General features: G+C 43.7%; 2 protein-coding genes and 2 long non-coding RNA genes across 8 annotated transcripts; 2 read left to right on the top strand and 2 right to left on the bottom strand.

The window, feature by feature from the left end:
• The first annotated feature begins 47,943 nt into the window (after positions 1-47,943).
• LOC309861592 (high mobility group protein B1-like) lies at positions 47,944-48,756 on the top strand. The gene is given in 2 exon segments (XM_082724624.1): positions 47,944-48,315; positions 48,317-48,756. Coding segments are annotated over 2 exon segments (606 nt in total). The 5' UTR covers positions 47,944-48,060; the 3' UTR covers positions 48,668-48,756.
• Positions 48,757-54,748: 5,992 nt separating this feature from the next.
• On the bottom strand, positions 54,749-75,396 carry LOC309861732. Its single transcript, XR_014310161.1, has 3 exons — positions 75,248-75,396; positions 73,982-74,110; positions 54,749-55,471 (listed from the first exon to the last, which is right to left on the bottom strand). It is a non-coding gene; the product is annotated as an uncharacterized lncRNA (long non-coding RNA).
• A 69,460-nt stretch (positions 75,397-144,856) lies between these two features.
• Positions 144,857-258,080, top strand: ZNF608 (zinc finger protein 608; the record flags this gene model as incomplete). Of its 5 annotated transcripts, none has more annotated exons than XM_082724896.1 (10): positions 144,857-145,131; positions 148,609-149,711; positions 198,471-198,726; positions 246,641-246,728; positions 247,254-249,714; positions 251,396-251,813; positions 252,442-252,614; positions 253,962-254,115; positions 256,428-256,509; positions 257,087-258,080. In XM_082724896.1, exons 2-10 carry the CDS (start codon positions 148,806-148,808, stop codon positions 257,091-257,093), a joined length of 4,545 nt encoding a protein of 1,514 aa, XP_082581022.1. In that variant the 5' UTR covers positions 144,857-145,131; positions 148,609-148,805. The 5 variants fall into 5 exon arrangements, with proteins under 5 accessions (XP_082581022.1, XP_082581024.1, XP_082581025.1 ...); XM_082724895.1 differs by lacking the exon at positions 144,857-145,131 and adding an exon at positions 146,978-147,588; XM_082724898.1 differs by lacking the exon at positions 148,609-149,711 and having other exon boundaries at positions 144,877-145,131.
• LOC309861731 lies at positions 226,222-234,621 on the bottom strand. The gene is made up of 4 exons (XR_014310160.1): positions 234,270-234,621; positions 227,895-228,247; positions 227,312-227,348; positions 226,222-226,810 (listed from the first exon to the last, which is right to left on the bottom strand). It is a non-coding gene; the product is annotated as an uncharacterized lncRNA (long non-coding RNA).
• Positions 258,081-288,358: the final 30,278 nt, after the last annotated feature.

Below are 288,358 nucleotides of genomic sequence, written 5' to 3'. Positions count from 1 at the left end.
CAGTGCATTGTTGACCCACATGCATTTTTGAGACCTCATTTCCCTGAATGCCTTCCTTGTTCCTGCAGAAGAGAACTCTGTTGGAGAAAATAGGAAGAGGCTGAGGATAAAGAGCACTGCAGGCATTGGATTCCACCCGCTATTAATAATTTAGAAGTGTTTTTAATGCCCTGATATGGAAGGAAGGGTTTTTTTTTTTGACACCCAAGGCATCTAAATATTAATTTCAGAGGAATTGGTTGTTACAAGCAGTTAACATCCATTTTGTTCGTTGACCTCCCAAGGAAGGTTAATGCACTAAAATCTGGTCATTAAGTATAGTAACAAATGTTTTTTCAGGGAGGTTATTACTATCATAAACTCTAATCCATGGTTCACAGGCAGCAGGCTCTAGAGCAGTGCTCTGACTAATGAAGAATTAACTATTTCTGAGCAGTTAATAAAGATTTTCCCCCCCACCAATCAGCGTACTCTCCATGATCCTTATAATTACTAAAAGCATTAAGCTCTGGGTATGAGTGGCCCACATGTCAGACCGGAATTCTACTCTGAGTAAATGACAAATGGCAAAGCTAATCCCATTTCACTTAATTTTTTTTTTCTAACATGTTCACTGAAATAAGAAATAATGGAATTCCTAAGTCTTAGAAAAAGATGGTCCACCACGAAGCATTGGCTAAATGAGTATTGATGAGGTCTTTAGTCATATTTTATTGTGATGGAAGACTTTATACTCTGGTTTCATTCTCGCTCGAATCGAGAAGTTAATTGGCTACAAACAGGGCTTCTTTGCTTGCTTGCTTGTTTTATTTTGTTTGTCCTTTATTAAAAGGGGCACTCACCCACAAGAACTCAGGAGGCAGAGACTTGTGTGAGAAACACTAACATCCGCCTCATAACAATAAGAGGGAAAAAGGTATAACCTAACCTTTCCGAAAAGCCTCCGGGCAGTGTTTTGCTTTTCAATGGAAAGGTCGTCCAGAATTAATTAAAGTCACTTTCCCGCTGAGGACCCAGCATTTGGCTTTACTTTGAAGGCTCAAAGAAAGTTGCTCAAACCGATTTCCCAGAGACCCCAAAGCAGCACCGCTGAAGCAATGGGTCAGCCTCTAAAAGAAGTAATCTTCTGGAATCAAGTCTGAACAGCGGATACAGTGAGGCCTGAGGTGCCTGGGAAGACACAGGCCGGAATTATCAGCATAAAATTGAAAGAAAAAAACAAAAAACAAACAAACAAACAAAACGCTTACTTTACACACCCGGACCGCCCCCCCCCCACACACAATCTCTAGTCACTCAAGTGGGCTCCGCCTTCACATTTGCATATACCCTACACACCCTCATTTTTATTTTTAACTTATGCTAAATCCTGTCTTTGGGACAGATGTCCCCATATTGAGCAAGTGAGGAGGGAGAGAAGCCATACTTAGCCAAAATAAAAGGGACATTGTCTTGGAGAACAGAAAATGTATTTTGGAAAAGGTTTGCATTATACATGAAAGCTTTGGAAGGGGGTCACATCCACCAATGGAAGCTCACCATGTCCAAGTATTTTTTCGTGGAAGATTCAGGGCCTGGGATGCCTCTAAACAGCCACCGGGGCTGCACGGTGGGATTTGCATGAGCTTTTGTCACTTGTTTGGCACTTCACTTCCTTGAAGATTAACTGCATTGATTTCCCACTTACTGGTGAAGGCGAGGTGGCTTGGCCTTTTTGAGACTCAGTTTCCTTATCTGTAAAAGGTTACTGTAATGTCTGCTTTGGGGAGCCCTGGGGGAAATGAGTGATCATACAGACCTGGTCTACAGAAGGGCCTCAGACAGGCGAGTAGGACTCTGTTTCACACAGCGGCCGTTGCTTTATGTATTTTACATTTTCTGAAAGTGACTAGACTCCTAAAACCCTTTGGGTTTAAAATTGGCATCAAGCAAGTAATACCTCATGAGGCGGACTTCTGAGAACAGGGACCGGTTCTGAGCCCAGCTGGTCCATCATGACCCCATCGCCAGACCCAACCCCTTCCCTGGTTCCCCGCGCCAGACACAGACTTCCCAACCTCTGTGTTCTAATTTCCATTGTCCTTTTCTAGCAGCAGTCTTCACACCCAGTCTCTGCGTTGAGTTATTTATAGACAGTCTTGGATCTGTATTCCCAGCACTGGGTGCACTGCCTCAAACGCGGAGACTAAAAGGGGTTCGTGAATTTCGGGGACTCTCTCCTGATGGGGGTCACCTGTTCTTTCCTTATTCTTTTGTAGCAGATCCTCCCTCCTACTTTCTTTTTTTTCTTTTTCTTTTTTTTTTTTTTTTAACTTCTAAACAGAGTCTCTGAAAGTTTACCCTACCCCCTCTCCACAGTTTCTCCATGGTTGGTCCTTTGACAACTAAAGAGCAACCAGAAGGCAGGTGTTTGGATAGCTACATCATTTCTAAGCTGGCTGTTTGCAGATCACGGGTTTCCTGTGCTTTGACAGGGATTCTGAAGTGAATATGGTAAACAGGAAGTTGCAGATTGGAGACTCTGTGAAGATGAATCAAAGTGTCTTTTGAAGTTTCCCCACAGCCTTACTGACATATATCCCTCATTGTCCATAGAAATCCCAGAAAAGTTAACATTTCCAGGATTACTAGTGCTTTTGCCATGTTGACCTTTGACACGCTCTTTAACCTCTTTGGACTTTAGTCTTCTCATTAATAGTAATAACTTAACCTGTCCTAATGGCCTCTTGGGCTTGCTAGGCGAATCACGGAATCAGGTTCACAAAGAACTTAGTCAAGAGAAAAGCGTAATATTGAAAATATGACTACTAGAATGAAATGAAAAGACGGCTAGATGAGCTACTGTAACTTTTTCTTAATGATGGTTGTGATCCGTATCAATATATAACAATGAGGAAAATTAGATTCACTTGAAAACAAAATATGATTAAAAGCCGGTAGGCGCCAAGGAAAGAACGTTGGATTTGTTGTTATAATAGGTTAAGAATATTGCTGTAGTCACTGTGATAATGTTCCCTATGACCACCCCATATGTTTGAAATGCTGTCTAACCAAATGGTCTTCCCGGTTTGATGAGTGGTGGAAATCAAGGCTGTCAATTTCGTACGGATTTCTTCTCTCATTACGTGCACTTGGTCATTATTTATCAGGGAGCACATAGTCTCAGTGCCTCTTGGCAATTCCCAAACATATGTAATTTCCATTCTCCCCGCCAGTTTCTTCCCCCGTGAAGGGAGCAAACGAATTTAAGTATCGGGTTGACACAGCACCAAGTCCCAGCACTTTCCTGCTTCAGAGGAAGAGGAATGTAAATGCCAGAAAACACCCAGTTGCGAGAATAATTGAGAATGGGTTCAATGTCTTCATCCTCCAAGCATACGTGTGTGCCTGTGCATGTTTGTAGTCCCTCTTTCATAAGATGTGTACATGTCTGTTTTGATTCTGAAGCTTCCCTCTGCTGCGTGTAGGTTTCACAGAGGGGTTCCAGCTTGTAAAGGTTAACCGTGCAGAAATCAAGGCTTTGTGCATTTTTCTAAAGGTCATCCTCATCAGCGGTTCCGGAAAGACTGCTGGGCAGGGCCATGGTACCACCCCATGACTGAACCGTGGCTCTGGGTTTCACTTCCTGAAGAACGCGGCCATCGTCCCTGGTTGTGTCACCAAGAGATAAAGAGGCTGCTCGGTCACTTGAAATTCAATTTGTACATTACTCCCATCCAGCCCACCTCTTTCGTTCGTGGTGTTTGACAGCTGCTTGCTGGCACTCTTCATTTCAAATGCCTGAGCTGCAGGAAGCTGTTTAATAAATGGCATAGGTTTTGATTAATGTAACAAGCCGAAAATAGACCATGATGTAATGCACATCTCAGCGGGAATCACAGATCAAATGGGACAGTTTCAAGGGACCATGCTGTAGCAGAGCGTTTTCTCCAAAGAAATATATTTATGTTTTTATAGCACCTTGAAAGGTCAAACTGTAGAATGTGTACGTTTTGGACCTGGAAGCATGCCCTGAGAGTCTATGAACAGCGATTATAGTTGACCACACAAGAAGCTCCAGAAACAACTAGATTTTTTTACATTCACTCAGGTCTATGAAGGGTAGCCTACTTTTTACCAGAAGCCCTGGTATTATTTAAAACAAACAAACAACCAAAAAACCAGCAGATGCCAAAGGATATGATAATAGTAAAATTCTGATAGTGTGTATACACTCAGTAATTAAAGTCATGCTGCTAGTTTCATCTAATGATCTAAAAGCCTCAGGTAGCCCTACGCATAAAGGCTCTGATTTCAACTTTCATTTCTCAGTGAATGAAATAACTGGGATTCGTGTTCCTCAGTTCCAGACAGAAAGAACAGTGAAAAGAAAAACAATGGCCCTGTGTACCAAGATTCCCTTCCATTTGCTGGGGAATGGTATATTATGTAAAAGGAATGTGGCATCATTTTTTTTAATTAAGTGTGCAATAATGAGAGATTAAAAACAGAGTCTGGGATGTACAAAAAGGAAGAAGTAACAGAAATACATTCATAGGTAATTACTGTTTACTGAATCTATACATATGAGTTGCTTGAAATCACTTTTGGTATTTGGTCCTAAGTATAATGTGCGTATACGTTGGGGTGTGTGTGTGTGTGTGTGTGTGTTGCAGTCAGGGTGAGGGTGAGGACAATCATCATCCCCTTACTACAAACACAATACACTGTAAGGAAAACAACTTACACTTTTATTTTTCCCTATAGGTAAATCTCACTTTCTCACTATGAGAATTTGTGTAATTTATGAATGTTTTCACACTGTGGTTACTGTAAGTTACACTTACAGTTAAGTTACATTGCCTGTGAGGGAGAGCCAAAATGAATACTGTTGGGTCTTTCCAGTCACTTTTTCCTAGTGAACTTGTGTGTCCAATCAAAGTACTTTTCTCATGGGGCATTCAACTAGTACAGCCAAGGTCATAGAGTCAATAAAAATAAGTTACTTTCGAAAAGAGTAGAACTCTCAGAGGCACTGACTCTAGTCCCAACCACACCAGCCATTTAACAAGGGATTATCGGGGCACCTAGGTGGCCCAGTGGGTTGAGGCTTCTGCCTTCAGCTCAGGTCATGATCTTAGGGTCCCGGGATCGAGCCCCAAGTCGGGCTCTTGCTCAGCAGGGAGCCTGCTTCCTCCTCTCTCTCTCTGTCTGCCTCTCTGCCTATTTGTGATCTCTGTCAAATAAATAAATAAAATCTTAAAAAAAAAAAAAAAACAACAAGGGATTATCAACAGTTAAATAAAACCCATTGTCATTCCACAACCACAAAGATTTCTTAAATTGTGCTGTACTGTGTAGAATGATGGCCCCTCAAAAACTGAGGTTCCCTGGGACCTGGGATGTGGCCTTATTTGGAAAAAAAAAAAAAAAAAAAAAAAGACGTTGTTAATGTACTTCAGGATCTCAAGATGAGGTCATCCCGCATTAGGGTGGGCCCTGAAACCAATGCCAGGTGTGGAGAGGGAAAGGAGGGGTGGAAGACATGCACACCAAGGAGAAGTTGACGTGGGGAGAGAGGCAGAGATGTGTCTACAGGCCAGTAAGTGTCAAAAACTGGCGGGAGCTACCACAAGCCGGGAGAGAGGCATGGAACAGATTCTCCCTCAAACCCTCAGAAGGAAACAGCTCTGTCAACACCTTGAGTTTGGACTTCTGGCCTCCAGAAGCTGTGAGAAAATAAAACTGTCACCCCGCTTGTGGTAATGTGTTATGGCGGCCCCAGGAAACTGATACACTTAACGGAGAGCGTTATGTTTGCGTGCACAGTGGCGAGAACAAGCTAGTCAAAAAGTGGGTTGGTAATGTGTTGCCTGAGGTGCGCTTACAAGTATGAACCTCTTTAAATATGCATCACTGCTTATTTTAACACTGCTCCGTTGAAATAGGTATACAGGAGGTGTCTTACCGTCGAAACGCAGATACGTGAAGGACAAGGATGGTTAACATTAATTGAATGTTTAACAATAATGAAAAGGGAAAGGAAGAAGGGGAAAATGTACCTGAAAAGTCTGTCTGGCAACACACCAGAGAAGTTGAGAAGCAACTGTAGCCCCAAAGATGTGAAACAGGTTGCAGCGATCTCAATAGCGCCTGGGGTGACTCAGCCGGCCAACTCTTGATTCCGGATCCGGTGGTGAACTCGTCAGATGGAGCTTGGGCTCTGTGCTGGGCGTGGAGCCTGCTTAAGATTCTCTCCCTCTCCCTCTGCTCCCCGCCCCCCCCCCGCCCCAAATCAATGGCCAATAAAAGGGATGCGGAATTTTTAGCTAAATTTAGTAAAATTCGTTGGAAAGGAAACGGTTCCAATCAACAAATGATTGTAAAACTAAGTACACATGCTCAGAAGGGAAGTCCAGTCTAGTCTGGAACCACTGTGCTCCTGTGATGGGCACACGCTCACACGCGATTATAAGTTAAGAAAAAAATGCGAACATTACAAGAAAGTCCCGTTAGTTTTTATGTGATATTTTCCTCGTACATTGGGTTAGGGTTCTCCGGAGAAAAAAGACCAATGGCACACACATACACACACACACACACGTGCATATACGTAGATACGGATATATGCATAGGGAGAGAAAGAGATCCAGTTTTTGGTTTTTTTTGAACCAAAGGCAATCTTTATTTACTCTTCTTTTTAAAGCAGTCTAGTTTAAAAACGAGAGATCAAGAGAGAAGAACAGGAAAACTTCCATAGACAGGCATGAGTGCGCGCGCATGCGCGCGCACACACACACACACACACACACACACACAGATGGGGCGGGGGTGTGTCAGATCTTCTCCATCTTGGAGATGAGGTCATCACAGATCCGGGTCAGTTCCTCATTTTCCTTAGTCTTTTGCTCCACTGTTTTCTCCAGTGAGTGGATGCGCATCTGCTCCTTCCTCAGGCTGGCCTGGAAGGCCAAGGACTCTGCTTGGGCCTTGCTGCGCACCTGGGCAATCTCCTCGCTAGCCAGTTGGAGCTTCTCCTCCGCATGGGCCTTCAGGGCCTGGTACTGCTGGCCCTCCTTCTCTATCCTTGCAATGTAACCCTCCACACACTTCTTCAGCGACTCTTCATTCTTGCGGTAACCCTCGATCACCTCCTTATGTTTCTCAAACCGTTTGAAGAGGTCAGAGAAAGACTTTTCCATGGAGCTCAGGTCTGCAGTCAGCTGCTCTTTTTCCTTTAGGAAAAGGTGCTCCTGGAGAGAAGTCCCAGGACCTGTAATCTGCAGGCTGCAAAGCCAGGAAATCCCATGCTGTCATTCAGTCCATGTCCAAAGACCCAAGAACTGGAACCGCGGGTGTCTCTGCCCAAGCAGAGTGTGAATTTGCCATTGCTCTGATTTCTGCTCTCTTCGGGCCCTCCGTGGATCAGATGGTGCCCATCCACCCTGGTGAGGGCTGATCCTCCCTACTCCCTCTACCAGTGCAAATGCAGATCGTCCCTTCCAGAAAACCCCTCACAGACACCCCCAGAAAGAGCGGGCTGCTAGCTGCTGGGGCATGCCTTCGCCCAGTCGAGCTGACACAGAAAATAAATGATTCCTCCCATGACAGTTTTATGTCACCAGGGAACAAGCGCTACATGCAGCGAACCCTGAGGGAGAGACACCCCCTTATAGGGCGGTCTCCGTTCAGTTTGAACTTCAGGCTGTGTTTGACCTTGTTTTTCCTCACTGTTGGAGTATTTCGTTCTTCTCTCTGGAACTTAGCAACTTGGGCTCTTCCTTCAAGTCCCTTCCCTTAGTACCTTTCACTTCTTTTTTTTTAAAAGGGTAAAATCCTGTGTTTATGAAGGCACTTACTTATTAGGAGTTTAGAATGTTTTATTAAGTTTTTAAGGAACACACGTATTACATAACAGCAGAAAAACTCGTATAAGACACCTTACTTTCCGACATTCTGCGAAACAAAGCAAGCAAATGGTCTTTGCTTTGCTACCCCACCCACATTCATAACCTCTGTGTTTTCCAAATAACCAACAGCGAAGACCCTCCTTTTTGCCAAGCTTATTATTCAGAAACCAGTAAATCAAACTTAACTTTCTGGGCTTCAGAATCACATTGGTGCTAAGCCTCTGAGTCCAGCTCACTCAAGGAAAAGTGCCCTTCATATGCCTATAAAGGTGTGACTTCTAAACATCTTTTCAAGGGCAGTGGAGCTGAAGAGTTGGTAAGAATTAAATCTATAATGTGGGGCACCTGGGTGGCTCAGTGGGTTAAGGCTCTGCCTTCGGCTCAGGTCATGCTCTCAGGGTCCCGACATTGAGCCCCACACTGGGCTCTCTGCTCGGCAGGGAGCCTGCTTCCTCCTCTCTCTCTGCCTGCTTCTCTGCCTACTTGTGATCTCCGTCTCTCTAGTAAATAAATAAAATCTTTTTAAAAAGAAAGAAAGAAAGAATTAAAAAAAAATTAAATCCATAATGTGAAATGAACTAAATGTAACTAAACACTTAGCTTCCTCTATACTATGTGGTTGAGATGTTTAACTTCACTATTTCAAATGGTGAAATCTTTGGTCCGCTATTATTTAGGAGAAAATGGTTCATCTTTGTTCATCGCCTCCTGATCCCATGTGGGTCCCATACTGGCCCGTGCCCCACACTGATCCAGGCTAGACATGTCTACTTTGTTGTGCCAGGACTGCAGGCAATTTTTATGTTTGTTCTTCAATTTTTTAAAGTTGATTTTTAAGAGTCAGTCTTCTTTGGGTATTAACAGACTCAAATGATCTCAGTTTGTAGTTGAAAAGCATCACAAAGATGGGGTCTCAAATTTGGACAGGCTTTTTTTTTTTTTTTTTTAATTTTGGACAGGCTTTAATTTCCAACAGTGCGACAAAAATAGCGATAATAAAAGAAACTACCATAGATGAAGAGGCTCATGGCAGACAAAGTTACATAAATGTAATGTTTCCCACTCCAAATCATCTCATAATTCTGCTAGCGTTTTGAACAAGAATTTTAATGCAAAAAAAAAAAAAAGGTACATGAATGCTTACTGATGCACACACAAAATATATTTGACTTGGTCATAACTAAGTGGTTGCTGCTAGTAAAATAAAATATGACCATTTAAATGGGCTGCCTGACCACTTAGGCCTGACAAAACCATCGTAAGCTAAAACTAATCATTGTCGCAAAATTTATGCATGGTGGACTCAGTCAAAGAAATGTGTATTCAGGCTTGATGGCTTTGTGCTTTCTGGAACTTCGCTTTTCCTTTCTCTGGATCCTGCCGAGCTGTTACCCTTTGAAGTCTTGTGGTCACCCTAAGATCGGATCAGATGCTTTGGGGTGGGTTGGGCTGGAAAGGACAGGAGAGTTCATGATGTGCCCCCATTGTTAGGCCGTTTACATTCGATTACACTGACTGTGGAAAGAGTTCTGGCTCTCTATTTATTGATTTAAAAGTTAACATTTTCAGATACAATCTTGTTGTTGTAGTCATTTGGGTGCTAGTGTTCTGGAAAGGGACAAAGATTTTCTAGCAATGAAAACAAGCACAGGATCACTGAATTGTAAACATGTAAGTATTCCCAAAAATGTATTTAATATAGCCCTATGTCCTTTTGGAGACCTCCCATGTATATTGTTGAGCACACGGCTGTGTATTTTAATTCAGCCTGTCAGCCTAGACTTAACCTCAGCATAGAGCGTCACCCAGTTTTCTGTATCTTACTCATTTACACAGCGTCTTTTGAACACTGTTATACACGATGTTCGGTATGCTAGGAACTCAAGGTAGAGCAGCGAGCAAAATAGTTTACATTACCATGAACAAGACAGAAAACTAACACTCGGGATATCGAAAGAAACAGAAAGCAAGGCGATAGGATAGAGCAAGAATGAGCATCTCCTGGGACACCTGCGTGGCTCAGTCGTTAAGCATCTGCCTTAGGCTCAGGTCATGATTCCAGGGTCCTGAGATCGAGTCCCACGTTGGGCTCCCTGCTCACCGAGGAGCCTGCTTCTCCCTCTGTCTGCTGGTCCCCTACTTGTGCTCTCTCTCTCACACAAATAAACAAATAAAATCTTAAAAAACAACAACAACAACAATGAGCCTCGACTTCATAGAGAGCAGCCAAAGAAGGTTTCTTTAGTTATGAACCATCAGGGCAAAGACTGGAAGAAGCCATCAGCACACAGATCCAGGCATCAAGCATACAAGGGCAAGGGTCCTGAGGAATACACAAGCTTATCTTGGTAGCTATTAGTTTCTTGCCCTCCCTACCATATTACACGCAGTGGTATTGTGTCATCTGAGAATTAGCCATTACGCTTTTATAGTTAAATAAAAGACTACTTAAAATAATGTCATCATTACTAATAGCCGACATCTGTTGCTTTGCATACTCTGGAAAGTATTCTAAATGTTTTGCCTACGTCACCTTATTTCTCACGGGACACTGAAAGGGTAGATAAAGACACTGAGATTCACAGTGGTAAATGGCCCCGTCTTTCCTGGAGGGTATATCAACCCGGCTGATCTGGAATTCAGACCTAGGCCTTCTGAAGTTAATGACCCCCACAGTGAACCACCTGTTAAGGACCAAATTGTGTTCCTCCCCAGATTCATAAGTGTAAACCCTACCACCCTGTACTTCAAGTGGCAACTGGATTTGGAGATAGCACCGTTAAGGAGGAGATTTGGTTAAATTGAGGGCATCAAATGGGCCCTACGCCAATTTGATGGGTGTCCTCAAAAGAAGAGGAAATTTGGACACGGAAACAGACATCGAGTGAAGACCGCGTGAAGACACAGGGTGACGGCAGCCGTGTGTAAGTCAAGGAGAAAAGCCTTGGAAGACGGGGCGCCTGGGTGGCTCAGTGGGTTAAAGCCTCTGCCTTCGGCTCAGGTCATGATCCCAGAGTCCTGTGACATCTTGATTTGGACTTTCAGCCTCGAGAACTCTGAGAAAAGACACCTGTGGTACTTTCTTATGGCACCACTAGAAAACGAATACACCATCCTACAGAAATGTAGGATGTTTCTGTTCATCCTCCAGATGAACAGAAAATAAAAGAACATTTCTTTTTTTTCTTTCTTTCTTTTTTTTTTTAGTTTAAAAAAAATTTTTTTATAAACATATAACATAGTATTAGCCCCAGGGATACAGGTCTGTGAATCCCCAGGTTTACACACTTCACAACATTCAACATAGCACATACCCTCCCCAATGTCCATAACCCAACCACCCTCTCCCGACCCCCCTACCCCCAGCAACCCTCAGTTTTGTGAGATTAAGAGTCTCTTATGGTTTGTCTCCCTCCCAATCCCATCTTGTTTCATTTATTCTTTTCCTACCAAGAATATTTCTTTAAGAAATGTTCTTTAACATTTAAACATTTCTTTAAGCAGTTTCAGGAAAAGGAAAGAAAAAAAAAACCTGTTTGAAGCCTAGATCATTTAGCTGTGTATTTATCTCTGCCATTTATGAGAAGTTAAAAACGAAGCATGGATAATGCTTCAATGCTTCATTGTGGGCAGAACGTGGTGTGAGCGACACAAGAAGACTGATCTAGATTCTTGTAATTCTGCTGATCTGTCCTGCGTGTGCAATGTGCACATCCTCTGCTCCTCTGAGTTGTCTCCTTGTGAAGACAGAATAGGGGACAAAAACCAGCTCACAGTGTAAGAATCCTCTCCCTACACAAAGACCATCAAGGAGTTCAGATTTTCAATATAAAGAATTAGGAAGATTCTAAATGTATGCTTGTACCAGTTACTGATTATCGCTTTTCAGAGCCAAATTAAACCAAAGCATCGTCAGGAAAGGACAGTGGTGAGGCATTGTGGGAGGAGACAGGTGTGCTTCCTTGTTCAGGTGTCCCTCCTTCTCCAGCTCCTGAGCATGGACACCTTCTCCAGATGTTTTCCCACAGCTGGCAACTACAACATGGGTTCACTTTTCCAGGTCCAGTCCCTGTAGCGCCCACTCCCCCTCCATTTCTGGCTCCCGCAGCATGGTAGGCTTTTCTAGCGCCATAGTCGTGATGTGGCGGTGGCTTCTCCAGGACACAGTCCTTGAAACCTCCCCTGACACCTGACTCAGGGGCTTCTGCCCTAGAGTACCTTCGATGAGACACCTCCCCATGAACATCCCAGGGGGTAGATTTCCACAGAGGTCCACTGGCAACTTTGCATCCATTTGGTAAGCCGCACCCAGGCCCTCCTGTAACCATATGTAGATCTCAGCCCTGGGGGCCTCTTCCTTGGTTTCCCCGTGTCTCAACCATAGGGGAAGTGACATAGCATAGTATTAGAGAATTACATGCCAGTATGTCTGCTATTCCTACTGGCTGTAGAGTTCTCTTTATTTCCTACTAGCTGATACGGCATTACTCCAATCCCCTCTTCAATGGCAAGTTCTTTATACTATACTCTTCCTATTCAAATTACTGTGTGGTTTCGCTCTCCTGGTTAGACCCTGACTTGATACAGTACTGAAGGTTTTGATTGCTGTTCCAAGTTAGATTCTCATCCAACTAGGAAAAATCCTAACATCACTTTTTACTTTTTATTTTTTTAAAGATTTTATTTACTTGACAGAAAAAGAGAGAGAGAGAGAGCACATAAGCAGGGAGATGCCAACTCCCCACTGAGTAGGGAGCCTGATGTGGGACTCGATCCCAGCACCCTGGGACCATGATCTGAGCCAAAGGCAGATGCTTAACCAACGGAGCCACCCAGGTACCCCCATCACTTTTTACTTTAAATAAAAAGTCGCCCTCTTTCCTCTACTTGTAATCCAGGAGAACATTAGCATAAGACCATGATCTCTTTGACTGGCTCATTTTCTGGGCATTGCGGCCCATGACTGAGAGTCCATGGTGGGCCACCATTCACAGTGTTTATGAAGTTGATGTTCCGTAAACACTGAGAGGAGTCCCCTGTCCTGATAGTTCATCCCATTTCTCTCCCTCTCCACTTCAAACTGACCCCTACCAGCACCATGCGCCTAGCCAGGTGAGCTTTTTATTTTGTCATTACAATTTTTAAAAGACCATTGCCTCCAGAACTACATTAATTTCTGTGATTATTTTGACTGCACAAGAACAGAGATCCTAATTTGTTTATCCTAAGCCCTCGCTTCCCATTCCTGCTCTTTGTTCATCACGTGTCCCTGCTATATATTCCAGGACTATAAAATTACATACACGCAGGTATGCCTCAGAGATATTGCACTTTTGGTTGGTTCCAGACCAGACCAGCACAATAAGGTGAATATTGCAATAAAGCAAGTCACATGAATATTTTGGTTTTCCAATGCATGTAAAAGATACATCTATGCTACACCATCATTTATTAAGTGTTGTGGTAGGATTATGTCTCAATAAACAGTGCACACACCTTTTTTTATTTTTTAAAAATATTTTATTTATTTATTTGACAGACAGAGATCGTAAGTAGACAGAGAGGCAGGTGGGGGGCGGGGGAAACAGGCTCCCCACTGAGCAGAGAGCCCAATGCAGGGATCTATCCCAGGACCCTGAGATCATGGCCTGAGCCGAAGACAGAGGCCCAACCCCCTGAGCCACCCAGGCGCCCCAACAACGCACATACCTTCATTAAAAGTACCCGATTGCCGAAAAATGCTAGTGGCCTTCTGAGCTTTCGGTGAGCTGTAATCCCTGATCACAGATCACTGTGACAAATCTACCGATAATGAGAAAGGTTGCCCTGTTGCGAGAATTACCAAAATGTGCATAAACACGAAATAAGCGAATGCTGGTAGGAAAATGGCACGGAAAATGCCACGCGCCTTGGGTTGTAAAATCCACAGTTCCATAAAGCACAGTCAAACAAAGTACAACAGAATGAGGTTTGCCTATATATCTCATATATACGGCTCTCCTTCCTTGATGGCTTTATCCTGGTCATCCTTTTCTAGGAGCATCTTTTACCTCTGCCTGCAGTTTTAAATGCTTTGCGAGGCTGCTGTTGCTTACTTTATTTCTCACTGCAGAAGCTGACAGTTGCAAGCAAGTTGTTTAAAAGCCAAATCCGTCATCTGAGTCTGAAGCAGTCTGCTAGTAGTTGACTGTGAGAGCATCACGTTGATCTGAAAATACTGTGTCTCATTGCCAAAGGCCACCAGTCTCTGGTACATGTACATGATGGTCTTAACTTGGAAAATCTTCCATCAGAAAAGGTGCATTCTAGTGACATCATTCCATACTTCACTTGGCCAAGCTCCTGCCTACGTATTATCCAAGTATTGGGTGTGTCTTATATTGAATGTATCGGTGCCTTCGTCTTTCAGTATAAATTTATTTCACTGAGTCCGGGAAAAACCATATAAATTTTCATTAAAGAAAACACTATATTATGACAGCACTAAATGAATCATCTGCAATCACTTTTTAAAAGGCTTGATTTATTTCCTGCACTTGGGAGACACTATGTTGTAAAAATATTTTCGCTAACAAGTATGAAATATTGCCATGTATCTATTTATACATCCTGCGTGTGGCTGGATAATATGTTTCATCTTTGTGTGTATCTGCACACACATGCCTATCTACAGGGGGCCCTCAGGGGAATTTCTTGGTCACATTTACTTCTTTAATAAAAAGAAGGGAAACAAATTGGCCAGGCAGCCTAGAGGAACATCACATTCATCATAGCTGCAGATAATATTTTCCCGAAATGATTCATACTCTCACCTTCCTGCAGGAGTTTTCTCCACCCAATGACATGGTGACATAGTGAAGTGTCACGGAAATGAAGGCTATTTCATTTAGCCTTGAGCAAACATGGAAGCTGAACTGTGGATATGCAGTTCTTTTTCCTTCTGGAAGACCTGGGTTTTGTGTCTGTGTAACTAGAGCTAAGCTGAATCTGGAGAGCGGCTGCATGGTATGAGCTGGGTTTGAAAACATGTGCCTTGGAATGACTTGAATAGCAAAATCCAGACAGACTGTTTCTGCACTAACCGCATTTGCCCTCTGCAAGGAGATCAGTGCTTCCCCTCATTGATTTTCCTCCCTGGCAAAGGCAGGATTATGCACATGGTGAGGCTCTATTCCCAGATTCATCCGATCTCATTTCCTAAGCAGCACCGAAAAGGCACACTGCTCAACCGTAAGCTGGAGGTTATCACAGTAGAGCCGTATCAAATTTGTACCTCCACTAATATTAAACAGAAGCACAAGAAGGTATTCTCCGCGTGATGCAAGGGCTGCGTGGGGCAGCACAGATTCTGCTGGCGTGCAGCTTCTAAAGAAATGGTAGAGATGCCAAGGATAAATCTGAGATGCGTTGCGTATGTTTGCGTAATTCCCCAGATATTTTAAAATGCACCGGGGTGTCCTTTCTGGATGACTTGAACTGCAAAGTAAGCATAGAAGGAAATTATTCTCTTCTTAAATTCACTGACTGCAGTCCTTCTGATTAAAAATTGCCTTAACATATATAATTGGAGAAGGTGGGTAGTTGGAAGGCTGTGAACATCGCGGATCTAAAAAAAAAATCCCAATTTCACTGTACACAATCGGCAACTCTAATGGTTCATTAGTTTATTCTGCAGTTAACACAGTCCTGATCTTCTTCAAGTAGTGGAAACTCTCATAATCCCTGTGCGTACTAACAGCTCACTGTAACAAGCAAATACCCAAAAAAGGTAACTTCAGCTGTTCAAAAATGGCAGCGTTCTGTTAGTGAGTGGGGAGGGGGAGAGCTGAATCCTGAATTCAATTTTCTTTTCCTCACTCCGCCTTCAGGATGAGGAAGGTGTCACGTTACAGCCAGAACTTCAAATTTGCTTTTGGAAAGAAAAAAAAAAATCATTTAAAATAAGCCATTTCCTACCAAGACTAGATAAATGATTGCACAGCTGCTTGCTTCTCGCACAGAATGTGCTCGGAATCTGGGGTTGCCTGGGTGCTGACTTCGTTATCAAAGACGGCTGTCACATTTCACTCCTTGGGGACCCAGGAACAGGGCCCTCTCTGCACACACCCATCCGGAATCACTGCTTCCTCTGTGGAGGAAGATATCAAGGGGCAAGGAAGGAGGACCCCTTTGGGGTAGACCGGTCTCCAGGGTGAACAGTATTCACTTCCCAGATGTAACATGGAAACAGACCTAACAGGGCAGCTCTCCCCACCTAGCTAAGAAATGCAAGCCTGTTTCGGAGTTACCTAATCAGTGGACATCTTCCTAGTAAAAGATTAACCAAACTGATCCATTTCTCAGGGACTAAAAGTAAAAAGTAAATCGTCTGTTTCAGACACCAGTACTTAACCCAAAGGTCATCATCGTCCTCCCTTGAATCATTCACAAGGATTTCTGAAAAATTAAATAGAAATTGTTTCCCAATATGAACTTAAATGAGATCAGGCCAGCCTTATCCCCTGGAAACTGACAAGCGCATCTCATTGGGCTTATCTATTTCTAAACTGCCATGAACAAAACATGCATTTAACTTGCAGGCACTGGCAATAAAATGCATTTTTCCATTTTTCATTGTTATTTTTACGTATTGGTGGTATTTTCAGTTGATTATGATGTGACATTAATGACATTAATATTTAAATCATACTCTTCTAGGATTCCTTATTTTGTTTTTATTAAAGCATCTTACTCTATGTCCCAAATAGTAATTTTAATGGTGTTTGAAACAGGTATTGGAATTGATTTTTTTGAATGCAAAGCAATGCATTTCTTACGTTGCTATCCAGAGAACTTTCCTCTTTGAAGTATTCCCTCTAATGAAGTCTCAGAAAGTCGTGTTTTTATAACTTGGTGCCATTGACTCAGTGATAGTAGTCTAAATAAACATTGTGAAGTAATTTGATAATGAATAAGTAGGAGGAAACACCATTGTTTAACCTCCAAACTATGCTAATAAGTAGGGTGATGGACTTGCCTTGCTGAATAATGGAACTGTTATTCTATCCCAGTGGGACTGTCTCCAGGGCCTCCTGGGAAGATTTGCCAGGCTGGGCTGTGTACTGTTCCCCAGTGCACTTTGCATGGCTTCCAGAATCTTGTTACAGCACATTTATCAAAGGAAATCACAATTTGGATGAAGACCACATTCTCTACTCTTTCAAATGAGAAACATCCTTGCATATTACTTCCATTTTACTTGTCTTACCTAGGTGAGACAGAATACTAATCTGGGAAAATAATTGTTACTACAAAGATCTACAACACTGAGAGAATTTCATCCCTTAGGCCATTTTTAATACTGTCAGAAAAAAAAAAAAAGAAAAAGAAAGAGTGTATTATCTTTATAAAGCCTGAGCATGCTAGTCTATTATTATACACAGCATAAAGTTAAGGGTGTTTGAACAGTGAAAAGAGAAAGCATTTGTAGTTATTCAACCCTGAATACTTAGGACATTTCATTTCTTTTTACAGCAACCATATTCAGTCAATAAAAGATCAAATGCTTTTGGTTACTGGACTGAAAAAAATCAAATCCTCCGAACTTTTAGCACTTGATGTTCCTTGAGTATTTGCTCTCAGCTATAGCTCATTAAATGAGCTGATCCACCACTGAGTCTATAACTTGAAACAAAAGCAAAGAGCTCTCTCTCTCTCTCTCTCTCTTTTTTACCCCCAAAGTAACTAGCACCAAAGTGAAACACACTTAAGTCTGGTTGTTTACAGGTCTTTTCTTGCACATAGTGGGCATTCTCCAGAATAAACGCACGTCCTAAAGCTGGCAGTCTTTCAATGATAATCTAATTAGGACTTCTCTGGGTAAGACTGGTGGGATCGTGATTACTCGAGATGGAGGGGAGACTGTGGAAGAGGTAAAGGAAATTGGATAAACTGGGCGGTTTGCAATGGCCCGACTTGCATTTACTTAACGGTTTTTCTTGAAGTTTATTTTTCTTATTTCTCTTTGTGCAAAAATGTAATATTAAGCACTATTCTGGGAATTTTATAAATACAGTATGCAAACAACTCTATGAAATGAGTATTATCACTGATCTTCAGACTAGGGGTGTTGAACTGGGTCCCAAAATATACAGAACTAACAAGCCCTAGAGGTAGGACGTAAGCCCAGGGAATGTCAGCCTACAGTTGATCCTCTTAACTGGTCCACTACACTACCTTCTGCCTCATTCTGAAGGGTTGCTAGAGGAGGATCCCAAGGAATTTGAAGTGGATTGACCAGTATACAGCAGTCAAGGCATTCACACAGCCCATTTCTGCCATCTTCTTGTAGATACAACCTGTCTGTATGAAGTCTGTCTAATAGTCTCTGCATTCTAGCGCAGGTAATTGCTGAGCCATTCATGTTTAAACCAAATGTCAATCTCAGAAATGATACTGTTATTGTCACTGATTTTCCTATACCAAGTCGTTACTTTTCCTTGACTTTGTATCCTAAATCAAGGAAAAGGTTTCCAGTGGGTGGGTCTTAACCAAGCCAAGATGGTATTTCAGTAACAACTCTGCAACAGTCTCTAAACACAGGTTGGCTGTAGGGTTCAGTGTTAATATGTTCCAGAGCTGCTCTTTTAGGAATCTAAATGCATGTGGGTTATCTGCTAGATATTGTGGAGCTGAAACCTTTATAAAATTCTCAAATCTGATGGGGTACCTGGATGGTACAATTGGTTGAGCGTCTGGCTCTTGGTTTTGGCTCAGTTATGATCTCAGGGTTGTGATATTGAGACCCAAGTTGGGCTCCACGCTCAGTGTATAGTCTGCTTGGGACACTCTTCCTCTTCTTCTACCCCTTCTTCCAACACCCCCCACCCACTGTCCTCACTCGCATCTATCTCTCTCTAATATAAATAAATAAATCTTTTTTAAAAAAATTCTTAAATTTGAGTAATTGTACATTGAAAGCCCTTATTCCATCGCTATGAACTAAAGTTCATTCAACTGTTATTTATTGAGCACCTATAAGAAACAGTGGTTATAAAAGTTAATTATCCTGTCAAAATCCCAGCAGACTTTTCACAGAAATTGACCAATTGATCATAACATTCATATGGAAACTCAAGGGACTTTGAAGAATCAAAACAATCTTTTTTTTTTTAAAGATTTTATTTATTTATTTGACAGAGAGAAATCACAAGTAGTCAGAGAGGCAGGCAGAGAGAGAGAGAGGGAAGCAGGCTCCCCGCTGAGCAGAGAGCCCGATGCGGGACTCGATCCCAGGACCCTGAGATCATGACCTGAGCCGAAGGCAGCGGCTTAACCCACTGAGCCACCCAGGCGCCCCGAATCAAAACAATCTTGAAAAAAAGAAAGTTAGAGGACTCACATTTCTTGATGCCAAAACCTAACTACAAATCTGCATTTATCAAGATGGTGTGCTACTGGAACAAGAATAGACATATAGAACAATGGAACAGAACTGAAATACAGAAATAAACCCTCAAAATTATACTCAATTGATTTTCAACAAGGTGCCAAGATAATTCAATGGAGAAATAGTAGTCTTTTCAAAAAATGGTGCCAGAACAACTAGATATCCTCATACAAAAGAATAAATTTGAACCCATACCTCATATTTCACACCACATATAAAAATTAGCTCAAAATAGAAAAAAGATCTGGTGTAGAGGCTAAACTGTGAAACTCAACAGAAAACATGGATGCAAATCTTCATGATCTTGAATTAGCCCATGAATTCTTAGCTCTGACATCAAAAGCACAAACAACAGAAGAAATACATAGATAATCCAGATATCACCCAAATTAATAAGTTTGTGCTTCAAATGACAACATCAAAAAAGTCCAAAGGCAAAGCACAGGGTGGGAGAACATATTTGCAAATTGTATGTCTGATCGGGGACTTATATCTAGAATACATAAAGAACTCTTACAACTCATTGATAAAAAGGCAACTCAGTTAAAAGGAGCAAAGAATCTGGGTAGACATTTCTCCAAAGAAGATATACAGGTGGTCAATAAGCACATGAAAAGATGCTTGATGTGATGAAGCATCAGGAAAATGCAAATCAGAATCCCACAATTTATCATTTTCACACTGATTAGAGCGGCGAGAATTTTTTTAAGTATGTTGGCAAGGGTAAGAAGAAATCAGAACTCTCGGGCTCTGCCTTTGGGAATATAAAAATGGTGCAGCTGCTTTGGAGAACAGTCTAACAGTTTCTCAAATAGTTAAATACAATGTTGGCATACGATCCAGCATCTCCACTTCTAGGTTCCGGAAGGTACCTACAGGAATTGAAAACTATGTCAGCACAAGAGGTTTCGCACAAATGTTCATAGCAGCACTATGCATAATGGCCAAAGAATAGAAACAACCCAAATATCCATGAACTGATGAATAGACAAATTGTGATCTATCCATACAATGATATATTATTTGGCAAAAAAAAGGGGGGAGGGGAATGAGCAGAGTACTTATACGTTCTATGACCTAGATGAACCTAGACAACATTATAAAAGAAGCTAGTCACAAAGGACCACATTTTCTCTTTCTTTCTTTCTTTCTTTCTTTCTTTCTTTCTTTCTTTCTTTCTTTTTAATGAGAGAGGGTGTGCGCAGAGGAATGGCAGCGGGAGAGGAGAGAGAATCTTAAGCAGGCTCCATGCCCAGTGTGGAGCTCGACACAGCTCAGTCTCATGACCCTGAGATCATGACTTGGGCCAAAATTAAGAGTCAGATGCTTAACCAACTGAGCCACTCAGGGGCCCCAACAAAAGACCACATATTATGTGATTCCATTTATATGAAATGTCCAGAATAAGCAAAGCTGTAGAGACAGAATGTAGATTAGTGGTTGTGTAGGGTCAGAGAGAAAGGGAGAATGGGGAGTGATGGCTAACAGAGGTGGGATATCTTTGGGGACATTGACAGTGTTCTAAAACTGATTATGGTGATGGTTGAATATGCTAAAAGCCATCAAATTTTGCACTTTAATACATGAATTATATCTCAAAAAGCTGATTTTTAAAATAGTGAGCTACACTGATAAAAACCCATGCCTTTATGGTGCTTATCGTCTAGTAGGAGTAATAAAATGTTAGGTGATCATAAGAGTTATAAAGAAAAATGTGGGGTTAGAGAGTAATGGGGGAGATCATGGTGTACTAGCTTATTGTAGAGAGAGGCCACTGATGGCCTTTCTAATGAGCTGACCTGAAGAGCTCTATATGGTCCATAGAACATTGCAAGGAGTTTGTATTTTATTTTAGATGAGATGGGAATCCATTAGAGGGGTCAGGACAAGGAGCTGATGTGATAGGATTTCTGTTTAAAAGGATCATGCCATCTGCTATGTTAAAAATAGGTTATCAGTGGGCAAGAGAAGAAATAATGAGGCCAATTCAGAAGCTATTTCAGTAATCTTGGCAAAAATCGTGGTGACTTGGACAAAGTGATGCAGAGATGCAGAGATGGTGGAAAGAATTGAGATATACATTGGTAGAGAGAGAGATATTCTGGAGATCAAATTGACATGATTTGGGACATGAGAGGAAATAGGAAACAAAGATGACTCCCGAGATTTTTTACCTGAACTATCAGAAATATGGAGTCATTTACTGAGATGCTTGGTTGCAGAGGGGTAGAATGGTGGAGGGAAAGATCAAACTGAAATGATAAATTACAGTCAAAACATGAGTTACAGGGGCACCTGGGTGGCTCAGATGGTTGAGCATCTATCTGCCTTTGGCTCAGGTCATGATCTTCAGGTCCTAGGATCGAGCCCCATATCAGGCTCCCAGCCTGACAGGGAGTCTGCTTCTCCCTCTTCCTCTGCCCCTCCCCCTGCTTGTGCTTTCTCTGTCTGTCTCTCTCAAATAAATAGATAAACACGAATTACATCATGATTAAAGTGACTAATGAGATGAAACCGACATCAGTACACCACACTTAAAATTCTGTCCAAAAGGGACTCCATTACTACCAGACTCAAAAATAACAAATCATGTTAGAGTACTTAAATTCTTTAAATATCAGTAATTCATGTTTTATAAATTCCAAACATAATGCATTTTTAAAAAAATTAAAGCAGTATGAGAAGTATAAAACAAAATAACAGAGCTTCACTCTCCCTCCCCTTAACAGGAGTCACCACCTTTAATAAGTTAGTGTTCTGCTCTTATTGACCTTTTATGAGAATATATGCAAGTATTACATGAGATATTAGAGGATGTTTAATAATGCAAATTTAAAAATTCTCTAAAAATATTCTGGTATTTTACAAATGTACTAAAAAGTGAGTATTTACAAAAATCTATTTGTCATACAACTTGATAGACAATAATTATGTAACAGAATCACACCATGTAAAAAAAATAAAACACATAAGACTATGTTTCAATGCTTAAGGTTACATTAAAAATTTAATACACAGTTCAGAGGGTAAGTTAGCTTACTTTTTCAAGAACAGTTAATCTTTCAACTTCATTTTTAAATTCAGTTCTTTATGCCATTTTCTGGTGTGCTATTTCTCTCTCTCCCTGTCTCTCTCTTTTATTTTATTTTTTTTTATTTTAACAGACTTTATTTTTTGGAGTACTTTTAGGTTTGTAGCAAAAGTGAGTGGAATGTACAGTGTTCCCATATACTGCCTGTCTCCCCCAACACACAACCTCCTCCACTATTGATATCTTTAACCACAGTGGTACATTTGTTACAGTCGATTAACCTACATTGACACATCATTAGCACTGGAAGTTCATAGTTTCCATTACATTTCCTCTTTGGTTTTGTACATTCTATGGGTTTTGACAAATGTATTGACATATATCCACCATTCTATCATAATAGTTTCACTGCCTGAAAAGTCCTCTGTGCTCTGCCTATTCATCTCTCCCTCTCCCCACATCTCTGACAACCACTGATCTTTTCCTGTCCAGAGTTTCACTTTTCTAGAATGTCATATAGTGAGAACCATTCAGTATGTAGCCTTTTCAGATAGGTTTCTTTCACTTAATAACATGCATGTAGGTTTCTTCCCTGTCTCTTCTTGGCTTGATAGCTTATATCCTTTTGAGCACTGGGTAACCTTCCAGTAATGTCTGGATATACCACAGTTTGTTAATCCATTCATCTGCTGAGGGATGTCTTGGTTATTTCCAAGATTTGACCATTTTGGCTATAGCTGCTATGAATATCTATGTGCCGGTTTATGTGTAGACACAAATTTTCACTTCATTTGGGTAAATACCAAGGAGTGCTCAGGGGGGAAGAATACCAAGGAGTACTCTAGGAAGGAACCCCTCTTAGGGTTCCTGGCTGGGCCTGAAAATTCAGCATACTAAGACAGGTACCTGGGTTGCTCAGTCAGTTAAGCATCAGCCTTTGGTTCAAATCATGGTGCCAGGGTTCTGGGATGGAGCCCAATGTTGGGCTCTCTGCTCAGCGGGGAGCCTGCTTCTCCCTCTCCATCTGTCTACCCTTCTGCCTTCCTGTGCTCTCTCTCTGTCAAATAAATAAAAAATTAAGACAGATTAACAGGAGAAAAGCATACAAATTTCTTTAACAATGAAGTTTTATGTGGCATGAGAGCCTTTGTAAGGAAATGAACCCCCCCCAAAAATGGTTAAATCTGAATTTTTATGCTAGTTTTTGATGAAGAATGGAAAGTTGTGAGAAGATAGAATAGGGCAAAGAGTATGAGGTGAACTAGGGCCTGTGGTGAACCAAGGCCTGTTCATTTAGATCCCTGTGTCCCTCCATCTTCAACGATAAGGATATTCCTTTCCTCCCAGTATGTGGAACATCCCTTACAAGAGGGTTTTTTTTTTTTTTCACCTGTTTCAGGGGAACATCATAAGGTCCTTCCTGCACATGCCATTTTTCAAATGTGCCAAAGTGCCATATTTTGAGGTAGTGTCTTCTGAATCCCATCAGCATACTGTATTGTGTGGTAATGGTCTGTTTAATTTTGTAAGGAAATGCCAGACTCTCTGTTGTTGCCTGAATGTTTGCACCCTCCCCAAATTCTTATATGGAAATATTACCCCTACCCCCTTTCCCAGTGTGATAGTATTGGGAGAGCGTTGGGAGATCATCAGGATAAAATGAAGGCAGGGGGGTGGAATGCCCAAGGATGAGACTAGTGGCCTTATAAGAAACTCGTAAGAGAGAGAGTACTTCCCCTCTCTTCTCTCACCATGTGATGTTTCAATGAGAAGTTGGCAGTCGGAAGCCCAGAAGCAGGGTCTCACCAGAACCTGTTCATACTGCTACCCTGACCTTGGACTTCACGTCGCGGGAACTGCATGATGTAAATAAATATCTGTTGTTTATAAGACGAAGTTCAAGCTTCTAAAGTGGCTGTACCATTTCACTTTCTCACGAGTATCGAATGAGCATTCCTGCTGCTCCGCATTCCCATCAGCATTTCATGGTGTCAGCATTTTGGATGTTAGCCATTCTGAAAAGTATGCAGTGGTTCCCATTATTGTTTTAATTTGCAATTTCCTAATGACATCGGATGTTGACCATCCCCCCATATGCTTATTTGTCATCTGCAGGTCCTCTCTGGTGAATCCATTTTTCATTGGGTTGTTCATTTTCTTGTTTTTGAGTTTCAAGAGTTCTCTATATGTTTTGGATAACAGTGCTTATCGAAGATGTCTTTTGCAAAGGTTTTCTCCCGGTCTCTAGCTTATCTTCTCATTCTCCGAAGCCTGTTTATTTTTTTTTTAAGCTTAAGACTGTTAGTTCAGTGACGTGACATACCAACTGGAAAATTTTTATTTGTTTGTTTTTTTGTTTTTAAGGATTTTATTTATTTATTTGAAAGAAAGATAATGATCATGAGCTGGGGGAAGAAGGGGCAGGGGTGGGAAGGGGAAGGAGGCTCCCCACTGAGCCAGGAGCCCGATGCGGGGCTTGACCCCAGGACCCCGATGCGGGGCTTGACCCCAGGACCCCGAGATAATGACTAGAGCCAAAGGCTGATGCTTAACTGACTCAGCCACCCAGGTGCTCCCAATTGGAAAAGCTGTTGTATTAATTGGAGGATTTTTCCAGCCATTCTTCACCCATTCCCTCAAACTTAATTCCTCGAGCTGCCTGGAGTCATTTTTCACACACTTCTCTAAAAAGCCTGGGTCCCAAGATTTCCCACAGAGGAGCAGTCCTGTTACATGTTGCCCTTTGAACCTTGGCTGTCATATAGAAACACAGCGGAAACCTCTTCACTCTCATCCACCTATATTCCTTTTACATTTCCTTTTCCTGAACCAGTTTCCCATTTGCTTTCATAGTTTTCACAGTCCCCTCAGAGCCATAAAATAAAAACGTAGCTTAATTTCATAGGCAGGGGAGACAACGATTTGGGTGTGATTGTTTTCACCTAGAATATAGTACTAGGGCCAACAGCAAAGCAAATTCATCTCCTTATTTGTATCGTCACTTTCAGGCATTAGCACCCTACTTAATCACAGACAATTTAAGGAAGTTGGTGTAATGATGGTTGGCGCATGAGGACATTTATTTAGATTTCCAAACAGTTTGAAAAAAACCAAAGCAGGAATCTCAAGCTCAGTATCAAACCTCTGTGTTTTCAAGATGTCTGCGGAAATGATAAGACATGCGGAATCCTGAGAAGTCCTGTTCATGTAGGGTAATCTACGGAAATCAAAGAAGAGTGGAAACCATTCTTGTCCAGGAAACAGGGTTAAGCCTCATCTACCAAAGACCTGCCTCTCCAGAACAGACGAGAAAGCCAACCTGGGCGATATGGCAGAACTCACATGTGTCACGTGACCAGCACAAGCAGAAAGACGCCATTCAGGTGACCGTGACTGAAGCCAGCCTGCCAGACGAGCTTGTTTTTCAGGTTTCAACTTGCTCGTGTGAGAGATACTTAGACTTTCCCTACTCTGGATAAATCAGCTCACACAGCGAGGAAAACATATTCAGATGAACACACACAAGATACCAAAAGCTAAATGATGTGAGAGGAATAAAAGTGATTTCTGAGCTTTCAGACGGAGGGAGTTCTGTCCATCCTACAGACACCACCAGACAGACTTCCAGGAGATGATCATGAGCTGGGTCTTAACAAAGGAAAGGACATTGACCAGGAGAGTTGGCTGGAGAAGGGTGTTTTGGAGGAAGCGGCTTCTTATGGAAAATGTGTGGACATAAAAGTCTCTGTCCTCTGGTCCTATTTGGGGGAAGAAGACCAGTTCACGTTGGCTGGCACTTAAAATATGCATGAGGACATAAGGGAGAAGACAAAAGGGATACGGGAGAGAACATCAGGACTGTTGTATTCATCATCTTCTGTTGCATGATGAATTACTCCCAAATTTAGCAGTTTCGGGCAAATCTAATTATTATTTCATAGTTTCTGTGGATCAGAAATTCTGGTGTCGTCTGGCTGGGTGACTCAGGCCCGATCAGACTCTCCCAGGAGACTACAGTTAAGGTATCTGTGAATCTGGGTCACAGTTACCTGAGGCTTGTCTAGGGCTGGAAGTTCCATTGCCAAAGTCACATGGGTGTCAGCCAGAGGTCTCAGTTCATTTCCACGTGGGCCTCTCCATGGAAGCTGCTTCCCTCCAGGGGGGTATGGGAGAGAGAAAGACCAGAATAAAAGCTACAGTTGCATATCCTGGTCTTGGAAATGACTGCCCTCCCTTCTCCTGCTTACTGCTGGTCACACAGCCCAGCCCTCCTATTGTGGAAGTACTGTTACTCCTATTGGAGTAACTGTGGACCTCAGGAGGTGTGGATCATTCAGGGCCATTTTCTTTTCTTTTCTTTCTTTTTTTTTTTTATTTTTTTTTTTTAAGATTTTATTTATTCGCTTGACAGACAGAGATCACAAGCAGGCAGAGAGGCAGGCAGGGAGAGGGGGGAAGCAGGCTCCCTGCTGAGCAGAGAACCCGATGTGGGATTCCATCCCAGGACCCTGGGATCATGACCTGAGCTGAAGGCAGCGGCTTTAACCCACTGAGCCACCCAGGTGCCCCCATTCAGGGCCATTTTCAAGTCCTACTGGTGCAACGATGGTGACAGTCGTGCAGATGGGGCCCTGCACGTCTCACGGGCACTACATTCGTACTGTAGATGTTATAGAAGGACTTTTGATCCGCAGAGCCTATGGACGGATAAACAGAACTTTATGCCTCCCAGAATGTACTTAGTGACATCCACACTCAGGCATCAGATAAATGGTAGAATGAGTGGATGGCAGGGTGATGAGCTGGAGGACTCCTTGAGGTCTAGATGAGATCTAATAAAGTCCAGCGGGGACAGCAGCAGTGGGATGGGAAAGAAGGGCCAGATGCCCACATTAATAGCGTGAAGGCTGACTCAACAGAACTTATTATCTATCTCCGGAATAGTTCGGGCGGAGGTCTGATGACGTCTCATGCACATGGATGCGCTCTATGGGCATGAATATGTGAAGGACGTTAAATATTTAATATTCAGGTGGCTGGCAAAGTAGAGAAATGACATCTTTATAAAGATCTATTCAAATGGAACTGAGTTTCAAGGACTAGTAGCTCTGAAGCACTTCCTTTTTTTAAACTTGATCCTAGCAGGTCATCTAATTCATGAAAGCAAAATAAGGGAAAGAATAGAATACACGGTGCTCTTTCCAGTCCCTTTGCTCATCACCAGGGCATTTCACTCCTCACCTGCTCCGAAAGCCATACTGCCAACAAACCCCTGGGCCGGGGCCCGGAACTGGCCTCCACGCTGGCTCTTGGATGTAAGTCAGAGCAATTACAGGTTGTGGACTGTGGAGACACTGCAGGTTGCTCGAAAACGTTAAGTAGGTCAGACCATCCTGTGAAACATAGGCTGCCAACTTCTTCATTAAGGAAGGAGACCAGTTATTCAATTATTCATGTATTTGACATCTGTTTCTGGAGTTCAGGGCAGCGTGATAGAGATGCGGAGTCTTAACCAAAATGAGTCGAGACCCTGCCCTCTGGTGACCCACAGTCTAGAAGGGACGTAGCCCTAAAAGGCTAGGTTGGGAGGGCACTGCGGCGTGCCATGCAGCGCGAATCTCGCGATAACATAGTTTAAGCAGCCCACCCCATGTATTTTGGATCTCTCACTAATAGCAAAGTTGAGGAGTGGTTACCAAAAAAAAAAAAAAAAAAAGGCAGGAAGACAGGACTGTCAGCAGGAAGCTGGTATTTCCAGGCCAGCATCCAACTGCCAAGCTGGTCCATGACACTATATATAGTTTAGGTGTTCCAAAACCATGCTCTAAGAACCGAAATATCACGCCCCACTTTTTATCGCGTCGAGAAGAATTAGTTAAAATCATAGCAGCTCCCTGGGTGAAAAGAGCATAAAGACTCTCTTAACTGGGATGGCTGAAAGTCATCCACGTGTCCACAGGTAGGCAAACATACCAACGTGCTGAGAAGCCAGCAGAAAGATGCAAGCAACGTCACAAGTAACTTGAAAGGTCAGGGGCAGGTCGGCGCTCCCTTGCAGGCTGGCCGAGTGGAGTCGTGGTGATCTGGCTGATGAGGAGGGGCAGCTCCTCTGGGATCAAGCTTAGCTACAACTGAGCAGGAGAAGAGTGGGGGCATGGAGAGTGGAGGAGATGATAAGTGGGAAAATAATCACCTCCACAGGCTCCCCAGAAAGGGGGAAGGAGATCCTTCCATCCTGCAGGAGCGTGCTGCTGGCAAATCCTGGAGATGGCTTAACAGAAGAGGGACAAGCTGGGGATTCCAGTAAGGTTGCCAGTAGCGGGACCTCGCTAGTGCTAGGAGGTATAGAAGAGTCAGCAGAGTGAACCATGAGAGACTATGGACTCTGAAAAACAATCTGAGGGTTTTGAAGGGACTAGGGGTAGGAGGTTGGGGGAACCAGGTGGTGGGTATTGGAGAGGGCACAGATTGCATGGAGCACTGGGTGTGGTGCAAAAACAATGAATACTGTTACGCTGAAAATAAATTTTAAAAATTAAAAATAAAATAAAAGTAATGCAAATATTAAATAAAAAAAAAAAGAAGAAGAAGAGTCAGCAGCTTGGTTTCATGAAGTTGAGAAGAGACACGAAGGCATGGGTCACACTACTGGTTCCGACTCGCCTAGAGAGTGGGAAGAAACAGCCACTAGAACAAGGAGATGATTTCTTCCATTCTGAAGAAGCACCCTTCGTGGACAGTCCTGAAGCATCTTGTCTGTCTCACAGCACTGGGTTGTACATGCCTCCTCATTTGTATGTGATTATACTGCATAAGTTATACCCTTCTTGGTGTATCCATTATTTCTCTCTTTGCTTTACCCAGCACAGTGCTTGGCCCACGGATATCATTAGATTTTTGCTAAATGAAGCCGCAATTGGACAACCTGTTGATGGGTTTTGTTGGAGTGTAGGTCGTAAGGGTGCGAGTGGCAGGACCGTAGATCAGGAAGACAAGAGCCAACGCGTCGGGAATATTTATCATTTCCTAACATCCGAACCACCCATCGTCTCCTTGGAGGAATTCCCGGTTTCCTCACCGGGATTCACCATTTTTGAGTCACGGAAGGAGGCAGATCCCACCTGCCATTAAAGATGACCCGTCTGCCAACTGCTCTTTCCCAAGCTCCCCTGTGGGTCGGGCATGGATATGTGACCTAAGGTCCACCGATCAGAGGTATTCACCCCGTGGGTTTTTGAATAGGGAGCTTGTAAAAAAGCAGGGACAGGAAAAAAAAAAAAAACCCACAATATCACTGGTGACACTTACAGAATTTTGTATCTGGGGCAACAGTAGAGTGATGGCTGCCACGGAAGACAGAATACGCAGGGCAACAACCTCAGTGGTGGGAACCACCTCTTCTTGGGTTTGGTGGCAGCAGCCATGGTGTCCTTGGTATGATTTTGACAATTAGCTCTGGGAGCCTCAGTTTCTGAGCCTGGTTCTCCAGCCCTCCCAGCAATTTTGTGAGCTGCCCAATATCCTTTTTTAGAAATTCCTTTTTTTGTTGTTGTTGTTGTTGTTGCTGAAATCCACCGGAGTCAGTCTCTGTAACTTGCCACGAGGAACCCTCACGGATACGGGGTTAAATCCTGGGGGACCAGGTTAGAACTTTCCGATATTATCTGCAGGCAGCAGGGAACCACTTACAGCGTTTAAGGGGATTGTGACAATCACAGAAGGGCCCTAAGAAGATCAGACTGGCAGCAGCATGTAGCGCGAACCGGAGGAAGATGAGTCTGGAAGAAGAGAGAGCAGGGAGGAAGCTTTTGCACCGCTGCAGGTGAGAAGTGATGCGGTAATGAGGGACTGAACTAGAGATTTGGAACTACTCAGATGGTCTGCAGGCAGAGAGGTCCATTTCTGATTCCCTTTCTGGTTTTCCAGAAGGGACAGAAGGCTAAGTGAAGGGAGAATGGGGCTTCCATGCGAAGTACGTTGTTTCAATCCCCTTTTTCCTGATTCTCTGATTCTGGTCTTTGTCTTCAAGCTACATGCAACTCTGCACTTGGTAGACGGCGATCATGATGCACAGTGATTCTTGTCCACAGACACATAAATCCTGCCTAGTGGAGGTTCCGCCGGCTTTCTTCCTCCTTGCCAGGAGGAGGCCAGTTTGGCCGCCCTTTGCATGTTTCTCATCTATAAATGGAACCGTCAAAAAAAAAAAAAAAAAAAAAAAAACCTTGAACTTGAACTTGTTGAACAGCTCACCGGTTTCATCATTAGTGAAACAAATCAAATCTCTAACTTGTGTTCGTCTTTAGACCTGAGACTCAGATTTAAATCTTTTCGTAAAAAAAAAAAAAATGTTAACAGCCTTCATTTCTTTGTAAAAGGATTCGCGAGGGGCACCTGGGTGGCTCAGTGGTTTGGGCTGCTGCCTTCGGCTCGGGTCGTGATCTCAGGGTCCTGGGATCGAGCCCTGCGTCAGGCTCTCTGCTCGGCAGGGAGCCTGCTTCCTCCTCTCTCTGTGCCTGACTCTGCCTACTTGTGATCTCTGTCAAATAAATAAATAAAATCTTTAAAAAAAAAAAAAAAAAAGGCTTCGCGAAATGAACCCCATGTGTAGATAAACAACGGTTATTCCTGTCATCCTGCGTTTGTGTTTGGCACTGGAGGTAAATGTCTAATGAATCATAGAAGTCACCTGAAAGAGGGCCACTTGCCAAGCACAAAGGGCAGTGTTTAGAAAGTTAAGTCCAAATAAAATAACAAAGGCCTTGTGCGATCTCTGCCTTCCATTAGGACCTTAAGAGTTCCCACTGTGAGCTCACTTTTCTTTTCCCGTTATTTTTGGCCTATTCCTGAAAATAGCACTTTCGCTTATTGCAGAAAAAACATCATGTTAGGTGACAGAAAGGACAGCCATTACTTCTGTTTTATCAGCGGTTATAGAAAAAAAATAGATATTTGGTTTTCCCTGTTGTTTTAAACTTTGTTTATTTGCGAGAGAAAAGAGAGAGAGTGTGCACAAGTGGGGGAGGGGAGGAGCAGAGGAGGGAAGCAGATTCCCCACTGAGCAGGGAGCCCAATGCGGGACTCGATCCCAGGACCCTGAGATCATGACCTGAGCTGAAGGCAGAGGCTTAACCCATTGAACCACCCAGGCGCCCCTGTGGTTGTTTTTATTAAGTAAGCTTGATGCCCAGCATGGGTCTTGAACTCATGACCCTGAGATCAAGAATCCCATGCAATGGCGACGGAGCCAGCCAGGCACACCCCAGGGAATTTGTTTTTTAAGAATGGAAACAGGCAAATAATTATTTCACACAAAGTTAGCTCATTCATACGTAAAGTGTTTGTCGCCCAGTGTCCCAAGTGCACAGATGATCCAGGAGAAGGGTGGAAGGGGTTAAAGTCGCTCATAGCTAATAGGATCCTGAGTAGATTGCAATCAGTATGAAGGGACGTAGGGGATTGTGTTTATAGTGCCAACCTTATGGCTGCACGCCAAATTCCTTTCAGTGGACTCCAAGGAAATGACCCAGTTCCATGGTTACATTAGAATTTTGCTATATGCAATATTGCTTAAAATAAGTGGGCCATCAGCTGAAAGTGAGAAGTCTTTGAATCACTTTCACGGAAATGGAATTTGATTTGTCCTACAATCATAAAATGTAGGCTAGCAGTGCAAGATACCCTTCTCCGGGTTCATGAATACTGATCTTTTTTTTTTTTTTTTACAGAGATAGATCTCAGAAGCTAACATTCAGAAATGTGCTCACACAATATGTCACAATATGTTGTTTAACAAAAATATAGAAAAAAGTCGTATCTGCCACAAACGGGGAGTGTCATTAACGCATCAGCGGCAAGTTGCTCCCAGGCTTCTGACTTGGCAGAGGGCTGGCGAGAACCACTTACTTAAGCAATTCCTCACTCTTAGATTTTGCTTGTTTCTCTTGGCTTCAGCACAAAGCTGCTTTCAAAAGCAGGTGACAAAATGAATTCTATAAAAGCTCAAGTATGTGACCTTACCTCGGGTCATTTGTAACTTCGCAGATTGTGGGGGGAAAAAAAAAAGTAAGAGCATTAATAGGCTGGTGTCGTTTTTTTTCAACCCACCTTGAATAGGGGGTGTTTCTCCGAAAGAACCTCGCCATCCATAAAGCAAGGCTTAAGGCAGACTGCCCGTGTGCAAATTATGACTCCACCTTCCCCGCACTGTTTGACCCTGAGCAAATTGCTTCAACCTCCTGTGTCTCGGTTACTCATCAGTAAATCTTAGAGTCCTTATGAGGCGTGAATATGTAAAGTGCTTAGAATGAAGTCTGGGTCTGAAGAAATGCTTCCAGAGTGTTTGCTGATATTCTTGAGACCCATTTAGTGGTTGAAAAAAAAAAAGCATTCCTAAAAGCTGGGACTCGAGCTCCTTTCTGACATGCAGGGGGAAAGGAGCATTCTCAGCTCTGCCAATTGTGAGGGAAGAACAAGATGGCGGCCTAGTCACGTCTCTGTTCTAGTGTTTCCTCTCTCCCTTCCACATTGGCCACGTTTCTGGGAATAGTGCCCAATAATGAGAATGATTTGTTGGCAGGAGCCTCCCATGAGATGTGAAAGGGATGGCCCGTGGGCCGGAGCCCATCCTTGACAGGAAATTTCCTAACTCTTCCTCAGCTCAATGGGAATGGTCGAAATTTCTTCTGATCCCTTTTTTGGCAAATTCCAGTGTACCTCACCCCAAAATTGTAAGCACAGTACCGCAAATACCACCGTCTTTTATCTCTCTGGCTGAATAGTTGAGAAGTCTGGAGAAGTCCTTCTGTCCTCAAGTTTGTCTTCAATTGTCAGTCCTGTTAGAGGCAGACAGACTTTCTGCTCCTGGAACAGGCTGTCCACTGTTAGCATTCCGCTGTTAGCATTCTGCTAACTGGGTTAGCATTCCAGCGGTAACCCCACTAGTATGCTGTGTGGAGAAATGGGCATTGCCTCTCAGGATTCCAATACCCCAAACAGGAGGAGCTGGGGAGGCGTGGGAAGCATTCACCCAGAGCTTGAATGAGTCACATAACTTCACATAACTTGCAACACAACCTTTGTTTAACATTCAAGCAAGATTCCAGGGATAAGAGGCAGAGAGGGAGAGAGGGAGAGAGAGAGAAAGTTAAGTAAGCTATGGTGAGGACAGCCTAAAGGTCAAAATTGTAATATTAAATAAATCTTACAAGATTTTATAAACCCTAATTTATTGTCTATGTGCAACTGACATTTTAGCTCTTGGTTTAATACCAGACACTTCAAAGTATTCTTGTAGAAGAATGGTTGATAACCCTCTTACACAGTATAATTGGAATTCTGCATGTTAGAACATTTGGTTTCTGAAAGATTTTTGTAAATGTTAATAGCTGTCTTTTAAAATGGTGCAAGTGTGAAATGCTATGAAAAGCAAAGGTTTAAATGTCACTCTCTCTATAATTTTCATATTGTAAAAACTAAATAAGTTTTTAAAAATGGAAAACCTAAAAGCCTACTGCAAGTTTGAAGATACCAACCCATTCATTCTTCTTTTTTGAAATAGATATGACATTTAACTAAATGAGCCAAATTTAGAACTAAAAGTAATCTGTTTTTTTCTAAAATTTACTATTGAACGTTTAGCCTAAACTGAAAGGCAATTAGATTTAGAGAGTTCCCCACTTTTCTCCCATGTTGCCTGAGATTATGATTAAAGATCTGTCTCTAAAGCCTGCACCCAATGAGGCCCCCACGTATACGCGGTCACTACCACCCGTGTTTTTATTCGTGACCTGGCTGTCTGACTGAGGGGGTATGTGGGTTCTCAGGGCAGTGGTGAAGCCGGCTTCCTCGTGTTGACTGAATGATTTGGTCATTATGAAATGTGAAAATACTACCCCTTCCTTACCCACTCCCAACCCCCATTTTTTCTTTCTTTTCTTCTTCTTTGTGGTTTGCATTCTCATAGTCACTGCACAAGGGGAAAAGTGTTCATTTTCCTTCCTTAACTCTGTGTGGAACTCTGAATTATGCACAGTACTTAGCAGCCTGAGGATACAGGGCAAGACTGAGCATCTTGGAAATTTTTTAAAAAAAGAAAAGAAATTTAAAAAAAAATAAATTACCTGGAATAAGATCTGCTCAAATCTTCTGTTTACCTAAATGCACTAGTGGAGTTCTAAAAAGTGGGATTGGTTATGTGTGTGCCACTAGAAATTAGCTACTCTTCATTAAGAACCAGAGGTTGCAAAGGAATCAATTAATAAAAATGTGAATGAGATGACATTCAGGAGGGGTGCCTGGGTGGCTCAGTGGGTTAAAGCCTCTGCCTTCGGCTCAGGTCATGGTTCCAGAGTCCTGGGATTGAGCCCCGCATCGGGCTCTCTGTTCAGCAAAGGAGCCTGCTTCCTCCTCTCTCTCTGCCTGCCTCTCTGCCTACTTGTGATCTCTGTCTGTGAAATAAATAAATAAAATCTTAAAAAAAAAAAAAAAAGAAGATGACATTCAGGAGTTACCCTATAATATAAATGCGCTCGTGACCGTGCTTCACTCTGTCTTGCGGATTGGAAGAGAAAGGATCCCAGTTACAGCTCGAACACCAGAAGTCCGTACAGATCATACCCTAATTTCCCTTATTTCCTATAAGCACACACACTACATCTCAGCGTGTCTGGCCTTGTGCAGCAAACCAGGGAAGGTTGAGTCCTGCTGTTTTAATATAGACTAAGGCTAATTAAAAATAAAAAAATAAAAAAAATCTTGCCATTTGCAAGGATGTGGATGAAACTAGAGGGTATTATGGTAAGCAAAGTCAGTCAGTCAGAGAAAGACAATGACGATATTCCACTCATGTGTGGAATTTAAGAAACAAAACAGAGGACCAGAGGAGAAGGGAAGAAAAACTAAAATAAGATGAAATCAGAAAGGAGACAAACCGTAAAAGTCTCTTAACTCTAGGAAACAAAGTGAGGGTTGCTGGAAGGGACGTGCGTGGAGGGGTGGGGTAACCGGGTGATGGATGTTAAGACGGGCACGTGATGTAACCAGCACTGGGTGTTATATACAGCGGATGAACCACTGAACTCTACCCCTGAAACTAATAATATACTCTATGTTAAATAATTGAATTTAAATGTTAAAAAATATATAGATATATTACATACACACACTTGGGCTATTTTCATAGAATCATATAGGTCTCACTAATTGTCCCTCAGCCTTTAACTCTGAATAGAAACCAGTTTTAGGCTAAGCCAATATTAAAGGCAGAGTCGAGAGGCACAGTACTTACTACTGGGATAAATTAGGGGTGGATATAGTCTGATCCCCCTTCGCCATAGCTTTGACCTAATAAAACACCTTAATAATATCACTCTGACCATAAACTGGATGCTTTGCCTCCTACTTCTCCACAGTGAAGGAAAAAGAAGCCTCCTTCCATATGAAAATGGGATTTTTTTTTTTTTTTGAAGGGGGAGTCCTCCTATTCTGGGAGAGGCCTTAATATATGATTAGCCCTGCTATTTAATTATGACGCAAGACCAGTGATCCTCAACCTTCCGCCAACATCAGAATCACGTGCAGGGCTTGTGAAGACGAATCCCTGGGGCCCACCCCCGGTTTCTGATTTAGTAGATCTAGGATAGGGCTGAGATTTTGCATAGCTAAGAAGTTCTCAGATAGTGCTGATGCTGGCTGTTCCAGTCCCACACTTTGAGAACCACTGAAACAGTGTGCTTTTCCAGCGCCCACGCTGAAACATAGCTGGGTTATAGCCAAACACCCTAAATAGCAAACTTGGGAAGTCACCTAAGGACGTATTTTACATCCTGCCTTTCCTGGTTTACTAGAAAGATAAATGACACAGAACCAGACATTTGCCAGTTTATCATTTCCAACGGCACAGGTCATGGAGTGGTAAAACCACTTAAAATTTTCTCCGGCTAAATTACCATGCACATGTTCAGTTTGGCGCCTCGATTGTTCATCCAGTCCATTTTCCTCCCCGTGGAAGACAAAAATAATAACCAGTATGTTGCATTTGTTGATTTCTCCCTGCATCATTTACTGGCTTTGTCTTTTGTGGATCCCAATGCTTTACGTCATGCCACCCTCGCTGGCATCAACGAGAAAGCTTTATCATTCCCATCTGACAGAGCCGAGGACATGGCTGAGGCACATAAAAAAGGACATTTGGAAATACTGCTTTAGATACTCTGCAAGTTAACCTTGGAATAAACTAGACTACAGAGAGCATTGTTACTAGCTCTGTGATTTCTTTTTACCCATAGTGCTTTGTCCCTAGGCAACCAGCCACATGGCAGTGGGCGGGGGGCGGGGTGGGGGGGGGGGAGTCTCCTAAGAAACAATCCTGTAACTCATTTGCTACCTTCCCATAAAGATACTGTCAGGAACATTCTTTTTTTTTTTTTTTTTTAAGATTTTATTTATTTATTTGACAGAGATCACAAGTAGGCAGAGAGGCAGGCAGAGAGAGAGAGAGGAGGAAGCAGGCTCCTGCTGAGCAGAGAGCCCGATGCGGGACTCGATCCCAGGACCCCGAGATCATGACCTGAGCCGAAGGCAGCGGCTTAACCCACTGAGCCACCCAGGCGCCCATGGAACATTCTTTACTTCATTATAAAGGGTGTTTGGGGACCCCTGCGTGGCTCCGTGGGTTGGCCGTCCAACTCTCGGTTTCAACTCAGGCCATCATCTCAGGGTTGTGGGGTGAAGGCCAGGGACTGGACCGGAGCTCAGCACAGACTCGGCTGGAGAGTCTCCCTCTCCTTAACCGACTGCTCCCCCTCTGCCTTCCCTCCCTGCACCATTCTCTTTCTCTCTCTCTTTCTCAAATAAATAAATAATTTTTTTTTTTAATGTGCTTTTTATGAGGACCTGCTGGAGAAATTCTCTTAGGTCTCAGTGCCCAAAGGAGTTGTTTCTCGTCAACATTGAGATTGATCTACAGACAACATAAATCACCCACCCAGGCGTGTCCTCCTTTAGCAAAAATGTAGAAACTGCCTTTACTTTATTTTTGTCATCTCCCAGCATCTCCATGAGACTATTTACTTTTCAAAATGTTCTCAGCAATGACTAAGACAATTTGAGGAAACCGATAATAAACTTTGTGTCAGCTTCACTGTTTCCTGCTGGAAGATGCCACTGTTCCACCACAATAGAAGGAAGTCGGAGTAGCTTTGATGGAGAGACACAAATGACTTGGGATCTGTATCGGTTGAAAGGCCTAAGTAGGATCTGTGCATGTCTAATTTATGTGGGAAGACCCAGTAAAGGAACATTTAATATGCACTTCTCATGTATTTGCCTCCCCATCCTGCTCTCATTCCTGTCCCGCTTTAATATTTCCTTTGCATACCTGTCCCATTGCCTCACAAAAGTGGTGCGGGGAGGAGGGTGGTTTCTTGATTATTTTGTCATGGGAAAATAGGTGTTTGAGTTTCAGAGAAGGTGGTAGACGGGGAAGAGCCCTGATGGATTCTGTGCAGGGCTGGACAGCACAGAGTGAAACAAAATAAAATCCAATTATGTGTAGTCAGGGTATTTTCTAAACTATTTAAGAGATCTCATCTAGCCTCCTCTTCGGATACCTGAGAAGCACCTCAGCAGCTTGTTTTCCTTAGAGCAAAGCCAACAAAGAAAAAGAGAGTGTCCCCACAATTTCCTAATTAATTATAAAGGAGAAAAGAGCGGTTTAACAATGGAGAACTCTGGCAAACACAGCCTTACCCATTCTAGCATGTCACCAACGGCAGGACGAAGGCATCATGTGAAAAGTACACAACACCCCTTACCACCCACCATGTGTTCCTGGAAAAAAAAAAATTATTCATGAATCTAGGATGAATCCAAAGGGTTGAATGAATATCCAAATTCTAATCATAATGAAACATCAGATACACCCAAACTGAGAGATATTCAACAAAATAAATGAGCTGTGCTCTTCAAAACAATATCACAAAGGACAAAGAAAGGTTAAGGACACATTCCAGATTACAGGAGAGTAAGAGTCATAACAGCTAGGTGACACGCAAGATCTCAATACTGGATTCTGAAGGGTGGGGGGAAGGGGTGGGGAATTACCATAAAGGCATCACTGGGGCCATTAGGAAAACTTGAATAAAGATGTGTAGATTAGATAATGGTATTGTATCAATGTTCAACTTCCTCATTTTGATCATTGTGCCATTGTTATCTGAGTAAATATCCCTCTTCTTAGGAAATACACAATGAAATATTTAGGGGTAAGGAGACACTCTGTCTACATCTTACTCTCAAGTGGTTCAGGAAAATCAATCATATAATAATTATACGCATATATATGTATCATGGGTGACTTTAACCCATGTGCTCATTATGCAACAGAGTAAATATATAAAGAGCAGATATAGTAGATACATAACTGCCTGTGTGTGTGTGTATGTATGTGTGTGTGTGTGTGTGTGTGTATAAAGAGAAAGGAAACTATCTGTATAATATATGGGGGGAGAGAATATTAAAGCAAACCAGGCAAAAGTATTAAATACTAGTGTATCTGCTTAAAGGGTAGACTTGGTACGGGTATTTGTTCTTTGTACCTCATTGCAATTTTTCTGTATGTTTGAGTTTTGAGGGTTTGTTTTGTTGTTGTTGTTGTTGTTTAAAGAAAGGTCCTAGCTGCAGAGTGTTCTTTCCTTCAGCAAAGTGAATAGAGTGTTATTTGTGACGTGGCAAAGCACACAGCTGCAAAGTAAGGTCATTCACATTAACTAGCATCGTCATCTTTAAAGCATGATGCCCGGTGAAAACCATTTCCTTCCATGCATAGACTTGGCTCAGTCCTTTCTTTTTTTTTTTTTTTTTTTTTTTTTTTTTTTAAAGATTTTATTTATTTATTTGACAGAGAGAGATCACAAGTAGGCAGAGAGAGAGGAAGGGAAGCAGGCTCACCGCCGAGCAGAGAGCCCGATGCGGGACTCGATCCCAGGACCCCGAGATCATGACCTGAGCCGAAGGCAGTGGCCCAACCCACTGAGCCACCCAGGCGCCCCAGGCTCAGTCCTTTCTTTAAAAAAAATTCCTGAAGCCCTCGAGTTCATTATTCACACCACAGAGTTCTCAGGTGGTAGCGATGTTCTGCACACCATCTTTAAAACACGCCTGGACCTCAAAGAGCCCTTCCCCCATCCTCTAAAAATACATCATCAGGCCGCACCAGAGCAGAGGAGTTACCAGCCGGAGTCATAGATTCTGTTTTCTTCGACAAGGGTAGCGCCGTTCTAATCCGAGAGGCCCGTGTGAATGCGCAGCAAACATCGGCTCCGACTTCTACTGTGGAGCTTGAACGAAAAGAACATTTGTTCCTTTTCATTCCTGAGTGTTTTCATGGTGACCCTTCTCGGCCTGGGGGTTTGGGGGTGGGGAGCGTGCATGCCTGTGTGTGTGTGTGTGTGTGTGTGTGTGTGTGTGTGTGTGTGTGTGTTGCTCTCTTTTCCCTCAAAGAGATCATCCAGTGACCTTGAAATCCGCAGGAAGGGAAGCTCTCTCTTCTCATTTGCAAAATGAATAACAATTTGATCATCCTTAAACTTCTAAAAGGTTAATTACGCTCTCTCCATGAGTACTGAATAAAAACCTGTTTTATCTCTGCCCAAATGAAACCCACAGGGCTCGCCCTCCCTCTAACTCCGCCAGGAGACCAGGTCCTTCCGGCTGCCAATTAAGCACGATCAAGGCCTCCATCGGTGGGAGCCGGCAGTAGATTTTCTCATCCAAAAACTATGACAGCCCTCCTTTGCGAGAGGTGTACAGTGACTCTAAAACTGTCACGGCTGGAAAGGGTTATCTGGCTCTGGACAGGGTGGAGGGGACAGGAGAGCACGAGGAGTGAACGCCAGAGAAAGAAGGAGAGAGGAAGGGAACATGGTGCAAAGTTCCAAAAAGCTCACTGCAGGGTAGAGGCTTCCGTAAGAGCACAAACAACACAGCTCCAGAAGATAATAAAAATTGCCATCCTGAAAAAGGAACAGCCAGTTTAAAGTTACTGAGGCTCTACCGCTCCCGGAAGCACGAGCTCCTGGCTGGTGGGCTGGGGCTCAGAGGAGTTCCATGGGCCGCCGCTCAGGTGTGAAATCTCAGATGGGTCAGCCCTGATGGGGGTCATTTGCTAACCCTTGTGCAGAAAACGTTCTCTAGCTTCCCAACCTGCGAGCGTGCCAGCGACTACTATTTCTTGTCCATAAAGAGCCTCTTTACTTATGAGCCAGAAACCATATCTAAGAGAGTTACATTTCATTTTTATTACAAGAAAACCACATCTTTCAAAGGAAAGGAATGGCACGGAGTCAGGGATGAGGGAGCAGAAAGGAAACACACACCTTCTGCCTGATTCGCGGGACTCCTTGTTTTCGTAACTTAAAATGTTTATCTTGAACAACTTCATCTGAGCCTCCCCAACATGGTGGTATGTAAAAACGAAAACAGAGGAAGAAATGGAACAAGTAATTTTTTCCCCCCTAAAAGAACGATGTTACTATGTACAGCAGTTTTGATGTTTTAACAGTAATGTAATGACCAAGATTCCATGCGGGGCCTGATCTTTGGACCAGACTGAAGGGGGTTATTGTGTATGTATAAAAGAAGGGCTCTGTGTAGCTCCCCCCACCACGTTCGCTAGGCAACAGAGCCAGTACTGGTGGGGATGGGGCACCTTGTCCCTGACTTCTACCCCGGCATCTCTCTCTGTAAGAGGATCTAGTGAGAATGATAACTTTCCAATGATTTCGCGAAAAACGAAATTGTTTTCATCAAAAAGCACTCTTGCAAAGTATATAGTTTTTGTTGTTCTTCCTCTTCTTTTTTTTTTTTTTTTTTGTGTGGTAAAATAGGCGTAACGTAAAATTACTATTTTCACACACACAATTCAGTGGTTTTAGCGTATTCATGATCTCTTGCGACCATCACCACTGTCCACCTCCAGCACTTGGCCACCATCCTAAACAGAAACCATCTCTCCATGAAATGATCCCCCATGCCCTGCTCCCACCACCCTGGTGCTAAGATCTGAATGTTGTGTTCCTTCAAAATTTGTATGTTGAAATCTTAATCCCCAGTATGATGGTATTAGGAGGTGGAACCTTTGGGAGATACTGAGATCATGAGGATGGATACCTCATGAACAGGATTGGTGCCCTTATGAAAGTATCCCCAGAGAGCATCCTAACCCTTTCACCGTGTGAGGATACAGGGAGAAATCTCTGCCCTAGAAGAGAAGCGTGCCCTCCCTTGACCATGCTCACACCTTGGTCTTGGATTTCTAGCCTCGAGAACGGTAAGAAATAAATTTCCATTGTTTATAAGCCCTCCATCTGTGGTGGACCCCCAAGCCCTGGTGGTCTCTATTCTGCATTCTGTCTGTGAATTTGTCTTTCCAAGTCTTTGTATAAGTGGGATCATTGTCCTTTCTTATCTGCCTTCCTTTCACTTAGCACAGCATTATCACAGTTTGTCCATATTAAAGCATAAATCAGAATTTCATTTCTTCTTTCATCTGTAGATACCCCATCTTGTTTAGCCATTCATCTGTTGGTGGACATTTGGGTTGTTTCCTCCTTTTGGCTCTTGTGAATAATGTTGCTGTGAACATTGGTGCAGGAGTATCTGTTCGAGCCTCTACTTTCAGTTCTTTGGGGTATACATATACCTAGACATGGAATTACAAAGTATGTCATTTTTCTATGCAAGAATTGAGTTATCCCAGCTATTATACATGAGATAAGACACAGAATAGAAAAAAAAAAATTCAGTAGACATTGGATATCAGTGACTTGGATTCCATCCCCAAATCTTGTTAGTTGTTGTCTTTCAAGTATTGGAACGTCTATAGGAAGATTTTGAAACTTCAGAAAATGAGGGAAGAAATGGAATACCTCTTCTTTAGGGTTTTCTTCTGGTAAAAATACAGAGGTTAGGTCCAAGCTAATACACTAACATGGTTAATAACTGTGTTCCTCTGAGTGGTGGATGGAGCAAAACCTTTACATTTCTTAAGAATGATTATCACTTGGGCGGGACACTGACAGGCTTCCATTTCAGCCTCCCATGGACCTCTTCTCTCCCTGTAGTGCTGGGAATGATTTCCACTGTTCTTGCACAGTGTCCTTTGGCAGAGTGCCCCCCCTCCCCTCTCTCTTCCCTCCAACCTACTGTGCCCTTTATGAATTAGATAAGTCCACTGTTCTATTCCCAACTAATGCTGATTTTTTTTTTTTTTTTTTTTTTGAGATAAGTCCATGATATCCAAGGAGTATCTATATAGACTGGCTAGATAATGTGATCCCATGTTCCAGGTTTTGGCTTGCAAACCTGAGGTGAACTGATGGGGTTTCTTCTCATCAGACGTAAGAATCTGGAAACAAGACTGAATCATATACCCCCAGAAGCAGAGGGCAGACTGGACAAAGGATGCCATGGGGTAGATTCACATCGGGAAGAACCACTGTATGTCAAAGTCACGTACAGGCTAGAGTGAGGAGAAGGCCAAGAAAGGCAGATATCAGAGGGAAAAAAATGGATCGTAAACACAGAAGTAGCAACATTTTGAGACATCATGATGGCAGCACTACTTGCGGGAGCTGGCTTTGTGCCCAAGACTCTGCTCTTTTGAGGTCTTCCTGTGTGTCCCTTTCTCAGTGGAACTTGTGAATCGCAGTCTCTGTTCCTTGCAGTCTAACAGGCATGACTGAACTTTCTTCTGTTGCATCCTTCTAAGCCCCCACCTGCCTTTCCCCCCACTTTTCCTTCCCCCTGGTCTCTGCTTAGACACACTGCCAGGGCCCATCCCTATAGCAGACCTGGGAAAATTGAGGAGAAAGAATACACTGGGGTTTTATTAAGTAGCAGCTTTATTGAGATAGAATTCACCAACCATAAAGATCGGTATTTTCAAGGATAAATTTCAGTGTTTTTTTTTAATTATTTTCAGGGTTCTATAATCATCACCACTGTCTACTTTCAGAACTTTTTCATCACCCCAAAAAGAAATCCCATACCCATAAACAATCAATCCCTACTACCGCTCGGTCCCAGCTCTAAATGACCAACCTATATTCCGTCTCGATGGATTTGGCTATTCTGGACATTTCATATGAATACATTATATACCAGATACAACAAACACAACGTATGGTTAACTTCTCTCGTGGAGTGTAACGGTTTTCAAGACTCATCCGTGTTGTGTATGTGAGTACTTCCCCGATCTTACCATTGAGTAATATTCCATTGTATGGATATACCACAATTTGTTTACCCATTCATTGGCTGATAATTATTTGGGTTATTCCAGGTTTGTGCTATTATGAATCATGCGGCTGTGAACGTATGCGTAGACATGTTTTCAGTTCTCTTGGGACTCTAGCTGGAAATGGAAAGGCTAGGGCATCTGGGAGACTGCTGTGCCTTTTGACATACTATCTCTCCCTTTTCCTTTCTACGTATTTTAAGGCCTTCTGCGGGCTTTGTTGCTATCATTCTGTTCTTTAAATTTTCTTCGTATTGCTGCTTTCAGTACACTTTCCTTTTTTTTTTTTCTTCCCACTTTTACCTTTACCCATTATTTGAGTTCATTTTTTTAAACATCGTCCTTAAATCGCTTTGCTGGATTCCCTTTATCCTTCCTTCCTTCTCTGTTCTGGCCCCGATGGTGCTCGAGGAAGCCCGGTACATCTAGAGGAAAGTAAGGCTCGTGCGGAGTATAATCCCACGAAGTAGTTCCACAGAGAAAGGACCTGAGAAACAGAAGGACATATTCAAGGGTGCATACACAGAAGATTCCAGTAGCTGATATTTAAAGAACCGCTGTGCTCATATTTTCTATTTCTGTATTTGCGAAGTCTGACCAAAAAACCTGATGTTGACCTGCAGCCTCTTCCATCCATGCATCCAAACAAACTGCAAATATAATGTGACTCCCATGTAATTGGTTCAGCCGCTGCTCTAGGCTATTTCACCATCAGCGGCACTAACCCTTTGCCTCGGGCGCCATATGGACAGTGACAAGCGAGTTACCCTGATGACAAGAAGAACTCTAAGTGGATTGAGGGAGGCTTTTGACTGGTCCCAGCCCCACTGCTTCCCAGGAGGACGCACCTCTGTCTTATTCCCACTGTAAACTCGGGTCTCAAGCTCAGAAGCACCAATTTTGCTCAGGGAGGTGATTCGGCGTACTCCACGTTTTTGACAGCTGACCAATTAAAAACCAGATGACACCGTTAACAAGCTCCGAATAAGCCAGGCTATCAAGCCATAGAAGGCGCCAAAGCACCTACTACCCCGTCGATCTCTGCGTGAGTCTGAGAGAAATTCAGTGATCATCACAATGATGAAGATAATGCCGCTGACCTCGGAGGTGCTGGGCAGGACTCAAATCATTAACTAGAAGGCAGCATATTCTGTTTCTGGCAAATATTACCAGGGAGCCTTCCATTCATTCCATTTCAGTAATTTTTGTCGTCAACATTCTGAAATTTCATCCAACTCCAGTTAATGACTTGAATCCTGACCAGCGCCCCTGAAGTCTTTGTCACCTTCACCAACGTGATTACCTCCTACTGAGCGTAGCCACACAGTGGAGGAAGCAGTGTGTCTGATTTCACATGGACCGTTATGGACACGGCTTCATCCATATTTGGTCAAGCTACATAGTGTATACCATTCCTCAGAAGTTTGTTAACAAGCACTTGGTTAAGCCTTTCCGTCTATAAATGCGGACGCTGGGACATGTCTCCAAAGGGAAAACCATGCAAACTCATACTCCTGAAATTCAGTAAGGCGCCATTTTGGAAAAGCCATTGGAAATTTTTCAGGACCAAGAATGACAGAGAGAGGCCTGAGCCCCAAACTGGCTTATAATTCTGATAAATATTCAGGGTGTCAGGAAGGAGGACCTTTGGGAATATAGTGGGATGTGAACAGCGACGGTTTTTATTTTTATTCTTCTCTTCTTTGTTAGCCAACATACCAAACCCCTCTCCAAATAAAGAAGGGGTGCCGACACCACTCAGGAATTTTCAATTAGCAAGTGCTCCCTTTCCTCCGGTTAATCGGACTTCAGCGAGAGAGGTTTAAAATAATTATGGGGGATGCAGTACTTTGGATCTGAGTTGCTGTAAAAAGTGCACATTGGAGAAGTTTCGGATAGCTCAGCATGATGCAAATTGCTACCATACGCATCACTTACTGGAACCACACCGATCTCAGCAGAGGTGGCGGGAGTGACATCACCAGCACTGTGACTTGAACCGCCCTCAGGAAAACATAACTGATGGAGGTTAGCAACACACAGAGACCCAGCAATACACACCATGTGAGACCAATCAACAAGCGGTTGCAGGGGTTCTCGGTTTCATTTCTCAAATTTTATAGCTTGCCCACATAAAAAATTTATAAGAGAAACTTGGGACATTTTTGAGGCAATGATGGGAAGTGGCACTGTGAGCAACATTTTATTTTGTTCTCCTCAGGTTAAAAACACACACACACACACACACACACAAATGAAAGCTTTCATAGTCTCTGTATTAACAGCCAATGATTCTGGTCACCAATTCTGATGCGTGGGTTTTCCCCCACACCAGACAGTTCTCAGACACCAGCTGGGTGTCCTGTCATTCACTCCCATCTCGACGCTGTCTACATGGAGATCGCAGCTGACCCCAGAAGTGAAGGGCTCAGTGCTCTGAGATGCCAATGACAAGTGCGGGTGTAGATCAGAAGTTCCAACGATCCCCTCCTTGGGTTCAATTAATTTGGTAGGCCAGTTCACAGAACTCAGAGAAATCTGTTGGACACTGGGCTATGGGCTTATTATTAAAGGATATAAGGATTAAAGGATATCAGGAATAGCCAGAAGCAAGAGAAGCAGGGCTAAGTATGAACAAAGGGCAAGGAGCTTCCATGTTCTCCGAGTACACCATTCTCCCTGAACCTCCATGTGTCCACCAACCCAGAAGCTCCCCAAACCCTGTCATTTTGGAGTTTCTCTGGAGGCTTCACTCCATAGTAACGATGGATTAAATCATGGTGATTGAAGTCAATTTCCAGCCCCTCCATCCTGCCTGGAGGTCTGTGGTTTATTTATTATAATTTTCCCCACCAGTGTGCGAATTCATGAAAATGGGGTGCTCACTCGCTAGCCCCATGAGGAAAAGTCCAGGAGAGGGAACAGCATGTAGGAAATCCTGACACAGCAGAGAGCTTGGTGGGCTGAGCTGTTGACAAATAGTGTGCCTTTAGGTTGTATTCTGGAACCACCGATGTCTCCAACTCAGGAACGTGAAACAAGTGGTTGGACAGAAGAATGAAAAAATCATCAGAGCAAGAGTTCCCAGCGTGCAAAACAGCTGGGCCTACAGAGGAAGATGGAGAGGAAGCGGGTAAGAAGGGAGAGGTTGACCTCCACTGCTGTGCACGGCACAGGTTGACCTCCACTGCTGTGCACGGCACGCAAACAGTCATGCTTCTCTGAAGCATATTCTCAGTACATCTCATAATTATTGTCCTGCATATTTTTATAAGATCCAATGGAAAATATCTCCCATATCAGTTGCAGGGGCTCCTGGGTGGCTCAGCCAGCTAAGCTTCTGCCTTTGGCTCCAGTGATAATCTCAGGGTCCTGGGATTTAATCCCTCATCAGGCCCCCTGTTCACCAGAGAGTCTGCTTCTCCCTCCCTCTTTCTCTCTCTCTGACCTTCCTCCCTGCTTGTGCTCACTGTCTCTATCTCAAATTAAAAACAACAACAACAACAACAACAACTCAGAGAAAGGCGGTTAGGAGAGAAGTAAAGCTGTTTTAACACAAATCAGCAAAGTCTACCCTCCCATTGCCTTCAGTATTGTCTACTCTCAAGCAGGTGTGAAGCTTAAAATGCCATTGTTTATCACAGACACACATCTTTTGGTCATGAGAATATTTAAAGTCCCTAGCCCAGATGACCCAGTTGTAATTTGGGCTTGTATCCAAATTCATTCATGTTTCTTTAGAGGACCTAGGGTGGCACAGATGATGTGGTCCTGGCAGTGGGTTCCTCGGTGTCCCCTTGTGAGGTCCACCACAAAATAACGACCCCACCAGGACATGTACTTACTGAAAGTTTCTATTTCTCACATTCCCTTTACACCCGTCTCACCTTTCTTTCTAGCTAGTGGTTCTCCATCCTCCTGAAAATTAACACCGCCAGAGAGCTTTTGGACAGCCTGATGTGCAGACCCAGCCCTAAACATACAGAATCAGAATCTATGGGGAAGGAGCCCAGGCAGGTCCGAGTGTTTTTCAAAATTTCTAAGGCAACTCCACTGAAGGGACAGGGTGGGGAAATGGTGCTCTAGGGGCACCGGGGTGGCTCAGCTGGCTCAGCCTCCAACTCCCGGTTTCAGCTCAGGTCATGATCTCAGGATCATGACATTAAGCCGTGCTCAGTGTGGAGTCTGCTTTGAGATTTTCCCCCTCTGCCCCTCCCCGCTCCAGCTTGCATGGGCTTGTGTACTCTATAAATAAATAAATACTGCTGTAGAAGACTATAAACCCACCTAAATCAGAAAGTTCCAGGTCGACAGCCACTGCAGTACATTGAGCTCCATAGCGACAGCGCCGGGGCAAGTGAGAGCCAGACGGGCACTGGGCGACTCTGTGCCTTGCTGAGGAAAATGATTAACCATGGGCAAAGGAGATCCTAAGACGCCGAGAGGCAAAATGTCATCATATGCATTCTTTGTGCAAACTTGCCGAGAGGAGCACAAGAAGCAGCACCCAGATGCTTCAGTCAGCTTCTCAGAGTTTTCTAAGAAGGGCTCAGAAAGGTGGAAGACCATGTCTGCTAAAGAGAAAGGAAAATTTGAAGACATGGCAAAGGCTGACAAGGCCCGTTATGAAAGAGAAATGAAAACTTATATTATCCCTAAAGGGGAAACCAAAAAAGAAGTTCAAGGATCCCAATGCACCCAAAAGGCCTCCTTCGGCCTTTTTCTTGTTTTGTTCTGAGTATCGCCCAAAAATCAAAGGAGAACATCCAGGCCTATCCATCGGTGATGTTGCAAAGAAACTGGGAGAAATGTGGAATAACACTGCTGCAGATGACAAGCAGCCTTATCAAAAGAAGGCTGCTAAGCTGAAGGAAAAATATGAAAAGGATATTGCTGCATACCGAGCTGAAGGAAAGCCTGATGCGGCCAAAAAGGGAGTCGTCAGGGCTGAAAAGAGCAAGAAAAAGAAGGAAGAGGAGGAGGATGAGGAAGATGAAGATGAAGAAGATGATGATGAATAAGTTGGTTCTAGCGCCATTTTTTTCCCTTGTCTATAAAGCATTTAACCCCCCTGTACACAACTCACCCCTTTTAAAGAAAAAAATTGAAATGTAAGGCTGTGTAAGAGTTGTTTTTAAACTGTACAGTGCCTTTTTTTGTATAGTTAACACACTACCGAATGTGTCTTTAGATAGCCCTGTCCTGGTGGTATTTTCAATAGCCACTAACCTTGCCTGGTACAGTATGGGGGTTGTAAATTGGCATGGAAACTTAAAGCAGGTTCTTGTTGGTGCACAGCACAAATGAGTTATATAGGGGGATGGTAGTTTTTCATCTTCAGTTGTCTCTGATGCAGCTTCTACAAAATAATTGTTCTGTTAACTGAATACCACTCTGTAATTGCAAAGAAAAAGTTGCAGCTGTTTTGTTGACATTCTGAATGCTTCTAAGTAAATACAATTTTTTTAATTAGTATTGTTAAAAAAAAGAAAGTTCCGGGTCATTTGTTTGTACATATCAACCTGTTCATAACTCATACCATAGTGCTCTGCCCTGTTTGTGTCTTTGTTGAACAACATACAGATGAATGAATGAATAGGAAATAGATGAGTAAATAAAACTATAGGGAAAAAAATATTGTCGTTGTTTATGATAAAAATTAACAAAGCCATGTCAGAAATGAATTAGAATGCTTTTCCTTTACACATTATTCTTCCGAAGTACTATCATTGAACCAGTATTATGGAGTATATTGGTTAAAATGGAATCACACACACACACACACACAGAGCACAATTATGTCAAACTTTTTTAAAAAGATTTTATTTATTTATTTGAGAGAGAGACTGTGATCGCGAATGTGGGGAGGAGCAGAGGCGGAGGGACAAGCAGGCTCCCTGCTGAGCAGGGACCCCAAGGAGGGGCTCAGTCTCAAGACCCCACAAGACCTCAGATCATACCCTGAGCCAAAGTCAGATGCTTCACCAACTGAGCCACCCAGGTACCTCCGGGTCAAACATTTTAATACTCATTTGCCTTTTTTTTTCTTCTTTCTTTTTTTTAAGAGAGAAAGCATGTGGGGAAGGGCAACGGAGAAGGAGAGAGGGAGAATTGCAAGGGGGCTCCGTGCTCAGAGCAGAGCCCTGAGATCACGACCTGAGCCAAAATTCAGAGTCGAACACTTACCTGACTGAGCCACCCATTATTTGCCCTTTCTTTTTCTTTTTCTTTTTCTTTTTTTTTCAGTATATAGAACTGAGACCAGGGACCTCAACACTGGGTTTCTTACTAAATCACACCCAGAACGCTTTGCATTTTTGTGTGTAGGAGAAACTTGGACACATTTATGAAGCAATCTAAATGCAAATCGCTTCTAGGTTTCTAGGATCTTCTCCCCACAGTATTCACAGTTGTCGCCACCATACCTGCTCAACCACCTTATCTTTACTGAATATTTTCAACAGTTTCAACTTAGTTTCCATTGAAATAACAAGTTTCTTTCCAGCTTCATATTTCATTGGCTCATGTAAATTTTAATTAGATTTTATAATTACAGGAGCAATTACAACCTGCTAAAACAGGTTTGGAAACAAATGTAACCAGCTTCATGAAGCACACATCTCACCTGGTGGAAGACAGGTACAGACCATATTGTAACTAGCATTCAGCCCTAAATTACCTCTGTTCTCAGTGAGTGCCTCTCCTTGACATTCAGCCCCCAAGAGCCAAGTTCCAGCTAACACTCGTCAAGAGAATGCCAATCTAATTAACATCTCCCTTCCATTTCACTCAACTCACCATATACATTTGGGGTCTACTACATGCAGACATTTACAGTAGACTCAGCAGGAGGGATTAAAACCAAATGAGACCTTAAAAGGTCTCTCATACTCTTGTACAAATAATTACCATCACCACTGTTATTAGCTGACATTCATTGACCACCTACTTTGTGGTAGGCATTCTGTAAAATTCTTCGTCTACATTATCTCAGCTAATTCCCGCAACACCTCCTGGAGGTAGATACAAATATCATAAGCCCTGTTTTATAGATAATTTGAGCTGAGAGAATCACTTAGTGAGTGGCAAAGCCATGACTGGGCTGTGAGTGAGCGCTGGAGCTGCTTTACTTTCTTAATCTGCATGATTAACAATCCAAAGCCTTAGATGGATCTTTCTGCAGTAGGGCTTTGATAACCCTTCCTCCCTGCTGTTTGACCCTTAGCGTAAAGAGGTTTTCTTAAATCATGCCTTCTGCTGCAAGTTACCATGAACATGAATAAGACCTCAAAACTTGTCAAGTTTGTCAAAAATTCACCAAGTGGGGGTGTCTGGGTGGCTCAGTGGACTAAGCCTCTGCTTTCAGCTTAGGTCATGATCTCAGGGTCCTGGGATAGAGCCCCACATTGGGCTATCTGCTCAACAGGGAGCCTGCATCCCCCTCTCTCTCTGCCTGCCTCTCTACCTACTTGTGATCTCTCTCTCTCTGTCAAATAAATAAATTAAATCTTTAAAAAAAAAAATTCACCAAGTGTCCAGCAATTTGCTAGAAATCCAAACACTGAATCAGACCCAGGCTGCAGAAGTTCAGCGGTCATGACTAGCCAATTACAAGACCAGTGCTCTAACCCCTGAGCTATGGAGCCGTGACTAACCAATTAGACCATGGTGTGACTCATGGGCATTCTACCCAGAAGCCACAGTCCCTAAATACACCTCTTTCCCATCTAATAGTGGAAGCTAAATTTTATTTGTTTATAGATAATTCATAGATTTTTATTTATTTATTTGAGAGAGAGAGCAGCAGCAGCAGCAACAGAGGGGCAGAGGCAGAGGAAGAGAGAGAGTCCCATGCAGACTCTGCACCAAGTGGGGAGCCCGACACAGGGCTCGACTCCATGATCCCCAGCTCATGACCTGAGCTGAAATCAATAGTCAGAGGCTCAACCAACTGAGCCACCCAGGTACCCTGCATTATATTTATTTTAATAGGACTTCTTTTCTCAATTATTTTAGAGACCTGGTTAGAATAATGGGGACAAAAATGAACAAAGCAAAATATTAAGTGGTAGTTGTGACCTACTTCCAAGACATCATTAATTTAATACTCAGTTTCCTTTAACAATGATGAAAAACGTCATCTGCTGCATTTACAGTTTTATAATAGATAAATAATACACCTTCATTCATTATAAATAACTCCAACAATACAGAAAAGTGTAAAAGAGAAAATAAAAGCACTAAAATCCCCCAACCCATTGACAACCACCATGGACATTAATTCATATATAAAATTCTGCAGGCAGAAAATTTTGATGGAGTATTGACTTTTTTCTTTCTAAATAATTATCTACTTGGATTTTCCACCTTTACAAAGGAGTGTGATGAATCTATATCTTCCATCAGATGACATTTCCTGATGGTCTTTTACGACCTCCTTTCCTTTTGGGGATAAATCCAATTGGAAGTTAATATTATGATCCAAGTAAATGATGTCCTGTTGCAGACCTCTTAGCATTAAGACACAGCCTGTCTTAGGTGTTTCTCTTACATGTATATATGTGTGCTTCCTAGAAAAAATGGTCTCTTTTTGTACCCCCTCCATAGAACTGATAAGTGTTTAATTAAATTGAATTCCATTGATTTATTGCAGTGAACCGAATTGAGATGAATTAAAGAGAGCCATATGGGAATTGTCGAGCAGTTGTTAAAACATATCTCTACTCTTGTGACAATGTGGTGCCTTCATTCTCGTGGACTTAACAATAAAATAAAAAGACTCCTAATCCTTTAAGATAGCAGCCTCTCCTAATGTCCCCCTGAACCAAAATGTCTGGAACAAGTTAAGTCACACTATTAGGATTCTCTCAATAGTTGAATGAATCAGAAAAGAATTTTTTCTTTATTTTTCTTGATGGGTATATGTATCCCCAGTATTCTCAGAATGAGCACTCCTTCCTACCTTAACCTATTCTTGAAATCCTCTCCCGTCTAGGAATAGAACTATATCTGATAAATATTTCAAATTCCAAAATCTGCTCTTAGGAGAACTCGGGAAATCTGGAATGAAATAGTCCGATGGCTGAGCCAATTATAGCTTCTCCCTGATGGGCCCCTGTGGGGTCACAGATGGAGAAGCTCTTGAATTCTGACACTTTGGGGGAGCAGCACCAGGATAATATCGCTTTCCCTGAAATGAAAGCGTCTCCTCTGCCCAATAATTGCCACAGATAATCCCTAAGGTGGCATTCGTTATCCAATCAGAAGATTCTAGAAACTTTTAACTACTTTTCATTGGTGTGTCCTTTCTTCTGCTTCTTCAGATAGAAGCCACAGCTTTTTAATACATGTCATGATCGAGCTCCCAACATGTGTCCTACAAAGGGGTCTACGCTTGAAGAAAACCCTTATAGTCTTCAGGAACAATCAAGTATCCACAATGACAGGACGGAGAGGTGTATCTTATCTGCAAAGCAATTTCACTAAATGGAAAGAGGCCTGGGGGCGGGGGTGGGGGTAGGGAATAAAGACAGCCCTGTCATCTATCGAAGCAGGATAAACAAAAGCAGTAGAGAAAACTTCAACCCCTATGGCCGGTCACTGGCCACCATCTGGCTTCTATAAATCCCCTGGAAGCAGACAAAGCATTTCAAAACAGGGGTTACAGTCCCTTTGTTGAAATCAGTGCATTTCCAGAGCCTGTACCCGCCATGATAGTGGTTTGCAAATAGCAGGAACACCCGCCAGAGCTTCCCAATAGTTTACCCCTTTACCTAGTGACACAGTCCTGACTCCATCCGAGTGCATCTAAGAGCTCAGAGACTGGACTCTGGTTTTCAGCCTCCCTTGGACTTCGATGTGACCCCATGAGGACCTTCTGGCCAATGATACAAACCCGAAATAGTATATGGTATTCACAGAAAGTTTCCTTGCAAGGCAGGGAGTACACGTCTCTCCTGTCTTTCCTTATCCTGTGGTACAGAGGATGAAAAGGTAGACCCCTCCTAGGAAAAGTGGGGCAGGAAGCTAGAAGGAACCCTATCAGCCTTTGACTCACCACCTCCAGATTTGCTTTTCTTTCCTTTTTTTTTTTTTTAAAGATCTTATTTATTTATTTGGCAGACAGAGATCACAAGTAGGCAGAGAGGCAGGCAGAGAGAGGAGGAAGCAGGCTCCCCGCCGAGCAGAGAGCCCGACGCGGGGCTCGATCCCAGGACTCTGGGACCACGACCGGAGCCGAAGGCAGAGGCCTCAACCCACTGAGCCACCCAGGCGCCCCCAGATTTGCTTTTCTTAAAAGAGAATTGAACTTTTATGTTATTGAAGTCCCTGCTTTTTGAGGGCGCACCATTATTTGTAGTGGAAGCTAGTCCCACCCAGTTCCTATGGGAAGGAAACACAGATTTATATGGTGCCTAAGATGCACTGACATGGCAGAGGGATGGGTCAAGGCTGTTCACACAGACTAATGGAAATGGCTTTGACATAAGCGGCCTCGTCAGCAAAAGGGTAAGGAGGTGGTAGAGGGACAAGCGGTGCCATGCCCAAAGGCCAGGAAGACAGTCATTGTACTTGCTCCCTACTGGGCCCGAAAGCCGCCCATGAAATTTCTCAATTCAGTGAAAATTCAGGCCACCCCTGCCAACTTTTTGGACTGGACGTCAGCCAAGAAAGACATATTGTATGAAGGCTCTTCCACTGTATTTCTCAACTTTTTATTTCATGCCACTTCTGGTAAACATAAAAAGCTCTCAGCCCTCGCCCTTGGGATAATGATATGTCCCTGAAGGGTTAGTAACCTGCCCCCAGCCGTGCCCACTGGAAATAACTAGAACAGAGCTGCTGTCAGCTGCCTAGGTATGACTGCCGAAGGTACTCATTAGAGAGTTTCGTTCTTTGTGTATAAAGCATCCCTCGACTTTTTTTTTTCCCCCTCTTTCAAGAAACAGAACAGATAATATTCACAATGTGAAACACCCGTGGGCATGCCCAGAGTGAGAAGAAATTCCCAGCTTGATCCATTGGAACACCATCATTTTCTGTCCCGCTCAAGGAAGCGGATGGGAATCGGGATGTGAATGACATCATTACAAACCACAGAATGATGCGACAAGCTTGAATGTGCTTTAATATATAAAGATATTAAATCATATCAAACCTCACAAATAACCAGTCTTCGTTAAAGATCGTTTGCAACGACTTTCATGGAAACAGTTTCAACATGCTGCGACGTCGCCAAGAAAGTCATGCAGCTATAAAACTCCCCCCTTGCTGTAATCCTCCGGGAGCCTGCAGACTCTCCTCAATGATTTCCAAGCCTGAGAGAGGCTTCCAATATAGAAAACCATTCACCAGGTAAATAGCTGAGCGAGCTTCCCCATGCAAATGAGTTCTGAATAAAAATCTCTTTAATGATAATAATGAGGACGCTGATCAGAGCCAATTATTGCAAGCTTCATAATTTGTATATTAACTAAACATCCTCATAATTAAGCAAGTTAGCCTAGGGAAATGCCATTCATTAAAGACTCCAGTGTATTTTGCTTTTGAATTTTCTGCTCTGAAATATTCCCGTGAATAGGAACTAAACTTGTCTGTAAGTAACAGGAAGCTGGAAAGAGAGAGCTTAAATAAATTTGGGGTATGATTCTCATTGTTTTTCTGGTTCTCACGTAGCTAGGAGTCCGGAAGGGAGCTGTTCAGAGCTGGTGCTCCGGGGGGGCTAATCGGGATTCGGGCTTTTTCGTATTTCTGCTCAGCGTGAGACCAGGGTAAGCTCATCTCATGGGCATGCCGGGATGGCTACTCCACTCCAACTCCATGTCCTGTTTCAAGCAGGAAGCAAAAGGCAAAGGGCAGCCAGCGGTTAGGTCACTTGCCTTTCTACAGAGTTTGCCTAGACGCTCTAGGCAGCAATTTCCGCTTACACATTAGTGACCTAAATTATGCCGTGGCCACCTCTAGCTATGGAGTGTGTGTGTGCGTGGTGTGTGTGTGTGTGCGTGTGTGTGTGTGTGTGTTTGGGGGAGGAGGGGTGCGGGTAGAGACCAAGGGTGAGGAAGTAGGGGAGGAAGAAGAGAGGGGATGAGAAAGTTTTCAGGAGGGCAGATTTTGTCCCCAAACAGAATCAGAGTTCTATCAGGAAGGAAGGTGGGGACACTGAAATCGGATGAGTAACTAGCATTGGGAGTTACCTTCTAGCAATCTGAGGGTTGTAGGATGATCATAATGGAGAAATCCTAAAAGCCTTCTAAAGAAAAATCTAGGTCCAAGTCACCAATAGTAGTCATCCAGCCCTATTTGGAAGTATCCCATACCATTGGGATACTGGCTTGTCTCACTTTGGAACTGGGGCAAAGATCTGGGATCTAGGTGTGCTTGGAAGAACCCACAGACCCAGAGAAGATGAACCTCGAAAACAGCCAAGTGGCCTTTAGCCATGTACCAATTCTGAGGAAAGTTGTTTTTCTTTCAGTAAATGGTGAGAAAAGACCAAAATGGAATTCTTGGTATATCAAACCTCTCTTCGTTTTTTGTTTGTCCCTAAAGGACCTTTATATGCTTCTGTTTTCAATGAGCCCAGGTGGCTTCATTGGTTAAGCATCTGCCTTCAGCTCAGGTCATGGTCCCAGAGTCCTGGGATCGAGCCTGGTGTCCGTCTCAGCAGGTAGCCTGCTTCTCCCTCTGCCTCTGTCCTTGCTCATGCTCTCTCTCTCCAATAGATAAAATCTAAAATAAAAGTTTAAAAAAACACTTCTGAGTATTCTTCCTTTTTATTTTAAGGGTGAAAGATTCTGAAAAGTCACTGTAATTGTGTTTTTCTTATTTTTTTTTTTCCTGACCTCCAATGTTCTGATCAGTTGGGCCCTTCTTTCCGAGTCAAACTGTGCAGGTGTTTATTATCATTAATGGAAACCCGGCTCAACATCTGACAATCAGGCTCTGTCCTTTCTGCTTTATACATCAATAATCCAGGAACAGTTCCGGAATTAGCGCTTCGCTGTCAGTTTTGTTAATGATGGTAGAGACAAAGAGGAACACAACCTACTCTTCTGGGACTATGATATATTGACTCTGCAGAGCTGACAATAGGAAAATGTTGGTTTAATGCCAAATTCACCTTTCAGATATGTCATAAGTTTTAAACACCTGAAAAGGGAACCCGTAGAGCTTAACCCTGTATTAGCATATGGTGAAAAGATGAATTTATAAGGTGGCTTAGGAAAGTGGGTTTTTTAAAAATTATTATGAATCATCAGACAATCTCCACTCAACAGAATAACAGCGGTGCTTTGTTCTCCTGTCATATGCCCCCATTCAGAATAAAAATGATAATTCGCTAATATTTACGAAAACCCCCTGAAGTAAGTCTAGATTGAGATTATACAGTTTCTTAAATAAATTGACATAACGGTTGAAATGTTCAGTGTAAGTTATATACTGCCTTTATTTTTTTGTAGAAAAGCGAGTCACATCCTTAAGTCTGTGGGTTTCATGCTGTACTTTGCCAGATGAAAGCAGCGTATAATAATGCATTGTTTTCTTGTCAGGCGAGCATAGATCTGAAAATTAGAACTATGCCTCTAGCTTTCTCTGTAGAATTTCTAATTGTGGATTTTCCAGTGGAACACCTCAGGATATACTAGGTTATTCCTGGAATCTGTGTTCCAAAGGGGTGCTGAACATGTTTTCCAGAATGCACCAGGGCCTTTAGAACCCTCACATGCTGTTCTGGGAAGAAGACCCCAGTGCCTTGTGTTCTTGAACTTCCGTGCAGTTTGTCCACTGGAATAAAGACACTCCTAATCATTTCCCCTTTATCAAATAGATTTGATAAATCCACCATGTAAACTACTTAACTGGACCGAGCCCATATCTCCATTTTATTTGTAGAGGAGTTTGATAGGGTAAATGCATCCCTTTCGTGAAGACATCTTAGAAGGAGCATAGCTTTTTAAAGAATAAAATAATGGCACAGTCATAAGGGCCTTGTCTATCTTTTCCCAAAGAGAACTACCTTTTCCCATGCATTTTTTTGCTCTTATTCAAATTTCTTTTGAGTTGTGGCGAAACACGCGTGTAAAATTTACCATCTTTACCACATCTAAGTGTATAGTTCAGTGGCATTAGTACAAACACCTTGATTTGCGACCAGGACTGCTATTCATCTCCAGAACTTTTCTTTCTTCCCCAGCTCCGGCTCTGTACCCATTGATCATTAACTCCCCATTCTCCCTTCCCCAGCCCCTAGAAGCACCATGCTCCTTTTTTTTTTTTTTTTTTAAGATTTTATTTATTTATTTGTCAGAGATAGAGAAAGAGAGAATGCACAAGCAGGCAGAGGAAGAAGCAGGCTCCCCACTGAGCAAGGAGCCTGATGCCGGGACTCGATCCTAGGACCCTGGGATCATGACCTGAGCCAAAGGCAGATGCTTAACCCACTGAGCCCCCAGGCGTCCCACCATGCTACTTTCTGTCTCTATGAATCTGAGTACTCTAAGAACCTCATGTAAATGGAATCATATAGCATTTTTCCTTTTCTGACTGGCTTATTTCACCTATCAGAATGTCCTCAAAGTACATCCCTGTCATAGCATGCATTAGGATTTTCTTCCTTCTTAAGGCTGAATAGTATTCTATTATATGCACATATCATGTTTTTGGTTTTTTGGTTGTTTGGTTTTTATCCTTTACCCATCTCTGGACCATTGGGTTGCATTCAGCTTGGCGGTATTGTGAACAATGCTGCTATGAACATGGGTCTACAAATATCTCTTCAAGCCCTTGACTTTAGTTCTTTAGTTTCCCATGCATTTTTAAACAGTAAGATAGAATACCAGTGTTTATTTCACATGTGAGGGAAAAAAAGCCCACCAGAAGTATTTGCAAAAAATTTTCGATTTAGTGGGTAGCAGAGCAAGAAGAGAAAACAATAGAAAGAATGGCTCATCTTGGTGACCTCCCAGCTCCATGAGCTTTTGAGAGTCATCTGAGGTCTAGTTTCCTCATCTGTAAAATAAAAACCTCTAATTATGTGATTCCACATCTATAATTCCATGATTTAATAGCTCTAACCAACTCAGGACTTCAGCTCGTCAGCATTTACCTGATCATTCACGATGCTCCAAAGCCTGATCCAAAGTTTGAGGAATTTTTTCTTTTAAGTCTCCTTTCTAAGCTCTGAAATTTCTTCTCCCGCTTGGAGGGAAGGGGAAACTAACAAGACATTCATTTGAAAAGCAACTGATGTTTTTTCAAAAGAAACAGTTCAACAGAAAAATGAGCGCCCAAGGCATAATCTTCGCAGGGCATATTCTTTCTGGAAAGAGAAATGTATTTTCTTGTAATATCGCTGTTAAGTGCTGTGAGGATTGGCAGTGTACTGTGGTGTTATTTTTCAACATGGTCCACGGATGTGCTCTTCCTAAACACAGCTTAACCAAGAGGATCTCAACAAGTGTGTTCTCCAAGTGAGGTTTCCTCCCACCCCATGTCACTCAGAGTGGTGTGTGTGAGAGCGAAGGTTTTCTTCTGAACGGTGCGGTCAACATCTTCCCCTCTTCCCCACGGTTAGTGGTCCATGTCTAGGAGTAGAATTACCCAGTTCCGAAGACTCTTTGGTCCATAGGAGTTACATAACTGCAAATATTCTCCTCTGTTTTCTGGTAAGTAAACGCAGAGTTTGTGTTAAAGCTGCGGTCTTGTAATGCTAGTGAGCCCGTTCTCCTGTCCTGCCAGGGACCATTGATCCTCTGAGTCCTGGGGTCTGGGGGAGCACGCCAATGTTGCAATAGACTGGGAACAGTAGAATAAATTCATGCACCTGCTTCTTGGGGTGGGGAGGGGCCAGATTGCTCTGCTGTAAGCTTTTCCATTCTGTGATCGGTTAATACCCTCCCAGGAAGCCTAGAGGAAGGAAGCTTTTGACTAGAGCCGAAAATTAATCTAGATGTCGGGTCCTTTGTTTCCAATCTACGTGCATAAGACCACCTCCATTTTTTCCAGTCCTGTGAAATTCAAGCATGTGGAGAGCTTGCCTGGGTGCCCAGCCTTCAAGCTGCTGCCCAGTGATGTCATCTTAACTTTCTGTGTGTCAGTCCCTTCCTCTGTAAAATGGGTATTACAAGAGTACCAGCCCTTGCAAGGTTTGTGAGGGTTAATGACTTAATGCCGTCGAAGGGCTAAGATCCACACCTAGCACGCGGTGAGCTCTGGACACACACCGGGGAGGTGTGGTCTTTCCTAGGTTGCATCTGGGCCCTGACCGCCTCCCTTGCTCATCCCACTGCCTTAATTTGACATGGAGCCTACGTATGTGTTCTGATTCTGGGCTTCTGTGGCTCTAGGCCCTGACATCATACTTCTGCCAGGGTCTGACCAATTTCCAGGTCTTACTCATCACACTCTCCCAGGCCTTTCCCCGGCTCTCCTGACCAGCTGCCCTGTGCTGTTCCAGCATGAACAATATTGGAGGGTCAGCCTTGCTGGAAAGCTCTCTGTTTCCAGCCTGATCTGCGGGGAGACTGGCCATGGCACACGAGGCTCAGATGTCGTCTACCGAATCACCTTCTAATCTGATGAAAAATGAGAATACCAGAACGCTGTACCAACCCGCACACCCTTCTGCCCCCGGGTCCTGCTCCATAATGAGCGTGGGGTGGAAGCCATGTCTCTTCTCCTGAATCATACCGGATGTCAGTACCCGAGCCAGAAATCGGGGCCAGCTCTTGGCTTTCCCATGGTTATGTTCTACCCATTCAACTCTAAAGCAAAAAAAAAAAAAAAAAAAAAGATACCGCAGACACTTTATCAACCTGTCTCTTCTGTCAAATTGCGTTATTCTCAAATTGTGTAAGCCTTATGTAAACAATATCGCTTCACACATGGGGTTCCATAAGTACATTTTCTGCGTGTTTCTCACACAGCAGGTTTTCTATGGATGAGTATATAAGAAGTGCCAAGATTTCAAACTTAAGAAAACACGTAAAGGGCAGCTGTCCACCAGCATTACAGTTTGGGGGTTTTTTTTGTTTTTTGTTTTTTTTGCCCTGAGGCACAGGAGCAAAAGATCTTTACAGCGCTGCTGTCAAGAGTGAGGCTCATTACCAAACCCTTAGAGCCCCACGGGTTCCCTGCTCTGCTGATTCACCGAGACCTGGCCACTGACAGATTGGATGGACTTTTTTTTTTTTTTTAAGATTTTATTTATTTATTTGACAGACAGAGATCACAAGTAGACAGAGAGGCAGGCAGAGAGAGAGAGAGAGGGAAGCAGGCTCCCCGCTGAGCAGAGAGCCCGATGCGGGATCCGATCCCAGGACCCTGAGATCATGACCTGAGCCGAAGGCAGCGGCTTCACCCACGGAGCCACCCAGGCGCCCCTGGATGGACTTTTAAGGCACATTATTTTATATGTTCCCGCTGCTTTTCTCTTCTTTCTTTTTGTCCTTCCCTTTTTATACCTCTTCCACTGCCTTACATTTACTGCTCAGAACAACCATTCTGTCTTTCCTTTTTCTCCCGTCCCTCCACCTTCTTCCTCTCTCCTAAATAACCTGTGGTACTACACGTTCACACATATTTATTTGAAGTTATTATGTCTGGGAGGGAGTGTCTCTTTTAAAGCTCCCTTGAAACACCCAGGTTCATTCCATAAAAATGGCTCCCCATCTATCTAATGTGTATTTATAAGGCTGCTGAATTTTTATTGTACTTCGGGCCAAAGATGAAGGTTCCTCCTACTAGTTACTAGCTACAAGTCATTAAATTAGCATTCACTATATAATAAAATGAAAGCATTTAACTGATTGTTAGAAAAACTTAAAGCACGCTCACTAAGGTATACTGTGGCAATCTAAGACATTGTACTATGTAATACATTGTAATACATGTGATACATGGTGATACACTGTAATACATTATACAATGAAGATCCCAGAGACTTGATGAACAGCTTTGGAATTCAGCCCCAGGTATCATAATTGATATGCGTTTTGCTGATTGAGACATTATGTTGGAAAATAGACATTCCCTCCCTCAATCCCTTCTTTATCCAATCTTTCTAACCCGTAGTTGCCAGCTTAATCTTTCAGAAACACTGCTTTACAAGCATTCCATTCCTTTCAGAAATCTGTAAGTTAGAGCACTGGTTCTCCAGTAGGCATCAGAAACACTGAGAAGGCTTGTTTCAACAGGTTGTTGGGCCTCAGCCCAGAGTTTCAGATCCAGCAGGACTGGGATGAGGCTTGACAATATATATAGATAGATATAGAGATATAGAGCTATAAAATCAGTTCTGCGGTAAGGCTGAAGTTGTTGGTGTAGAGATGAAGCTTTGAGGTCCATTAACATTAAAACTCAAATTTTTAGTATGACTTTCAAGGCCTTTTCTTATAGTGATGTGGTCTTCATCTGTCTCTTCAAAAGGATATCCATGAGTCTCCTTCCCAGGAACCTGCTATTTTGCTAAAACTCTTCTGTTCGTTGCACCCAAAATTGATGTTCCCATCTGATTTAGAATAGTTTCTGCTGCTTACAACATATCCTTACTCTTGCTATTTAAAAAAAAAAAAAAAAAAAAAAAAAAAAAAGTTCCACTGCTTCTGCAAAGTCTCCAAGTCCCACAGGATTTAAGGATTTCTCCAACTCTGATATAGTAGCCTTGGTTTTTCTCTGCTACATATTTGCCCGCAGAATAGACTGCCTTGTTTTCCTACTTATCTATCCACAAATGCAACAAAATAGTTTGCTGTGTAATACAAACAATACGTTTGAAGATCTTGGACTACTTTTTTAAATGACAAAACTAACATTAACTTCTTTTAAATTTTTTTTTAATAACCCTGATAACAGCCAGTCACCATGCAGTCTACAGATTGTACCGACAGTCCTCCTGGTATAAGCAGATTGGCCATGTGGCATTCCCACAAAGAGCTCTGCCATGTGCTAAGCAAAAATCTTTTCCCAATGTGTCAATATGGATATATTCCTTTTCTTCCCAGGGCTTTTCCTACGTAACATGACTAAGTAATAAAATTGATTTCCATAAGCCATAGATGAATCAGTCACACCGTGCTTCTGATTGGGGGGGGGGGGGGTTTCACAGCTTCATGTACCATTTTGGATAGGCGCGTAAATCCAGAGATGGACTGTGATTTACAGTGATGGTAACAGAGCTTAATCTTTAGGCTTAGAACTTGCATCACAGAATGGATCCCTTCTTAGCTTGGTGAGAAGCCTTGATATTGAGCTCATGTGATGATCTATTTCTGTAAATTTTGCTTAAGTAAAATATCTTTCAGACTGTTTTCCTAAAGAGGGCCCTCCAAACTATATAATCATCAAATCCTACCTACCCTGGATCTGGCCCTGGAGGTGGTCCAAGTTTATAGGTTGAAGATGATTAAAGCAAGCAAATCAGAAGCAAAATTAAGGCCCTCAAAGCGAAATAATCTCTCCTTCCCCCAGTTCTTTGCTTTGCTTTGAATCCGTAAATACAACTGTAGAACCGTTCAATCAAATGAAGACACATGCTTTGCTCTTTGAAAATTGGCAGCCAATCTCATTCATTTGTGAAAATGGACAATATTAATTTGTATTCTCATTGATTTTATGTGACCAGACGATAAATAGCAGTCCTTGAAATACAGGCAATTGCAGTTCTAACAGTGGTTATATTTGTAAATCAGTGTGGATCCCGCAGAAGTTAAAATCACATTTTCATGACCAATTTTGAAGAACAGAAAAGCATAAGCCAGTCAACAAAGCATTGCCTGTTTGCATAATAAGGACATGTGAAGGAGAGATGTTACACTAGCAAAGATAATGCGTGACAACTCTTTGCTGCCACAAAGAATAGAGGTAGAAGGTTTTCAAAGATCTGAAAGACACAAACAAGAAGAGATAAAATTGGATTTTTTCAGTTTACAGTCAGAGAAGATGATTTACAGATTCTGGGATATGTCTAGTACTTACACAAATTTGTTTCAAAAACAAAAAAAGTAGTGTTTTCTTTCAAAGCAATTCACTTTGAGCACTTCGTCATCACAAACAGCTCTGGCACTTGACCGAGTCTTTGCAGACTTGCTTTAAAACAAATGGCCATTAAAATCTTACAATGTCACAGTAGAAAAGTCCCATGACGATTCATTCCTAATGTAAAATTTGCTTAAATTACTGTATTCAGTGGGAGATTACTAAACTTCATTTCATAAACAAAATCATTTTCATAAGCAGTAAATCATAATTTAGATTTTTCTTTACTTTCATCAGATACATTTTTGGTTTCCTACATAGAAGATTGTCATTGTTGCAACAGTAATTTCTAAGAACAAAGATTTTCGTTTGTAATGCTCATTTCTTGAAGAAACAGTGGAAATGAAGGGAAGTTTACATTATTTGGTACATTAAAAACTAGATTTACCTTTTAAAAAAAAAAGGTTTTATCTATTTACTTGAGGGAGAGTGAGAGAGAGGAGGAGAAAGAGAGAGAGAACAGGAGCAGGGGGAGGGGCAGGGGGAGAAGCAGACTCCCTGCTGAGCTGGGAGCCTGATATGGGGCTCCATCCTGGGACTCTGAGATCATGACCGGAGCCAAAGGCAGACACTTAACCAACTGAGCCACCCAGGCACCCCTAGATTTACCTTTTCAAAGCCAAGAAACACAAAATGTGAAAGCTAGGGGTCATAAAACGTGTTTGCTAAAGCCCAGTGTAATTGAAGTTAGTGGGCACTATAGGATACTCAGTATGTCCACATTCAATGGCACAGAGATAGTGCTCCATAAATGCTGTTTCATTAATTGACCAATAAGTGTGTCTGTTACCAAGGGTGAAATTAACAAGATTTTGAGGTGTTGGTCATATACAACAGAAAAGGCTCTACCACACTGATAACTGAAAGATGGTTATTCACAATGCATTTTTTTAAAGATTTTATTTATTTATTTGAGAGAGAGAGAATGAGAGAGAGAGAGCACATTAAGTGGAGAAGGTCAGTGGGACAAACAGACTCCCTGTCAAGCAGGGAGCCCAATGCGGGACTCGATCCCAGGACTCCAGGATCATGACCTGAGCCGAAGGCAGTTGCTTAACCAACTGAGCCATCCAGGCGCCCCTTCACAATGCATTTAAATGAAAACTCTCTCTTATCAGTGGAGACAACTGGAGTCTACGTAACAAACTTTACTGAACGAACTCTAGCTCCTATTCATTTGCTAGTCACTGTCCAACATTTACTGCCTCTCAGTCCAGAATCTCCCCCTTCTTTGTGTAGTCATTTCTCCACACTGTGTTCTTTTTTTTGTTAAAATAATATATAAGCCACCAGGTCCAACCAATTCTTTGGGTTTTTACTTCTTTTCTGTGAAGCCACCATTCATTAAAAATGTTTATAAAGTTCATATGACTTTTCTCCTATTAATCTTTATTTTAAAGATTTATTTCTTTATTTTAGAGAGAGACAGCACACACACCCATGGAGGTAAGGGGGAGGACATGTTTTAAACTTCTGTCAATTAGGAGAACAAAAAATGTTTACTTCTGATGTACTGCAGCAAAATTTACTATTTCCTGTAAATCCCCACCCCCCACATTGGAGTACAGTGTGGACTTCTGCTGAATATATAGATTTAGCTTTCAAGTACAGTGTGACCAGAATCCAGAAACCAGCAAAAAGAGTAGTAGTTGAGCAGAGCTCATTTAGTACAGAGGCTGCTTTCTTTCTGCTATTTTAGACTTCCTGCTAGCTAAGAGCATCCCTTGGTCTAGAGGTATTGATTATAATCAGAAATAAATCAGAGACTTATGTGCCTACTTATGTTAAGAGAAATCAGACTTCACGCTCTTGACAGCTGTGCCTGGGCTGAGGTCTATACCCAGCCAACACAAATCATTTATAAGCAGAAGTGAGAAGGCACTTTCCCCGCATGGTCAGAGTTATTGACAGCATTAAGCCCAAACAGAGGCTCAGTCTCAAATTAGAAACATAAGCATGATCGGGCCACACCCATACCTACTGCATCAGAAACTCAGGGAAATGGGGCTCACTACAGGCATATCTTAAAGATACTGTGAGTTCAGTTCCAGACCACCACAATAAAGCAAGTCAAGTGAATCTTTTGGTTTCCCAAGGCATATGAAAGCCGTGTCCACTGGGGTCCCTGGGTGGCTCAGTGGGTTAAAGCCTCTTGCCTTTGGCTCAGGTCATGATCCCAGAGTCCTGGGATCGAGTCCCTCATTGGGCTTTCCGCTCAGCGGGAAGCCTGCTTCCCTTCCTCTCTCTCTGCCTACTTGTGATCTCTGTCTGTCAAAAAATAAATAAAATCTTAAAAAAAAAAAAGCTGTGCTCACAGTATACTGTAGTATATTAAGTGTATAATAAATAGCATGATGTCTAAAAAACAGTGCCATACCTTTAAAAAAAAAAAATCTTTGATGCTAAAAACTGCCGAGACCATCATCTAAGCTTTCTGTAGTCTGTAGGTCATCATCTATTTGCTGATGGAGGGTCTTGCCTCAATGTTGATGGCCGCTAACTGATTGGGGTGGTAGTTGCTGAAGGCTGGGTGGCTTAAAATAGCAAAAATGTACTGTTATCATAAGACAACATTGAGGTTTGCAAAATCAGTAGGCTCTTCCTTTCATAAATGATTTCTCTGAAGCATGCAATGTTGTTTGGAAACATTTTACCCACACTAGAACTTCTTTCAAAATAGGACTCAGTCCTCTCAAATTCTACCAGTGCTTTATCAACTAAATTTATGTTATATTCCAAGTCCTTTATTGTCATTTCAACAGTCTTCAAAGCATCTTCACGAGGAGTTGAATCTATCCATCAAAAGAAACCACTTTCCCTGCTCATCCATAAGAAGCCATGTGTTATCAACTCAAGTTTTATCATAAGATTATACAATTCAGTTTCGGTTTAGGCTCTGCTTTAATTCTAGTTCTCTTTTCTTTCTCTTGTTCTTCTTCATTCTCTTGTTCTTTCCACATCTGCGGTGACTTCCTCCACTGAACTCTAGAACCCCTCAAAGTCATGCATGAGGGTTGCAATCAGCTTCTTTCAAATTTCTGCACAATTCGATATTTTGGTTTCTTCCCGTGAATCCATAACATGAATCTCATTGTACATCTCCATCAGAGCTCTTGGGTAACCAGGTGCACTGTCAATGAGCAGTAACATTTTTTTTTTTAATTTCAATATAATTTATGTACAGTGATGTAATAGTTTCGGGCATACAACACAGTGATTCCGAAATTCTATACATTCCTCAGTATTCAGCATGATAAATGTACCCTTAATCCCCTTCACCTGTTTCGCCCATGCCCCACCCATCTCCCTTCTGGTAACCATCAGTTTGCTCTTTATATTTAAGAGTCAGGTTTTTTGTTTGTGTCTTTTTTCATTTGTTCATTTATTTTGTTTCTAAACTTCCACATATGAGTAAAACCGTATGGTGTTCATCTTTCTATTACCTACTTACTTTACTTAGCATTACACTCTCTAGATCCATCCATGTTCTTACAAGTGGCAAGATTTGGTTCTTTTTTAGGGCTGAGTAACATTCCATTGTATGTATGTATCACCTCTTCTTCTTCTTCTTTTTCTTCTTCTTCTTCTTTTTAATTTATTGGACAGACAGAGATCACAAGCAGGCAGAGAGAAAGAGGGGGAAGCAGGCTCCCCGCCAAGCAGAAAGCCCGAAGCAGGGCTCGATCCCAGGACCCTGGGATCATGACCTGAGCCGAAGGCAGAGAGGCTTTAACCCACTGAGCCACCCAGGTGCCCCTGCATCACCTCTTCTTTATCCATTTGTCTATTAATGGACACTTGGGTTGCTTCCATAATTTCGCTATTGTAAATAATGCTGCAGTTGAGTAAATACCCAATAGTGTGATTACTGGATTATGGAGTGATTTTATTTATTTATTTATTGAGAGGGAGAGAATCTTAAGCAAGCTTCACGTCCATACTATTTTGATTAATAGACCTTTATAATATATTTTGAAATCTGGGACTATGATACTTCTAGTTGTATTCTTCTTTTTCAACATTGCTTTGGCTACGCGAGGTCTTTTTTGGTTCCATAAAAATTTTAGAATGATTTGTTCCAGTTCTGTGGAAAATGCTGTTGGTATGTTAATACAGCTTGCATTATATATGTAGATTGCTTTGGGTAGTATGGGAATTTTATCAATATTTATTCTTTCAATCCAAGAGTATAGAATACTGTTCCATTTTTGTCACCTTCAATTTTTTTCATCATTGTTCTATAGTTTTTGGAATATGGGTCTTTCACCTCCTTGGTTACGATTATTCCTAGGTATTTTGTTATTTTTGGTGTAATTGTGAATAGACTGTTTTCTTTTCTTTTTTTTTTTTAAGATTTTATTTATTTATTTGACAGAGATCACAAGCAGGCAGAGAGGCAGGCAGAGAGAGATGAGGAAGCAGGCCCCCCGCCGAGTGGAGAGCCTGATGCGGGGCTCGATCCCAGGATTCTGAGATCATGACCTGAGCTGAAGGCAGCGGCTTAACCCACTGAGCCACCCAGGCGCCCCTAGACTGTTTTCTTAATTTCTCTTTTCACTACTTCATTATTAAGGTTTACAAATGCAACAGATCTCTGAATACTGATTTGGTATACTGGGACCATACTGAATTCATTTATCACTTCCAGTAGTTTTTTGGTGGAGTCTTTATGGTTTTCTATATATAGTATCAGGTCATCTACAAATAGTGAAAATTTTACTTCTTCCTTACTAACTTGGATACTTTTTATTCCTTTTTCTTGTCTGATTGCTGTGGCTATACTTCTAGTACTGTGTGAAATAAAATTGGTAAGAGTGGACATCTTTGTCTCATTCCTGATCTTAAGGAAAAGCTCTCAGTTTTTCACTGTTGAGCATGAAGTTAGCAGTGGGCTTTTCATATGTGGCCTTTTATATGTTGAGGTGATTCCCTCTAAACCTTTTATCATGAATTGGTGTTATACTTTGTCAAATGCTTTTTCTGCATCTACTGAAATGATAATATATATATTTTTTCTTTTCTCTAATTGATGTGATCAGTAACATTTTAAAAGAAATCTTTTTTCTGGGCATCAGTTCTCAACAGTCGGCTTCAAATATTCAGTAAACCATGCTGTAAAAAGATGTGCTAGCTAAATAAATCTTTAAAAAGAAGATGGTGGGGACCTGAGTGGCTCAGTTGGTTGAGCATCCAACTCTTGATTTCCACTCAGGTCATGATCTAATAGGTTGTGAGATCGAGCCCCAGGTCAAGCTTTGTGCTCAGTAGGCAATCTGCTTGAGGTTCCCTCTCTTCCTCTCCCTCTGCCCAACCTCTGTTTCAAATAAATAAATAAATCTTTAAAAAAAAAAAAAAAGGTGCTGTTTTCTAGGATTTGTTGTTTCATTTACAGAGCACAGGCAAAGTAGATTTTGCATAATTTTTAAGGGCCCTAGGATTTTCAGAATGGTAATTAAGCATTAATGAATTTAAAGTCACCAGCTGCATTAGCCCCTATAGAGAGAGTCTTTGATAATGGGCGTTGACTCTCTGAAGCTTTGAAGCCAGATATGGATTTCTCCTGTCTAGCTCTGAAAGTCCTAGATGACATCCTCTTCCAATAGAAGGCTGTTTTGTCTACACTGACAATGTTTTTTAGTGTAGCCACCACTGTGAATTATTTTAGCTGGATCTTCTGAATAACTTGATGTAACTTCTATATCAACATTTGCTTCACCTTGTACTTTTACATTATAGAGATCACTGCTTTCCTTAAACCTCATGAACCAACCTTGGCTAGCTTCAGACTTTTCTCCTCTGACTTCTCACCTCTCTTGGCCTTCACAGATTTGAACAGATATGGGGCCTTAGTCAGGATTAGGCTTTGGCTAAAGGGAATGTTGTGTCTGGTCTGATCTACCCAGACCACTAAACATTTTTTTAATATCAGCAATAAGGCACTTTTGCTTTCTTATCATTCATGTGTTCACTAGAGTGGCACTTTTAATGTCCTTCAAGAACATTTCCTTTGCATTCAACAGGCTGACTGTTTGGGATAAGAAGTCTAGCTTCCAGCCTATCTTGGCTTCTGACATGTCTTCATCAATAAGTGAAATCATTTCTAATTTTCTTTAAAGTGAGAGACCTATGACTCTTGCTTTCACTTGAACATTTCAAGGACTCTAGAGTTAGTAATTGGCCTAATTTCAATACTGTTTTGTCCCAGGGAATGGGGAAGCCCAAGGAGAAGGAGAGAGATGGGGGAATGGCCAGTCTATGGAGCAGTCAGAACACACTCAACATTTATACATCAAGTTCATGGTCTTATATAGGTGTGGTTCATGGTCCCCAGGACACAACTATAACATCAAAGTTCACTGATCACAGATGACCATAACAATGCAATAATAATGAGAAAGTTCGATATAGTTTGAGAATTACCAAAGCAATTCCTCTGGCACAGAGCCATGAGATGAACAAATGCTTTTGGAAAAATGACCTGGAAAGACTTGGTCAACGCAGGGTCGCCAGAAGAACTTCAGTTTTGAAAAAAATGCAGTATCTGCAAAGTGCAATAAAGCAGAGCAAAATAAAACAAGATGTGCTGATAATCACAATCTTAACAGCCTTTCATGTGATTCTAATGCAAGCTAATCACTGAGATAAAGGAATACTCTTCCCATGTGTGCTCAGCCCTTCTCATGAGCCTGACACGTTTCTAAGTCTATTAATTCATTTCATCTTTGCAAGATGGTAGATATGGGGCTGTTGGGGGGGGGTGTTAAATACACATATTTTTGAAGCACAGTTGACACATAATATTATATTAGTTTCAAGTGTAGAACATAATGATTTGATATTTATATGTATTACGAAATGATCGCCACAGTGAAACGTAGTTTTTGTGTCACCATATAAGGTTATTACGGTAATATTGACTTTATTCCCTGTACTGTGCTTACATACCCATGACTCATGTATTTTATAGCTAGAAGTTTGTACCTCTAAATCCCCTTTCCCTACTTCACCTCCCCGCACCCAGGTCCCTCCCCTCTGGCAACTACCAATTTGTTTTCTGTATTTATGAGCCTGTTTCCAGTTTCCGTGTTTGTTATTTTTTTTCAGATTCCACATGTAAGTCAAATGATATAGTTCTTGTCTTTGTCTGACTCATTTCACATAGCGTAATACCCTCTGAATCTTTCCATGTTGTTGCAAATGGCAAAGCTTCATTCTTTTATATGGCTAAGTAATATTCCACTCTATGTACACACGTGGGTGTGTGTGGGTGGGTATGTGTGTGTGTGAATACACTTGTGTATCTTAGCTATCATAAATAGTACTGTACTGAACATAGGGGTGCATATATATTTTCAAATTAGTGCTTTTGTTTTCTTTAGATAAATATCCAGAAGTGGAATTGCTGGATTGTATGATATTTCAAATTTTATGTTTTGAGGAACCTCCATACTGTTTTCCGTAGTGGCTGCACCCATTTATATTCCCACCAACAGTGCATGAGGGCTCCCTTTTCTTCATATTTTTGCCAATGCTTGTTGTTTCTGTTTGATACTAGACACTCTGACAGGTATGAATGGTCGCTCTTTATCATTTCCATTTCCCTGATGATGAGTGATGTTAAGCATCTTTTTGTGTGCCTGTTGGCCATCTGTATGTCTTCTTTGGAAAAATGTCTATTCAGGTCCTCTGTCCATTTTTTCATCAGATTGTTTGCTTTTTTGGTCTTGAGTTGTATGAGTTCTTTATGTATTTTGGATACTAGACCCTTATCAGATACATCATTTGCAATACCTTCTGCCATTCAATAGATTGCCTTTGTGTTTTATTGGTGGTCTCCTTTACTGTGGAAGCTTTTTAGTTTGACGTCATCACAACTGTTTATCTTTCCATTGCTGCCCTTGCCCAAGGAGACAGATCTACAAAACTCTTGCTAAGATTGATGTGCAAGGGTTTACTGCCTATGTTTTCTTTTAGGAGTTTAATGGTTTCTCATCCTATATTTAGGTCTTTAATTCATTTTTTTAATAATTTTTTTTAAAGATTTTATTTGACAGGCAGAGATCACAAGTAGGCAGAGAGGCAGAGAGAGAGAGGGGGGAAGCAGGCTCCCTGCCGATCAGAGAGCCCAATGCGGGGCTCGATCCCAGGACCCCGGGATCACAACCCAAGCCAAAGGCAAAGGCCTCAACCCACTGAGCCACCCAGGTGCCCCTCTTTAATTCATTTTGAGTTTATTTTTGTATATAGTATAAGAAAGTAATCTAGTTTTATTCTTTTGCATGTGGCTGTCCAGTTTTCCCAACACCCTTTATTGAAGAGACTTTTTCCTGTTACATACTTTTGCCTCTTTTGTCATAGATTTATTGACCATATAATTGTAGGTTTATTTGTGGGCTTTCCATTCTGTTCCATTTAACTATGTGTTTGTTTTTGTGCCAGTACCATACTGTTTTAATCACTGTAGCTTTGTAGTATGGTGTGAAATCTGGGAGCTTGATACCTGCAGCTTTATTATTATTTCTTCAGATTGCAATAGCTATTCAGGGTCTTTTGTGGTTCCATACAAATTTTGCGATTATTTGTTCCATTTTTGTGAAAAATGTTGGTGGTCTTTCGGTAGGAATGGCATTGAATCTGTGGATTGTCTTGAGTAGTATGGACATTTTAACAGTATTAGTTCTTCCAACCCATGATCACAGTATATCTTTCCATTTATTTGTACCATCTTCAATTTCTTTCATCGATGTCTTAGTTTTCAGAGTACAGTCTTTTACCTCCTTTATTCCTAAGTATTTTATTTCTTTTGATGCACTTGTACATGGGACTGTTATATACCTATTTGGTGGGTTTCATTTATATCCCATTTTATGAGTGTCAAAAGTGAGGCTCAGAGTACTGTTTTATACCATTTAACAAAGCTGAAACCACTCAAGTGCCTGGCATTGTGCTGTATTGAGCACTTGGACAAAATAAGGAAAAAACATTCATGACTCTTTTAATGGAATCTACTGTCTCCAGCAGCCACTAAGAACATAATCAAACAAAGGAGACGCATGGGGCAAATTCTGTTACCAGCCAGTGGTTGAACACCTCAGCTCTTCTTTTTTTTTTTTTAAAGATTTTATTTATTTATCAGATAGAGATCACAAGTAGGCAGAGAGGCAGACAGAGAGAGAGAAGGGGAAGCAGGCTCCCTGCTGAGCAGAGAGCCCTATGGGGGGCTCGATCCCAGGACCCTGAGATCATGACCTGAGCCGAAGGCAGTGGCTTAACCCACTGAGCCACCCAGGTGCCCCAAACTCAGCTCTTCTTTACGTGCACCTCTCCATAAGGCTGCTTGAGCATCTGTCTACACAACATGGGGAGCAATCCAAGGAAAGAAGGAGGAAGCCAAAATGCTCTTCACAGGGTTGCTAGATTTAGCAAATAAAAATACAGGACACTTAGTTAAATTAACTTTCCAATAAGCAATAAATAACTTTTTGGTGTGAATATGGCACATGCAATATTTGGTATGGATTTATACTAATAACTTTTTGGTTGATTATGTGAAATTTGAACTTAACTGGGTGTACTTTATCTTTAATGAGCTAGGTTCAGAAATCATACACTATTACTTGTACTTCTTCTCACCACACAGAGTAGCTTTGATTCTGTGTAGGGGGGGAACTGAAAAAGGACATGAAACCACAAGGTCAGGATCAATGGGGGCCCTCCTTGAGCCGGTCTAAGACACCGGAACTGTAACCTGGTCAGCAAATGCCTTCAAGGATCCACTCCTGTCTTCTCACATTCCCCTACCCTCCCCCCAAAAGTGATCTTTTAGCATCTGCTTTCAAATTACGTAGTCCTAAAGCACAAAATAAGAATAGTAAGAGTAATTTCCCCTGAAGGAAGAGGAAGATGAACAGTATAAAGCTTTTTCTGAAGGCACTTCCTCAACAGTGAGGTCGATGTTTGCCTATGTGCCTGACCTTCATGTCTATTCAAAATTCTATCTGTCCGTATGCAAAAAGGTTCCAAACAACAGTGATGTTTTTCTTAGATTCCATTTATGGTTTTAAATGACCCCTGTGAGTATTTCATCAGCTCTGCAGGCTTTGGGAAGCAACTGAGATGAAGTGGAAATATTGTTTGAGCCTTTTTGAGCATCTCCTAATGTTTAAGAACTTTTCATAGCTTTCAAGTTGCACTGAAAATTGTATCTTGGTTTCCTTGTTTCCCAGTGAGTTTGATCCCACTAAGATACAAGTCGAACACATTATTTTACTGAAGGTTTTCAGAGATCAGAATTTACATACCTGCTTCATTCTGCCTAGCTGGAGGCATGGAAGAAGGGCAGGTCTGAGCCAGTCAGAGCAGAAGTAGAAAGTCATAACCTGGGTTTCCAACTCAGGCTAGCAAGGGTCTGAAAATCGCGGTGTCAAGTACTGAAAAACAACAGAAGGCAAGATATAATGGGCTAAGGGCAATTTCTATTCTAAAGGATCAAAATCAAATGCTGCGTCTTCTATCATATCTTCTAAAACCTTCTATTAGAATTTACATTTGTGTCTCAACTCCTACAAGGTTCTTTACCTAGTTGATTGTGCGTTTTATTATGAATAATAAACACTCTCATTTACTGAGCACACTGCCTAAGCAAGACATTGTCCTACGTGCCCGTATGCTCTCATATGTAGGGTGCCCCTATAACACAGATCTTCACATCAACCCTGAAAAAACAGTTTTCTTTCCCTCCTTTCATATATGGGGAAACGGAAGTTCCCAGACACAAAGTAACCAGTCCAAGTGTTGAAAATCATTAAGTGTCACAGTTGTAGCATGACTAATTGTTTTTGCTTTGTCTGGGGGCAGAAGGGTTTCCTATAGTACAGGATTTCTATTGCCAAAACCAGTACAATCCTAGGAGCACCGGGAAGGTGGGTGCACCCCTGCGTAGCCCGGTTCAGACTCTGGATCCTTTTTGAATCCAAAGCACGTGTACTTTTCCTTACTCACGATTTCTTCGTTGAGTTGTGTAGTGTCTGTTTACTCTAATTACAACAATGCTTAGCACAGTGCTTTGTACATAATAGCACTAGGTAAATATTGAATGAATGAAGGGATGGGTAGATAATTTCCGTAAGTAAAGTTGTATAATGATAATATCCACGGTGCGTGGAGGGACAGTTACAGTCACGGGGCTTCCATCTTCTTTGTTTTGTTGTGTTGTCCAATTAACTTCAACTAGGAAGCTGTTAAATGTGCTGGTGAATGCTTAACAACTTCTGAGGGCAAGAGAGGATGGGTGTTTGGGGGAGGGAGTGGGCAGGCAGCCCTGAGTTCTTTGCTGATTTACAGCAATTGGCAATTTCAGGTTACCAACCCAATGTCACTGAACTTGGAGTTGGGAAGAGATGGTAGCCATTATATTTCCATTATACAGATATGATCGATGTACACAACCTCAGAAGGATAAGTAGTAGAAAATGATTAGCAATCATATTGTGGTGTGTTACCTTTGATTTTGAATATATTTGTTTAAGGTCCGTTTTAAGAATGACTGTGTTTAATAGGCAGCTCACCAAAATCCCTGAAAACGAAACAATCAATTCTTAGAAACCATTGGTTCCATCAGATGGAAAGCTCTTGGCCTCTGTGGTGGGTCTGCAGATTTCTCCCAGCGGAGGAATTACTGCTGAATGAGTTGGTTCAGGCCAACCCCATCATCCTGCTGGTATTTAAAAAAAGAAGAAAAAAGAAAGAAAACTCAGACCAGGTATCTCTGTGATATATAAAAAGAGCAGGGCATACGTTCCAGGAACAAAGTGCCAAAGTCATCAAGGTAAGCCTTTGGAGGATTTTGGAAATTTGGTGGGTAGTTAACATTTATGAAATTCTTTCTAAGGTTGGCTAAATTTCATAAAAGAAAGCGGTATTCCCACATAATTGTACATCTTCATTTTAACTGACTGGTGAAAACAGAATTCAGCCAGTTTCCTGGAGAAATATGATACAGCTTAACCTAGATGTATTTTTTTTTACCATGCAAGGATTTTCTTGTAATATTGTTACATCTACATACTGGAAATATAAATAGCTAAAGACATCCACAATGTTTGTGATATTGTATTGCTTCAGTGCAGCTCTTTCCTCAAATGAATTTCATATAATAAAATTCATAACTAGGAAGAAGTCACTGTAAATACTTCTCTCCTCAAGGAGATTTATACATATACCATGTTTAGGGATTGTAAGGTTTTCTTGTTTCGAGACCTGAGTTTAATGTGAACAATAATGAACTCTCAAATTTTCTCTCTGCGAGTAAAGCAAAATGAATCCCCAAAGTAATTATCCATCACTATCATAGCAGAGGGACTAAATGATAGAACAAATATGCTTTTCCAGGTCAATCAGCTTTGCTCCTCGTTTTTTCCAAGCTACGTTCAAGGTATAAATGCTTTGAGGTTTGGTGAAAGGTATGTCCACATTCTTTACCACCAAAGAGATGAGCTTCTAGAGCATCTCTGTGATAGCTGTCTGGATGAATAAGGATCTAAAATGCCCAGAAGATTCCATCTAGATCACACCCTGGAACAAACCAGTACATGGCCAGTGCCACCTATATCTGTAAAGATCTTTAGGACCCTGAAAAGGAGCTACAATTTGGGGTGGCTTTGGTATAAGAAAGACAGAGAGCTAACAGGGTCACCTGGGGGTGTGCTCTAGGGGACCGCAGGGAATCTTCATGGTACCCATCAACAGGTACAAATATTCCCTAGCCATGTGCCTGATACTCCACTAGGCACTGGGTTTCTATCCTGAAACCCAGTAGAATCAGCTCTGTGCTGTTCCCACTGGCCCATGGACACGTGTGTCTCAGTGACACACAGAGACCGGAGGGAGGTGATCTCATTGTGGTTGTTCTTTCCACAAACTCTTCTAAGTTAATCCAAGGCACCGCTCCCTGGGGAGACAATCAGACCCTGACTGGGCATAACATTCTTGGGCATAGCTTTTAGCAATGTCTTCAAATAAGGTTATATACTCATAGGAATCTACTGAGAAAATGGTAACCCTTTTTTAAGTTGGGTTTATTGAGATAAGATGTTTATATTTTAAAAATCATTCTTTTAAAAAAATAAAAATAAAAACCATTCTTTTATATACACTGATGTACATTTGATGAATTTTGACAAATGCATTCAGGGGTCTGTGACTCCTTTCATCACACGACTTTAAGCAGTGACTATGAATGCAAATATCTCCAATCCTGCAGTTATCTTACAAGTAGCAAAAATATGATTTGCATTTAATATTTTGCAGGTAGAAGCATTAACTTTGTTCAACGTCAGTCTCTAAATATGCTCTATTTTTTTAAACCCATGGGGCCATGCTTCATTATTATAATTATAACCAGGCTATCAATAAAGCGGGGTGTTCTTGGCGTCTGTCCTATGCTGAGAGGATTTGACCTAATCATGGGGGACGGTTCTGTGGACCTGAAATACGGAAAACTGCCCCCAAAATGGAAAAACAAAGCCCAGGCATGCAAGATGTTTTTGCAGAAAGCTGAGTTGGTTTTCTCTCGTGTGTTTCTCCGTTATCCCAGTTCCCTGGTCAGCGCCTTCCATGTAACAGTGGCAAGAAGTTAAGTTTCCTACAATTATATTAGAAAGCTGCAGGATCTGGGATTCTTCTATATGAGACACAGGGAATGGTCTATTAGGTTCTCCTCCCCTTCGCTTGGCCCATTCCCTCTTCCCCTCCCTAGAAAGAAGTATGTTAGTACATATTGTTGAGATTTTCCAGGTCTGTCCCATGTGTACCTACCTCACAGACCTACTCTACCTCAAAAAACCTGGCCCCAGCATCAAGTGGAAAAAAAAAAAAAATTAGTCACTTGGGCAGATAACCAGGAAAAATTATGCAAAAACTTTTGACAAAGAGTTGCCGGCCCAGATAGTAATGGAAAGATACAACTTTGGGGGCGAATCTTTTCCCAGTTCACTTCCCAGTGACTCACTGTGTGAACTGGTGGTGCCTGCTTCTTCATCTTTCCACACTCAGAGGTGCTCATCTGTACAGGGTGTAACACACGAGTGTCTTCCGTGGTGGTCAGGAAAATTCAATGAGGGTAACTTGTTTACTAAGCAGAACTCCTAGCACACAGGACACACTCTGTCCTTCCACTTCCTTCCTCCTTAAAAATGAGTATCAAGGGGCACCTGGGTGGCTCAGTGGGTTAATCCTCTGCCTTCGGCTCAGGTCATGATCTCAGGGTCCTGGGATCGAGTCCCATATCAGGCTCTCTACTCAGCAGGGAGCCTGCTTCCTGCTCTCTCTCTCTCTCTCTGCCTGCCTCTCTGCCTACTTGGGATCTCTGTCTGTCAGATAAATAAATACAATCTTTTTTTAAAAAAAAAAGGTTATTTAAAAAATGAGTATCAAACCCCCCTTGAAATAGTCAAGACTATTTATAGACCCAAAACCCCACATGTAAATCAAATCCGCTTAGTTAAGAAGAAAGTGAAGAATGCTGACCCTTAGCAGAGGTACGAGACTATTTTGAAAGCGCAGGTCCCCTCTGGGTGGATTTTGTGTCTCATAGCTTCTTATTTCAAGTAAACAAGAGCCTTTTGTGGTAATCTCTCCCACGTGAGCAATGGGAACAGATTGTCTTCCATCTAAAGCAAACGAGAAATTGCTTAAGTAAAGGTGGTGACTGTATGAATCATAAACCACTTGCTCAGATAACAGCCATTAAGTAAGTCTGTGTACAAATTTGACCATTTTTATTCCCACTGCCTTTTGACAGCCCTCTAGAAGGGAAGAGGAGAACAAGATCTGACTCCAGCTTTCAAAAATTCATCGCTGAATATTTGTTAACCTTGCTCCCTGTGATAGCTGAAGAACTAAGATAATGCCCTTCAAATGGAGATAAATTGCAATCTTTCAAAAGATTATCACGGTCTTAATCGAGTTTGCTCCAGCCGATGAACAGCCTGTGACCTTGTTAGTTACACAACAAACATAGCTGCTACTTAATGTTTCTGTAGGTAGTAGGGTAGGACCTTTCATCTCAATGTTTTCTGTAGAGAGAAGGTTGGATTTACTTCCGTTACTGATTTTGGAGATAAAACAGAAGATACAGCTTATCTGAAAAGAGTGTATCAAAAAAAAAAAAAAAAAAGAAAGAAAGAAAGAAAGAAAGAAAGAAAGAAAGAAAGAAAGAAAAAAGAAAAGAGTGTATCAAGCAAGTTTGGGTATGGTTCAGATTTTTTTTTTTTAACATTTCATGTTAATATAATTTCAGAGTCACACAAAAGTTGAGAGGATAAAACAAAGGCTATCCAGACACCTCTCCCTCAGATTCCCCGTATTTTAGAGATGTGAGTTGGGTGATTTAAAGAAAAAGGAAGGTTATCTACAGTCAGAGACAGGCATTGTCTCATACAATGCTGTGTGGTGTGCTACAGCACAGACGATAAAAGACATAGGGATTTCACAGTTAAAATATTCGGGGGAATGTTAGAGAATCCCCATTCATAATTTCTTTGAAAGAAATCATTTGCCAATTTGTATACATAAATGGAACTAACTGTAGGTATAGGGACAGATTCCAACATATGGCCCAGTTTATGAAAACTACAGTTAGTACATCTTGGGAAATGAAAGTGCTTCCAGCCTGAATATAATGTCACAAGAGCGTGGAAGTCAGTACAGCAGCAGTGATGCCAAAGGACCAACTTCCAGCAGAAGGGAGGGAGAGTCTGAATGGTCTGAATTATTAAGTGGTGACATTTCAGCCTAGATGCTCGTTGTCTGTGCCAAGGGAAAGCATCTGTGGGTACGGATTGCAGGCGGGTTCGGGGCATTCATACCGATTCTGGTAGGCTTGGACAATGCCTCCCAGGGAACAGGGTAATCTGGGAAGCTAAGCACTGACTCTCACACTCAGACTCTCAACCTCTCTGCAAGTACAGGACTCGGTACCGAGGACTTTATGACTTACCCCATGGGGCAGAGAAGAGGAGGGGAGCTTCCTCTGCACTTCTACCTTGTTGGGGCGATTGGGAAGGAGGACAGCCTCAATCACCCCGGAGGACAGAACTCAGCATCGGGGACCAGCCACTCCGGCCGGGGCCACCGTCCATGACAGGATCCATCCGTTCTGTTCCCTGCTTCCCTTTGCCTCTCTGTGCTAGGGTTCTTTTGTAAGTGTTCCTGACACCTTGTTTATCTTTCTTTTAAACATCCAAGATTATGTCTGAAAATGAGAAGAAAAAAAAAAAAAACCCTCCATTTTTCAGTTGTTAAATCGGTTGCAAGGGAAACAATTCAGCACCGTTCTCAAAACACAAAGAATGTCTCAAGACTCAAGTCTCCGGCCAACGGCTGGGCTGTAATACAAAATGCAGAAGGGACAAAATAAATTCTCATTCGCTTTGCTGCTTAGAGACCTGCCCGCGATAGTCACTCTCTCCATAGCTGCAGTGACACACAGTCTTGAGAAAGAACTCATTTTCCCTTTTCGCCAGGCAAGCAAACTTGTGCCCAACGCCCTTACACTCCTCTCTCGAAAGAAGCGTATTAACGAAAGACGGACGGTTCTGAGGTCTCTAACGGGCTTTTGGAGAAAGCGTCCTTATGGCTTACGTGTACAATCTGGGACTTCCTTGGGACTTCTTAGGTAGGTTATCAGATGACCTAAGGAATCTAGCTAAGGAAGATGGTGAACTTAATTTGATGGGTTGCAAACCTTCAACAAGGAGTTCTCTTCTTTTTCTGATTGGGGCGACACCACAGCACATTCCTTTTCTTAGATTTCACTAACTTGCTTAGCAATGGGGGGACCCCAACGTAGGGCTTGCCCAGTGTGTCGTGTCAGTGCTGTGACTTCTCAGGCAGAAGGAAGTTTATAAGGAAGTCAAAGACAAACATGTTTCCTAAGAAGTCTAAAGACTGCTTTTGAATTTTAGACTTAATTCGCCATTGTTAATCTGATTTTCAATGTTATCAGATTTCTGGTCCTTCCTTTTCATTAGCTAGATTGGTGGGATGCCCTCCCTTTCGCCTACTCTAGATCTTTCCTTGATCCCTTCACCTCCTAAGATTTGAATGGTTCAAATCTTCCCGAGATTTGGGGAATACTTGGAAAGAAGACAGAAAAGTTCCAACAGAATGGCCGGAATTTTCCACGAAGGTCTGTGTCAATCGGGGTGTAATACTGATCAGGGCATGACCAAAACTTTGACCAGTCTTACAGACGTATCTCAACGAAGGAAGCACAGCCTAAAAAGTACTTTTCTAATTGTTATTGATATTTTGCTCCCTCTAAATGCCCAAGAATGTCGTTTTCATTAACCCACTTAAAATCTCCTGCTCTTATATGTATTTCGTAAGCCTGTAAACCCCTGGGAGCCTCTCTCTTACATTGTCCCATCATTAAGCTGTCATCACAGTATCTCGTCATTGTCATCTTTGCCATTCATTCCATCTTCCTACCCTCTGGCGTCCCACGTGACATGCTCTTAATGCATTAACCCTTCCTGCCAGAGCTTTTTTAAGACATGGCTCTGCTCGAGCTGTTCCACCAAAAATGCTCACATGACTCTTAGCATTTCTACATGACTGCATCTATTAGGTGTGTGACCTCAGGCAGAGCCACCTTGTCATTCAGTCTTGTCCTAGCTTTCCTTTCTACCTGCTCTTACAAACCCAAGGGCCCCGTGCAAAGCCCGCCACTGAGCTTTGGGAACCCCCGAGGCTGGTCTCTGAAGTTCTTATAAACAAGACTTACTATCAAAAAAACGTAGTTTGGGGCGCCTGGGTGGCTCAGTGGGTTAAGCTGCTGCCTTCGGCTCAGGTCATGATCTCAGGGTCCTGGGATCGAATCCCGCATGGGGCTCTCTGCTCAGCAGGGAGCCTGCTTCCCCCTCTCTCTCTCTGCCTGCCTCTCTGCCTACTTGTGATCTCTGTCTGTTAAATAAATAAATACAATCTTTTAAAAAAAAATGTAGTTTGTAGTTAGATCTTTAGCCCCCGGAGTCATGTGACCCCCAGAGTCATGTGATCTTAAGCACACCATTTCTGGATCTGCTCTGGTGGCTTGAGCCGCATCCCTCAGAAACCCACGCCCATCCAGAACCTCAGGATACAGTCTTACTTGGAAATACGTTTTTTGCAGCTAGAATTAGGGTGAGGATCCTGATGAGATTGCACTGGATGGGGGGGAGGTGATTCCTAACTGCAGTGAGTGTCCTTCCAGGGACACAGACACACAAGGAAGCAGATGGAGGGGGAGGCTGGAGGGATGCTGTCACCAGCCAAGGAACACCAGGAGCCACGAGAAGTGGGAAGAGGCAGGGAAGGATCCTCCCTAAGAGCCTCTGACGGGACCATGACACCTGCCGACACTTTGAGTTTGGACTAGGGGCCTCCAGAAGAACTATGAGAGGACAGCACCCACCTCCTGAGAATGAAGTCGAGGTGACATGAGATAACACATGTGGAGGGTCTAGTGCCGACCAGGTTTGAGTCTCTGTGTAGCAACTGTACGTGATGGCAGGGAACGTGACTCAAAGTGTCTGAGTCTCGTCATAGTTTCATGGCTATAGTTTCGTAGTTGATATTGACATTGCTCAATAGAGCCACGTCCCTGTGGACAGAATTGGTAACAATCATAGCAACAGTTGTCTCCGTTCAGCCTGTCCCAATCTTCCTCCCTCTGTTCTCCGTCCATATCCTTACACTGCTCTCACGTCATGATAGGGATCCCCCTGGAAGAGGAGCAGCCCCCTTCTGCTCAAGGAGATTCCTCAACCTCGAAGCCTGAGCTGTTCAGAGAACTCTTGGAATGTGACAGCTCCGGGCACGGCGGCAGTTTTCGCCAAGAGCTGGGACGGGCGACCTTAGAGATGGCAGAAAATGTGCAGCCTAGACACTGGTTGGTAGCTATTTGTGAATAATTCAATAAACCGCAGTCATCTACAAGACCAGGTTGGTGACTATAGCCAGGCTATAATTTCCCATGCGGTGACCACAGACAAGACCAGACCGCAGAAGTGTTGTAGAGGAATCAAGTCAGGGAATCTGTGACAGGAGCACGGCCTCATTAGCAGCCATTTATTCAGTGACCTTGAGTTTACCGCAGTCACCTGGGAAAGGAGCAGCCCGACATCCTGCTGGCTTCTGAGGGGGTCTGACAAAGGGCACCCACTACCCAGAGACTGGTGACCCAACATCAGGACCCCAGAAGGCTGCCGCATGACGCCGGCTACTCGCTCAGCACAGAAACCGTCTGAGGGGATTGTAGAAGTCCCAGAACCTTTCCAGGGGGGTAGATAAAAGGATAAAAATATTTAAGGTACAGGAAATATATGGCTTTGGAGTCCTGCAGCCCTTGGTGTGGCTTTGACAGTCACTTTAAGTGGTCATGAGAATTACTTCTGTAAGCCTCACTTGACCCACGTGTAAACTTGAGATAAAAATACCCTACCTCGCAGGCCTGTCATAAGAGATGACTGAAGTTATATATGAAAGCACCCTGGGACATAAGATGAGTTAAAAAAAAAAAAAAGATTTCCTTCCTTCTTTTCCCCTTCTTCCCTGAGTTCCTATAAAATCACTTCCCCAAGATAAAGAACAAAGAACTTTCACTTCCATACAAAACAATCTTTTTCTTGGATGCCTGGGTGGCTCAGTCGGTTAAGCATCTGCCTTCGGCTCAGGTCATGATCTCAGGGTCCTGGGATTCAGTTCCTCATCAGGCTCTCTGCTCAGCGGGGAGCCTGCTTCTCCTTCTGCCCCAACCCCCTGCTAATGATAGCTGTCTCTCCCTCAAAAAAATAAATAAAATCTTAAAAAACAAACAAACAGGGGTGCCTGGGTAGCTCAGGCATCTGCCTTTGCCTCAGGTCATGATCCCAGCATCTTGGGACTGAGCCCTGCATCGGGTCCCCTGCTCTGTGGGAAGCCTGCTTCTCCCTCTCCTACTCTCCCAGCTTGTGTCTAGCGTTCTCTCTCTCTCTCTGACAAACAAATAAATAATCTTTAAACAAACAAACATTCTTTTTCTTATTCACTTAACATTAAGATTCAGATGGTCCTTTTCTTAGTAAAAGGTAGAGGGGACATTGGTAATATCTCTTACAGGCACCCCTAGATTTCCGAAGTTGGGGGGGGGCATCTGAATGTAAGCTCCCTCTGCCCTTGTTGCTGGGTAAAGCATCCCCTTACTGGGAACAAGAATGAGCCATACGTGTGTATGTGTGTCTATATATACATATATATGTGTGTATACATATATATCCTTCCATGTTCCCCAACACTAATTTGTGATGGGCAGGAGTCAGCAGAGAAGAAATGATACAAATAGCCAATCAGTAGTCACTCCGTTGTCTGGGAGCCATAGAGCTGAAGGAGACAGAAAAAAAAAAGATCAAGCCCTTGCCCCTCCCTCCAAGGGAGCACGCCTGGAGAGGAGGGAGCAACTCGGAGCCTCCCGGGAGAGATCCAGCCTTCGAGAAGCTGGACGGCTTGGGAAGACATCAGATCCGGGTGACAAGAGAACTCAGCTTAATATTGTGGAAACAGTGGATTTACTGGTTCCCGTCTCAGGAAGTCCAGATGCAGTGAGGGCACAGTATTGGCACAGTTATTTTAGTCTTCGGAGCAAGACGTGGGCGTGTGCTCAGCGCCCAGGCTCCCTGCGCGTGAACCACGGGGCGGCCACAGCCCAGCCGTAGCTGTGCGCATGGTCGCATTGAGTGGGAGAGGGAACCAGGCTTTTCCCAGTTGCCACACCTCCCAGAAAATCTGTCTTCCCTTTATATTAACTGGATTGGGGTCACATACTCATATCTGAAGAGGGAAGGACTTGTCCCTCTTCTGATGGGGCTCTCCCCTGTGCTCAGGTGTGGAGGACGGGGGTGTGGTCAACATCCCTTGAAGAATTTGGACTGTGTCAGGCAGCTCAGATACTTTACTAAACCGGGAATTTACTGGGAAGAAGAAAATATAGAGGGGTCCAGGGTAGGCCACCAGCCTTTTATACTACAAAAGAGTTGAGAAGTAAAATTTACAAATCTCTGAGGGTCAGTTCTTCCTGCTGGAGCTGGGGCTGGGGAGGAAGGTGACAATGTCACATGGAATTACTGGCGAAGTCAGATCTCGACATTTTTCTTAAGTACCAGGTAGTACATTTGCGTTATGATTGTGTTGTTTCATTTTAACTATATTACACTGTCTCTTAAACACGTAGTACAAACCGCACCCCCCTCCTCACAAGTGCATACAGTAAGGTATTTCTAATTCTTCTATGTCCTCTGTGCTCCGTCCCTAAGTCCCTGCATCATATAGTCTTGGGGTCCTGGGAGTTTGGTCCCCTCGTCCAGATCAGGGGTTCTTAGCCTCACTGAGCAGTAGGATCCCTTGGGATCACCTGCCAAAGATACAGATTCAGTGGCTATGAGATGATGGCTGGACGTCTACATATTTTCTGATCCTAGATGAAAGGGAATTGGAGCCTGGGAAACTGAAGGCCAGGGTGGGACAGACCATTATTTCACTGTAAATTTTTTTGCATGGTGTCAGCTTTTTTTTTGTGGGGGGGGGGGTGTCATGTGCACATTATTCTCTTCTTCTTCCTAGACATCTCTTACCGTGTTTTTTTTTTAATGTCTCCACGGTTTTGTTTTGTGGGTTAAAAAAAAAAAAAAAAAAAAGATTTTATTTATGTATTTGACAAAGAGAGCCCAAGCAGGGGGAGAGGCAGGCAGAAGGAGAAGGAGGCTCCCCACTGGACAAAGAGCCCGATGTGAGCCCAATGCGGGACTTGACTGAGGACCCCAGGATCGTGACCTGAGCCAAAGGCAGATGTTTAACTGGCTTATCCAGCCAGGTACCCTGTCTCCAGTGTTTATAACGTGTATCCAGAGCTGAAAACTATTCATCTATATCCAGGCTTTGCCTTGGATACTCTAGAGGCCAAAAACATTTAGAACTCTCTCTTTTTTTTTTTTTTTTTTTTTTTTTGCTTCCCCAGAGACACAGGGGAGGGTATATACGACTTTGTTCGGTCAGTGCTCAGGCCTGACTCCAATTCTTGGACTCATTTCCTTTCTGGTTTCTGCATAGACCACAAAATGTCAAATACAGCCCATTGCTTGAAATGAAAAAAATGTAGATGACCAGAGGGCTTTGTTGGCAGGCAGAGAACAGGGAAGTTCCATGGAAACCTGTCCAGCTACTTTTGAAAGAGTAAGCAGAGGAATCGCTTGTAGGCAGAATCAGCTCCGTGCTGTTCCCACTGGCCCACGGACACGTGTGTCTCAGTGCCACACAGAGACCAGAGGGAGGTGATCTCATTGTGGGTGTTCTTTCCCGAGTCCCTTCTAACTTGATCTGAGGCACTGCTCTTCTTTGAACAACCCAAAAAAGCAGGAATCACTAACTGGATATTTTAAAGTCCTTCTCACTAGCAATTGAAAGAGATCAGAAGTTCGGTGGAGAAAGATGTATTTAGAAGTCATTAAAACAGTAGACACTGGTTTTGGAAAGGGACATACTTTGTTCCTCTTCTGTGGGTAGTTATGGTCCAATGGAAAACACCCACAGAGGAAATTCAGTATCTCCAAATGGTCATTTTCACAAGAATGGGCCAGACCACTTGTGGAAAGAGCAAGCATACTCTCTCACCGGTGCTGTATGCCGATATTTTTTAACCTGCATGTAAATTGCCTGGCAGATCTCTAGGCATACCATCTACGGTGACGTGTATGCAGTAGAGTGAGTGAGTGGGTCTGGGGAAACATTGATTGAAACCATTGGTGCTGAATTTCCCACAGCTCCCTTAAAGCTAGTCTGCACCTAGGGCCTGGATGTTCACCCTCAAAGGACAAAAGATCCAGATTAGTTCCAGGAACTGATAAGAGAAGGTAGAAGAAAGGAGACCACCATTTTCCTAAGGCTACTTTCCCCATGAATTACTGACAACAAGGAAGCCAAATTTTCTGTTTCATATTTTTTTTTTCTGTTCCTATCCATCCACCTAGGCCTTGAATGTCTAAATACGCCAGATACAATTCTTTTTTTTTTTTTAAGATTTTATTTATTTATTTATTTGTCAGAGAGAGAGAGCACAAGCAGGTGGAGTAGCAGGCAGAGGGAGAAGCAGACTCCCCGCTGAGCAAGAAGCCTGATGCAGGACTCAACCCCAGGATGCTAGGATCATTACCTGAGCAGAAGGCAGCTGCTTAATCAACTAAGCCATCCAGGTGTCCCCACGTACGATCATTCTTAAGAACAGATCAGGTTTTGCAAAATACTTATTTTTTATTAAATGAAAGTTGTTGTTGAGGATTCTACACAACTTTAAAAATGAAAGAATTTTTTTTTTCCTTTCATTCAAAGGAGGGAGCAGAGAATTAACATGTTGAATTTCTACAGCGATTCAGATATATGTTGAATTTTTATGTTACTCTATTTAATCCTTGTAACTATCCTGCAAATTCGTTATGCTGTATTATTTAATAGTAATTCCAGGGGTGCCTGGGTGGCTCAGTGGGTTAAAGCCTCTGCCTTTGGCTCAGGTCATGATCTCAGGGTCCTGAGATCGAGTCCCGCATCGGGCTCTCTGCTCAGCAGGGAGCCTGCTTCCTCCTCTCTCTCTCTTTCTGCCTGCCTCTCCGCCTACTTGTGATCTCTCTCTGTCAAATAAACAAATAAAAAATCTAAAAAAAAAAAAAAAAAGAAACCACAACTGAATCAATCAATCGATCAATCAGTCTCTTCAATGCACATACCAATCAAAATTGTAAAAGTAACTTAAAGGCTAATTCTGAGGTAGCTGCCAAGGACTCGAGTCAATATTTTGATTCAATTGATTTGCCAAACACAGGCAGATCATTAACTAGGAATATAGGCTGCTCTTTCGTTTGTCTTTTAAGGAACATTAAGAAAGTTCCTGAACCTCTGTTGTTGTCTTTTGTTTTTTTCCCTAATAAAGTAACTTAACCCCACATCCTTTTCAAAATGATTTAACACGGCTTACAAAAATACATACATTTGCACAGGGCAAATACACATTTCAGTAGCCGCGTGGTTCTATCTGCCTTTGTCCGTTTCCTCTTAATATCGCTTCCTCCCATTCCCCACCAATAACTGTTTCCCTTTTCCTGGTTTTCAATCTGTGTTCAGTCGGTGGAGCTCTCCCGGCTGTCTTGGGCTTCCTCTGGAAGTGACGTGGTGCCTTGCACAGACCCCAGGCTGCCTGACTTATCTGTACTCGAGGACGGTGTCTCCTCTGCCGCCAGAACAATGAAGTCTCCAGACTACTGAGGCAGGAACTTTTGTCCCAAACAGATCTGTTTATCAGAGAGCAATTGGTCTCATGCACAGGAGCCTCAACAAACAGGATATACCATCTCAAATTTATGGCCTCTTGGCACACACAAGAAAGCCTCCCAAGGAAGCGTGTGATTCTCAAGAAGGCCGGGGCACGTCATCACATAGACACTGAAAGGAGCAGACAAGGCACTGGCACTTCCTGGTTGAAGTACAACAATTAGTGCCTTTTTAAAAAACGTGTGCCGCTTTTGGATTAATTTCAGCATGGGAAATCATTAGCATTCTTAATTTAAAGAGGAAACCTTTGGACAAGAGTGCGCAGCTATAAATCAATAATAAAGATTTTCTCTGAATTATGATGTTTTTACCCGACTCTGAAATTGGATTTTTTTTTTCCTCTTCTCATTTTTGAGCCTTTGAATTTGACTTAACATACTGACTCTGTCAGGTTCCTGTGGTGAATTGATAATGAAATTAGGAGAGACAGGGTCCATTGACTTGGAAGACCAGGGCCATTAGTTAAGTCTTCTCTCTGTCCCCGCAACTGGCTTGACACCTGCTTAGTCACCTTGACTTTGGCACTTGGCTCTGACACTGACACTCAAGAGAGCAGAGCTCAGAATGGAGATGAGGAGGTAGCATGGTAAATAGATGTTATAAAGAAAAAAAAAAAAAAGACAGAGTTGAAAATCAATACCTCCATTAACATCTAGAAGCAGACTTTTCAAAGAACATTTATATGTTTAGCTGACAGTAATGTACCAAGAAGACTAGTTCCTTTTAGGGTCACAAATTATGTGACCTATCACTTTGGTGTTGCTTCATTTTCTCTTCATCTGACCAAGAAATGTCACCGATAGAATTTTAAACTAAAACAAAACAGAACCAAACAAATGGAAAACGCTGCCTGGCGAAAATATTGAAATAACGGCTCTACGTGTCAGAAATAAGATACGATAAAATTCTAGTGGCGTACGTAAAAATTATTAATAATGTGCAATGGAATAGGTAGTCTCTTGAAGTTGGTTGTACTAGGCCTTGACTTGCATGTATGCATCCTTGTAAGGTCATTATTCTTGTAGTGTGTATAACTGAGATGATACATTGTAATGAAATACCAGTTCCTGGTTTGGTGTTGTTTCATTAACTTCTCATCGTCAACGTTAAGTTTAATTCTTGGCTTCTGTGTTCCCTGGCTCTGTGGCTTAGAGAAGTCAAGCAACTTAGCTAACGCACCGTTGCCACATGTATTAACATGGCCTGGAGAGGAATAAGCAATTGGCACATAGCACTGCCTCCCACAGTGCCTGGTACACAAGAACATCTCAGTGAATTTTACTAACCGCCCCCCCCAACCCCTCTGTGCTTCTTCATTTTCCATTTCTCCCATGGTAGTTCCCTTACCACCTCTACATTACCCCTCCACTCCATACCTGCATAGGAACCCTTCCAGGCAAAGAGCAATGGCAGTCAATGCCTTTGGCAAGCTGTTGACCTGGTAACCCTCCCCCCAGTAAAGAAGGCCGGGTACCTCTCCCAAGGCTGCCACCACTCCTGCTCCATCAGCATTCATAGCCAGTGCCAGTGCACAAGAGCCAAAGCTTGGTAGGACCACCCATCATATTAGGCAACTTGGGAGTCCAGAGCCCCTCCCTTCTCTAAGAACAGAGGTCCTCAACCCAGCGGATAAAAGGACGTAGATTGTCAGCTTGATGTGGAAGGCACAGGTTTAGAACAAAAAAGTGCCGGTGTACCTGGGTGGCTCAGTCAGTTAAGCATCCAACACTTGACTTGGGCTCAGTTCTTGATCTCATGGTCGTGAGTTCAAGCCCCACTTTGAGCTCTATGCTGGGTATGGAACTTACTTTAAAAAATAAAAAAGAGGAGTGCCTGGGTGGTACAGTGGGTTAAAGCCTCTGCCTTTGGCTCAGGTCATGATCCCAGGGTCCTGGGATTGAGCCTCATATCAGGCTCTCCGCTCAGCAGGGAGCCTGCTTCCTCCTCTCTCTCTGCCTGCCTCTCTGCCTACTTGTGATCTCTGTATGTCAAATAAATAAATAAAATCTTAAAATAAAATAAAATAAAATAAAAAAGAACAACATGCTGAAAACCTCAGGAGGTAATGAAATCATTTTGGAATTCAAATGAGCAAAAAACAGGAATACCAATCAGTATCTGACATGCATCGAAGACTATGGAAAAGCAGATTTCAAAAAGTGTAAAAAAATATATATAGGTTTGGTCTCATGGCCAGAGGGCTTTCAAGAGGTATAGATAGGTCCAGACAGAATAGAAAATGAAATTCTATCTGTATAATAAAAATTAGCCAAATATGGGAGAGAAACTAAAGAAATCAATATGGTTGCTGAGAGAACTCTCCTTTGAGCTCCGATTTTAGAAAGCCTGCTTGAAAGATCAAAGAACTTGTAGCCAAGAACAAAAGTGATGTAACCGCACACACCTGGAAGAATGGTATCATAAAGAATAAAGTAAAAAAAAAAAAAAACCTCAATTTGGCTGGGAAATAAAAGAATGATTAAAAAAAAAATGACTCTGACCAATAGGTAAGGAGCAAGAAGAACAAGGAAGTGTTAGTCACATTGTTGCTTTTGCGACATTTGTCAACAAGACAAAGAACAAATGGAATTATTCAGCTCTTTCTTTGCTCTATCTTCTCCACCAGAAGGATGACTGCAGACTACAAATGTAAAGATGCCTGGCAGATGTGCCTGAGGAATGAGAACAGGCAGGGATAAACACGGGCGGCGAGCCCCGAATGAGTGTCCAGAGGGGAATGCAGCAGTGTGCCCAGGACCATGGAGGTGAGCCAGCCAGATGTTGGGTTACTCCTCCAAGGGCCCAGGCCCTAGGTGATGAAGAGGAGGTACAAGGGGCAGAGAACAGAGGTGGGAAGATAGAATTGATGGAACAGGACGTTGCAAAGGCTCTAGAAAAGATGTGGAGGTGCTGTTGAGGTGAGCATTGAAAAGGAAAGTATTTTACGGATTTTTTATGGAAGCAGAAAACAGACACGGGCGTGGAGAATGTAGGCAGAGCGCAACCACAAGAGCCTGGCCGTGGAGACCGAAGGCTGGGGTATGTGGCCAGAGTCGCAGGTGATGTTCAGGAAAATAGCTAGATATGAAGAAGCCAATGAGGAAGGGAAAGTCTAGGTCCAAAGGGTTTATTACCTGAGAGGCCACGCAACGGTTCCACATGCCGTAAGGAGCCGTAGATGAACCAGGGGAAGGAACACTGACAGGGCCGTACCTGTTCCTGAGGAGACCACGTATCTGGAATATGCAGCGCGAACCTAAAAGAATCCAGAGTTTTGTCAATTTCTTCACGCTTTGTGTGGGATTGTCTAATGAAAGGTAAAACGGTTGAAATAGAATCCCACCACGTCTCCCTTCCCTATTAAAGACTGGGTATCCGGGTTCCTTAATTGTTGAACAGCAGGGAGTTCATGCTAATAAACAAAGCCTTGCAGTCCCACCAGAGCTTACCATAAGGCTTCCTAAGGTAGACCAGGGATCAAGAAAACATCCCGCAGGACATGACATATGGGCTAAGAACTTGCAGATAAGTCAAACTTAGCTGTGAGTGTTAAGTCTTTATTGGGATCTGGGTGCCTCACTTTCAGGAGAATCATTGCTCGATGGAAACTGTGTCACATGAGGAGCCAGAGACAGCTAGCCATGGTCACGGTCATGGACACAGCGGGAGAGCTGCTTTATCCATTCTGTGGACCCTTCCACTATGGAGAAAGAATTTGATCTAATTCTGAGACAGTCTAGAGTCCAGGGGCAGGGGCTCCAGACCCAAACATCTGGATTCGAATCCAGGCTCTGCCATGAATTGCATTCCCTCGTATGTTTAACAACAACAGGAGCATCACAACACATATGGCAAAACACTGTTGGGAGCGTGAAGGGAATCAGTGCTTGTCAAGGATCTACAACAGTACCTGGAACATAGCAGTCATTCCCTGCCTATTCTTTCCTAGTGAATCAAAGCTGTAACAAGACAGATACATTTGTATCATTACATAGAGAATGTTTCAGCCATCCAAGCTGTTGAACGGAGTAAGTAATTGGAGTTCTCTGAAAAAAATAGCCTGACGTGTTTAACCAGAGATTAGATGATCATCTGGAAGACACGAGGAGCCGATACCTGCTTTCGTTGGGGTTATGAATAGATGACACGCAGGCCTTCTGACTTTCTGATGCCACCGTTTAATCTATAAGAATGGGTATTTCAAGAATTCTTCATTTTAACTAAAGGAGTGTTCCTGGTAGCAAATTATTTATTTAATGTGCTGTGGAGCTTTCCTCATCAGGAAAAAAATATGGGTTTTTGTTTTGTTTTGTTTTGTTTTTTTAAGATATTATTTATTTATTTGACAGAGAGATAGAGAGCACAAGTAAGCAGAGCAGCAGGCAGAGGGAGAGAGAGAAGCAGGCTCTCTGCTGAACAGGAAGCTCGATGTGGGGCTCGATTCCAGAACCCTGGAACCATGGCCTGAGCCGAAGGCAGCTGCTTAACCAACTGAGCCACGCAGGCGCCCCCAAAAATATGTTTTTTTTTAGATTGAGAAGACCTGAGGTCTTGAACTCGGACGTAGCTGTGTATTTCAGCTTGGGTCGCATCAAATCCCAGGAGAAACTATGTATTCACTCAACAGGGTGAAAACAAAGACCACGCACTTTTAAAAAGAGGCTTCATTCCAAAATGTGAAATGAAGGCTTGTTAGCTTACTATCAAACCACCACAAGCATTTTTTAAACACATCTCAGTCATTAGGAAACTGGAGGGCGTTCCTTTATAATCAAGTCTGCAATGAGCCATTAAGGACCCGTTAGGAAACACAGATTTTTTTTTTTTTTCTTCCAAGGGTTTTCCTCAAAATTCTTAATCTCAGTGCCAGCATGCATAACCTGTGGATCATCTGGGTTCCCGAGATACAGAGAAGAATCAAAGGAGATCTAGAAGGAAACAGCCCTGAATTTCCCTGAGAATCCAGCCAGGTTGATCTGCTCAGTGGTTAGAGTAACAGCCGCTACACTAAGCACCGGGATGGTCAGTACAATTAATGCAATTAAAGTAATGAGTCCTGGCAGCTGGAAGGTCAAACAGAGGTAGCTTTGTCACAACAATCTGGCACTGGAAAATTACTGACATTTCCAACTAAATTATATTCTCTCAATTGTTGCCTTAATGCTAAATAAATAAAGTTATGCTAATGTAGGGACTGATTACAGATTGAAATTAGCACAATTGCTTGTTATACAGTCTGCTAGGGTTAACATTTTTTAAAAACATAATTAATGGCCTTTGCTTACTGTCTCTGGTTATAGATCCTGCCGCTCATTTGCATTCTTTGGCAATATGCTGACAGTGCTAAATGTCTCCCAAGAAAGATCTCATCGGCGGGCAGAAAATGCTTTTTTCACGTCATCAAGCTAAAACTTGTTATGGTTTCGGGCCAGCGTTAATAACAAAGATGACCAGAAAGGGAACGGATAAGAATGAGGCTAGAATCCGTTTTTCTTTTCAGTCTTGTGATCCAAGCCTTTTCTGGAGTCAATGTGAAATGTAATTGCTCTTTTGACCTCTATCTTCTCTCTCCCCAGGTCTGAGGAAGAGCTACACTGGTTGATTATTGCAGGAATGAAAGGCACTCTGACCTTGTCGACCAAACGCCTTGCAGCTTTCAATGCTGCCCATTATCCTGAAGGCAGGCAACTCCTGGAGAGAGGCGGAATCTGCAGGAGAGCTGCTCCCCGGGCAACCTGCCAGAAAAGGCTTCATCAGCCGCAGTTCAGACGTGGCCAAACAGCTCAGGCAGCAAAGGAAACAGCTGGGGGGTGGGGGGGTGGAAACAGAGTATATAAAAATATTGTTAGCCCGCAGTCTAAAGAGCTCTGGGGCATCTGTGCCTTAGAAAAAGCCTTTGCTCACGTTGCCCCGCGTGGTCTTCGGGGGGGAACTGAGGATCCACGTGGGAAGTTCTGCTGAGGAAGGAAGCCGTCACCGAAGTAAGTGCAGCTCCTCATTTCCTAGAGGTGGCCAGGGTGGATGATAATACGGTCCCTGTGTGAATAGGAAAGTAAAGCGACGTTCTAGAAAAAGTAGGTCGGGGATATTGAGTTGCAACTGTTGCTCGAGATTATAGATTATTCACTACAGAACCTGGTTGGATTATTTTAGAATTTACGGTTCACGGGTGGATTGGAGCGCAACTCCTGATGAAAAACAACCTGGTGTCTTCTTCGGGTTCAACAGTTAAAGGAGACTTTGTTCCAAATCAGGGACCTTCACGTATCTCTTAGTTCTACTACAGTCCCCTCTATTGGATGGCATTTTATTGAGTGTTTATTATATCCCTAAGCACTGTTGGAAAATAAGTGACAGGAGAAGTGTCTGTAGGAGGTAAGGAGACCAGTTGACCAGTAAGACACAGAAGTGGCACCATGTGCTTTGTCACTGGATTTCACTCACGGAGGGTCCCTATGGGTGAGGCACAGTGGTATGGCGCCTTTAGGTGTCGACTTTCACTGAACTCTTACAGTAACTTTCAGGGTTGTGTTTTCGTTCCCACTTGAGGAAGAGTAGTTTTACTGTAGTAAAAAAGGCATGGGAGTCTGGAATTAGCCACACTGGGGTTCAAATTCCATTCTGATACTACTTGGAATCTGTGCAATCTTAAAAAAAAAGTCTCCGCAGTTCTGGGCTTCGGTGGGCTTAGTTCCTGTAACGGAGGGGACTAGATGAACCTAAGACCTTCTCCAGCTGTATTGTTCTGTGGGAAGTATTGTTGAGCAGCCGTACGTCCCAGATTGTCGGGGTCATCCCAACTCTAAGTATTGTGGCCCATCATACCCATGAAAAATATGTGTCCATCAGATGCTGAATTCAGTAATCCTGAACACCCTTCCTATAAATAGAGAGAAGCCTCAGAAGTAAGCAAAGAACGAGGAAAGAGATAACAGGACCGGGGTGCTGGGGAGAATGAGCTGCTTTTGTTTTTGTTTTCATTTTTTTCAAGTAGGTTCCATGGCCAGTATGGAGCCCAGTGCAGGGCTTGAACTCAGGACCCGGAGGCAAGACCTGAGCTGGGACTCCGAGTCTGTCACTTCACCGACTGAGCCAGGCAGGTGCCCGGAGAACGGTTTCAAAACCTTTTCAAAGAAGGGCACAATCATGACCCTCTGCAGATGTAAAAAACAAGTAAAGATGGGATTCTACTCATTAATCAAAGAGGGACCCAACGGATGTTTCTACCTGTTGAAGAGAATCTGAAGAGACACACTTACAGACCAGGAATATTGAAATGAGTATGCAAATAGGGGCAAAACTGGGTCCCCCCACCCCAAGGGGAGTGAAGGGAAATCCACTGAACCTCTACCAGACAGGAAAGCATCTGCCTATCAGTTACCTAAAACATGGGAAGTTGTGAAACAGCTCCAAGATGGTAAGAGGCGGGCATCAGGTAACAGGAACGGTGTGCTGTACGCAGGCAGACAACGTGTAGCTTCCCACGGAAGCCAGTTTTCTTCCTACAGTGGAATTAGTCGCGGGGAGTATGGCATTTCATTGTGACTTCTGATTCCTCCCAGAGTACTTGGTGGGGGGATCTCAGTGGGGACCTCGGTGTGAACAGGAGTCACCTGAGAATCTTTCAAAAACAGAATCCCCACCTCCAGCCTGCCCTGGGGATTCTTATAAAGGCTCTGAACAATTAGAGGGCCTCTCCCGCCGTTTTTCGAGGCTGAAGTTATGATTAGAGGAGTCCTAGAAACTCAGTTGTGCGTAGTATTTATAGGTGCCGTATTTCTTTCTAATCCTTTGAGGAGCCTTTTGTGACTTTTCTTGATGTGGTTTAAGAGTCATGACACGGTTACGAGTTGAGTTCACCATGGGCTAAGGACCCATGCGCACACTGAAGGCACAGGAAAGTTAAAAAAAAAAAGGAAAAAATACGAAAAGAAATAAAAAGAGGGAGAAATAAAAATGGAAATAAGGAATAAGAGGAATCAGCTGGTGCAGAGGCGTGCCAGAGACAGGTCCCGAAAGAGCTGTGGGGCCACACTGTTCATAAAAACCCCATTTCAGATGCATGCCCGTGAAGAGTAGGAGTAGAAGGCCGCTTTATTTCCAGAGCTCTGCTGCTTTGCACACTGCCCACCTCCACTGGCCACGTAGCGTGATCATCTCTTGGACAAACTTACCAGAGAGCATATATTCTAATTCCATTAAAATACATGAAATGTGGGTGCTCGGTGGCTCACTCATTATGCGGCTGCCTTTGGCCCATGTCACGTCCTGGAATCGTGCCCCACCCTGGGCTCCCCACTCAGCGGAGAGTCTGCTTCTCCCTCTGTCCCTCACCCCACTCGTATTCTCTCTCCCCCCCCCACAAATAAATAAATAAAATCTTTAAAAAAATAAAATACGTGAAATGCTCCCCTGCCTTTTTATTCTTTGGGTTTTCCCCCCTCTTTTCTACAGTTCTCTCCCCACACCAAAAATTAAAAATTCAGAAAATCATCAGAAAATCATTAATGTAATTTTTTAAAAAAGATTTTATTTATTTATTTGACAGACAGAGACCACAAGCAGGCAGAGAGGCAGGCAGAGAGAGAGAGAGAGGAGGAAGCAGGCCCCCTGCTGAGCAGAGAGCCCGATGCGGGACTCGATCCCAGGACCCTGAGACCACGACCCGAGCCGAAGGCAGTGGCCCAACCCACTGAGCCATCCAGGCGCCCCATTTTAATGTATTTTTTAAAAAAGATTTAATTTATTCATTTGAGAGAGAGAAAATGAGAGAGAGCATGAGAAGGGGGCGGGTCAGAGGGAGACAGAGACTCCCCACTAGGCAGGGAGCCGAATGCAGGACTCCATCCTGTGATGCCAGGATCATGACCTGAGCCAAAGGCAGTTTCTTAACCAACTAAGCCACCCAGGTGCCCCCTATTTTCATCTATTTTTAAGAACACAGTAACATAAAGGAGATAGTTCTGAAAGGGAAATTGGTGAGGTTGCCAGTTCAGGCTTAGCTTAGCAACAAAAATGACCTGGGAAAAGCCAATAAAAAATGAAACATGGAGAACGTAGTGGTAGCTCTAGGAAGAAGAGGAGAATCACCACAGATCGGTCACTCAGGGGGAGGAAAGATGGCGGAGGGTCAGGGCATTCTAGACCTTTTTCTTAAAGATTTTATCTATTTATTTGACAGACAGAGATCACAAGTAGGCAGAGAGGCAGGCAGAGAGAGAGGAAGAAGCAGGCTCCCCACTGAGCAGAGAGCCCGATGCGGGGCTCGATCCCAGGACCCTGAGATCACGACCCAAGCCGAAAGCAGAGGCTTAATCCACTGAGCCACCCAGGTGCCCCTCTAGACCTTCTGGTTAATAAAGCTTCATATACTTCCAAGAGAACAATCGGGAACCATTCTTGAAGCAAAATTGGAGGAAACTGGTAACCCTCACAACTTAAACGGGTCCAGTCAAAAGGTGAAGCACTGTTATCTCGACTGAATCCTTCAGGAGCTCTAGGGACGGCCCCGTGGTTTCTCTAAATGACACAGTGCAGCAGGCTATCCAGCGCTCTGTGGGCAGTGGAATCACTGTGTTTAGACAAGTGAGAAAGGGTAAAGCCAGCCAACAACTTGAAACAAATGGAAGAACTACCTGGGCCTCTCTGAAGTCATGGTTTCAAATAAATTGTTTGGACCAAAGGAATAGTTTCCTTTTCTTCATCGTTTTAACCTAAGGGATGAAGAAAAATAAATCAATGTCAGATTAAAAAAAAAAAAAAAAGGAAAGGAAAGAAAAAAAGCTTCTGGTAGCTCGACACAACATCTAAAAAATGAAAATGATCGCTTGCTTGTGGGGAGAAGAGCCAATAAAACTTACAGAAGCTTCCTTCTAATAGTACACATTGTTTAAAAAGGAACTTTAGAGCTATTATTCTTCTTTTGATCTTCCCCAAAAGCTATGAGGTGTACAAAAATCTCCCCAAATTGCTCTGCTTTCTAGCTGTCATGTTTTAAATAGTATCTTACACATACCTTTGGAGTTTTGAAAAGCCCATTCAATGTTTCATATAAAGGGAAGTTACCAGAAATGGGCCCAGCGCATGCTACTAAATATAGCAACATAATTACTGTCATGTAAACGAACTCCTCCCTGTAGCCTTAGAACAATGAGATAAAAGGTTTATCTTGACAAAGTTTGAATAAGTAGAGGTGGAATTAATTCAGAATGTCCATAACTTCTCCATCCACAGGCGGTGGGAGGGGGGGTAAAAAGAGCTCCTTTAATTTCAGTTGCAGCATGTTTTTCCTGTTCATTTGCATTGGGGGAGTTTTTCCACAGTGTATTCATTTGCTAGTGAGATAATGTGTCCTGGCATGATCAGATAAGAGAGGGATAGAATTACTAATGATGAAAGGAGGCAGCCCAAGGACAAGAAAGCAAAGCAGCCCTTCCTTTCTCGCCTAATCTGGATGGATCTGAATTTCAGCTGTCTCTCCCTCTCTTCACCATTCCACACACACACACACACACACACACACACACACACACACATCCCGCCCCCATGGTGATGGTGGAGCCATTTTCCAAAGCTGGGTTAGGACGTTGCACATTGAGCTGCATAGATTTTTTTTTTAAAGACTTTATTTATTTATTTGACAGAGAGAGAAAGAGAGACACAGCGAGAGAAGGAATACAAGCAGAGGGAGTGGGAGAGCGAGAAGCAGGCCGCCAGCCGAGCAGGGAGCTCAACTCCGGTCTCGATCCCAGGATCCCGGGATCATGGCCTGAACTGAAGGCAGACGCTTAACAACTGAGCCACCCAGACACCCCAGAGAAAGACTGACTGGCCATCCTATTCTGGCTATTTGTATGTATTTGTCGGTGAATAAATTGAAGGCAATCTAATTCAACCATCAGTCAATAAGCATCAGCTGTTTTCGAGGGGGGGGGTGGAAATAATCAACAATGCAGAGGTCTTGTCCTTTTAAAAAAAAAAAAAAAAGTTCCTCAGAGAGTTAAAAAGCTGTGATTCAGAGAAATGCTCCAGTTAATGATTAGAGTAACAGGGTGAAGGTGCTGGTAAGGGAGCCATCAGAGGAACATAGATAGAAATATCTGCTGAACTGAAGGAGTAGAGGTAACTGATGCCCTAGCCTGTGCTGTCTTTAGGAGTTAAGTAACAAAAATTCCACTGGGTCAATCCTGAAGATCTAATTGGCTTCATTAATCAATTCGTGACTCGAGCGGTATCTCATCTTGTGAACAGAGGGGAGCTGCAAAGAGCTACCTCAAAGAAAAGGTTTCCAAAGGTAGAGAGGGAGAGGGAAAAAAGGAAATGAGTAGCAAAGAATCCATTGTTTTAGGCGAAATTGCCCTCCTAAGAGGAATGGGAGGGGTCTATTAATAAATTTCCCAGCGCCGACCAGGAAACTCCCATGTTGGCTGGCTAAAGGTCACATTCCTGGGGATTGAAACCACAGCTCAGTTAGGTATTAAGTCTTGGTATACGACTTGGGGCCTGGACCCAAGTAATGCTGCTTGGGGCCTATGGTTTTCTTTTGAACATGGTCAAATCCCTACACAGGGATCTCCCTCCGGTCTTCAGTGGACAGCACAGCATTGCTTAGGATACATCAAAGGCAAGAAGCCAACAAACCCTGCGAGTTTGCAGGACTCCTGGTATCCCTCGGCCTTGCAAATTAGTCAATGAACCTGACTTTTATTTCCCTTTACTGCAAGCTTCCAGAAACTTCTGGTAGAGAAAAGTGATGTCCTATTAGAAAAAAAAAAAAAAAAAAAAAAACAGCGTGAGGATCAGCACCTTGCTGATAGGGATAATACAGAAACCAAGTACACACGTTCTGACATAAATGAAAAGGGTGCAGGGACATCTGGGTGGCTCAGTGGGTTGGTCCTGGGATGAAGTTCACCATGGGGTTCCCTGCTCAGCGGGGAGTCTGCTTCTCCCTCTGCCTGCCGTTCCCCCTGTTTGTGCGTGCGCGCTTGCTCTCTGACATATAAATTAAATAAAATCTTTTTTTAAAAAAATGAAAAGAGTGTAGTCATAACAATGAGGAAGGACTCTTTTGCTTTGGTTTACCTGGGGAAAAAAGTTTTTTTTTTAAGATTTTATTTATTTTAGAGAGAGAAAGAGAGCAAGCAAGCAAGGGGAAAGACATAGGGAGAGGTAGAGAGAATCCGGAGCAGACCCCGTGCTGAGCACGGACTCTGACGAGGGACTTGATCTCAAGAACCTGAGATCATAACCTGAGCCAAAATCGAGAGCCGATCGCTTAATTGAGCCACCCAGGTGCCTGTTCTGGGAAATCTCCTTCTAGAGGAGAGCTCTAGAGTAAGCAACATCATGCCAATTTGAAGTCGGTCGGCTCTAGGTCACCCAGAAACACTGTCACTGAGTTGGCTACTAACGCTTCTCTTTGCCAGCCCACTGTGGTCAAGCTTGTTTGGTATCGAAATCTACCAGGCTGAAAAATGACACCCGGGGGCTTGTCACCACCCTCCCTCCTCCCCACAGAGAGCCAAGGAAACAATGACATAATCACCGTCTCATAAAGAAAATAGTGTTTCTTTAATGGGACTTGGGTATCCACTGAACAACTGTTAGAAAGGAAACGTGGTTCCTATAAAGGGAGAGATTTTTTCCAGGGCTGTTTCTCCAAAGGTGAGAGTATAAGCAGTAACTCAGAAACTGGGAATGTGGTAATGAAGGAATCTCTCGCCACCCTCCAGCCCCACATTCTTTTTTTTTTTTTAATTAATTAAGATTTTATTTTTAAGTAATCGCTATGCCCAATGTGGGGCTTGAACTCATGACCCTGACGCCAAGGGTTGTAAGCTCCACCCTCCAACTGAGCCAGCTGGGCACCCCCAGCCCCACATTCAAAATGTATTCATTTCCCCGAAACTATCAAAACAGACCCTAAATGAAGACTAACACACGGACAAAAGCAGCACGGAGCCACCTTTTTCAACAACTACACTGGCCATTTTTCAACCACGAACTCCTTTCCCACTGAGCCTAAACTAGAGCAGCGACAGAGGAGACAGAGAGACCGGGAAGGGAGGAGAACTTGCCAAAGACAGACTGGCTAGGGGCACTAGGGACAGTGATGGGACAGAATGCACCCAAGACAATAACCCCTAGATTTCTGAGTGGAATGAAGGCGCTTTTACTGAGGTAGGGACTCCGGAGGAAGAATGTGTTTGGAGGACATGAGACCATAAGAAGATTCAGAAAAGAGAAACCTCCTAAAAAAAATAGAGAAGTGGGAATAGTGAATAGAACCAGGGTACAAAGGAGAGAAAATAGGGAACCGACTCAGCACATAGGTAGAAGAGTTAACTAGAGAAAGAGGGAGACCCTTACCCTAAACTGGGAAGCTCCTTCCTTTAAACCAGTGACAGGACATTTACTGATGGCTTTGCATAGATGCAGATGTCGGGTGGTGCTTTGGCACTTTCTCTGATTTTAGGGTACTGTGAAAAGAGAGTGGGGTGTCATATGACAGCCCTTATTTTCGGTGTCTACAGGACAAAGACCCTGGCTAAGTTTGTTTTTTTTTTTTTTTTTTTTTAATAGAGATCAGGGGCGCCTGGGTGGCTCAGTCGGCTAAACGTCTGCTTTCGGCTCAGGTCATGATCCCAGCATCCTGGGATCAAGCCCTGCATGCGTCTCCCTGCTCGGAGGAGAGTCTGCTTCTCCCTCTGCCTCTCCCACTCTGTATCTCTCTCTCTCTGTGTCAAATTAAAAAAATAATAAAATCTTTTTAAAAAAATAGAGATCAGACTAAAAAGATGGATACCTTTGGGGGGATGCCTGGGGGAAGATGAACAGAAAATAATTAAGGATTTAAAAAATGCAATGTCGTATAGCTGTAGAAGCTGGATACGCGTGAGGCCACATCTTCGGTTTTTTGGACAAACTAACTGCTCGGGTTGACAGAACCCAGGGTCTAGAGCAATTACAACGGAAGCAAATTGCTTTCTTCCTTCTTAAAATGGTTATATTCTTTAAAAGCTGGGCTGGGAATATAGAAGTAGCGGCGGCCTGTTCCTGAGCTGCTGCTTGAAAGTACGAAGGATTCTTAAATCCACACCCTTCCCAGGTCAATAGGTTAAACACAGCCTGTGTTACACGGGTTCAGCAACCCCACGGTGTTCCCGAGGGTTTAATCCTACAAATTAGCGACCCTGGGCCAAAGCATTCCTGCATAACTCTCTGAGCTGTCTTACCAGGGGTTTGGGGAATCTTAAGAGAGGTTCAGAGCCAATGAGTTACAGCAGTGTGGTCAAACTCCTGAAATTGCTGTGTATTCTAGCATAAATAGTTACTGTAAACTCTTGTGAGACCCTGCTGAACGAGGTGACTTACTCAGTTTAACAGGCGGGAAGCACAAAGCTAGGCCCCAGGGAGTAGTGTGAATGCGACCTTGGTGACTCTAGGGCTTACATAGGGCTTCCCATGCACCAAATACTGTCCTAAGCTCCCTATACCCGCCCATCTCAGGAAGCATTCTCAGGCTGCTGGGTCTAATACCCATTGTCCAGAAGGGATAACAGGTAAAATGGCCACTCTAGGGCCCAGAGATTCAAAGCGATAAATGTCAAACCTTGCGGAAGAAGACCTTTCTGTCTTTTCCTTGCTTCTCCCTCCATCCCTATAAATGTTGGCAGGGCTGAACTCAGAAGTCACCAGGGAAAGGAAGCAGACTTTTACATAAAGTCTCAATGTGGAGGAAATACGCTCTTTTTTTATTACCATATCACAGTAAATCACATCGTATCATATCAGTCTTGATTGTCCTAAAGATTTATATAGGTGTATTACAAATAGCCTGGAAAAAAAAAAGTTGTCATCTGATTGTTGATCGTATTGGTTAATGGGTAACTACTGAAGCCAGCTGGAGGCAGCCATATACACAAAACAATCAATCCCCCCACCCCCCTTTTTTTAAGCCTTAAAATGTCTGACAGAAGTGTGAATGCTTTTCATGGGAGCAGGGGAGTGAATGTGTCAAAAAGACATTCTAATGTGATAGTTGATGTTTTGTGTTAGATCCTTCTAATAATCAAAAAAGAAAAGGAAATTGCATCTCCAGAGGAACATTCAGAAACATTGTGTCTGTCTGTCCTAAGCTAGTGTTGGGAACTAGGCTACCAAGATTTTTCAGTCATTTCCATATTGAAAACGTTTCTTCATCAGGAAGTCTATCTATCATACCATTGGATTGCTGACATTGGATTTCTCTTAAACCACCTCCCACCCCCGAAAACATGTCAGTTACCACTTGGGCAGCCTCAAGAGTTCATATAAATGTGTTATACCATCTTTAGAGAAAGGCTTGTAAATTTTTTAAGTGTTTATGCTTAGTTTATTAACATTATTTAAATAGTGACTTAACCGGTGTTGATTTGCTCCCACTACCTTGGAAATATTTAAACATTATTATAACTTAGCTCCACATTCCAGTTTTATCTCTAAAATTAATGCTTTTAGGCTCCATTTATGCCTGTCAACAAGTAAGGATCACAGATGTAAGCTGGCTCATAATTCAGAGGTACTAGGTTACAATGTGTTACCATGGAAACTGTGTTTTATTGCATTTTCTCTTCTTGATTTAAGGCATTTGACAATCATAGCAAGTGTTTGCCAGTCTTCCCACATCATAAAAAATTCAAAAACACAAACAACCAATAGGGGGATTAAAAAAAAAAGAAACAGGGAAGTTGGGGGGGCGACTGTCTACTGTTCTTGGACCTCACTAGAAACATAAAAAGGAAATGACAGCCTTATATTTAACATGGACCTTTTGTGAATAGTTGATCTCTCAGAAAGTCCAAGAGTGTTGGAAAATTCAATCAGTGGTTAGTCACCGAACGGACCTGCCTGCCTGTGGTTCATTTTGTTTAGTGCATCATATATCTTTTATGATCCCTGGGACTTTAGCCTGAAACAGCATTTTCTTTAACAAGAGCCATGTTTCCTTTAACGTTGTTTATTGCATCTGAAACATTACCCTTTGAAATCACGGTACATTTTCTATTGAGCAAAGGTCTGCAACCGAATCTTGCATGAATGTGTTTATTCAGGATCTAGAGTGGAAAAAAAAAAAAAAATCTCGTCCAGTTCATGTAACATTAATCACTTCGCCGGTGTTCAGCTGAGGTCAATGCCACATTCCTAGCGGTGTTAAGGCAAGTCAAGATTAATCACGTACATTAAACCTTGGAAGGGGAGCACGGGAAAAGGATCTCAAATTAGACATTTCTTAAGAGACAGAGAAGCGACTGTAGCAAAATGGGCTGACTGTGCTGCTGTAAGTAGAGCTTGTCTTTACAGCTTGCCTGTTTTTCAGAGCATTTGGTAACCACAACCCCTATGAACTTGTAGGTTTCCTTTTTCCTATTTTGGGCAGTTTATAGGTCAAAGTTAAGTCTTGCTGGGGATTCAAAATGAAGACTCATTCAGTAAACATTTTTTTAGTCCATGCTAACCACCAGGCACCAGCTAGGAACTGTCCGTGCAAAGATGAATGAGATCCATTCCTCCCTCCTCTGCCTCCTCCAAGAAGCGCGTCATGCACCCAGGAAGACCAGGACCAGATGTGCATGATCTGAACAGAGTTTTGTGGGGGGACCGAGAGGGGATGATTAATGGTGGTGGGAAGTCTGCAAAGACTTGACTTAAATTAGCTGTACAGGGGAAGAAAGGTGAGCCAAAGGCTCCAGGCAGAGGAAAGGCATGAAGACCTACGCAGGGACTGGATGCTCAGAACCGAGAGTTCGAATAACTGAAGGGAACAGCAGACCGTGAGATGGTACAGTAAGTTGCAGCCTGATTACAAAAGTCTCTGACCATGTACTTGAGTCTAAAAGCAAGGAGAAATCTATGAAGAATTTTAAGGAGGAAACTGTGAATAATCAGATTGTATCGGAAACTTATAATGTGGGATGAGGGAAGGTTGGATGATGGGGAAGTTGGTAAGAAACTGGAATCGCCGTCTTCCAAGAGATGGAGAACACAGTCATCCAGAAAAGTGATTGCAGCTTCAGTGTGATCATGGAATACATTATGGAACCAGATGTGAGTTCCGGAGGGAAGCCAAAGAGTAGCTGATGGGGAAAAAGGACGGTAAAGTGATGCTAAAGGGTCTAGCTGGGTAGCCAATGCAGATGACGAATGCCATTCGCCAAGGCACCTGAGATCCTAGGGCCATTATAATGGTGATTTCTGTTGGGATGTTGGACATGATATATGGTACTGATGAGTGATGGTAGAACTGGTTACACTGATTTGGGGTCATTAACTTATATGTGGTTATTTTAGACACAGAGAAAAATGTGAGTGTCCCCAGGAGAGAGTAGAAATTGAGGACAGACTAGGGAAGGAATTATGGGAGACTGTATCATTTGTTTGATACTTTCTGCATATAGAAAAAAAAATTTAGAGCCCCGAAGAATTTTTATGGTTTTCTCTTTCTAAATGAAAAGTGACCTTGGCACGTAGAATAGTAATTTCTAAAAGAGACAGACCCTTTACGAATTAATATTAGATTAAAAACACTTTACCCCTGGTTGCTTATATATATAAAATGCAATCTGTATTGAAGACGTTAGTGGGCTCATATTTAGAGAATAATGTTTCAGGTAAGAAGCTAACATTATCTTGAACCAGGGTAGCCTTAAATGTTCATAATATGCATATTTAAATATTTTCTTATATTGTGTATGGCAGATTCACATTACTTCCTATGTCACCATCATACATTTCCATTAAAGATTTATTTATTTTTAAAAATACGTTTTATATTCTCATAAAAAGGAGGAATTAAATCGTAAAAGTACACACAAAGTTAGTGTTTATAGTCTAACTACTACTCTCACCAAAAAAGCCATCAGGGTTGGTGGCTTTCTTTCCCACATTGAGTATGGAGACAAGGCTCAGGTAAGGGCTTATTTTTTGCTCGGGGAGCTTTGCGTTTCAAGGACTACCATTTTCCGAACAGCCTAGATCCAAAAATAATCACCTTTCATTAAATCAGAAGGTTGAAATTGGATTCATCTAGGCTTGGCCTCACCTTTACTTAATATTGAACATTTAAGATTTGGTTATCGTCCAATAACAAGAAGTTACTGGAATAATCAGTAATATATGGAGTATTGAGCAACACGATTCTTAAGAAGTTTATGCATTCCTGCTAGTTTTCTGTACCTTCGAACAACAATTTATTCATTAAGACCTTACTGAGTAGCCACACCGTGTCGGATTCTGTGAATGGATTTAAGATGGTAGCGTCATCCTTGCATTCAAGGACTTGATACTCTTGGCGAAAAGATGAGATAAATTTGCAGGTTGCTGTTATGACTGGCCATGCATGAGGGGCTCTGTACACTTCCAGAAAGAGTCATTGACATTCAGGTTACAGTGGAGCCCCGGGGCAGCCACAAAGTGGGCTTCAGTCGCTTGGCACCCCCACGTCCCTCAGCACGTGACCCAATCAGAAGACGCGAAGCGATTTTTTGCTGGACTTCTGGGAGAAACAAGTCCCTCTCTTCCTGAGATGTACCAAAAGAGGCCCATCGTCTTCTGGATGAGATGGTGTGAGGCTGTGAGGTTCAGGCACCGCTTTTGGGGTTTGGCCCCTGGGAGCTGCGAGCCTGGAGCTGTTGGGTTCCATCTTGCAGAGCCTAAAGAGGAGGGCGGCAGTGAGGTGGACAGAAGAGGGGGAGGAGCCCCCCAGGTCCTTTGTGACATCCCAGGAGCACCGCGTCCAGCCTCCTGCAAAGAAGCCAGGGCTCACTCCATCGCCTAAGCCCCTAAATTCCTTTCTCTTGCTGAAGCCCTATCGAGGGGGATTTCTTGCCAGAATTGCAAGAACCGTGACCCAGTCACCAAGGCTAGCCCTCCCCTGCATGTAGCTTTTGTGCCTCTCGGGTGCTTATGTTCTCCAGATGTGTACTCCGGCAAGGGTCGGCTGGATCCCGGCGGAGTCAGGGAGAGAACGCAGAAGTTCAGCCTCTTTGAGAGCTTGACCTCTGAGCGCAGAGGTGAAGCCAGCTGCTTTCCGATCCATCAGTTCTCATTCGACCTGCTGTGGGGATGATGACAAAGAGAATGGATATTAAAAAGAAGTAGTTAACATTCAAAGCTAGCCTCCCAAGCTGACTTGACACTATCTTCCTCGATGGGGAGGCTTTTTGTCTTTGATATCCTCAGTGACACATCGCGGAAGACTTAGCATTTATGCGATGCTTAATCCAGATAGGCTTGAAATTTTTTTCTTTATTGGTGTGTGGCAGAATAAACCCGACATAAATGCACCATTTTAACCATCTGAAGCGTACCGTTGAGTGGCCTTAAGTACTTCATAAGGCGCAACCATTGCTGCTATCTGTCTCCAGAAATTTTTCATCATCCTGAACTGAAACTGAGCTGAAATCAACAGTCCCCTCCTCCTTCCTGCGGCCCATCCCCCACCCCTGAAACCTCGATGCTACTTTCTGTCTCTGCGAATTTGCCTATTCTGGGTACCTCACGTGAGTGGAATCCCACAGGATTTGTCCTCCTGTGTCAGATTTCACATAGCGTAACATTTTCAGGGCTCATCCATGCTGCGGCCTAAACATGTGCTTTCCCCTAAGCGTGTTTAATTTCTGCTATTCAAAAAAATAAACCCATAAATATGGAGTGAGTTGTTTTTCTTTACATTGGAACATACTCAGGACCTGACATATCTTTTGGACCCACCAGGGACCAGGCCATGGCCCAAGCCTTGCTCAGACATTACATTACTGACTGCTCTCAATCCTGAGAGTTACGTTCCTTTCAGAGACTCAGAGTTGTAGGATCATGTGGTGGTGTAACCAGGACACAAGCCTGGATCTCTGCGACGCAGGACCCATGCCTTTGCCATTTCTCTGCGTTGTAATGTCCCAGATGTTCCACATCAGCGTGTGGTCTAACTATGAACCTTTCTCTAGTTTTTTAAATAACTTTGGATTTTCCAGGATAATAGATTTATCCTTCTAATTAATTAGGCTGTGTGTCTGTGTGTGTGTGTGTCTGTGTGTGTGTGTGTGCGCGCACTGATACAGAAACTAGTTCACGCTAGCTGAGTGGACGTAGATCTTTGGCACAGGATCACCCTCTAGGAACCTGCTGAGGGAAAGTCTCACCTGGTGACACAGGGCTCCTGAGCCCAAGCCAGAGCTCACCGCACACTTGACACACACACACACACAATCCCATTTGTCCAAGCACCCGCTGTGCTTTGTGCATACTAAGTGCTCCCTACACTCGCACTCAACGCAGAGTGCCCTTGGCTTGTCAGAAAGGATCTAGGCTCCCCTTCACCCCCCCTCCCCGACCTGAATGCTGATAACTCCCATGACCCTTTGTCAACAACCTGTAGGGCCAGTGGAAATTTTAGGCAAAAGATGGAGTTTATGTCTGCCTTTTCTGCCCTCTGAAATCCCTTCAAGTTTGCTTTTTTTATCCCTATTAAAAATAAATGCAACAAACTCTGATTTTCAAAATGTTGGTCATTACAGAGCTTACTGTTCTTCTTGCCCCTCTGTGCTACCATTTTAGTTACCCCCCCTCCCCCACACACAGGCTGGGTGCCTCTAGACAGTCCCATAGGATTTGGGGTAGAGAGTTGCCCTTGTCCCTCAATTCTTGGAGCTCAAATCATATGGGATTGTCTGGAGGCTACAGAAAAGGATAGCAAAAGGCATCTGACAAAGATATTTTGTTTTCTAGAAGCAGAAAAAAAGTGGGTCACAATTTTTTTTCAAAATCTAGGACGAACCTAATTTTTTTGGTTAAGGACATTTTATGACCTTGCTTAATTTAACAAGCAAACTGCAGTGCGTACATCCAGTTCTAAGAGAACAGTTTCCCTAAGTTTGGATCATCGCTAAGTGTGCAATCCTGCATTCTTCACTCAAATAATCACTTAACCTTGTTGCTGGCTCTTGTAGGACACTCCTGGAGAATTAGTGTACATCCTGGCAAGTAAACAGTACAGTTAGCCCACCTGGGTTGGAATCCCAGCTCCAACAACACTTGACTTGCTGTGAGGTTACAAGCAACTCTCTGAACCTCCTTCTAGCAATTATTTGTTTAAAAAAAAAAAAAGATTTTATTTATTTATTTGAGGAGAGAGAGTACAGATGAACAGGGGTGGAGAGGGACAGAGGGAGAGGGAGAAGGCATCTCCCTGCTGAGCCAGGAGCCCGACAAAGCAGGGCTCCATCCCAGGGCCCCAGGATCATGACCTGAGCCCAAGGCAGATGCTTAACCTACTGAGCCACCAAGGCGCCCCTAGAAATTACTTATTTGTTGCTATGTAACAAAACAACCCCACATTTAGTAGGCATGAGACTATTTGTTTTATTATTTTTACTGTCTGGGTCAACAGTTGGGTCTAGGCTCCGCTGGGTCGTTCTTTCAGTCTCCTCTGGGGTAAGCCATGAAGATAAAGTGAACAGTGGCTTAAATGGAACCGCCTGGTCTAAGATGGTCTGTCCGGAGCACCTCCATTCTCCCTATAACCATTCCGGAGGCTGGCTTCAGTTCATCCAGACTAAGCTTGGGTTTAGTCTCAGGGTTGCAGTCACAAGCAAAAAAAAAAAAAAAAAAAGAACAAAACCCACATGGAAACACTTTGAAATTCTTGCTGACTTCTGTAATGGCCCATTGGCCAAAGAGAATTTCATAGCCACACCTAGATTCCATGGGGAGAAAAATAAACTCTACTTTTTGATGATAGGAAAATCAAAGCACAGTGCAAAAACCATGAGAATGGGAAGAAGGAGATGGTTGCAGTCATCTTGCTATGAAATGGGGCCAAATGCATGGAATGTAACAGAATTGTAAAAACTGAACTTATGCCCTCCTTTTGGTTGGCTAGGTCACTAGGGCATAGAAATGGACAGACTGTAGGAAAAGGTAAATTCAGATCTCATCATGCACTGTTCTGAATGCTCAGTTGAGAGAGGTGGGTTGGTAATTTGTCTCAACCAGCAGTGGGGACTTAACTGATACATTGTGTTCAAATTGAATGACGTCCTTTGAATTTGTTTAGGGAATGCTCTGTATTTAAAATGTTCTGCTTGGGGTGCCTGGGTGGCTCAGTGGGTTAAGCCTCTGCCTTTGGCTCAGATCATGATCCCAGGGTCCTGGGATTGAGCCCTGCATCAGGCTCTCTGCTCAGTGGGGAGCCTGCTTCCCTTCCTCTCTCTCTCTGCCTACCCCTCTGCCTACTTGTGATCGCTGTCTGTCAAATAAATAAATAAAATCTTAAAGCTTTAGAATCTCTCTCTCCCTCTGCTTCTGCCCCTCCTGCTTGCTCTCTCTCAAAACAAATAAATAAAATCTTAAAAAAAAAAAAGTTCTACTTTATTTATTTAGTTTCTTGTTTTTGATCTGTTTTCATCTGTCCACTAAAATATAAAGACCATGAGACAGAATAAGGACGTTGTCCACTGTTCTACTCCATCATGTAGACCTTTGCCTGGCTCAAGAAATACTTGCTTTGTGGGGCGCCTGGGTGGCTCAGTGGGTTAAAGCCTCTGCCTTCAGCTTGGGTCATGGTCCCAAGGTCGTGGGATCGAGCCCCGCATCAAAAAAAAAAAAAAAAAAAAAAGAAAGAAATACTTGCTCTGTGAATAAATGGAGTTCAAGTAACTTCAGAATTCCTTCTACAATAGGAGTTCTAGACTTCTTTTTTTTTTTTTTAAGATTTTATTTATTTATTTGACAGAGAGAGATCACAAGTAGGCAGAGAGGCAGGCAGAGAGAGAGGAAGGGAATCAGGTTCCCTGCCAAGCAGAGAGCCCAATGCAGGGCTTGATCCCAGGACCCTAAGATCATGACCTGAGCCAAAGGCAGAGGTCTAACCCACTGAGCCACCCAGGCACCCCAGGGGTTCTAGACTTCTTGATGCATTCATATGTTGATACTTGATATCCCCTTGTCCTCCATGTCCTTTGGTACTGTACCCAATCCCACTGGTTAGATAATGACAATTACCAAAGAGTAGACGTGTCCCTTGATCTGGTTACTTCACTTTTATTAATGCAAGCTAAGTCTGAATTTCTTGGCTCAATTTGGAACGTGTAGGTAATTAAAATTCCTAGGATTTTCTCCTACAAACTAATGTCAATCTAAATCTTAGTCTTACTGGTGCTAGAAGCAGTCTTTACCATACCGTAAGTACATTAGTGTTGTCCTTGTTCACTTTTATCTTCGCTCTCTGGCTCATCGTTCTCCTTTGCCAACATTTTTCTCAATCTGTATTATGTCATCAAATACAGTACTTGCCTCCCCAGTTTTATATCAAATTCAAATTTGATTAGCACCCTTCCAATGTCTTCAGCCAAGCAGATGGTGAAGTGTTGGGCAGGGAAGCCCTAATATGGAGACTTGTCACTACTCCACTATTAGAAATTCTCCTCTGAGCTCCAAAGCCCCATTCAGCTCTCCTGTTCTCCAGTTTCCATGCCTCTCCTCTTTCTGAGCGTGTCCTTGGCCATCTGTCATATGTCTTTCTAAAATTTGGGCATAAAGCATGTATAGCAGTCCACGCTATACCTGCCTATCTGGGCAATCCCATTTTTTTTTAATTTTAAATAAAAAAATAGTAGGTCATGTCTTCTTTTCATCTTGTTGTTGACTGATCTGTAGCCTTACCTCCAACTGGATCCATCTTTTTTACCTTACTTCTTCTTTTTTTTTTTAAGATTTTATTTATTTATTTGACAGAGAGAGATCACAAGTAGGCAGAGAGGCAGGCAGAGAGAGAGGAGGAATCAGCCTCCCTGCTGAGCAGAGAGCCCAATGTGGGACTCGATCCCAGGACCCTGAGATCATGACCTGAGCCGAAAGCAGCAGCTTAACCCACTGAGCCACCCAGGTACCCCTTTTTTACCTTATTTCTTAAGAAGAGGATGTTTCCAGGGGAAACATCCCTAATTCAACTGATGTCCCCCCCTTCTACCAGGACCCCTGCTATCTTTCTGCAGACTTCGAGCATCCTCCCTCTTATATAACACCGATCTTCCTTCTTCTTTAGATTATAGCCATTACCACTGCAGTATTGGGTCTCCAAACCGACAATGTGTCGGAATCACCGGAAGGGCTCAATAAACCACAGATTGCTGTGTCCCAGCCCCGTCTGCTGTGGAAGCCCATCGTTTGGATTTCTAACAAGTTCCCAGCTGACGCTGATGCTGCTGGTCTGGGGACCCTGTTTTGAGAACCACCACGCTAGTATATCCCATCTACTGAAACAACAAGCAAACAAACCAATAGCTCCCCTTTGATTTTACAAACTCCTTCAGATAGGGTGCATCAGTTCCCCCTTGCCTTTCAGAGCCAGACATCCTTAGAACATGATCTAATCTCATGATTCCCATTTTCTCACCTCATGTTCACTCGGACACCATGGAAACCTCTTTTGGCAAGTTCACCAGTGATTTTCTTATTGCCAAATTCAAAGGTCATTTCTTGGACTTCTTCTATCTCTCTAACACATTTCTTTTTTATAAAGGTTTTTATTTATTTATTTATTTATTTGACAGAGAGAGAAAGAGATCACAAGTAGGCAGAGAGGCAGACAGAGAGAGAGGAAGGGAAGCAGGCTCCCCGATGAGCAGAGAGCCCGACACCGAGACCATGACCTGAGCAGAAGGCAGAGGCCCAACCCACTGAGCCACCCAGGTGCCCCTAAGACTGTCTTCTTAAAATGATGTTCTTCCTCTCTTGGTTTCCAACTATGCTTTTATGCTTTGCCTTGAATTCACCGATTGCCTCTTATTCTCTTTTGCTGCCCCCTCCCCCACCCCATTCTTGATGCCAGAGTGCTTTGGGGCTTGGTTCTAGACTTCCTCGTTCTCTTTCTAGGTGAGCGTACCTGGTATCATGGTTTTACAGACCATGATTTCCACATGTATACCTATTAGCCAAGACCTCTCTCCTGAAATTTAGACATAAATGCAAATGGAGTTCCAGTATCCACATTGGGTATCTTTCAGTCATCTCGGAGCTAAATCTTTATTTATCATCTTAAACCTTGTCCTCTCTCAGTTGCCTAGGATAAGTCTGGCCTTCTCAACAATGTGCACACACAGGACACCTGGGTGGCTCAGTCGGTGAAATGTCTGTCTTCGGCTCTGATCATGGTCTCAGGGTCCTGGGATGGAGCCCCGCGTGGGGCTCCCTGATCAGTGGGGAGCCTGCTTCTCCCTCTCCTCCTAGCTTGTACTCTCTCTCACTATCTCTCTCTCTCTCTCTCTCTCAAGTAAATAAATACAATCTAAAAAAAAAAAAAAAAAAAGATGTGCACATACTAATGCCTGGAATCTGTGGATATATTATCTTCTGTGGCAAAAGGAAATTTGCAGATGTGATTCAGATTAAGGACCTGGAGACGGTCAAATGATCTGGGATTATCTGGAGAGCCCCAACGTGATTACAACAGTCCTTAAAAGTGGAAGAAGAAGGCAGAAGAGAGGACCTGTGACCGTGGAAAAGAAAACTAGAGATAACAGCCATGTGACTATCCACATGGGCCCAATTTAATCCTTAAAAGTCGAGAACATTTCCCAGCTAGGGACAGAGGGAGATGAAATGATAAGACGAAAGCTCAAAGAGATGACGTGCAGAAGAAATTGGATGAGGTGAGCCAAGAAATGTGGGTGGTCTTTAGAGGCTGGAAATGGCAAGGAAATAGATTTTCCCCTACAGCCTCTCGAAAGGGGCACCGTGCCGCCCCACACTTGACTTTAGCCCCCCGAGACTCCTGTCAGATGTCTGACCTATAGAACTGTAAGATAATAAATTTGTGTGGTTAGAAGCTGCTACGTTTGTGATCGGTTGTGACCGCAGCCTTAGAAACAGACTACGGTCCTCATCTCCGGAAGGGATACCAGAATCCATCCAGTTGTCCAGGCCAAACAGGTGTCCTCCCTGAGCTTCCCTATTGTCTACCCATCTACCCGCCTGGTCCAGCATCTGTACGGACAGTTCTACCTTCCAGGTAGATCCTGCTTCTGTTCGTTTCTCTCCGTCTCCTCTGCCCACAGCCTGGCCCAGGCTACCATGATCTACAGTGGCCTGCTGGCGCCCCTCCCATTGGTTCATTGGTCATGAATAATGATCTTCTGAAAAAATGCAGGTCCCTTCTCTGCTTACCCCTCTTCAATATCTTTTCAACATGATTGGAGTAAAATCTAAGTTTCTGAACATGACCGACAAGATCCTACATACATTGACTCCTGCTTGCTTCTTTGATTTTTTTTGCTTAATTTAAATTTTTTATTTTTTATTAACATATAATGTATTATTAGCCCCAGGGGTACAAGTCAGTGAATCGCCAGGTTTACACACGTCACAGCACTCACCATAGCACATACCCTCCCCAATGTCCATAACCCCACCCCCCTTCTCACAACCCTCCTCCCCCCAGCAACCCTCAGTTCGTTTTGTGAGGTTAAGAGTCTGTTATGGTTTGTCTCCCTCCTGATCCCATCTTGTTTCATTTATTCTTTTCCTACCCCTCAACCCCCCCACGTTGCCTCTCAACTTCTCAAATCAGAGAGATCCTATGATAATTGTCTTTCTCCGATTGACTTATTGCGCTATTGCTTCTTTGATTTTACCTTGCGCATTTACCCTAACTCGTTTTGGTTACCAGTGGGACACATTTCTGTCCCTGTAAGATGACAAACTCAAGCCTTTGTATGTATTATTCTCTCCTCTCGTGATTTGCTTCCCCTGATATATTTGTGTTTTTCAAGACTGAACTCAAGCGTGATCCCCTTAGAAAGACCTTCACTAAGCCCTCCAGGTAAAGCACCTGTACCACTGACTCGGGCACACCCGGTCAGATAACCCTCGTGGTAACAGTGGTCTGCTCGCTTTGCTTTCTTTGCCCCTCAGCGAACACAAGCTCCCTGAGGGTTGCCTCGCTGATTCGACGGGACATCCCCAGGCCCTACCACATTGCCTGACACATAATCGATGGTAAATAGATGCTCCCTGAGGCCATAAATGAATGAGTCAAGGGAGTGAGTAAATAATGCAATTGTAGTTTTTTTTCATTGAGGTGAAGTGCACAAAACATAAAATTAACAATTTTGAAGCAAATAATGCAGTGGCGTGTAATACATTCACAATGTTGCTTAGCTACCATGTCTAGCTCGTTCCAAAAATTGTCATCACTCCAAATCCAATCCCCTTACCCACTAAATGGTTACATCCCAGTTTCTCCTCCTTCAGCCCCTGACAACCACCTGTTTGCTTTCTGTATCTGTGGACTGACCTGTCTATTTTATGTAAATGGAGTCACAAAGTACATGACTTTAACTGTCTGGCTCCTTCCCCTTAGCACGTCCTTGAGGTTTATTCACATTGTAACGTGGATCAGCACTTTGTTCTTTTATGACTGAGAAATATTTCTGTGTGTGTGTGTGTGTGCGCGCACGTGCGCGCATCCAGTCTGTTTATCCATACATCTGTTGATGGACATTTGGGTTGTTTCCACTTTTTAGCTATTGTCAATAGCGCTGCTGTGAAGATTCATGGACATTTGTTTTTAAAGATTTCATTTACATATTTGAGAGACAGAGTGTGCGGGAATGGGAAGATGGGGAGAGGGAGAGGGAGAGGGACAAGAAGACTCCACACTAAGTGCACAACCCCACATGGGCTCAATGCCACGACCTCCCAAGGTGATGACGTGAGCCACAACCTAGAGTGGGATGCTCAACGAACTGAGCCACCCTGGACATTTGTTTTTAACTGTTCGAAACTCCCATATTGAAATTTAGGATATAGGCAATGGCTTCTAAAGCCTAAGCCTCATTCACTTCTTGCCTGTTCCTGATTTTCTACATATTTCTCATGCTGCAGGATTTCTCAGAGTCATTGAGAATAGCTTTAGGATCATATCTGTTTAATCGTCATAGAATTCTTAATCATATTGTTTATTGTATGGATTAAAACAGCAGGTTCCAAGTTAACAGTTCTAGGGTGGGTGGGAAGACATTAACAAAAAGAGTGGTAGGTGTATTTACAATGATGACTTTTTCTTTTTTTTTAAAAGATTTTATTTATTTATTTGACAGAGAGAGATCACAAGTAGGCAGAGAGTCAGGCAGAGAGAAAGGAGGAAGCAGGCTCCCCGCTGAGCAGAGAACCTGATGTGGGGCTCAATCCCAGGACCCTGGGATCGTGACCTGAGCCGAAGGCAGAAGAAGCTTTAACCCACTGAGCCACCCAGGCGCCCCCCAATTATGACTTTTTAAAAAGATGTGCATTACATGATAATCAATTTATTCATCCAGTAATGGAACTCTGTTTCCCTCAGAAATGTTAGTAGCTGCCAACATTTTCTGAATTAGGTACTTGGAATCCCTTGGTGGTACATTCGGTGCCATCTCCAGTGTTTGAAAGTTTTAATCTGCAATTAGATATATATTAAGCCATTAAAATATCATTGCATTTTAATGATTTGAATCTATGAAAATATGTAAATTAGTAATGGCTTATTAAACTTTACAGTTTCGGGTTATTGCACGAGAAAGATCTGTACATATGAAATGTTGGGGGGGAAGCCTTTTGTGTATTTTATGGCATCATTCTTCAGTGAGGATGACAACAATGAAAATTTTCCTACAATTAATAATTTTCAAAAAGAAATACATCCGTTCTCACAAATGGAAACTCTTTCCATGCAAGCTGAGTACAAACAGTTGTTTGGTTCTAAGCACTTTATCCCAGTCCCTGGCACTCTGTTTTGTGCTTTGGAAAGCTCTCCTCAATTCAAAACATAAATTTGGAAAAGGCTTCCTCCCTGGAATCCTCTGAAAGCCTGTAGTTACGGCGGTGACTTAAATATTATTTCCATAGCTACACTGGCTTCTAGCCACATCTGAAATGCATATCAACAAGCCTGGTGTGAAAATGGGAAGGGAGAAGAGAAAAAAAAAAAAAAGGGAGGCGGGGGGGGGGGGTGCGGGGGTGCGGGGGAGAGACAGAGGACACTAATTTTCCTTCTTCGGAGTAGGAGGTATAATGTCTTTATAAAGTAATAATTAAAAGAAAAACAATTACGGGAACCTTATCTGGACCATACAGCTGTACTTCCTCCGTTTGCATTAGCAGTGTTTCTAAGGTTATGACAAACCATGAAAATTGCATCTTTAGAGGAGTTTTATTCCTTTTCCTATGATTTGATTGAAACAGACAGCTACATTTTGTGTATATATAATTAGGCAGTAAAATAGGCTTTGAAGGCAGGTTTCCATTTAGTATGTGAGTCACATGCGCAGGAGTCTTTCATTCACCAGCCAGAGACTGATCTTTTTAATGCCTCAACTGGCTGACATGTCTTCCGAATGCAACATCTTGCAGGGGGTTGGGGGGGGGGGTGCGGAGCAGGGAAGGGACGGGGGAAAACATCAGCTTTTAGTCCATATTTCTTTCTTTTTTCATCTCCCTTCCAAAGGAAAAAAAAAAAAAAAAAACAATCTGAAAAGCCAATCTCAGGAAGTCTTTGGTGATTTAACCTCACGACAAACTGATTTTTATCGTCCTTTTTCCAGATTGTCGTGGGGACGCCAGGGAATGGCGCACCAGTTCGTGGCCGTATCTAATCCCACTCATAAAAGGCCATTGTGGCCATAAAACTGAGACCAATAGCTTTTCCATTCTCCACCTCTCAGCTCTCCAAAGTAATGGCACTGGGTCTCCTCATCTTGTTTTTCTTTTCAAATGCATAGTTTCTCCCTTTAACAAGGTTTAAAGAAAGGGGGGGTGGGGTGGGGGGTGTGGCGAGAGAAGGAATCCAATCCCATTTTCTCAGTGCGGTCCCCTTCTGCGGCGCTAAGTGATCCCCCCCTCCCCGCCCCCCGAACTTAAATGAGGAAGATCATTTGAGATACAGCCTGTTTTTATGAAAGAGATTTTTCTCTGCGATTTCGAGTACAATGAGAACAACCCCGGGTGTATTTTTTTTTCCCCTCGTAACAGAAAATCAGGCCTATCCACTGTACATCATCAGGCCTTATCTGATTATAAAGCAGCCAGTCCCCTATTAATCTCTGTCCTTTCTTCTCAGCGTTCGCCATTTGCTATCTCCTGTGCCATTCAGGCAAGCCCAGTGACGGAGAGAAATAATGCCAAGCTACTTGGCTGATTTATGCAAGTGATAGCTTGTGTTTATAAAATGCCTTTCATCTGAGGACCTCAAAGGGCTTTAGGGACATTATCACATTGACGGGGCCCAGCTCCGACATCAAGGGCAGAGAATGGCCATAGTCATGTAAATCTCCATTTTTGGAGTGATTAGTACCCCGGTAACCAAGAGAGATGAACTAGGTTCTCCTTTTTGATGTGAAACGCGATGTCCATGCAGGAATTTCCATTTCCAATGCAGGCCGCGTCACCAGATAAACCACTCAGTATTCAATTTACCTCCTGGGATGTCCCCCCGGGAGTCCGCTCCCCCAAGATGAAGGGCTTTCCTGGACAGGCAGGTGTATATATTTCTTCAATTGGCCTAATCTAATAAAGCTGGACATGATTTATATGTGCAAAATGTTGCCATGTTAAATAATTCAGAATGAAACTGCCTTTTCTAGCTGGGCTACAAATAGATGTCAATCTGCATTTGATGGGGCCCGAGTCCCACAGGGGCTCTGGACTGATGGAAGAAAAATCCACTCCTTGGGCTGCGTCTGAAGAAACACACTGGGGACGGCTGTCCTCACGGAGCTTCTGTGGCCTGGGTAGAAGAAACTCAGTGAGGTCCCTCAAAGTGGACTGTGCTTGCTGGCATTGTTTTTAGCAAAGCACCTTCCACTGAAGGCTGGGGTAGACCTAATACGGGGACTTCCCTTGTAAGAAATGCAGGTGCACAAGGTCAAGGTCCCAAGAAAGAATCCGCTTCCCCTTCCCCTCCGTCTTGTTGCTGACTTTCTCGTTCCTCTTCACGTGTCTTGCCCATTCCTACCTCATACCCTTTCCCCATCCCAATCCTCCTGCCCCACACTGTGCGCTTTTATTGATTACTTACTTTATTAAAGATTTCATTGATTTATTTGAGATAGAGAAAGAGGGTGAGCCCAAGCCCGGGGAGGGGTGGGGAGGAGAAGGAGAAGCAGGCTTCCTGATGAGCAGGGAGTCAGACGTGGGACTCCGTCCTAGAGGCCTGGGATCATGACGTTTCCCCCCGGCATGATTTCCCTTCTGGAGCCTCGTTCCTTACAGAAAGGAAACAACAGCATTATGAAAATGACCCGGCCAGTATCGAGAGTTGCTTGATGACTACAGAATGCCGGTTCGTTGTTAGTGGCTTAGCCTAATTTTGTCTGATGGGTATGAGAAGACAAAGGAATGTATGTCCTGTGCCGTCATTTGGAGCTGACCAGTCCTGTGGCTGGCAGGTGTCTCATCTGTCTTTAACAGTGGGTTGGAATTGCAACATTGTGTCGTCCCAAAGAGGCTGCAGCAAATGGCCAATGATGGAGAAAATGCCCGACCAAGCCCTACCCCATGCATCCTGTGGTCACACAGAACAAGACATGATTTTACCTGGGGCTGGTTCTCTTTCAAATGGGCAGTGCTTAGTTAATATTCCCTGTAATACAAGCGTGTTCCTGGTGCCGATTTTAAAGTCAATTCATTGTCTATGTTTAGAAAGGGCATCTTTGTGGATTGCTAAAGAAGGGGTAGGGGACATCCTGTTCTCTCCTATAATTTTCTTTATAATATTACTTATTATCCGAAGGGTGCCTGGCTGGCTCATTCGGTAGAACATGTGACTCTTGACCTGAAGGTTGTAGGTTCTAGCCCCACAGTGAGAATAGAGATTACTTCAAAATAAAATCTTAAAAATATATATATATTCTTACTACCTGAAATGATCATGTGTATTTACATTTTTCCTTTCTTATTATTTCTCGGCTTCACTAGAATACACATTCCATGACAGCAGGTATATGGCTTTATGTAACAGATACACCTGCTGCCTGTAACAGAGCTTGGCACACCGTAGATGCTCAGTAAAGATGTACTGAAAGAATGAAGGAATGAATAAACGTGGGTAATATGATAGATGCCTGGAAACAGCTTCTCCTACAAAGACCTATCAACAATCGATACATTTCTGGTTCTATAATCCTACTAAATATTTAACAGAGTAGAAATGACCCGATGATTTTGATTGCTGTTTGGTGTATACCTCAATCCACTAGGATTAATTGTGAGCCGGTGTCTACCTGCACTTTATATCTACTTTATCGTGTCTACGCTAAAACGAAAAATCATAGACGTAGGCATAACACTGCATCAGTGCAGGATGCTAATGTGAAATTAGAATTTTGAGATAAAGTTTTGATGTGGCTTGTGGGGAGTTTATTGCATTCAGATTCATTGATAATTTGTGGAAGTCATACACTGTAGCCCTACCAGCTGATTTATGGGTCAAGGACTGATATTGCTAAACTCAACTCGTGTTCTCTCACTGTCCTTTTTTGGAGGTCATGGACCACTGTGGTAGTAGGCGGATTTTGGACTTATGCAAGCCATGCTCCAGCTCCACCCCTCTGCCTCCATTTCTTCTTCCCCAAAATGGGATGATGCTTCCTTTCTCAATTTTGTGTATATGTGTGAGATTCTAAAAAAGAGAATTGGGTTTTAAAAAAGAAAGAGAAAGAAAGCAAGCTTAAGGGTGCCTGGGTGACTCTGTCCATTAAACATTTGCCTGCGGCTCAGATCATGATTCTGAGGTCCCAGAATCAAAACCCACAATCAGCTCCCTGCTCGGCGAGGAGCCTGCTTCTCCTCTCCCTCTGCCCCTTCACCCCAACTTCTGCACTCACGCTTTCTCTCTCTGCTCTTCTCTCAAATAAATAAATAAAATCTTTTTTTTTAAAGCAGAAAAGCTAGCTATAAGTAGCAGTAGTAGCTGTAGTAATGGTATAGTGCCAATAGTGTTATCATTATTCTCTTATTGTTAGTATTCCCAAGTGCATTTTGGGTAGCCAGCCTTAACTTGGGAATCTATTCCTTGTGTCTACGTGGTCTCCAGCCCAGGGTCTCTCTTCTGATAGCCTGTTTTCCCTCTGGAATTTGTTTCACTCACTTTCGCTTCTGTACTGGAATGAATCATTCAACAAATCTGCCTTTACTCACGGATGTCCATGAACTTTACATACTCTCTTAGATCAGTCACGCTGGCAATATCCGTTTTACCCATTTCTGAAATCCCAGATTCTTAATCTGCTCCTGCGTCGAGCCAATCTCTCACTTAGGACTTGGAAAATGGTTTCAGAGATAACTCTGAGTAACCAGAGTATTAGAAAAATCTTGCCACTTTCTCCGCTGTGTGGTCTTGAACAAAAACACACGCAAGCTCAGTCTCCACGATTTCAGCTGCGAGATTAAGGGGGTTGGATTAGAATATTCTCTAAGATCTTTTCCAGCTAAAAATATTTGATTCTAATTACATAGCATTTACCTGCATACATGTTCGGGTTAAATTTTCAAATCCTTTCTGCCATAGCAAAACACTCAGCCTCGCTATTATTACTCCAGCGAGTGTTAAACTAACTGATCTAGATGCCTCTTTGTTGTTACATCTTTATCTTAGTATCTCCTCGAGCCACCAGTCTCTAGGATATCTGTTTCTAACATGTTCTTAAGTTGATACGTATAAAACTGCGTGTCAGTTCATACTGCAAATGAGCTTCATACTAGAAATATAGTTTCGTTATGTAATATTAACAGATGTATTTTACCTGTTTGTATGACCCATGGTAGTCAGGATGGAATATTATCCATCCACAGGTTTATTTGATAGTCAACATTTTAAATGAAAGTGCATTGCATTGACAGACGGCTTTATCTTTTAGAAGTACATTCATACACATTAACTCCCCTGACCCTCCCCACAAACTAATGAGGTAAGTAGAGCACACCTTAGTGTCCCAATTTATAACACGAAAAACTAGGGCACAGCAAAAAAAAACTGAAGTGGCTTGCCCTAGGCGCCACAGTTGATTAGTGACATCTAGGACAAGAACTCAGGATTCTAACTCTGAATCCAGGATTCTAACTCTTTCCATGATGCCTGCCCCCATTCTCAGCCAGCTTACTCATTCCACTAATAGCAAATCCCCAAATCCTCTTCTGCTGTAAAAGATCTCTCCTACCCATGAACCACACTGCTTTTTTGGGGGGGGGGGTTGAATTAGTCAAGGAATTATTACCTAAAAATAGAAAAGTATATGCCTACACTTATATACATGTGAAAAGCTGATATATAGTTAGTTCTGCTTTTTGGTTTTAGATGTCGTAGGCTGCTTGAGATAAAAATTCTGGCCATGCTTAGCTTTATTGCCTTCTTGCCTCTTTCAGTATGGATCCTGGTGCAGAAATCATTGAGTAATCAACTAAAAATAACAAGTGAACTCGAGGATTCTAGTGAAGAAGGAATAGCATTGCTGATTTTGGGAAGCAGTGAGAAAGGCTTACCATTTGGATCGTGAGGTTGTTTCTGTTTACAGCCCTGAATGAACTGGCGGTAGGTCAGACGTTGACTCTCACAGACTTGCATTCACCTTTCTGGTTTCATTACTGTAGCGTCAGGGGCATTGGTATGAATCTCTTTCAGCTTCTCAAAACCTCAATGTGTTCATTTTTATTGATTTATTTTTTTTAAAGATTTATTTATTTTTGAGAGAGTGTGCGCTTGAGTTGGGGGAGGGGCAGAGTGGGATAGAGAATCTCAAGCCGACTCCCCACTGAGTGCAGAGCCTGATGCAGGGCTCAATCCCAGGACCCTGTGATTATGACCTGAAGCTGAAACCAAGTTGCTTAACTGACTGAGCCACCCAGGCACCCCAAGCATTAATATGTTCAGATGTTGCCCGTTATCAGCTTCTACTGCTTTCCTCTTCCACCGCCTCCACACCTCCACCCTGTGAGGTACCCCAGTTGTCCTTCCATTTCTTTTGATTTCCAAATTTTGTAAAATCAGGTTTCATTTGTGTACTGCTAAGTCTACTACATGTCTAGTCACAGACTAAGCCCCATGAAAGAAATAGAAAGTACTGTCTGTCCACGTGAAGTCTGGAAAGATGAGGTACCCTCAAGAAGGCACTGGAGAAAAAAATGGATGACAGCCTTTGGAAAAGAAGATCATGTAGAACACAGGGCAAGGAAATAATGAAATCGGAGAAGGAAAAAATTAGTTAAAATAACTCTGTGAGTTGAAACCCTGGGTGGGTGTCAGTTTACTTAAAAAAAATTTTTTTTTTTGGGTAAAGATTTTATGTATTTCTTTGAGAGACAGAGATCACAAGTAGGCAGAGAGGCAGGCAGGGGTGGGGGAGGAAGCAGGCTCCCCACCGAGCAGAGAGCCCGATGCAGGGCTCCATCACAGGACGCTGGGATCATGCCCAAACTGAAGGCAGAGGCTTTAACCCACTGAGCCACCCAGGGGCCCACCCCCCAAAATTTTTTTTTAAGATTTTATTTATTTTTTTAAAAAAGATTTTATTTATTTATTTGAGAGAGAGACAGTGAGAGAGAGCACAAGCAAGGTGAAGGTCAGAGGGAGAAGCAGACTCCCCGTGGAGCTGGGAGCCGGATGCGGGACTCGATCCCGGGACTCCGGAATCATGACCTGAGCCGAAGGCAGTCGTCCAACCAACTGAGCCAACCAGGCGTCCCAAGATTTTATTTTAAGTATTTTAAGATTTTATTTTGAGCCCCAACACGGGGCTCAAACTCAACAACCCTGAGATCAAGAATTGCACATTCTACCGACTGCATCAGTCAGGGGCGCCTTGGTTTACTTTTTTAACCTTGGAAGAATTACAGGATTTGGATTGCAGAAATCAGTGAAAGAAACAGTGAATTAGAGGTACAATCTCATGTTGTTGGTTGTGGAGTCGTTTTAAAAAGGGTGGGGCAGAGGGGCTTAGGCCTCATGTAGACTTGGATTCAAATTTAAACTTGGTATCTCTCTTCCTACCCTAATAGTAGCTACCATTTAAATTCCTAGTTTTGTGCCAAATATCATGTTACATGCATGATTTCATTTAATCCTCCAAATATCTTTTCTACTCAGTGCCTGAGAGCCTTCCTGGCACATAGTAAGAACCTGATAAATGTTTGTTAATTATCGAATGCTACAGCCTGTTCCTTATTTTCTTTACAAGGATACCAAGGCTCAAAGAAGTTATGTTATTTGCACAGAGCAATGCTGCTAACAAAGAATAAAACTGGTATTTGAACAGCGTCTGTCCGGTTTTAAAATGGGAGTAATAATTTTCTGGGTGTTATGGGTTCAGTGAAATCCTCTGGCTAAAGTTTTGAGTAGAATGACACCCAGAGAACACTTAAATAAATATTAGGACAAAACATCTCACAGAAGTAAACTGATCTGGGATGAAGAGGAACAATGAGAACAGTAGCACCACGATTTTGGGATTCCAACAGTTTAAGGCAATGTGTTCAGAGTTGATAGAACTTCAAATGACCCGTGTAAAGCAAATATTTGATGAGATGTTTGCTTTCATGCTAAGCCATGGCCACTGTAACTTAGTATTTTCTATCTAATAATAATTTTAATCCCAAGCAAAAGAGAGACAACTAAATGGCTTTTCCATTTTCCATATTTAATGGTGGCTTAAGAATATTTTCTTTTCTTTCTTTTTTTTTTTTTAAGATTTTATTTAGTTATTTGACAGAGAGGGATCACAAGTAGGCAGAGAGGCAGAGAGAGGGGAAAGCAGGCTCCCTGCTGAGCAGAGAGCCCCATGCAGGTCTCCATTCCAGGACCCTGAGATCATGACCTGAGCCGAAGAAGGCAGAGGCTTAACCCACTGAGCCACCCGGGCGCCCCAAGAATGTTTTCTATAGTGATAGAAAATGGTACATGGCACTCTCGTTTCCTGTAATACCTTGCTCCCTCTTTGAGAGTTTGAAATCAAACCATAATCTCTCTGGAAACGACCTATCTGTTCTTATTCTGTTCAGGCTGCTATCACAAAATAGACTGAGGGGCTTTATAACAAGAGAAATCATTTCCCACAGCTCTGGAGGTAGGCCCAAGATAAAGGTGCTCACGTGATTCAGCATCTGGTGAGAGCCCATGTCTTCATGAAGTCCTTCCTCACTGATAGCTGTCTTCCCACTGCGTCCTCACAGGGTAGGATGGGCAAGCTTGCTCTCTGGGGTTTGTCCTCCAAGGACATTCATCCCATTCATGAGGGCTCCACCCTCCTGACCTAAGAACCTTCCAAAAGTCCTGTCTCCAAATATCATCACATTAGATGCTGGGATTTTGACACAGGAGTTTCTGAAGGGACATAAATCTTCAGTCCATGGCATCCATCAGTTGGAGCATTGACGTAATAAATGACAGTATTTTCATGCTAAAGATATTTCGCAGCCATAAAAAGAATGAGGCTTTTTATACCTACTGACCTGGGAAAATGCTTATCATTTATTTTTAAGTGAGAAAGTCATTGGGGTGCCCTGCTGGCTCAGTAGGAAGAGCATGCAACTTTGGATCTCACGGTCATGAGTTTGAGCCCCATGTTTGGTGTAGAGATAACTTAAGTAAATAAAATTTTTTTTTTTACAAAAGTAGAAAAGTAATGGTAGAGTGTGAGAGTGCAATTCCAGTTTTAACAAGAAAAAACCATCTACATATTCTGTATATATGTATAAGTGCATGGAGAAAAGGTATGCAAAGGTACATATTAAAGGATTGAAAGCATATGCCTTTTTGCTTTATATTCATAGGTATTTTATCCTTTAAAAAGAAACCTTTTAAGAAAAGCATGATGGGGCACCTGGGTGGCTCAGTGGGTTAAGCCTCTGCCTTTGGCTCAGGTCATGATCCCGGGGTCCTGGGATCGAGCCCCACATCGGGCTCTCTGCTCGGCGGGAGGCCTGTTTCCTCCTCTCTCTCTCTGCCTGCCTCTCCGTTGACTTGTGATCTCTGTCTGTCAAATAAATAAATAAATAAATAATCTTAAAAAAAGAAAAGCATGATTATTTTTATTTCTTCCATTTAAAACTTAACAGGGGTGATATCAAGATGGTATTTTCCACCTTACACCCAAAACTCCCCTGAAATGACAGAAAATCACCTCTAAGAGTGCTACAAAATGACAAGTCACCAGGAGAGACCACAGATTTTGAGAAATTCCTGGAAGATAAACACCAGTAGAAAAAAACATGGATAGAAGAAAGCCACTAAAGCTGTCCGCTTGTTGAGGGTGAAGCCTCAATCCCGACAGTGACCTAACATGCACGAGGACCCATGGGGGTCCAGCACAATCCTTAGGGCACCCGAAGACCCACATTTGAGAAAATCGCACAAGTAGGATCCACCTCCTTGCCCCTTTGCCCCATTAACTGGACAGTAGAAAACAATGGCTTCCTGCTTTGAGATTATTACCGCAACTGCTTTTGAAACAGGGCAAGAAAAGGATGGTGAAATTTTCTAGCAAGGAATTCATGCTGGAGAGGAGCCCTATGTGTCTACCGAGGTGGGAAGTACATTCTGCATTCAGTTGCCCTCCTTTCCTTTTATGTAACTTTGCTATTAGGATAAATCCTGTGAGGAGGAGGGGTACCTGGGTGGCTCTGTGGGTTAAAGACTCTGCCTTCGGCTCAGGTCATGATCTTGGGGTCCTGGGATCGAGCCCCGAGTCAGGCTTTCTGCTCTCTCTCTCTCTCTCTCTGCCTGCCTCTCTGCTTATTTGTGATCTCTGTCAAATAAATAAATAAATAAAATTAAAAAAAAAAAAAACAAAAAACCTTTGAGGAAGAGGTCCCTGAAGTGGGCATTCTTATAGGTGCCCACTAGAGGCAGGACCCCTGGTAACGTACAGATGTCAAGAGGAGGTCCCAACCCAGAAGACAAGCCAGGAGTACACTCCAATGGCAAGATATCATCAAACACATGAAGAAAAACACTTTTAAAACAAAGACTCCAAGGGGCGCCTGGGTGGCTCAGTGGGTTAAGCCGCTGCCTTCGGCTCAGGTCATGATCTCATGGTCCTGGGATCGAGTCCCACATCGGGCTCTCTGCTCGGCGGGGAGCCTGCTTCTCTCTCTCTCTCTCTCTCTCTGCCAGCCTCTCTACCTACCTGTGATCTATCTCTGTCCAATAAATAAATAAATTTAAAAAAAAAAAAAAAAAACAAAGGCTCCAAATTCAGGAAGCAGAACTCAGTCCCGAGGGAAAGTTCTTGAAGAATAAAATCATGACATTATATTAGGAAAAAAAAATCTATTGTGGAAGATTCAAGAGAATGTTGCATCCGCGAAAGAATAGGAAGATCCAAAGAAGAAACTTAAGGGTTTTTGGAAATAAGAATGATGTTTATTGAAATTAAAATCCTCAATAGGAGAAATAGCTGAATGAATGTGCTATGATCCAATTAATAAGGAGGAAAACTGAGCTCAGGGTTTCTGTCAGAACACTGGGCAAAACAACAGTGTGATAGGCTCCATCTGTGCCCCCTCCAGAATTCATGCTTAACTCTAACCCCCACTACCTCAGAATGTGACTCTCTTCTGAGGAAGGACCTTTTATGAGGTAATTAAGGTTAAATTAGGTCATGTAAGTGGGCTCTAATGAAAACTGGTGTCTTCGTAACAAGAGGAAATTTGGACACACAAACAGAAAACCAGGGATACATTCCCATGGAGAAAAAGCCATCCGGGGACACAGCAAGAAGGCAGCCATCTGCAGGCCAAGGAGAGAGGCCTTGGTCTTGGGCTTCTAGTCTCCACAACTGTGAGAAAGTAAGTTTCTGTTGTTAAGCCACCCGGTCTGTGGTATTTTCTGATGGTGGCCCTAGCTGACTAATCCAGACAGAAACATGGAAAGTATGAGAGAAAGTAGTTATGAAACACAGAAGATATAACCAGAAGTTTTAACATTTATTCAACAAGCCCACCAGATGGGTAGAGCAGAGATAAGGGATGGCTGGCTCAGTGGAAAGAGCAGGAGGTGCTTGATCTTGGGGTAATGAGTTTGAGCTCCATGTTGGATTGAGAGATTACTTAAAGAAAACTTTTAAAAAAAGGGGGGTGGAGAGGACACCTGGCTGACTCGGTCAGTAGAGCATGTGGCTCTTGAACTCGGGCTTGTGAATTTGAGCCCCATGTTGAGTGCAGAGATTACTTTAAAATAAAATTAAAAAAAAATAAGTACAAAGAAAAAAAAGAAGGAAAGAGGGAAGGAAGGATGGAAGTCAAGAAAAATTCCCAGAAATGAAGACAAATAAAAGTCGCTAGTTTAAAAAAAAAAGGAACCAAGGATATAAGAAGTGTGACATTTTGAGGCATATTTCTTTGCATGAAGGAAGTTCAAAATAAAGATGGAAATACACACATTAAAAAAAAAAAAAAGTCGCTAGTTAAAAGAGTTTCAGGTTTGGGGCGCCTGGGTGGCTCAGTGGGTTAAAGCCTCTGCCTTTGGCTCGGGTCATGATCTCAGGGTCCTGGGATCGAGCCCCGTGTCGGGCTCTCTGCTTGGTGGGGAGCCTGCTTCCTCCTCTCTCTGCCTGCCTCTCTGCCTACTTGTGATCTTTGTCTGTCAAATAAATAAATAAAATCTTAAAAAAAAAAAAAAAAGAGTTTCAGGTTTGTTGAACAAGAGTCATTAAAAAATGACCCACAGCTTCACAGACTGAAATTTAATAAATGAACCAGAAGAAAAAGTGATGTGAGGTTCTCCTTGAATATAGTCATCTATATGCAACCTCCATGTACCAACACTGAGTTCATGAACCCCAAGCAGAGTTTTTGATGCCTTTTCTGTTTCCCATGGATAGATTCAAAGTTTAGAGATGGATCAAAGTTTAGAAGCTGCTTTCTCATGGGATGCCTGGGTGCTCAGTCAGTTGGATACTGGTTATGGTCCCAGGGTCCTGGGATTGAGCCCTATGTTGGGCTCTCCACTCAGTAGGATCCTGTTTCTCCCTCTCCCTGCTGCTCCTCCTGCCTGTGCTCTCACTCTCTCTGTCAAATAAATACATAAAATCTTAAAATAAAATAAAATAAAAACCAACTTAAAAAAAGAAAAAAAAGAAGCTGCTTTCTCCAAATCTCTTATGTCTTTGAAATAAGGAAATTGAGTCAGAGAGATTAACTGGCTGGATATTTTTCTTTTCTTTCTTTCTTTCTCTCTTTCTTTCTTTCTTTCTTTTTGGAGAGGGGGAGAGAGAGGGTGTAGTGGAGGGACAGAGAGAGAGAATCGTAAGCAGGTTCATGCCCAGCCTAGATCCCCAACTCATAACCCCCCAGATCATGATGTGGGCCAAAATCAAGAGTTAGACACTTAACTGATTGAGCCACCCAGGAGCCCCTGGCTGGGTATTTTTGAAAACAGTTTCAGATTCTTTGACCTTCTCCCATAGACCTCCTCAGGGCTCTATGTCTCCTCCTGAGATCTGGGTGCTCTGTGACCCCATGACTGATACAGCATGGCACTAGGGTGATCAAACGTTCTGGGTTTCCATGCACTTGGTTTCAGCACTGCAGGTGTCCCAGGAAAGTCCTCCAAAGCAGACAAATCAAGATGGCCCGTCACCAGACAAGTGACCTGTGTACCTTTCAAGGCTGGCTCATAAAACACCAGGCAGCTCTCACTTCTTACACTAGGACAGTTACTCTTGGATCTTTAAGGTGCCAAGTAAGGGACATAACTATCCTGAAATGACCAGGCGGGAATGGCCATACGTAGGCACCAAGGTTGGCAGTCCCAGTCCCAGGTGAGCTCAGTCCTCCAGGCACTGCCTCAGGGTGCCAGAAATGTGAGTCAAGCTGTCTTGGACCTCTCAAGCAGCCCACACTCCAGCTGAGCACCACCGGTAAACCTCACCGACGCCACATGGAGCACAAGACTTATCGTCGAGACCTGCCCTTATCGCTCATCTCCAAAATGATGAAATACATAAAATCGGTGGTTATTTTAAGCCAGTATGTTTGGATATCACTTGCTACATAGCTTTAGATAATTAGAACAGTGGCTGAAGATACCAGGATTCTCAGGTCCTTTGAGTTCTGATCCAGTGTTTGGTCTGCCCCAATTCAGCATTGTGATTTCTGTTTGTTTTTTACCCCTTTGGAAATTAGTGTAGATTCTCTTCTTGAACCGTATTAGACATACTTATTGGTCCATAGTAAGTGGATGTTAGGCTCTCTGTTATGCTTTTATCAGTTTGCATCTAATGAGAGAGAGAAACCAAATAGTAATTTGAACAGGGAAAGTTTAATATAAGTGATCATTAAGTATAACAGGGGATTGTAGTAAGTATAACTTACTTATTAAGTAATAAGGGACTGGCTACTAAGAAGTTAGGAGAATTCCAAAGAATGTAAGTATAGCAATATGCATATCCTATCAGAAATAATACTATATATATATATATATAGTCTAGCCACTATCCTCAGTGCTGAGATACAGGACCCAAAGAAGAGTTCTCTGGAGCTGAGATCCAGACCTTTTTGGAGACAACATGGTCTCGGGTCATTGGATGGCAAAGAAATCATTGTGAAGACAGGCCAGCAGACCTTTCAGGAAACCCATCCCCTAGGTGGTTGGAGAAAGCTCTACACAGGAAGTTGTTTCTTAAGAGGCATTTAGCTACCAGACTGGCTGTGGGGGTGCCACGGAAGCTGCTGATCACTGTGCACCTGAGAAGGAGAGCCTTACGTTATAGGATTGGGGAAGCCAGTCCTGCCACGGGAGCCTGCCAAGTGGATATGCTAGAACCGGGATGCAAAACCCTTTTCTTCTGCAGTATCTTTCTAATGCCTTCTACTAGCAAGGCTTAACATCGTGCAACTGGCAGGGAAAAATATTTCAAGGGCTCAGATTCACTTTTACAAAGTGGGCAGAAGAGAGGAATTCAAAGCCTTAAAAAAATTAATAAATAAAAAAGAAGATGACTGTCATAATTATTATGAGCTCTACATCAGGATTTTACTTTATTGTGCCTTGAACTTCTCTCAAGTTCTGTAAAGGATTATCCAGATGCTTCCAGAAGTTGAATGTTTTAGATGGTAAGGGTCATAGGTTTTAATATCAAACTCATTTTCCAATCATGACTTTTATGTGAATACCATTTTGTAGAGTACCAAATCATTAAATGTTGTTTCTAAAATTGTTATTAAAAATCCCATTAGTGCGGGCGCCTGGGTGGCTCAGTTGGTTGAGTGTTTGCTTTTGGCTTAAGTCATGATTCCAGAGTCTTGAGATTGAGTTCCACATTGGGCTCCTTGCTTAGCTCCTTGCTTCTCTCTTTCCCTCTGCCCCTACCCACTCTCCTTCTCTCTCTCTCTCAAATAAATAAATGAAAAATCTTTTTTTTTTTAAGATTTTATTTATTTATTTGTCAGAGAGAGAGAGAGAGAGTGAGCACTGGCAGATGGAGTCAGAGGGAGAAGTAGGCTCCCCACCAAGCAAGGAGCCCGATGTGGGACTCGATCCCAGAACACTGGGATCATGACCTGAGCCGAAGGCAGCTGCTTAACCAACTGAGCCATCCAGGTGTCCCAATAAATCAAAAATCTTAAAAAAAAAAAAAAAAAGAGAGAAAGAAGAAGACCATTAGTGTCTATAAATAGGCATAAAGTTTCTTTTTGGGGTGATGGGAATATTCTAAAATTAGATGTGATGGTTGCAAAATTCTGTAAATATACTATAATTAATAGAATTGGTAAACCTTATGGCACATAAATTATACCTAAATGAAGTTTAAAAAAAAAATAATAATCAAGGGGCGCTTGGGTGGCTCAGTGGGTTAAGCCTCTGCCTTCGGCTCAGGTCATGATCCCAGGGTCCTGGGGCCGAGTTGCATCAGGCTCTCTGCTCAGCAGGGAACCTGGTTCCTCCTCTCTCTCTGCCTGCCTCTCTGCCTACTTGTGATCTCTCTCTGTCAAATAAATAAATAAAATCTTTTAAAAAAAATCAGAATTGTCACAAGCCAAAGTTTTCAAATGAAAAAATAGAAGTGAAATATATTTAAAGATATGAAAAATCCTAGGTATCCTGTATTTCCATGGCTAATTCATTTAATGGTTTTAGTCCTATTATCAGATACTATGTGCATATCCATTTTGTACATTTTTTCCTGTATCATATTTTTCCAGATGATAATATTTCATGACTCCCATAAATTTTTTCTGATTCTTCTTGAGAGTGATATACCATTTCCAATTATTATTTTTTTTCCTTTAGAGTATCTTGGAATGTTTGGGGAAAGATTTTTAGAATATTTGTATAATCATCTTTCTAAAAGGACAATTTTTTAGAATATTTGTATAACCGTAATTTTATTGGCCTCAAAATTATATTTTATCATTGTAGGAACTTTGCTCTTTCTGAACTATTATCTTGAATTTATTTATTTAAGGATTTTATTTATTTGACAGAGAGAGACACAGCAAGAGAGGGAACACAAGCAGCGGGAGTGGGAGAGGGAGAAGCAGGCTCCCCACTGAGCAGTTAGCTGGACATGGGGCTCAATCTGAGGACCCTGGGATCATGACCTGAGCCTAAGGCAGATGCTTAACCAACGGAGCCACCGAGTCGCCCCTTGAATTTATATATTTTTAAATATTTATGTATTTATTTGAGAGAGAGAGAGAGGGCACATGCCCATGGGGGTAGGGGGCAGAGGGAGAGAATCTTCAAGCAGACTCCCTGCTGAGCACAGAGCCCAACATGGGGCTTCTCTTAAGACCCTGAGGTCATGACCTGAGCTGAAATTGAGAGTCTAGGGACGCCTGGGTGGCTCAGTTGATTAAGCGGCTGCCTTCAGCTCAGGTCATGATCCCAGCGTCCTGGGATCGAGTCCCACATCAGGCTCCTTGCTCAGCAGGAAGCCTGTTTCTCCCTCTGCCTCTGCCTGCCATTCTGTCTGCCTGTGCTCGCTCTCCCCCGCCCCCGATAAATAAATAAAATCTTAAAAAAAAAAAAAAAAAAGAAATTGAGAGTCTACCACCCAACCAACTGAGCCACCCAGGTGCCTCTGTTATACTGAATTTAAGTACATTTTCTGAGATGCAAGCTAAAGTTGGAGGTAGCTTTGTTTATTTTCTTCTTGAAACAGCCTCACGTTTTGTTTTGTATTGTTTGTGTTTGTGACCTGGTGTTACTTGAAGTTTTGATAAGCTCAGTTCTGGAACTAGACCTCCTGTGCCCTGTTTTCTGATAGTGACCTCTCCTTCCACTAAGGGATACGGGGGTCCACTCATTCACATCCATTTCCTATTTCCATTCATTTCCTATTTCTGGAGCAGAGCTTCATACTTTGCAGAGTTACATTCATTCCTAAGAGTCCATCCAACTTAAAAAAATATATTTTTTTGAATATCAAAAATATATATTTTTATATATATTTGAAAATAAAAAATTTTTTAAATGGGTTCTTTTCAGGAATTAACCCATAAAGTATTTTGTTTTGCTTTTTTTTGTATCAAGTCTAGCACATTGTATGGAATATAGTTGGTGCTTAATAAATGATATTTAAGTAGAAGAATAAAAAAGCAATATAAAATAAACTGGTGAGGTTTTAATGTGAGCAGCTTCACTTTGCAGTGAGGAAAGTATCTCAAATGTGGATCAATGACCGACCTCACTTCCGTCCAGTGATGTACAGAAGCCTTCCCCTTTAGATGGTAGGATATAAAGTTGGGAGTGTAAAGTAAAGCCCTAAAGTTCCTTCTTATTTTTGTCAGCGAAACCGTGTTAAAAATGGAGAGACTAATTTAGGACAATACATGTTCAATTTTTTATACTTTGACAAGACAAATCTGTTATAATATCCCAAGTGAAGTTTCTTTTCCCCTTAACTCATCAGCTTCCCAGAAAGTTACTGGATACACTGAATTATTAAGAGCTTAGGTGTCCAAATTAAAAAAAAAAAAAATTCTAATTATCTCAGTGTCTATTCACATTAGCTCTTTCAGTTCCATAGCCTGCTGGGACTGTTCTGGGCTTGACCCATGTCCTTATGTTCCCGGTGCATGAGGGTAGCCATTTTGTTGAAGCAGCTCCTAAGGTCTCCGTTCTGTCCCCCAGTTTGAGATTTCCTGTGCTTGAAATCCTTGCTCAGATGGTCATGGCTAAATTGTCTCGCCTTAGACAAAACTGAGTTGTCTCCTGCCCTTCCTCTCCTTGCTCAGCTAGGACCATCAATGCACGTCTAAAACTTCAGTGATTCTCTCTACTGACTTTTTTTCTCTCAAGATGGAGGTCAAAGGCGGTTTCATACTGGAAAATTACAAAACAGCAATACCGAAAGTCTCCCCCTGGACTCATTCTTCAAACTCTCCTCTATTCGTTTCCAACAGAAGCTCCTGAAAAGAGTAGGCTTCTTTCTATCTCTCCATTTGTCCCCTCCGTTTCAGTCCTGAGGGTTCATGATTGGTTTTTTTGCTACCGACATACTTACATGGCTGCTTCTGAGATCATGAAGTCCTCCCCCCAGTACAAGGCAGTGGACGCTTTCTGTGTTAAACTTACTGGATTTCCCTGATGCCTTTGGAATTATTGGTCATACTCTTCTCAGAGGTATCCCTTACCTAGTTGGATTTGTGTGTGTGTGTGTGTGTGTGTGTGTGTGTGTGTGTGGTGGGCGGGGTCGTTTTAATCTCTCTGCCTGTTCATACTCATTCATCATCCAAGCAGTTGTATTTTTGTCTCCAAATTTAGATGTTGGTGTTCCCCAGAGATTCCATTTTTGACCTTATGTTCTTTTTGTTGACATAACTTGTGCTTTAGTTGACATGTTTTCATTCATAAAGACCTATCTTTCAACAGTCTTTCCTTCATAAAGTCCCCTCCCTGCTCTGGTTCATTTATTTAATGTGGCTGTAGAGTATTCTTATAGACTTTGTACTCTCTAAGCTGTTTCTAAATTAAGAGCTGGCTTATGCCATGTTTATCATTCTTGTTTGTCCACAGAGTATACCTGTGGGCTGAAATATGATCTGACTAGACCTTGAGCTGCTTGTTCGCCTTTTTCGTCCCCTACATTTCTGGGACATCATTTCCCAGTCTTTCCCAATTGTCTCCAGTCATCTATATGCAAAAATAAAGAAGTTCATTCTAAGTTCATTAGTCTAAAAAACATCTTTGAACATTGCCCTTTCCAAGACCTTAGCCAGGCCAAGGTGATATAATTCATTCACTCCCTCCTGGACCTTTTCAGACGACCAGTCCTTCATATCTGTATGACTGTCAGTGAATTTATAAGAGAGTCATCGTTTTTCCATAGTCTTACTAGAGTTAGGCCATCCATTGCTTTGTGATAAATTCACTCTTCTTCATAGAGGATAAAAGAACGCTTCCAACCCAGTCCGACTGAGAGTACCTTTTATACTTTATAAAAGGCTGCCCTTTCTTAGGCTGGCACAACATAGAGCCGGGGCATATAGTGGGGTGAACAGAGCACGAGTTGGATGTCAGCTTCCGTTGTTCCCTCACCAAAACACCTTTGTGCAGGTTCAGAATAGCCGTGTCTACGGATCTGGTGAAGCTGGACCACCATGGCTCTCCTATTCTTTTTTGCCTCTATACTATGTTCATCGTGTTCTTCCGTTTGGCCTGATCTTCCTCTATCTCCATTCTGATGTGGCATAATGATTTGGCCAATTCCTTCCCAGGCACCTATACTGGTCCCTTAGGTCAAGTTAGCTTTTCTTCTTCCCCTAAGCCTACATTTGTAATTTTCATAGAAAATCCTCTTTGGAGTTGGGCAAGTGTCTTGTCTCAGCCATGAAATTGAAGCATCGTTAAGAGCAGAGATGATGTCTTACTACTTTTTGTACCTTCTGTGAGCCTGCACAACACAATAGAGGTTTTTTTTTTTTTTTTTTTTTTTGAATGAGTATCTCAAACTTCATCACAGGAAATAAGTTTATATTTGTAACATGCATAGCATAGTGCCTTTCACAGAGTGAGAGAAAGGTGCTGTACAGGTGTTTGTTAGACAGAATGGAAGGTTGATAGGATGCATGTTTGGATTTGAGAGGTCGATTGTTATTATAATTAATGATAATTGTGTCTGTAATTTATTAAGAGACCCAGAAATACTGTCTTTATCATTAGGCTTTTGGTAATGTGGAACTATGGATAGAAAGGTTGCTTTCTTTTTATATTCTATTCCTTTTTCTAATTACGTATCATTTCTCTCACAGTGATGGTTAAATCTCATTATATGTAATGATTTATCCATTTTCTTCTGTAACAGTTTTATCAGTGACTCCTTGTGTTATAATCTCATTATTTCACAGAATTATATCCTATTTGCTAAGAATAGGAACTGTTACCATGATTTCATCTTCTTCAATGCTCTTTTTAATCTCAGTGTCATAGTCCTCTTTGTGAAAAGATTAAACAGTTTTTTCTCTTCATTTAGTCTAATTCTGTTCAGCATTGCTTATACTATTTACTCTTTCACTGTATGTTGCTATTTTATCTCAAGAGTTAAATTCTATGACTAAACTGTCAGTTTCATTTTTACAATTCTGTTTCTTTCAGTAAGATGGGAAGCATTGTAGAAATCAAAATTACCAATTTTTCCTTTCTTCCATTGTATAATATGCCTGTAGTGAAATACTGAATCTTCATTCCTTAATTTCTGTTGAATATATTTCTATATGGGATTGATTTTTTTCCTTCTTTTTTTTTTTTAAAGATTTTATTTATTTATAAGAGAGAAATTACAAGTACACTGAGAGGCAGGCAGAGAGAGAGAGAGAGAGAGAGAGAACGAAGCAGGCTCCCTGCCGAGCAGAGAGCCCGATGCGGGACTCGATCCCAGGACCCTGAGATCATGACCTGAGCCGAAGGCAGCGGCTTAACCCACTGAGCCACCCAGGCGCCCGATTTTTTTCCTTCTTGATTGAAATGCAGTTTAAGAAAGTTATAAAGTGTTGAACCGAGTCTCCTAAGTGCATATATAAATAGAACATGACAGATCTTTTCCATAGATGGTCCAGCCAGTGAACTGGACTAAAACAAGCAAACAAATAAACAAAAACCTGAGGAAGCAAATGGCAGGAAGCAAGTATGATCTGCTGTTTGTTTGTATACTCAGCAATGTTATTTGAGACAATTTTACTTTACTGGATTAATGCCAAAAATGTTCCAAAGCCAAGAGATAAACTGTTTCTGAATAACTTCTTTTCCTTTTAATTTTTAGTGTAGAAATGGCCAAATATATGCATATATTACATTAAAAAATAATATGATCTCAGGTTATATACCACTAGTCAGTAATGACCAGTCTTACACCATTTTTATTTTTATTTTTTTTTTAAAGATTTTATTTATTTATCAGAGAGAGAAGGAGAGCGAGCGAGCACAGGCAGACAGAATGGCAGGCAGAGGCAGAGGGAGAAGCAGGCTCCCCGCTGAGCAAGGAGCCCGATGTGGGACTCGATCCCAGGACGCTGGGATCATGACCTGAGCTGAAGGCAGCCGCTTAATCAACTGAGCCACCCAGGCGTCCCTCTTACACCATTTTTAAACCTTATTCTGCCACCCATTATGGTAAAGGTTTTTTTTTTTTTTTTTTTTTATGTTTAAAACTTTTCAGTTGAGGGCGCCTGGGTGGCTCAGTGGGTTAAGCCGCTGCCTTCGGCTCAGGTCATGATCTCAGGGTCCTGGGATCGAGTCCCGCATCAGGCTCTCTGCTCAGCAGGGAGCCTGCTTCCTCCTCTCTCTCTGCCTGCTTCTCTGCCTACTTGTGATCTCTCTGTCAAAGAAATAAATAAAAAATCTTAAAAAAAAAACCAAAACTTTTCAGTTGAGTAATAACAAGAAACTCTTATTTAAAAAAAAAAAAAAGTGCTGAGTCCTGGGTGCCATTCTGCTCCTTGGCATAATATTGATCCCCGATAGAAAAATGACCATGGTGGCTTTTCTTTGAATTTTTCTTTAAATTCACTGTTCTTGTAGGAAGAGAAGTCATGGGCCACCAGCTAATGTTTCCATGCTCAACAAAATGGGTGGAAGCCATGTTTTGGTGGTGGTGAAGAACAGTATCTAGGTGTTTAGATTCAGAGTAGGCTTTCTACATTCAGTCATGGCTCTACCAAGATTTGCCGGTGATACCTGAAAAATCTGCTTATCTTTTTTGCCTGTCATCTTATCTGATGATAATAATACTAACCTATGGCACTGCTACGAACATAGATTAAGTGAATTAATATGTATGAAAAATTAAAATTAAGAGGCATTTCTGGACCATGGTAAGTCACGCATATATTGCCCATTATTATTCAGTTCTTTGAATTACAAACCTCTCTTAAGTTTGAAAGAATTGTGCATCCTTAAGACATTTGTGGGTCTTTGGGGATAACAATGAAAAACTTTAAAGCCCTTTAAAATTATAGATAATGACCTAACTATGAAGAAAAATACATTGTCTCCTTTGCTCCTAAAAATGGTCTGACATGACTACTTCTCAGTATTCATTTAACAGTGTTTTAATGTAAAAACAAAACAAAACAAAAACAGTGTCTTAATGTAATGTTTCAAATTTTACAGATCTCAGAGAAAATTCAGATAATGATAAGAATATACAAATTAAAGAATATGCTCGAACAATGTGTTCTTTTAAGTTTTGTGGGATTCCTCTAAAATCCAAGGAAACGGCATAAGAACCCAAAGAAACAGCAAACATTAACCTATGATTAGAATGAATGTCCTCGTGCCTTAAATTCTATTCCTAGCAGTTCTTCAGTATGATCACTACCTTTTAAAGGTGTTAAATAAAAAAAGGTGTTTCCGTGGATGATGTGAAGAATCTTAAAAAAAGAAGACGGGGGGGGGGGGAGGAAAAGAGCGGGGCCGGGGGTGGGGAAGAAAGAAGGAAAAGCAGGGAAAAGAGTAAGTGATTAAAATATTTTTGGAAGAAGGTGGTCCACAGAGCGGGCTGGCACGCAGCTTACGTTCGAGCTGTAGAAACCTGAACATCCTGGCCCAGGAGTCAGCCAATCAGGAGGCTGAGAAACACATTTCCCTAATGATGATTGGCTGGTGGACTAGAGACGCCGCCGAGCTGTGAGGATGGGTATCTGGCTTTCTGTTGTTTATTGCATAGTCTCCAAACGATTGTAGTGATTCATCCTTTAGGGAAGCTTGTTTTGAAAACAAAAGAGGCACAGTTGTTCACAACAAAAGTGATACTCAGCAGCCAAAGGAGCCGCATATAATGGTACTCTTTGATTTTTCTTTGGAATCAACTTTAGTCTCCTGATTTTTCTAACCAAACATATTAAAGACTTTTTAGGAGATGCGTAAGGATTTGACTTAAATTAAAATCAGACAGGGGTTACTATTTCTGATAAGCCTCTTTATGCATCTGTCAGCTCTGTGAAAGAGGCACAAATGGAATGTAGTTTGTAAAGTCTGGAGAAATCTTTACATTCCAGCGCCAAAACGTTCACAGTTAAGGGGGACTCTGTCACTGTTTCCAAGAAGCTGTATTGGGAAATTTTTATATTAAAAACCCACTGTCATTAAGTCTTAGAGATTTTTTTTTAAATGGCAGGAGGGGGAGCCGAGAAAGTGAAGCAAGGAGAAAAGATGGAGTGGAATGGGCCGGCTGTGCCTCGCTCCCTTTGCACCCTTTCTGGCTTGGTGGTATTGTCTTCTGTTGGAGTTGTTGTTTTCCCTTCAAACTGAGCAGTGACAACATTTCACCTCCAAGGTTTAAAATTTAGTTTAACGATCATTCTTTCCACAGACCATCTTTCTGGAAATGAGAATAATTCTGTAATGCAGATTAAGCAGAAGTATTTTTCAGCCTCTCCTAGTGACCATTCCTTGGCTAGCTAACAGACCAGCCATTCAGAAGCAATTTTCTTCAGGCTGAAATTATGTGCTGACCGTAGCAGAACACTTCCCATAATAACCCTTCCCCCACCCAACGCTAAATACAATCTGTCTCCTACTCACTGTAATAACGTGCAAATGACTGTAATTTTGCAGACAAGAAACAGCCCAAAGTGAAACGTGTCTAAACAGAGGTCGATTTGAAAAATCAGGGCTATTACCTAAATCTGTAAAATACATATTGTAATAAAACCAGCAACAGCAATCTCCAATAAGTAGTTTTAAAAAACTGTAGCTTGTGTTTTGATCTCCTTTATGTGCCCGGTCTCCCCTGGCATAAAAGAAAAATCCCTTTCCAGAAATGGTTTCATTACATGCGATGTAAATTGCCGGTCCTTTGCTAACCGATTCGCAGACCTTGCTTGGGCGCGGGTTCAGTTAGAATAGTGTGCCCCATGCCGCAAGGGCCTGCGCCAAGCGGAGGTAAGATTTCAGACACTTAACACTGACCTACATTGCCGTTCTCTCAATGTGACCAGGGTACAAATGTTTTCCTTAGAAGAATGCACTGTTTTTGCCATATTTGCTGGTTTCTCTAGAACTGCAGGGCATAAAAGGGACAAGATTTGCTGTTTTTTTTCTTTTTCTTTTTCTTTTTCTTAAGTTGGAATATTGGGAGAAGAAGGAACAGGGAAAATATACATACAGATAGAAAGAAGCATCTTCTTTAATTTTCTGTTTCCTTACTATTAAATTTCAGGGTAGTCTGAAATCAGAGCATGGAAATTTCGCTTTATTTCATTTCAGTGTTTCACCAAAATGTGAAGACAGACATTCAGCCCTTTCCCTTCAGCCTGCGGTCCCTTTGTTATATTATACTCTCAGGACTTGAAATTGAAGGTGAGATGATAGTGTATAGAAGTGACCTGAAAAGTTACACAATATGTGCAAATGTCCAGATTCGCGAAATGTGTATCAGAATGTCTCCAAGTCTTCTAGGGCAGGGTGAACACCATCAGTGTCTTTCCTATAAATCCCACCAACCTACCCATCCCACCCTGTCCCTTGTCCCCTAGAAGGGACCGGAATGTTTCTGTGTACAGGTGTTCTCTCTTCAATTGACATTTGTGTCTTGTCACTTCATTTTGGTCTGGCAGTATTTCAGGATATCGCAAAAATGTGAACTATTTAACCAAGAATACCGCTCATTTCTTTTTGGTGACAGTTGTCTAGAGATGGATATTGTTAAAAATACTCCACAGAATCTTGAGTTGGATTCAGTAAGCATTTCTAAAAAGGCAGAAAAAGGGTTTTCTCTAAAAGACCTTTTGCAAGTGTGAAGCTAAGATGTTACCCAGAGGTAAAAAGAGTGAAGACCTTCTAGTGTTTGTGTAGGTGTTTAAATCACCAGCTCCACATTCCCTAGAAACCAGGGCAGGTCACCTGCCCACTACCTAGAGGCAGGTCTGTTCATAAACAGCCTCAAACAGATAAGAATCTTTTTCCACAAGCTTTTGGGCACTCACAGAGTTTCTCATTATGCCTAAATTAAGTTCCCTTTCCCATAAATTAAGCCCATTTCCAGGTAGGTTTTATTTATTTATTTTTAAATAACTTTGCCTTTCACGTTTTCCACCTGGCCCTGAGTACATGTCACGGTTGGCAGGGGTTTAGAAAAGCAGGGCCCAGGTACGTACTCCCTTCCGAGTAAACAACAGCTCCAGAATTTTTTTCCGATCCCCCTGATCATATCCTGCTGTTCAGAGGAAACAGGTACCAAAGACAGATGACTTTGTTTTTTCTCTGTTACTCCTTTGAAGCCCCAGGCCTCCTCAGCCTTGGGCTCTTTTGCCCTTAAAAATGTGGGAAAGTTCTGTGCCAGGACCTCCTGATCACCTGTGATCAGTGCAGAAGGTCCAGGGCAGGGCTGGTGGTGGTGGTGACTGGAGGATAACACGCTTTAACAGCCCCTTTTACACTATGCTCTCACTTGCTTCCATCCGCTCCATTCCTTCTAGACTCTTTTCCAGCTTGCTCCTCTCCTCTACCACATCTCTGAGGAGACAGGCCCTCAAATGTAAAATTATAAAGTGCACATATTATCCGATAGCGAACTGGTATTACCGAGTTTGTGCATGGGATATTAGAAGGGAGACGAGCATGTTCCTGTTACTCCAGAAGAGAAAAAAAAAATACATTTTTCTTCTCCAAAATCAAGAACTTCCCAATTTCGTGAGGGGTGTAGCTCTGATTTTCTCAAGCTGGTAGTTAATTATCTTAGTTTCCCTCATCAATTAGCTGATAGCCCTCTGATGTCTCTTGATGGCCCCCTTTGTCAAACAAAACAAAACAAACACACGCAAAGCGAGCATAACAACTCCGGCTGATTCAAATCTTCGGGAAGAATGCGGAGGGCAGGCGATGGGGGTGGGGTGCCAATGGAGTGTGGCTCTGTTGGAATGGGAGGAAAATGCTTTGGGTTAAATATGTTGACTGAGTTTGGCCTAAGCCTCTATGGCCAGTGGGGCTTCCTTAGCAAAAAAAAGGCTTAAGATTTAGTGTTAGGGGTTAATGTTAGGGTTATATCAGATTGTTTCAGTATTAGGAAGCCTGAGCCTTGGTTTTAGTCATACTCAAATCTATGCCGTGTGATTTGCTTTTTACCAAGGGAGTATGCTGGAGGAGTGCTTTTACCCTTTCCAACTTCACCAACTTCAGATCTCATTTTCTAAGCTTTTTGAAATCCAGTTGTTATCAGAACTGGTGATCGATTTTTCCAGGGTGATGTAATATATGGGGGAACCATGGTGTTCCAGAGGCTGAAATGGAGTAGATACCCTGGGGACCCTGAGGTGCCCAAGAGTGATCTGGAGGTGTGAGGAACCACTCTTCCAAAAGAAGAAAAGTGGGGTTTTTTTTTGTTTGTTTGTTTTTTAAAAATCACCTTATGGTGCTGTGTTATTATCAAGGGGACATTAAAAAAAAAATTCCACAATCTGTACATTCAAAAATACAATACAAATATCAAAGTTAAAATGGAGCGTGTGTGGATATCAGGTGGTTAATTGACTCCTTCATTTGTTGATGTACAGCGTTGATTTACATGCAGATCTATTTAGGGAGAGACAAGGACTATTCTAGATTTCATTCCTCTGGTTTATAGACCTCAGGAAAGGGTGGGAACTGCTGTTTGTTACTGTTGGCAGCATCAAATTTAGTTCATCGTGGCCAGTGAAACAACTAATTGGAGGTTTTTTTTTTTGTTTTTTTTTTTTAAGAACTAAACATACTGAAAGCTCAAACATGAGTCAATAGACATTACTTAAAACATGTGACATAAATATTTTTATTGGCCCACAAAGTCATCCCTGAACATTTACATCATAAGCTGTCTTTTGCTAGCACTAATCCACTTTGTATGTCCATTCGATTCAGTGAAGACACATTCCCGCATTACGCTTGTCATGTGGAAATTACAGTAGTGTTGGCTCTTTAATGCTTGGGATCATAATGCTTCCAATGAAACTCAGATCCCACTTTAACTTTAAAATCTCAACATCATAGCTCCTAAAAGGAATGTCAAGTAACAGTGAAAAATTAAAAATAAAGGTACTTTAAAGCCTTTATATATGTATACACATTAAGTATATTTGCTGTTACAGTACAATACTGAACTTAGGTTATACAACCTCTCCTATTCTGTGACCTCAGAGTCCCATTAACTTGGTTTTTGGCATCCGCCCTATAATGAACTCTAAAATATTTCTGTATTCCTGGTGGATTGAGCAGTGTGGCAGTCAGAGGACTTTGCACCTCCCTTTCCCCCAAGATAGGGTTAAAGATTGGGGGGGGAGGGGAACTCTGACAATCTTTCTGTTTAAAATTGCACACTGGGGGACTGTTTAACGGGTTACTCTTTCTAGTATATTTATCTCCCACAAATCGATTTTGTAAAAAATGAGGCTGGCCCGGGGTGTTCAATATGATTGGCTGGGACCTTCTTTTATTTTTTATATTTTTTTGGGTGCAGCCTCGGACCAGGTGGAAAAGATTTGTTCCAAATTCCAGGGAAGAACCGTTCCCGTAGTGGTGGTTAAATGGTTGCTAGCCTTCACACTTGAGTGCCTGTAGACCAGAAGACTGGAAACAAAAGGGTTACTTGTTTCCCCACCACCGCCTTTACCCCCAGATCGATTTTTCTTATTTAATCAGCGAGTAAAAAGAGAGACGACTGGGGGAGAAAAAAATTGGAAGAAGGGCAAAGTGGTGGGGGGAGGGTTGAAAGCCAGAAGCCGCAGTACAGAAAATCGGTCTTGGGAGTTCGCGCTGCCGAGTCCTTGCAACAAGGAAGGAAAGCCAGCAAAAAAACGCTCTCAGTCATTTCCACACAGCCAGCCTCTCCTTTTCTCCTCGCTCCGCGCTAGTGGCTCATTTGGCTTCCCTCTGCCACCGAGCGATCACATACATTATTTCCCCCAAGATAACACAATCAAACTTGTATTTACCGACATCCTTTCCTCGCAGCCTGTTTGAGATTTGTTTTAATAAATAAGTGTTTTATGTGAATGATGTAGTCATTGAAACGGGCGCACCATTTTTTTTTTTCCCCATCGTTACTGCAGGAGGTTCCTCAACCCCAATCTGGTTGGAAAATAAAACGCTTTGTCTCCACAACCACCCCCCACCGCACCCCCACCCGCTCTCAGTGTGTGTTTTATACGTGTGTATATCTCAACCCCCTACAGTAGCCAAGAGAAAGCAGCTAGCCAATGAGAGAGCCCAGTTTCATAAAAGCTGCTCTCTGATTGGCCTGATGCGAAAGGGCAATGGGAACAAAGAAAAGTCCCTTTCAGGTATAGAGGCTGAGAGCTCCTTTTGCTCCACTCCCCCTGTGTGTGTGTTGTGTTTCAGTCCTGATTTCAGTGTTGCAGAACAAGCTTGTGGTGTGTGTGCACCAGGGGGATTTTTTTCTTTTCTTTTCTTTTTAATTTTAATTTTTGCTTTTATAAAAAATACACAGGACGGTCTGTGACATTTGATGGTCCATCTTCTTTAATAATAAATTTGTTGAAGAGATTATAATTTCCAAAATAAAGCGGCTGCAACCAAACACATTCAATGCAGTTAGAAGGAAAAGGTCAACTCGATCCAATACAGACCGTAAGTACGGTTGCGTGGTGTGTCTCTATATAGCACTTAGCGGGGACTTCATGCAGGGGAATGTGCGAGTTTTATGCATTGAAATGAGGAACTAGTTACAGGGTTTGGCTTTTGCATTGAGAAAACAGCCCAAGAAGGGTGAGTTTTATTCAGTGGAGGGTGAAGCATTTGTAACTTCTTCACACAAATTAAGCTTGACTGGGCACTCGGGGTAACTTAGAGTAAATTACCTTTTGGGCTGTAACCCAAGGAGAATAAAAGTGACACAGTTACATATACTGATCTGTAGTGTCCATTCCCTAGCTCACCTCGCCCCCTCCCTCTCCTAGCCTAGCTGGGCAAGACCCTCTTCCAAACCGAGCCAGGAAAATGGGGGCAAGGGCAGAACAAGCCGATTTCTGTCTCTTGCCACATCCTAGTGCCCAATAATTTAATATTAAACAAGGGAATAGTCACCCATTACATGTAATGGTTATAATTACCATTTTCCACCTCCTGAAAAAAGCAAGCAGCAAAAACACCATTAAGGGGGGGGGGAAGCCCCACCCAACCCAAACAAACCCACAAATAGAGTAACAATGGTGTGTTTATTACAGGACCTGGTTTGGGAGCTAGCAAAATGTTTTTCTTTGTTTAAGACAAGAAGGGGGTCCCTAAAACCCAAATAGCTTGGAGGTGCCCTCCCCCCTCTTCTGGGCGTCCCCATCCCTGGCCCCTCGGGAAAGCCGACAAATTGGAGATAAGTTGAGGAAAGGTTTATAAGGTGTTTCTTTAAAACATCTGCTTTGCTCTTGTGCTCATTACATTTCACTCCTTCGAACTTCCGAGAGCCTAGATCTGCGAGAAATGTTTCACATTCATAACTTGTAGCTGCGCCCACTGCAGGGGGGTGGGGGCGCGGGGAGGCGGCGGCGGCGGCGCGGGGTGGGGGGGAGTGTATGCAGGGGGAGGGGAGAGACCTTCAGCTTTTTTTTAAAGACCAGATCAGTATTTTCTTGATACGCTTGTCACCATTTTTGTTCTCACGACAACCAATTGAGCCCTTGATCCTCACGTGATGTGAAAGGCTTGCACTGTAACAAAATCGCTCCTTTTAGATGGTTGGTTGTTGCTAACTCGCCCATCCCCCTCTCCCAGCCCCGACATTTCCAGCAAAGCGACTCTCCACTTCCAATCCATCAACAATTCATTACTGCTTTTAGCTTCCAAACGCCAGCTAATTAAAAATACTAAGCCAAGCTCCGGGGCCATCTGACTAAACACAGGAGGGGGTGGGCGAGAGAGGAGGAGGAGAGAAAAATAAATAAAAGGGAGACGCACCGTTTGCTGCGACTATCAATGGGAAAAACTGTCCTGAAAAAGGTCGCCTTAAAAAAAAAATCTTTTTTTTTTTTTTTTACTCTAATTATCGAATTACCACATGACTGATTGGCTTGAGAGACAGCGGATTCTCCTCCCTCTCCAAACCCCCCCCAAGGGACTATACTAGGAACTCGGTTCCTTTTTCTTAAAACAACATAAAACAGGAAAACATCACATCCTTTGGGTTTCGAAGACTGAACCAATTTTAAACGCCGTTATTTTCCTCACCCCACCGCCCACCGCCCCCAGCCCCGAGCGAATGCTGTTATAACTGGTTTATCAGCTCCCTGAATCATCTGCTCCCCTCCCCCTCCACACCTTTCTTTTTCTCCTCTTGCTGGGCTTCTCATCCTACCCTTTCTACCTCCCCCTTTCCCCCTCCCCCTTCCCCCCTCTCCTCCCCCTCCTCCCCCCTCCTCTCCCGTCCTCTCCCCTCCTCCCCCTTTCCCTCGTCTTCCCCCCTCCTTTCCTCTTAAGTTAGTTCAAGAAATCAAATCTGTCAGGACGGGCGGAAAAATGCCACTTCCCGACTAACAGGCGGAATCCAGCCCAGATTTTCAGTCGTTTCTTCTTATTCTTTCTTCCCTTTCACTAATTTATCCCGATGTTAGCACATTCTGTCTTGTTACTAGCGGACGCCTGTAGGTTTGCTACATGGGATCATTACTTACTGATCACGGTGACTCTGAAGTCTGGAACTGAAGGCGGAATGAGAAGTTGGGAAAACTTTTTTCTCTAAGCTCTCTCTCTTTCTTTTTCTTTTCTTTTTTTTTTTTTAAACCTATTATTCTCGATGCTTGTTAAGAGGAAAAAAAACCTTTGGTACTTCTGTTGTGAATGTGAAACATTATCTTCCAGCTGTACAGTGACACATTTTTTTAAGGAGAAAAGGACTCCTGATCCGTTTGCCAAAAGGGGGGTGGGGAGGTGGAATAATGTTATCGAGTGATTATTCTGGCTGAGATGTGTTATTTGGTTTCTTCCTTCTTGATCATTTGGTGTTTAAGTAAAATGAGGCACAGGCTTGTTTGCCGAGTGGAGTGGGAAAGGCATTTTGATTTGCTGGCCTAATTAAAAAATGATAAAGGATTAAAGGTAAGCAATGTCTGTGTGTGTGTGTGTGTGTGTGTGTGTGTGTATGTATATTTATTTATTTTCCTTGACAATCAACTGTTAAAAAGGGGCTGATCCCTTTAAAAACCGTTTTAACTGATCTTTGTCAAACACACACTCATTTGCGGTCATTGAGGCCACCTTGGCGCAGACTACTTAAAGTGCATGTCTTAATCAGTTTCCCCGTACAGTCAGTGGCACCATATTTAACAGATTGAGCAAGTCTGTGACCTAGGAATACGGTAGAATTGTTTATATGTGATTTTTTTTTTTCCCTCAGAAGGCAGGTACTCAGCCTTTTATTTAGCACTGTCTTTTCTATAGAGAAATGCTCGTAAAGACATGTGTGTGTGTGTATTTCAAAAATAAAATTGTATAAACTGTTGGGGGAGAGAGGGTATGTGTTTATGGGAGGGGGGTAGTTATTCATTGTTTTTCCTGTTCCTTACTGGGAACAAAAAACAGATTGCCCAGACGATTTGTAAAAAGAAGTAATCAAATTAGAAATACGGATAATTTAGAAACATCATTCTGAAACTAGCCTCAGAGAACTTCCAAGGTCTGGTCTTTGAAACTGCAAGATCTAGGACATGTTTGGGGATGTTTAAAGCTGTGTTCCTCTCTCTTGTCTTGAGTGTTTAGGCTGTGTTTCTAGGGTTGAGATAACACATGTATGGAAAAAAAATCCTAAACTTTTTTTTTTTAAACCTTCCTGGACTTGACACAGATCTTTAAGATATCTTAATGCCTTTAAAAAAGTGCTTATCCTTATGTTGTTGATAAAGGGATTTTTTTTTTTTTTAAGCTACTGTTAAGATCCTTACTGTCGTGGGTAAGTTTTTTGGGTTTGGTTATTTTCCTTTAAACCCGACTGTGGAGACAATATATGAACCACCTTCCTGTCCATCCTTCCCTGTGCCCCTTACTGACTCCCCAGTGTTAATCGTTTTTTATTCTGGTAACACCCAGACAAGAAATATTCGACTTTTCCCCCCTTCACAGGAAAAGGTGGACCTGGACTGAAGGGTGTAAAATCTCTGGACACATTCCTGGGGCAGGAAAAAGAAGAGGAAGATTAGAAGATTTTTTTTTTTTTTTTTTTTTTTTTTTTAAAGAAAGCCCAGCGGAGCTAAACGAATGTCCCCTCATCTCCAAAGGAAAGTTCATCGGATTTTTATTCTAGAGAGCCCATCTTCAGGATGTCAGTGAACATTTCTGCTGCAGGAAAAGGTGTGGATCCAAATACGGTTGATACTTATGACAGTGGTGATGATTGGGAAATCGGGGTTGGAAATCTAATCATTGATTTGGACGCTGATTTGGAGAAGGACAGACAGAAATTTGAGATGAATAATTCCACCAACACCACCAGCAGCAGCAACTCCAAGGATTGTGGAGGTCTGGCCTCCGGTGGGGCCGGTGCTACCGCAGCCTTAGCTGATGGCCTAAAATTTGCTTCTGTTCAGCCCTCCGCTCCCCAGGGGAATTCACACAAAGAGACCAGCAAATCAAAAGTGAAAAGGAGTAAAACTTCTAAGGATGGTAATAAATCTCTGCCTTCTGCTGCCTTGTATGGGATTCCCGAGATCAGCGGCACTGGCAAGAGGCAGGAAGTCCAAGGGCGCCCTGGAGAGGCAACTGGCATGAATTCAGCGCTGGGTCAAAGTGTGAGCGGCGGCGGCGGCGGCAACCCCAACGGCAGTAGTGCGGGCACCGGCCCCTCCGCTGCCCCCGCGGGGGCGGCCTCCTGCGGGAAAAGCAAAGAGGAGAAGCCAGGTAAAAGCCAGAGCAGCCGAGGCGCCAAGCGGGATAAGGATGCGGGGAAATCCAGGAAGGACAAGCACGACCTGCTTCAGGGCCACCAGAATGGCTGTGGCAGCCAGGCCCCTTCCGGGGGGCACCTCTATGGCTTTGGGGCCAAGAGCAATGGAGGTGGCGCCAGCCCCTTCCACTGCGGGGGCGCTGGGAGTGGCAGCGTCGCGGCTGCTGGGGAAGTTAGCAAAAGTGCCCCGGATTCAGGGCTCATGGGAAACTCTGTGTTGGTAAAGAAGGAAGAGGAGGAGGAGGAGAGCCACAGGCGAATCAAGAAACTGAAAACCGAGAAGGTAGGATCAAGTCGCCTTCCTCGAATTCCCACTTTCCTCTTTGTGTGCATTTGTGTGGGTGTGTGTCGGGCGCGGGTGTGTGTGTGTGTGTGTGTGTGTGTGTGCCTCTGTGTGCCTCCCACTTCTTCGTGCTTCCTGGTTCTTTGTGAGGTTTCTGTTGTGTGCCTCCTTTCCGTGGACATTTGGAGTGGGGGGGCTGACTCGGGTGCAGTGTTTTCAGCTCTTGCTGCTTCTGCCGCCGCCGCTGCCGCCGCCGCCGCCACCGCCGCGGGCGGTGCTGAGTGTTTGGTTCCCCAGGTGGGAGGGCCTGGGTGTTCCAAGTGCCTTTTGCCCTGCTCCAGGGCTCCTGGCCAGTCAGCCGGCGGTGGTGTGCTTTTAATAGCAGACCTGCTCTTCTACCCGCTTGACTCAGGTCCTGGTTTCTCGCCTAAGGAGAAGCTGTCTTAGGTTTTCATGTGCCCGCCCTGGTATTTCTGGTAATGAATGTGTCCTTACGTGCAGGGTTCACGTTCCCTCCCTGGAAGAGGCTGTGTCGAGGGTTCTCATTTACACTCTCCCCTCCACCTGTTTCTTTTCCCCAGATTTTCTCCAAAATGGTTCTGTCAAAGGGTATCCTCCTTGGATGGGTTCCCCTTACAGGTCCTGAATTGAAACCCCAGCCTTGGCGTCCTGGGGTCATTGCTCTCTTAACTGTGTGGAAAGACTGGAACGGTTTTGGTGGTTTCTAGGACTCTCTACGCTGGTTCCTTCGCCCAGTTCTTAGCTGGAGATTTCAGAGCGTTATCCCTTGGATTTCTAGCTTGCCTAGGGAGTGGAAAGGTTGGTAAGAAAAGTAAAACAGACTGGGCGGATTGGTGTTCCTGAGAATGGGGCAAGGGCCAGAGGGGATGGGAATTTAGTGTGGCATTTGAGTAATGGGGGATCCTCGATATAAGCCATGTGGACCCTTTCTGCCATCTCTCGTCCTTGTCTTAAGGTCTAGTTAGAGACTGCCTTTTGAAAAACTGCCCCCTCCTTGGGGGGAAGAAGGTGGAGGATGTGCCGCTTGGTGCTGGAGGCCTGTGACTTACTGGTCTGCGGACGGTCATGCGTTGAATAGCGTCCCAGGACGGAAGGGGCTCTGTCCACTGGGCAGTTTGGAAGTGAGCTGGGGGTGTGAGTATGTTTGTATGAAATCAACCTTTAGATTAAATCTGCGGGTCCTGCCTCGCAGAAGCAAAACTCATATCCTGTAGTTTCTGGCATGGTTGGTTGGAAATACGCTTATTAAATAAGCATATTATTAAATAATTCGATTTTTTCCCAATGTCCACAGAACTGTCAGATGTGTTGGGCTGATTATTTCTGTGGCCAGTTATCCACTGCTCTCTCTTCAGACCTCTCCATCTTTGTGGCCGTGGGTTCAAGATTAAAGGGGGAGCACAGGCAGAGGTTCTGATTTTCTGGTTTTAGAAGCTGTGGAAAGTCTATTAAGGTGCGAATGATGCCCAAATCACCGACAGCCTCCGGACACTTCTTTTATTCCTCTACCTTGGCTCCGACAGCTTTTTACACCGATGAACCCAAATGCATTTTTAAAAATCCCAGGTTTCGCTTCTCAACATTACATTGTGGAGTTGCACATGATTTTCTGCTAAAAGGCGTTCAGAAATCTTACTTAGTACAGTAAGACTTTTGTTGCCAATAGTCTTCAAATTGCACTTCTAATCTGCTCTAACTATCTAGATGAATTGCCCTAATCCAGTGCTCACAATGGCTGTGGTTAAGGAGTCAGAGGCATTTGATTGGATTCACGGCTGCCTGGAATGTGGGAGGTACTGCCCTTTTGCATTCCCCTTAGCCTTTTAATCTTCCAGCCAAATGTTCACATTCAACAATTTTGTTTAGCTGGCAATCGGAACATTTCAGTATCTCAAAGGCTGCTGTCATGGCAACTGAGATTAGAGCACGGTGTCGGTTCTCCAGTTTTTGTGTTCTTCACTTTCCAGTCACAGAGGAAACTGGAGAAAGAATGGAGGAATTAAATTATTCATCTACGTGCGACTCATCTTCAGTCAGAGCAGGATAAATGGGATGATACGCATTGCATAAACGAAGAGCAAACAAGTCGCGATGGGGCCGGGCCGGGGTGGAGGAGGGGAGAGGGGGGGCGGGGAGGAGAAAGCGCGGCGCGTTGAGGACACAGCCCACCGCCCTCCGCCAACCGTGGCCGCTGGTGTTGGCACAGGGGCCCTTCGGGGATGGCTCCGAGGGGTTTGAATCCTGCAGCGCTGGCCATTCTCTGTCTAGCAGGGGGAGGGGGGTGTTGGCTCAGGAATGCTGATCCTTAGGCTCCCCACCCTCCCCCCCCCACCTCACTTCACCTCACTTCACCTCTTAACTTCTCTTTAGAAGGCTTGCCTCCTGGCCACGGGGAGATGGCACTCCCTTGCCCCCCCCACATGCCGCCCCGGGTGTGGGGGGTGTCACTGGAATTCCACTAGCTAGTGGCTGGGAAAACAAGAGCTCAGTTTAGGGACTGCTTTCCAATGAGAGGAGGCTACCCCTTCAGGAGGTATGAGGAGGACGCGCTTTACCTATTTCCACACTGAGGCATCTTCAGAGAAAGGTTTTCTGACGTTTTGTTGAATGTTTTAATTTCCGCCTTGCTTGATGTTCTTGGGCCGGTGACGAGTCAGGGTCTCACAAGTGAAGATGATTAATTTTCAGCAATCAGGTGCGGCTCACGAGGGGCCAAACGTGAAAACTCAAGGGGGGGGTTTGATGTGCGGGAGCTTTTCCTCTGTCTCCTCCACCCCCCCTTCCCCCCTTGAAAGGTTTCACAGGAGATTCATAAGACTTGCTGTCACCGGTTAATTTTCACAGCATGCTTAAATGTCTATTTTTGGTATGTTTATTCTGTTTCTACACTACACAAAGTCATGTAAAACATGATAAATTGGACCTTATGAAACCTAATTAAATCAATGAGTGTTCTACTCCTTTATGTGGAAACCACAAGTATGTTGTAAAAGTCGCCACTCCCTTAATACGTGAACGAAATCAAAACATGCCATAATTCTGAGATGTTTGAGCTATATTTCTATAGCCCATTTTGTGGTTAAGCCACCAGTGACATGTCTGAATAAGTAGATTTGACGGGTTGGCTTTGGGTTGTTAAAACCTGCTTCTCCACCTTCCCCCTCCTTTCTTTTAAAGCCTAAGAACCTCTACAGAGGCTCTCCTTAGCGTCTTAGAGTCTTGACTTATCAGACACAGGCACTCGGCCGGGCTAAATAGGGTACATGGTTTTATTTGATTGCCGGAAAATTCTGAACGACATAGGAGAATTCTTAAAAACACCTAATACTTAAATAGACATGAAAGGCACAGGAGAGCTTACAGTCGTGTCTCAGGGTTCTGGCTGCTCAGTGCATATTCAGGAAGGAGAATTACTTTCCTGATATCATATTGCTTTCATTACGCCGGTCCTTAACAGCCTTAAGGTGGTGTCTACAAATGGACCTGTCTATAAGGGTATCATTCATTTTATTTTACTCTCTTGGAGAAGCCTTTTACACTTCACTAGGGAATTCTGGCACATTTTCTAAGTGAGTGTGAGCAGTTTAGGAACATATTTTGATTAATGAGTTTTGGGGACCGTATGCCTGCCTCTCCCTCCCCAGTCCCCCACATCTGGTGTCCCCTACAAATTCTGCTTAGATAGTACAGTTTATCTGCTGTGAAATAAAAGGGCAAAAAGGTCACTTGCTATAATTAAAGAACAAAGTCCATTGTTGTTGGACAGCAAACTGTCTGGAAAGCTACACATAAGGGATTTCGTGGTTAAAAACGTTGGTAACTAAGGCTGGGCTCCAAGTCAGCGTTGGTCCCGCTCCTCAGATTTCTCTGAGCGGCCTGGGAGGGTGACAGGGCTTTTTTGAGGTAGATGCAGAGGCAGTCCTTCCTTGAGCAAGTTTTCTGTGAGAACCCAAGCAACTTGGGAGCCTTTGTGTGGCCAAGCATATCCCTGAGTCTTGAACGAATTATTTGAAACGGAGCTGGCATGGTGGAGAGATGAAAAAAAAAAAAAACAAAAAACACCTCTACAGATCAAGATCATGCTAAAAGGAGAGGAGTAATGTTTAGCAACTTTTAATAACTTTGCAAATAGTCTGGGAGAAAAAAAAGGGGGGCGTGGGGTGCAGAGTCATTGTCCACATGTCACCAGGTTAAGAATCTCTTCAAGTGAAATTGCTTGGCGGCAAGATGGTTTTAATTAGAGTGTTATAAAGACTTATTTTTCCTAAGCAGCATTTTATAGTTAGTAAATGAAATGTATGCCGAACGTGCTAAGCAGAAATCTCCCTAACCACAGAGGTGTTCAATAACCAGATTCAAACAACATGGAAAGTACCATCTGTTCTTCGTTTTCAGCTTGAAAAACAAGGATTGAATGGCTGAGATTTGCTCCAATTTTGACTGTGTCTGTGCGTGTGTGTTTTTTTAATTTAAAAAAGTTCACCTGGTACTTCATAGAAACTTGAAATTGCAGTAATACGAGCAACACTGTGAAAACACATGTTCCTACATTTATTTTAACCAGTTCCACTTTTCTTTAAAAGATTTCCAGAAGCCCAGCCATGGAGCCCTTTATAATGGTTATTCGGTTCCTGCAGGCAATCACAACGAGGGGTCAGCTCTTCAAAGATCGCACTGTTTAGTCAGTACCTGAATTATTCTGTCAATTTTCCCCCTGGAGGCAGGAGGGGCAAAGGCTCTCCCAGGCTAACTCTGGTCAGCGTTTATCGGGTAATCTAATTGTGTGTGATAGCACTTTGGACTGGTGTTGACTCTGCAGAGCCCTTGCTCTCCTCTAGAGCTGTATCTGGGATGGTTGCTAATGAGGAAAATATTCTTTTCACGATGATAACTTTGGAGTCCTTGACTTTTAGACATGAAGCTTGGTTCTGGGCTTAGTGAGAGCCCTGGGTGAAACGGTATCCGGCCTTTGTTTGAGGTCTTTTATAGAAGCTAATGACTGGGCTTTGCCTCCCCGAGATAAATGACATTATCGTGGAGTGGGCTGACAGGAAACAGACATGTTAATGGTGAAGCTGCAGGGAAGGTCTGTTCGGGTTCTGACAAAAGAGTCAAGAAGGGACCCCTGGTTGTGGTCATTAACACATAATGCGTTCTTGCTCTTCCTAAGAGGCCCTTGATAATTGGAAAGCTATTTTAGCCACAAGCACTTAAATCATAAATCTACCCCTCCTAGTTCCTTTGCATTTTTAAAAGTCGCAAAGTAACGTGTTCTTTGTTAACAAGTGTGCGGTCTGGTTTTTTAAAAATGGTGGCAGTTCTAGGCTGGGCCTCCTAGGACGTCTGGGAGGACGGCCCTTGGAACTGGCTTTATCTGATGGGATCTCTGTCTTTCATTGTGGCTCTGTCCTCCTTCTGTTTTAATGAAGCAAAAATAAATAAGTAAATAAATAAAAAATAAAGAAATGAAGTGGGTCCAGGAGCTCAAAAGAAATTGTCTTTGTGCGTGAAGGGGTCTTGTGGGAGAGGGATAAAAATCCCGTTTTTTATAGGTTGGGGAGAAGATTTTGTTCAGCGATTCAAATGTGATGAAATCTGCCTTTTGAAGTGTATGTTTAAAAAGTCATGGGTATAATTGAGTTGCAGTGCATTTTAAACTCTGCTTCTTGAACGGAGATAATTGCCATGTTGAACACACTCTAGAGGTGTAGAAGAGGTGGAAAGGATCATGTTATTCTATTCTTTAATATTAAGCGCGGAAAGTTTTTCATAGTAATTACTGTAGCACAACATAGTTTTGATTGCCAGCACTCTGAACTTGCCAGTGATCCGAACATCAAGGGTTTTGCTTGAATACTAAACAGTTTATTCCTTAAGTTACTTGTAGAGCATTCTTGTAGAATATGGAAGCCAGAAACTAAGGAAACACTGAGCAGTCTCTAGCAGTATCGCAGTGGAAATCACCCATCTTCCCTAGGATTGTTGCCCAATAAATAATACTCTCTTAATCTGTACAGCTAAGGTTAGAGTTCGGGAGAGGAGAAAAGGGGAATTCTTTGCCTTCGGAATGACGTAGGTTGTCATTAGAGGCTAATACACGGATCACGTTGGTGCCCGGTAACTCCTGTTTCATAGGTGTGTGGATGATTATTAAATGGGGAAATTCAGCTGAGTAAATTAGTAGATCAGATTGGCTTCAATCATGGATTCATGAATGGATCAGTAGCTCATCTTGCAAGCAGAAAGGAGCTCTGAGGAGCTGTAGGAAAGAGGAAAGGTTTTGAAAGGTGGAAAGGGGCCTGGAGAAGGAAATTTATTAGCAGAGCGCCTTCCTAAGGGGGCCAGGTGGGACCTACTGGGTTTCTTTCTGTGCTTACCAGGTAATCCCGTAATAATGGGTAAAAGCCTATATTCCTGGGGGAGGCTGAAACTGTAGATAGATTGAAGTCTTGGTTTGCTGACGTGGGGCTTAGCACAAGTGACTCCATTTTGAACCTGTTGTTTCTTTTTGTAACAGTACCCCCAACTTTGATCAGACCTAGCTGAACCGAGAGATATGGTCAAACTTTAAGGCGTAAGTTCTCCCAGTTCTTGATCCCTTTGGGTGGGATTCGCAGGTGATGACCTCAGGCTCACCAGTGTTTAGTTGGTCATTTTCATCCTTCCTTTTCTGGCGTTCCAGTCTTAGGGAGCTCATTTGCTTGGGGGTTCGCAGTTCGGAACATACCTTTAAAGGTTCTGAGAGAATACAGCGTGCCAGGGAGAGGACTGTGATGGTTATAAGTACCATAGTGCCCAGTGCCAGGAGTGTACTTGGAAGCCACGCTCCCAGCACCCAGACCAATCAAAGTCAAGTCAGTCAGAGTAAGACTCCGCTGAAGGAGTCACTCTTATAAGTTCAGTGGCTTGCTCAGTGATTGTCAGTAACATCCCAAGAAACGTGAATCCAGGTGTGGCTGGTGGTGTTGGTTAGAGCGCAGACCCCTCCTTGTTCGCTAAAAGATACACAAGGGCTGTCCTCTTATCAAGAATGACTTTGGTCAGAGAGTCTAGGATGTTCTGGAGACAACTTCTGCATTAGCAGTGGGTTTTGTAATATTTTCAAGAATTCAGGATGGATTCCTGGTCATAGCCTCATGTTTATTCCTAACCCCAGAAATTGAGACCTGCGAAAGGGAACTAATTTTAATCATGAAGGTGTGCTGGTATAGCCAGGGAGGCCAATAAAATAAAAAGTTTCTGGACCATACACATGGTTACTCTTTTTTTTTTTCCCCAGTGAAATGTACCTACTTTTTTTCTTTATTTTAAAGATTTTATTTATTTATTTATTTATTTGACAGAGAGAGAGAGAGAGAGAGAGGTCACAAGTAGGCAGAGAGGCAGGCAGAGAGACAGGGGAAAGCAGGCTCCCTGCTGAGCAGAGCCCCATGCGGGTCTCCATTCCAGGACCCTGAGATCATGACCTGAGCTGAAGGCAGAGGCTTAACCCACTGAGCCACCCAGGTGCCAGGAGTTCTAGACTTCTTGGTCACTCTTGATCTGGTTTCTTTGCACCCAACTAGATTGCACCCAACTAGATTGCAGAGTTCCCTCTGGGGTATTAACCAGAGACGTGGAAACGGACTCTTATGGTTAGGGTGTCAGATGAAATGGGAGGGGGGGCTGAGTTTGTTTGAGGGAAACTGAGGCAGGAGCATAGTGGCAAGTCCAGCCGTGTTTGGAGGTGGGTTATCCTCCTTTGCAGTGACCAGGGAGATACGGATGATGGTGTTTATCTTTTTAGGCCAGTGCCAGAGTCAAGGATGGAAAGACAAGAAGAAAGTTTTAGGTTTAAAGTATGAAGTCTTGGTCAGACATTTTGCAAAGAAACAGTGAACCTCAGTGTTGGCTCTTTGTCTTCCTAGTCAGTTTGATTTTGAGGTTTCCACCTGGAGTTAAGGAACTGTCAGGTGGAGACTTCTTCAGCTATGAGATACATTGTGTAACCGAGGTTCGAGTGTCCGAGGTTTGGTGCCATCCAGATAGTGAAAGAAACCTGGCACATCCACCCAGATAAACCGATGGGCAGTCTTTGTTCTTCGTGATTCGAATTCAGTAGGGCTGGGAGAAAACTGGAAACATTAGTTGGAGTTATAGCCAGATATTTTAAGAAACCAGAAGAATTCAGGACCCAGTCCTTTACAGGTAAATAACAAAATCTCGGAGGCAATTAATATGATTAGAATCTAATATAGAGATAAATCTAATATAAAGATAAATGCAACATTTTTTTCTCTCTACAGTTATTTCCATTTTATACTCAAAAGAGTCACAGTAAAAGTAATTTGTTTGCTTTAAGCTTGACCTGATTATTTGCATAAGTGCAGGAAGAATAGTGATTGATCAAAAATGCTCTTTTTAAGCTGGCTTTACTGGAACTCTGTAAGCAAAGTACCAGGCCAGTTTTTCCAAGGGTCTTTATTTGCTCCATAAAGTCAACCTCAGTTTTTAAAAACACACACGGATCCTGAGTCTATGCACATGTCTCTCAAATACAAAGTTCCATTAAAAGTCTTGGCAATATTACCGGTGTTCCCAGTTGTGTCCTGTTACAAAGAGAATGGATTCTCATTGAACTTATGTGAATAACTATTTTGCCATAAAAAGAATACTCAAGAGTTTCCACATTCTGAAGACATCAGAGGAAAAAAGTAAATGTTTCATCTTTGTTCATGAAGGTATACTTTACCAAATTATTGTAGGTCATAAATAGCTTAAGGGAAAAAGTTTCCCTAAATCTGGAAAAAACAACATTAAAGTGGTACTTCACGTAAGAAGTCATAAAAATATAATCATCCTCCTTAGTTCATTCATTCCCATGTTACTAATTTTTGTTCTGCTTGAATCCACATTTTCCATTAGTTCTGAAAATTCTTAACTGGTTCATTATCATGATCTTAAAGTTATGAGAAACCTGTGTTTGCCAGAGTCCTTGTTTTGAAGCCTTGAAGATGATGTACTTTTGCAGGAACACGTTTGTGAAAACATCTGGGTGAAACAGTAACTATCTGAAAGTGAAAAAACTTATTAAAAAGATGTCCATTGTTAAAGATCAGATGAGAGTTCATTAGAAGGGAATTGAAAAGGAAATTTGGTTATTTCTGTCACACATGTTTTAAGATGATACCTGCAATTATGATGACAATTATCCTGTAATATTGGGCTTTAGGAATTTTATACACTTTCTGGAACACTTATATACCTATACAAATAACAATATAAAGAAGTCCTGGTTTTGAGGAGGCAGGAAGGGGGAAAAAAAGGAGTGTTAGTATTATTTTTTGATAATGCTTCCCGTGTAATTCAGCATAACAAATAAGCCTACTTAGTTTCACATCTCCCTTTCTACAAGCAGAGAAAACAAATCTTTTCAGATGTTTCAGGGACTCTCTGAAAAATCTCAAAGTTAGTTTTTAGTCAAAAAGACTTCATTTAGGATTTAGTTTTGGGAAGTTTGTCAGAAATATCAAAGGTTGGTCAGTTAAGATTTTAGGTCACTGTGAAACAATATGGTTAAACATCTATTTAACCAAAGGGTCAGATAAAGAGTTCCAGGCAGGGGTGCCTTGCTGGCTCAGTTAGTAGAATATGTGACTCTTGATCTCAGGGTCTTGAGTTCAAGCCTCATTTTGGGTATAGAGCTCACACTCTTTAAAAAAAAAAAAAAAGAGTAAAATAAAGACTTCACAGACAAATATAGAAAGTTTAAAAGTTGTACAATATCTTAGAGTCCAGTAATCCAAGAAAACTCAGCAGATGAAAGAATATTAAGGTTCAGTTCTATATAAATACACTGTGGATATTAAAGCCCATTTGTAAAACCCTTATAACAAATTTTAATCTTACTAAGCTTGGTCATGCATAAAAATCTTCTCCCTCAATTTTTAAATTTTATTTCAGAAACTTTCTTTTTTTCCATTCAGAGTTTGTCATCTGTTTTTTCTTTTTCATCCTGATATAGCCACCTTTGCTTTAGGACAAAAGCACTTTTCTCTCAACAAAATGTATCTCCATTCTTCATACCCCCTATTTTTTTTTTAAACCACATCCTACTTTTCTTTGGATAGGAGATGTGTCCCTTATTGTTTCTAGTCATTTCAGTTACATACATTAGATTTTTTTTTTAAGATTATTTATTTATTTATTTGACAGACAGAGATCATATATAGGCAGAGAGGCAGGCGCAGAGAGAGAGGAGGAAGCAGGCCCCCCACTGAGCAGAGAGCCCGATGCGGGGCTCTATCCCAGGACCCTGAGATCACGACCCGAACCGAAGGCAGAGGCCTCGACCCTCTGAGCCACCCAGGCGCCCCCATACATTAGAATTTTTAACCCTTCAACACTTCCCCTTCTCCTGAAAGTTAAGAAGTAAACAATTGTGCAGTGTCTGTTATAGTAGCATTCTGTGGCTTGGCGAGTTTATAAATACTTATCATAGAATTTCTAGAAGTAAATGTTTCCTCATAGTAAATGCAGTGTGGCACATTACAAGTTTACCATTGGACCCAAATATCCATAGTGCCTCTGTAAAAGGAGCCCAGAGTAGATAAACCGATTTTGACCAATGTATCCGTGTTTGGTTTTGTTTGGAGATGATCTAGATAGTTCTTCAGTGGCCTTGACTTGCTTTATCATTTAATTTAGCAGAAGTTTGTTTCAAGTGGCTAAAAAGATTTGGAGACAGGTTGCTGAGAAGTCGACAGAGAAAACTATCTCCTTTTCCTCTATTTGAGTCATTTGTCCTTAACACTTAGTGTAATTACCTATGAAAATTTCATTAGATATTAGACAAAGGCAGTCAGCATCCCAAGTCATTTTTCTGGTTGACAAATACAACAGAGATAACATGAACTTATCTGATTAGTAAACCCAGGTAGAAGAAAAGTTGTACATCTGGCTGCATTATATTCAATGCTGATAGTTCTAAAGACATGCCTATGTTAATTAAACCAACAACGTCAATGTAGTTGTTACAAAAGATTATTTTAGATCACATGAACTTGAAAGAAGAGTTGGGGTTTTTATATATTTTGAGAATTTTAGGAATGCTTCCACAACGACTTTTGAAGGCTCTTCTTTTTCCCTCTCGGTACAATTTTATTTTACTTTGAGGGGGAAGGCCTAAAAACATCCTGTCGTGCTGTGAATAGTAACGTCCAATTTGGTCATCTATTTAAAAAAATCCTATAAAATATTTTGTCATTTTTCACCTGGGACAAACACTAAAGATTTTTGACAATCTTCAACAAGCGCGTGGACACAGGAGGGGTCCCCAAAGAGGGTGCAAAAGATATTTGATTCTTCTCTCTCTACTGGGTGCTACAGAGATTTGGGAGAGCTGACTCTGGTAACAATTTTCTTCCTTAGCTGGCTTTTGTTAGTTTTCCCAGGATCCCATCTGTAGGCTTCTAGTTGGGTGAAAGTATGCACCACAATTTGGCACGGCTTTGCATTAATTTTAATGTTGGTTTCCCCTTGGCTTTTAAAGGGAAAACACAGCAGACTACCAGAAAATTCCCGAGTCTCCTCAACTCTGGGAGGGCACCCTGTGGTGTCCCCCAAGAGTAGATAAAGGATTGTCTGTAAGACAGTTTGGTAGATTTGGTTTACTGTCATGTTCCACAGTCTTCTCAAAGTGTTCACCTCTTGTCATGACCTCATTCTGTTTTCTGCCTTTTTATTAATCCTTTAGTCTTAGAAGATCATCTGTCTGCGGAAACTTTTGAGGCTGTCCCCTCAACGGGGGTTTAGGGACATTTTGAAACTATGGCCCTTAGTTTGGCCTTTCGCCAAGGAGTGAAAGATACCAGAAGAGGGTCACCTGGAGCCTTGGGTGGTCTTATCTTAAAACTATTTACTAGTCTTTTCAGAGTGAAAAGTGGCTTTAGAAAAAGGATCAATAGATTGAGTAGTCAAAGGGTGACAGAGAGCGGTGGGAGTTGTGTCTGGCTTCAGGTTCTTGTTTTAGGTAGTTTTGTACTTTGAATTTTTCATTGACTCACTGCAATGAATGTTTCAATGTAGCTATTTTGGAATTTTGAGGACTTTAGAGGCTTAAACTAGATAACCCATTCTGTTTGTTTGATTTGGGAATGCTTGCTTCTTAAGCCCACTTCTTCAATGATCATGTCAATGGGAGCATTCCAGTAATGGTCATTGTAATTCCCCTGAGGGTGGGCAACAGTTCCGGTAGGACCCTAGCTACAAATGGAGAGTAAACCCACATTTGCGTCTTGCCATATTTTGGAGCCTCCAAACTTTCTAGTTAACCTAGCCAAGTGCTTAGGACAGAAACAAGCTCAGTAAGGTTTTTCCCATTCTTTTTTTTTTTTTTTTTTTTTTTAATTGATCTATAACTTCTGGGGGCCATAGTGTTTGGACACCAAATAAGTAGGTATGCCAGACGGTGGTACATTTAACTCTTTGGGTTTTAAGACCCCCCCCCCCCCCCCAAGTCTTTGGCTGTCTTAGAGCCAAGCTAATACCTAAGAGGAGGGATGTATCACTTGGTTGGGTATCTTGGTGGTGGTTTACATTGTACCTTGTTGCATGGAAATTTTCTTGAGGTTGGCAGGTGAACTAGTGTCGATCTTACCCTCTTCCATCAACTTACCATAACATGGAAGTCTCTGGGTTAGGAGGTGTATCAGCTGGTCAGTGTTTGACCCATCCCATCAGTTCTGTGGCTTTTGTATTTTTTCTGTGGTTTTTTGTTGTTGTTGTTTTGTTTGTCTCTCAAGATTCCCATGAACAATGTAGCCTTTACCTACAACAAAATTTTATTTGCCCAAGGCCTCACACTGGACCCAGGACAGCTTAAGCCAAGCCAAGTCTGGGTTAAATCTGACCCTGTCCAGTCCCACCGAGAGTGGACTAAATGGTACCTTCCTCATTAAAAAACCAACCGTTACTTTCCTCAGAATGAATGTTCCCCAGGTTTTTTTAAGTTGGACCCAAGTCTGGTGACCAGTAGCATTACCCAGTGTGGAATCTGCTAGCACTGGGAAAAGATTTTGGGGAGGGATTCCAGTCAAATAAGGAGCTTTGGAAACTTAGGTAGGTCAAAAGCTCTATGCCAAGAGAGTGAACCTCAGAACCGACAGGAACTTATTCACAGTCTTCCCCCTGGCAGTGGTGAAAAAGACAGATCATAAAAGTTTTCTCAGAGGACGTGCCTGCCTTTCTGCTTCCCCATCCCCAGTACCCTTAGTAGTCTCCTTCTGGTACTGCCACTGCCACCGATCCGTGAACCAGCAAATCTCCACTGAGTAACTTTAAAAATCAAATTGGCTTTATTGAAGGATTTGTGCATCAGGCAGCATGCTGTCTAGAAAATAGAAAGGAGCTCTGGAGAGCCATAGGGAAGGAAAGGTTTTTCAAGGCAGACAGGTTGCAGGAAGAGGAAGTTTATTAGCACAAAGCCTTGTTTCAGGCAGGGTTCCCTTCCTAAGGGACGGGGTCTCAGATTTTCTCACTTGGGCTGATCAGGTAATCCCAGATCGCCTAGTTAAAGATTACATTCCTGGAAGAGGCTAAAATTGCACATAGATGATGCGTGAAGTGTTTTTTTTTTTTTTTTGCTGATATGGGGCTTGGCATAAGTGACTCCATTTGGGGTCTGTTGTCTTTTATTTGTGTTATATATGTTATGTTATAATTGCATAAATAGGTGTTGGGTTGGGAGTCGACTAGTACTTTCTAGTTGGTATGGGCTTTATTTCTTTTAAAAGAAGTATTACCATTGATTTTTATGTTCCACTCAGCAGCAGGGTAAATGGGGCCCCCAGTGCCCAGACTCCTCCTGTGCTCAATTCTCTCTCCCCTCTGAAGTTTCCCTAAGTGCCTCCTTGCTGTCTGTTGCAAGTTCTTTTTAATTTAAACTAAAGGTTTTTGGCATTCGGAACAAAGCTTTTGCAACTGAATGGGAAGGTTGTTAAACTGTTCATAGTCTGTTGACCAGCAGTTGGGCTGTTTGTAATGTGTGTTTTTTTTGTTGTTGTTGTTTTTGTTTTTTTTGAGAACTCAAAGGATCTTCAAGAGGGTGGGATTGGCCCATAACTGCACTTGCTGAATTCTGCATATGTGCTACTGTTTGGTTAGATACCTTTGGTCACGTATTAAAGGAGATGATGGGTTTCACCTGAAAAGCTGAAATGATCACAAAGCAAATATGTTTTGATAGGACAGTGGACCTTGGAAAGACCTGGATGGCATTTGGTATTCAGAAGACCTCCCCCCTTTGCACCCCCACAATGAAGCTAAATGAAGATTTTAAAAATTCGCATTAGAGCTGTAAGAGAGAACTCAAAGGGAGGGGTGTGTTGGTTAGAACAAATAAGAGTTTGAACGGATGGATAAGTAGGACTGCTGATTTTTCAGAGGCGTTCTCCTTTTTTCATCCCTACCATCCTCCTCTGATTATTCTTCTAGCTCAACCACTGAGCTTTTTTGCCTCCTGGGAATCCTCAGGTCCGCTAGCACAGTAAGAAGAATGTGCCTGAAGGGCACATGTAGGCCTCTTCCAATAATGCCTTATGAATGTGGCTTTTACCGTTTCAAAACGTATTGATTGTATTTTGTGTTGTATATAATGATTTTAGAAGGCAGATATTTCGGTGGTGGAATTGGCTTATTACGTTAACCAGAAAGCAGATGGCATAGTGCCACAGACGTATAATTTTACTTAAAGGGACTTTTAAGGTTTTGATGTGTTTTCTTTTCCTCTTATTTCCCTGATGGCTTCTTTTTATTGAAGGGTAACTTAAGGAGACCTGGTAGCAATTTTACTGCCTTCCCCTGACAGTTTGAAATAATAGCATGGTCTTTGGTTGCACTGATCTTCCACTAGTCAACTAGATTCTGGTTTTTGTCATGTGGCAGTGAATTAAAAAAAAAAAATAAGTGTTTGTAGTATGTTCTAAGAAATGGACTCTTTTATATGCTTCAATTAGCAACAGACGACAAAGTTCCAGTTGGTCACACTTTCATAAACTTCTAGAAGTCACAGTTCGTCCTTTTGATAAAGAAAACTGGTTTGGTTTCTTAGGAAAAAGCACATCTGGCCCTCTGCTTCCTTTAGGTACAACGTTTTGTCTTTTCTTTTGCCTTTAGTCACAGAAGGTTCAAAGGTCATGTCTGAGTCATTCCTAGTTAGGTCAGCAAGCTTTCCCCTTTCTGGAGGGTTGTACTTTTTTGGGTTCCTACACCCACCATGGGTTGGAATTCAACTTGGCCTAAAAATACCATTGATTTCTCTCCCTAGATTTTACAGTTTGACCCATTCCTCTTGTAGGACATCATCAGGATGAGTTGGAAAGCACCTCCTCACTTTTTTGTTTTGCAAAGTGCACCAAGCCAGACCAGATGACTTTTGGATTTCCTGTCACCTCCTTGGCTGATTTTTATGGATGGCTCATGTTAAAAGCAACAATAATGTTTGAATTGGAAGGCTTGAAGCCTTGGGTTTTCATTCTTCATGGAGAACTGTTTATTTGTGTGTGGTTCACCACAGTACATGGATAATGCTATCAAATCTGTGCTTTATTATAGGCTTAGGACTCGCACAGCAGCCCTTCAGTTCTGTTTTCTGTGTTTGCGTTCCTTGCCAATTCTTTTGTGATGGAAATGAAATTAGAACCGAATCTTTGCAACCAAGGAGAAAATAGGCACAACAAATAGAAACTGTCCCGTGAGCCAGTTCAGAAGTAGTAAGTAGTGGTGATGGTGTGTATATATAATATATATAATAATATGTATATATGTGTATATATAATATAAAATATGCATATATGTGTATATGTAATATATATAAATATATATATTTAAAGTAAGTGAACTGTATAAGAAAGTACTTCATTTTCACTTTTCCGTGAAGATCTCTGGCCAGGGAGCCCAGCCCTTTGACAGATGGAGGGCTTCCCCCGCTTTTTGCTGTTTTCCATCCACAGTAACTGATTGGAAAGCGATTCACATTCCCAAACCTTCACACCCCTTTGAAGGTGGAATCTGAGCTAAGTAATATTGTTTGCTTCAGTTCCCCCAAAGGGAGCAACATGATTTAAAAACAGCCATCGAGCTTTTCCGCATCAGACTCCATTTGGCCACTTGTCTCCATTTACATTCCTTGCCCAAATCCTTCACCAGCCTTTCCATGATGCCGCAGCAGATGCCAGACACTGAAGTAGAAAGCGAGCAGCTGTTTGATTTCTCTCCCTCCGCCCCCCCCCCCCCCCCTTTAAAAGAAAGAAACCTTCTCTCCCGCGGACTTCTGCATGCTCCAGTTTACCAGGCTGCAGGTTTTCTATCGGATCCGACCGCTGCCTTGCTCGGAAGGCCGGTTTATTGTTCTGGGCTGCGGCAGATGGGAGCGCCCGGGCCCGGGGGCGTGGCCGTCCGCGCGCTCCCGCTGGGGGGTGTGTGTGGCGGGGACGCGCTGCCGGAGGCGCGCCCTCCTTCCCGCCCAGCACCCGTTTATAGCCCTGAGCGTTGTAAATCTGTCAGCTCTTTGCGACGCCCTCACCTCTTTCTTCATTTGCTCCAGCTTCTAGTTTGACAACGTTCCCCCGAGGCGGAATTCTAATCTGCTTCCAATTAGTTGCAAAATGTGACTGAAATTTCCACATTATGACTGCTGTTTTACTTGCACGCACACATCTAGAAACAAATTAATGCTCTTGAATATTTATTTTTTGAGCCCTTGGATTTACTCGAAGAGGGAGAGTTTCTAACTGTTTGGAATGGCTTCCAGGATTTGCATGCTCCCCTCCCTCAAGCCCCCTGTATTGGGTTTATATAAAAAAGAAAGAAAAAAAAAATAAAGAAAAAGCACAACTACTGTGGTGGGGTCTCCCCACCTTTTAATAAGCCTTTTCCATCTTTTCAAGATTTCTCCAAATGTATTACATATGTTTGTTATGCAGATAAATTTTGTAGCCTTTCTAAAATAAACAAAACAAGAGTTGTTGGCCAAAGTGTAGTGGAAGGGGGTCCTGGTGTGGTGTCTTAATACAACACAGGCACAAATTCACTTCTAAATGTAGCTTAAGTCTATTTGGCCAAAACACTAAAGACTTGTTAGACACCTCTGACTTGCTTTCATTCGATATTCAAAAGCTCAGAACCCCAGATAAACGAATTAGGTGATTGATTAATTGGCTTAGCAAGTACAGGGCCGGCATTGATGATGTCACTGTGGCGGTAACAGTTACCCTGGAAGTTTGTGAGGGAGGAAGATCACTACTTTTAAGACCATTTACTTCTTTTCAGTGGTTTTTTTTTTTTTTTTTTTAAAGAAAGATGTTGACTCACCTGATTATATGTAAATATTAGAGGTGTTTAGATCTTGGTTGCTGGAGCATTAATTTGTTTCTAGATGTGTGCGTGCGTCTTGTTGGTCAAGTTTACCTTTATTTATTACTTGCCTTACAAACTATTTTCGCATCTTCCGGCGAATTTGGACCAAGGCAGTGGGTCTCTGGCTTCGTATTTACAGAAAGCTGGTACTCTTAAGCAGGGTAGACGGGTGTATTTTACAGTTCTTGGCGTCTTGGCAGATTGATGTCAAGGATAATAATGATTTTTGAAGTGTGAATAATTTTATTGATGGGAAAGTGGTTATGTTGATCACATTACTTTGTGTTAGTTTTAAATAACACCGTCACATGCAAATCAGGTTTTCTCCCCCCAATGCCATCATCAAATATGATCATAGAAGCCGTGAATTAATTTATCATGTCATTTGGGTACATACTCTTTTCAGTCTCGGTAATCAGGTGGTGGGGCATTAATTTCACTTTGGAACAAAATTTATTTTAATATTTACTATATATGGAGTATATGTAACTTATTTTATTTGAAAACTTTTAGCTGTGGCAGAATTGCACAAAAGAAGTAGGATCGCTCTTTGTATTGCTTCTTTTCTTTCTTCTCTCTGACTGGTATTAGAAAACATAGCCAGATTGAAATGCTTAAAAATTTAAAAAGTGGGCCTTTCAGGCTGTAGAAACCTCCTGGGTTAAAAAAAGAAAAGAAAAGAAATTAGTGGACCCATAGTGAAATGCTCACAATAGGCACAATTGTGCTAGCCCCTCAAGTCCCGGGGTTCACTAATTACCCATTAATGAGGTCAGTCTGCCCCGGCTTTTTCCCTACCTTGGGAGGAAAAGCACACAAGACAGTTGGAGTTCAAGTGGATCTTGCTGTATTTGCAACTTAGCATAAATGCTTTGAAGGCCCCCAGGGCGCTTAATTGGGGCTGGGCATTTTTGCTTTGGGGGAGACTACACACAGCTCCCCATTGTGCATATAGAGGCCACTGTGCATCTTGGAAGCATTACATGCTTTTGTTGATGGTGCATAGGTTTATAAACTCCAAATGAGCTTATTGCCTTTTAACCATTGGGAGCACTAAATAATGGAGGAACCTAAAAGTCTCTGGATTGGGTAGCCGCCAAACAGTTAAAAAAAAAAAGAAAAAAGAAAAGGAATGAATGGTTTAATTGTAGAGCAAACCATTTGTTTACAGATTAAGATTTATTAGGTCACCAAATCCTATGGACCAGGAGGTGGAAGAATGAGGCTGTAAGGTATAGGGCTTGAATGCCCAGTGTTCTGTATTGTGATCCTGCTCAGCTGTTTTTACTCCTGTTTTTCTCAAAAGAAGAATGAATTGTTGAATGGTGAGAACTGCCTGGCCAAGTGTACTTTTTAGCTATAGAGAGAGGGGAGGCAGGGAGAGGCGGGTTATTTCTTTGCTGTCTTGTTCAGAAGCTAAAATCTTAAGGCTCTTCCAACCGAGAGAGAGGGACAATGGCTCTTGGTGAATTTCCCTGTTTGTTCCGATGAGGGGAGAATGGTGGTGGTCTTGGTGGTGGTGGAGGAGACAGGGAGTATAAAGTGGAAAGAAAGGTATGTGGGAAAGCAGGTGGTGATTGGAAAGCCTTTGTGAAAACAGCCCTAGACAATGCATTCTCTTGAATAATTGGGACTGGTTGCAGAAATTCCTCACTATTTCTTTAGTTAGTGGCCTTGGTACTCAGTAGAGGGGAACTCTCCAGCAATTGCAGTGAAGTGGTAAAGGAATTTTGGGGGGACACGCTGTTTGCCTGGCGCCAGAATTTTAGAATGTCTCATTCCGTTTCTAGGACTAGATGATATTCAACAGTAGAAGACCAGACATCATAGCGTTAGTTCCCATCATGGTTACAGATTGTTCTCCTAATCCTTTTATGAATAATAGGCTTAAGGAAATACTAGTAAAGTGTTATTTTCTAAAAGTATCATTTTGAATGCTCAGCTCCTTAGTTCACTGTTTTTATTTTTGCATTCATTTTCTTGGGAGTGAAACCCTTTTATCTCGAAGTGCTCTTTTGTGTGTAAACAGGATACTTACAAGTATTGTTGCTACATGATGTCTTTGTGTTCTGTTTGGCCATGAAGAACTGCTTTCCTTCTGGAACGTCATGAAAGTTATTTGTTATTTGAAGCATATATGAAAAATTGAACTTTAAACACACCAAATTGGCTTCATGTATTCTTGAGGTTTGTTTTGTTTCATTTTTCTCCTTAATAAGTTCTGGTCCTACTATTTTGGTACCATGATCACTTTTTTAAAAAGAATTTTTATTTTTTAAAGATTTTTATTTATTTGAGATAGAGAGTGAGAGCGAGAGCTGGGAGACGGAGAGGTAGAAGCAGACTCTCCTCTGAGCAGGGAAGCCTGATGCGGGACTCGATCCCATGACTCTGGGATCATAACCTGAGCCTAAGGCAGAAGTTGAACCAGCCGAGCCACCCAGGCATCTGGTCATGGTCAGTTTAAAAAAGGCTTGATTTTTGAGTCAAAATCATGGCTGATGGTTTCATTTTACAAATCTTTCTCCTTTGGGGGGTGGTGAGCAGCAGGAGGAAAAGAGGGTAAAAGGTCAAAGTGGTTTCAGTCTTGTCAAGTGGTGACCTCATTGTGCTGTTGTTCATTCCGGATGCTTTTCTATTAATATTTTCTATACTAGTGAGCCTGGATTTTACTTCTGTGAGCATCCGGCATAATTTTTAAAACTTTAAACTTTGAAATCATGAAAGTGAGCACTATGGTGCTAGTCACCCAATGGATAACATTTGTGTAAAAGATGTTTTTTAAGCCATCATGCAAAAATAAAAAATTACGTTTTACTAAAGCGGTAAATCCCCACACTCACTCACTTGAATTTGATTTCTTTGGGTGTTGTTTGACTGTTAATATGTGTTCAACCCGAGTTTACTTAGCAAACCAAACCAAAAGTGCAAAGATTTAAAAAAAAAAAAAAAAAAACCGCTCCTGTTATCATCAGCCTAGAGGATTTGCACACTTGAAGTCTCTTTATAGCTTTAATCCCTCCTGGAAAGAAAGACTTTAACCAAATTGTCAGGGCCTAGCCCATGGGAATGCTTTGTGAGGGTTTTAAAAGCCACCTGAACATCCTGGGTATTTCAGGGAGTTCAGCTCACGTTAACATAGACATAAGGAACAGAAAGAACCGGGTGTCGGTGCTCAGCTTCCTGCCTGGTAGTCAGAGTTCCCCTTGCCTCTTCTCTGCTTCCTGCTTGCTGACGTGTTCTGGGTACTCTGGAAGGGGATGCTTTTGTTGCCCATTGCAATGTGAAAGGAAGAATGCTAACCTTTTTAAGACTCTAAGATGCTCTGAAATTGATTTTGCTGCCCAAGTCTAGTCCTTTCTGTCTCAACTCATATTAAAAGCTCACTTCAAGTCTCCCTTGAAAGGCTAGCATATGACTCCAGAAGCCCACTCTAAATTCATGTACTACCTTCTTTCCGTGTAAGGTATTTTCCACTTTCCTGGAGCTAGGACGTCTGCAGAGTTCCTTCCAGCAGTCAGGCCCGTGCAGGGTGAGATGGACTGGGGGGTTCTGTCAGACCTACGGCTCTTTACCAGGGATGGAATGACAACCCGAAATTTCTTGTATTTTTTGGATCCCCCAAAATATTCCAGATCCCTGGAATCTCTTTTTTTTTTAAATTTAAGATTTTATTTATTTATTTGACAGAGATCACAGGTAGGCAGAGAGGTAGGCAGAGAGAGAGGGGGAAGGCAGGCTCCCTGCTGAGCAGAGAGCCTGATGCGGGGCTTGATCCCAGGACCCTGAGATCATGACCTGAGCCGAAGATAGAGGCTTAACCCACTGAGCCACCCAGGTGCCCCTAAGTACCTGGAATCTTAAACCAGTCGAGATTTTATCTGACACTTTCAGTAAAACCTGAAGAGGTTCAAAGATTTTCATTCTTAGAAAAAAAAAATCCAGAAAATGCCCAGAGTCTTCAGGTCCTATTTTTGGTGGTGTTCTCCTCCTTAGCTCTCCAGATCTTTTCAGAGGATCCCTGAGTTGGGTGAGCAGCTTGTCCGCACCCGCTGGTAGCAGGGGGGAATTCAGAGGTGGCGGAGAAATGGGCCCTGTTGCACCTTTTATCTGTAAAATAAACTCTGACAGGTTTTTAGAGACTTGCATTTTGGACGTGTTGTAACTCACTTCATGAGCTGAGGGGTAATCCTGACTGTGCGAATATTCTGTGCAATGAGGTGTGGTTGCCTCCGTGCTATTTGAGCCTGAATGTGCGTGCATAATTGGAGAGATTATTGCAAACTGTTTTGCTGTGGTAGATGTGGTTTAAATCCTAGCACTGAGCGCAGCATTTACTTTCTCAGCTTACCCACAAAATCTGTGACTAATTTAGTGAATGTGAAGATTTTAGTCCAGATGGTTAGGTTTAATTGTAAAAACTGGAAAGATTTCAAAGTACCCTTTGGGGGAGCGCAGGAAACAACAACCGAACAACAAAAAAGAATGAAGAGTGACTGGGACTCACTAAATAAAGCATATTGGTGTATTTTAGATTTTTAAACATACATGCATACCTACGGGGCTACAGTCCAAGACAAGCTTGAAGGATTTAGTGTAGTGGTCGGTATGCACAGAGAGGATCGGGAAGGGGTTTCTAACGTTTAATGGCGTAGGATGTTCTGTGTCAGGTGTTTGTTCATATGTCTATGTTTGGCCTTTTCTGGCCTCAAAATAGGTTTCCTCTCAAGTGTGTGGAGAAGATGTGGCTTCCCTGTAACCCTCTATTCTTGGTTAAAGAGCGTTGGCAGTTAACCTCACGAAACCTGAGGGAAATGGTGCTCTCGCCTGGCGGGTGTCTCCTCGCTGTGGTGCTCCCTGAGGCCTGGGCTTGCCTGCTCTTCCAGACAGCCCTCATGAACTCCCTCACAGAGGGAGCCCAGTGCTGTGGAAAGATGGGTCTCCTTGTCTGCATCCATTTGTCCTTCACTGTTGGTTGCCATGACTGAGTAAGTCCAAGAATTGGAGTGGAAAAGCGTCTCAAGACCTTCTTTCTGGTTGCTTCAGATCCGAGCTTAAAGGATAGAAGTTGGCCCTTTCCTCTTGGGTCAGTAAAGTAGATTTGAAGTTGGTAGTTCTCCATGGAGAACTTATTTATATTACCTGGCCTTGTAAGGAGAGAGAGAGGCAAGAAGAATAAACATATCATGGAGATAAGTTTAGACCATTGGGCTGCTGCTAAGTTCTCCTTTGTTCCAGTGGAATGCCTAGGGTTTATGGATGGTGGTCTCAGGCAAGCAGGTGGACACATTTCTGTCACAGGAATGGACATTTGCCCACATATTTATAGATAAACTAGGATTTCAAAATATTCAGAAAACATGGAGAAATGAGGCAAATTTATATGTTACAGTTAGCATATTATCTTTTGTTTTAACCTTTAATGATTGAGCCCAAAGTGTTTAATGAGCATGAGGTTGTCTTTCACGGTGAGGAAGATAAGCAGAAGACTATCTGTATGGGGTAGGTGATTTTGATTTTGGAACGGCTACAAAATAGAGGCCAAGAGAAGGTGTATCCCAAGGAGGAGTGTAGATCTTGGAGGCTCTTATCATCAGTGGCATGGAGAACAAGATCAAAAGGTCGGCCGCCCCAGAGCAGAAGTGGTCTTTGCCTTGATGCCATGGCAAAGCTCCTCCTAAAAATATCCTTCTTTTTGGGGTGCCTGGGTGGCTCCTCTGTGTTAAGTATCTGCCATTGGCTCAGGTCAGGATCCCAGAGTCCTGGGATCAAGCCCCACATTGGGCTCTCTGCTCAGGGGGGAGACTGCTTCTCTCGCTCCCTCTACTCTTTATGCCCACCCCCAGCTCATGTTCTCTCTCTCTGTCAAATAAAATCTTAAAAAAAAAAAAAAATACAACTATGCTTTTATCTTCTCCTATCTATGTATTTACTTAGAGCCTGATTTTTCTCCATTTATCAATAGTTTTGCCCTCCGCTAGCAATCCATTGGAATGACCCTTCAGGTGATTTTCAAATGGTGCCACTCCCTCATTGTGAGTGGACTTTTTGAAGGCCCAAGAGATGAAATTCTGTAGGGACTATCTGGTAGGAGGAGAGTCAGGAGAGCTTTCCTGGTGTCCATTGCATGATGCCTTCCGGACAGTCATCTTTCTGTCCCCAAAGCTGGTTTTGGACAGAGCCTCATCTGTAGATGTTTCTTAGTATGTGTGGAGCTGACAGCAAGTGTAAGTGATGAAGTTGAAACAGGGTCTGACCTGGATCCACGCCTCCCCACCCTTGATTTCACAATGGATATTTTTAGGGGGAGTTTTATAACTCGTGTAAGGAGGGTGTTTGCAACAGGGACCTGATAGGCATAGGAGATCCTGAGGATTGATGCCGCTGTTAAGTTATGGAGCGAGTCATAGACCTGAGAGAAAGATAAATGTCATGTATTTCTATTTCCTATATTAATATATTTTATAGATACACAATTTTTTATAAGCTGTATTTTCTTAGTCTGTGTCTTTCTAATGTGTATGATAAATTTGATTTGAGGAACAGAAATAATGTGCATAACTTGAAGACATCTGTGAGGGCAGCTGTACGTGGTCAAGGATACTGGAGTTCTTGGGATGCAGGTCAGAAAGGTAATGAGACATAAACTCACCAGTGTATCTCTCAGCTCCTCTCGATTTGCCACAGAAGAGGTCCTCCTAGGTTTGTTCAGGCAGTAAGCAGTACTTCTTATTTTCTCTGAAGCTTTGACTTGGAAACACACGGTTATGTATCCTTGCCATTGGAAATCCTATAGGATACCGCGGAGAAGAGATTCACTGGAAAAAGCAAGGAGGAGATTTGCCTCCTTACAGAGAACCTCTTCTGTTGACATTTCTTTACGGTCTTTGACTTTGACGACGGGCACCATGTATTTTGGAGATGAACCGGGTAGAAGGCTATGTCAAGTACAAACTTGAGATGGAAGAGAAGGAACAGACTGAGCACCTGATGATGACTTGAGGGGAACCAAGGCCTCTTCTCCCAGTGATTGGATGTTTGCACTTTTCTTTTCTTTCTTTCATTTTTTTTCTGGATGTGCATCCTGGTCTCGCTCTTGGCTGACTGCATGTGCTCTGAAAACCACCTGGATAATAACACACGGAGCGTGTTCCAGGCACACCGTGCCCAGATCGGATTGGGAGTTGGGCGCGGGCCAGATCAGGCAGGACTTTGTAGGTCGTGGCGAAGAGTTGGGATTTTCGTTTGAATATGATGAGGATTTTGAGCAAGGGTAAGACACATGACTTGGTTGTTGCTGAAAACTTACGTTTGACTGTGGTGTGGAGAAGAGAAATGGGGGATTCCACTGCAAGGCTTTTTTCAGAGGTCTTGGAGAGACAGGAGCGCATAGACCTGGTCATGGAGGTGATGAGAAGTGCTCCTGTTGTTGAAGATGAGAAGCGCTCCTGTTGTTGAAGGTATTGAGGAAAGACTCAGACGTGAGTATGAAAGGATGACACTTAAGGATAACATCTAGAATTTGCGGAGTGGGCGGGGTCAAGAGTTGGGACACACGTTGGATGTACCCGCACGGCTTTCAAGTGATGATACACAATGGGCTGGCCAGTGCTGGAGGCATGGCCTGGAAGAGGTCACCTTGCTAGTCCAGCTGGGAAGGATGAGGCCAGGGCCGAGCCATGGAGCATCAGCAGGGCCTAGCAGTGCGTCCATTGAGGAGGAAGAGAACCATCCAGTCTGGTGCTTCCTGAGAGCTGGTTAAGACTTTCTAGCAAGAAGGATGTACTCCCATGTGTCAGAGACAGCCAAGCAGTCAGGTTAAGAGGAGACTCAGAAGTGAGGGCTGCCTTTGGAAAGATGACTGTCGTTGGTGATCTTTAATCCAAGTGGTCCTGGGAGAGAGGTGGGGGTGGTCATAGAGGAAATCTAAGTTTGATCAAAGGGCTGGGATTTTGGGTATGAGGTGAAGAAACAGAACGCAGAAAAAGTGAGTAGAGCACACTTTTCTGTAAGGGACAGCATGGGGTCAGGGAATATTTAAATGTTAAATATTAAATAGCTGTTAAATAGCTTGTTTGCGTGCCGATGGAGATGACACAGGGAACTAGGAGAGGAGCGGGCACGGGGTGCCCTGGAATCGGGGTGGGATGGCAGTAGGGGAGATCTGGTTCCTAGGTGCTTCTGTGGCCTCTCGGAGCCTGGACGCGTCTTCCACTCCATAAGGACAGAAGTCAGAAAATACGTACAGAGGTACAAAGGCATTTGGTTTTCGTGGTGTGAAAATTAGGTTGCATTTTTATCATTTGTACAGGATATGGTTGCTCTCTTTAAGAAATTCTTTTAAATGCAGGTGTCGTGGACAACAGCTGAATTAGTGAATTTTCATGTCCTGCTTCCTCCAATAATCTGGGAGCTTTGTCCGTTTTGTGTTCTGATGGTAGAAATGTTAGGAAGGGCAGAAGTGTCCATGCAGATTTGTTTATTCTTTCATTCTTTCCTTCATTCATTCCTTCACTCAGCAAACACTTTCTGCCTGTTGTTTGTATGCCGAACCCAGTCTGGGCCCTGGAGATAGAGTATTGAACAAGCAAAGTTCCTGCTTTCATGAAGCTTCTATTCTAGTTAATTCTGGACAAATACATGTATTTCCGGAGGTGTTAGGTGCTTCAGGAAGGAATTGAGAGGGAGGAGGCGGTGGAGAGGGATGGTGGGAAAGGAGAGTTTTTGTTTTTTTGTGTTTGAGTAGAGACCTGGTAGACAGTGAGGAGGAGCCATTTGACCCCCTGGGGAGAGAACTTTTAGGCAAGAAAACTGTTCACAAGCCCTGGAGGTAGGGTGTGTGTGTGTGTGTGTGTGTGTGTGTGTGTGTGTGTGTGTTTCTAGGAGTTTCCAAGCATGGTTGGAGCTGAATGAGGCTAAGAGGAACCTACCTGCTTGTTGATGAAGTTCCAGAAGGAGTCTGAGGCCAGGCTCCAGGGAGCCTTGAGGAACCAAGTAAGATTCAGAGGATGAGGGGTGAGGCTTTTTGAACACGGTGCGGGGGAGGGGCTGCACTGTGATGGGTGTTCTGGAAAGTTCTCAGGATTTGGGAAGCTACACTAAGCTTGATTTATGCCTCCGTTCCTCAGGCAAGATGATGAATACTAAGTTAGTTTTTTGTTGTTGCTTTTTCAGAAAGTGGACAAAATGGTGCCTTCCTCATTAGAAAGCAGCCACTAAACTTTCCTCAGAATGAATGTTTTCCAGGTGTCTCCAGTTGTGTGTGTACACCCATATACCATATACCCCCCCTACATACAGAGTCTCCCCTCCATGTGTCACTGTACTAATATAGTCAATCATTACTAAAATTACAAACAATATAATTCCAAAATGATGGGGTAAGTACATAAATAAAAATCCTCATGTTTTTTTCTTGCCCTCCAGTGGATACCTCTTGTATCCCTGCTGGGTATTTAATGTGCCTCTGATTTGGGAGACTGGTCTAGAGCCTTGAGACACTAGTTAAATTTATTCAAATGTCTTTTTTTTGTTGTTGTTAAAGATTTTATTTATTCACCTGACAGAGATTACAAATAGGCAGAGAGGCAGGCAGAAGGGGGGGGGGGAAGCAGGCTCCCCGCCAAGCAGAGAGCCGGATGCGGGGCTCCATCCCAGGACCCTGGGACCATGACCCAAGCCAAAGGCAGGGGCCTTAACCCACTGAGCCACTCAGGTGCACCTATTCAAATGTCTTTTATTTATTTATTTATCTATCTGTCTGTTTATTTATTTAAAGATTTTACTTATTTATGTGACAGAGATCACAAGTAGGCAGAGAGGCAGGCTGAGAGAGTAGGAAGCAGGCCCCCACTGAGCAGAGAGCCCAAACGCAGGGCTTGGTCCCAGGACCCTGAGATCATGACCCAAGCAGAAGGCAGAGGCTTAACCACTGAGCCACCCAGACGCCGCCCCTTCAAATGTCTTTTAGTTGACTTTTTTTATTTTTTAAATTAAGAAAGCAGTACCTGAATCTATAAAAGTTTAAGCTGTACTAAAATAATATTATATAATGGAAAGTAGGTTTTACTCCCTTTCCCCGCAGACCTACTCTGCAGAGCCAACTACTTTGAACAGTTTTGTGTGTCATTCCTGAAATAGTCTCCATATGTTCAAACATATATATTTATATTTCTTGTCTCCTTATACAGATTCCAAGCACATTTAAGAAACGGATCTGCACCTTGCTCTTTTTGTATAACTAAGGATATCTTGGATATCCTGTGTTCATTTTCCACCTTTTTGGTTTTTTTTTAAGATCTTATTTTTTTGTTTGGCAGAGATCACAAGTAGGCACAGAGGCAGGGGGCTGGGGAAGCAGGCTTCCCGCTGAGCAGAGAGCCTGACGTGGGGCTCGATCCCAGGACCCCTGAGATCATGACCTGAGTGGAAGGCAGAGGCCCAACCCACTGAGCCATCCAACTTTAATTCCATAATTTAGCTGATTCTCTACTAATAGCCTGTGGGTGTTGACACTCTTTTTCAGTTACATTTTTCAGAATGCTCTAGTAGACATCTTAATACAAATATATTTCAAAGTTTGTCTTCTAACTTGATGGCTGGAGTTGTGTTCCTACCAGCATGTGAAGCAGGATGTGAAGTGTCTGTATTTCTACAAGTTAACAAATACGGTGAATTATAATTATTTGGCTTTCATTTGTGGTAGTCTGATGGTAACCCGTTAGGTTAATTTAATTTTAATTTCTCCTTTTCATGTTTACAAGTCATTGTATCGCTTTGTTTTCCTATATATTGACAGTGTATAATCTCTGACTCATTTCCTAGGGAGTTGGCCGTTTTTTAAATTAATTTAAAGTATTTCATTGTATATTAGTTAAATATATGTATAAATATAAATATACATTTTTATTAAAGTATTTCAGTGTATGTTAATTAAATGTATGTATAAATATACCTTTTTTTTTTTTAACGTTTTGCGAATTTTCTCTTGTGCTTACAGATTTGTTCCCCCCATCTCTTCATTTGCCTTTTGATTCTGTTTATGTTAGTTAGTGTTGGTCCCCTCCCCCCCCCGCCTTTCTTTTCCCTCTGTGTAACTGTCTTGAATTGTCAGGTTATTCATTTCCTTTTGTGGCTTCTGGATTTTGTACCAGTATGAGAGGACCTCTCTCTCTCAAGAGAGAGTGAACACAGGCAGACAGAGTGGCAGGCAGAGGCAGAGGGAGAAGCAGGCTTCCTGCTGAGCAAGGAGCCCGATGTGGGTCTCCATCCCAGGACGCTGGGATCATGACCTGAGCCGAAGGCAGCTGCTTAACCAACTGAGCCACCCAGGTGTCCTGAGAAGACCTTTTTTGTCTTTGAGACTATTACAATTTTTTCTGATAACTGCTCTGGAGGTAGTTGACTATCTTTGTAGTCTTCAACTGGAAGTTGAGCATGGTTTTTCTTTTTTTAAAGGTTTTATTTATTTGAGAGAGCACGAGCATGAGCTGGGGTGAGGGACAGAGGAATAGGGAGAAGCAGGCTCCCCACTGAGCAGGGAGCTCTATTTGGGACTCAGCCCCAGGACCTTGGAATCATGACCTGAGCCAAAGGCAGACGCTTAACTGAGCCACCCAGGCGCCCTGTGAGCATGACTTTTATCTTACTGGCTTTTGGGATCATATAACTTTTATAATAAATATTGTTTATTAATCCTCTATTGTAAGAGATAAATAGTATTTGATCAAATATCTAGAATCCTTATACCTTTAATTTAAATCACTGTTTCTTAATCAGAGCTCTGCATCTGAATCACCCAAATATCTAGAATCCTTATACCTTTAATTTAAATCACTGTTTCTTAATCAGAGCTCTGCATCTGAATCACCCAAAAAATGCTTATTTTTTTTCCTGTTCCCAAATCTGCAGTTCTAGGTCCCCTATGGCTATTCTGACTCTTCAGCTCTACAGGGGGGTTCTTTGTGTGCATTTAGAAAAAGCTGCAGATAGCTTATTGGAGGGTGCTTCCCCAGCCCCCCAAAGCAAATGTTAAGAATGGTTGTTAGAATTTCCTGTTTCTGGTTTTTTTTTTTTCCTTTCTTTTATAGTTCTTTATTTAAAAAATCCCCACACTATTGCTTTAAATATAATGTCACTAAGTGTTTTGCAGGTGGTTAATTAGTGCACTTGGTCAGAGGGGAGGTGGAGGAGAAGGGACAAAGGATTTGCAGCACCAGCTCTAGGAATATTCACAGCCAGGTAAATATCCTCCCCGGTGTGCTTTAGCCGTAAAGACAAACCCTGGTTTTGCTTAGTTAGCCCTTTTGGTTTAGTAGCATGTAGATAATTGCCCCGCAGGCCGGAGGAAATGTTTGGGGAGCGTATAAAGCCTGCCGTGATACTCCTGCTGTAGGTCTGATCTGTGGGGGTCATCTCTTCTGGTCAGCTGAGCTTCAGAAAACTGCCAGTTTGCTTTCTTGCCCTCTTGGTCAGCAGAGCAGAGCCAGGAAATCCTGCTGGTGGTGACCTTGGGGAAGGGTGTTCTCTGCAGCGGGGCTCCCATTTCTGCCTAGGTCCGGATCCCAGGGGAGAAGCTGTGGAACAGGAGTTGTGAGACTGGGTCCCACTTGATGCGTTGGCTTTGATTTTTAGGATCCTGGGTAAATGTCCCTGTATCTATCCCTGGGCCTTAGCTTCTTCTTGGATTCCTTAGTCTTCTGAGTGTCCTTCCGGTTCCAAAGAGAATCATCATGTCCCCCACTCCTAGCTATTGGACCAGACAACTGTGTGTGTCGCTGACTTGAGTCTCGCTCAGTCTGTCACTGTTGTGTATGTGTGTACATTTCCCTTGCCCACCTGAGACCTCTGAGCGGATTGATGGCATCTTACTTTCTAGATCTCTGCAGCACGGAGCCCTGTGCCTGGTTGTAGGGAGTGCTTCATTAATGTTGGCTCAACGGGGTCTGCTTTTGGTAGGGTTGCAGACATAGGAGGACCTGGGGGCTGCCTCCAGTGGGCCCATACCTTTTGTCTTTGTTCCAAGGAGAGATCATAGGCAAAAGCCCTTGCTGGGAGTTATCTGGATCTTTTCGTATCTCACGTTCATGTGGCATTTTTAATTCTTTAATGCACCGCCATCTGCAAAGTTGGTTGTATTGCACCTGGTTTTCTGGATCTGGTCGAGCATGTCTGTGGACCCCTAAGGGTTATGCTGTATCAGAAGAACAGATTGCAGTGGTATCCTGTTGGCTGGCTAATTTTTGTTCGATGATTTTTTTTTTTTTTGGTCACCCATAAAACCCTCGGGGCTACAATGGAAGACTACTCTTAGGGGAAAAAAAAAAAAGTCATTATTCAAGTTAGAGAGAAGTGCCAGTTACAGCTAAAAGTTTAGGTGTGACCATGGGAAAATTTAAACAAGTTAACAATCTAATTTGGGGAACAACAACAGCAACAAAAAGACCAGCCCAGGAGTTTGGAGCATAAAAAGATCTTAGGAGCTCAGGGATGAATTTGGCCCCTTTACCTTTGGTGAAATTTGTATAAGAACTTGGATCATGGCCCGTTTGGACAGTTCTGGTGTGTAATCATTGATTACAATGATGGATGGGTCATTAATAGTCGTAACTTGTTAAGTGGAACAGTGGTTTGGTTTTTACCTTGAAGTTGGCCATTTAAACTCAACATGTTATTAAAAGATATTTTTCAAAAAAACCCACTAGCCCATATAATTTAATAGATTGAAACTACCCATGTTTATTGTGAGAGTGTTTTTCACCTGAACGAGTTCTGATGTTGCTGTGTTCCTTGTCCTGGGTGCGTCTGTGGTTCTTTTTCTGGTGCCCACTGAGTTGTGTGCTTTTCTGATGGCAAGAGCGCTCTTGCTGGCAAAGGGGTGAGACAAAAAATCTTACAATTAGATGTATTATAAGATGGCGATGATGATGCCCATTAGTGAGAACTCAGCATCTTTTGGAGTGAATTTCTTTCTTTGTTTTTTAAAAATTTGTTTTTAAAAAATTTGTTTATTTGAGAGAGAGTGAGCACAAGCAGGGGGAGTAGCAGAGAGAGAGGGAGAAGCAGACTCCACGCCGATGAGGGAGCCCAATGCCACGGTGGGGGATGGTGGGACTGCTCCATCCCAGGACCCCTGGCTCAGGTCATGACCTGAGCCAAAGGCAGATGACTAACCCTCTGAGCCAGCCAGGTGCCCTTGGAGTGAGTTTCTAGTATAGCCATCAGCAAAGCCTCGGGATAGTCTTATCCCCTTTTGAGACCCCTTCCCCCAAGTAAGTAAGCTCCCCAGATAAATTATTTACTCAGAAGACTCTATCCTTTCTAATATCAAAAAAATACAATCAATAATTATCTTTGGACAACCACTAGCATCTGGGTGCCCCGGGAATGTTTGTTGAGTTCCGTAATCCCTTAAATGATGTTTAAGTACTTCTAAAGTCATTTCCTGTTGGTTTTCATGATGGTCTTAAAGGTTGTTAGAGAGCTTGTTAGTGCTCTGGTTTAGGAAGTGAGGAAGCCAGGCTGATGACTGGTCAACTTGAGCAGACATGTGCAGAGTGTGTGTATTATGAAAAGGGAAGCGCTGCTCTTGACCCTGACTTTACAGACACTAGCTCAGTGCTTCTTAAGTCTATTTTCGGTTACAGTTTTATTGAGCACCTATGTGCTCTCTCTGCTGGGGGAAGGAAACAGCAAGTGCACCAGTGTGTGTAAACACACAGACCTTCGCTTCTGTAATTGCGTGGTGTCTCAGACTCTACCAAGTGTTCGAACCCCAGGTAAAGAGTCTTTGATTTAACAGTTGCTTGTCAGCAAGTCCTTGAATTAAATGACTAGTTAGGGGCCAAACAGCTTGACTACTGAGAAGCAACAGAAACCCCATGCTTCTTTTTCCTCCCCTAATGTGTTTCCCACTACGCCATGCTGATTTTGAAATGATGAACGACAATTGAAATATTAGGAAAACGCTCCGTGAATGCAGACTGTTCTACAAATAAAAACAGCAAACCGATTTCGTTGTGGCAAGGGAGACCCAGGCCATGCAATTTGTAGTGTGGCTTATGTTCATATATTAGGGAGCCTGCTGGAACCCCACTAAACTGTGAGTTGCCAGCTGTTTGGTTTAATCTGATCATTTACAAAAATACAGCCAGTCTCACTGGTGCATATGTTAAATACTGATATAACAGTAATAAGCGCTATGCCTGTGGCATACATTTTTGCAAATGCTTTCCGTGTCTGCGTTGGGAGAGCCGGTTTGATGCTAATTGCAGAAGTTTCGGTGGGATTTGTATCTGTCTTCTTGAGATAGTTGGAAGACATTTAAGTCCTCAAAATCGGAGGCTGCACATTTTAATTTTTGTCCTACTTGAGGAAGAACCGTGTTCATTTGAAGGAACTCAGGAATGTGCAGGTTGATACTGGTGGTTTCTGGTAGTGAATTAGATTTTGGTGGAGGGTGGCAGTATTGCAAACTCGAGGTTTCCCAACATTCTTTGATTTTGAGGGCAGAGTAAAAGCTTGCGGGTGTTTCTGCCATGCATATTGATTTAGGAATGAGTCGATAATGATTCCACTCGTTTCATTTCAGCATGAAAAAAGGGACACGGAGAAGGCTTGCCTGTCTTTCTTCACCAAATAGCAGTTTTGCAGACCCTTACAAGTTCCCATATGTTAGTGAAAAACATTTTCCAAGAAATTGGCAGCGTCGCACTTTGTAGCTGATGCCAGCTTCCTCCTTGGGCCAATTCAACAGAGAGAAGAGGGGGAAAAATGCCTTGTGTTAGTGGCTGAATTACTCTGACAAGCTTTCACATTGCCCCTCCTCTTATTAATATTCTTTTTGATGTGAGCTTGTAAAACAGAGGATTGGCTGTTAATCTCCAAGATCTCAAGGGCTTTTGGCAGTGGCCCATAATTGATGTGTTCACATGGCTGTTGTCTGACTACTAATGATTAGACAGCAGTGTTATCTCCCAGCTACATCAGTGTTGCTTATAAATCACACTTGATAAACTGCAGTTTCATTTCTTCAAAGAGTCTGTACATGTCTACATACTTTGATAGAACTGCCAGAGGCATTTCATGATTCTATGACAGCTTAGATTAGGTTTATTTTTCATTCCTGTGTGACAAAATATTAGACTTCCTTATGCATGTGAAAGAGACTTTTTTGTTCCTCCAACAAGGCACGTGGAGAATGATAGGCAGAGAAAGATTACCTGCTCTCCTTGGGAAGGTGCACAGGTAGGGGTGGCAGGGTCCCTTTTTGGCCTCTTGGGGCCATGTCTCTCTGGCAGAAGAAGAGAAAGATGCCCCCCAGGGGAGGCAGTTCTCAGAATGTGGGCTCCTACTCAGAGGGTGACATGGCTGGGGTAGGGCCATCTAGAATTGTGACAATCTAGATTGTCCTCACTGTTGAATCATATTATGTACTTAACCTGGGCGTCTAAATAGGACTCTGCTGTTTGGAGAAAGCAGGAGAAAGCGAGGAGGTGTTATGAGAGGAAGAGGTAACAGCCACAGAAATCATTCTGTTGCTCTGCTTCGCTGTTCAGGTGGAGCTACTTGGCTTGGCACAGACATACCCAGAGCCCCCCATCGGCCCAGAGGTCTGGGCACTGCAGAATGCAACCGGGTTGCACATTGCCCATGGTGGGCTTTGACTGGGAACCTCAGAGGAACCTTGGCCCTGATCCTACCATAGACTCATGTGTCTTTGAGACAACTTTCTTTATCTATAAAACTTAAAAGAAAAAGCAACTAAGTAATGGGCCAAATTGGTTTTGCTCTTCTCCTTCTGTACTTCTACAGACCCTTGGGCTGTGTTACTCCAGAGCCCCTCAGACTCTTTTTGCTAACATTAGTGAATTCATCTTTACTTATTATTTTTTTTAGACCAGATATTAGACTTCAAAGCAGTAGTGCTGACATAATTATTTGATCTTAACAAACAGAATTCTGTTTACAGAGTTTAAAGGCCTGTTGCGTTTAAGAGCTGTCTGTAATGGCTTAAGGTGTGGTGAAAGTTAAATATTTCATCAAAATGTCTCTTACTCAGAATAAAATAATGTGACAGAGATTGGGAGTAAGGGTTTTTTTTTAGTAAGTTGTTCACAGTTTAAAGAGCTACTAGAGCTCTAGAACAGTGAGAGTGCAAGAGAGTGCACTTAACACCAGAGCTCCCTGAAATACATTGCCCATAGCTCACCCAAACAGAACAGAACAGAACAGAACAGAAGTTTGATAAGATCTCCAAGTTCTTCAGAGTTATTATTAAAGATACTTAAAATTTTAGGTAAATGCTTGACAGATGTGTCTTTCATATTTGGCATTTGTATGTAGATGAAACTGTTTTCTCCAATTTTGTTTCTGTGTACTCAGTTCTAGGTGCAACATTGAAGCCTTCAATGCCTGGGAGTGGCTTTGACCTAAGCACTCCTCGGCCCTAGTAAATTTTAGGCCTGTAATTAAAATAAGCAGTGTCATCAGAGAATACTGTTTATTGATTAGCACTGAAAAATAAAGATGCTTAACTAGGCTTCTTATCTTAAACTGATTTGTAGTTGAGGGAAATTACCCCTACTCTCCCTTTTTTATTAAAGAAAGCGATGTAAATATAAGTTTGTTTGGGTTATGGTTGTTTGATTTTAACACACTGTGGAAAAATATTCATGATTAACTTGGAGAAGATAGTGTCTTAGTGATGTAAATGGGTTCTTCATTGAGTTTTGATACATAAAGCAGCTGTATTGGAGTTCCTGATACAGCTGTAAAATAGGAAAAAAAAATCTATTGAAAGATTGAATATGGTTTTGGTTGTATAAAATATGTACTCATATGTAAGGGCTGTGTGGTGGTAGTAAATATAAAGATAATTGGAGTATTTTAAAGGTTTTTTTTTTGCCATCTTTAAATAATATTTCTTATATTTGTTTATTTATATATGTGAGTTTTATGAAGTATATTACTATTATGGCAAAAATAAGTATGCATTCTTTAATTTTAAAAAGATACCAGTTCTTCTTGACTGATAATTTAAATCATGACTCAAATTAACTTGATTTAAATTTAGCTTGGTCTCCTGCTAACACTGTCTGCAGGTGTTTATCGACTAACTGGAAATGTGGTAATATTAAGGGAGAGTATAATAGAAATATACATTTTAACATAGATATGAGAGGCTCAGTTGCCCACAGGGTTTGAGATTAGTATATGGAGTCTCTCCACTGTTTTCTGCTCTTTTGTGGGGCAGGGGAAGCTACCATTATATAAAATGTTCTATTCATTGGTTAAGAAATCTTGGACAGATTATAGTGTCTACCTTAAAAGTTGTGGTTATTCATTTATTTTGGACATGATCACCTTAAGATTTTATATGACCAAGATTTAGAGCAGGTATCATTTGATAGATATGAGTTTGGGTCATTGACCCTAAAATCGGTCTTTTTTTCTTTTTTTTAAGATTTTATTTATTTATTTGACAGAGATCACAAGTAGGCAGAGAGGCAGGCAGAGAGAGAGGAGGAAGCAGGGTCCCTGCTGAACAAAGAGCCCGATGCAGGGCTTGATCCCAGGACCCTGGGATCATGACTTGAGCCGAAGGCAGAGGCTTTAATCCACTAAGCCACCCAGGCGCCCCTACCCTAAAATTGGTCTTAGTAGTTTCTTATAGTCATCTAAAATTTGTTCTGAAATAAGATACAGGTAAGATTAAGTATTCTGGAAGTACAAATGCTAAGGTAGTGTGACCCTGCCTCCTGCCCCCCCCCCCCCCCATTAGCCCTTTTTCCTTTTTGACTCTAAAGAGGAAATACTAAAATGGATTAGCGGGTGGTGTTTGACCCTCGGGCCTTCATTTGCTGACCATTGTATAGACAGTGGACTGATGGCACAGGTTCCTTGCTTCAAGAAGGGAAGGTGTGTTTGCATTGGAGAAAACAGGATTTGTAGCTGCAGGGTGGGAACATAGGAAATGTTTTAATAAGGCACCGAGAATTGGAAGAGAGTTTCTGTCTTGGGAAGGGCAATAATTCTCAAGGGGAGGTTCCTTGGATACTTCAAGGCATCAGGGAGCGGCAGGATCAGGTGAGGGCATTTTGAAAAAGTATATTAAGGACGTACATTGGTTTTGTAATAAAGCCCCCTGAAGTGAAGGTCTCATCATCTTCTTGGCTGCCGGGGACGTGGAAAGATGGAGGGAGATGGAATTTGGGGGTGGAGTCTGAGTTCTCAAAGGTCAGGAATTGTCTAATGGAAAAGAGGTGGCTGCAGCCATGGGGTTGAATCATTATTTTCTTAACCTTAAAACTAAAACTGCCAGTTATTTTACCAGCAAAAGATGCGATTATTTGGGAATAGCAGCGAATTGCAATCTAGGACAAGCGAACTACAGCAAAACCCACAGGCGAGTCTGGAGAAGGTTAGGGAAGATAGGGGGGAGGGGGAGGGCTGTTGTAAACAAAGAGTCCATTGGAGTACACTGGGAGCTAGAAGCATGGTGCCTTCTCATTGGCTGAGTCGTGCCTTCTGATTGGCTGGGCTGTTGCTGGGGCAGAAGGAAAGCCTTTCTTCGTTCTCGGGTTGTAAAGTAGTATCCACCTGCAAGGGCCTCTCTTCCTGATGGGTTAGCGGTTGATGACAAGTGACAGTGCCCGAGAACCTACCCCTGCTGAATTTCCCTACTTCCCTTTGTTTAATTTTCAGTTTCTTCAGCTGGATGAAACAGAAGGTTCCAATGAGGCAGTGGGGCCATACTATGTGGAGGCCAGTTGGTGTTGAAATTAAGGAATCTGTGAAGAATTAGGAGGCTTTAGAAAGCTGTCAGTCTTGCTCTTCTGGGAGGGGCGGGGTAGCGCCGGGGCCACCTCCTCAGGGGTGGGCATGGATTTCTCTTGACTGCTCCCTGGTGTTGGACACCAAACCTCCCCACTCCTCTGATCTTATTAGCGCTCTGCTCCCACCATGGGGGGCGCTGCCTGTCCTGTCCTCCCCTCCCCACAGCGGCCATCACCTCTTCCCTGGACTACTGTCATGGCTTCCTAACTGCCCTCCTTCCTCCAGCTTCCCCTCTCCTCTGTTCCTGCACAGTGTCCCATGTGCTCTTTATCAGAGGAACGGTCTGAGCCTCCCACTCCCCTAATTTACAGCCTTGGAACTGGCTTCCAATTTCGTGGAACCCCCCCCCCCAAATTCTGAGCCTGATGGAGGGTTATCATGAGCTTCCTGCTTTTCCCTTTTGGACTCTTGTCTTTCTGACCCCCTGTGCTTCAAACCCCTTTGCTGATGGTCGTGTCTAGAATGGCCCAGCTCTGTCCCTATCTCCTGTCCCCCAGGCTCCACCCTGCCCTTCTTCAGATCTATCTTCCACGTGCTCTACCCCGTCCTGCGGGGCTGCCCCAGTGTGCCACCTCAGCCCTGCCCACTGGCTGCTGGTCTCCCCCATGGCCTTGGTGCCCCTCCAGGGCTCCTGCAGCCATGCTGGTTGCATTATAGTTCCCTGGTAAAAATTTGTCGCATGAAGAAATGACTTCCCTGAGAAGGAGGTGGGTTTAGTAAGCAGCAGCTTACATGGGCTTAGTGTACAGTCAGTACATGGTCCTCTTGTCACAAAATGAAGACCTTATACTACCCTTGTCTTGTTGATCTCAGGACCTCTGCACAAGGACTTGAAATAATAGCCTTAATCATATGCTCTCTCCCTTCTGCACTGGCATTTGCTTACTTTTATCCTAAACATCTTTTTATTAAAACCTTGGTTTTTTAAAGAAATTTATGAACATTGTACCCGTTCATGTTAAAATTCATGCCTCAGGCTATAAAATAAAAAGTGATTCCCCCCTCCCCCACCCCCTGGGTTTTTATGTGGTTAACATTTCTGGAAGCATGCATAAGAAACTGTTAGAAGAAAGAGTGTTCCTAGAGAGTGACCTGTTGACTTCTAGAATCTTTGTTCTCAGGAGGGAAAACAGAATTCTGGTCTAGGAGCAGCTCTTTTTGTGTAAGGATTTATGAGGAGAAACTTTCAAAAGTTGTAGTTTGGGTACAGAACTTGGGAGAGGCCATGGTGGCGTTCCCTGGGAGAGCCCATGGAATGAATATGAATGTCTCGGAGGTCCTTGAGAGTGGGAGCATAGATGAAGGTGATTCTTTCTCTCTCTCACCATTCCATCTCTCTGATAGAGCATGGAAAGCTTTCCTGAGTCCTTTATTTTGATTCGGTATGAAATTAAAATCTCAAAGCTTTTATTCATTTATTGAAGTCGATCATTATTTTGGATCAGCATTTGGGAGATAATGGAGGAAAGGGAGTCAAGAGGTTCATGCTGGGGGCACCTGGGTGGCTCAGTGGGTTAGGCCGCTGCCTTCGGCTCAGGTCATGATCTCAGGGTCCTGGGATCGAGTCCCACATCGGGCTCTCTGCTCAGCAGGGAGCCTGCTTCCCTCTCTTTCTCTCTGCCTGCCTCTCCATCTACTTGTGATTTCTCTCTGTCAAATAAATAAATAAAATCTTAAAAAAAAACAAAGAGGTTCATGCTGTGCGTCTTTAGGTATGTGATAAAGAATTTATGTGAGTAGGTCACCTGGTTGGCTCAGTCCATTAAATGTCCGCTTTTTGCTCAGGTCATGATTCTGAGGGTCTGGGATGGAGTCCCCCATCCATCGTGCTCCCTGGTCAGTGGGGAGCCTGGGAGCCTGCTTCTCCCCCCTCGCCCCCCGCCTGGCTCATGCTCTCACTCCCTCTTTGTCAAATAATAAATAAAATCTTTAAGAAAAAAGAAAAGCATATAAGTGAGCAGTTTTTGATTTTGCAGGGAGGAGAGTGAATGGTACTGAGGCGGTGTCCTGGGCAGTGAGTCAGAATTGTCACCTTCTGTGGCTGACGTGCCATGCTTTGGAGAAGCAGGGTTTTGACCCATGCTGAGGCACTGTCTTTCATCTCACCTCTGCAGTGTGACTCAGGCACTTTCTTATTGAGTTTGTTATGATGAGCACGTTGCATTTATAATTCAAATGTCTAGAATTTTCATTGAAAACACTCTGCTAGGCAGGTGAGATTCCCTAACACAAGGCAAAGAAAAGAATTGCTATTAAAAAGACAAATAAGTGGCGCGCCTGGGTGACTCAGTGGGTTAAAGCCTCTGCCTTCAGCTCAGGTCATGATCCCAGGGTCCTGGGATCGAGCCCCGCATTGGACTCTCTGCTCAGCAGAGAGCCTGCTTCCCCCTCTTTCTCTGCCTGCCTCTCTGCCTACTTATAATCTCTCTGTCAAATAAATAAATGGAATCTTTAAAAAAAAAAAAAGAAAAGACGAATAAGGTGTTTTTTCCCTCCAAATAGGCCTTTGTTCCCTTTTTTTTTAAAACCTTTTTCCCTTAAAATTATGTCTGTGTCAAGCAGGATGAAAGGTGGGACGCCTGGGTAGCTCAGTCGATTAAGGGTCTGACTCTTGGTTTCAGGTCAGGTCATGATCTCAGGGTTGTGAGATCGAACCCCATGTGGACTCTGCTCTGTGAGGAGTCTGCTTGAGATTCTTTCTCCCTCTCCCTCTGCCTTTCATACTCACGTTGTTTCTCTCTCTTTTCTCTCAAATAAATAAATAAATAAATCTTAAAAAAAAGAAAAGTAGGATGAAAGGCCTGTGACCTTTCCCTAATTTCAACCCAGTTTCAAGGAGAAATTAGAGTCATGCAAAGACGGGCACTGGAAGGTTGATCCCTGCATGTACTAAGATAGTCCTTATCCAGCTGTTTGGAAATTGATTGGTTTAGTACTGTAGGTGTCCCCATGCTAAGCCAAATCCAGAGTTAAAAATCCGGAGTTTTATCACTGAACTGCTTTTTTCACTCACAGGGGATTGGGAGCCAGGTCTAATTGGCGTACGTGGGATTTGTATGGAAATTTTCAGTCATGCAGCTTTTTACAAAGTCAAGGAACTCGTGCAAAGAATTAACAAAAGAAAATAGATGTTCTCTTTTTTTCTTAGCACTTTCATGATGGTCTCCTTTGTTTGCGGCTTATTTTTGTGGTCTGAGTAACTCTGAAAGTGAGCAGGATGGGAGACAACCAGAGAACCGAGACGGACGAGGCGTCAGCACCCTGGTCCCTTCGTGCCATTCTGTAAGCACAGCCCGCCCTCTGAGCAGGGGGAAGTGTCTGTGGCACTTTTAAACAGCAGAATTTGTGGCTCAGCAGTTGGACAGGTTTTTTTGGCAGAGAACACAGAGGAAGTTAAGTGTGTGACAGTTGACATTGTCTGGTGGAGTCCGTTTGTCCCAGGACGGAGTCCTTGTGTCCCCTGCCCCCCCCCCCCCCCCGGGGCACCGCAGTCCTGGAGCTCTACGCAGTTGAGGGCCTTCTGGCAGAGAATTCTATTTGGCTTCAAAACAAAAACAAATTTCAGACACTGACTCGAGTAGTTTAATTATACTCTATCTTTGCGTACTACGGTACCTTCTGTTTGGCTTGGAAAGCTGTCATGTCTACAAGGATGAAGTTAAAGATACTTGCTCTTGTGTAAAGGCAGTTTTATATATGTTGCTGGCCTTTAGGTGTCTCTGCTTTGCAATCTGCTCGGAGGGGCCACTTCTGGAGTGACACCCTCCCAGTCTTCTCCTCCTGGTGCTGCTTGCTACCCCCTCCCCCCACCACCTGGGCCCCACCATAGAGAGACACTGTGGGCTTGGCATTCTGTGATTTTGGCATAGTCGGAAATGGAAGCAGCTGGGGGCCAGAGCCGTGTGGTCCATGGCTGAGTCTTTGAAAAGCACATTAGCAGGTGAACCGTGGAGCCTTTTATTTATTTATTTATAAAAGATTTTATTTATTTATTTGATAGAGGCAGAGCGAGAGAAGCAATACTAGCAGGGAGAGTGGGAGAGGGAAAAGCAGGCTTCCCGCTGAGCCGGGAGCTGGATGCGGGACTTGACCCCAGGACTCCGGGATCATGATCTGAGCCGAAGGCAGACACTTAACTACCGAGTCACCCAGTGTCCCCCTTGGGACCTTTTATTTAGGGCAGCCTCTGGTCTTCACACCTGGAAACGAGAAAGTGAAAGCCATGGTGTAATTCCCAACCATTGTTATGTGGTTGTAGCATTTAGAATTGGTTGATTTCAAATAATAACACCACCAAACCTGAGCTTTGGGTTCAGGGAGTTTTCTGGGAGGGATTACAGTGATTTGCCTAGATGCCCCGAGAACAATGTGCTTCATTGAAAGGTGAATCAGGCGTGTGGCTTCCAATATACAGAGGAGGGTCCGAAATTACCTTAAGAGGAAAGCCTTTTCCCATTTTGTGTTGTTTGGAAGAGTTTGCTTTTCTTCTTACCCTACTGTGGGTTCAAGTGTGGGCCTGGCCACCACGCCCAGTGACCTTTTATAGTCACTGACTTTCCCGATTTCCTTTTCTTCATTCTGGAAATACTTGTCTTCACAGTCTTGCGAAGATGGACTGAGAGAACCTACAGTATTATGTCCCTCTTATGTGATAGGAGCTAAACAGTGGCTGTCCCTTTTCATAGTTTTACATGAACTTTGAAATCAGAGAGGTTTGGCCTTGAGTAAATTGTCTATCCTCTGAGATCTTCACTGATCACCTCCATAAAATGGGGATGTCGAGCCATCAAGGAGATGGAGAGTATCTGATGCCTTGTACCCAGCAGACCCTGAACCAAGAACTCACCCACGATGCTTATGAAACAAGGTGTAAGGGAGAACTTGCTTCTGTCTTGGCTCCAAAAGGAAAAGTCTCTGCCACATTCAGGAAAGCCAGTATGGGGAGTGACCAATGTACATCTCTTCAGGTTTCTGTGTCAGGGATGGGAGTTGAACCTTGACACTTCACTTTGGAAAACAGATCCGTGCGGAAAGCAAATGATTTTATAAGTTTCCCTCGCTTTGCTAATAGAGCAGCCACAATGTCAGGCACCAAGGGCGGTGAAAATGCAAGGGGACAGACTGTGGCAGTGGTCACCGTCAAAGAGCTGTGATTTCCCCATACATGAAGTGCAGTCTTTCTGTCTAACGCGTTTTACATGAAAGAGGTGTCTGTGGGCGATCTCGTAAAAACCGCCAAATACCATGATATGGAGAGAACGTCATGAGCATTAAGTCATTGTGCCTCTGAGTGCTCGCAAGAACGGAAAAATATTTTCTGAGCAAAATAAAACACGGTGGCCACTCTGGTGGTTGTTGATCTGAGAATCCAGGATTGGGGGGCGGGGGTTAATAGTCGGATGAGTGTGAAGATCATTGCACTGGTTGGAGGAAACCCCAGGGCAAGCTCCCCTCGGGGTGTGTGGACTGGTCCCAGGGTGTGGGAGGGCCATCTTCCCTTGAAGCTGGTCCATCTCTGGCCCTGGCTGGCCCTTTTCCCTCTGCCTGCACATCACCTGCCTGTCTCTTTGCTGGATCTGAGCGGTGCAGTCAGGTGCCCGCCAGGGTGTCTTCCCCCTACCCCCCAACCCCTGCCCTGTTGACCGTGCCCCTTTGGCTGTCATTTTTCCTGTCCTGGATCCCATCCAGGGCTGACAGAGTCAGTGTTGGAGGGAAGCAAAGAGGCCTGTCGGCTCTGGAGCCTTCCTTGCTCATCAGCCCTCAGGAAGCCCTTGAAATAAGGTGAACTGAGAAAATATTGCCAGAGTCTCTCTGCAGACTTTTCCCCCCAACCCCCTCTGATTACATACACTAAGTGCCGCTATCTGTGTAAATAACCTTTTCTTCCCCGCCTCTCTCTACCCCCCTCCTCCCTCACTCCCATGCTCTTAGGCTCTCTCGAGTGATAAATAGCCAGGCTACTGCTCAGCGTGCACCAACACCTGGGAATAATCATGCAAAAATAACAGTGAGAGACTGCCGCGCGTCTGTTCTTGACATTAACTTTCCTCGGTTTGACAGGCTGCCACCACCAGCTGTTAGACTTATGGGTCCCCCCCCCATCCCCGCCCCAACTGGAGATGGCTGCTTTCCTGCTTTTCTTTTTTTGGGGCTGTAATAGGTTACATCAGTGTCCCATCAAGATGACAGAAAAGAGCTTTGACAAAGGAACCGGTGCTCAGACTGGCTGGTTCTCTATTACAATCTTGTATTCTAGATGCTAGTAGTATTAGACTGATGATTCCCCACTAATTTTTTTTTTTAACATGGAATATCTGATGAGTACTATTTTAGCATTCTCCGCTTACCATCCCCGCTCCCCCCCCCCCCAGGTATTCGTAATTGCCTCCCATGAATTGCCTTTAGATGCAGCAGATCTTGGTATTTGGTCTTGAAGGGCCAAACCACCTACTGATTTCTTTTTCGTCAAGGTGTCCTGTGTATTTGTAACCACAGTGACCATATTGACAATGGCAACAGCTTTTATGGGTTGAGTGCTGCTCTGTCCCAGGAGCTGAGCTCGGGTTGTTTGTCTGATTTCATTATTTCCATTTTACAGATGAAGACATGGAGTCCCAGACAGGTCAGGGCACTTGTCCCCAGGTCGTGTAGCTGAAGTTAGACTACACTGGGATTCCAGTTTTGAGGACTGGCGCCCCGTACCCCAGTGTCTGCCACTGCATGCTGTGTTTTGAACTCAGGCCCTGTGGTCAGCCCCTTTGGACAATTTGGCTGCATTTGTAGAAATGTTTGAGGAGTGCCCCAGTCTTGCTTGATGAGGTAGGATGTCCAGGAGAACAGGGACCTGCTTGGCTTTGACCTACTTCTGGTGTGCTAGCAGGGTACCCAGTGCCTGGCACACAGCAGGTGTGTAATTACTGTTTTTTGGGGGGATACGTGCTCAAGTTGGGGCAACTCAGAGGTGGCTTTTGGGGGAGTTGCGTGAAAAAGGGGGTGCAACTAGAGATTAGGAGGAGATTTTGTAGATGTGTCGGACTCATCAGGACGTGCTATAAAATTGCGGGGGGAGGAGGGTGAGTTGAGGGGCAGATGAAGCCCCTGCATGAAAGGAGGAGAATTTCCCTGGGCTGAGCTGCTCAGGGTTAAGCCCCTTTTCTTATACTTTGAACACACTTTAACTGCACTTAACCATGCATTTGGAGGGGATTATAGATTTATGTTAAATATAGTAGGATATAAAAAGGAGCTTTGTAAGGTTGAGGCAGGGTTAGAGAACTGTAATATCAGACCAGGGACTTATTTATTTTTTTCCCCCTCTCCTTTCCTTCCTCACAGCCAGCATTTACTGAGCTAAGCACTTTGCTGAGCCGTCACTTGGCGTGAGTTATCTCATTGAGTCTTCCCTCTGACCCACTGGGGGTATGTGTTAATCTTACTCCCGTGCTTAGGTCCAGACATTGAGCCTCAGAGTAACCAAGTAACTTGCTCAGGGGGCCCCCACAGCAAGTACCAGCCAGGTCAGGATTAGAACCCGAGATCCACCATGGCCAAGTAAAAGTGTGTGCCACGTGGAGAGAGTCCTCCTAGGGACTGTTGCTGCCCTCTGCCCCCGCGAGCCTCATTGGTTGAAGAAGGTAGGGTTCTGTCTATGGATCAGTGACCTGGAACTCAAGGTGCAGTGGAGTTGATCTTTTGTATGAGGTAAAAACACTACTGAAAATCCCTCCAGGTCCCTGCTTTACATATGGTGCGTGTGGCTTTGTGTTAGACCCGATAAGAGAACTGAAACCTGTAGGGGGACATTCGCTGGCAGAAAGAGCTAGTGACACTGAATTTGCTCCCTTCTACCTCTTTTGTCTCCCAGTGTGTGTATTTGAACTCCTGCTGTCCCGTTTCTGCTTCTAGGATGCTGCTGCTTTCTACCCACTTGGGCTACCCCCGGAGATAGCTTCTTGCGTTTGTGCAAATACGTGCCATGTTTCTCTAACAGGCGGAGGTTGGGCTGGGTGGTCTTTGAGGTATAGAACGTTCTGTGATTGTCTTGGGGGAAATCTGGAAATCCAGAGTCAGCTTCCTGGAGCTCAGCAGGTCACAGCCAGGCCGAAGGGAAGCTCAGCCCTGTAGGTTGATGCCACCAGATGTGTGGGCCCAGCCTAGCATATTATCTAATTATTATTTTAAGAGATAGTAGACATTCAGTCTCTTACCTCATTTTTTTTGTTGGCAAAAACCTGCCATGTTTTAGGAAGCAGCATACCTACCAGATAGAAACCATGCCTAGGGCCGCAGTAATTCCCCATCCTCCTCTGTGGTTGGTGACTTCTGGGGAAGTGGAGCTTCTAATAGACCGGAAGGGTGGTCTTTGTTCTTCACTCCACATTCTGCAATCCCACGGGAGAAGAGTTCCCCTTTCTTCTCTCACTGGTAGTGAGGCTCTGGTACTCACCTATAGGAATGGCAGCTGTGATTTCTCTTGAGGAAGCCAGTGTCGTAGAAAAACCGAGAAGTTGACTGTGTGAGTCAAGGAGTTGAAGGTTCTTCACTGTATTATCTGTTGAGTCTTCCTATGGAGTTTTAGCCTATTATCGCATGGGGGAACTGCTTATGATAAGTTCATATTTTCTGGCCAAACCCTATAAAGCTTAGTTTCTCATTTTGAATCATGTGGGGACAGGGCTCCATGGTCCCCTCTGTAAATGCTGTCAGCCAGGCTCTTACCATTGCATTTTGGATTGTGTGGATGGAAATAAACACAGTTCACTCGCTGAGAGGCCCTGCATACCGTGGCCTCTCCCCTCAAGCCTTCTAGATTCTTTAGAAATTTGATGTTTGACTTCTCTTAAATATCCCAAATAGTAGAGGTGTGTGTGTGTGTGTGTGTGTGTGTGTGTGTGTGAATATTCGTAGTTGGAGTTTACATCGAAATACAGATTTTGTCCAGAAATCTTGTTGTGATAGGAGTTGCCATCAGTAGAAGGCTGGAGATTACATTTTCCAGTTGAGGAAAACTGTGTTCAGCGGAACTTAAGTGCCTCCCCAAAGGGACAAGCTAATTAGTGTCAGAGTAGGGGCCGAAATCCTAGTGTCCAACACCCTGTCCTTATAACTTGGTGTTATAGGCTTTGCCTCGTTGTATCCCAGTGTCCCATTTGGGGGAATTAATGCCCTCTTATATGCCTTACTTCCTTTTATTTCATCCCCTTTTCTTGTATATCTAATTGAAGCCATGTTCGTTTTCTTGGAATTAATGTAGGCTGTCGATCAAGGGATGTAAAGGGTATTTCGAGAATATTGTTCCGTTTTGTCTTTTCAGTTTATATATGTAGCAACCAATCATTGTCAGTTTATAGCTAACTATACAAATTAAGAAGTTGTTGGCAAATGTGAAAGAAAAAAAACCTATAAAGGAGACAGTTTATCATCCCCCCCTTTAAATTCTGGTAAGTGGTTCTTTTTTTAAGATTTTATTTATTTGTCAGAGAGCGAGTGAGCATGCACAAGCAAGCAGAGAGGCAGGCAGATGCAGAGAGGGAAGCAGGCTCCGCACTGAGCAAGGGGCCTGATGCAGGACTCCATCCCAGGACCCCGGGATCATGACCTGAGCCGAAGGCAGTGGCTTAGCCGACTGAGCCACTCAGGCATCCCTGGAAAGCAGTTCTTATCTCACACAATCTTTTAGCTGAAAAGATTACAATGTAGCATTGGTTTTTTTTTTTTTAACCCCTCACTTGAATTTCCTCCCTCAGTACCCCTCTCTTCATCTGTCAGCTCAGTCTTAAAATAGAAACTATCAGTAGGAACTCTGGTCCGCATTAAGCTGCATTTACGTGAAAGCGTAAATCACCAGACCTGGTGTCTCGGGGCCGCTACGTGCTTTCTTTCTTGGGGTCTGTGATCAAGAACGCAGAACAATACAAAGCGTGGAGCTAAAGTTTTATGGCAGCTCTGAGAGCAGGAAATTAAGTTTCTTCCCCATGCAGATGGGTGGAGGGCTGTTCTCTCGCGACTTGGATCAGTCAGGCAAGTGAACGTCAGTTTATCATTTCAGTGAGAGGCAAACTGTAGAAATAGTTCCTGCTATCATATGAACAAGGAGCCCACACAGATGACTGCTTCAGCTGTTGAACTAGGAGCACACTTCCTCATATAATTTATCTTGAAATGCATGTGCGGTGTGTGTGTGTGTGTGTGTGTGTGTGTGTGTGTGTATTTAAACAACAAAGACTATGTTCTAGTACATTTGTAGCCAAGTGTTGATTTCTCACAAAGGTTAATTGGGAACATAGGAACCGCAGACTAAGATGGCGTTTTGCCGGTAAAACCTTCTGTGTGCCCTTTTTTACCCATATGACTCGTTAGCTCGACTGATCGTGTGTGCAAGGAGTCATCCCTTATAGGTGGGCGGTGTCTGTGTGTCACACGAGGGCATGAGGAATGTGGAGTCCCTGTGCAGATGGGCTTTACAGTGGGCTTATCTGCCTGTGACCACCTGTTTGAGCAGGGCCCTAACTAATTCTCTTAACAGTCCTAGCAGTGGTTAAAATGGATCTGATGAATGAGTGGGGTGTTTGGTGATTGACCTATTTGGTATGTGCACAGCCTTTGGTTTCATTACGGCCGGGGTCCTGGACGTTTTGTGGGGACGATCTCTTTGCCTGTTCTCTAAGATAGGGGTGCAAAGGAGATACCGTTGCTCTTACAATGTAAGCTCTTACATTGGCTGTCTTGTCTGTTTCCTGGGGTTTAGAGGGAGGGATCCTGGGTCTTGGTCAGATTCATCAGGGATCTCTCCAAGCCGAGCCACTGACGGATGGGTGCATTGGAGAAACTCCAGTTCTTTTAATGTTGGGCACACACATTTATTTCCCCATTTGTATGAATTTTGTTAAACTTTGCAGTAGAAAACTTAATTAGGAGTTGATGCTTAATACATGCTAATAATATCCAGTTTATGTGTTTGAGTGTGTATAATCAAGTTTATGTATTTTATATATTCAGCAGAGTAAGTTAATGTATTTTCGTAGTGATTTAATTCATTATGGTTTATAAAGTACTTTGAAAACAATTTCAGTCCATCTCCTGTGCTTAACTGTCCAAATGATGCATCTGCGGTGTTTATTGGAGTTCCTCTTTTGGAAAACACTGCAGTTTTGGAAGTACGATTTTATTACAGGAGGGAAGGAGCCTGAATTTTGCAGAGCATATATCTCGCACCCTGACCGAGGCTGACCGGTTGTCCATCGGTGACATCAGGACATTGAAGTCCTGCCTCTCATTCTGGAAGCGAGAGCCCCAATGCTGTGACCTTGTTCGGCATGTGGGAAAAAAGAAATCAGATGCTCATTTCCCTTTGACTGTGTCTTTTGGCACCATGCAAACCCTCAAAGCGTATTATAATTGCAAATGGAATTTGGAACGGTGATGTATTCTAGAAGTGATGTAAACAGATTGCATTGCAAACAGCTCCGAGAATACAGCACCACTGCAGTAAGCCTGTCTGTCTTTCAGGTTGACCCCCTGTTTACAGTGCCAGCGCCGCCACCACCGATTTCCAGCAGCCTCACGCCTCAGATTCTGCCCTCCTACTTTCCCCCATCTTCACCCAATATTGCAGCACCGGTCGAGCAGCTTTTGGTTCGGACTCGTTCCGTGGGTGTCAATACGTGTGAAGTTGGAGTAGTGACAGAGCCCGAGTGTCTGGGGCCCTGTGAACCTGGGACCAGTGTGAATTTGGAAGGGATCGTGTGGCATGAAACAGAAGAAGGTAAATACACTTTACTTTTCTCTATTTCCCTGTGCCCTCTTCCCCATGACGTTCTGTGTTTATGCCCACCGGTGAGGGGACGTGGTCTGGTGGTAGGCGGCGAGGTGGGAAGAGGGGTTTTCATGCTGTCTGGATGGCTGTCGGAATAAGCACGGAGGCTCTTGTGTTCAAGGTGAATGAGAGGTCCGTGAAAGGGATCTGTACTTTAGGTGCTAGCACAGGGAGACTGGGAAGCAGGATGAGGGTTCCCCTTTGCCCCAAGAGGGATTGTGGAAATTAGGGTGACAGATGGATCTCAAGTTCACTTTCTTCTTTGGTGCCAGCCAGTCTGTCTGGACATGGTGGTTTCGTTTATCTTGACGTGGGGTATTAAGGCTTAAATTGACCTGCTGAATTGAGCTCGGGTTCTTGTGTTTAGCGAGAGCCGTGCCCGTGATGTGGCTGTGGCTGGTTGGTGGTCTGAGCTCACAAAGCCCAAGCTCAGAGGCTTTTAAGCCCCAGCTGAGCCAGTCATTTCTCTTCTGTGACTGGAGACATGGCACCTTCCCTGCCCCTTAGCTCCCCGGGCCAACTGGCAAGGGGAATCCAGTAGTCAGGGGATTAGGATTAACCTGTCACTGTTCTTAGAAATGTACAAGTGTGGCCTCTACCATACCCACCATGGATCGAACCCTGGACACATCTCATAGCACGTGATACCTGGTCTGGTGTGTTTCAGATGTCATTGACCTTAGAGGCCCTTAAGTAATGAAAAACGAAATACCAAGGACAGCACTGCATTGCTCCACTGGGGAATGAGAGGAATAGAGAAAAATGAGGAAGAAACAAGCCCCAGGCGAGCAAAGGAGAGTGAACAACCCCTTCTTCCCTCTAAGCTAGGTTGGTCAAGGATAAGGGAGAGGACAGGTGTCTGAATCATGACCCGTTGGTCTGAGAGGAGTAGGGACAGGGAGGAGGGCATCGAGACTCAGAATCACTGTTTAGGTCCCTCTGCATCAAGGGGAGAAGTTGAGGGTTGCGACTCCTAGGAAAGAAAGTAAAATATATACAAAAGAATGAAAATCAGATGACAGGTTGTCCCAGCGTAATTGTCAGAAGGTGGAAAACAGCACACGCTGTCTCCAGGTAGAAAAGCAAAAAACCTTAGGAGAATCTTGGAATTCTGCGTCTTGTGTCAAAAATGCTGTTAAAGGATCTATTTTGTGTTTGGTTACAGAATTTCGTAGATAGCATCGGTAAGGAAAAGTCTTTACAGATGAAGGAACCCGGGAAAGTGAATAAAAGCGGCAGATGGGAAGAGCTCTCTTGTGTGCGCAACCAAAAGTGATAGTTCACGTTTGCTTTCGGCTTTAGAAATGTCTGGTGTTTGGGGTGGGGGGGTGGGGAGGGTGCGTCCTCTTTGTACTTTTAGTAGAGCTCTGCAGCCAGATTGGGGGGAGTTGGGGGAAGAGGAGCTAGAGTTCACATTTTCATCTCTTGCTTGTCCATTGAGACGCCCTCCAGGGCACAGCGTAGGTCCCCTGTGGGCAGCCAGCTTCTGTCCTCCTGCTTCCCCTTGGGTTGTGTACATACTTGGCCTTCTCAGACTTTCCCAAGAGCCGAAGCGGGGGCTGAGGGTGTCCCGGCTGGTATCTTGGGGGAGAAAAGTATAGAAAGAGACAGCATCAAGACATTAATAAGGTCATAGTTCATTAGCTTGGGTACTGATGATTCGGACACAGAAAAAGATTTGGAAGGGCCAAGGTTGATCTTCCATTGACTCGAAAGAAAGATTTTCTGGCACTTGAATCCACGTGCTTGTTAGGGTGAAGTGGCGCCTTGCACTTCTGTCCCAGCAGCGACTTAGTGACTGTCGGTTTATTGCGCGTCTTGACTTTACTTAGTCCTGTGTGGAACAGGACCATGTTCCTGCAGCATGACCTCACTGGGTGGCAGATGCTGTAAAATTAGCTACAGACTTTTTGGAACGCCTGTAAATCTTGGGTTATTTTTCACTTCGCTTGGACGTTGGCTTGGTTTTGACTTGAACCTGAGCTTCTAATAAAAGATGGGTTTACTTAGGGGAAACAAATGTTGTATTCAGAAACTGTAGGAACTCTGGGCAAACCGTTAAAGAGCTCGATGCTATTGTCAAGATTACTGTGACATTCTTTTCTTCCTTCTGTTTGGTCGCGGTGCACATACAGTCTCACGAGTTGCACAGTGTTCTCTGAGCGGTCCGCCTCCTGAGTCCGTGTGCTGCGGTCCCCCCATCCTGTGGGTGTGCCCCTCCCCCCTCTGTGGCACACCGACAGCTTTCCGGGCTCTGCAGACCCAGGACTGGAGCCTTCTGCAGCTCCAGCCTTCTTGTTACTGTCTCACATTTTCCAGGATTTGGGACGTGTGGATGTCGACTGTGGTGACAAGAAGGAGCCAGAGCTCCTTAACACAGTTATTCTTGCTGAATAAACTCAACTCCCGACCTCCACAGAACTCGAGAACCCGACTTGGTAAAGACGCGGGTCGTAAAATGTGTGTTTAATGTGCAACCCTTCTTAAGAGTGTTCCATTTGCAACCCTCCTCTGCCCCCCCCCCCCCCGTACAGTGTGTTTAAAAGCTCTTGTACCAATTTAAAAATTAAATCCACTTGACCATTAATTTTTCCCTTTGGGGAAAACAAAGAGAGAAACAGAACAAACGCATTTGGAGCCAGTTAGTTGGCAGAGCTAAAAGGGATGGGTTTGGGAAGAACGGGAGGGGACGGGAAGCCACAATCGTTTACTGCTGTGGCGTCGCATTAACGACAAGCTTTAAGTCAGGCACTTCGGAAAGTGCCGGTTGCCTCTGATTAACCTCCTGGAGATGGAGTTGGAAAAAAAAAAAAAAAAATCTCTTCCCTGGTGTTTTCATTTGAGGTGATTTTTATACCCGGGAGTGGTTTTCACACACCTAATTTGTTAGGTGTGTGTGTGTATTGAGATCCTAGAAATTTCTGGAGCTCCTATCTGCCGTCTTTGGAGGGAATATGGAGTGTTCTTAAGATCTGTTTTGAAGGATAATGTGCACCAGCAAGACAACAATATGAAATCCCCACTAAATACTAATTGCTTCTTGTGCTTGGAATTCCTCATTTGAGGAGGGTTCTTTGAGTCACAGGCTTTGCCTTTAGTGTTGCTGCCAGGATGTAGAGTCCTGGTTGCCTGAGGACCAGAGTGTCCTCAGGAGTAACGTGTGGTGAGAGAAGTTCCCTCTGGAAATAATTAGTGGGTTTCAGAGCGTGCTCCAGAGGAGAGAAAAACTATTAACTGCATTTGGATGTTTAGTTACTCGGCTCTGATCTCTCTTCTTGAAGGTGAGTGCATGGGAGCAGTGACGTCTCATGCAGAATTGCTCTCAGATGTTGGAAAGAATTTCCTGGGCATTTCATTCCTGACGTTTGGGATGCACATGCTTTTGTATAGTTATTTGTTTGGAAATTGGCTCTTTTGGGGAGGGTGAGGGTAGGGGAGACCAAACTGGAAGAAACATGGTGTGTACGTAGAGCATGTAAATACATACATACTGAACTTGGCTTTTTCGCTCTTATGAACGTGTTTTCCTTTGGATTTTTACTAAAGCATATTTCTAACTGGGCTCACCCCCCCCTTTTTTGGGGGGGGGGGCTCTATCCGAGAACACACTTTGTTGTTATAACTCTAATTTACTTTGGCCTTTCAAACATGTAAGGTTACAACACTGAGGTTCTCAGCTCTGTGCCTTTGAGTCACCCGGAGATTTTTAAAAACATGTCTAGGCACCACTTCTGGGCATTTCCTTGGTCAGGGATGGCAGTTTGGGCTGGTTGGGTGACCTGGTGTTGGTGTTTTTTTCCAGAGCTCCCTAGGGGATTCTGATGTGCAAACAAGACTGAGAAACACGGTCTCAGGGGAAAGAGGGGATGTCCTAACCCCTGCAAGCTGCTCGACTTTTTCCCTTTAAGGAAGTCCATGTGTTGTTACCTCATTCTCTCGGGTATAAAATGGACAGACACCCCTGCCCTATTTACCTCCCTGGATAGTGTTTGCCTAAAAGCTATAGTGTGGCAGGTGAGCGTGGTTGAAGCACCATCCCAGAAAGAAAGAGGGTCCAGCGCTTGATTTTGAACTTGGACTTAACAGAGTGTCTGGGACTTAATGAACAACTAATTGGTACCACTCTTCTGACTTGTTAATATGGTGGGGTGGACCTTACTGTCTGTCCCTTCAGGGAGCCAGAAGTGGTAGCTTCATTTCCTTTCCCCGTGGTGTCTGCTGAATTATTATTTTTTTTTTTAAAGAAAGATTTTATTTATTTATTTGACAGAGAAAGAGAGAGCGTGTGCACAGGAGCAGGGGCAGAGGGAGAGGGAGAAACGGAGCCCAATGCAGGGCTTGATCCCAGGACCCCGGGATCATGACTTGAGCTGAAGGCAGCCACTTAACTGACCTAGCCACCCAGGCTTCTCTCTGCTGAATTATTTTTGAAATAGTTCAGAAATCCAGAGTATTAAAGTTAAGACTTGGCAGCCTTCCTATTAGCTTTGAGAGGGGATGCAGATGGCAGCTTCTGAACCTAAGTGTGGTGTTTTAGAGAAGACGTGCCACCTGGTGTAAGAGGCAGAATGGTTCTTTGTATGAGGTTCTTCATCTGAGGTTCTATGTGTTTTCCAAGAACAGTGATCTTGGGAATTAATGTTTTAAAGGTAATTAATAGGGGGAAGTAAATGACTCTCTTTAAACCACCGGAGATGCTCGTCAGTGCTTCTGCTTCTCCTGTGTCTCCAGAGTCCTAGAGGGGACAGTGTTTCAGCGTGCAGTATCGGGGGTTTCAGGTTCATTCATTAAGAGGCAAACGATCCTCTATAAACTGACGACAGGGCTGACCTACGTTGTCGTTACTCCTGTGCTGCGGTGTTTGACTTGCCGAACTTATTACCGGAGATAGAACTTTCATTTTGAGTTTTGATTTGAGAAGAGATTACATACGAAATCCAGGCTCACTTTGTGTTTTTGGTGTCTGAGCGTGGAATAGGTGCCATACTTTTTTTTTTTTTTTTTTTTAAACTAAGTGAAATGTTCTTACTTACTGAGGTATTTCCCAGTGATTTTATAAATTCAGCTTTGACTCACAAGGCGAGTAAGATGTCCACTTTCGCTTCTGCATTTCATTACCCGCCATGCCAGTGATGATTGTTAACTCAGCCGTGGTGGGGGTGGGGGGAGGGGACTTGAAGACTGCTAGGGGGCATGCTCCCTCCTATCAGGAATGGGCTAAGTGGAGGTAAATCAGCGCCTGGTATGGGGGTCGGCAGGTGCACACAGTCAGTTAATCAGTGTGCTGGTAAGAAAGAGCATCGGGCCTTGATCTTCACCATGAACTCAAAGGGATTCGGAAAGCCGGAAGAACTGCTGGTTAGTGCCATTTGGTGTCTTGGCCATAAACTTGACCCCCCACTCCCACCCCAGGCATTCTTACAGTGGTGGTTGGCCGTGAAGAGTTGAGATTCATTACCACCGGTGGCAGAGCAGCTCGAAGGATGGGCCTTCCAAAGCGTACAAGAACCACCTATTTTTTTTTAAAAATATTTTATTTATTTCACAGAGATCACAAGTAGGCAGAGAGGCAGGCAGAGAAAGTGGAGGAAGCAAGTTCCCTGCCGAGCAGAGAACCTGGCATGGGGCTCGATCCCAGGACCCTGGGATCATGCCCCTGACAGAAGGCAGAGGCTTTAACCCACTGAGCCTCCCAGGCGTCCCAAGAACCACCTATTTTTACATGCAGAAGTCAACCCAAGTAGAAAACCATATTTGTATATTTGCTGGACCACATGCCATCTTGGTTATCTCTCATTATTCTGGGTACAATGGTAAAGGTTTTTCTTTCTTTCTTTTTTTTAAGTAAAATAAACTTGGTTTAAAGATACATGTTATACATAATTATAAAACATGTCAAAGTATTTGGTTTTTTAAGATTATAGAAACTCACGTTACCAGTTTCACAGAAAAATCACAAATGAAAAACGGAGGCCAGGTGTTCATAGTGTGTCGTCCATAAAGATCTGTGAATGAAGGGGAGGTCTAAGGAAGGGACCAAGGGCTGGCTTGTCTGGGCTGTCTTGCTGGGTTTGCTTTCCTCCTGCACCTACCAGCTGTAGGCTTTTCTGATGGGGCCACCGTTTGCATATGGATGAGTGATGGTGTGTTTTGTTGGAAAGTGATACCATAATCACATCGCTGCTAGTCAGTGTGAAATAAATAAGCTGCTCTTAGGTAGGGTTCAGCTTCATGTTTTTAGACCAAACATTTTTCTTTTGTGTCATTTGTGTGTGTATTTTGGTGGTGACCTTGGGTGTTAGGGAATGAAGCAGTCAGCTTCATTAAACTCCCTGTGTAAAGGCCTTTTCTTGTTAACCCTTTTGGTTGGTCAATACTGTAGCTGAACTTCTCTGTGAATATAGAATGTGAGGCATGTCAAACTAAACTTTTCTTCAGACTGGAGTATATTAAAGATCTAAGAAGTTTTCTTACAAGATGTGTGTGGATAGTAGTGTCCTCCCTTGCTTGTCTTTTCCCTATATAGAAGTTGGTAAAAGGGGCGCCTGGGTGGCTCAGTGGGTTAAGCCGCTGCCTTCGGCTCGGATCAGGATCTCAGGGTCCTGGGATCGAGTCCCTCATCAGGCTCTCTGCTCAGCGGGGATCCTGCTTCCTCCTCTCTCTCTGCCTGCCTATCTGCCTGCCTCTCTGCCTACTTGTGATCTCTCTGTCAAATAAATAAATAAAATCTTAAAAAAAAAAAAAAGTTGGTAAAAAAAATCTTGAAAGTGTCTTAATATTACAGTGATCTTGAAATGAAGATATATTTTCTAATTATGGAGTGGAGTATTCTCATTGTTGCAAGAAATAGCTTTTGGCCTACCTGGGCATATTGATTAAAAGTATTTCTTTGACTTGTTAAATAGAATTTTTATAGCAGCTTTCTTGAGATACAATTCATACAGCATACAGCCAACCCATTTATTTATTTATTTATTTATTTGAGAGAGAGAGAGAGATTACAAATAGGTAGAGAAGCAGGCAGAGGGAGAAGAGGAAGCAGGCTCCCTGCTGAGCAGAGAACCCGATGCAGGGCTCGATCCCAGGACCCTGAGATCATGATCTGAGCCAAAGGCAGAGGCTTAACCCACTGAGCCACCCAAGCGTCCCCAGTCCACCCATTTAAAGTGTATATTTCAGTGGGTATTTTTTTTTTTTTTAAGATTTTATTTATTTATTTGAGAGAGAGAGACAGTGAGAGAGAGCATGAGCGAGGAGAAGGTCAGAGGGAGAAGCAGACTCCCCATGGAGCTGGGAGCCCGATGCAGGACTCCATCCCGGGAATCCGGGATCGTGACCTGAGCCAAAGGCAGTCGTCCAACCAACTGAGCCACCCAGGCGTCCCATCAGTGGGTATTTTTTTAATGTATGAAGAGTCCTCCAACCGTCGCCACCATTAATTTGAGAACATTTTTATGATCCAAAGAAAACCCTGTCGCCCTTAGTAGTCACTACTGCTTCCTTAGAGCAATCCCCATTTCATTGACTAAATGCATCCTTGTCTTTGATTCTTCCTTGATTTTAAGTGTTTTTTATGGATGAGAGAAAGGGTGGATTTGTTGAGTGTTTGTACTGGGCATTCATTGTGCTGGACATGCTTGCCAGGTAATGATTTCCTTTAATCCTTAGAACACAGTCCAGAGTATACTCTGGTTTTGTCCATACTTTTAACGAAGGAGAGACTTAGAAAGGGATTTACCTCTGCAAGACTGCACACCTACCTCCTTGGACGTGCAGAACCCTTTGTGCGTCCCACCTTGTCCTGGGAGTTCCACTCTAGCAAGCTCCCATGTATCTCCCAAAGCGTGCTTTGGAAGGAGGCAGTCCCATATGACACAGTAATCAGAGTTTTTATTTTATTTTATTTTTAAGCACAGAATGATAGGAAATTCTTTATAGTGCTCGCATCTGATTTTGGCAGGAGTAACTGAATCCGTTTCAGCTGGGTTGATGTATACACACCATCCCTTTCTGCCCCACTAAGCTGGAAGCTTCTTTAGTCCACAGATCCCATCTGTTTTGTTCACTGTTGGATCCCCAGCGCCTGGCACGGAGTCAGTATGCCATACATATTTGTTGAATGTTGAATACATTTGCGGAACAAAGTGATATGGTCTTGATACCTGTTTCAGTGTGTGTAGTATAGCTTTCTAGTCAAGAATATGTTACTTTTGAATTAAGTTTGGCCTAGACAATCTGGACAATATTGCTCCAGAAATCTACTTTTTCACTGATTTGTGTGTGTGTGTGTGTGTGTGTGTGTGTGTACGGGTGGGGGGGCATTATAAAATCTGATTACAGCGTATTAAAATTCACCTCGCAACCTTGCTCTTCCTAGACCAGTCTCCAACAAAAGGGGAAACAAAATAATTCGGTTTGCTTTTTTTTCCTTCTGCCATTCGTATCCTCAGTATGGTTTTAATTTTCTGATCATAGAAGGCCATTTGAGGATATCCACGGGGTGGAAAACACCCAAAAGGTAGAAGAAAAAAAAAAGTCATCTGTAATCTCACTATTCAGGCATCTGCTATAATTTGTTGGTTTACCCCCCCCCTTTTTTGCTTTTTTATTATTTATTTATTTAAGAGAGAGAAAGAGCGAGCGCGTGAGAGGGGAGAAGGTCAGAGGGGGAAGCAGACTCCCCGTGGAGCTGGAGCCTCTAGTGGGACTTGATCCTGGGACTCTGGGATCATGACCTGAGCTGAAGGCAGTCGCTCAACCAGCTGAGCCACCCAGGTGCCCTTTTTTTGCTTTTTAAATACACTTTTTTTTTTTTTAAACAAGTTGGGATCATTTGGTAGATAAATACTGCTTTCCCTTTTAATTATAACATTAAAGCATAAACATTATTTTTTAGATTTTATTTATTTATTTGACAGAGAGAGACAGTGAGAGAGGGAACACAAGCAGGGGTAATGGGAGAGGGAGAAGCAGGTTCCCCACTGAGCAGGGAGCCATATGTAGGGCTTGATGCTAGGACCCTGGGGTCATGACCTGAGCCGAAGGCAGACGCTTAGCCGACTGAGCCACCCAGGCGCCCCCATAAACGTTTCTGATGTTGAAACATTTTCTAAGATGCGTTTTCTGCTGATACAAAGCATTTTATGAAATGGACACACAATTTGATTCAAATTCCTCTAAGTCTGGATATTTACACTGCCTTCAGCTTCTTCAATAATATCATACTACAGAGTCTGTCTTTGTGCTGAAGTATTTGTTCTGTTTTATGAATTTGCAGTTATTCTTCTAGGATCAGGTTTCAAGAAACAATCACCCAGTCAAAGGACACAAACATTTTCAACGTTTGATGGCTTCACTACTTTCCCCAAAGGCAGTCCTGGTAAACTGTACCAGTTCCCATGGCCCTGGTTGAAAAACGCTTTTCTCTCTCAACCTTCCCGACAACTTTGGCCTCACTGACCTTTTCATGACCAGAGGATGGAGTTAAAAGTCATATGCACAGAGCCTCCAATGCCCACATCCAGGGTCCTACCGTAGATGGAGAGGGAATGCGACCGTCTTCCCTCTTGTGTAAAAATCACAGTGGACCAGCCAGGAACAGCAGGTGTGCTGCCAAGGGGCCCTGGCCAGCGTGTGGCCAGCGCCCTGTCCTGGGAGGGCATTGCTCTGGGTAAAACAGAGGTTCACATATCACTTCTGCTTGTGTCTGGATGTTTTACATTTTCTGCGCCCCTCCCCCTGCCCCCCCAAGGGAAAGAATTTTAAAAAGACCTCCTCGGAGACATTCAAACACCCAGGGGCAATTTGGGGTCTGTCAAATATCCATTCTGAACTGGAAGCCATCTCAGCCACTCCCGTTTCTGTCTTTGCAAACATCTTCTTTAGGGTTCTGCTCCTTCAGAATAAGGATGGATGGAGTAAGGAGAGATCTTTACAGGAAAACTTTGCACCTTGTGATTTGTTGATAATACATCATTTGTCACTCGACTTACTCAAGCCGGCACAACTTAGCCCTGACTTGTCCACCGTCCCTCCCGCCCCTGATTCCAACATTCATTTCCCCTTTTCCCTAGCCTCTTCCCTCGGCTGCTGCCCTGTGTAGCTACAGCAGCAGGAATTTTCCAGGTCGTCTTAAAAAATAGTATCTACTACAGTGTTCTCACATGTACCCTTCCCCAGCCCTTCTGTCCTCAAATAAGACTGGCTAATAGTCTTCTGGTGAAAGGAAAGGAAGCTATGCTATGGGGACGTCCTATCAGAGGTTGCAGAAAGCATTCTCAGCAAAGAAGGTTGCAGGAATGAGGCTCGTGGGCAAGTGGTGGAGTATCCAGCCAAGACCTGAGAAGGGCAGGATTCAAAGCAATGGGAGTTAGGCAAGCCCTTCTCCGCCCATTTGGTAATTGCTTGCATCTGCATAGGAAATGGGATGGTTATAAGCATCCCACACCCTACATGGCCTCCGTTTCACAGGAAGCCTTCTGACTTGGGTATGTCGGGTAGTATTTTCATTCCTTGGACGTTAGAAGTGGGGCTGCTTTCTTTACACGACACATGACACATTGGGTATGTCTGAACAGCGGAGCACTTCTGCCTGGGGAGCTCTACGGGGCTCTGCCAGCGCCATCTGATTAGCATCTTTGCTTTATGTTCAAGACTCCCATCATGAGCCCTGTGACTCTCGAGGAGAAATCGAGGCACAGGCGGCCTGAATAAAATGGTTATGTGTCCTTTCTGGATTTCTGCTGTGTACCTCCCATGATCAGCCTTTCCTAGTTTTTAAGTCTCTCTCGCTCTCTCTGTGTGTGTGTGTGAGAGAGAGAATATAACCAATTATTTTAAAAATATGCTAAAAGGCAAATAAACATTTGCTTGTCAGTTTGAGGTTTTGACTGCGATGTGGGAACTTAATTCGGCTTATAGAGTGAGATGTCTTTTAATATTCACCAAATATTTTTACAAAAGTACCCAAAATGCTGTTTTTGACTGCATATTTCATCACAAGAGAAGAAATAGCCAAGCCCTTCCCATCCGTCAGAGGCAATGCCACATGTTCCTCTGGCTCTGTGGACCGTTGGGGTCCCGCCAGCTCTTCACGGACTCACTTGGACATCTGCACACTGTCTGTGTTGTCACGTTGCTGTCTTCTTGATACTCATGTTGACAGACAACTTTCGAAGTAAGTCACGTTGAAAGAGCTGAGAACATTGAACGTGTCTTACTTCACTTGAGGAGCAGCAAAGGCCCATTTGTTGAGAGAGAACCAACCAAGACTGCTTTCCACCACGTTCCTCGGCTTCTGGAGAATACCTTGTAGCTTTTCAGAATACGACAAGCCAAGCCAGTCCCAGCGGTGAGCTGCTTCTGACCAGCACCTCGAGCGGACATCTCTAACGTGATTTCTTATCCAAATGTACTGGAAGAACAGAAGAACCGTAAATTGGGTTGGAGGCATTGGCTTTGTGCTCTGAGCCTGAGACCGGGCAGGCTGCAGTCGTCTGGCCCTGCGAGGGGCTTTGAGTCCAGTGAGTCTTAATACCCAACTGTATACAAGTGAGGAAGACCATAGCCTGGAATGATGACCGTCTTCCATAAGGAAGAGCTTTTCTCTTCTGTAAAATCTCTACTCAGTAGGGTGACCAGAAGGCTGTCTCACATTCCTGGGGAGTTCTAAAAAGAAAAGAGGGTAAGGTCTAAGGTGATAATGCAACAGATGACCCCAGGAGGGTCAACTTTCAAAGAAGCAGAATGCAGTGAGGTACTTACTGTTGTTTGTTTTTTTGTTTGTTTGTTTTTAATTTTATTTATTTATTTGACAGACAGAGATCACAAGTAGGCAGAGAGGCAGGCAGAGAGAGAGGGGGAAGCAGGCTCCCTGCTTGAGCAGAGAGCCTGATGCGGGACTTGATCCCAGGACCTTGGGTTCATGACCTGAGCCAAAGGCAGAGGCTTAACCCACTGAGCCACCCAGGCACCCCAGTACTTACTGTTGTATTGACTGAACATTCATCTTGAGTGATTGAGAAGGAGAGCGCTGACCACAAAGTCCTCTGTCACTTACTAGAGAATCCAAAGCACATGGCCTCTAGGACATCTCCCTTTATATCTGACTTTTGAATTAAACATCTTGAAATAAATATCATCTGTCCAACCAGTCCTCCCGAGACTGCAGTTTCTTGCAGTAGCTCATTTCCAAGTGTGGAATTTCAACCAAGCATGACTTGTTGAGTGTGACTATTAAGTATCAGAGGCCGCGGTTAGTGTCCGTATCTTCATTTTGTCAAAGGGAGGAAAATAAAGTGTGGGGAATTTATGACTCGAGTGGAAATCAAGGCAGGGTCTGAAGGAGAATCAAGGACCACAGAGTTCCAGTAGCTTCAGTGATGCCTTGAGAAGGATCTAGTGAGCCATGAAGGCTTACGTCAAAGTGTCAGAAGAAGGTGGGCTGGACCACACTGGGTTCCTCTTCTGGAGAAGAATTCAGGCCTGGCAGCTAACCCATATCGCTTCGACTCTGGGTTCTGACTCACTGATGAGCTCCCCTGCATTCCCCCGATCCTGCCTGACTCCCGCCCAACCACTCCTGATCTGTAGATCCAGGCTTTTGCTCAGGGTAAATTGTTCTCTGTTTTGGAAAGTAGGAAAAGTCATCCCGTGTTTACAAGGGAGTGTTAGGGGATTGTCAGGGAGTCTAAGTTAGTGTTCTAGCTGCAAATTCTCACAGCGTTGGCTTGTATGGGTCAGTGTTTGGTGTCATTGCCCTATTTATTTCATCCTGATAATTACTGAAAAGTGACACTGAGAGTAGTAGAAGTGCTAGGCCAGTAGGTAAGTAGGTAAGCATTATATGCTTGATTAGAACCCAGAACATCAAAATTGCTTGGAGGCAGCTGAAGCTTTCTGCGCACATGATGGTTCCTTGATTAGTGAAAAGCCTCTTGAGTGACAGCACTTGACTTAAGAAAGCACACAAAAAGCTACATGCCTTGGTCATCTCCCATGAGAAGCCAGCGACGGGAGCATTCAGTTATTTCATACAAAATCCTGTGTTGATTCAGATCTTTTGGAAGGGCATGAGTCCATACAGCAAGGAGCACCTATAATTTTTGGATTAAAAATTCTTTATCTTTTTGGCTGCAGTGGTCTAAATCTATTTAGCAGATTAAACACACACACACACACACACACACACACACACACACACACACTGCCCCACCCCCCACAAAAACCCTCTGGACTGACTTGCAGATCCGTCCAGAGTCCTCAGTACTGCAGTTGTAACTGCTGCTAGCGAAACTGAGAGAAGACCAGTGGCTAAAGCAGGACCAAAACCAAATGAAGACAAAATGATGTGATTGCTCCAACTTTGTGGTTACGAGAGCAGATTGGTCTCCAGGGAAGAGGGAGGCCAGTTGAAAGGAAAACGGACAAAGGTGGCCTGTTGCCTAATGTTGATCCCTCCTGCTTCCCACCAACCCCATGTGTCTTAAAAATACATGTATGTATGGTGACCGATGATGAGGTTCTGTGAGTGTTCCTGCGGCTGCACTCAGCTTTTGCAGATACTGTCCCTTGCCCACCAGGAAAGGATTCTGGGCCTCACTTTCCTCATCTGTAAAATGGGAGGGTTTAGAATACCTAATTCCTTAATGATACCTGAGTTTTGGGGCACAAGGGGGTGTGAATCCCATAGAATGTTCTTGCCAGAATCATTTCAGACGTAGAGAATTTTCTGAGAAAAATTCCAAGCCAACAGTCAGCCTCGATGGCGTTACGCTTAAGTTACCCTCTGGGTTCGTGCCAAGTCCTGCTGAACAGCAGGTAGCCATCCCATGAGTATCCCAAAGTGGATCTATTTCTGGAACACTTTATTTATTGAAATCATTTATATTGAACTATTGGCCATTGTGTAGGTAAAGGGGAGTCTGGTCTGAGTAGGCTGACATTTATTTTATGCTCCGGTACATTCCACGGAAGAATGAGCACATGGAAGACATTATCTGAAAAGATTCCTAAAATGTACCGTTTCAAACCCCTGCCCTAAAATGGCTGCATGAGCTCTACCTCCTTCTGTGTTACTCTATCTACACCTTGTGTCCCAGGGTGCCTCCCCATGGATGCTTACCGAAGTCACTATGCATATATATATATATATATATATATATATATATATATATATATATGCGCAGCACAGCCGTGTACTATGATTGCTTTTCTTTTCTCACCTGACTTTCTCCCTGGAGTTATTAGTTGCCTTCTTTTTGATTTGCTTAGTGTTCTATGCACCCCTCACTAATTCACCATGAACCATCATGCCAGAATTATAAATTGCTTCTCATTTTGTTGAAACACACCCAGCATTCTATACATTGTATCTTTTGGACAAGTCTCTCAGAGTCTTCCCATCTGCTCCAATCTGGTATTTTAGGGGTTAGGCAGAGGCTCGTGAAAGAGTTACAAAAACTGAGCTCTCTGTACACCATCCTGAAGATTCCATTCTTAGGTTGGATATCCTGTTTGCTACATTGACGGATGCATTGCCCTTGTTTCTGTCTTTCATTTTGGAGAAGCCTATCTTCAAGTAGCTTTCTAAGAAAGGGTTCACGGGGAGTAAACGTTTTGAAATCCTGGATGTTTGCGCAGGTTTTTCTTTACCCCTCATAACTGGACACATGAAGGGGCTAGGTGAGGAATGGGTGACAGTAATTTTCTGTCATACTTGAAGGCTTTGTTCCACTGCTCTGAGCTCTCCCCATTGTTGTCCTTGAGAAGTTCAATACCATCCCAATTTGAGACCTTGAGTGTGTTGACTGTCCCCCTCCCCACCAAACCTTCATCTCTTCTTTGTCCCCAGCATTCTGATACATCTCAGTAACATCCTTTGGCATGAGTCTTTTTTTAATCTCTCTTGGTCCTCTCGTTAGAAACTCAGGCTGTATCGTGTTAGAAATTTTGTAGATATCTTTCTTGGGTGGGGATGCAATTTCCATTTCCATGTTCTCTCTGGAGCTGCTTTTAGTTAGATGTTGAACCTCTTGTATCAGTTCTACTTCCTTTTTTTTTTTTTTTTTGGTAAAGATTTTATTTATTAGAGTGGGGGGAGGGGCAGAGAGAGAGAGAGAGAATCTCAAGCTGACTCCCCAGTGAGCGTGGAGCCTGAGATCCTACAACTCTGAAATCACAACTGGAGCTGAAATCAAGAAACGGACTTAACTGACTGAGGCACCCAGGCACCCCTTACTTCTCTGATCTTTTCTCTCCTTTTTCAGTCTTTGACATACAGTGTTTTGGTTTTTTTGTTGTTGTTGTTTTGTTTTTAAAATATTTTATTTATTTATTTATTTGAGTGAGAGAGGGCATGAGAGGGGAGAAGGTCAGAGGGAGAATCAGACTCTCCATGGAGCTGGGAGCCTGATGTGGGACTCAATCCCGGACTCCAGAACTAAGACCTAAGCCGAAGGCTGTCGCTTAATCAGCTGAGCCACCCAGGCGCCCTGACATACAGTTTTTAACAGATTTTCTAATTGGGGGAGTTCTGTCATTCTTTATCTTTAAATATTTTCATTGGAAAAACGCATCTGCTCTTATACATTTTTCATTTTTGTTGTTACGGGGATTAAAAGCTTCCTGTTCTAGTTTCATGAATGCAATGTCTCAGTTACGTGAGGATCGACCTTCCTTCTTCCTTCTCTCCTTCCTTCCTTCCTTCCATCGGCCAGCCTCATTTCCAAGTTCCTTTGTGTTTTTGTCCTCCTTTGTCCTCAGTCTTTCCTGTTGGAGATTTTCCTCAAGCACCTCATGATCCTTGACTGTGTGCTTGGGGATGGTGGGCTCAGAAGTTGGTTTGAAGTCCCACATGTGTGGGAGGGTGTTTTGATGGTATAGGAAGATCTGAGTGGATTGTCTGTCTAGGGGATCTCCCAGCTGGGGGTTTCCAGGCTTTGATCAGTTTCTCCAGAAAAGCCTTCTCTGATTTCCTGGTTACCAACTTTTTAGGTGTCAATTTTGGGAAAGAGGGTGAAGATTTTACTCGGCATGTGTAAAAACTGAACCTACTATTTCTGTTGGTTTGTTTGTTCCGTAACTGTAGTATTATCCACATTATACGGATAAGAAAACTCTGAAAGAACCTTAAGTTCCTTTGTTGAGTTTTCTTGGTAGCCACCATTTATTTCATGACCTGAAATTGAGATAGTTTTAGTCAACTTAGAATGTGCCATCATAGTGATTGCTTAACTTCCTTTTTTTTTTTTTTAAATTTTTAAAGGATTTTCTTTATTTGAGAGAGAGAGAGAGAGAGAGAGAGAGAGAGACAGTGAGAGAGAGCATGAGAGGTGAGAAGGTCAGAGGAAGAAGCAGATTCCCCGTGGAGATGGGAGCCCCACACGAGACTGGATCCCGGGACTCCCGGATCGTGACCTGAGCCGAAGGCAGCCGCCCAACCAACTGAGCCACCCAGGCGTCCTATGATCTCTTAACTTCTAAAGAGAGATCAAATCCTTCATTTTATTACTTGCCCACGCCTCTACCCCCCAGTGTGGCTTTAGTTAGGCTCCGTTTCCAGATAAACTCTATGTTTGGGAACTTAAAACAGAGGCATATAAATGAAACAACAAACTGCCTTTTTAAACTGCTTTTGGTGATGTAAACAAAACAATTTAGTAGCTTTTTGAAATAGAGTCTCCCAGTGCCATCTCTGCCTGCTGCCCTCATCGGTCCTGGCCAGATCATGACTTCGGGCTTGATTTCTGCTCTTTTTATCTGTATATAGCAACACAACTTGTTCACCAAACTGCTCTGTCACAGATTCCTTGAGATGGTTTAGCAAATGTCTCATTCCCTTGTTTGTTGACCAAAACTTGAACACTTCCACCTCTAAGACACTGAGTTGAGAGAGGTCTCCTAAACTGTTCCTTCGACAAAAGACGGGTTCACTGAAGACACCTCATAAAAACCAAGGACCCTTTCTTGGTGGACTTCTGTGGTGGACCCAGGCCCCAGGGACAGGCTGTATCTGGAAACACTCTGCTCACTTACCCGAAGCACCTTCCATTACTTGTGTTCTAAGTTTCTCTCCTCAGCCGAGAAGGGGCTTTATTCATTTCGTGCCCCTACTTTACTTTTATTTTTTATAAAGATTTTTTTTTTTTTTTTGGTAAAGATTTTATTTATTTATTTATTTATTTGACAGACAGATCACAAGTAGGCAAGAGAGGCAGGCCGAGAGAGAGGAGGAAGCAGGCTCCCTGCTGAGCAGAGAGCCCGATGCGGGCTTGATCCCAGGACACTGAGATCATGACCTGAGCCGAAGGCAGACGCTTAAACCACTGAGCCACCCAGATTTTATTTTTTTAATCGAGAGAGAGTGAAAGCACTAGCAGGGGCAGGGGCAGAGGGAGAGGGAGAAGCAGGCTCCTTGCTGAGCAGGGAGCCGGAGGTGGGACTCAGTCCCAGGACCCTGGGATCATGACCTGAGCCGAAGGCAGACGCTTAACTGACTGAGTCACCCAGGCACCCCAGCCCCCACACTGTTGCATAATATAGGGTCCTTCCTTGTTGAGGGGAACGGCTATGAAAGATGATTGCAAATATCACAATGCTATCATAGAAGGCATTCTTATTTGTCCAGTTCACGCATATGTCCCTGGTACCCAGCACCTGGGCAGCCACCAGTCCCTCAGGGTCGTCTGAATGAACTAGTAAATGAATGCTTGGTGAGGAGGAAGGTGGTCAGGTCAGGCATGACTTTGGAAGCCAGCCGTGCTCCTTCATTCCCTCTCCCCGTGTGGCTCGAGCCCATGTTGGCGCTCAGAGGGTGCGGGTGTGGGTTTCGTGCCGTTCTGTCAGATGAGTCAATAGATGACAGGCAGTGAGCTGAAGGAAACGTTTTTATATCCTTAAAAGTGTTATCTGTGAGGAGCAGTTTGTAGCACCAGAGTGAAAAGAAGCCTCTCTCAGATGGCTGGCTTGATGCAGGCAAAGCTGCTAATTTGTTGTCAGCCTCGAGGAGATTTAGAGCCTCGGCCTCCCCGGCGGTCGCTCACCGTGGAATTGTTTCCCTGCTCTTTCCTCCGAGTCTCCTGCCCCGCAGTGGGAAAAGCTGGAGGTTTGCAGAACCTGGGAGCACCAAGATTCTTCTTTCGTGGACAGGTGTGGAGATTGGTGGCCGGGGACTTTTTCTGACTTAATGGCGTGGCGTGCTCTTGGGAAAACACAGCAACCCCTTCTCATAGCTGAGGGCAACCACAGAACTTCCTGTGGGAAGGAGACCTGGAGTCCAGTCACTCAACCATGCCGGGAAGGGGAGCATCAGAGCGAAAGTTCTCGTCTGCTCTCTTGGCAAAGCCCTCCCCGAGGCAGACTGCATACACAGAAAATGCACTTGGCATCTAAGTCGGAGCCTCCCCAAATGTCGGATTCACACCTGTAGCAGGCCCTAGCCCTGGGTCTGCCCACCAGTTAGGGACAGGACCGTGGGAACCAAGATGGCTGCCCACTGTGGCGGGATGGCGGTCCTAGAAGTCCTTTCCGGACTCTGGTTAAGCCCCCATCTGTTGAGGCCACATTAATGGGAACTTGCCAGTGGCCACTTGTAGAGGGAATATAGAAAAAGAAACTGAGTAGGTGGTTGTTTGTGTGCTCTGGGTCAGAACTTGCATTATTATGTAGATTTCCACGGTTAATCAGATTAATTTTCATCTTTTACAGTTCACTGAGATTTTTGTCCCCAAGAGGAGGCCTTTGGGTACTGAGTGCTGGAGTTTTAAAATTTCTTGGTAATGCCTGAATCAACACTCTAGGAATTGCCTCTTTGCCAGCTTTTCTCCTTTTTGGCAATGGCGAATGCATGAAGAATGCCTTCTTTGAAGCTTTAAGGCACACAATAGGCTAAGAACTCTCTAATTGAACTTTACAAGCTGAAGGGGCTGACTTCTGTGCAGCATTTGAACAAACTTCTAGTCACCGCAGTTTAGTAAGGGGTGGCTGCCAAAAGCCATGTAAGGCTTTATTTGATCCATTTATGAATAAAGAGCCTGCAGTAAATTAATTACCATATATTGGGGCTAATAAAATCTAGCACGATGAGAACGCCTTTGGGCTCATCTGTAGAGGGAATGAGGACAGAGCTGATTCCTGGTATCCAAGCGTTTCCTGGCCCTGGGGCCTTCCACAGTGCGGGTGGGTGGTGTGGGGTTGGAGAAGGATGGGGTTCACGCTCCATGTCCATTGAAGAGGTATGTGAGCTAGCTTTTGGTTCTGCAACTGCTGGAAGGCTTTGCTTTATTGATCATAATAAGCTGTTCTGTCTTATTAAAGTTGCATCATGGAGTCTGGTTTTTGGGAGCCCCGTTGAGAATTAGTTGCAGAAGAAGTGATTTGCTTGTATTTTCCAACAGTTAACAGGCCAAGCAGATGGGGGAGCAGACCTGAGCTAGTTGGGTTGGCTGCCTGCCACTCTTCCATGAATTGTGATTTTCACGGATCTGTACTAGTTTCCCCTCTACCTCCCCCCTCTTTTGGAAGTTCTAGCCTATGGGTCTGAGGAAAGGAATCCTTGGTTTCCTGTAGAATGCTCCCTTGTAAGCAAATGTTGCTGCAGGGTGTCCCATGGACCCTGTGTGGTGTGCGTCAAATCGGTGTCGCATAGACTGCATGTTAGTGCAAGAGCAGAGCACGAGCTCTTTAGCGAAAACAGATTTCACCTGTGCTCTGCCTTGCATTTTTCAGGTGCTTCTCTTTTGTCCAGGCTGTGGTTCCCAACATACTGAACCACACGGAAGAAAGTGTGTTCAGCTTCTGTTTCGAAATGGCATTTGTATACAAATGTGAAAGAAGCCAGAGCAGCATTTGGGTGAAGAAGGTCGCAGTTCCTCCTCAGAGGCCATTCCAAAAACTTGTTTTGTTAAATATATGTAAGATGAACACACACACACACACACCCCATGTGCAAAAATGCTGTTTCAGATGAGTATATGGTAGAAAGGACAGTGTGAAAGCAAATGCGTATTTCCTACAACCTTCATGAAGAAATGGAACATGTCCATTTCAGGACCTTTGAAAACCCCTGGTGTGCCCCTGCCTTTCTCCCACTCTGTTGTTAACATTCTCTGTGAAACCACTAACTTGCGTTTTGTGGGGTTTCTCGTTTCTGTGTGTTACTGTGTCCCTCTGAGTTTCTACGTCAGCACCTCGTTTATTTTGCATAGTTTAAACATCGTATAAATGGGGTCCTATAGGGTGCTTCTCTTGGCTCGGTGTTTTCCCTCAGCCCTGAGCTCTGGTTCATTTCCACTGCTGGGTCGGAATGTTTGAATATACCGTGATGATTTATCCATTCTTGCGCCCGTGGACTTTCGGATTGCAGCCAGCTCTTTGCAATTTCAAACACTGCCCCTGTGAACATTCTTGTAACCGGTCTCTCGCTATCTAAGGCAGTGTTTAAACAAACCAATCTACTTTAAACACTACGCTGGCATATTTTTTTAAAAGATTTATTTTGCCAAGAGGGCATGCCGCAAGATATTTCAGGTATCAATTGATTGTAAGGTGACCATTTATTACCCACTTCAAAGAAAGGCATGTATTTACCCAGCAATGCGAAGGAACCATAGATTTGTGTCTCCGTTCTTACTCTGGGTCCAGATAAAAGTGCCGGCTGCTGCGAAATGCGTTTCATTAATGTTTGTTAAAAGGACAGCTTCAAGAGTCAAATGGAATTTTAAGATTGAAAAGATAAGTGAGAAGTGCCTCTTTGTCTCCATGGGCTGCCTTCACCTCTCCTCCCTGAGCCGATGGAGAGTGTTGCTTGTTGGCACTTGCTGCTAGGTGTTCTGGTTGCTTCTCCCGTGGTATTCCCCAGCAGCCTCGCACAACATCTCTTCGACTTCATGTGAAGTCGAGAACAACACTTGGTTCTCCAGAGCGGAATACATGTCTCCTGGGAGAAGGCGTGTTGAATAAGTAGAACCGAACGTGTCTTCTGTATCCTTGTCTTGCTGCCCCCGGCCTTTGCATTGCTTTTCTCTCTGTGCCAGAGCCCTCTTCTCCCAGAGCTCCCATATGTTCACGTTTTTGCAGTTTGGGCTCAGATCTTACCTTCCCAGGAGGACATTCTTGGACTCCCATACCCAGACTCCCTTCCCTAGCCCTTATACTGCTTTATTAATTTATTTTTTCAAGGACTTGATACCTAAAATTATAGTTGTTTCCTTGGCTGTTACCCGCCTTTTTTTTTTTTTAAAGATTTTATTTATATTTTTTTATTAAGAGAGTAAGCATAAGTAGGGGAGCAGCAGGCAGAGGGAGAAGCAGACTCCCCTCTGAGCAGGGAGCGCAATGCGGGACTTAATCCTGGGACCCTGGGATCACGACCTGAGCCATGATTGCTTAACTGGCTGAGCCACCCAGGTACCTGGCTGTTACCTGTCTTATCCCATATGTCATATGGGGCCAGAGTCTGTCTGTAGTGCCTAGTGCACAGAAAGGGGGAAAAATGGGTTGAGGAAAGGGTTTTGTTTTGTTTTGTTTTTAAATAATAATGACTAGATTAAGGATATTTCCTTTTTTTGTTTTTGTTTTTGTTTTTAAGATTTATCTATTTATTTGAGAGAGAGCAAGAGCATGAGCCAGGAGGAGGGACAGAGGGAGAGGGAGAAGCAGACTCCCCGCTGAGCAGGGAGCCCAGTGCAGGACTCTATCCCAGGACCCTGGGATCATGATCTGAGCCAAAGACAGATGCTTAACTGAATGAGTCACCTAGGCGCCCCAGATTAAGGATATTTCTAAGTGAAAGATGGCTGTAGTCTTTATATGTAGGCTGCTAGAGACTTCTAAGTAAGTCATCAGACTTTAGGCTTTGTTGTTTTTCTGATCCTGTGAAATGGGGTTATGGATGTAATAAGTAGGAAACAAGAGTAGACATAAAATTGCTTTTTAAGCAGGGGGAAAGATGTGTTGCTGACATTATGTAAACTGCTCCTGACTGTGGACTGGCCCAAAGGTGGTTGAAGGGAACTAGGTTTGAAAACCTTTCAGGGGGCGCCTGGGTGGCTCAGTGGGTTAAGCCACTGCCTTCAGCTCAGGTCATGATCTCGGGGTTCTGGGATCAAGCCCCGCATCAGGCTTTCTGCTCAGTGGGGAGCCTGCTTTCCTCTCTCTCTCTCTCTCTCTCTGCCTGCCTCTCTACCTACTTGTGATCTCTACTTGTCAAATAAATAAATAAATAAATAAAATCTTTTTAAAAAAGAAAAAGAAAGAAAACCTTTCAGAAATTTCCCTGTAGGAAAACAACAGTCTTCGAAGATAAAAGTGGCAGCCAGGTTGGAAAGCTCCGGGAGACGTTATTTCTCTCCCACGGTAATTGCACATGCAGAATCTGTACACTTTTGAATGTCTGCGCACCTAGCTGACACACACTGGAAACTTAATAAAAACATTTTTATTTTCCTCTCTCCTGGTAGGTATTCCATTTTGTAAATTTTACATCGGCTAATACTTGGTAATGTTCTTTTATCGAGGCCTATTAATCATCTGACCGTTCAGAGGAGGGGCTATTTTGTTCTGTGATTTGTGATTCTATTGGACAAACAGAGTCGTGTGCCAGGCAGGGAAAGGGTGTTTGGATAAAAGCTTCCTAAGTTGTTTAAATACTTTGTATTAACCTCAGAATCTACTAGACCCTTTCTTCTCAATCCAGACTGCACGTTAAAATCATCTTAGGAACTTGGGGGAAATGCCATGGCTCAGGCTGCACATCTACATACGCCAATTTGTTTGGTTTAGGATGGAGTCTAGCATTGTTTTTATATGTGGGAGTTCCTCTGTGACTCTTGAGGTTATTCTGATCAGCAGGGAGCGTCGAGAACCACTTGAAGAGATGATTTGTTTACAGACATGGCTGTCTGGACACCTGGGTGGCTCAGTTGGCTAAGGTGCCTTCGGCTCAGGTCCAGATCCCAGAGTCCCGGGATTAAGCCCTGCGTCAGGCTTTCTGCGCAGTGGGGAGCCTGCTTCTCCCTCTGCCTGCTGCTCCCCCTGCTTGTGGCCGTCAAATAAATAAATGAAATCTTTAAAAAAAAAAAAAAAAGCAGCAAATATCGCTTTCTCCAGGAATCACCCTGGTAAGTGAGGATATACTGATGCTTGGGGCCCCACTCTCAATGGTTGGAGTTTTGAAGGAGGATTGGCCTCAGGATTTTTAAAAAGATTTCTCCTGTGATGCTAATTTGTCCCAGTCTTTGAACCACTGCTCTCAACTATGTGCTGCTTAAACCTAGAGCCCACACAGAAAGGCCTCCATCATTTTGCATGTTGGTACAACAACCTGGAATGCTTCCTAAAATGCAGATTCCTGGACCCCACTCCTGAATCTCCAGGGGAATATGTTGGGGTGCCACATACCCCTCCAGTGATTTTTAGGATCGTGCACGTTTGGGGGACCTGGCCCAAGCCCAGACAGTATTGCTTTTTCCTATGTTATTTGTTGTGGGTGAATTTTCTCATAATGTGCTTGGCTTGCTTCTGAGCAAAGAAGTGAATTAAAACAAAAGCCTTTCAGATTTAGGAGAATATATACAAGGAGCAAAATGTATCAGTTAATGACATTTCAGGGGACAGTTATAATTGCTTTTTTTTTCTGTAGTTAAATGATAATAAAGTACAAGCTGCATTAAATCCTTTAAATACAAAGCCTGTTCAGAGATAAACATTTGATAATGGGGGGTATGGCAGAGCCTCATCTGTTTATTATAATGTGAAGAGATAGCGTAGGTAATTAAAAGCCAAAACCAATGGGAAAAAAGTGTTCTCATCCTCGGAAACCTTCCCCTCTTCCCTGCACCCAGGCCTTTTAAAATTTGAGCCTATAATCTGATTTGCATTTCACTCTTATTTCCATGATTTTAGTCTTGTGGAGATGCTCAAATGTAGTGTCCTATTAAAAACACATAGATAAATGAGCAAAAGTGAAAAGACAAGACCTATTGGACAGTACTGATTGGACTCAATTATGCGCCTTGCGTTGTGTGAGCCACTCGGGAAGAGATTAAAAGTACAAGATCATGCCTTGTGCTTTGTGGATAAATAGGCCTGTTTTGCAGTGTCTAAATAATGTACAACCTGTGTAATCTACCGACTGGTTCATCACTTGCCATCCTGAAGAGTAGCAGCTGAGTATAATTTGCTACATTGTACTCTCTGGTGTTTCTAGTCATTTATGAGAGAGTTTTCCATCATTTGTAGGCAAAAGATCCCTGTCCCCTCCTGTGAGTTAAGAGTTGGGAGTTTAATGAGGCCAACCTCCAGCCGAATCTGCTGGAAAGAGCTTGGAAGGGTGAACGAGGTGTGCTCAGATTGCCTGGGGAGCACAGTGGGGGTTCTCGTGACTTCCTGGGGTGGTGGTCAGGTCCCCATCCCTGGAGGGTGGCTCCAAAAATTTATTTGTTGCATATGCCCACTCTCTCATGTCCTGTTTTTCTCCCTTGTGTGAGGAGGCGGTTCATTACACTTACCCTTTTTTAGTTTCTTCTTAGAGAGTCACCGAAAGCTAGTAGGACCTTATTGCTGTTACCAGGTATGAATGTAAGCCCATGATAATACGACTGGGGTTCCCACTTCTTTCTGATGAAAGAACTTTTAGGAGATGTGTTTGTTTTCCCTGGGATAGAAAACAGTGAACAATGTTAAGATCTGAGTTGGGGTTTTTGTTTTGTTTTAGTTTGGTTTTTGGTGGGGTTTTCTTTTTGTTTGTTTTTGCTTTTTTTCCTTTTAGCATTGGAGATGCTAACATCAAAAGGCTGTTCCTTCAAAGAACTTCATGTTGCTATTTAAATGGTAATTACTTTTCTCCTGGGTTAGCTCCCGGCTTGGTAAATTTAGCAGGCTCAAGTATTTTTATTTTATATTGTTGGTACTATGAGACGAGGGTCTGAATAAAAAAAAAAGTGCTCACTCGATTCTGATTAGGAGGACAGTCAGTTCCTAGATTGAGCATCTGTTCCAGTGTTACTTGGGAAAAATCATAAACTATGCTGCATTTTAAATAAGTGAATGGTCCTTTGGTTTTCTGTTATTGTCTGTTTTGCACACATGTTTCCTTTCGTGTACTTAGAGACCATTTTCCCAGTGAATAGAGCCTACCGATATAATTAAGCTCAGTTTGGTTCATTCTTCAGCGAGTTACTGTTTTCATGGAGGAAGAGTAGTAAAATCCTGTTTTTAAAAAAGTGCTAGGAAACCGAATCACAATATTTAGAGGTCAGAGCATGGCACGGTTATTTTAAAAATAAATAAATAAAAATAAAAAGCCTTTCCCCCATATTTCTGATGTGCATCGGGATTGGGAACCACAGACACAGACCCATTCTGCATTTTATTTCGGTGAGAAAGAAGTAAATCAATGAATTTATCTAATGAGGTACCTATTAATATTTTATGTTGTATTTCTCTGTAGAGTTTTCTAGGGAGAGAAAGTGTGTTTTGGCTCTGGTAATTTTGCTGGGTGGTTTCTTGACTGGTCATCTGATCCGTCCTTTCTCTATAGAATTGGGTCCCTGGGAAGACCATTACGAATTCTGTGCGCTCCCCACCCCGCCCCACCCCCACAAGCCCTTTTACTTAGAGCTTCCTTTGAATATTTTATTATCTACTGGTTTATAATCAAGACCACCCACCTGATTTTAGCCTGCTGACTTTTTCCCCTGCCTTTTTATTCCTTCAAGCCCACAGTGCATGTGTATTCATGTTTTTGCTTTCCGTTCACGGAGATCTCCAGCTGGGAAAATATAGTGTGTACAATACTCTCTGCCTTCAACTGACATTGCTCATAAATTGCAACAGAAACACTGCTATCAGCAGCTTAATAGCAGGTAGAATACAGCTCTCCATATCAAGTCTCAGCAGGGTACAGAAACTACGCTTACCAAATTTCCAAAGGAGAAGGACGAGGGGGTAGGAAGTTTTCTCTCGAAGAATAACCAAAACAACACTGAAAATTGATTCACTGAAAGCAGCTTTTTGAAGAGGGCCTATAAGGGCTGACTCAGTGGTTGCTCCGCTGTCAGCTTTCTGCTGAATTGTTATTTTTGCAGACCTCACAAGAGGGTTTTATGGTAGAGCAGTGTGGAAAAAGGCCGGCTTCTTGGCTTCTCTGTCTTTCCGTCTTTCTTTCTGTCACCCCTTTAAAAGGCCTTCGATAAACCTCATGAAATGCACGGGGTACCTCTATCTCTACTGTAAGATGATGAGGTGCTGTTAGAAATTACCCTCAGGCTCACACCTGCCCTCACCCATGCCCGTGTCCCTGGCGGGAGAATCCTGCCTAGAATAGTGGAAAAGCTGGCCTCGCCGTTAGTCTTGGCTCTGAGCTACAATTTATTTTATCTTGCCCGGTGACCCATCCAATTATTTGACTTCTGGTAAAAGAGCACACAATTACGTAGCATATCAAGATGTTAATATTTTAGGCTGGGATGTAAAATTGGACACTCTTATTTATAGAACCATTCCGTTAAAAGAAGGGAAAAAAAAGAAAAGGCGAGGAAAATATATAGCGGCCTCCAGTGTGAGAATTTCCAGTGCTATAGCACATCGCTTTATCTTAATAAGTGAGGTTATATTAATATGTTGAAAAGGCCCCAGTTCCCCTCTGTGAAGAAAGGATTGCCAGGCTCCGTCATCTTTTGTGAGTCGCCATGGCAAGAGTCCTGCCTCTTGCCAGAAGAGATTAGTGCGGGCGGTGGAATAATTCTTTCTTTAAACCAAGTTAAGCTGTTGTATTAATACTACTGTCCAAGGGCTCAGGCAGATGAAAAGTGCTCCGCGTCACTCCAGGCTCCTTGGTGACTTTTCCTAAAGGACTCGCCAAATATTCCTGTCGCCACGTGCAGCCCCATCCCCCAGAATGTAGGAAAGTCATTAATCCAACCCCCCCCATTTCTGTCCTTCAAAAATGCCTCATAGTTTTATGTATATCTTACTTTGTGTGGTGCGTATTTTTCTCTCAAGTCTGGGAGCCTCGTTGCTCTGATAAGAATCACCTTAGATGTTTGGAGGAGAGCTAAGAATCGTTTTTTTGTTTTTTTGTTTGTTTAATTTTATTTACCTATTTGACAGAGAGAGATCACAAGTAGGCAGAGAGGCAGGCAGAGAGAGAGAGAGAGAGGAGGAAGCAGGCTCCCTGCTGAGCAGAGAGCCCGATGCGGGACTCGATCCCAGGACCCTGAGATCATGACCTGAGCCGAAGGCAGCAGCCCAACCCACTGAGCCACCCAGGCGCCCAGAATCGGTATTTTTAATAAGCATTCAAGAGGATTTTTTTTTTTTTATCACCCAGGGAGTTTGGGAAAACATTAGCGTTGGATAAGCCTGGGTTTGAAACCCATATGTGCCATCATCTAGGAGTGTGTGTGTGCCTCTCTGTGTGTGTGTGCGCGCGCGCGTGTGTGTGTGTGTGTGTGTGTTTGAGTGAGAGAAGAGATTCACAGATTTCTCTGTAGTTCAGCCAGGAACCCACATCTGGAAACCTCTCTATTTTCCAAAATGGCACCCTGATTCTTAACATGTAGAGAACGCCAGAGCCTCGAGGCCCGTGGATTTTTGCTGTCAGTAATGCTGCATTGGGATTGAGTATGGCTCATGACCCACTCCCTCCTGCCAGGCCCCTTGGCCATGGACCCTGTCCACCCCGCCAGAGGGCTGTGATGATGACCCACTGCCGTTCTGAGAACACCTCCTCTTCCAAAGCGAAGACAGCGAGCGCCTGGGGAGGCAGCCCCCTGCCTTCCAGGCTGAGTCAGCAGCTACTTCTTGAGCTTGGTGATAGAAGGAAGCAAGTATGAGAGGCTCTCGGTACGAGTTTAGATCTTATTTTGTCCTGTGACTTCCCACCGCGCAGAGATGTGCTCCATTGGCAGGCGGTGGGTGTTGGTGGCCGTGGTGGGGGAGGGGGCTGGGAAACTAGGAGTCAGAAGACTTGTCTGGCACTTGTGACCTCTCTCCTTAGCAGGGTGCTATCCCAGGAAGCCTGTGGTCAGGTTCACTGAAGGCAAATGGGTAGAGCTTTATCTGACTTTTCTCGTCCTCCTCCTCATTGCATTAAATGTGGCACTAAGTGGATTGTGTTTTACCACTCTGGCCTTTGCAGCAACAAGGAGTCTTCTGATTCTTTTTAATCCTTTTCTGTGGCATAAATTTAAGACACTCCTCTTCAACTGCCTTCCTAATTAGGCCAGGGAGTTTAGGATTGATTAAATGAAAAGATGAGTCCCTGGTGCATGTGTTACCTACCACAGGACCTTGGCTGTTACTTGGAGCTCTGACTCCTTCCTTATCCAGACCAAAGAAGCCTTTTCTTGACCACCCCCCCGCCCCCGCTTCTCCAGAGCCACTTTTTAATCACTTGGGTGTGTGTTAGTCTCACTGAAGCAAAATTCTGCAGTGGCCCTAAGGCTCCCTCAAGGGCCTCAGCTTTAAAGGAACCTCTTACCCCCTGTAGAAGCCTTGAGAGCCCATCACAACGGCCGTCCCAGTTGCTACCTACCTTATGCTGGGTGCTGCTCTCTGGGCCCCCGGGATCCCTGGAAGAGAAGAAAGGGAGAGACCTAGCTGTACTTTTGGCTCTCTTCTCCCTAGTCAGGGATCCACCATGTAATCTCCAGGCCTGGTTACTTCTTCCTGAAGAGGGGAAGTTTTGCATAAGTGATTGCCAAGGTTCTTTTGTGCTTGAAAATAACATGATTTGTTTGTTTTGGAGGGAACTCAGGACAGGATGTGATGAAGTTTATTGTGTCAGTTGTGTGCCTTGTCATTTAAATTTGGCGCCGTCACTGATTAGTGCAAGAGGAGAATTCCTTGCAGTGAGGGCCAGCTGTGTATGCTCTGGTGGCTTCTACATGGGGACACTGGGTAATTGTTACAGACTGGAGCCAGGTCCCTTGGGTTCCTCTGTAGGGTCACAGCTTCCTGCTCTTGTGACCTTGGGATGTAACTCACTGCCTTTTATGCATCAGCCCATCATTTGTAAAATGAGGAGAATAGAGTATCCTCCTCATTGGGGTGTTAGAAAGACATTTCAAATAGTGCCTAACACACAGCACTCTGCACTTCTCAGTGGACACACATACCCACGCCCAGCGTTGCAGGATTTCTTCGAGGCAAAGATAGGAATGCCCTTCGTTAGCCCGCCAACATGTATGTTCTCTGTAATTTGGGATTCCAGCCTTACAAGACGGGCAGACTGTCCTCCTAGTAGGTATTCCTCCGCAGCACATTAACACTGTCATGGTCCTGCTTTCTGACAGCCACATCAAGCTAGCAGGTGTCTGGACTGCAGGTCCTTCCAACAAAGGCGATGTGAGGGGAGAGGGGAGCCATGGTCAGACAGCGGCCAGGTCTCGGGATCTGCAGTGAACAAACCCTCCTCCTCCTGGGAGCCCAGTTTCCCTGCTGGTCCAAAGCAGCTTTCCTCTGGGGTCACCTAGAATGTAAACAACAGGAAGAGGTGATCGGAACCATGCTTCGTATGTAAATGCTCTGTGAAAAATATTTACTGCATCCTCCCCAGCCCCCAGCCCCATCTTCGTAGATTTCTTTCTTCTATTTCCTTCGTGTAATGACTGCGGTTATAAGTGCATTTTAAGTAGAAGTTATTTTGAAGGATTGATCCTCTGTACCTCATGCATTCAGGGATCAGGCATTTCATTTTTGCTTTCAATTGAATTGCTAATTTATAATAAGTGAGTGGAAATTTGCATCTTTATAATCTCCTGTTCCAGAGGACACTATGCTGCATCTGTAACCGTATTTACCCGTGTATGGATGGCCGGCGTTTACACGGTTGCTGCTGTGGCCCAGATTTTTTTGTTTTTGTTTTTCTTAAAGCGTGACTATTTCAAAAATTTTTTATGTGTCCTTTTGTTTTATTTTGTGGAATATTTACAAGCAAACTGTGACTTACACATATTTACCAAGTTTCTTTGTAAACGAGTGCCTTAACGTAAAACTAGACTAACATAATTCACTGGAATTAAACATGAAGCATTGCAGTTTGTTGTACAGATTAAAACGCATATGACACGGGGCGCCTGGGTGGCTCATTCAGTTAGGCATCTGCCTTCAGCTCAGGTCATGATCCCAGGGTCCTGGGATTGAGTCCCATGTTGGGCTCCCTGCTCATCAGGGAGCCTGCTTCTCCCTTTGCCGCTCCCCTTGCTTGTTCTCGCGCTCTCTCTTTCTGTCAAAAAAATAAGTAATGTCTTAAAAAAAAAAAAAAAGATGCATGCAGCTCTCCGATATAGACTTGGATCATTTGAGTTGTGAAGAAACAAGTCAAAACAAGTTACGAGTCTTCTGGGAGGAAAAAAAAAAAGTGCCTCTTGACTACATGGTGAAGGCAACCATATTGAAATAGTGTCCTTCTCCTGTCTTCTCTTTGGATTAGGAGCGCAGTAGCCTGAAGATCTGATGCTTTCTAAGTAAACTAATCTATTTGTTTTATGGGGAGAGAGGAGATACCGAAAAGCACAGTGGCAAAGACAGTTCTGTGTCCGGCACCGGAGAGGCCCTGTTAAAAGTCACGGGCCACGTGTTGAGGACCAGTGACGCATGTGCACGCTTCTGGTAATGCCAGCTTCCAGTTAGTACTAGTTCCCAGTCCCAGCACCGCTTCCAGCCACACGGTGCATCCCCAGAAGGCAGGCGGAATAATCCGCGCCAGCAAGGATCACAACGGGAAGACACTGCTTCGTACCTCACCAGAGTTTTCCCCCATTTATGGTCATGAACGCGTAACATGGGATCTGCGTTACTGAGCAATCAGTGAAATAATTTTCTGTCTCCTTGAAATCCATTTCTGGTGATCACACATGCAGATGGAAAACCATGGCTTGAAGATTTACACTCAGCAAATAAAATTGACGTCCCCTGAAAGGCAAAGACTGTCATTTCATGCTTGCTAACCTTCGTTGTCTATCTCCCTTTGGGACACACACGCGGCGCGGGACACACACGCGGACGCGCCCATTATGGAGAGATGGCTTTCTGCTCTGTCAACTTTGTTTTATAAAAGCTCTGTTTTCTTTATGGCCTTTATCTAGTACATCTGTAAAATTTATTTAAGCCATGACAGATCTGTCTTTGGGGCCCCAGACTCTGGGAGAATCCCCACCTGGCGGCCCATTGGGAGGAGATTTGTAGGCTATGACTGTTCATTAAATTGTAAGCAGCAGTGGGAGAGGCCAGTGGTCCGCATCTACCGTGGCTGGGCGGTTATGGTCTCTGTTTGGAGCTTCTGCCATCAGGTGAGCGACAAATGGACCTCATCAGTCGCTTTCATAATAGTTCAATAAAAGTGGATGGCTTTTGAAATCCTTGAGGAAGGTTCCGGGTTTCTTTACTTTGTAAGAGTGCTTACTTCACAAAAATTTCCAATAAAAAAATAGACGGTAACTCAAAACCCAGTGGTTCGCATTCATATTATTACCCGTTATTTTGAAAATGGCAAGAATCGATGGAGATGGGCTCCTTCGCTTGGGAGGGATCAGAATCAGGGGACAGATCGTCACCGTCGTAATTTCACTTCGGCCTTTGGATTTGTGTCACGATAATAACGCAGGGACTCTTTTACACTTTGTTCTTTTCGATATTTCATATTTCACTTCGGCCTTTGGATTTGTGTCACGATAATAACGCAGGGACTCTTTTACACTTTGTTCTTTTCGATATTTCATCTGCCTTTAAAAAATAAGAAAGAGGGTGCCTGGGTGGCTCAGTGGGTTAAGCCGCTGCCTTCGGCTCAGGTCATGATCCCAGGGTCCTGGGATCGAGTCCCACATCGGGCTCTCTGCTCAGCAGGGAGCCTGCTTCCCCTCTCTCTCTCTGCCTGCCTCTCTGTCTACTTGTGATCTTTCTCTGTCAAATAAATAAATAAAAATCTTTAAAAAAGAAGAAAGAAAGACATTTATTGAGCACCTGCTTTTTGCAGGGCACTCTGAGTGAGAGACAGTGCTGAGTCTCCTCCAGAGTTGGCAGATAAAAATTCAGCTTCCTGAACATCACGTACGTCCTACAGTAGAAATACCCACAGGAGCGGTCAGGCATTTTCAGGGCTTCCCAGAGCTCTGTGCCCCCGGCCTCAGACGCCAGTGCATAAAGGCAGGCCCGGTTCTCCCTGCAGAAGGTAGTAGGAAAGCGTGAAGCCTGAGGTAACCTGGTGTATGCAGGGTACTGAACGTCAGTTTGAGGTGTCGTGAGGGTGGGGGAGGGGTGAGTGGTGGCGGTGGAAAGGTAACCGAGGCCTGAGTGTGGACAGTGGCCCAGATGAAGAGGAGGGGATGGAGCCAGGAATTTTAGTGGGAGTCAGAAGAGCCACACCTTCGGGACCAGATAGGTGTGAGTGCTTAAATGGAAGGGAGAGGTCTGGGATTGTGAATTGTGACTACCTCGAAACGACAGCAAAAATGATAAGTCAGAACTGTAGTCCGTGGTGAATTCTAGAATGAGTCCTCCGCTTCGTACTTCAGATCCTTTCTAAGGAGAAACATAGATAGGGAAGGGATTCCGGGTTCCCTGCTATCCCCAGACCCCTGTTTTGTCTGACATGTCGCATTATGGGAAAGAAGAATAGCATTTCCACCAATTAAGGTCTGTAGCCATTGGTGTGCTGGTTAAAAAAAAAAATTTTTTTTAAGATTTTATTTATTTATTTGTCAGAGAGAGAAGGAGTGCATACAAGCAGGGGGAGCGGCAGACAGAGCGGCAGAGGGAGAAGCAGGCTCCCTGCCAAGCAAGGAGCCCGATGTGGGACTCGATCCCAGGACCCTGAGATCATAACCTGAGCCGAAGGCAGTGGCTTAACCCATTGAGCCATCCAGGCGCCCCTGCGCTGGTAAATGAACACCCAGTTTTGGATTGGAGGACTCAGGAACCCTGATTGGTAGTGTTTGCTGTTTTGTGGTGTATATTCTCAACTATGGTCTGTTCCAAGCTTCCAACATGAGGTGTCTGAAGATGGTTCTAGGAAGAGGTGTGTGCCCATCCATGGCACGTAACTCCAAGCACACCACTGGTCTTCACCTAGGTGGCCTTGCGTACCCCAGGGGCCCACATCCACACACATACGGTGCCTTCATGAAATTGTGTTACTTATAAAGTTAGGTTTAGGTAACCTTATGCAACGCATTTTGGAGCGTGGGATCAGAAGTCAGACTGCCTGTGTTCACATCTCTGACTTTCCAACCCTGGGCAAGTCTGCCGGTTAAGCCATCTTGGAATTACTTTGCTCATCAGTAAAATAGTAATCATCAGGAACCGGAGGCTCAGTTGGCTCCGGTCATGATCCTGGGGGTCTGAGGATCGAGCCCCGCATCAGGCTCCCTGCTCAGAGTCAGCTTCTCTCTGTCCTTCGGCCCTTCCTCCCTTTCTGTGCTCTCTGACTCTCTCCATCTTCACGGACTTGAGACTTAACCCTTCGTAAGGATAAGTCTTTATGTATGGCACTTAGTGGCTTGAATACTGGTTGGTTTTCTCTGCGTCCTTTCCAAACTCATTTCTGGGCTGTACGAAGTAGGAATAGCCAAGGAAGTTCTTTTTCTCTAAGAACAGGCTACACGTTCACTTTTGTCCTGAAGAGTCCACTCAACCTTTTTTTCTTTTTTTTTTTTTGGCCTTGATAGCCCATGACATTTATGAGTTTAATCTGCTCTGGCGGTGTGTTCCTAGTGAATTAGGAATTTCTGATTTTCCTTACTATTCAAGTTGAGTTGAACTGAAGGAAACCAGAAAATGTAGTCCTTTGCAGCGAGACACTTTATCAGGACTGAAAGCACGGTTTGCTCTCTTGCCCACCATCTTTTCAGAAAGCTGATCAGATCGAGTATTACATTCATAGATCTCGGAGTTAGTATACCGTCAAACCCACAAATGGAGCAGGGTTTAATTGGAAAATGGCTTTCTAGTCACTCATTAGGGAAAGTATGTATTAATTTATAGGTACTAATTTAGATATGGGGATATAATAAATAAAACAACGTAATCGGTCTCTTGGCTAAATGTGCTAGGATTTTGTGGCTAAAAAATGTATTTGTTATTTTTAAAGATTTTATCTATTTGTCAGAGAGAGAGTGTGTGTGTGTACAAGCAGGGAGAGGGGCAGAGAGAGAAGCAGATTCCCTGCTGAGTGGGGAGCCCGATGCGGGACTCGATCCCAGGACCCTGAGATCATGACCTGAGCTGAAGGCAGAGGCTTAACCCACTGAGCCACCTAGGCTTCCCGTGGTTGAAAATTTCTTAAGCAAAGAAAGCTCAGTGAGAAACTAAGCCATTTGGTTTTTGTGTTTTTTTCCCCCTTGTTTCCACAAACTAAGACTTCCGAAAAGTCACCATGTGATCTTTCCTTCCAAGAGTTCAGTTTTGTAAAGACACTTGTTCAGTACTTTCAACAAGTGTTGTGGGTCCTTTGCTGTGGGGCTGTCCTGTCCGGTCACCTGCTGCCCCGGGCCATGGAGAAGCAGAGGAGGTGCTCTGATGACTCACCTTTGCCAGGCCTCCCCCACCCCCCCTCCTCTCCCCTAGGAGGCCTGTTTGGGTAAGAAGAGAGAATGGTTTGGTGTTTCTTTCAAAGGAAACCAGAAAGCCTTTGGACCCAGTCACTCTGCACCCCTTCAGAGTGCTGTATCCCTCACACGAAGCCCACGGGCCACTGTGCACGGCCCTTGCCCTCGCCATGCAGGGGGTGGCTGGCCCCTAGCATGCCCAGCTACCAGTTTCAGTGGAAGAATTTCTTTAGTTATTTCAGGCAGAGGACTTCAGTAGGAAATATGGTATCTCTACTTCATCTCTCCAGCAGGCGCTCTCCTGCCCTATGGACTCTTCCCCACAGATATCTGCCTTTAAAAAAATAAATAAATAAAATAATCTTCCCTCTGCCAACTCCCAAATGTTCCCATTGTCCAGCCCAGCATTCCGTGTTCACATTGGTATTCAGTGTAGCAACCCAGGACCATAATGGGTACAAATCAGAGTTTTGTCTCGTGTGTGTGTGTGTGTGTGTGTGTGTGTGTGTGTGTGGTGTGTGTAGCTCTTGAGAGAATTACAAGGCAACCTGGGAAAGATGCTGAAATGTTTAGTCAGGTCTTCTCTCGTTGGAAAGAGGTGTATAAAACACACGGTGATGATGAGCACCAATTAACAGTGCATTACTTTCTGGAGGAGACTTCACGCTGGCTGCCCTGCAGGTCAGAGTCAATAAAGACTGAGTTACTAACAATAGCCTTTCTCTCTCCCGAAGCCTTGGACTTAACCCTAACTTCATCAGACCAGAGAAGAAGAGGCTCGTGCAAACAATAGGCATCTCCGAGGTTGACTTGGGCCTAATGCTCAGAGGCCGTGAAAGCTGTCGGGAGCCTGATTGATGGGCTCTCACGCCTCAGTCCCCAGTGCAAAGCACTAATGTTCCAGCCTCTTTGGAGTGGGTGGTTGTGCCACCTGGGGTCAGAACTTACCAGCCTGCAGGGCTAATGTTTCAGATGAGGCCAGAGTGCAGTCAATAATTGATACGGAAATTCTGTGCTTCGAGTCACCAAGGAAGGCCACATCTTGACTCGAATTCCTGTGTGTTCCGAAGAGAAGTCCAGGTCCGCTTCGGATCTCCCTGCTGACAGTGTTAGTCACGTTTAAGACACGCTCTCATTGCAGAAGAGGACAAGAGCCATCCCGGAAGGCGTATTTAGTAGACACAACGAGCCAGATTTCAGGAGTTTCAGAATTGAGAAGTAAAATGAGGGGAAAGAAACACCAGCCCTTTGGCATTTATTTAAAAACCAAAGTAAATCACCCCTCAAATGTAATAACGTAGGTCAGAGCAATGTTAGGAGCTATCAAAGACTGGAAGAGACGTGAGTGTCAGAGAGCAGAGCCTGGAAGACTTGATCCCTTCTGCAGGGCAGTGTCACCCCAAGTTAGCTTGGTGGCTGCACGTGACCGTGTGTGTGTGTGTGTGTGTGTGTGTGTGAATGTGAATGAACATCTCTGCGTCTACATAAACACATGTATTATACACACAGTATGCAGAAATGGGCAGCAACGGGGTGACACCAAGCGAGGCTGGTCAATCAATAACCAGCTAAGTTTTGTTCTGCTCCAGCAAAACGATGACTTGCTCCAGTAAGTGCTAACAAAGGCCCTTTTCCCTTGCTCTGCTCGCAGAGAGCACTATTAGTCACGCTTCATTAGGCTTGTTTACAGAAAAGAGCTGGTCTCTAAGCACATTATTGAAATACTTGTAACTCTGCTGGGCTTTTTTCTTCGCTGAAAAGATAGGGACTTCGGAAGGGGGCGGGGGGAGGGGGCCTCGGACCATTGTCGAGACATCTAGTCTGTTCAGATGGTAATTGGAAGGATGAGTTTGCCTTTAATGCTCTCTGTGTCCCCAGAGCCCTGCTGCAGGGGCTCCTCTCTCGGCAAGGTCCCGGGGACCTTTAATTTTGCCTTTTGTTGCTGTGACAGATGCCAGGCATTCAGTTCCTGTTCCTGCGGACCGGATGTGCGGTTCCCGAACCCCACATCCCTAGAGGAGCCCGCAGGGATTTAGAACTGCATGTCCAGAGTGGTGAGGAGGAGGAGGTGGGGATATGGGCTTGCCACGGTGGGTATGCCAGGAAGGAGACCTTCCTGGGGGTTGCAGTTGGGGCCAGGCTTAGGAAGAACCTAAGTCCCTCCTGTTGGAATTTGCAGCTCGTGAGATGTGCTTAAGAGATCGTGCTACCGTGTGTCCAACAGCCCGGACCCCGGGAATCCGGGATAATTTGCCCGGCGGCCCCGTCTGAGGGTGCTTTACCTGCCAGAAGCGCAGTGAGGCCAGCTGCCGGCTGATTTTCTCAGTGTGCAACTCCTTGTATTTTGGGGTCTCCCTCTGTTTCCAGCTGTGATGTGGGTTCCAGGGGAGTTTCACGATGAGGAAGCCTGAGTCCGTTTGCCAAGCGACTCTTGGATGCCCACGCCCCTGTGTTTGATGCTTTATAGAAACCATACCTTACCCGGCATCCGTATTGTCCCTGTTTTATAGATGAGAAAACTGAGGGGCAGAGAGGCTTCATTAAGGGTGAAGCCCCAGCTGCAGAGTGTGCCGGGGGCCAGGTGGGTCTGTCTCCCGAGACCATCTTCTCGGGTGCTTGGGATGCTGTGTAGGATTACCAAACACTCTCTCATTCTGTCTTCCTCCCAGTCTTCAGAGTAAAATTGGCTGCAGGCTGAGCTTGATTGGAGTTAATTCCTTCGGCTTTCCTTATTACATTCTGAACCCGAGCCACCATGGTGTGGCCTCACTATGGGAGTGTGGGAGCTCCCTCCCACGCTGCCCGCAGGGCTCGGCTGCCTCCCGGTGAGAACAGGGAGATTTACCAACGTCACGGTCCTCATTCACCCCATTGCCTTTAATTTTGAGGGTGCTGACTCTGGTTCCTCTGAGAGGCACTCCCTTGTTTCCTTTTTAGATTGGCAGAGTTGCTGACTTTCAGGTGACACATAAAATGTGTGCCTCTGCGTGTCCTAGACATGCAGAGCCATGCTGGGGATGGACACACACACACACACACACACACACACACACACACAGAGTTCCCCGGTCTTCAGCTGCTGTTGTAAATTGCTATTTTAAATTTCAGCAAGTAGAATAATAGCAGAGTGATCATCTCCAGTAAATGCTGTTGGTGTTTGTAAAGAATGGCTTGTTCAGAGGATTTATGATTTATGGGGGACCCAGCTGGTGGCCAGCAGAGCCGTAGGAATGTGTGCTCTCCTGGGCCGGGGAGAGCTGGAGATGAAAAGGGCCCAGAGCTGGCACGAAAGCAAATAAGCGCTCTGACTTTCAAAAAAGCATCATAATTTCTATGAAGCCAGGCTCTTGGGTCCCAGTGAGATGCACGCATCAGTAGCAGCTTTTTGATGTGAGCATAATTGTCAATTGGTTCCCACTGTCTCCCTGTATCTCAAGGACCCGGGGAGGGTAAGAAATGACTGGAAAACGCAGTCCTATAATCTGTCCTGGGATTATCCGTATTTTGACGAACAGTTCACTAGCACTGAAACCTGAAACTCTGCTCATCACCCACCTCGATGTTTGCGAGCAAGGAGAGGAGGAAGATCCCTCCCTCTTTGTTTTTTTCCTGAGTCTGCTCCCCTTCCCCAAAGTATAGGCGTTAGTTCATGCGTAGGTTTTATGTCCCCTGGCATCTTGCAATTTCATTCATCCCAGTGATGGGTGAGCAGCCCTGCCTGTTGCTCCCTCCCCTGCACTTCCCTTGGGTTGGCAGGAAGGGGAAGCCAGAAACAGACTTCTCTCTGCACCTGGAGCTGGGGGAGTTGCAGGTATCTCGGAAGCGGCTTTCCAAATTCATAGCATCTCACACCCTTCTTCCCGCCTTTGGCCTCAGAATGCTCTCTTCTAGGGGCCTTGGCCTGGAGCCAGGGGTTTTTGCGCCTGTTGTTCTCTTTACCTGTTTTTGAAGTTGGACTGATGACATCGTAGAGATCCTGGCTGAGGGGTTGTAAGCAGAGAAGATGCCGTGGGTAATACTGAGTGCGGGAAACCGAAGGCCTGCCTTCTCTCAGCTGCTCATCTTCCATGGCAGGCGGGTCCGAACGTGGGGTTGTGCTGAGGCTGTGTCCCTTCCGTTCTGGGGGTGGGGATCCTGGTTATGTGCTATGGGCCTGGGCCCCTTATATGCCGCTGCCTCCTAAAATAACTCATGGATGTGTGTTAGGAACATGCTGGGAGGTCCCAGAGTAAGAACCGAATCGTGATTGTGGCTCAGAGTAAGCCTGCTTCAGTAAGTACTTACTAGATACCTTTCCCCAACTTGTGAGTGCTTTTATATTAAGGAAGGAAAAAAGTGATCTCCTAATGAGCTAATAATTAAAGCTTGGGAGACCTGAGGGGGGAAGATGTCTGTTCTCCTATAGCTGGCACTGAACCCTGGTCTCCCCATGAAGATAGGGAGGAGAGGGAATGAGAAACCCTTCTATTCTAGTTGGTACCTTCAAAAAAGAGAGGGTTTGGGACACCCGGGTGGCTCAGTGGGTTAAAGCCTCTGCCTTCAGCTCAGGTCATGATCCCAGGGTCTGGGATCGAGCCCCACATGGGGCTCTCTGCTCCGTGGGGAGCCTGCTTCCTTCTGTCTCTCTGCCTGCCCCTCTGCCTACTTGTGATCTCTGTCAAATAAATTTAAAAAAAAAAATCTTTATTACAAAAGAGAGGGTTTGAGGAACTAGAAATCATTCATCGATACTCAACCACTTACAGAGCTATGAATGCAGAAGAGCAGGAAAAAATTCAGGCTTGGAACTTTGCACCAGAAATCAGTGTGGTTTGTTAGCATATGTCTGTGTCAGCCAGCCTCAAGGCATTACTTACTGGACAGTTTGATCAAAGACCAGAAATGAAACCTCTTTATATGAGTGTGTACCTACATGCATAGACTCTGTATGTGCACAGGGTCACTCTGTGCATTGAAATTCTTCCAAATGTCTCAGAAGACTTTGTATTGTGGTCCCCCTCCCTTTCTCCCCTCTCTATGCTCCCCACCTTCATCTTTTATCTTTTCCTTCAGCATATCAGTTCATTTTCCTGTGTGATGGCTGAGCCTTGATAGAGCACAGGATGGAGAGCCTCCCCTTGGGGAGGCATGCAGCCTCCCTGCCTGTCACTTGCTGCCCTGTCGGAGCAAGCTTGGGGGTTGGTTCCCCCTGCTCTGCATTCCCTGAAACTTGTCCTCTTGTCTATCCCCAGGTTGGGGGGCCTCCTGACCCCTAAGCGGTATTGTGGTATGGGTGGTTACATTATCTCTTTGTTTCACGAGTAGCCTTGAGCCATCAAGGATAATGTTTCTTGGGCGCCTGGGTGGCTCAGTGGGTTAAGCCGCTGCCTTCAGCTCAGGTCATGATCTCAGGGTCCTGGGATCGAGCCCCGCATCGGACTTTCTGCTCAGCAGGGAGCCTGCTTCCTCCCCTCTCTCTGCCTGCCTCTCTGCCTTCTTGTGATCTCTCTCTCTGTCAAATAAATAAATAAAATCTTTAAAAAAAAAAAAAGATAATGTTTCTTTAGTGTGCATATGTCTGCCTTACTTAAAATCAAGTGGTTTTTGTTCTCGTCATGTTTAAAGTTGCTTTGTCAAGATCTCCCCATGATTTTTTTTTCCCCGTTATGCTCTTTGTTCCCTGAAATATCCGTAATGACACACTTAGGATGTCTTATAATGATGAAACTTACTGTAACTTATGTACTGATTTTTTTTTTTAAAGGAAAGCATCTCTTTCTGAAATTAACATTAAGTTCTAGTGATCTGTTTGGATCTGATTTTTGAAAGTTGTGTCTTAGGCTATCGAAGTTTTCACGAACGCTTCCACTAGGGTAACGCTTGGTCAGTGAAAATCCTGTCACCAGCCAGAGACGCCAAGCAGGCTCCCATACAGATGTCCGGTTCAGCAGCTGAGTGTTCCCGGAGGTGCCTTACAAAAGCCTGATTTCTGCTCCCTCTTCTTCCCCACAAGACTTTTTAACAGGCCATTGTGTTTTCTAGAAGTGGGAAAGGGTAATGTTACTAGGGAAGCGAAGAGAAGAAAAGCAGCAAGAGCCTCTTTTAGCTGACCAGTCAACTGCGTATTGGCCACCTGTCTTCATGGGAAAGAAATAGATGGCAGTGAATAAGCGAGAGTCTAGTTTTCCAAGAAGCTCAATGATTTTCCCAAATCAATACAGCTCATCAGGCCTCAGAACAAAGGCTGCGGGGGAGGTGACAGTGATGGAAGTAGCTGTGTGTTCTTTTGTGTATTAAACCGTAAGGCCCATGGGGAAACAAGGTTTCTTTAGCTATGGTTCCCCCCCCCCCCCTTAGAGCTTATTCAAGGTAGTTGGGGGTGGGGAGAAAGCCTTTCAGTTTTTGTTTTTGTTTTTTTTTTTTTAAATAAGATTTCCATAGATGGTATCCCAGTGATCAAATGTACTTTTGAAAGAGATAAGCTCAGTCCAGGAAGAATACCGTCTTTTAAAATGGAGATTAGAACATCATTCTGCCATTGCCTTTTGCTCTCTGGTGTTGGCTTAGTCCATTTGCTTGGATTTCTTGTGGATTTTTTTTTTTCCCTTGAGATTGATGGGTAGGGTTTGGAGGAACCAAAAAGCAGTATCTCGATGTTCAGATGAACTTCTGGCCAATCAAGAATCATTAACGATCCTCCCATAAATGAACCTTGTTCCCGATGCCCTGAAAATAACAGCGAACCCTAAAAGAAATGCTGAATTGTCGTCTCAGAGCTTATAATTAACGTAGATCGAGCGGTGCCAACATCGTCCAGCCGCCAACAGGGAACATCTATCCAAACCAGCAATTTTTAGCCCGTCAGTCCTTTAATCTTTAAGCTCACTGTGCTTTCATAAAGTAGTACATTAACACCAGAGCAGAGCGTGTCTGGGGTTTATGAGTGGGGTGGTGGCACACTAGGGCATAAAGTGTTTCATTACACTCCCCTTTGTTAGTGCTGCCCTATCTCCCAAGCTCCATTGCCGTACGCTATTTGTTCAGATAAAGCCCAATGTTCAGGGTGACTAATCGCAGCACTGTGTTCCAGATGGTTTGATTACAGGATGTGGTTAAAGTGACTCTTCAAACATTCAGCTCAGCAGTAGAGCTCTTTAAAAAAAAAAAAAAATACTGCATTTTCTGGTCATGTGATGACACGTTTCTTATCCTCGTGCTCCAGAGATACTTGGCATAGGGAAATAGGCAAGTCCCTCTGCATTCTGACTGTGGGGGATTTCATTGGCAGCCTTCGTTGTCAGTGAAACATTTGCCCCAAAGAGTTAGAAACCCAACTTTGTCCTTTAAAGAAAGATCTCTCCAAAGGTTAGATGCTATAAAGCCAGGAAAATCGAATAAGTGTACTATGCAAAGCTCAACCTTTTTAAGCAAGTCCTAGCCTTGGTTACAGCAAAACCACAACAGTAAGGTGTGGGAGGGGAGGGAGTTGGAGTAGGAAGGAGTGATGATAAATCATACCTTGTACAATGGTCATATTGTATAAAAATGTAGAGTAATAGGATACTCTAAATGTATGAACTTCATCCTGGGTACATGAAACCAGCATATTGTGGCCTTTTATTGTCACAAATGATTCCACTAGAAAAAATATATAAAAGGAAAGAAATGTGTAAACTTCAAAAAAAAGGGGGGGGGTTGTGGCACAACAGGGTTACATTTTGGTGTTATTAGAGTGAGGTTTCTGTTTTCTGCTTGAGTGCACGCCAAGTCCATCCAGATGTGGTAGTCTGAATAGGAGTCCAAAAAAGAAAGGGGGAAAAAAAAAAAGACCGATGTGATTCCAAATTCAGCATTTGCAACGCTTGGCAGAGACTTCTGTCCCAGAGACGAGGCACTTTAAAGACTCTGGAACACTCTTTAAACTGTAATACAAACAGAGTTAGATCCGCTGGGAAATCAGGCAATTGCCCAGTTCTTGAGGAAATATCTTCACAAATAGAAGAAGCAGTAATTCATACACCATATTTATCACATCTTTGGAGTACAGTCTCTCCACAGAGAATTTCTGTCATCTCTGCGCTCTGGGAGATTATGCTTATTGAAAAAGAATGGTGAGAAGAAGGCTTCAGATCTAGATTCCCTTCTGTCACCGTGTCAGAGTTCCCAGGGGTCGAGTGCGCTGGCTCTGTGTGCGCGCCGGGCCCTGTGATCGCCGGTGGGGCAGGTGTAGGCGCTGCTCCTCTGTTTTCTGGTTGAGGGAGAGGCATCCTCTGTCTCTAAGGACTAGCAGCATGGGAGGGACAGGGTATTAAGTTAAGACAGTCTCCGCAGTGTTCAAACATGGGAGGAATTGATCTGCTGCTTCCCTGATGGAGTGAGTTTGGGATTCCTTTGTTGGGTTTCCCTGGTCATTCAGGGGTCCCAGATGAAGGAGACCCTGCCATCCGCCAGTGGCCTTCAAGGTCACTGCTGTCTCCATTGCCAGCCAGCCAGAAAGAGGAAGAAGTGAAAAGGACATGCACCAGGGATAGTGTGGGCCAGGCCTGTAAGTGGCGCACGTCCAGTCTCTCACTTGGCTGTCACAGACCTGAGTGAGCCACACACCTGCGCATTGACCTGGGCGGGAGGCTAAGAAGGGTCTAGCTGGGGACTCAGAGGTAAGCCTGGATTCTGGGGAGCATCCGTTGGTCAGAGGGCTGTGAAGGGAAGTGCTGTGGGGGCCTCGGGAGGGGGCGGCTGTGTTTCCGTGGCGTGCACTGTCAGCATGGGAGTGGAGAACATTCAGAGAAGAGGGAACATTGGACTTTGTCCCTCTTTGGTGCTAATTCATTAGGAGCTTTCCTTGGAGATTTGGACTAGAACGTCTTAGAGGGATTAAAACTGTGATATAAATGGTGCTTGCAGAAGAAACTCCGTTAGGCTGGAGGGGGGGAAAAGGAAGTGAGCTGGAGGTGAGAATGTTGCAGTGGTTGTTGCCCTTGCCTGGATGAACGGCTGTCCACGGGACAGTGGGTAGACTTTCCCTGCTGGTTATCAGAATGTCCCTCTGGGAGCAAGGGAGTCAAAGACAGATTTAAACTGAGAACCAGGAACGACTTTTTAACAAGATGGCTGGAGAATAATGGGGCAGTCCTGGGTGCTTGGTGAGCCCTTGTCACTGATGAAGAGGAGGAAGAAGGGACACGTACACACTGGTACTGAGGGCCTTTTGCCCATTGGCTTCATATCCTAGCTCTTGTATAGGTCTGGCCCATTGTCGACCTCTCAGCCTCTAGTACCTTGTGACCTTGAGATTTCTACTTATGTTATCACCTTTCCTTGTGACAAATTCCGTTTCCCAAAATAAGTCCCTGTTTGGCTGCCTCAGCTTAGGCACCCTTTGTTGCAACCATCCAAGGAGGCCAGAGTTAGGATCACTGTTTTAGGAGCCTAGTAGCCTAAGACAACCCTCTGAGCAGGGACTGTAGGCAGGGTAAGTCCTAGGAACATCTTATCCAGGGTCTAGTTTAATGTGATGGGTTAAGGGAACTGTTCTCTAGGTATAGGTCACCCCTAAGCTCTCCTTCCCTTTCTGGGTGACAGGGTGTGCCTGTGTTGGTTTTATGGTAAGTTTGTAAGCTCTTGCAGAACAGAGTTTGGATGGAGGTCTGGCTAGACCGTGGCTGATTCCATAGCACCAAATAAGTACCTAATGTATACCCTGGAGATGTCTGCGGGCTTGATCATCTCTCTGGGAGCACTTCACTGCTAAGTATTGACAAGAGCACATTAGAGTTCGAACCCTGTGACTGGAATTCTTAGGAGACGTCAGGGCTCTTTGGACTTGCAGAGGTCACAGGCTTAGGTTATAGAGGGCGGAGCACGTTCTTCTAAGTGTCCTGTAGATAGTACATACTTTATGGGGCCATAGCTTGGATTCTGTATCAGTATCCAAGACAAAGCATTAAAAAAATATGAAAACCCTGTGCGGTGAGCACACTCAAACTATCCATTGCTGTCTTTAGCTGTATTCATACTTCATTGGCCGTGAGCTTCAGATCTTTCTCAGATATAAAACATTGAGGGGCAGGCATTATTAGAACTTGGACAAAGACCATTGTCCTGGGTAGGAGAGGAGGACAGTAAACCTCAAAGGATACTGGAGAATGTGAAGATGAAAGAGGCTGGTTGTAGTGTGTCCCCAGCACCTGGGTCACAGGCAAGGCATTTGGAAGAGTAAATGTGCATTAAAAGAAATATCAGCTCTGTTTGGCATACATGTATATTTATTTCCAGTGTATGTAAGATAAATGAGAAATACAGCTGTGCCCAGATTTATGAAATTCGAAGTAGAACTTGAAAAAGACTAATTTTCATTTTCGTTATTTCGAAAGAAGAGTCCCACTTTACATGCCCACGGGTTACCAAGTACGCAAGCTGTTGGAGACTTCAGCAAGAAACCGACAAACCATTTGCACATCTGAGAGCTGAAACACCACCTTCCCACTTGGCCCCTCACAATGGAGGTGGGGGGGGTGTTGTCTACACGCAGACTTTCTTACAAAGCAACAGGACACTTTGTAGTTTATACGAGAAGCATTCCTTAAGCCTTCTTTCCAGTTTGGCCATATCAACATGGTGCGTGTGTACCCTCGCACGTGAATGCTAGGCAGAGAGACCTCCTCTGTGGCAGAAAGAAAAACAGACACAGGCACACGTATTTCATTAGCCCCGATTGATGGAGACTCTTCAAAATCTCCCCGAGAGCAGAGCATTTGTTTTTGAGCGTTTCAGATACCGAGGGCTTCCAGGAAAATCAGGCTGGCGCATGGAGGCCCTATTGAAGCGGAGAATGGGCTTGACCGGGATTCCCCACCCCCAGGGCCGGCCGGTAATAAGGACGGTCCTAGCAGCTTCCCCACGAGGTGTGCCGGTGTGGCTTCTAGAAACAGCCTCCGGCCGTGGGAATGGTTTCACGCTGTGCAAGCCGCAGTGTGGGCTCAGCCTCAGCGGCAGCTGGCCACGATAGCCCCTCGGCTGCCGCTTCGGGGTCCCCACGGTGCCCCCCGGGTCCCGGCTGGGGAACCGCCGACCGGGTCCCGGGGGCCGCGGGCGCGCGTACTCGCTCCGCGCTCCGAGCGCCACCGCCGCGGCCCCTGCCCTCCGCCCAGCGCCTTTATCCCCGGCCGCCGCCTCGCGGCTCCGGGGCGGCCGCCCTCGGCCCAGCCAATCAGACGCGCGCGTTCCCAGCAGGCGCCGGCCAATCCGCGGCCCGCGTTTGCTGGAAACGCGAAACCCTTAGGGGAAAAGCAGTAACAAAAGCCTTTCACTGCAGACAAATGTTAAGTGTCTGTGCAGACTTTTCCTGTTTTTAATTTTATTACTGCAAGAATGGAGGGTTTGTTGTTTCTTTCATGTTTCCTTTCAAGCAATTTTAATTATACATTTGTGCTACATCAGGGACTCTGGAACGCAGTGATTCAGCCTAGTGCGTCTAAAGCTAAAATGCGGTAACCTTCTGGCAATACAGATATATTCCTGCACTGTAAATATAGCTGACATGCTAAAGAATTTTAAGCAGCTGCAAAGGTCTTTGACACCACACACAGGGCCCCAGAGAGCACATGATGAGAAAACCAGCTCCGTCTTCCCCTTCGCCTCCCCTCCCACCGCCCTCCCTTTTCCTGGAGGGATGTGCTCATAAAGAATCCTTTCCTCCAATTGTTCTGTCTTGTGCAAATTTTGACCAAATGCCTAATTACCATTGATTCTCATCTCAGTATGAATTTTTATATTCAGTGGTTAAAAAAAAAAAAAATTTCCCCAGGGAATTAGAATGGAATCAACCGTGATTTGAGGAAATGCTTGCTTTGCTTCATTCCTGTCCCCCTCCCACCTCCCCCCATCGCTACAGTGAGTAAATTCAGCTGTCACCTAATAGCAACAGAGACCATATGGGAAAGCATTTTTTAAATCTCTTTCGGAGACTTTTGAAAGAAATCCTTCCTTCCCCACTACTGAGTTCCAACCATTCAAATATTTTTACCTGCTGTGAAAATGTTCCCAAGGAAATTAGTCTTACCTTGTGAGTTGTCCCGTACTGTAAAGGAGTGCAATACAGGCTTTCTATACAATTCAAAATGGCAGTGAGCGAGGGAGCAAACCAACTAGAAGCAGACCTTGAGGACTGTCCCTTGGTGCTTCCAAGATAGAATGGATTGTAGGTACAGAAAACACAACAAAGCCTCACTTAAGCGTTTCATTTATTTACCCTAGTATTTTAGGTATGTCTCAAGATTAGGCCCTTTTATTGTACGTTTTTAACGAGTGATTAAAAAAAATATATACGGCGCTTGTCCTCTAGAGAAATAAAGAGGATGTTCTATTTTGTTTTCCTGTGACATTTGGTATACTAAGTGCACTTAAGTTTAGTAATTCACAGATGCAGTGCTAAATTAAATTGTCTGCCTGCAAAGCAGTTGGGAAAAGCAGAATGGCTTGCAGGAAACAAGTGTGTTGGTTTTGAGATTTTTCTTCTAATCCTCTGTGGCAAATGCTTTCTAAAGTTGATTCTAAAGATAACCCCAAGAGCAAACCTATTGTGCACATTTATTTTCTTAAGAGGGCTATTTTCGGAGTCCTTAATATGAAACAAGACCGAACAGTGAAACAGATACCATACCCTGGCTGATGCTTGTCTCACAGAGCCAGAGAGGGGAGGAGTAGGAAAGAGAGAAATCATAGCAGATTGTCTGCTCTCTGGACTCTGTGGCCCCCCCTACTCTCCCCCTCAACACCTATTTTTGTGCACCCCTATAATCTTTTTCTAAATACAAAATCACCACGATTCTATACTGTTGAATTGGAAATAAAGCCGATGCCTTTCAGTCACCTTCTGGTTTAAGCACTGGTAACTGGTGCTTAGTTTTTGTTGGCCGCTTGCCAAACGAAAGCAATTATGTGTAATAATAGAAAAATTAAGAGGTGAGTGTTGGTGTTTTACAGCAGGACATGGCAAAAACCATTTCCTTCTGTCAGCAGTATCTTGATTACACTCTCACACACGGTATTACCCTTTTGTACTGCATGGGCATGATCACACACACACGCACACACACACACACACACAAATATACGCACGCACGTACACACAAACATGCACACACACACACAGTTTCCTGTGGGTTTCCACTTGAGGTCACTGAAACCAGAAAGAGGAAGAATGCAAACCACAGCTTTTGAAAGCGGATGAGAATAGAACTTTGCTGGTAAAATCATCTCATCACCACCATCATCATCATCATCTGGAAATAGAGGAATCCATGCTAACCGTGGTCCTCCTTCATTGCCCGTTCCTGCAGGTGTTCTAGTGGTCAATGTCACGTGGAGGAACAAAACTTACGTAGGGACCCTGCTGGACTGCACCAAGCACGACTGGGCCCCTCCCAGGTATGCACGGGGCCTTTTATTTCAGGCTCTGTTTTCTCTCCTCCTTCCTCTTCCCCTCACCTTCCCCCACCCTCTCTTTGCAAAGAAACCCGAGAGATAGATTAATAATGCATACAAGTCTGCCCGTAATTGAAACCAGGCAAAAGAGAAGGGAGCAGTTCAGGATTGCACACGGTGAAATGCAGATGCGGGATTTCTTTTCAGTCACGGAGAACTCTCCTCCCTGCCCCCCTGCTCCCTCTCTCCTTTGTTTCCTTCTCTACTTAAAATGGGAATTGGAACTGGATTTGAAGCTAGATATCCCAGTCGTTTTTCTTTGGTGTTCTAAAGAACATACATCCTCCCTAGCTGGTTCTTTTGCAGGGAGTGAAATTCTCAGCGGAAGGCTAGGGTGTGTTTTCCTTCTCTGGGCCCAGCCCTCGGGCTGGGGGGCTGTTGGCTGCTCTTGCCTGCATTGTGTGCCTCGTGTTTTCACCTGGCTCTTCTGGGAGTGCTCATTTTGACCTCTGTTGCTTGCTTCCCTAGGTTCTGTGAGTCCCCGACCAGCGACCTGGAGATGAGAGGCGGCCGGGGCCGAGGGAAGAGAGCCAGGTCTGCCGCAGCGGCTCCGGGCTCAGAGGCCAGCTTCACGGAGTCCAGAGGGTTGCAGAACAAGAACAGAGGGGGGGCCAATGGGAAGGGGAGACGAGGCAGCCTCAATGCCAGCGGGCGAAGGACACCCCCAAATTGCGCCGCGGAGGACATCAAAGCCAGCCCCTCCTCCACCAACAAAAGGAAAAACAAGCCCCCAATGGAGCTGGACCTGAACTCCAGCTCTGAGGACAACAAGCCCGGGAAGCGTGTCCGCACGAATTCCAGAAGCACTCCAACCACTCCTCAAGGGAAACCAGAGACTACTTTTTTGGACCAAGGCTGCTCGTCTCCGGTGTTAATCGACTGCCCCCACCCTAACTGCAACAAAAAGTACAAGCACATTAATGGCCTGAGGTACCACCAGGCTCACGCACACTTAGACCCGGAGAACAAGCTGGAGTTCGAGCCCGACAGCGAGGACAAGATCTCGGACTGCGAGGAGGCCTTGAGTCACGTGGCGCTCGAGTGCAGTGAGCCCAGCGCGAGCCTCTCGGCTTACGAGCAGGTGAAGGCGCCCGCCTCACCGGGCTCCGGGCACCCCCCTGGCACCCCCAAGGGAAAGAGAGAGCTGATGAGCAACGGTCCGGGTTCTGTCATTGGCTCTAAAGCGGGCAAGAACTCTGGCAAAAAGAAGGGCCTTCACAGTGAGCTGAACAACCTCCCGGTGATCTCCAACATGACGGCCGCCCTGGACAGTTGCTCGGCGGCAGATGGCAGCTTGGCCGCGGAGATGCCCAAACTGGAAGCGGAAGGCTTGATCGATAAGAAGACTGCGGGAGACAAGGAAAAGGGCAAGAAAGCCAACAACTGCAAAATGGACAAAAATCTCTCCAAACTTAAAACCGCCCGGCCCATCGCCCCTGCCCCTGCGCCCGCGCCCGCGCCCCCACAGCTCATCGCCATACCCACTGCAGCCTTTACGAGCACCACCACGGGGACCATCCCCGGACTGCCCTCCCTCACCACGACTGTCGTGCAGGCCACACCAAAGAGTCCTCCGTTGAAACCCATTCAGCCAAAGCCCACGATTATGGGGGAGCCCATCACCGTGAACCCAGCTCTCGTGTCCCTCAAAGACAAAAAGAAGAAGGAGAAGCGGAAGCTTAAGGACAAAGAAGGGAAGGAGTCGGGGAGCCCCAAGCTGGATGCCAAGCTGGGCAAACTCGAGGACGCCAAAGGGGCGGGGAAAGATTTATCTGGGCATTTTTTAAAGGACCACCTCAGCAAGAGTGAAGGGCTGGCCAACGGACTGTCGGAGTCTCAGGAGAGCCGGATGGCCAGCATCAAAGCGGAGGCGGATAAGGTTTACACTTTCACGGACAACGCCCCCAGCCCGTCCATAGGCAGTGCCTCAAGGATGGAATGCAGCACTTTGGTGAACGGCCAGGCTCCCATGGCCCCACTGCACGTGCTCACCCAAAACGGCACAGAGACGTCGGCGGCCAAGACCAGCAGCCCTGCCTATTCGGACATTTCTGATGCTGCGGACGACGGTGGTTCCGACAGCCGGTCGGAGGGCATGCGGTCCAAGGCCAGTTCCCCATCAGACATCATTTCCAGTAAGGAGGGTGTTGTCAAAGGGCATCCTTCGGCTACAGCACAATCATCTCAGATGAAAGAGTCCCATTCTCCCTACTACCATGGCTATGACCCTTACTATTCTCCAAGTTACATGCACCCCGGGCAGGTTGGAGCCCCAGCCGTTGGGAACGGCGGGAGCGCGCAGGCCATGAAGATCAAGAAGGAGTCCGAGGAGGACGCAGAAAAGAAAGACAAGGCAGAGCAGCTTGATGCCAAGAAGATGGACCATACCTCAGCACCCTTACAGCCCCAGCACCAGTCGGTGATCACACAGAGACACCCAGCCCTAGCGCAGTCCCTTTACTATGGCCAGTATGCCTATGGGCTCTATATGGACCAGAAGTCCCTGATGGCCACCAGCCCTGCCTACAGGCAGCAGTACGAGAAGTACTATGAGGACCAGAGGCTGGCAGAGCAGAAAATGGCCCAAGCTGGCCGAGGAGATTGCGACAGGAAAAATGAGCTCCCCTTGAAAGAGCTGGGCAAGGAGGACAGTAAACAGAAAATCCTGCCGTCTGCCACAATCTCAAAAGCTCCCTCTACCCCGGAGCCTAACAAAACCCATTCTAAACTAGGGCCGCCAGTGCCTAATAAAACTGAGGAGACAGGTAAATCACAGCTTCTCCCCGGTCACCAGCAGCACCTTCAGGCCGACAGCTTCAAAGCTAAGCAGATGGAAAACCACCAGCTTATTAAGGAGGCTGTAGAAATGAAATCTGTCATGGACTCTATGAAGCAGACAGGTGTAGACCCAACCTCGAGATTTAAACAAGTAAGATTGTGGAGCGTGGCCCCCACAGGGAGAGAGCGAGTCTGAGACTTGGACGTGTCTGGGCTTGATCTGGTTAGACGTCTTCAAAGGAAATAAGCCAAGGGTTCATTAGGGTTGGTCCCTCTCCTCCTGAAAAATACTTGAAAAGGTTCCCTCGGGAGTTACTGCCTACCTTGCAAGCGTTGCGTTGCCCACAATTGCCTTGTGTTGTGTAGTGAAAGGAACTTCAGACCAGCGCTCTGCAGACTGGTGTTCCCTGCCGTTCACTCACTGTACAAGGTCCCCTGATTTCTTACTGAGTCCAGAGTGAGGGAGTACTACCACATGGCCGCTGAGATCCTGAGTCTGGTCTCTACAGTGTTCTCAGTGTTCTCTGTCATATTTCCAAATTTCTCCTGGCACCTTCAAGGAATATTAAGGCTGGGCCCCTTCAATCCACATTTCCCACTCGTCTCTTTCATAACACTTGGGGCCCAGATGTCTTTCACATGGTGTCCGAGATGCCTGTCCCAAAGCGGGGCTCAGGGCTCAATGTCCATAGCCTGTGAGATGAAGGGATGGGGAGTATCTGGGTGTGTGGGCCTCCCGCAGTTCTCCTGGGAACCCCTAGTCAGCCAGTCTGAGGTTCCACAGGTAGGCACCTGAAAACCAGCCACCACGAAATCACACACATGCCGACACTTTCTGTCATGGCATGTGCATCCTCACTGTGGACCTCTGAGAGTTAACTCTGGGGTTTCCCAGTGTCCTGTCCCCCTCTCCACTCCCACACTTCTTGTCCCTGGGGAATCAGACCAACAGAACCCTGTCTTCATGCTCACTCACTCTAGAAGTTGAGACTGAGGCCCAAGGCCGATTGTTCTTTGGGGACCTAAATTCCCAGTGGGTTTTTGTCCTGAATGGGATGGAAGTCACAGAGGCCTTTTGCAGTCCTCCCTTCCCCACTTCTGGAGGCCTGAACCAGGTTCTGGCTTCACAAGGCTACATTAGAGCCATACGGTTTTGAAGGGGTTTAGAGGTGCCTTTGTTTTCTAATAGAAAAACTGTAATGCATACTATTAATTTGAAGTTTTGTGTTTTGAGTAAGATATCTGCACAGGAGATGGGAGCCTGTATACTAAGCCTCAGCTGCTATAGGTGAAGAAAATATGTTAGGAAACCAAGAGTTTCCCCCACTAAATGATGTTAATTGATAAGAAGATGATTTAAATTTACTACGAACTAGCCCGAGTTGGGAGTTTTTTTAAAATTCTTTTTGCCTGCATGAGATAGTAAAGGGAAAATGAGTTTTCAATTAAATGATGTCTGAGCGTGCTGTTTTAAATGTTGAAGGATCCCACAAAGGGCCCAGCTCTGGATTCCCGCAGACCTAAGTTTGTGGCCCAGCTCCACCCTGGGCAGCAGTGTGACCCCAGTGTTCCTGGAGCTTGAAAAGCTCTGAATTTGTCTTGTGTGAAAGAGATGAATAATGATGCCTATCTTAGACGTCATGACTTCGTCAGAGAGGGAGGCTTGAAGCTCCTTGTGCAGGGCAAGGGCAGACATGTGTTCACTTAGTATTAGAAGTAAGAATAATAATGCTATCATGGTGATTAATGGGTTTTGCTTCCAAAATTGAAATTAAATTTTTTTTCCCTCTTCTTTTTCTTTTCTTTTCTTTTTTTTTTTTCTTTTAAATCAGGATCCAGATTCAAGGACATGGCATCATTACGTATACCAGCCCAAATACCTGGATCAGCAAAAGTCAGAAGAGCTTGATAGGGACAAGAAATTGAAAGAGGATAGCCCCAGGAAGACCCCCACCAAGGATGGGGGTGTGCCCAGCCTTCCCGTATCACTAACGAGCATTAAAGAGGAGCCCAAAGAGGCCAAGCGTCCTGATTCTCAGTCCCTGGAGGAGAGCAAGCTGAAAAGCGACGATGGAAAAACGCCTGTGAACTGGAAGGACTCTCGGGGAACGCGAGTGGCGGTGTCCTCGCCCATAAGTCAGCATCAGTCGTACATACAGTACTTGCATGCTTATCCTTACCCACAGATGTATGACCCCAGCCACCCTGCATACCGGGCTGTCTCTCCCGTCCTAATGCACAGTTACCCTGGTACGTGTTGTGGGTTCTCACTCTCTTGGAGGGAACAGGCTACGTGCAAATTTTAGCGGTTTAAAAAACTCAGGATAAACGAGACGCTTCGCCAGTAACCTTTGTTTTGCTGACTTTTAGGCTGCGTCAAGTCCCCAAGGTGAAACTTAATATGAGGGTTTGGGGGGGGGCGGGGGTTGGTTTTTTTGGTTGGTTTGCTTGTTTGTTTTTAAGATCAAATATCAGGCGTCCTGAGCGCTCGTTTGCATTGACTCTGATGGTCTGCTCGAGCTGTTAGACTGACACATACTTTATTGCCTGTGGAAATATTCTAAGCACTTACTGTCATAATCATGATAGTTACTGTTCCTTTCACTTAAGCGGACACATAAATGTATGAAACGGCTATAAGCTCCATTCTGCTTATAACCTCCGTTCATCAGGATGAATTAACTGGGAGAAGAAAATCGGAGGGCTTTCGCATGGTTTAACGATGATGTAGCCCGTGCTTAATGTCAACCCCTATTTTAAGCTCTCTGACTCTTATCCCAAATTCATGTAACCCAGATGACGTTTTTTCCTTCCTTTTTTTTTTTTTTTTTTAAGATGGAGCCCGTAACTTGATGTGGCATTTGTTGTGTATCTGCAGGGGCCTATCTCTCTCCGGGATTTCATTATCCCGTTTATGGGAAGATGTCAGGGAGAGAAGAGGCAGAGAAAGTCAGTAGCAGCCCTAGCATCAACACGAAAACATCGACGGAATCGAAAGCCCTGGACTTGCTCCAGCAGCACGCCAACCAGTACCGCAGCAAGTCTCCCGCTGTAAGCCGTCTTTTGTTGTCACTTTAAAAGTACTGTGCTTTTGGGGGGGGGGGGGAAGAAGGGGACAAGCTAGGAAACGGTCTTGAAATATAAATGGCTTTCGAGCCCAGCCGTGATTTCAAGATGCTGTTTTATCTTCACACATAAAGCATGGAATGTTCAAACGTCAGCTGCTTTCGCACAGGCGGGAATAATGGCTAGAGTGAGCGTGTGTGGTGCTGGTGGGCTTTTCTGTGGCAGAATGCACTACTTCGACTACCAGGAGGGTGCCTGTGAGGGGAAGGTGGACGTTCGTAGGAGCCAACTTTGGGGGCAAAGTATTTGGGATGCCTGATTCGATGCTGGTGGCTGCATGTGCTGTGTTTTGGCTTGGACCCCTGGTCCTGTCCCTGTAACATCCCAAAGCCTTGAGAGTAGGTGTCTTTGTGAAAGATGGCTCCCCCCTTGCTACCCTCTCTCCACACCCCAAGAAAAAGGGCATCTGTTCGTTCTAGAGGCTGTCGTGAAGAGAGACAAAGTCCATGGCAGTTCTTGCCTAGAAAAGAGAAGTTGGGGATAAAATGTAGCATCTATGATGCGGATGTGTCCACCAGAGACTCTGGAAGTGAGAAAAGATGATTTCTGAGTCTCTTTCTGTGGGTCCTCCTTCTACTGCAAAGATTTTTTTTTTTTTTCCAGTGAGAACAAAGAACTTTAAGTGGGCTCAGTTCTGGCAAGTGGAAATGTGTAGGAGAGAGTCCTTCATCATGATTTGGGAGAACTGAGAGCTTCTCTCCGCGCCTTCAGAAATGGGTGGATTCTGGAATGCTTCCAGAGGCATAGGGCAACGATTGCCCGTGCTCAATACTGACATACAGTGTTGAGATGCATATTTTCAATGGACTAAACTAGAGATGGGCATGTTTAAAGCTTAAAGTTACGAGATAGATTCTCCCTACCCAGTGTAAACAAAATACAAGGATAATTAGAAAACTTGACGTAAATCTCCACAACTACTTTTTTCGCCCCTTGATCAAAGTACGAAAGTTGTTTCTGGGAAGAAATTGGGTAGATTGTAATCTTGAGGTTATGAGCAGGCATAAAAAAAAAATCCTCTTACTTCCAGCATTTAGGAAAACCTTGATCCCTTTGGTTTACTCTTAGGTGGGAGCATTTCTTTAAAAGTGTTGGCCTAATGCCCGCTGAAACTCATGCACACCCTTTGAAATTGTCTTCCCGTTGATCAGGAATGTTAAGTATGTCTGCATTTGTTTTTAATCATTGACAAATACTGCTCAAGGGACAGAGGTGGTTTTAGCACTCCTTTTCAGAATCTTAAGAGGAGCCCATCTCTCTTTTCTGTTGCAGCCCGTGGAAAAGGCGACCGCAGAGCGGGAGCGGGAGGCAGAGAGGGAGAGGGACCGCCACTCCCCCTTCGGCCAGCGGCACTTGCACACGCACCACCACACCCACGTTGGCATGGGTTACCCACTAATCCCCGGTCAATATGACCCTTTCCAAGGTCAGCAGCTCCGTCGTTAAGCGCGTGGGTCATTCTGCTCGGGAAAACTGTTGCCCAAAGTATCTGTCATATCACAAAGTAAATATATTGAGCTTTGGGTTCACATTAACTCCAGGGAGTAAGTAAGTTTCTTAATTCTTATTTCCTAGTGACACAGCAGAGGTGATTGGCCCCATCTTTTGTGTTCTGCTGAGATAGGAGATGGCTCCCACTTAATAATTGTTGCTGGTTGATGGTATCGGAGGCTTGCTGTTATCTGATGGACCGAGGGTGGCGGCCACGGTCTGGGGCACCTGAATATAACAATCAGAAGATCTGATAGCTCCTTGAAGGAAATTGCTGGGGAGAAAAGGAAGGGATGGCGAGAGGCTTTGGTGACATTGCAGTGATTTCTTCAGATCTTTCCCATAGCTTTCCTGCCTCACCGAAGTAATAGTAGCAACACAATCCAGTTTAACACTTTCTTTCTTTCTTTCTTTCTTTCTTTCTTTCTTTCTTTCTTTCTTTCTTTCTTTCTTTTTAAATTTTATTGATTTATTTTGACAGCGTTCACAAGTAGGTGGGGGTGGGGGGAAGCAGGCTCCCCACTGAGCAGAGAGCCCGATGTGGGACTCGATCCTAGGACCCTGAGATCATGACCTGAGCCGAAGGCAGAGGCTTAACCCACTGAGCCACCCAGGCACCCCCAGTTGACCACTTTCAGTCATCTCTAATGCAGGGACTGTTTGTAGCCATTTATGGCTGTGACTTTCAAGATGGAGAAACATTTTGAAGAAACCATAGCATCGACGAGAGAGAGCCTTTGATTTGCAGTGTTATTAGCTGAGCTTGTGCCGTTCGTCTCAGCTCTGTGACCTCCCGGGGGGCAGGGGTGCCAGGCCCCATTGCTGCCCACAGATCCACTGGCCAGGTTCTTGCTGTCTCAGCTCAGAGGGCCAAGATGAAATGTCGCAGCCTCCATGGCTTTCAACAGCAGGCAGAACTTCCCATAGTTCTGGAGGCGGGGGGTCTGAGATCAGGGTTCGAGCACGGTTGCTCGGTGGTGAGTGCTCTGTGTCTGGCTTGAAGCAAGCTGCCATCTTGCTGTGTACCTGTATGACCTCTTCTCTGTGACAGAGACCGCGCATGCTGAGAGCTCTGAGTTCTTGTCTGTAAGGACACGGATCTTGATGGATTACAGTGCCATCCTTACGACCTCATTTAACCTTAATTGTTTAGGCCCTATCCTAAGATAGTTACTCTGGGGGTGAGGGCGCCCACCTAGGAATTTGAGCGGGGGGGAGACACTTTTAGCCCCTAACACGTACCACATCACCCCTTCTTTGACTGTGTGAACACAAGAGAACATGTGATGTTATCTCCCGAAGTGGGAAGTGCTCTGCAGGCGCCAAGACTCGTTTCTGTTTGTTTATTCATCTCGTGTTGCTTGCTGTCAGCTAGTGGTGTTAAGAAAAAACAGAAAGGGGGCACCTGGGTGGCTCAGTGGGTTAAGCCTTTGCCTTCAGCCCAGGTCATGATCTCAGGGTCCTGTGATCGAGCCCCACATTGGGCTCTCTGCTCAGTAGGGGGCCTGCTCTGTCCTCTCTCTGCCTGCTTCTCTGCCTACTTGTGCTCTCCATCTGTCAAATAAGTAAATAAAATTTAAAAAAAAAGAAAGAAAGGACACAGAGGGAGAGTACTCTTCCCCAGGTTGGAACTTCTGTTTTCTTATTTTTCTGGGGTTTGTTTTTTTGTTTTTTGTTTTTGCTGTAGAATGAAAAATCGCTTCCCGCTAGGCAACTTTATGCCACCTGGGGCTATGCCGCTCTCGCCACCGCTGTCTCTCTTCTTGCGGAGTAGAAGTGCAGGCTGTTTCTAAGTTTGATTCGCTGATTCCGTGTGAATTCCTGACTAATTCCTGACGGGGTGCCTTATGTTCCTTCGCTGGGGAAATGTTCAAGTGTGGCCCAAGTTACTATGAAAGTATCGTGTTCGAAGCACTTAGCGTGTTGCTGCTGTTGTTCACCATGACTTTTGCTTCGTGTTGTGACCCACTGCCTATTAATTCTGCTGAGCGTCCCCCCGTTCAGGAATGCGCACAAACCATCTAGCTCCGTGCAGAGTCCGGGAGATGGAATGTCTTGGAATAGCTATTAAAAAACTGGACTCTTGGATAAATGGTAGACTTGGTTAGACCACGCGGCTTGGGCTCGTCCTTGCTGCGTGAAACGTGTCGTGTATGTTTAGGAAAGGTCCGATGGCTGTAGTATTTCACCTGTACCTGCTCTTACCTTTCCGAATGTCACAGAAAACCTGCATTTTTTCCCCATCAGGCTTGACCTCCGCTGCCCTCGTTGCCTCTCAGCAGGTGGCCGCCCAGGCATCTGCATCAGGAATGTTTCCTGCACAAAGAAGGTAAATCTCCTGTGCATTTCAAATCCACGTTCTAGTAGAGACAGCATAATGGGGGTGGGGGGGTGGATATAGTACAGGCTTTTTAGATCCAAAACTTGGCTCCTCGGTGTTTTATATTATTATAATGTGTTTTTACATCCCTGTTGCTTCCCCTGTGAGCTTACCTTCCAGGACACTCCTTTCTTTAGCTGTAACATGGGTTAGCAATCAACAGATGGATGTTTTTTTTTAACAGGTGAGAGTCTCTCACACAGCTTTGTTAGAATAATTGGCCATGACTCCCTTTGTTTTAGCCTGTGTAAAAAACAAAGTCATGAAGGGAGATACTTACTTTCATAATGTTAAAGGTCATGTTTGTTCTTCGGTACTTTGAATTACCCCTCCCATTGTTTGAGAAAGGAAAATAATTTCTTCTTCCCTGGTGTGTATCCTTACCCTCCTGTTCATTCCCTCTCTGTAGAAGGGAATCCTGCGAACAGAGTAGAATTGAGATAAATAAGTCTGTCAGTCATGGGGTTGTATTTTCAGTGTCACTTGTGGCAAGAACCTCGTGCTAAGGTCTTCTTTTCTCTTGCAGAGAATAACAAGATTGGAAACGTACGTTGTCATGTGACTGGATCACATGGGAGAGCGTTTTATACAAACATCAGTTCCATGGTGTTAATTTGAAATGCCTTTAATGGCAGGCAAAAACCAGTCATTTCATTTTTGTAAATTACAGATTTTATCACAGAGTAACAAATGTTGCTGTAATTAAACTTCTGTTTTATATATATATACGTATACATATATGTATATATACATATATATATATATATATATTCTTTACTTTTTTGTATCAGTAACCAGGCTCGCACACACAGGGTCTGCTGCCAAGTCGCAAACCACTCAGTAAAAAGAAATAAAAAAAGTGTATCTGTCATGTTGAAAAGTGTTGGCCGCAGAAGGCCGCTTACTTTCTTTTCCTTTCCACTTGTAAATAAAGGACGTTCCGTATCCGTGTGCCCGAACCTTGCATATCCTTCCTCGATACCCCGTGAGGCCCTCAGAAAGGCTGGCTGTGATGATGACGCTTGGGTACAATTTAGATGTCTATTCGGTGGCTCCCGTTAAAGACACATCAGTGTGAAATGCTCCTGTAGTCACTGTTTGTACTTGTGTGTTGTGGGGAAAAAAAAAAAAAAAGACTTATGGAAAGGCATGGGGTTGCCAGTACCACAAAAACTGTGTTGTATATAATGTAAAGATTAAAATGGGGAAATAATGAGCATCTGTGAATAATGAGATGTCATTTTTTTGATAATCTTGAATGGCAAATAACCCAATAGCCTGCGTACCAGAGACATCTGTGATTGTTCTATTACTTGAATAGTCTTGCAGTCCCTTTTTTTTTTTTTTAATGTTTACAATTATCCAGTTTTAGAAGAGAGAGACTTTAACGCCATTGCCTGGTTACTTGTTTTATGCTGTAATCTAGTTTATTTTATGTAAAATGTATATTGAATGCTTTCCTTTTTTATACCTGCCTTAAATAATTTGGCAATCAGAATTAAAAAGTTTTTTTTTTTTTTATAACGGCCTCTTGTCTGTCTCGTGTTATTTCTCGATGGCTGGGAGTGATTCTCGTTTCCAAAGAAAGGTTGCTTAATACTACGAACGTTCACTTTGAAAGAGAAAGTACACGCATACTGAGTTTTCTCGTGTGAGATGCCGGTGTAACACCCCAGTGGTGTATTTAATTCCGTGGACGTGTGCAAATTTACTCGGAGCATCGCATCAGTACAAATTGGCAGATCTGGGTTTCTCTGATAGGGAATGATGCTGTAAAGGTATCCGTCTCGGGACATGTGGGCAGTAGGAAAGTCAACCATTTATTTGACTTGTCATTGAGTTGTTTTGCTAGTGTATTATCCATCCCACATAGAGAATTAACTGCCTCTGTCTTTGCCTCCCTTCCATCCTCCCTCCCTTCCAACAAACACTTACTGAGCATCTGCTTTATCCTAGGCACTGTACAGGGACTGGGATATAGCCGTGAACATAGTAGATTAAAATTCCTATCTTCCTAGCAACTGCATTTTCTAGTAGGTGTGGTAAGCTCCTGTATCTGCTAATGGCAGTTGCCCTCCTCCGTGTTTGTCTACAAAGTTCTTGTTGTTGTCAGACATTGTCCTGGTATAATGTGGTTAGCTCTCCTCCTGGGGTGGGGGGGGGGCTTTGCCTTGCAAACCGATGAGATTTCTACACTCCAAGTGTTTCTTCTGCTTTCGGAAAAGCCTTGCAGGTTTGTCTGCGTTCCTGATAGATTTCTCTAGAAGGTTATTTTTCTTCATATTTTCGCTTCGATTGTCTTTTGAATTTCATCCATGTGAGTGTTTCTAAGGACCTTGGTGGTGGTGGTTTTTCCCCACGTGTGAACATTTCACATTTCTCACCATCGTCGTAAAGTTACCGCATGTTTTCAGTTCAATGTGTCCTTGCCGAGTCGATGTACCTTTGCTGAAGCCATTTCAGCAAGTATATTTTCTCTGTTCCAAATATGGTCTCAGGTGTGTCTGTTGATTGCCTCCCTGCTGCTGTAGTTTTAGAACGGACCAAACAATTCAGTTGTTCCAGACGCCGGAGCAGGGCTAAGGTGGTCTGCTCCCGTCTTCCGCTGAATCGCTGCGTTCCCGTGGCGGCAAGCCGGAGCTACGGATTCCGGGGTGATTTTCTGCTTTTAGCAAGAAGCATTTTGTTAAAATTCTGTGAAAGCCAGTCTCGCCTTTCCACTGCAGAATGACTGGGTGAGTCCTTATGCCACACCAGCCTTTTGATCACTACTAGTTAGGGGCCTGACTGGTTAGTCTGAACAGATGGACCCAGCTGTGCTTTGCTCTGCTGCTGTAATAAACAGGAGTGCCGGGAAATGTGGAAAAATATATGACCAGACCCACAGTGCGACTTGAATGGTCTCTCCCCGCCCCCCAGGCTTTTACGGGAACGTTATTCATGACTGGTTTACATTAATCACTAAATGAAGTTTTGTTTCTTCGCCTGAACTGTTAGAGTGTTGTCTTTGCTTATGACAACATGAAATTGCCAAAGGGCAGGGCTTGTTTATATTATGTGTGCGGGTTCTCTGGCTGAGTACATAGTCAGGACCGAATGGTAAATTAAAGATTCCCAAAAGACAAGCCTACTTGGCTCCATTATATTACTATGATGAATCTGCCATTAATACGGTTCTAATTGTTTTACTTTTATAGACATAAAATCAGTCCCCTTAGTGACTAATAATAGGGTTTATTGATTTTCCTAAACATTATTCATTCCAGGCCGGCTCCTATCAGCTTGTCCTGAACATATGCAAAGAGCCCGCAGTGCTGACACAGTGCAAATTAACTTCACGGAGAGATGGGAGCCAAGACTTGTTTACAGCTGTGGTCCCATCGAAGGCAGAATATTAAAAACAAGGTAATAGGCCCCATGTAGAACCGTGGGTTCCTGGACACGGAGCGCAGCTGGCTTCTTCTTGGGAACTTGCCACTGGTGTTCATCGCCGGCCGTGAACGTGAACGCTCACAGAGTTAAAAGCTGGCCTTATCTGTTCCCACTGGCGCTGACCCTGATTTACTGGGGCTTCAGCCCGAGGGTCTGAGAGCCCCCAGAATGAATAGTTCTGATTGATACGGGATAAAACAGCAGTTTAAGTGATAATTACTGGTCATTTCATTCCCTCCCTGACTCTGAAAAAGAGACGAGACAGGCAAAGCCATTTATTATTGTTTTTGTCACCAAACTCAGTCATCCATTCCTTGCTTCCTGCAGAAGCATGAGTCACGAGTGTTGTTTACTTGGAGGAGCGGAGCCCACGATGGGCAGGGCCTCTGGTGCAGAATCTGGGCTTTTTTCTTAACAAAAGCACTCTTTAATGCGGGGCTTTCCAGCCTCGACACCTGATACTTGTAAAACCCAGTTATGGTTCCCGTTGCCGGGCGGAGGACACTGAGGCCCAGAGCTGAAGTGACTTGAGGTCACATGGCTATCAGTCCCAGGACAAGCTTTATGACCCCCACGCTCTTCTGCTTCAGAGAAGGGATCCCAAACTCAGGAAGTAACCAGACCGAGCCCATTTTCTTTGCTAAAGTCTGTTCCTTTCAGAGGGGCAAATGAGAGAACCCCAGCCCGCGTCTCTAGTCTTCTGTGAGACAAAACCCTGGTACAGGTTTTCCTGGAGCTGGGTAGCCACCCAGGCCTGGGATCCTGAGAGCCTGGAGCTCATTGCCAGAAGTTTTCCTTTTTTCTGGTGGTCAAGGTGGTCCTTGCCGCCTTTAGTCATCTGCCACATGCAGCTGGGAACTAGAAACCCAGAACATGAGTTAGGTTTGGTGGGAAGGATGCTCGTGTGTCAGAGGCTGGTGGGGAAAACTGGATTCTGGTAAGTTAAAAACAAAGTGAAGCAAGCTCTGGGCACCTGGCTGGCTCAGCGGGTGGGGCGTGTAGCCCTTGATCTCAGGGGTTAGGAGTTCAAGCCTCACATTACTACTGAGGGGGAAAAATAAAGAAGACTGTCAAAGGAAGACGTTCAAACCACAACTCTCAATTCATTTCCTGTAACCAGATCCTTTTCTAGGGCATTTTGTGTGCAGAGGGAGAGCTGGGAAACATTTATTGGCAAAATGTAGACGTTTAAACCATACCCAAACTTTTATAAAGTTGTATTAGAATGGCTTCTTTATGTTAATTTAGGGGAAGCCTTAAAAAAAAAAAAAAAAAGAAAGAAAGAAAGAAAGAAAGAATGGCCTGGATTTTTCTTTTTTTTTTTCCCCCCTTAAGATTTTATTTATTTGAGAGTAAGAGAGAGAGAGAACACAAGCAGGAGAAGCAAAGGGAAAGGGAGAAGCAGACTCACTGCTGAGCAGGGAGCCCAAGGCTGGTCTCAGTCCCAGGACTCTGGGATCATAACCTGAGCAGAAAGCAGGCACTTAAGCGGCTGAGTCACCCAGGTGCCCCTGGCCTAGATTTTTCTGGGCCTCTGAGAGGACTTGGTTCCAGAAAGCATTTGCTGTGGGAAGGATATACTATTTACTTAAAAAATTCCTCCTAAAAGGGGTGGCAGAAGGCTGTGGCTCAAAGGCTTCCTGAGCCTCGTGCAATCATCAGAGAACCAGGTTGGAAAGAGAAAAGCGGTCCTGTCTTCTCATCACCCTCCAGGGAAGGTCCCTCCATCACCCACACCGTCCTCCTAGATCAGATGCCGAATCTTCCAGGGTTTATTTGTAGGGTGATGCTTAGCAGGCAGGGAAAAGAGGTACAATATCCCCAGCCTGGTGGGGGGGGGGTGGCTTTTCAACGAGATCATGGAGAGGGAGGGCATCTCCAGCAGGGTTGGTGGTAGGGCGTGATGTTTTCCAACGCACATAATGGAAACCTTGTCTCCAACTACCTTCAGCCCCTAGGAAATATATTCTGTTCCATAGCCTGAGGCTGAAAGCAGAGTGAGCTCCAGAGCAGTCCTGCACATCCATGGGCCTGTTACTCTAGAACACTCTTTGCTCAGCCTCCTCTGTATCCTTCATGTGAGTGGCCATGGGAGTTCCACGGGCCCCGGCCACAGGCATCCACGTCTCTCTGTGTCTCTGTCTTAGGAGGGAAGAAGTCTTTCTCAGACAGCTGGCAGACATCCACTCAAGTCTCCTTGACGACAGTCAGGGCACATGCTCACTCCTGAACCGTCCCAGATGAGAGGAAGAGATGGCTGTGACTTCCCTGGGTTGAGAAGGGTGAGAATCGCCCCCGGATCATGCATGGGAGAGGTGCCTGATGGCTTAGAACCAAGGTTCCGTTAGGGAGGAAGCTGAAGGAGATGAGTGTTTTGTTGTCTGAGCCCAGTGGCACTTGGTAGATTCTCCTGACGTCCTCTGGTTCTCTTGAGGTTATTGTCTGTGTCCAGGATGGGGTCTGGGTATGAAGTAGGCAGTTCTTGGCACGTAAGCAGAACTCAGGGAGACCTTCACCTTTTTTTTTTTTTTTTTTTAAGATTTTATTTATTTATTTATTTGTTAGGGAGAGAGAGAGAGAGCGAGAGAGAGAGAGAGAGAGAGCACAAGTAAGCAGAGAGGCAGGCAGAGGCAGAGAGAGAAACAGGCTCCCCGCTGAGGAAGGAGCCCGATGTGAGACTCGATCCCAGGACTCTGGGATCATGACCTGAGCTGAAGACAGACACTTAACAGACTGAGCTACCCAGGCGTCCCAAGACCTTCACCTTTTACCTGATTCTCCTGTAGAGAATCAGTGATGGGGCAGAATTAGTGTAGTGAGGCACTCATGTCATGGGCTACACTGAACCTCCAAAAAAAAATTACAAAGGAATTCATAAGCCTACCAAGCAGGACTCTATTCGTAAGCCTACCAAGCAGGTATCTGGAAGAAAGATACCAGTCTCTACTGTATGCACAAAGACAGACACACACACACAAAACACACACACAGTTATGTGCTCTTTTCCCCTGCAGAAGCTCCCTAGAATTTACAGCCTGTTACCATTTCCCCCAAGCAAGTAGCCCAAACTCTGAAGAGAAAAAAAAGTTGTACCTCTAATACAGTACCTTACTGTATTAGAGGTACAACTGTGAGGTCGTTGGGGGTCGGGGGGGTGGTGTGGTAAGGGGACTGGAGTGTTAGGAAGGGGACTCGTCAGGCACTGGTGTACCAAGAGAAAAAACAAATTAGCCCACAGGCAGGGAGAATCTTATCATAAACAAGGAAGATTCCTTGAGGGAAAGAGAATCCAGGCTTCCGCTTGTGGTCATTGACAGAATGATCAAAAGCTTTCAGTTGAGAAAGAGCCTAGAGTGGTTCTTGCAAAGCAGCCTTGTTGTCGCTGAAGAAGAAAAGTAGGTAGGTAGTTCCTAGGTAGTCCCAATGGTGGGGGGTTGGGTGGGGATGGGGAAGGCTTAATCCTCTCCACCTTTGACCTCCTCTGCCCTCTCAGAGATCACAGAGGTTGGTAGGAAGAAGGTAAAGGAACGGCCCCAATTTCCTGCCCTTTTCTCAGTCTCTCCAGGTTCTGGTTCTGATGTGAAGAGGGTGTTTACTGGGCTGGATGGCCAGCTCAGTGGTTCCATGAGGAGGTCCCTGAGGTGGTAAGGGGTGGCCCAGGGTGCCACGCAGCAGGTCTAGTGACTGGGAACATTCGGGGAGGCTTCAGTTCCTTCCAAAGAAGGAATTTTGAAAGTGGGTGAACAGGACAGGAGACAGAATCCTTTTAGGAAGTATTTCCCAATTGCCCACCAAAACGGCCTCGGGTTTCCTAGGGTCACAAGGCCCAAACCTTGTGCTCACAGCCCTTCTAGACAGAGGGCACGGCTCTCCTCTCTGTGGACAGCCGCCTGTGTCTGCAGAGCTGGGTGGACCAGAGCCCTGCAGACTTAACAGTTGACTGGGAAGACGGATGTCTTTGTTCAACCCAGGGACTCTGCCCCCAGCTCAGAAAGCTTTAGACCGGATGTGCTCAGCCTCAGCAATCTGCAGGTACCTGGTCGTCTGCCACCCTCAACCTTTTCCCTTCCCCTCAGTGGCAGGATACACAGAGTCACGCAGTGTATTTTATGGCAACAGTTTGGTGACCAGACTGTCTGGGGGCTGAAGCAGGATTCATCATGGAAAAGCCCCCAGCAGGCAGCTCCGGGAGGCCCTCTGTCCGATGGCACCGTGAGCTCAGTCCCCAGGCCACCGGCGAGTGGCAGACGGGCCCAGAGTTAGGAAGCTTCGTGACTCATTGCTGCCCCTTGCTTGGATTCTGTTGTCGTCGTTGAGCGGCATCTCACCAAAAACATGGCACACGGCCGGGGTATTCCAGTGCCTGTCAGAGGGCAGCCTGAACATGGTTTCTATCTTGATAGTCCTCTTGCTGGGGGCAGAGCAGCTTCTGGAAGCCTCCCCCCAGTCCAGGGAGCCCAGGCACATTCCCGTGACTGACTCTGGAGGCTGAGGTGGGTTGACAGCACACAGATGACCAAGGAGCGTCCCCTTGTTGGCAACTCTGGGGTCCTCTGGGTCTTCCGAATGCCCTGCAGGCTCAGTTGGGTACTGCCAGCTTCCTCGTGCTGCCTTGGCTTAGAAGAGGGCTTTTCCACTGTCCAGAGCAGAAATGTATTCAAACTAAAGTAAACAAAATGGCGGATTCAGTGTAGGGCGGAGAGGTCCTCCGGGAACAAGGGCAGGAAGTGCGGATAAGCTCCAAAGGGGAAGCGAAAACACCTTGGCAGCCTCATCTTCCTCCTTTTTCTCTCCCTCCCCTCTCCTTCTCATCGTGGCCTCTTTGCTCGCTCTCTCCGCTCACTGGCTTTCTCTGATTCTCTGAACATGTGGCCTGACTTGACCAGCAGTATTCCTAGCATCTCCGTTCCGAGTTTGGCTTCCTTGGGCCACCCCTGCACCCCTGCCATCCAGGCCCTGTGTCCGAGGAGCGCTGAGGGCCGGGAACAGAAGCCCATTCAAACCAGCTTAGTTACAGAGAGGGTCTGTTGAAAGCTTATGAGTCCATCTCCTCGTGCCCAGTGATAGGCAAGGAATTGGCAGGTCACAGTAGTGGTTTCTAGAAAACCCCTCAGTCTCATTGGAGTGGCCCATGGTCTCTTACCCCTGAGTCTTTTGGTGCAAGGGTCCCTTTCTCCTACTTCTGCTGACGGACAGACTCGTGCTACCCTCATAGCTTCTGGGCTGCTGTTATTAAATACAGCTTGGGATGCTTACGGACTGCCCTCTGGCCCATTTCTCAGCATCATTTAACTGCCTCAGCCTTTCAGTTCGCACTCCGGATTCCTACGCTGGGTGTCCCTGTCATAACCTGATGTGGTTGGCCAGATTTGGGAGAGGTGGGACGGAATCCTAGAACTCAGGACTGTCCCTCCTAGAAGGCTCAGTACGGCAGCTTCTCCAAGAGTGGAGGTGAGTGGGTGGCATTTCTCCTGTACCCTGACATGACATTCCCTCACTCATTCACGTAATTATTGAGTGCCGGTTTTAGGCTAAAAACAGTTGGGGATTCTGGAGATGAAACACTAAGAAAAGACACCCAACTCTGCCCTCACGGAGTTTACCTTCTCCTGGGAGAAGGTGACCCCAAAGAAGCATGCTAGGAAACATATACCAGGTCAGGTGGTAGCAAACCACATAGAGACAGTCAACATAGAGCCGAGAGGGTAGGGAGCACCTCACATGCAGAAGAGAAAATTCCTATTTTTGTGGTCATCTAGACATGTAATTAAAGCTCCTGAAGCCCTTGGAATTGCTGGGGCACCTGGGTGGCTCAGTTGGTTTAACATCTGAGTCTTGATTTCTGCTCAGGGTTGCGAGATCAAATCCCGCCTGGGACTCTGCGCTTAGCTGGGAGTCTGCTTGAGGATTCCCTCTCTCTCTCTGCCCCTTCCCAACTCTAAATCTTTGAAAGGAACAAACAATACCCTTGGATTCACCTAAGTGATAGGAGTCTGTTTTGTCATGCATAAGGGGCCTCTCCAGCCATACCCAAATGTATGGTAATGAGGTGACTCTTGGCATGTCTCTCTAAGGCCTGGGTTGGGGACTGGTTGCAGAGGAGGTAACCACGTGATGTGAGGCTTGGAACTTTTAGAGAGACAAGGCCTGGAGATGGAGTTCAATCACCAATGACCAATGACTTATAAAAGCATGACTGTACAATGAAGTTTTGATAAAAACTTAATCCTGATGATAGAACGATAATCCTAACTGTGCTTTCCTAGGTTCTAGGAGTTGTTCCAACAAATTATCAAAACTGAGGGGCGTCGTGGGAACCCCTGATTTATTGTTGGCTGTGCACGGGTGCAGGTAGCCTGGGAACCCATTTGTGGCTGGTGTCTGAAGGGGAGACAGTCTTCATTTAAGAGACTAAATCCTTAACCTGTAGGGTCTGTGCTCACACAAGGCAGTGTCAGAATTGAATTGACTCATAGGACACCTCTCTGAGTTGATGTTGGAGAACTGGAAAATTGTTACTGGAAAATAATTTCATTTTATAGAGGGGGTTCAGGAAACAGACAACTGAAGGAGTTGAGGGAACATGTCATACAGATGTCTGCAAGAATAGTGTTTTAGGCAAAGGGAAGAGCAAGTGCAAAGGTTCTGAGGTAGGAATGTGTTTGCACTATTTAAGGTTGAGGAAGAGAAATGTAGCTAGAGCACAGATGAGGAGTCCACTGGCAGATAAAGTATGTGTTGACATAGCCTTACAAAAGGAGCCTCCATGTACCCAGCCAGGCAACCTGTCCCATAGTTGTGGCACAGAAAGCTCGTGGACTAAAGATACGGAAATCACACAGTTAACTGAAGCAATGTAACCTCAAGCATACAGTTTGAAGCCAGTGGGAAAAAATGGAGTGGACTAGTACACTTAGGCTGGGACACAGTCCATGGAAGGGCACACCCCCTGAGTGCTATGTTGTACATAGGTTTTTGTCCGGGATAGGAGGCAGATGGGGCTTTGAGTGAGTGTCAACAGTGAGTGGTCCTCATCTATATTTAGGAGATCATGAATATTCAGTGCTTTGTGTGTCTCGTTTATATTTAGTGGTCATGAATATGTAGTATTTACTTGCTTCTTCCACTTCCCTTCTATCTAGGTTCACACATATATGCTCTATTTGCTTTATCTGTCTTCACCTGTCTCCCAGGTAAATAATTTAATTATCTGTGCTTGACACATCTAATGATTTGCATCAGTCCCCCTTGTTTTGTCTTGTGTAGCCAAGTTGAATATTCTCACTGTGACCAGCGTACACTGCACAAGACCTAGGAATTGGATAGAGAATGGTGGCAAGGAAGCAGAGTCTTACAAGCCATTGTAAGGACCTAATTTTTACTCTGAAGGGGAAGTAGGAGCAGTCTATTTGGATGAGCCTAAAAATTTCATCACCCGCATGGGCGATTTTAGGAAAGGCAGGAGGTTGGAACAATTATGAAAGCAGATGTCAGGAGATTCTTTGCAGAGGGACGTACTTATAAAAAGGTGCTGAGAATGTGGGTTCTCCGGACTGAGGATTAGCTATTGATTTTACTCATTTGCCTACCAGCTGTTTCAGTCTTGTCCTGGTGGCGAAGAAACAGCCATGTGGAGGAGGAGGCAGTCACCTCACGATGTGAAAGGCAGGGCTGAGCACGGAATGGATGGGAGTCAGCCTCGGGAACAGGTGCAGCCAGCTCTGGAAGGAAGTTAATGGGGGAATTTTGCAAGGTGGAAGGGACCATTATACCTTTAGTAAGGTTGAGAGGCACTGCTGTTCTTAGGCCATCAATCGATCCTTGCCAGAAGCTTGACGTGCCTCCCTAAGATGTCCTATTCTGGTTATTGCTTCTATATTTATTCCCATTGGAATGAATTATAAATGGTCCAGAATTATGTTAATCATTCCATTTCTGTGGTTTGGGCTCATTGGGGCCAAGAAGTAACGCATTTAACTTCTTTGATAAAAGTTTGGTGCTGTTTGTTTATAAAGCAAAAAGATATAGCAATTTCAGTGGATATATAACCCTTAAAAGTCCATTTAAGCTCTACCAAAGAAATGATTTAAAAATGCCTTTGTGGAATATCATTGACTTTACGTTTTTAGGAGTCCGTCTTATTGAGAAAGAATTTGGGGGTATTCCTTTCTCTTGTCTCTGTAACACAGAACTAACAATTTCATGTTATTTAAGCTGCAGATTATGTTTCTTAAAGATATTTTATAAAACATCTGAAATGGCCACAGTCTACTATTAATATTTCTGAAAAACAAAATTAATGTATGAAAACATATGAGTGATTTTATCTTTATTTCTAGTGAAACATTGCTTGACCAGCAAATGTGTGTATCTTAAACATGTTTTGACATACTGATTGGGCATATGGGAGCAAATAGCTTGGAATTTAACATGACTCCATAACTCCTTAAAAGCCAGAGAAATTGATTCTTCTAGAATCAACCATTTAGTGGAAGTATCATAGCAGTAGAAGAAAACACTGGTGATCTGTTTTTATTTCTGGGATGGGAGTGATGATTCTGGACATAGCATTGGATTCAGAAATCACAGAGGAAAAGATGGATAATTTGACCACATTAAAGAATTTAAAGAATTTAAATTAAAGAATTTAAAGTTGCTTTTGAGACCTCATCAATAAAGTCAGATAGCAGACAAGAAACCAAGGGAAATATTTGTGAAATTTACCGCAGGCAAAGGGCCATTTTGGATACTGACATTATTTTTTACAAGCATTGAGCCAGCATAGAAAAGAGAGAACTGGAGAATTGTTGCTGGAAAATGATGTCATTTTATAGAGGGGGTTCAGGAAACAGACAGCTGAAGGAGTTGGAGGAACATGTCATATAGATGTCCAGAAGAATATTGTCTCAGGCCGAGAGAAGAGCAAGTGCAGAGGTCCTGAGATAGAAATGTGTTTCGATCATTTAGTGGTCTCATCTCTCATAGAAAAGAGAGATGAGGGGTCTCTGGGTGGCTCAGTGGGTTAAGCCTCTGCCTTTGGCTGAGGTCATGATCTCAGGGTCCTGGGATTAAGCCCCACATAGGGCTCTCTGATCAGTGGGGAGCCTGCTTCCCCCTCTCTCTCTGCCGGCCTCTCTGCCTACTTTTGATCTCTCTCTGTCAAATAAATAAATAAAATCTTTTTTAAAAAAGAGAGAGAGATGAAGGGTACCAGGAACAGAAAAGGAACACAGTGAAAGATAGGAATATAAAAAGGTGGTCATAGAATATATGAAAAGGACAACTGATTTCTTTTCACCTCTTAGTACAACCACACTTTGAAAGTGTGGCTCAAAGTTCCTACACTTGGCACTGTTTGTCAAAAATATAAACATACAGGAGCACCTGGGTGGCTCAGTTGGTTAAGCATCTGCTTTCGGCTCAGGACGTGATCTCAGGATCCTGGGATAGAGCCCTGCATTGGGCTCCCTGCTCAGTAGGGAGCCTGCTTCTCCCCTATTCATGCTTGCTCTCTCCCTTTCTCTCTTTTAAATAAATAAAACCTTAAACATATATATAAACATACATAGGCATTTCCTTTTAGTGTAGCCTACCACCTATTCTCAATTACACAAAGATTGTATGAAAATGTTCATTGCATCATTTTGAGCAGCCCAGAACTACTAAAATGTCCTTGACTATGGTCTCGCCAAGGCAGAGCCACAGTATGCTACCTTGGAAGGTTAAATGTTTATGTACGCATAGGACATGGTGGCTACAAGGTGTGGCTTGCCGTGTGTACGTGTGTGTTTATGCTCTATATTTGGGTTTGGATAGACACTTGGAAAGCCAGGTTCTCAAGTTGTTTTCAGTGGTTACCTGTCATGAATGGGGATCAGGGAAGGGGCTTTCTCTTGAATGTCATTGTGAACTATTCGATTTTTACAATGATGGACATAAATCAGTTTCAGAGTGAACTGTCATTTCTCTCCCCATGAATATGTAGCATGGTATCTGTCTGTGTGTCTAGCTTATCTCTATTATTTCCCTTGCTATCGCTTCACCATCTCTATGAAATTCATCTCTATTTAATTAATATATATATACTTACATTAAGGGAGAATGTTTATTAGCCAGTTCTAGCATCTTTCACCATGATGTTAGCTGCTGTGAAATTTATTATGCAAAGTTTGTCCTTGGCTATTTGTGTATGGTATTTTATTTTAGCATAACATCATTTGCATACTCTTACGCGCTTAATGAGGAAAGCACTCAAATGGAGTAGCAAACAAATAAAGGTCTTTATTAAGAATAGGTTGGGGGGCGCCTGGGTGGCTCAGTGGGTTAAGCCTCTGCCTTCTGCTCGTCATGATCTCAGGGTCCTGGGATCGAGCCCGGCATCGGGCTCTCTGCTCAGCAGGGAGCCTGCTTCGTCCTCTCTCTGGCCTGCCTCTCTGCCTACTTGGGATCTCTCTGTCAGATAAATAAATAAAAATCTTAAAAAAAAAAAAAAATAGGTTGGGGGCGCCTGGGTGGCTCAGTCAGTTAAACACTGGACTCTTGGTTTTAGCTCAGGTCATGATCTCTGGGGGGTGAGATAAGGTGACTCTGCACTCAGCGGGGAGTTGGCTTGAGAGTTTCTCTCCGTCTCTGTCTGCCCCTTCCTTCCTCCAGTCCCTGCCCCCAAATAAATGAATAAGTCTTTAAAAAAAAAACCAAACAAACAGATTCAGTAACCCTCTTAACAGTGCTCAACATTTTGGAGCTACAAATAGAATATACGCATTGGGAAGAAGTCTATCTAAAATTCTTTGGATAGAGGTTAATTTCATTTTGAAACAATAGAGTTTCATCATTTTAAAAAACTGGTTGTGAGGGGAGTTGAGGAGTGGGTGGTGGACTCCTCTGAGTAATGGCTGCCATTTTTAAAGGGCACTTTGGAGACCTTGGAGTCAGGGTACACGTAGTGGTTTAGATGCTTAGCAAGAATGAGGTATAGTGAGTAGTTAAGCTTAGTTAATGCCCAAAGTAACAGTCTTCCTTTTTTTACCCCCTTGTCTAGCATCTTCGGACAGGCAGTACCCAATAGGACTAGGAGCTATAAGCATGTTTAGCATGTACTCGTACACTTTGTCACTAGAGGCAAGCCTCCATTTTTAAAATTTTGCATATGCCCGGAGAAATCTTTGCCTATCCTTTGATTTCAAGCTTTCTGAATCATTTGTTTTAGATGTGTCTCTTTTATGCAGAATAGAGATAAATTACCCTATAAAATCTGATCTGAAAATCTCTTCCTTTTCACAGTCAAGTTTAGCACTTTTAATTTTTGGCTATGAAAGATTTGTTTGTTTCTGCAATGTCATATTATTTTATGTTTTCTTTTTGCTTATTTTAACATTGTAATTCTTTTGACATTTGAGAAGGTTTGTATCTCTGTACCTGTATTTTGTATTTTTGTGTAAACATTTTCTCCAACTCTTCTGTAGTATAGAAAGTATATAATTACCTCATATAAGAGTATATATAGCATAATAACCTCAAATACTATCATCAGTGATAAAATTAGCTCATATTCTCTTCTTTCTCCATAAATATACGCCTTGCTTCAACTTTATTGTCTTTTTTATTGTCATTTTTGTAGTGCTAATTATGTTTTCACTTCTGCCCCTCATTTTGCCAATATTAAATAACATTCTTCTGTGCTCATTTAATTTCTACCTCCTATCTTCTCCTCTCAGTTTTTATTTTATTGGCTTCTAAAAACATGTTATAGAAAAATATTTTCCATACTTAAAAAGAATTGTACGTGATTTGCTCTTTTGCCTAGCTATCCAGAGGATTATTTTTTATCTTAAAATTCCCATGGATTTATTAGAGTGTATCTCAGTGTTGGTTGTTTTCCCTAATACACGATCTGCCGTTTGAATGTGTGGATACAAGTCTTCATTTATTTCAGGAAAGCTTTCTTACTGGTTATTTAAAAATACTTGCTCTGCTTTACTTTCCCTTCTTGAAGATTCCAGTTGTGGGTATGTGGGATACCTTTCACTTTGTATCTATCAGATACATTTTATCTTTTATAATTGTTATTGTTTTTCTAATTCTTTTAATTTTTTTTCTTTCTATCTATCTCATTTTATTAGCTGATTTCATTTCTAGCTTTAATATTCCTTTTTGGTTTTTTTGTAGTATCTGTTTTCCCCTTGGCTTGTTCATTAAAAAAACAATTAATTTCCCTAATTTCTTTCTTTTGTATTTCTTCCCCAAGTTCTGCCACATATATTTTATCCTGCTTAGTGTTTGGTCTTCCGAGCTCTGTGTTCTTATATTTTTATTTTTTAAGACTTCTTCTATGGAGATAATTGTTTTATTATTAACTTTAACATATCCTGGTAAAATTTGTGACTACAGATTTCATCTACCCTATGGCAATATATATATATATATATATATATATTTTTTTTAAGATTTTATTTATTTATTTGACAGAGAGAGATCACAAGTAGGCAAAGAAGCAGGCAGAGAGAGAGGAGGAAGCAGGCTCTCTGCTGAGCAGAGAGCCTGATGCGGGACACGATCCCAGGACCCTGAGATCATGACCTGAGCCGAAGGCAGCGGCTTAACCCACTGAGCCACCCAGGCGCCCCTATATATATATATATTTTTTTAAAGGTTTTATTTATTTACTTGACAGAGCAAGAGCACAGGCAGGGGGAGCAGGAAAGGGAGAAGCAGATGCCCTGCTGAGCAGAGAGCCCCATGTGAAGCTCCATCCCTGGACCCCAAGGTCATGACCTGAGCCAAAGGTGGACGCTTAACCGACTGAGCCACCCAAGCGTCCCTATGGCAATGTTTTTGAGTGTTTTTTAAAATCTCTTGTTCAATTTTGATGTTTTAATTTTTTTTCAGCCTCATGCCAATTTTGCTTCGCATGATTGATTGGGTTAGATTTTCCTGGACCATCTATTTACTTACAGGCTCTGTTGTTAAGGGTGGGAAGTAGGGCAAGATGAAATTCTATGGTTTGTAACTTAAGAGTCTTTCCTTCGCTGCCTGAGAGACATTTTGCTTCCACGTGGCATCTCTGGGTTCTGCCCTCACCGCTTCCTGATTCTCTCTGAGCTTCGTGGTGTGATCTCAGCACTGTTAAATCTCAGTCATCTCGGAGCCAACCTTCTATGCAGTCTTTTACTTTGCTGTGGCTCCCTTTCAGTTGCTACTCACCAGTTCCCTTCACCCCTTCCTGGACGGTTCTCTGCTAATTCCAGAATAGCTCCTTTGGGGGCTCTGCTTGGTCTCAGCTGTGGGAGGCAGCGTGAGCAATAAGAAGTCTGTAGTGTGCTTGGTATCCAAGTTTGTCACAAATGTTTTACTCATAGTCCTGTTTGTTCAGTCCAGTTTCTAGGAAGAGAAGTGAAAACCTGAACCAAATTCTTTTTGTCTACATCAGAAACATATATTATTCTCATATTTTAAACAGTCTTAGTTCTGTCTTTTTTTTTTTTTTTTTGCGCAAATCATAGAGAGCTAAATGATTGTTTTAAGAATTATTTTAAGCCAAACAGGAGAATAAAGGAAATAAAGTCTCCCTTAATATGTCTTCTCAAGCTAAAAAAAGCAACTCTGTGTCACCAGTTAGTATAGGTCTTTCTAGATATTTCTGTGTGTGTGTGAAATTGATATGAGATATTTTGAAATTCATACATATAGGAGCACCTCTGTGGCTCAGTCAGTAAAGCATCTGACTGTTGACTTTTGCCTCAGCTCATGAGGTTAGGGTCGTGAGATCAAGCCCTGTGACAGGCTCCTTGTTGTGGGTGGAGCCTGGTTGAGATTCTCTTTCTCCCTCTTTCTGTGTCCCTAAGCCCCTCCTGTGCATGCACCTGTTTGCACATCCTCTCTCTCTTCGTCTCTTAAAAAAAAAAAAAAAAAAGAAAGTCAAACCTTTGACCTTGACCTTTGTTAATGCTTTTTTTTTTCCTGGTTTCTGTTGCCTTATCTCATTCTGCCATTAACTTTGTTCTTATTCCTTGGCTACAGAACTTGTTGATAAATTGTTAAAAGAATTATTTATTGGTCTTGACATAGCAGTCCCTTCTTCCTCCAAGACAGAATATTCAGCAAACGTTACAATGGTGGTGATTTTGCCATTTCTTTCATCCAAGCTTTCATTTAAACTCCTTTCCAAAATCTGAAAGCAACACCTGATGTTCTGCTCCTCCCCCATACCCTTTCTCTCTCTCCATCCTTTTGTATTTCTAGCAAATTCTGAGATTGTTTCTCATCACAGGACAAGACCTCTTTCTGGGAATATGATTCTGGAGCAATACTACATTTTTTTTTTTTCTAACAGTGTCTTTTCTGTCCCCTGATGTGCAGTTAACTTTTTTTTTTTTTTTTTTTAAATTATGAGAATGAATTTAAGTATCCAAATTCATGTTTTGGAGGTAAGACTTGAGGAAATGTTTTGTTTTGATTGTTCACGGTAATGTTAAACAGTTTCTCTTCCTGATCCCAACCATGAAAAAGTTTGCCTTATTATGTGTCGTTTTTCCTGTATGAAGTAAGATTAAAGAAAGGGTCTATTCTTGGCAGTCTTTAACTTCATGTTGAGACACTAAGTTAGAATCACAGACACTGCCTAACCTCAGAACTCTCATTCTCTTGTGCCAGATAAAGAAGGGCAGACATCACTCTTGTGGCCACTCTGTTAGTCACCCGATAGAAAGGCTGATCCTGGACAATCTATCATTTGGACAAAATAGTCATTTGGTACAGTTTGGGTTTTCAGAGTTTACTCATCCACAACAAGGATAAAGAATAGCTACATAAGGGGAATTCTTCACCAACGGAATTGCTTGGGGAAAAAAAAGAAAGAAAGAAAATGAAAACCTAAAATCATTGCCCTTAGGAGAAGCAGATGCTTCTAAACATGTCTATACTGCAAAAAAAGATTTTTTTCCTTTCCACAGTATCATCTAGGCTCTGGGGGTCAGGTCCATGAACCGTCCTGAAGTAAATGGCAGCATTTTGCAGGACAGGATCACATAAGGATTCTTCTGGAACAAAAGACCTTTCGTTTTAATTAGATTCCAAGGGTAGAAATGAATGAGGTTTAAGAAATACTATTAAGTAATACCAATAGTTTCCTAGCATTTTGTTTGTCCGTCTTGTGGTCCTTTGTTGTTCCCGCGTGGCATCCATTTCCTTGCTTTCTAATGCTCTTCCCATGTCCCATGGGGGACTCTGTCCTTGGCTCTCAGTCCAGAGACTGCAGGCAGGGTCCCCCGCCCCTGCTCTGGGGGTGCTCAGGCTCCTGTGTGGTAGGTCAGCATATTCTGCCCTCTTGGCCACAGGGAGGGGCTCAGGGGTGCGCTGGTGACTCACTACAGGCCCTCGAAATTTCTGTCAGAGAATTTGCTGGAACTACAGGGAAGTTGCTGAGCAGATAGACTTTAACTCTGGGTCTGATGGACTCTCCATGGGGTGAGGACTTTCCCCAAAGTGAACTTTACAGGAAATAAAGTTGAGCAAAACGATAGCAGCAGAACTTCGTGATACCAGAAGCGTGTCTAAAGTGGTCCTCCTTCCGGACTTTTTCAGCTGTCTGAGGCAAGAAACACCCCTCCCCCACTCTTCAATTTGTTTGTGAACTGAAATGAGTTTGAGTTGGGAATTTGTCACTTGAGTGACAAAGAGTTGTTCCTGACATCTCTCCTCCTTGTGTATATACGTATTTATACTTTGTTTCTGAAATGTCTGGGAATAGCCTTTGTACAAGTTGCTGCGCATGGCAATATACCAAGATTCATGTAATGAATATCATTGACCATTTTGCATATTTAAGTCTGTTGTGCTTTTTTTTTTTTAAGATTTTATTTATTTATCAAAGAGAGAGCACAAGCACAGGAAGAGATGGAGGGAGAGGGAGAGGGGAGGGAGAAGGCTTCCCACTGAGCAAGGAGCCCAAATGCAGAACTAAACCCAGGACCCTGGGATTCTGACCTGAACCAAAGGCAGATGTTTAACTGACTGAGCCACCCAGGCATCCCTCTGTTGAGCTTTTTTTTTTTTTTTTTTTTTTTAATTTTTAAAAAGATTTTATTTATTTATTTGACAGAGAAAGATCACAAGTAGGCAGAGAGGCAGGCAGAGAGAGCAAGAGGGAAGCAGGCTCCCCACCAAGGAGAGAGCCCGATGCAGGACTCGATCCCAGGACCCTGAAACCATGACCTGAGCCGAAGGCAGTGGCCTAAACCACTGAGCCTCCCAGGCGCCCCTCTGTTGAGCTTTTTAAAAGCAAAGAAGACAGCTGTCTGTTTTTCTAGCATGTACTGTAGCTTGTATTTTCTTCTTGGTCTATAAGGTTTTGCTCCTGGAAAAAAAAAAAAATGGTTTTCCTGCCAAAAATGACTTTCATGTTCATTGAGCTTCATCGGATATTTCCTTGAGGCACAGTGGATGCCCCCTCCCCCATACCCTGAGACCCCAAGAAGGGAGTGGAAGAAATCAGACAAATCAAAGGGCACCCAACTGTGGCCTCGGGATCCTTCTTACTCTTTCATTTGGGCAACAAGAAAGGGTGCCTGTCATCGTTGACTCTGTGAAGTTAGCAGAGAAAACAAAGAATCGTTTTGAAAAATCTGCTCATGGTGCTGACATCGTGGGTTCTCCTATCAAAGGTACGGTCGGTCACAACAAAGATGGAAAAATTCTGCAAAACGCTCAAGTACTCTTTCAGCTTCTGAGAAAAATCAATACCATCTTCACTCTCCTGGTTGCTTGCATAAAATATTGACCGCAGATGCATTGCTTTTAGTCCTTATGTAAAAACGCCCATCTTAATCGTCCACCGGGTCCTAATTGTTTCCCCTCCCCTCTCAACAGCAAGAATAATGAGAGGACAGCTAAAAGCAGAACTATATAGTTATTTTATAACTGGCACTAACAAATTTCGCCAATTACAGAGTCCATTCTGTAAGCAATGAATGTGTGGCTCCCAATTAATCTCGTGCACCTCTAGGCAAGGTCTAAATCAGCTGGATACAGCTAAAGCAATTTGCACACAGCTAAAAGCAAATTGGAAAGTAAGTGTCCCACGCTGCTGCCTATCTTTCCAAGCCAAAGACACAATCAGTATTCTGGCAGCGGCCCTCCGTCATGTTATTTGCAGCTATCAATTTTAATTATAACAATTATTGATTAGTTGGGAAAGTGAATAATCTGAAGCTCAAATAAATGACTTTCCTGCTCCAGGAGCCCCTTCCTGCCTCTTGCGAGGTATTCCTGAATCCTGCTTAAAGATTCCACTTGGGTCCTGGATGGTTCCCTTCTCCCCGCTCCCTTGCCTCCCCAGCCCCACATAAAGTCTTCCTTTTGCAGTTTGGCTTAAAGACTGCCCTGACCTGAAATGAAGGTTGGTCGGCATCTTGTTTCTCATCAGAGAGTTTAAGAGACAGTTATGGAAGAGGCATTACGATTTTTGAAAATTTCGTATTCGTTCACCTGTTTCTTTTCAGGTGGGTGAAGAAGGAAGAAAAGAAATCCAATAGGAAGAGAGGAAAATAGAGCCAAAAGGAGAAAGCATGGTCAGCACCCTGACAGATGGAGCAAGAAAATGAGTGTGGTGTAGTGAACAAAATGGTTTGGGGATCGAATGCATGAAAGCGCTCTGTCTTGAGATGAGGGTCATGTACCTTAACTCTGTGATCTTGGGGAAATCAGATAACATCCCCAATCCTTTACCTGCTAATCTGTAAAACAGGGATGGGAATAACACAGTGAGAACACTACTTTGAGATAGGTTTTGTTTTGTTTTGTTTTTTTAAAAACCTCCGGTGAAGGGGGTTGAGAGCAAGAGGCAGTGCAATGAGTCATTCCATAAGAAAGGGTTCGCTGACATGGTTGTAAATGTTACCTTGAGCTCTCCCCGATACGTTTTATCGTATTTGTTGAATTAGCCACGTTCTCCTTTGACTCAATTTTCTCCTGTCAGATTCTGCATGAAGGAAGCCCTAGAGAGGTTGGCGGTTCTAGAGATGATAGCTATGAACATAAATAAATTCATCTCTCAGTTTATGAAATAGAGGCACGCTAGCAAATTTGGCTATAAAGTGAATTTCTGCAAAGCAAATCCCATTTCTCTATTGATGTCTATTATAAAATCAGAAATATATCTGTGGAAAAGAATTTCCCAAGATACTAAGTCAAAAATGGTTAGAGGACAGCGGCAGTTACTTTGAAGTGTGTTCAGAATTTTGAAGTATTTGGCATGATGTTCCCGATTCTGGGATTCATCTGGAACCTATCTTTGCAGAAAAGGCTCTAAACTAACTAAAAAGGATCCTTAAAAATGCTCTTGGAACTAAGCTCCCCTTCTCAACTCCGGTCTAGATATCTGCGAAGTCTGTGGACCTGAGCTGTAATCATGAGTGTTGCTAATAGATGGTAGAGTCTAGCATGCTAAATACTTCAGCTCCTTAAATTTTGGAGGAGAGAGTAGAAAATCAAAGAATTTGGGGCTTTATCCCTTTCTTAATCTAAGAATTCAGCATAATGAGCTTAGTAAGAGGCTAGGTGGAGATGAACACCTCCCAGTGTGGCACCTTATGTGGTTTTGTCCAGATGCCACCATTACTATTCAGGGAGCTCATGGTGGGCGAGGTCCTGCAGCAGCATGTGGTCCAAGAACTAATGCAAGGTCAGAACCTTCTTATGCTTAGCAGTTAAAGCCTCAAGTAGCTCATAATCAGTCTTCGCTTGATTCTTCTTCTAGGAAGAATCATATGTTTGGAGAAGCATGCTCAAATCTCATGGAACAAATAGCCAAATCCTTCGCTTCATGAAGATCATTTTTTCCCCATGGATTTCCTAGAAATAATTTCAAATCGTGTGGGGGTACAAGCTACTTTTCTTTTTCTTGCTCATTTTAAAGGAAAGACGTGACCTGCTTAGTTTGCTCTGTGTCAGAGAATTATGATTTAAGAATATATGTGTTCTCATATAATTGCTAGCAAGTCTGTCACCATATTTCAAGGGAAGCTATTTATGACTTTAGTAAACATTTAAATTAAACACCAGAGTAAAATAAGATGTACAACCGTGACATGAGAAGGAATTTAAACTATTCCAGAGCTATTATTTCTTTCAGACATCCTATTTGGATATGCAAGATTAGTCGTATGGGGCATAATGTAGAGTATCAGATTCTTTTCTAAAGGATCCCTTTGTATTTTTGCCTTTGAATCTTTGCTTTAACATGTGTTATAAAACACACAATACTGTATTTCCATACTTGGTACTTAAAATGCTTTAATGATTTACCACAATTCAATTGAAATTCTTCCTAGGAATCGAATGGGCATACAATTTCCTTATTTGATAAGAGATTATTTAGCAAAGGTTATTCTTGGACCAAGAATGTTTTTAGGGTTATAGCTACATTTCTTTTCTTTTCTTTCTTTTTTTTTTTAAAGACTTTATTTATTTATTTGTCAGAGAGGGAGAGAGAGCGCACAAGCAGGGGGAGCAGCAGGCAGGGAGAGAAGCAGGCTCCCCACTGAGCAGGGAGCCTGACGCCAAGACTCCATCTCAGGACCCTGGGATCACGACCTGAGCCAAAGGCAGGTGCTTAACCAACTGAGCCACCCAGGTGTCCCTATAGCTACATTTCAAACTCATGTGACTTTCTCTGTTGAATGCAGGGTGATTTGCTGGAATCTATCAAAGTATGAGGCCATCATGCGTGGTAGCAGAAGCATGAGATTTGGTATCTAAAGCCCTCTGGCTACACCTTGAATCTGTGCCATTTGGTTTTATGTCCCTGGGCAAGTTATTTAACTTTGGTAAGTATCGGATCTCTCATCAATGAAGTGGGGACAACAAAGCAAAATGGGTATAAAAGAGAAAATTAGAGGATGAATTTCCAAGTATGTAATCGTTGCTCAGTCCACGTATTTGTCTCTTTTTCATTTTCTTTTCCTATCTAGGTGTAAGAGGTGCATGACGTAGATGAAATCTATTTATAAAATTCTTTTTTATTTTATTTTATTTATTTATTTGACAGACTGAGATCACAAGTAGGCAGAGAGGCAGGCAGAGAGAGAGGAAGAGAAGCCGACTCCCTGATGAGCAGAGAGCCCGATGTGGGGCTTGATCCCAGGACCCTGAGATAATGACCTGATCTGAAGGCAGAGGCTTAACCCACTGAGCCACCCAGGTGCCCCTCAACTAGTGTTCTGATCGCTCTTTTTTTTTTTTTTTTAAAGATTTTATTTATTTATTTGACAGACAGAGATCACAAGTAGGCAGAGAGGCAGGTAGAAAGAGAGAGAAGAGGAAGCAGGCTATCCGCGGAGCAGACAGCCTGATGCGGGGCTCGATCCCAGGACCCTGGGATCATGACCTGAGCCGAAGGCAGGGGGTTTAACCCACTGAGCCACCCAGGTGCCCCATGATCGCTCTTTCTTTGTAACATAGCCCCTTGTGAACCAAAGCAGAGACTGTCCCTGGGGGTTGGGCTGGGAGGAGATTAATAATGGACTGGAATTTTATCCTTGGAGCCGAACGGTGGTCTGCAACTCAGGTGACCTTGTTAGATATGTTTGTTCTGGAATGAGCCTGATCTATAAGGCTTCGGAGTCTCACAGTGAGTTATGGAAGCCATCCTTGACTTGCAACCGTGTTAATTATTTCTGTATTTACTCCAGGGGACCAGGCTGGCAGCTTAGGCTCCTTAGCCTGGGGTAGCTTCCTGACCAGGCCTGTTCTCCTTGGCCTATCTAGAGTCTAGACTATTTGCTGCCCCTGCCTTTCTGGTCCTCGTTGTTCTGGATAGACTGACAAACTTGTTCACACCAAATTTCTAAGGAGTTGATTATCTCCTTTCTTGGGATTATTTTCATCCTAAAGGTGACTTGTGGCCTCAGCAGCAGGAATGAAATAGGGCTGTCTGGGATTTGAGCAACCTCACTGTAGGAATATATTGGGACAGAGAGACACTGAGAGGACCCCACTCGGAATAGTAAAAGGTAGTTACCTTCTGCCTCTCGAAGAAGTCTTGAAGACTGGAGGTTGTGAGCACTGAGAACAGAGAATGCCATTTACTCGCTACAATTGAAATGTTCTAGCGTAAACTTGAAATAACCCAGAAGAGGCTGATTCCTATCACATTAACTTCTGAATGCCTTATCTGTCGGGGTTTTTCTAACATGAAAAAGCCAGTTCAACTGCTTCCTGTGTAAATCTGGCACCTTTTTAAGTGGCCGTGAACAGGTAGGGAAGGGAAGGTCGGCTGGGTGAGGCTCTCTGACAGGGAGAGCTGGGAATTGTCATCCTTGTCAGTGCGAGGTCTTGTTATTCGAAAAGCAAACCTGAGTAGAGCGATGGGGCCTCATTTAGAAATACGTTGCAACCCCAGCCATAGAAAATCTGTGTGCGGAAGAGTTCAAGCCAATGCCGTGAGAAATAGACAGGGCAATTACTCAGGAAAGTGGACTCCCAGAGGGATTGTGTGATACCTCAGTGCAAGCCTTTGGGTGTCTTTTCTACCCAGTTGTGACTGGAAGACATGAAGAAAAATTTTAGAAATTGTGAATGCGGTCTTTTCTTCATTCTCCCAGATGATGTGATTGTCTGGGTCTTGTTCATTCAAGTTGGAAAACAGAGCAACAAGAAAGGTTTTTGTTGTATTTTCTTTCTGTGGAGAATGCTCCTTTCACCGAATGCAGTGAACAGTTTCTCCCTTGGTGAGTGTCCCCTACATGGTGGGCCTCCACTCTGGGCCCCAACTCTATGCTTTATAATTACAAGTACGTGGTGTTAGAGTCTCTTAAACACTGAGCATGGATTTGGCCACACTGTGGAAGACTTGAGAAGGAAAATGTAGGCTAGTGGAAGTCAACAGTTTGAGTTTTCCTCTTGTCTTTACCCTCTCTTTTTCCTTACTCCCATGTTTAAGAAAGAAGGTCCTTTCCTTATTGTCCAACTTACTCTTTCTTGTTCCCTTGGCTTGCCTCTCTCCTACTTCCTTGGATCCCTTACACTCTTTTTTAATTTTTACTGCCAACTCTGTCTTCTGTAATGCTGCCTTCCCTTCTCTCATCAATATGATCTGTTCAGGATTTCATTCTCCTAAAGAATCTCAATGGCTCAACCATCTTATCTACTGAGGCATAGTGGGGTCTATCGCCTCCCTGCTGAGCAGGGAGCCCAATGTGGGGCTTTATCCCAGGACCCTGAGATCATGACCTGAGCCGAAGGCAGAGGCTTAACCCACTGAGCCACCCAGGTGACCCTCAATGTGCTTTTGATTTGAATTTCCCTGATGGCCAATGATGTTCAAATTTTTTAAGGGTCAGCCATTTGAATGTCTTCTTTAGAGAAGTGTCTATTCATGTTTTCTGCCCACTTTTTGACTTGGTTATCTGTTTTTACCTCCCAATTACCTTCCAATGGTATTTGGGTATCTCCCCCTGGCTGTCATTGTCAGTTCTAAACTTAGTAAATCAGAAACCCAAATTCTTTCCTCCTACTAGGTTAGCTTCTTTTCCTGGACTCCATGTGTCTTTCCAGGGTGCTACGTACCACCCACACTCAAGCCTTGGAATCATGTTGACTTGTAAATATTCAGGAGTTTGTTACTTTCACATTGCAGTTTCTCTGATACACACCTCTTTCTTCCTTGTCGTGGTTCAGATTCTTTTTCCTTCTTGTTTTTACTCAAATAGCTTCCTGGATCATCCTTTCTATTTCATTGACACCTGGGTATTCTACATACCGCCATAGAAATCTATGTACTACAGAAGAAATCTGTATACTACAATAGAAATTTATATACTATTGTAGAAAATCTGTATAGTATGGTAGAAATCTGCTACAGTTTATTTATATACTGTGTATATGTGTGTATAATATATATCAGTAGCTTATGGGTTAATAAAAAGAATTTCAATTAAAAGAGGAAATCATGAGTAGTGACAGACACATACCTTAAACATTTTCTTTTAACTTAAAGCATATCAATGTGGATTAATTTAACATGTTCTGGGCCACTGATTCATGTTCTGCCTTACCCTTTTTCGCATGAGCATCCCAACTGCATGGTTTCTTTGGTTTTGGGGTTTTTTTTTTTTTTTTTTTCCTCCCAAGCAGACCAGGAAGTTAAAGAAATTCTTGAAGCATTCTGAAAAGAAAATTCTTCTGAATTTACATCATCCCCCCAATCATTTATGATTTTTCTCACCCACTCCTGATTTGATATTTTCTTAAAAAACTCTTTCAGAGAAAGTAAAAATCTTTCTTCTGGACCCTTTATCAGTTTATTTTAAATAGTACATAAATTGCCTGATCATAGTGACACACAGTTTGTATAGACAGGGTTAGAAGCAAACACAACTTCCTCTTAGCAGGTAGACAGTATAACCGAGGGGAGCAGAGGTGCTCAGACAGCTCGTCTAGGAGGAGCCCATCAGTGATGATAGGAGCTAGTTGTGTGCGGGGCGGGCAGGACTTATGGCTAGAAAAGATCAGCTGGCCTTGGATTTGGAGATTTGGGGGTCGGATAATAGAGCATCTACTGTACTGCCAATTATCTGGCATGAGACAGCTTTGTTTCTGAAATCGTAGGAATACTACTACAGTCTGTAGAGACCACTGCCCTCAAGCAAACATTACTTTGAGGAGGTCCAGTATCATTGGAGTCCCTTTTACCTTCTGCTTTGGCTGGGATGGCTACTAGTCTGACATCAGCTAGAGGATCTTTACAATTGTTTTTCCCCCATAGTGACTTTAAAAATATTCACGTATGCAACTACCAAAAAAAAAAAAATCAAAATGAAGACATTGATACACATCTGATTTTAATATAGAATTTCCAGAGCAACATATTACTCATTGTTTAATGTACAGTAACTTAGAGGCCGACATACCCATAAAACAATTGGGTAATGTTCAGATTTAGATTATAGGAACCTCATTCGTATATAAAATATGATGATCTTGAGCCTTTCCTCTACCATGAGTGAATGCCTACTCTGGGAATTGATGTCATATTTCCTAACTGGAATCACTCCTGGAGAGCAAAAATAATTTAGCGAGAAAAGAAAATCATAAAAGAAATCGAGTGAACTAATCCGTGGATTAAAATATAATTTAGAAAACTCTTTCTGACTTAGAGTTCATCAGTGAAACGATTTCACCAAGTCTCGTCCTCTATGAGCCCGGCTCTGCCAAAAACCAGAATCACTTCCCTTTAGCATTCAAAAATTTATCACCAAGCCCACAGCCAGCCCAACACCACTACCTTGAAATTCTTGAAAAAATGTTCTCCTTCCAAAGTCAAGCCCGTTCATTTAACATGTGTTTCCAGAGGTTCGTGGACTCGTGGGCACAGAGAGGTTCAGATTTCATGGACACGCAGCAAGTGGATGCTGAATCCTTGTAGGGCCCTTAGACCAGGCCTGGAAAAGCCAGCCTGGGTCAGTCCCCTGGACCTGTGTGAGTGCGCTCTCACAGGGACTTTGGAAACATTTTACAATGCAGCCCTGAACTCTGGTGCATGCATGGTTTGTTTTTCTGTAAGGAAAGGGGGGTGACATGACTATGTAAGCAGAGGAAGTTGACATGATCTCATTCATGGGTCTTTCTTCTATTTGTGCCAGGGGAATCCACCTTTTCAGAATAGTGAGCCACACATGGTTGTCTGCTTAATTTTACTCATTCTTAGCCTTCGCCTCCTTCTTGGAACCAAGTGTGACCATACTGCCAGGATTCTGCATTCTTCCTGCGAATCTTCTTCACAATGGTCGGGAGGGGCAGAGTCAAAGAGGTTCGTACAGCCAGCAAATAACTCCAGTACATGGGACCAGATCTGAACAGCCACCTCCCAGGGGAAGAGGTTCCATGTAGAAATGGGTTCAGAGAGAAATGGGGGTTTCTGCTCTTTGCCACACGCATTGTAGACACCTAGTTAAATGTTGTCTAATTTACATTAATGATAAAGCTATCTTGTAAATAATAAAAGTCCCCAAAGCAAAACTTTCATTTCATGGTACTAATTGCCTTTGAATCAGTCCTTCGTTTTAAAACAGTTTTAATCCAAGCAGCACTTTAATTATTAAGTAATATTTATATGCTTGTGAAGTCATAATTTAATTGGGTACATTTTATGTGATAATGCTTTGTTTTCCTGTTCTCTTCGTTGCTATATATATTGTAGAATTGTGAATTATTCTACAGATTAGGTTATTCTGAGAAACGTAGAGACAATGATTGGACTATTTGTAACTAACAATTAAATACACATTCTATTCTACTCACAAGACATTCGAGAAGGTCTTTATTGTGGTCTCAGTTGTGATCAAAACCATTTTATTTTTACTGGTTTGCTTAAAAAGAGAAAGAAATAGCTCTGTTTCTTAATGGATGGTGCTTATTATATCTGCTGGTAAGCACTGATTGTATTCACAATATTCTATTTCTGAACCTCACCTTTCTCATTCCCAAGGGAGGAAGAAGAAGGAAGCGGTTCTCTCGATAAGCATTCAAGACCAGGAGGTGGGGGGTGTTCTTTGATGATCTGTATGTTAGAGCTACAGCTCAGGGAAATGTCATACATCCGTCTTCCCGTTGTCTCTTCCCTTCTTACTGCTCCCTCATGCGGGAACCCAAGAGGACAAATTCATCAAGGAATCCATTTCTTGTTTTCTGCCATTGTAGCTCTGGCAACTTAAGTTCTTCTGGAAACCCTGCCGTAGGCCAGCACTCAGAGCCCCCATAGGATCTGTCAGGGAGGGAACCACTCAGGGCCAATTGCTTCTTTCTTCCCATGCTGTCTTAAAGGTACCACTAGCTTCTTTTTAGAGCTCTTTTTTTTTATTTTTCTTTTTTAAAGATTTTTTTTTTTTTTTAATTTGACAGAGAAAGAAATCACAAGTAGGCAGAGAGGCAGGTGGGGGCTGGGTAGCAGGCTCCCCGCTGAGCAGAGAGCCCAGGACCCTGAGACCATGACCTTAAGCCAAAGGCAGAGGCTTAACCTGCTGAGCCACCCAGGTGCCCCTAGAGCTCTGTTTTTAATCCTTTCCTTCTTTTACTGTTTGATAATTATAACAACATATGGGCATTTTGGAAGACAAAACAGAGGAATAACACACATCTCCTTTCATAAGCTTATCCTAACACAACTGGTATCATTATTATTATTATTATTATTATTACTGTTATTATTACCTATTGTCCAGTCTCTCTTATAGGAAGTGTTTTGTTTTGTTTTTGTTTTTGTGCGTGGGTTTTTTTTGTTTGTTTGTTTTTACATTATTCGACATTGTGGTATATGTTTTAGGTCTGATTTTTTTTTTTTAACCCAGAAACATTGTTGCATGTTCCTACATAGTCTTTATAACTATGGTTTAAAACAGCTGTATAATAGTTCTTGAAGCACATGGTCTATTGTTTATTTAAGAACTCTTCCTACTTTTTATTTTTAAGATTTTATTTGAGATAGAGCGAAGGAGACAAAGAGAGAGTATGTGAGTGCCTGAGTTGCGGGGAGGGGCAGAGGGAGAGGGAGAAGCAGACCCTCCACTGAGTTGCGAGTCTGACTCAGGGCATCAATCCCAGGACCCTGGACTCATGACCTGAGCCATAGGCAGATACTTAACTGACTGAGCCACCCAGGCACCCCAAGAAATCTTTCTACTTTAAAAAAAGTTTAAATGTCTCTTTATTTTCTTTCATAAGTATAGGAAACACAACGATAATCCTATTAATCCATCCCACTTTCTCTTTATTTTTAAAAAAAAAATGTTTTTAGACTAGAGACCCAGAAGTGAGTAGACTGGGTCAATGGAAACAAACATACCATAGCTCTTGATATACGTGCCAAATTGCTCTCCAAGAGGGCCATGCCAATGCATACTACAGCAATTATGGATGAAAATTTCAGTTTCTGTGCAGACGAGCTCACATTCTGTACGTCTGCCTCATGCTGCAGCCTCAGGAAAGAGCCTGACACACAGTATCAGTCTGTTGTATACTCTGTGAAGAAAAAGAATATTGGTTGCGGGAATCAGCTTGAAGTGATTATTAGGAGAGAAAATTAACATCTCTCTGTCTGATAAGGTAAACTGGAGACTCCATTATGCCTGGATGTTATACCATTTAAATTCTTAGTCTTAATTGTATTTCTGTTGCTTATTCATGTTATATAGGTATGCACTATTTTATTCATAAAGATATTTTGATAAAGTCATATTTTTAGAGGAAAGTTATTCAGGTATGGAAACATGTGTCAGACTGATTATATCGCTCCCTGCTCAAAACCCTCTCTAGACGGCATTACTTACAAACTAAATTCTGAGTGCTTTATCCTGACATTTCAAGGCCTTCCTTCCCAGGCCCCTAACTTACCTCTGTGTTTCTCTCTTATTAGGCGTTCTCGCCACATCATTCACTCAGTGATACTTGCTGTTCCCCAAATAATCTTCACTGTCCTGTTCACACTCTGTCCCGTTCGTGTTCCCATCTTGGCTTCCACATCCCATCCAAATCCTACTTGGATTTCAAGGTGTTTGTAGTCTTGCCCTCCCTCAGTGTTTCCCCAATTCCTGGAATCCTTCTCCTCCTGAGTCTGTTATTTCTTCCAACTCAACCATTGTCAAACTTCTGCTGTTTTACTGTTCTTAAAAATTTATTTCAGTGAGGGGAGCCTGGGTGATGGGGTTGGTTAAGCATCTGACTCTTGATTTCAGCAAAGGTTATGCTCTCAGAGCTGTGGGATCGAGCGCCAGATCAGGCTCTGTGCTCAGTTGGGAGTCAGCTTGAGATTCTCTCCTTCCGCCCAACTCCCCACCCCCAAATAAAGGAATGTTTAAAAAAGTTTATTTCAGCAAATGATTTACCTTACCTATTCAATTGCATTTTTCAGCTTTCTTGAGATATAATCAACAAATAAAAATGGTGTATGTTTGAAGTGTACAATGTGATGATTTGATATTCATGTCCATGGTGAAATGGTTACCTCCTCCAGCCAAATGAATGAACACCTTACAGAGTTTTCTGGATCACGGTTAAATTTTTTCTTTTCTCTTACAGCATTTATCGTATTCTCTCCTGTAGTACTTATGAACTTGTGAAATCCCATGAAGGTCTAATATTTTTGAGGACAGGAAAACTTACTCACTTGTTAGTTGCTTATAACATTTAGCAGTGTGTCTTATATGTAGTAGGTCTATAGCATTGCATTTAGTGTTCATATTTGTTTAATTAAGCTATGGAGGTTGAGCTTAAGAGGCCCTAATTATTGTCATCCACCATGTAATAGCAGCTATCAGAATACAGAAATGAAACCCCAAGAGGAAGTAACCTGATATTTATACTCCTATATGGGAAC

The sequence above is a fragment of the Mustela nivalis genome (genome assembly GCF_964662115.1).
Source record: "Mustela nivalis genome assembly, chromosome: 3".
Classification (NCBI taxonomy): domain Eukaryota; kingdom Metazoa; phylum Chordata; class Mammalia; order Carnivora; family Mustelidae; genus Mustela; species Mustela nivalis.
Note: the sequence above shows the minus strand (reverse complement) of the source record. Positions and strands in the feature narration are given on the sequence as shown.